The sequence below is a fragment of the Pipistrellus hanaki genome (assembly GCF_964339955.1).
Source record: "Pipistrellus hanaki genome assembly, chromosome: 6".
In the NCBI taxonomy this organism is placed as follows: domain Eukaryota; kingdom Metazoa; phylum Chordata; class Mammalia; order Chiroptera; family Vespertilionidae; genus Pipistrellus; species Pipistrellus hanaki.
Genome location: NC_140508.1, coordinates 32585426 through 32869340, shown reverse-complemented (window position 1 = coordinate 32869340; position 283915 = coordinate 32585426). Strand labels below are relative to the sequence as shown.

At 46.2% G+C, this 283915-nt stretch overlaps 9 protein-coding genes across 28 annotated transcripts; 5 read left to right on the top strand and 4 right to left on the bottom strand.

The window, feature by feature from the left end:
* The first annotated feature begins 4432 nt into the window (after positions 1–4432).
* On the top strand, positions 4433–32777 carry RAD21L1 (RAD21 cohesin complex component like 1). Its single transcript, XM_084889079.1, has 14 exons — positions 4433–4554; positions 6551–6707; positions 8095–8224; positions 9742–9835; positions 11927–12033; positions 13074–13244; positions 14161–14256; positions 15184–15294; positions 17236–17462; positions 18185–18284; positions 19878–20002; positions 22418–22510; positions 26726–26815; positions 32379–32777. Exons 2-14 carry the CDS (start codon positions 6564–6566, stop codon positions 32565–32567), a joined length of 1677 nt encoding a protein of 558 aa, XP_084745205.1. The 5' UTR covers positions 4433–4554; positions 6551–6563; the 3' UTR covers positions 32568–32777.
* A 3065-nt stretch (positions 32778–35842) lies between these two features.
* Positions 35843–75882, top strand: SNPH (syntaphilin). 7 transcript variants are annotated; one of them, XM_084887891.1, is made up of 7 exons: positions 35937–35971; positions 36185–36270; positions 62793–62820; positions 63547–64139; positions 64786–64992; positions 68009–68158; positions 71237–75882. In XM_084887891.1, exons 4-7 carry the CDS (start codon positions 63826–63828, stop codon positions 72408–72410), a joined length of 1845 nt encoding a protein of 614 aa, XP_084744017.1. In that variant the 5' UTR covers positions 35937–35971; positions 36185–36270; positions 62793–62820; positions 63547–63825; the 3' UTR covers positions 72411–75882. The 7 variants fall into 7 exon arrangements, with proteins under 7 accessions (XP_084744022.1, XP_084744017.1, XP_084744020.1 ...); XM_084887894.1 differs by having other exon boundaries at positions 35938–35971; positions 64043–64139; XM_084887893.1 differs by having other exon boundaries at positions 35939–35971; positions 64885–64992.
* Positions 75883–76223: 341 nt separating this feature from the next.
* SDCBP2 (syndecan binding protein 2) lies at positions 76224–91754 on the bottom strand. Of its 3 annotated transcripts, none has more exons than XM_084887708.1 (9): positions 91631–91754; positions 84728–84800; positions 84047–84116; positions 83095–83195; positions 80009–80167; positions 79276–79451; positions 79028–79199; positions 76913–77004; positions 76224–76670 (listed from the first exon to the last, which is right to left on the bottom strand). In XM_084887708.1, exons 2-9 carry the CDS (start codon positions 84779–84781, stop codon positions 76616–76618), a joined length of 879 nt encoding a protein of 292 aa, XP_084743834.1. In that variant the 5' UTR covers positions 84782–84800; positions 91631–91754; the 3' UTR covers positions 76224–76615. The 3 variants fall into 3 exon arrangements, with proteins under 3 accessions (XP_084743834.1, XP_084743833.1, XP_084743835.1); XM_084887707.1 differs by lacking the exon at positions 91631–91754 and adding an exon at positions 87785–88051; XM_084887709.1 differs by lacking the exon at positions 91631–91754 and adding an exon at positions 85525–85625.
* A 24499-nt stretch (positions 91755–116253) lies between these two features.
* Positions 116254–143068, bottom strand: FKBP1A (FKBP prolyl isomerase 1A). Its single transcript, XM_084888178.1, has 5 exons — positions 142889–143068; positions 142757–142804; positions 122802–122914; positions 119383–119547; positions 116254–117318 (listed from the first exon to the last, which is right to left on the bottom strand). Exons 1-4 carry the CDS (start codon positions 142923–142925, stop codon positions 119419–119421), a joined length of 327 nt encoding a protein of 108 aa, XP_084744304.1. The 5' UTR covers positions 142926–143068; the 3' UTR covers positions 116254–117318; positions 119383–119418.
* Positions 143069–154196: 11128 nt separating this feature from the next.
* NSFL1C (NSFL1 cofactor) lies at positions 154197–178567 on the bottom strand. The gene is made up of 9 exons (XM_084888177.1): positions 178377–178567; positions 176019–176116; positions 170530–170604; positions 166726–166891; positions 166023–166115; positions 165078–165187; positions 164577–164714; positions 156367–156531; positions 154197–154600 (listed from the first exon to the last, which is right to left on the bottom strand). Exons 1-9 carry the CDS (start codon positions 178476–178478, stop codon positions 154438–154440), a joined length of 1110 nt encoding a protein of 369 aa, XP_084744303.1. The 5' UTR covers positions 178479–178567; the 3' UTR covers positions 154197–154437.
* Positions 178568–179689: 1122 nt separating this feature from the next.
* On the bottom strand, positions 179690–191226 carry SIRPB2 (signal regulatory protein beta 2). The gene is made up of 5 exons (XM_084887933.1): positions 191025–191226; positions 184196–184561; positions 182401–182742; positions 181804–181869; positions 179690–180339 (listed from the first exon to the last, which is right to left on the bottom strand). The coding sequence occupies exons 1-5, from the start codon at positions 191092–191094 to the stop codon at positions 180230–180232; spliced, it is 954 nt and encodes a 317-aa protein (XP_084744059.1). The 5' UTR covers positions 191095–191226; the 3' UTR covers positions 179690–180229.
* Positions 191227–193289: 2063 nt separating this feature from the next.
* Positions 193290–210162, top strand: LOC311624529 (KRAB domain-containing protein 5-like). Of its 3 annotated transcripts, none has more exons than XM_084887901.1 (6): positions 193290–193442; positions 195819–195982; positions 198850–198976; positions 199612–199701; positions 201973–202043; positions 206300–210162. In XM_084887901.1, the coding sequence occupies exons 2-6, from the start codon at positions 195968–195970 to the stop codon at positions 206318–206320; spliced, it is 324 nt and encodes a 107-aa protein (XP_084744027.1). In that variant the 5' UTR covers positions 193290–193442; positions 195819–195967; the 3' UTR covers positions 206321–210162. The 3 variants fall into 3 exon arrangements, with proteins under 3 accessions (XP_084744027.1, XP_084744026.1, XP_084744025.1); XM_084887900.1 differs by lacking the exon at positions 206300–210162 and adding an exon at positions 205135–206275; XM_084887899.1 differs by lacking the exon at positions 206300–210162 and adding an exon at positions 202892–206275.
* A 557-nt stretch (positions 210163–210719) lies between these two features.
* Positions 210720–233343, top strand: LOC311624526 (uncharacterized protein). Of its 2 annotated transcripts, none has more exons than XM_084887889.1 (6): positions 210720–210930; positions 222978–223117; positions 225527–225653; positions 226008–226103; positions 230302–230375; positions 230986–233343. In XM_084887889.1, the coding sequence occupies exons 2-6, from the start codon at positions 223103–223105 to the stop codon at positions 232570–232572; spliced, it is 1899 nt and encodes a 632-aa protein (XP_084744015.1). In that variant the 5' UTR covers positions 210720–210930; positions 222978–223102; the 3' UTR covers positions 232573–233343. The 2 variants fall into 2 exon arrangements, with proteins under 2 accessions (XP_084744015.1, XP_084744016.1); XM_084887890.1 differs by lacking the exon at positions 210720–210930 and adding an exon at positions 221223–221863.
* An 8278-nt stretch (positions 233344–241621) lies between these two features.
* On the top strand, positions 241622–282838 carry LOC311624520 (KRAB domain-containing protein 5-like). 9 transcript variants are annotated; one of them, XM_084887877.1, is made up of 7 exons: positions 266628–266789; positions 270017–270147; positions 273055–273181; positions 273551–273640; positions 276254–276327; positions 281674–281715; positions 281984–282838. In XM_084887877.1, the coding sequence occupies exons 2-7, from the start codon at positions 270133–270135 to the stop codon at positions 282008–282010; spliced, it is 375 nt and encodes a 124-aa protein (XP_084744003.1). In that variant the 5' UTR covers positions 266628–266789; positions 270017–270132; the 3' UTR covers positions 282011–282838. The 9 variants fall into 9 exon arrangements, with proteins under 9 accessions (XP_084743998.1, XP_084744000.1, XP_084744001.1 ...); XM_084887876.1 differs by having other exon boundaries at positions 266646–266789; positions 269983–270147; XM_084887872.1 differs by lacking the exons at positions 266628–266789; positions 270017–270147; positions 281674–281715; positions 281984–282838 and adding exons at positions 241622–241717; positions 246533–246669; positions 278300–280681.
* The last annotated feature ends 1077 nt before the right edge of the window (positions 282839–283915 follow it).

The following is a 283915-nucleotide window of genomic DNA, read 5'->3' as shown; positions in this document are numbered from 1 at the left end:
CTATTGACAGCTAAATGGATAAGCAAAATGTGATATATACATAAAGTGGAATTTCATTCAGCCTTCAAAAGGAAGGAAATGCTGGCATGGATGAACTTCAATGAAGTGAAATTAGCTGGTCAGTCACAAAAGGACAAATATTGTGTGATACCGTTTGTATGAGGCATCTACAGTAGTCAAGTCCATAAAGATGCAAAGCAGAATAGTGATTTCTAGAAGCTTGGCTCATGAGAGTGGGGAGTTTAATGGGTACTGAGTTTCAGGTTTGCAAGATGAAAAACATACTGGATGAATGGTGTGATGGTGGCATAGCAATGTGAATGAACTTGATGCCACTGAACTATACACTTATAATGTTAAAATGGCAACATTTCTGTCCTATTTTTAATATAACACAATTAAAAATAAATACTTTAAAAAACTGCACTGTGATGCTGGGCCAGGCCTTGGGCTCAGGCTTCACGAACCACATTTATGTTACCAGTGCCCCATGTTAGGGTTTGTTAGACTTTGCCAATAATCAGGATGGGGCTAGAGGGACACCCCAAGGCTGGAGGAGGGAGAAAGAACTCGCTTCTTCATCTTTGTTCTCTGTCGCTTCCTGTTCCTATGAGCAGCAGCACCTAGCTCCTGGGTGGGCTCCTGGATATGGACTGATACCTCACCTCACGGCAGCAATTTCTCCCTCTGGCACCAGCCAGCACCTTCTTGTCAAGGTTCTAGGTCCCAGACCCCATGGGCATCCTCCAGATGCCAAGCTAGGAAGATATATTTGGAGAGTCACACACTGGCTCCATGACACTTGAGATAGGAAGTGGTAAAGATCCCTTTCTCCCGCAGCCCATTCGATAGAATAAGTCACATGATCTGTCCCAGGAGGTGGCTGGGAAGTGAGGGTAACAGAGGGAGAGTCTGGTGAGCACCAGGGTGTCAGGCACATGCTCCAGTCTCTCTCAGCGTCCTTGTGCTCAGAGCAGTGGGAGAGTCTCTTGTTCTAACATTTGTTTGACCCTGACACAGGCTCCTACAACCCTTGTGAATTCCTAATTATATTGATTCTGGGTGGGCTCCTGGATATGGACTGATCACCAGAAAGACCAAGCCATGGTTGGAAACTTGGAGTTTCTATCCCCATCCCCCATCCTTCAGAGAAGAGAGAGGGTCTGGAAATGGTGGTACTAATTGTTCATGCCTACATGAGGAAGACTCCATAAATTCCACTGGTAGGAAACTTGGGGAGCTTCCAGTTTGGAGCATCCACATAGCAGGAGGATGTAGATGCTTTCCCGCACTGGGGACCCTCCCAGACCTTGCCCTGTGTATCTCTTTATCTGGCTGTTCCTCAGTCTCCTTTCATAAACTGCTAAAGGTCAGCAAGTGCTTCCCTACGTTCTGTGAGCCATTCCAGCAAATTAACTGAATCAAGAAGGGGGCCATGGGAACCTCCAATTGGTAGCCAAGTTGGGTAGAAGTTGTGAGTAACCTGGGGACCTACTACTTCTGATTGGCTTCTGAGGTGGGGTGGGAGCCATCTTGTGGGACTGAGCCCTTCACCTGTGAGATCTCCAGGTAGACAGTGTCAGACTGTGTTAAATTGTGGGACACCCAGCTGTTGTCATGGCGAATTGCTTGGAAGTGTTCTGTGTAAAAAGTAAAGGGAAAACACACAGGAGATGGAGAACGGGTTTTTTTTTCCTACTCAGGAGGGAAAGGCTAGATTTTTCTATTCAGGCCTAAAAAGCAAAGGCCAATGAAGCAAAAGCAGGGCCGTTGAGAGCAAATTAAACTGACAATTCAAAGTTTGGTGTTTGACGAATGTTTTTGTGTCCCTCTACCAAGAGCTATCAGACTAAGGTAACTACTGTGTGGATGAGCGCCACCTGCCGTCCATGCACAGTCATTCTTCCTCCGGGAATCTGCCTGCTCTGGGTTGTAGGGCTGGCTCCTTCACCATGTGCTTTCTTATTGTGGGGCATCTTACCGGGAGGGCCAAGGAGGATAAGCTTCCTGGCCCTTGAGATCTGGGCTTGAGTTTCAGCTCTGCCCCCGAGTCACCTGGGGCAAGTCACTTCTCCTCTGAGCCTCCATTTAACCTTATGTTTAAAATGAAAATGATACCTCTTAGATCTGTGAAGGGGATCTTGAGAAAATGCTTTGTAAACTGGAAATAACTGGAGGCAATGGAAAGAAGCATGGTCTGCAGTTGAACAGGCCTGGATCTATTTTTTAAAATACTTATTGTGCACCAGCTGTATGCCAGCCACTATTCTGCATGTGGGAAGGTAGCAATGCATCAAGCAGACAAAATTCATGTTTTTATGTAGTTAAGATCCTAGCACTCCAGTTTCTGAGTCATTCATTCATTCATCTAAAATATTTTCCTGATACTACTATGTGTTGGCACTTCCCTAAGCAGTGGGCAGGGAGGGATTCCAATATGGCTAGAGCACAGGGAGCAAAAGGGACAGGGTTGAAATGGGTTTTATGGGGCTTAAAGCTTTTAAAGTTTAGGGTATTCTTTTCTTAAAGAGAAAGAATACAAAGTCATAAATACTAAATTGGGTTAGCAAATAATTTTTTTAGAATAATAGAAGAAATAATAAGAAATTACAAAATTTAAAGAGCTGGTAAATATCACAAAAATTATACAATCTAGAGCCAACATATTCTTACTAATTAGCTGCATGACATAGCTCTTTAATAAATTTTCCCTACTTTTTTTCTGTATATTCTTCGATAATCTAGTCATAAGACAATGATTATGTTGTTGTTAATCCTCACCTGAGGATATTTTTTCCATTGATTTTTAAAGAGAGTGGAAGGGAGGGAGGGAAGGAGAGTGGTGAAGGGGAGAGAGAAACATCGATGTGAGAGAGGCATATCAATTGGTTGTCTCCCACATGCAGCCCTGCTGGGGATCAAACCTGCAACCCAGGTATGTGCCCTTAACCAGAAATCAACCCCCAGGCCCTTTGGTATGAAGGCCAATGGTCTAACCATTGACCATACCAGCACGAGCTGATTTTGTTGTCTTTTATAAATATACTAGAGATCCATACGTGGGGTCCCTCAGTAGGCCTGAATCTATTTTTTAAAATACTTATTGTGCACCAGCTGTATGCCAGCCACTATTCTGCATGTGGGAAGGTAGCAATGGCCTGCAACCTCTCGCAATCCGGGACCCCTCAGGGGATGTCAGAGCGCCAGCTTCGGCCCAATCTCTGCAGGTCAGAGATTGTGAGGTTGTTTAAAGGGTAAATGAGACATCCTATCAACAAGGAACCTAAGACCTATATCAATAGCCTATATATTGAATGCCATAGCTATTCCAATAGTTATTAGTATTTACTATGAAGCTCAAAGGAGGAAGGCAATTTTGGATCCTTATGGTCTAGTATGATTTTTTCTTACATTCTAGCAATTGGCTTTAACTGTTGAAAACTGATATTCCAGGCAGAAAATGTTTAATTAAAAATATTTGTATTGATTTTAGAGAGGAAGGGAGAGGGAGAGGGAGAAACATCAATGATGAAAGAGAATCATTGATTGGTCGGCTGTCTCCTGCATGCCCCTTGGGGACCAAGCCCGCAACCCGGGTATGTGCCCTTTACCGGAATTGAACCTGAGACCCTTCAATCTGCAGGCCCAGGTTCTATCCATTGAGCCAAACCGGCTAGGGCTGAAAAATCTTTTTAATAACAACAGTAATAATAATTAATATTTATAGAGCATTTATTATTGCTAGGCTCCTTACATGCTTCATCTCATTTATCTCTTACAATATCTATGGCACAGATACTTTTATTGTTATCATTTCCATTTCTCAGATGAGAAAAACTGAGGTTCAAGGGATTAAATAACTTCTTCAGGGATCCCCTTAGCTAGTTTGTGTGTGAAAGAGATGCTACTCCATCCTAGGGATGTTCAGAGATCATAGAGAAGAATCAGACATTACTACCTTTCACAGTTGTTCTGTAGGGCCCTGTCATCTCCCTGCATCGGTAAGCTTTAAGGTTAGAGAGTGCCTAGAGTTTCAAGGACATAGCTAGTGACTTCGTCCTAGGAGAGGAGTGCCTGGCCCCCCCTCGCCCCGTCCCGCCCATGCCCCTTGTCCCTCCCTTCTTGACTCGTCCCCCGCAAACCCAGCCAGGTCCTCGCCGGTGCAGTCCACCACCCCGCTCCTCTTCCCGCCCAGCCCCTGCCACTCCTCCCACTCGCCCCGCCCAGCCCCTGCCACTCCGTCCACTCGCCCCGCCCAGCCCCTGCCACTGCGTCCACTCGCCCCGCCCAGCACCTGCCACTCTACCCACTAGCCCCGCCCAGTCCCTGCCACTCTACCCACTAGCCCCGCCTAGGCCCTGCCGCCCCGCCCACTAGCCCCGCCCAGGCTCTGCCTCTCCGCTCACTAGCCCCGCCCAGCACCTGGCGCCCCGCCCACTCGGCAGGCCTCTCACCAGCTGACGCCCAGCCACTCTGAGAGCGCAGCGCCTCAGACTGGACGCCCTGACCCTGCATCCCCTGCTGGGCGCACCTGTCCCGAGACCCGCGCTCAAAGTACGGCTCCGCCTGAGGGACCGCGCGGGACCTGGGGGCTGACAGGGGCTGACGCATCCCCGCGCGCGCCCGCCGGGCTCCTCACAGGCACAAGCCGCGAGTCCCCTCTCTCCCCACCCCACCCGCCTGCCTGAGGGAGAAACTTGTGGGGCTGGATGCGTCCTAAGTCCCTCCTGGGGGCAGGGGCGCTGGTGCCTGCCCTCCGGCCTCAGTCCCCTCTGGGAGCACCGGCCTTGGTCTTGAACTCCGGGGAGTCCCTGTGGGAAGAGCTTGGGCGTCCCTGCGCTAGGCGACAGCCTTCCCTCACAGCCCTGAACCTTCCTGTTCCCGCCTCCCTGCGTGCTCCCCTGAGGAAGCCCGTCCTCCTCGCTCTCCCCGGAGCTCGCGCCCCTCCTCCCGCCCCGCTCCCACGCGCCCCCCGGCCCCCCGGTCCTCGCGTTCGCGTTACTTTCCAGACCTCGCCCCGGGGTTTGTCTGTGAGGGCCGTGAGAGGAAATCAGTGCCTCGGGAACATTATTCAGTCACAGGGCTGGCTTCTTTTTTCCTGAAAGTGCATGGATAGCATACACCTGGGAGCGATTGAAAAGGATGAAGTGGAGTTTATTCCAAGACACCAAACACTCAGAGCAGAAGGAGAGGAGCCAGGAGCGCGGCAGCCGCCGCCTCTGACCCGGAGCTCCGCCCGCTGAGGAGCGGGGTCCGGGGGGCGCGCCGCCTCGCTTCAGGGCTCGGGGTTCGATTCTTGGGGTGGAAATGGGCTTTCGTCAAAGTTCCGCTCAATGTTTCATTCTGTGGCTGGTTTTATTTTTGTATTTATTTTGGCTCAACTTACTCAGAACTTTAGAAAAGAAACAAAAAAAGAGAAGCTTATTTATAGTGGCAGTTTACGATTATTTATATGTGAGCAATCATCTGAAGCCAGCCGAAGCATTATAGCCTCCCTTTGCTTTAAATTGGGACCTATGGTGTTCGTGAGAAGAGGACAATGGGTAGAAATATGCTTGAATACTGTCTTTGTTGTAAGGAGTTTACTTTTGCCACTCTGATCTCAGAACATTTTCAGTTGATTCTTGTTTCCTTTCTTGCCCTCTTTTTTTTTTTTTTTTTCTTCTCATAGTTTCTTCTTTTCTCATTTTTTCCACTTTATGGTCCGTTGGAGTCTTGTTATTTCAACTTCAAAAATTAATATATTGTTGAGTAAACCAGAGCATCTTGAAAAGAAAGAAATTCAACTCCTGGATATAAACCAATAATCCCACACTTCTCATATTCCTGTTTTAGGAAAGAGGTGACTTCTGTTCTCTTTGCCTGGCTTGGCCCACCTTTTCCAATTCATAGTTTTAATCCCCTGATTCTTTCTCTTTCTTTCTTTCTTTCTTTCTTTCTTTCTTTCTTTCTTTCTTTCTTTCTTTCTCTCTCTCTCTCTCTCTCTCTCTCTCTCTCTCTCTCTCTCTCTCTCTCTCCCTCCCTCCCTCCCTCCCTCCCTCCCTCCCTCCCTCCCTCCCTCCCTCCCTCCTTCCCTCTCTCCCTCTCTCCCTCTCTCTCTCCCTCTCTCCCTCTCTCTCTCTCTCTCTCTCTCCCTCTCCCTCTCCCTCTCTCTCTCTCTCTCTCTCTCTCTCTCTCTCTCTCTCAGGCTCCCTCCTCTATTTATTGACCATATTAATAAGAGAACCCTTTATAGGATAAATAATTAAAATGTAAACAGGATCAGGGGTCTGGATACATCTAAACCAAGTGTGATTCACAATCTAATTAATAGATTCACAATCTAATCTAATAAACTCTGTCATTGGCTTATTTTGTATTTTAAATAAGGGTTTCTTTACAAAAAATAATTTGAATTGGATGTTACATTGAACTAGAAGATAATCTGAGCATTATTTTATAGGACAAATGAAAAGTGTTTTTGCTTGCTGTCAATTAGTACTAAAAAGTTTTTATAATCAAAATTTAAATATTGTTTAATGTTCTCTCTTGTTCACTAAATGCAACTAAGGAACACAGGCAGCATGTTCTACACACACGTGCTTATGAGTAAGCGAGGGCCATTGGCCAAAATCTGGCTTGCAGCTCACTGGGAGAAGAAACTCACAAAGGCCCATGTATCCGAATGTAATCTAGAGATAATCATTGAAAAGATTATTTCACCTAAGGTATGTTATTGTTTAAATATAGTATGTAGCCCTAACTGGTTTGGCTCAGTGGATAGAGTGTCAGCCTGAGGAGTGAAAGGTCCCGGGTTCGATTCTGGTCAAGGGCATGTACCTTGGTTGCGGGCACATCCCCAGTAGGGAGTGTGCAGGAGGCGGCTGATTGATGTTTCTACCTCTCTATCCCTCTCCCTTCCTCTCTGTAAAAAAATCAATAAAATATGTTTTTAAATAAATAAATAAATATAGTATGTATTTCCATGATTTACAGAGAGGAAAGGAATTAAAATACATATCATGAAACATATTTCCAAGGGTGTTTTATTTCTCAAATGGTCTCTCTTTTAGTTTCTATAGCATTTATCATATATGTGTGTATAAATATATATATATATGAACCATTTTATGTTTATCATAAATAGATTGGACTCTGAAGGATAATGGCCATATCTAACACATATTTTGTAATCCTTTCTCATCCTTTATCAGATTACTGTGTACAGAGTAGTATCAAATAAGTATTTCTTTTAAAAAATGAGTGAATAAATGAGAGTAGAAAAAAAGGATTGAATATAAATGAAAATATATATGCAAACACTTCAAAAGCAATAAAGTGTTATGTTCGTTATAAAAACCATAACAAGCTATTAGAATTTCCACCAAAATAGTACTTTAATATTTTATAGGTTAAGTTTTCTGCTTGAGAGAAGGACAAATATAATAAAAAACCAACCGTGTATAAAGCAGTGGATTAGGCTTTAGGTTCATTAGTTTCTTAAATCTTCATAACAATCCTATGCAATGCACTTCTTTTTGCTTCAGTGAAGTCTGGTATATAAGAGTGTGGACTTTTAAGTTGGTCAAATTTAAATTTAATTCCGATTCCATCCCTTAATAGTTGTGTTACTTTGGGCAAACTACTTAACATATTTGAGTCTCAAAAGAGAATTTTTCTTCTGTAAATAGAGGTTGATGTCTAAATAAAATCAATTAATGAATCAAAAGCTCTCAGGACAATGCCTGGCACAGAAGAAGTATAGAATAAATTATAGCTATTATTAATAAATTGACGTTCAGGAGGGTTAAATGACTCAGCTTTAGCAGTTGAGTCAAGGCTTGAACCCAAGTCAGTCTCACTGCAGACTTAGTATTCTTCCCATAAAGCCCATAATACCATACTTCACTTACTGCCACATTAGATTATCTTCATAGAAGAAGAAAAATATTAACTATTTTACTAGGTGAGGTAGAAGTTAAGCGACTCACTTTAAATAAGAACACAAAATGTCTGATTTTAAAGAGAAGAAATTCTTATGGTTTTATAATTGTCAAAGAACATAGTTTGTGAATCTAATTTTTAATATTCTAATACTTTAAAAATTATTGAAAGGTGAAAATTGCACTTCGAACTTCAGGACATCTTCTTTTGGGAGTTGTTCGAATCTATAATAGGAAGGCAAAATATCTTTTGGCAGATTGCAGTGAAGCATTGCTTAAAATGAAGATGACATTTCGCCCAGGTATATGTCTTGGTTCCCTTTTGCATTTTTATTTTGGGTGGGCTTGTTCAATTGGCGGAACTCCATAAACCCAGGTTGAGTATAGTGAAAGGAATCTTTCTTTTGACTGAACTAAGTTTCCATGGTTAAAGACAAATTATATTCTTTCCTTCATTCTTCTCCTGTGTTTGTAGGAAAAAGGTTATGCTTTAAATATGTGTAGTGTTTCTGTGTGTTTATGTAAGAAATATACATAAAGCTACCACACTTATGCAACACACTCTCATGTTCAGTTTTAAATGTGTTACTTTGTTTGCCATATCTATTTTTGCCTTTTGAGATAAATTAGAAATAGTGTAATTGACAAAACCTATATATATATCAATAATTGTCATTGTTTTCAGAATTCTCAAGACCCCTTAAATAGCATGCTATTAAGAAAATATTTTTAATCTCTAAATATCCCGAAGTGCTAGAGATTTACATATAATATAAATATGTTGCCTTTAAATTTAATTTTAAGAAATCATTTTCCATCTTATATTATGGTTATTTAGTTACGGGCTTTGCCCCTCACACTGTTCTGTAAGCTCCTTGAAGGCAATATCTTTATCATTTATTTTCTGAATTTCTAATAGTACTTTTCTCAGTGCCTTGTACATACTATCCCCTCAATTACTATTTGTTGAATCAGGATTGACAGGCTTTTTTCTTTACTTAAAATACTTATATAATCTCTATGTAGATTTAAAAATTATATTGAATATAGTTCACTTGTTCATTATTTAATTTATTCCACAAATGTTCATTGCCCCATACTCTATGTGAAACAGTATGCTAGGCTCTGGGATACAAGGACAAACAAGACAAATAGGACCCTTATGTCTTGGTGAGGAAATCAGATAATGAAGCAGTTTTTTAAATTATTGCAATAATTATAGATTGTGATTATGCTGTGAAGGAATATAAAAAGATTACTGCAACAGAAAATAAGAGTACATCTTATTTTAGTTAGGTTAGTCAGAAAAAAAATTTCTGAGAGAATAGAATTTAAGCTCAAACTTGAAAAATGAGAAATACCCAGTCATCTAAAAAAGTCCCTGAGGGAATAGCATTCTGGGCAGAGGGAACTGTGAGAGCAAAGGTCTTGAGGTGAAAAAGTGCTTAACTTGTTCAGGGAACAAAAAGACCAGTATAGTGAGAGAGGGAAAGGGTGTCGTTAGATGATGCTGATAGGTTTGTAAGGCTGCAGAGGCCCTGATTAAAAACTGGGATTTTATTTAAATGCACTGGGAAAGTCACTAAATCATTTTAAGCAATGGAGTGATCTGATCTGATTTTGAATTGAAAATATCACTCTGCCTGCTTTGTAGAGAATGGACTGGAGAGAGGCAGGAGTGGGTACCAGGAAACCAGTTAGGAGACTAAGCAGTAGTCTATTGAGAGAAAGTCTTATTTAAATAAAAAAGATTTTAGTTGGGAGTTTCTATTTTGCACAGCATGGTTACTTATTGAATGTATTTTTTTGTTCTTTTCAGGACTAGTTGACCTTCCAAAGGAGAATTTTGAAGCAGCTTACAGTGCTATCACACTGCCAGAAGAATTTCATGATTTTGAAATCCAGAATGTGAAGTAAATTATTTTATTTTCCTTCAATTTGACTTTCTTGATGATTTATTGTTTTCATCTTCAGATATCATGAATGCAAATGGAATGTAGTTGACTGGAGTAAACATATAAACTAAGACTTAAATTTAGTGTGAAATTTTAAGAACACCAAACAAATATTATTATATTTGCTAAATTTGCAATAGTAGTAGTATATTCATCCATTTATGCAGTAAATATGTATTGAGTGCCTTCTATATGCCAGACACTGTTCTAGGCACTGAGGAGATAGCAATGAGTAAACTATAGCTCCTGGCAGCATGAATCTTACATTTTAGATGGAGTAGACAGACAATAAGCAAATAAACAAGTAAATATACATTATGACATGAGGTGATCATCATTATGAAGAGAAATAGAAAATAAAATAAGTAATAGAATGGTCAGGCGAGACTTCTAGTAAGGTCAGAACAGAAACCTGAAGGAGGTAAAGGAACAATCATTCAATAATGTGAGGAAGAATATTTCAGGTAGAGCAAGTGGAGAGAAAGGTGCAAAATCCCTCCTTGGGCATTTTCACGGAGGCAGGTGAGCCTGGAGTGGAGTAGATGAGGGTCTGAGTGGTAGAAATGAGGTCAGAGAGGTAGCCAGGAAGGCAGATGTAGGGTGTCGAAGGCTACAATAAGGACTTTTATTTCACTTGGGGAGCACAGGAGGGTTTTGAATAGGTGAGTGATTGCACTTGACTGGATTTCAAGTGCTCTCTTTGGACACTCACTATAAGGGCAAAAGGGAGGAAGCAGAGAGCCTGTGAGAAGATTATTGCAGTAAGAAGTCCAGGTGAGAGATGACAGTGTTTGTCACTAGTTCTCAGTCTTCATTTATATCAAGGCAGTAACAAATTCTGACTATATTTTGAAGTCAGAGCCAACAGAATTTGCTGGTTGGATATGGCTTCAAGAGAAAAGGAGAAGTGAAGGATGACTATATGATTTTTGGCATGAGAATGGAGTTACCACTTAATGATATTAAGATAACTATGGAATGGACTGTTTATGGAATGAAGGAAATAAATTGGGTTTTGAACGTACATTTTGAGGTGACTGTTATACATCCAAGGGGAGTAGGTAGGTAGTTGAATATCTGGGTCTAAGATTCAGGAAAGAGGTGTGGATGGGATGTATAAATTTGGGAGTTGAGAATATTTAGATGAACTTCAACCATGAGTCATAGGATCTCCCAAGGGAGTAAGTATAGAATTTAAAGGGAGAGAAGGATTATGGGAGAGAATGAGATCTAGATCTACAGACTAAATGTTGGATCATTCCTAATAGTTAACAGTCTGGGAGATGAGGAAGAATAATAAAGGAGATGGAAAAGGAGCAGCCAATGGAATAGAAAGAAAATCAAGAGAGAGTGGTATCCAGAGGCCAAAAGTAGAAGGTTTTTCATAAGGAGGGAAGTTAACATCTATTTCAAATGCTATCGGTTGGAGTAAGTAAATATAATAGGACTGAAAGTTGACCATTAGTCTTGGCAACCTGGAGGTCATAGGCATGAATAATAAACTAGTGTTTATAAATAACTAGTGGCCCGGTGCATGGAATTCATGCACAGGAGGGGGGTGTCCCTCAGCCTGGCCTGCACCCTCTCACAATCTGGGACCACTTGCTCCTCACTGCTACCTGCCTGCCTGCCTGCTTGCCCCCAACCTCCCTTCCCCCCCCCACCAGCCTGCTTGCTCCTAACTGCCCGCCCCCTGTTGGCCTGCTCACCCCCAGCAGCCCCCCACTGCCGCCCTGATCACCCCCAACTGCCCTCCCCTCCTGGCCTGATTGCTCCTAACCACCTCTGCCTCGGCCCTGCCACCATGGCTTTGTCCAGAAGGGTTTTGAATAGGTGAGTGACTGTACTTGACTGGAAAGTCCCCCCAAAGGTCTCCCAGTCTAATTAGCATATTACCTTTTTATTAGTATAGATACTATTGAGAAAATAAAAATCTTTATTTTTATAATAAAATCTGTTTTTTTGTTTTAGGGATGTTTTTGTTGTTTTGCAATATACTGCAAAACATGTTCTGTTCATATGTTTTCCTCAATTTTATATTCTCTATAGTGCTATTGGTGTTTTAGAAAAATTTACTCAGAACCAAAGCAGACCAGAAGAAATCACACTTAGAGAAGATTATCACAGTGTTCTACTTTTCCAAACTGGGAACTTTGGTGAGAATATTTGGGAAATCAAAATTACCTCATAATCAATTATATAGAATGTCCCAAAAAATGTATATAGACACTGAATAATTATAAAGGCAGTGTTTATTAAAATACATTTCATTTTTAAAATTGAGCTATCAGCTGTTAAAGTGTGTATGCATTTTGGGGGGACAACCTTTATTTGTGGTTTTGTATTGAAATCGTGCCAATAGAAATAGTTACTTCTGTGCCAGTAGAAATATCCTTAAAATTAGTCTTTTGATGTATAAATTTAACCCCTAATAATATTTTCCTTGCCTTTTTCTAGTATATCTGAGAAGAACATGTCCTTAGTAGACCTGGGTTTGAATATGGGCTTTCTCTGTGGACTTGCTGTTTGATACTGGACAAATTACCTAACTTCTCTGAGCCTTACTGCCCTATCCCTTACTGCTTTACTCCCCTAAATTGGGATACTCCTAGCAACATCACAGGGTTATTTTCCTTATATCCTCCTTTAATCCTTCCTACCAATAAGTGATATTTCTATTCTTCAAAAACTAATTTAAATCTAATGTCCTTTAAGAAATGTTTAATATTAATCTATCCTATTCTGATTATAATATAAGATTGAAGACAATGCTTAATGAATGCATGTAGTAAGCCCATCCTTTTCATTCCTAAGAAGGCAAACGTGTTTCTTATTTTCTAAACCCCATTATGGATAAACAACGCAAGCAAGTATCCTGGAAATAATACTTGGTCAAGCAGGACATGACTACTTAAAGTAGAAGAATTATTAAACCATACCACAGCTAAAAGCTCTATCCTGATGTTTTCGCTTTCTTTTTTCTATTGTATTGGGAAAAGTGTTAGACTAGAAATGCAGTATCCACTAATTAACTGAGTGACTTTAGTTTAATAATTCAACGAAGTGTTTTAGCTTTCATTTTTCCTTACCTGTAAAATGAGGGGAAGGGGCTATAGAAGATGATATATGAATTTCCTTCTAACCTGAAAATCCTGGGTTTTTCTGATTAACTCAGTATTCATATGTATGTATTTAGGGGCGGAAGCGGAAATCCTCAGAGGCCATAGCTTCTTGGATGACAACATCTTGCTGAATTCCAGTGGTCCTTTAGTTGAACATAGTTCTGAAAGCCTCAATGCAGAAAAATCTCTGCTCTATGACAGTGGAGATGGATTTGGTGATGAAGGGGCTGCAGGAGAAATGATTGGTATGCTGTCTGGTTCTATAGAAATTGGGTATTTATTTCTATGAAATTACTAATGTATTAGTAGATTTATTAGATCAAACTAAAATTGTAGGTATGCTTAATATAAATACACACATTTTTTGCACAAGTTTTCAAAGTTTGTAATATATTTAAATATTTAGGCTAGGTCTAACTAAATAGCCATCAGTTTATATTTTCTATATAAGTATAATGTGAAATACTGCTTGTTTTAATTTTTAAATTTTTCTAATTTTTAGAAGAGAAAGAATGAGGTTAGTATAGTCCTCACAAAATATACTAGATCATATACCAAAAAACATTGTTTTCTTTAACAGAAATTGTGGGAGGGCTATTCTAAGGGATCTGTCCAGCATTTTATGTCATTTTTTAATTTTTATATTATATGAAAGTATAATAGAGTAGACAAAACCTAGGAAATCCAAATGTACATATTTTAAAGATATTAATTGTTATATATCAAGTGTGTGTGTGTATTTGTGTTTTTAAATTCTCTGGCCTACATTGAAAGGCTGGTTATGGCAAATTTCTGGAATTTTGAAAATATGAAAAAATAGTGGCTCTACCTTAGATCTCTACCAAAGGAGTTTGAACACTTTTATTTCCTGATCTGAAACTAAACATGGCTTTGTAACAAGGCTACTATCTTAGTATTAGTATAGTATTTCCTGAAATCAAACATCTAAATATATTTTAACTAAAGGAAAGAAAAGCAAGTATATAAAATTCTATGTCATCCTGCATGAAATGTGATAATCTATATATCCAATCAAATCTAATTAAGTAGGATTAATTTATTCTTGTATCCTTTCACAATGCTTTGCATATAATAATGCCAATCAACATTTAGTGATTATTATGTCAACTCTGTATGACAACAGTATTTGTGTTTTTCAAGACAACCTACTACAAGATGATGAAAATATCCTGTTTGAAGACATGCATTTGGACAAAGAAGTTTCCATGCCTCCTGAGCCTCCCGACACTATAGTGGGTATGTTGAAATTTTCTTTGTGTAGGGAGTGAACAGTGGCTAATATTCAAATTAAGCTTCCGAACTTCTGGGTTTAAGTTGCAGTATAGTATATTGGAAGTTAATAAAACATGTCCTGCAAACTCTTAGTATGAGAGTCAAAACAATGCAGACTAAGATACTGGGTTCTGAGAAAGGCACAATAGTGGTTATTTAACAAGGTATGAGAGAACATTTGGATATTTTCCAAAAATACTGTGCTTTTGAATCATTAAAACAACATATGTTACATGGTAAAAATGTCTTTAATGTTTGACATTAATATGGTTATTAATTATACTAATGCCATATTAATATGGTTTGACAACCTTTATACAATTTGAGAAAAATTACGAATGGGAGGATATTTTCTACTTGAAATTTATGTGAAGGCATCTCAAATGATTTGAGGTCTTTTAGTCTGCTTTATTTTTGAGGATTAAAAGTATTATTGGCTTCACTTTCATATGATATTTGTTTTCTAAGTATAGTAGAAATTTTAAATGTTGAGATAAACAATTAAAATTTAATTATGTTTTCCTGGGTCAACTAATAATTAAGTGATTTAATAGATTATAAAAATTTTAGCAGACATAATCACATTTAATTCAGTTATTTGTTATGGTTAGTACCACTGTTTTCACTTTCACTGAGACTATAGTGACAGTCACATCTAAGTTCAGCCTTAGATGTCACATGTGCAAAGGAGGGTGATGATACTTGACTCACCTAGACACTGTGGGTCCCGCTGAGCCGCTTCAACTCTATTAAACACATGATTCTGGTAAGAATTCAGATGTGGCTCCAAATGGCAATATAAATATTCAATTAGTTTATCTTTCACTTTAATTTTCAAATAGTCCTCTAGCTTCTATTTTTAATAATTCATTTTATGGTGATGTTGATTAGTAGAACCGGATAATCCAGAGTGTATACAGCTACTGGAAAATGAAAAAATGTGTGAAACCACATTATCAAATGAAGAGGAAGGATTTACCCTTGAGCCAATTGATACTTCAGGTCAGTCATTCATGTTTTTATTTTTGACACTTACCGTATTATCATATTCGCTGTTAAATATTTGAGTAATATATGAAATATTTTAGGAGGTTGTCAACCTAGTAATAACATTTGTAATACAAAGGGAAGAGTGTGAAGGAACTTTGAGATGACCCTTTCATTATATTCCTTTCTGGTCAAACTATATTTCCAGTTTGGGAAACTGGAAAATTTTAAACTGAGTTCAATTTCAGTAGTTATTGAGCCATTACTCTGTATTTGGAACAAATGAAGAAGGCATAGTTTTTGCTATTAAGGAAATTAAAATTATATACATTGAGTGGCCAGATTATTATCATCTCTGAACGCATAATAATCTGGCCACTCAGTGTATATCCTATATAATAAAAGGTTAATATGCAAATTGTCCCCTCCACCAGGAATTTGCCAACCGCCCATGTCCCCTCCTCCTGGCCAGGCTGGCCGGACCTCACCCATGCACGAATTCATGCACCCAGCCTCTTAATATATATATATGTGTGTGTGTGTGTGTGTGTGTGCGCGCACTCGCACTGAGTGGCCAGATTATTATGCATTCAGAGATGATAATAATCTGGCCACTCAGTGTATATATATATTTAATTTATATATATTTATATATACATTTAACACATAGACACAGACAAAAATATGGTGATAGCCCTAGGGAAGTGGGATGGGGGAGGTGGAAGAGGGCAAAGGAGGGATAAATGAGGATGGAAAGATACTTTACTTGAGCAATAGGTGCATGATGAAGTATAGATATGATATTTTGTTGAGTTGTGTACTTGAAACCTGTATTGTTAACCAATGCCACCCCAATAAACTCAATAAAAAATGAATCTTACAATCCCATCAGGAAATAAATAAACACATAAATGAATATCAAATAAGGCATAATAAAAGAATCAAAAGAAAGGTACTATCTTTTCTATGATAATGTCTAACCTCGAGCATGTTTTTAGAAATAATAATTATGAATCCAATATATAACTAAACCTTTTAAGAAAGCACTAGTTTTAAGTAGTATATTTGATATGGATTTGTTTATAAACTCAGACATGCCAGGAATAAAACATTCAAATTTTTCTTTACCAAATTCAATTCTGAGCCTCTATCCCATGGGGCTAGCAAGAATTTCAGTCTGCTCCCTTATCTGCCCCAAGCCATGTGGTATCAAAATTTGGGGGAAATATGTGCCAAGTGGTAGGGAACCTCTGGTTATCAACCACACCAGCTTGTGGTGCCCACTGTGCCAGCCTGCATAGCTTCTGGAGTCATCACAAGCCTCCTCCTCTAGGATCTCATTCCAGGATTTTACTAAGGCACATCAGCCATCTGGTTTCTGTTCTTTCCGGCTCCATCTGATCCCAGATCTTCACATTCTTGGAAATCTAACCCTCCCTCCCCTTTTGCATCTTTAATAAGGAAAAACGTGACTTTTGCTTTCTACCTAGTAAAATTTCCTATGGGAACAAAAGCCCACGGGCTATCTACCCACTTAGACTTTGTGTATGAATTTCAGTGGGGGAGGGGAAAATATGCTGGACAAATACAAGTCAATGTTTCAAAAGTTATTCTGTTGTGTATATATTTTAAGGAACCTCAGACTTGATTGTCTTCCCCATCAATATACACTCTGCTCTACATTTTTTTCAGTTATCCACTAAGTAGGTCAACAGAGTCTCCCCTCAGAGCCTTTGAGAAACATCTCAAAATGTGTGAACTCTTGGCTGCTTAGACACTCCAGTTGTGCAAAAACTTTGTATAACATAATTTTCAGTAGAGAGAAGGGAATTTTCTTCTCTGTGCATCTCTGTAGGTTGTATTGTATTATGGTAGACATTTCTTAGATAAGTGGTGCCAAGACTATTTTACAAGAATGTACAATCAATCACATTTGGGCCTATTTTTTATATTCAGATATTGCCTGGAAAAGGAAAAACAAAAAGAGGAAATTGCTCATAGATCCAGTCAAGGAGATCAGTAGCAAAACTATGCATAAACAGCTTACCTTCTTTGCTGACACTCTCATGGTTTTGGAACTGGCACCTCCTACCCAAAGACTGATGATGTGGAAAACAAGGGGAGGAGTTGATACACTTCTGTCATCTGCTACCCAGGATTTGATTCACACTGAACTGAAAATGGTAATAGTTTTCCATCCTTTTACATGGGTGCAATGTTTAGCTACCGTGTTTCCCCGAAATTAAGACATCCTCCGAAAATAAGACCTACTTACAGGTTTCCTTCTGAGTGAAATATAAGGCATCCCCCAAAAAATAAGCGCCCCCCTTAGGCTAAACATGAGAGATTTGGTCCACTGATTCTGAAAGAAATGGAGTCACAAGAAATTCACCAGGAAATTCAGGAATTGGATTGTTATGATGATGTTCCAGAAGATGATGACATGATTGTCATTGAATAAATGAGTAAATTCTTGATACTGTAGGATTCACAGTTTGTCTGGTTTGTGTTGACAACTACAGTACTACCGTACTGTATACAGGTAATAAATTTCCTTTATTTTCATTTAACAATAAATGTGTACCATATTCTTCTTCATGGAAAAATAAGATATCCCCTGAAAATAAGACCTAGCGCATTTTTGGGAGCAAAAATTAATATAAGACACTGTCTTATTTTGGGGGAAACAGGATATAACTAAATAAACACATATTTACACTCATATAGTCAAGAACTTAAACTTGTTAAAAAAAAACACACACAAAAAAAAAACTTCCTTATTTTTAATTAATTTGCTGGATGTGTGTGCATGAATTATAATTTTGACTTTTTAGCAAATTTTCCTGTATTTATTGAATTGCTTTCCTTGTATAAAATCTAGAAACAAAAATGTGTATTTTTACAGTTGTTTACAAAATGCCTTCTATCTTCTGGCTTTAAACTTGGAAGAAAATTGAAACAAAATGAATCAATAATGGAAGAAATGGGAGGCAAAAACATAGTAGGTAAGACATCCTAATTCTGCTAATATTGAGGGAAACATTGCAGAAACAAAAATTTCCTTTTACATTTCAAAATGAGGATGGGATCCATCTTTATATTCCAAACTATAAATGCTATCTCTAAAAGAATATTTGAATTTAAAAGAAATTGTTATGTAAGTATTGTATTTTTCAGCCTTATGGATTAATTTTTGTCCACAAAGCTACATAAAAAGATGAAGTTTATATACAGTGTGTACTACTCTTAATCCCACACTTTCCCACCGCCTCCACTCTAAAGGCAGTACTCACAAACTTCCAACAAAGAAAATTTTCATATCTAGTAAAATAATGTTTCACTTTAAAACAACATGAAAAAAGTCATCTAGTGATAAGAATAGCATTTAAACAATATAGTTAACCTGAGACAGATATTTCCATACACTCAGAGGATACATGGAGTATTAATAATTGTTGATTATTTTTTAAAATATATCTTATTGATTTTTTACAGAGAGGAAGGGAGAGGGATAGAGAGCTAGAAACATCGATGAGAGAGAAACATCGACCAGCTGCCCCCTGCAGACCCCCTACTGGGGATGTGCCCACAACCAATGTATTGTACATGCCCTTGACGAAAATCGAACCTGGGACCTTTCAGTCTGCAGACCAACGCTTTATCCACTGAGACAAACCGGTTTCGGCAATTGCTGATTATTATTGTGACTATTATAAAGGAACTAGAAGCCCAGTGCACGAAATTCGTGCATGGGTAGGGTCCCTAGCCCTGGCTGGTGATCAGGGCTGATCTATGGGGCGACCCGGCAAGGTGATTGGGGCCCCCTCTTGCACCTGCCTTGGCCTGGCACCGCCTGCTTGCTGGCCCCACCCTCCACCACTAACAGGACCTGCAGGCTAGGGGCAGCTCCTGCATTGAGCGCCTGCCCCCTGGTGGTCAGTATGTATCATAGCGACCAGTCTTTCTGCTGGTCATTCTGCATTTTGGTCTATTTGCATATTAGGGTTTTATATAGATAGATAATAAAACCAACTTATGCGGTGAGTGAGCCTCTACTTCCTGATCACCTTTCCTGAAATCATTACAATAAGCCAGTCGGATATAATGATTAACCTAATTTGATGAACAAGAATAGATCAATCTAGAGATAAATGGTAGGAACGGGGGTTAGAGAGCAACCAAAGGACTTGTATGCATGCATATTAGCATAGCCAATGGACACAGACACTGGGGTGGTGGGGGCTTGCCCGGGGTGGGAATGCCTGTGGGGGAGGGGTTTCAACTGGAGAAAAAGGAGACATATGTAAAACTTTAGACAATAAAAAAAAGATCTGCTGAATGATATACTACTAATTAGTGGGCTTGAACTATCCATGTTGTCTGTGAGTAAATGTATGGGGGTAAGTGCTGAGAAAATAGTTGGTACAGGATGAGGAGTGGAGGTGTGAGGAAAGGGAAGATAAATATGTGACATAGAGTTTGTACACACTTGTTTAAATGGATTACAGTGTCAGAAGTTTTCTTTTATAGCAATCATGCTCAAATTTAAGTTGGAAAGATATTTTGGTGAAATCTTTTTTACTTCCTTAATAATTCAGAGACCTCCATGATGAAAGGTCCAGATTCCCAGCAAGTGTTAAGTCAACCCAAAACTTGGAAGGATGTGACTGAGGGATCTAATTATAGCTCTCATGAGGATACTAATAGAAATATTAGCCCTGAGGTAAGTTAACCAAAGAGAATCATAAAGATATTATTTTTCTGACAAGATATATTAAAGGAATGTTGAGACTCTAATTACTATCTATTTACATTTATAGTGTATATTTTCATCTCATACTATCCTGTAATTTCTTTAGTAACTAGCAGTAATATAGGATAAAACATGATTTTCATCTGTAGAACAGTATTTTCTAGAAGTTTAGGATAATCACAAGAAAAGTAGTTTCATACTTAAATAGTATTTGTGTGGTGCATTAAATAAATGATTGTACTTGAATCTGGTTATATGCCGGGAATACTACTAGGCCCCAGTTTGACATGGAATCTTTTAGGCCTCTAGACATTACACCTGTGTTTTGATTTTGATCTAAATTTACCTTTCCCATCTTTAAGAATAGTATGTTTTGGACCCACCAGCTACCTTAGCTTTGTATCTGAAAGACTAGAGATTCCATGATCAAAATAAAATTTTAAACATTTTTTTATTTGAAGACATAACTTTTTTTAAATATATTTTTTATTGATTTTTTTTTACAGAGAGGAAGGGAGAGGGATAGAGAACTAGAAACATGGATGAGAGAGAAACATCAATTAGCTGCCTCTTGCACACTCCCTACCGGGGATGTGCCCACAACCAAGGCATATGCCCTTGACCGGAAGAGAACCTGGGCCCTTTCAGTTCATAGGCCGACACTCTATCCACTGAGCCAAACTGGTTTTGGCTGAAGACATAACTTTTCTTGAAAAACAGTTATTTGAAAACATAGTTGGATCAATATACTATAAAATATTTTTTTTCAATTGTCACTTTATTGGCTGTACAAATGTAAATATAGCCTTACCAAATAAAAATAAACCAGTGCTTTTCTACTCTGTCCCATCATCACTGTACTCTGATAACCACTCTGGGAATTCAGAGTCAGCCACATTGAAACTGAATGCCTTAGAAGGAAAGACAATTTCATAATGCATTAAAAGAGAATGTGTTTTACTAAATATTAGATAACATACTGGATATTGAGATACTGGGATACTACTCTCTTTTTTATTTGGGCTCAGGCATTTCTTAGAGCACAATTTCTGAAAATTGGGATTAAGCAAGATTGTTTAATTTATGACCTTTTTATCATTAATAAAATTTATTTCACCCTAGCTGGTTTGGCTCAGTAGATAGAGTGTCAACCTGTGGACTGAACGGTCCCGGGTTCAATTCCGGTCAAGGGCACATGCCCAGGTTGTGGACTCTATCCCCATTAGGGGGCGTGCAAAAGGCAGCCAATCAATTATTCTCTCTCATTTTTGATGCTTCTATCTCTCCTCTCTCCCTTCCTCTTTGAAAAAATTAATTGATTTTCCTAAGTGCTTAGAGTGAAGGAAAAAGATTGATGCACTGGTTTTTTGAACCTTTACTCCCTTATCCTATGCTCATGCTTTAACCTTCAATTTCATTCTTATTCTGCTTCCAAAAATGGTAAACAGATGTGAAATATAGTCAGGAATGAAAAAACAATCAGTATGAAGGAACAGGAAAATATTGATTCTAATTAATCATTTTCAACTCTTCCTAAAACAGAATTTTTATGTAGAGTAACTGAAGACTTGAGAGTATCTAAAATGTAGAATATTCATAAAAATTAAGAGAAAAACATGTTTCCACAAATATGTATATTAAAGAATAAAATGCAACTCCTTATATTCACTAAAGTTTTTTTTTTAAACTGAAGTGAAAAAATCAAGTAAGAAATTGTTGTAGGAAGCTTCTGACTTAGTCAAGATCATATAATAGATGACAGACACCTGAGGTATGAAGCTTGGCAACAGATTGAAGATGAAAAGGGCTGACAGCTCAATGAAAAGGGGAGAGGATGGGAAATGAAGAATTCCGGGCTTTCTTTTTTTTTTTTCCTTCTTCATGTCTCTGCTCCCCGTCTGGATATAGTTTTTCTTCCCTTTTGCCAGCGACAGCTCCAGCAGTGGTGGTAAGAATCCTGTCATGGCCCTATGTGGGGATAGTAATATCCCTCATTCTCACTCTCTCTGCTTGCAGATCTCATTCTGCCACTTGGTACTGGCATGAGAATAGAGGCAGGGGACTGGGGCTAGATAAAACGCTTCAAAGGAAAGTGACCTCAGCCATACAGCAGCACAGACTTTTGATATGAGATCGGCAGTGGCAAGAGAAATGGGAGTGACAAGGATAGGAAGCAAGGGGGATGGGGCATGCAAGTTCTTCTTTTGAAGAAAGGCATGTAAAAAACAGGAATATTTATGGTGGAGGCAACCTGCCTGGGATATAGTATTTTAAATTAGTTTAATAAATGAGCACTCATGTGATTAAAACATTTAACAAAATGAGATTGTTCCTGTGATGACTACTACTGTGATAACTTATCTATTTTTTTCTAATTTGCTTTAGCAGGATATTGTTTCGTTGGCTGCTGAGGAATCCTCTTTAATGGATGTTACCTTGACACAAGGAATTGAAAATTGTTCAGTTGAATCTGTAAATGTATGTATAATCTTGGAAATGTTCTTAAAAACTTTGTTCTTAAATGTTTAGCACTTTATTTACCAAAAAAATAGTGTGTTTTTTAAAAATATATATTTTATTGATTTTTTACAGAGAGGAAGGGAGATTGAGAGTTAGAAACATCGATGAGAAAGAATCATCAATCAGCTGCCTCTTGTACACCCCACACTGGGGATGTGCCTGCAACCAAGGTACATGCCCTTCACTGGAATCAAACCTGGGACCCTTCAGTTCATAGGCAAACGCTCTGTCCACTGAGCCAAACTGGTTTCGGCAAAAATGGTTTTTAGAGTTATAATGTTACTTTCTAAAATTATAATTTATATTAATTATCTCAACAAATGTATGTGTGAGCCGTTTGATAATACAATTTCAGAATTGCTTTGGCTTTTTTATTTTAAAACTTCAAATAATTTTAAAGGAAGCAGTGAGAATTTATGCTTATAAAAAGTAGTAACAGACTGGAAAACAGACTGAATTCTCTGGATAATCTAGAACAGAATAAATACCTAAACTTTTTACCTGAAACATTTATTTTTTAATTACTTTGTTGATTAAGGTATCACATATTTGTTATCTACCTGAAACATTTAAACAGCTGAACCTGAAGTGGGTTGATTTATGTTCTCTTTTCTCTTTGCCTCTATAGACACAGGTTATTTTTGAGCAAAGGACAACACAGCACAAGTTCAGCTGTTTTAATAATCCACTGGGCTTTCTACACAAAGGATTCAGTTGTAGGGTGTCCAGACAGATCAAGTGGACAGGCTTCATTCAACAAAGCACACAAACTATTTTTTTCTGAGCCTTTTCCTGCTTAGTTTAGTTGTGCAATATAGGTCAAGCTTCAGTCTCATAGATCTTTAACAAAGGGTTGGGCCATTGCTTTTTACATTTGAAAAATGGCATTTTGTGTATTTAACAATAAAAATCAACATTAGCAATTGTTAACTTATCCAAGAACAGACCAGAAAGGAATAAACACATCCATTGTAACTGGAGGGACTGGGAAAACTCTTCAAAATAAAGTGACCATATTTACAAATTCTCTTTGGAATGTAAGAAAGGATACAGCATAGGTAGGATCGGGAAGCCATAAAAGCTGGTGGGGATGGGGACTCAGCAGTCCCCTTAGCCTCAAATAATTTAAAATGTCAGACAGGCCCTGGCTGGTTTGGCTCAGAGTGCCGGCCTGCTGACTAAAGGTTCCCAGTTCGATTACGGTCAAGAGCACATGCCCAGGTTGCAGGCTCCATCCCCAATAGGGGTGCAGATGGCAGTCGATCAATGATTCCCTCTCATTATTGAGGTTTTTTTCTCTCTCACTCCCTCTCCCTCTCTGAAATCAATAGAAAATATTTTGTTTTGTTTTTAATAAAATGTCATACAGAATATTCTGGAGTTTTCTGAAATCACCTTAGTGCCCATGTAGTTGAAAGCACTTTTAGGAAGTGCCCAGGCTCCAGAGACATACAGTGAATCCATGAAAAGGGTGGCACAGATGCTGTTGTGTTGCATGGTCAGAGCTAGCCTAGGGGAAGAGTATAAAGTAGGTCAGATTTGGGCCACTTTCCTTCCTGCAATTTTTTGTAGTCCTGGTTTTTTTTGTTTGTTTGTTTGTTTTTTTATCAGATTCAACAGCACCTTTCTTATGTCCAGTTCTGTTCTCAGCTCATAAGGTGTTAGTTGATAAGGGCTTAGAATGGGTTCCTGTGAAGGGATTTCAACCTTACAGTTTTTCAATACTGAGGTATTGCTGTAGGTCTAAAAACATAAAAGAATGAATCTATTCAGATAACAATAGGCAGTTGGTTGATCTCTTTTGGACAAGGCAGCCTCAAAATCTGAAAGGTTTCTAACCCAATTGTACACAAACTACTAAACATCAGTTATTGTTAAGAGTTTCTGTATCACCAAGTAAGTTCAGATAAAGGCCTTTATAAAGCTATAAATATATATATGATTGATTTTTACAGAGAGGAAGGGAGAGGGATAGAGAATTAGAAACATCGATCAGCTGCCTCTTGCACAGCCCGCATTGAGGATGTGCCCGCAACCAATGTACATGCCCTTGACCAGATGGGACCTTTCAGTCTGCAGGCTAATGCTCTATCCACTGAGCAACACCGGGTAGGGCAACAAGGCAGTTTTTTTTTTTTTTTTTATAGCTTCATGTTTATTTCTGTTAACTGAGTTAGATTAACCAGAGCTTAAATAAGTCCTAGCTAAAAGTGGTGATCTTTGCTGACTGTATTTCAAAGCACGGGCCCAATGCCCTGGATGCATTACCAGTAAAGACAGCAGAATCTCCTACTCTGGGGCCCCTTATCAGAAGATTGCCTGGGACAGATGACATGATACTGTATATGTAGAACTCTAAAGATTCTACCAAGAAATTACCAGAACTGATAAACGAATTCGGTAAAGTATCAAGATGCAAAATAAATATTCAGAAATCAGTTGCATTTATATACATCAATAATGAACTATCAGAAAGGAAAAGTAAGAAACAATCCAATTTACAATTCTATTAAATGAAACAACACCTAGGAATAAATTTAACCAAGGATGTAAAAGATCTGTACTCAGAAAATTATAAGACACTGAAGAAATCATTGAAGAAGATACAAATAAGTGGAAGCATGTACTTTGTTCATGGACAGGAAGAATTAACATCATTAAAATGTCCATACTACCCAAAGCAATCTATAGGTTCAATGCAATCCCTATCAAGATACCAATGGTGTATTTCACAAAACTAGAACAAATATTCCAAAAAAGACTCTGAGTAGCTATAGCAATCTTGAGAAAGAACAAAGTTGGAAGAATCACACTACCTGATATCAAACTATACTACAAGGCCATCATAATCAAAATTGCATGGTGCTGGCCTAAAAACAGACACATAAATCAATGGAACACAATAGAGATCCCAGAATCAATACACACCTTTATGGTCAATTAATATTTGACAGCCTGGCCAGTGTGGCTCAGTGGTTGGGTGTTGCTCCATGAATCGTAAGTTCATGGTTCCATTCCTGATCAGGTCACGTGCCCAAGTTGCAGCTGGATCCCCAGAAGGGGATGTACAGGAGGCAGCCAATTAATGGCACTCTCTCATCATTGATATTTCTGTCTCTCTCTTCCTCTCCCCTCTTCTCTCTGAAATCAATAAAAACATATATATTTTTAAAATGTATGACAAAAGAGGCAAGAACATGCAATGAGGTAAAAACAGTCTATTCCAGTGGTCGCCAACTGGTGGTCCACGAGATCCAAAAGGTTGGCGACCATTGGTCTATTCAATAAATGGTGTTGGGAAGATTGGACAGATAACTGCAAAAAAAAAAAAAAATGAAATTGGACCACCTTCTTATACCGTACACAAAATAAACTCAAAATGGATATCCCAAGTCAAGGGCACATACGTGGGTTGCAGGCTCCAGCCCTAGTCCAGCCAGTCGGGACACATGCAGGAGGCAACCAGTCAATGTGTCTCTCCCTCATCAATGTCTCTCTCTATCTCTCTCTCTCTCTCTCTTTCTCCCTCCCTCCTCCTCCCCCCCCCCCCTCTCTCTTTCTCCTTTCATTGTCTGTAAAAATCAATGGTAAAATATCTTTGGATGAGAATTAAGAAAACTAAATAATAAATTTAAAAAACAGAAGCAGACTCATAGATACAGCGAACAGGTTGACAGCTGTCAGAGGGGTGTCAGGGTGGTGGGCTGGGTGAAAAAGATAAAGGGATTAAGCAAAAAACAAAAACAATAAAACCTCATAATCACAGACAACAATATTGTGATTACCAGAGGGGAAAGATGGGTGTGGGTGGAGGTAGAAGAGAGTAAAGTGGGGGATTATGGAAAGAGACTTGACTTGGGGTTGAGAACACACAATACAGTATACAGGTAATGTGTTATAAAATTGTACACCTGAAACCTATATAATTTAATTCACCAGTCACCCCAACAAATTTTAATAAAAAGAAGGTAACCTGGGGAGTATAGATGTAATACTACAGAGGTTGATCTATAATATATTTGAATTCTAGTCTTGTTCTCTCTGTTAATCAGACTATAAGCTCCTTATTTGGCAAGGCCCAGTGTTATAATTGCATTTCTTGTAGCAGCTACCACTATGTCTAACAAATAGTAAACATTCAGTAAAATTTGGTTAAATGAAATATTTTATCAATCATTCAAACAGGAGTCATTGGAAAATGCACAAAATATTGAGGCAAAGAGATGGAACCGAAGAATACTTCGGCTGTTGAATGATTTGCGGGTAAGATGGTAGGGTTTGTTGGCCCTATTTTTATTTTTAAAAATGTTAACTTCAGTTTTCTAGAGATTAGTAAAAATGAAACCATTTTTCATTATGTTTTTATTGAGGCCAGATTCTGCTAGAGTGAGATGATTTTGAGCAATATACGCAAGGCTAAATATGAGAGTCTGTTTTTTGTGCCTACATCAAAACAGTTCTAATTAGAAGCTCTAAGCAACTTCTTACCCATTCTCATGCCCTAGACATCTATGTTATGTCCCATTCTTACCTTGAGCATACTATTAACAAATATTCAATGTGGAACTTAATTTATAACAGTTCAAGAGTGAACCATAATTTTAAAATTTAACATATTTTTATCAAAAAATACATGTATATAATTTTGAAAGTTTAAATAGTACTATGCTATGAGGCTGAAAAGGAAACACAGAAGTCCTTTGCCCTCCCCCTTCTTATCTCTAAGTCCTGCTTACCAAAAGCAACTATATTGAGCTGTTTCTTTTAGTATTTATGTCCATATTTCTTTTTTTTCTTTTTTCTTTTTTAAATATATTTTATTGATTTTTACAGAGAGGAAGGGAGAGAGTTAGAAACATCGATGAGAGTCATCGATCAGCTGCCTCTTGTACACCCCCCACTGGGGATGTGCCCGCAACCAAGGTACATGCCCCTGACTGGAATCGAACCCGGGACCTTTCAGTCCCCAAGCCGACGCTCTATCCATTGAGCCAAACCGGTTTCGGCTTTATGTCCATATTTCTAATGACTTGTTTCACTGCTCTTTCTTGATATTTTAGCTTTAAATTTTATGTATTCACTTCTTTCTAATGAAAATTTAGCTTAATTCCATCTCACCCCTCCTCAGTATATTTTAGCCCAGGATTCGGTGTTTACAATGTTACCAATATAATTGTAATAATTACAAAGCAGGTTTGATTGTGACAGAGAAACTAAATATCAGTGGCTTAAAAAGATAGACTTTTTTGGCTCTCAGGTAAAAGTACCATCTGGCATGCAGCTGTCCTCACAAACTTGTCAGAGACCCACCTTTCCCTTCATCTCATTTTCTTTGTTCTCATGATCCAAAATGGCTTTGCTGCATTCCAGTCAGCAGCAGAGTTTCCTTTAAGGGCACAGCCCAGTTATTGTGTGTATCATTTTTCTCATTTCACTGACCAGCTCTTAGTCACCTTGTCACATCTCGCTGGGAAATGTAGTCCTTGTCTGACCATCTTGGGCCCAGGTAATAATTCTATTAACAGGGAAGAAGAGGAGAATGGATATCAAAGGACAACCAGCAGTTGCTGCCACAAAGACTATGTTAAAAATTAGTTCACACTGAAACTTCATAGTGTAATTACATTTATTTTCTTGTCAACTGAGGGGGGTAGGTAATCATTCTTTTTTTTTTTTTCTTTTGCCTAATGTCTATATATCCATTCTTTTTTTATTATAATTATTTTATTGATTTTTACAGAGAGGAAGGGAGCGGGATAGAGAGTTAAAAACATTGATGAGAGAGAAACATCCGTCAGCCGCCTCCTACACACCCCCTACTGGGGATGTGCCCGCAACCAAGGTATATGCCCTTGACTGGAATCGAACCTGGGACCCTTCAGTTTGCACGCAAGCCGACGCTCTATCCACTGAGCTAAACCGGTTAGGCTACATATCCATTCTCAATTATTTTTCCAAACTTCCTGGCAACATAATTCATTGGTTCCATTTTACTTCTCTTGAAGCTATTCCTCCTGGAGTCCATCATCCTTTTGTTCTGCTCTGGATTAGTTGCTCTCTAGGTCTGCCCCACAGTTTTTGTCTTGGGACATTCCTTTACCATAACATGGGATTCCTTTGTCTCTTCCCTATGTTGATTCCTCTGTTTCCTGGTACTTGGATCTTCCTTTTGGCTAGCATCTTCTCATAATTTCCTGGGATAAGGAGTGCATAGGAGACCCTACATACAAGACTGAAAATGTCTTTATTTTTTTACCTTTAACTTTTTTGGTTGTGTCTGAACATAGTTTGAAAATGTTATCTCTCAGATGTTAAAGGCTTTTGTAACATTTCTAGACTTCGTGGTTGTTATTGAAAAGTCAGATGCTGTTTGGTTGATGATCCTTTGTTAAGTGACCTTTATTTTCTCTCCGGAAAATAAAGGTCACTTAACTTTTAGATCTTTTCTTTATCCAAATTGGTCTGAAATGTCATGATGATATGCTTTGGTATGAACCTTTTTTCATTTATTGTGCTGAGCATATAGCAGGTTTTTTATTCTGAAAGTTCATGCCCTTAAGTACTAGGGAATTTTTTTTTTCTTGGATTTTCTCCTTGTTGTTAATCTATCCTCTCTTTCTAGACTGCCCAATGGGACCAGGGGGGTCAGATGAAGGATCTCCTAAATTGTACCTTCAATTTTTAAAGAATCTTATGTCTCCCCTTTATTAATTTCCTTTGTTGTTGTTTTTCCTACTGTTTAGGAGATGTCTTCAACTTTATCTTCCAATCTATTGAATTTTATTTCTGCTTTTACCTTTTTTTTGTTTGTTTTCTAGGAGTTTTTTTCTTAGGGTTTATGTGGGGTTTTATTTGTTTGTTTTATAGCATCCTAATCTTATTATTTATTTTGTTTTAACAGCTTTATTGAGGTACGATATACAAGAACCCATACCTATTTAAAATATGCAGTTATATATATACCTGTGAAACAAGATATTGAACATATGGCCCTAGCTGGTTTGGCTCAGTGGATAGAGCATTGGCCTATGGACCAAAGGGTCCTGGGTTCGATTCTAGTCAAGGGCATGTAATTTGGTTGCAGGCTCCTCAAGCCCTAGCCCTGGTTGGAGCTTGTGCAGGAAGCAACCAATCGATGTGTTTCTCTCACATCAATGTTTCTGTCTTTCTTCCCCTCCCTTCCACTCTCTCTAAAAATCAATGGAAAAATATCCTCAGGTGAGGATTAACAACACAAAAAAAGATAATGCACATATGTACAATCCCAAAAAGTTTCCTTGTGCCTCTTGATAATTCCTTGTCCCATCTCTCCCATCCTTAAGCAAACCACTGCTCTGCTTTCTCTCATGGCATCCTAATAATTTTTTACAGATGTAGTCTCTTTTCTTAACTTTTAGAGGTTATCATTTTCTCTTGCTCCCTGCATTATCTCCGTTTCCTTAGTATTCTCTTGAATTCTTTCATTTTTGCTCTTGAATGTCATAAATTTTATTCAAATGTCTTCTAGACCTTAGGTTACCTGTTTTTATTTAAGAGAGAAACACCAAAATCTGATTTAAAGTTATATAAGCACTAGAGGCCTGGTGCACAAAAACGTGCGGGGGGGGGGGGAGGGGGCGGCGGGCGGGGTTACCTCAGCCAAGCCTGTGCCCTCTCGCAGTCTGGGAGCCCTCAGGGGATGTCCAACTGGTGGCTTAGGCCCGCTCCCCCTCTGTGAGAGCACACTGATAACCAGGGGGCAGATCCTGCATTGAGCGTCTGCCCCATGGTGGTCTGTGCGCGTCACAGTGACCAGTCCTTCCGCCATTCGGTCGTTTGCATATTGGCCTTTTATTATATAGGATGGGTGGTGCTTGTAGACTTGTGGTCTTCATCATGAGGTAATTGGATGGTTCCCTCCCCCCTCCACACACACACACAGACACACACACTGATATCATTATCTATAGGTGTGTTTTTTCTCAAAATGGACAGTTTTCCCAACTTAATCCTCACATTTACTGCCTAGCACATATAAGCATGATGCCCATGATTTGGAAACCAAAAGTGGGTCAGGGAGAGGTTGACTCTCTTATTGTTTAGAGTGTAGATTACACTTACCCTCCTCATCTGTGGTTTGACACTTCTCTCCATCCACAGTGCCTGGTGTCCCAGGCCAGAGTCTCATCCCAATGGTTGGTGTCTCCAGAAAAGCATCTTCCTGCCACTATCCCTTTAGAGGGGTTTCTGAGGGAAACAGAGTAAGCACGTATGTTCAGTCTTGCACATTTGCCCCCTTGGGGTATTTTTCAAAAGGATTCTTAAAGTTGAAAGGACTGTCCCTGCTCTCTCCCAGGAGAAATAGCCTACTAGGGAATAGGTGTGTCTTGGTTCTGTGAAGCAGTGCAGTGGACCTGAGGGTCTAACTGCTCCCGAGTAGACTTTCAAGAAATTCTCCTGCTTTCAGCTTCACTCCGTATCTCCAGCTCATCGTATACTGTTGCCTCTGATTCCCGAGGTTTCCCAAGGTTCTGTAGCTCAGATTGGCTTGCTTTCTGTTGGCTTTCCTCCCTGCTGGCACTTGGGTTTCAGCTTTCTCCACTCTGCAAGGTCCATCAGTCTTCCACTTCTTTTGTCTTTGTTTCCTTTCTTTGTTACCTTTTATTTCCTTTCCTTCATTTTAGAGAGGTTTCTGGAGGGAACAGAACAAGCACATTGTTTAACTTTACATATTTGTCCACTCAGTGTGGTTTTCAAACAGATCCTTGACACTGGAAGGGGCTGTCCCTGCTCTCTCCCAGGGGAGAAAGCCGCCTAGCTCACATCAGATCTCCTCAAGAGCAGGATGAATGAAGGCTTGTCATGCCCACTCTGAAAGGTTGCCAAGCCTGGGCCACTTCTTTGGTTGAGATAAAGTATTTAGCTTATTAATTTGTTAAATGGTATGAATTGGTAAAATAAATAAATAAATAAATAAATAAATAAATAAATAAATAAAATAAAAATGCTTGTATATGATATTTCTCCCATCCAAGTACTAACCAGACCTGACCCTGCTTAGCTTCCAAGATCAGGAGCGTTCAGGATGGTATGGCCAAGGACAGAATGTGATATTTCTAAAAGTGCTTCACAACTATCCAAGAAGTACAGTACTCAAGGGAGACATGGCCAGCATTTCTAACTAAAAACCGTACTTCTATTCTAGGAATCTGATACCAAGTCTTCATAAAAGGATTCTCTTCATAATTCAAACACTTCATTTTACCTCAGTTTTTTCTAGTAGGTTCACAGGTACCCTATGATGAAACCAACATCTTTTTAACCTGTGCAAAGAGACTGGGAGATGTGTATATAGTGATGTTGCCCTATGACTGAGATATACAAGTAGAATTCTATATTTACCATTAGAATTTCATCGTCACCACCCTCCCCCAGTGCTTTTAAGGAAGAGAAGCCTGATAGCTTATAGTCTTCATTGCATTAGGAGGCTCCCAAAGTCCTGTGGCTTTTTTCCTCCCTACAAGTCTAAATTAATTACACTTTCCAAAGGAGCCATTTATGTTAACATCAACTTTTTAAAAGACCTAACATTTGTATAACACATTAGGAATTTGTATAATGCTTTCGAGTTTTTTTGCATGCGTTTCTCAATTTCTCAAGCTTGTGCCCAATGACCTATATGGTTTTCAAGCTTACTCACGAGTCATTTGCATTTCTCCGTGGAAGGATTTCACAGTCACTTATTAAAAATGCCAGTATTTTGCTGTTCATTGTGCATGCACAAGCCTGCTCTACTTCTAATGACCTTGTTTGCCTTTCCTTTTCTCTTTTCTAATTCTTTTCCCAGGAATCCCACAAGACAGGAATGAAGTGCTTTAGTCTGATGACTCTCTGCAGAAATAGTGACCGAAAACAAGCTGCCGCCAGGTTTTATAGCTTTCTTGTCCTAAAAAAACAGCGTGCTATTGAGCTGAGCCAGAGTGCCCCCTATGCAGACATTATCGCTACAGTGGGACCCATGTTCCATAAAATATGAAGAAGCCGAAACCGGTTTGGCTCAGTGGATAGAGTGTCGGCCTGCGGACTGAAAGGTCCTGGGTTCGATTCCAGTCAAGGGCATGTACCCTGGTTGCGAGCACATCCCCAGTAGGAGGTGTGCAAGAGGCAGCTGATCAATGTTTCTCTCTCATCAATATTTCTAACTTTCTAAAAATCAATAAAATATATTTTAAAAATATGAAGGAAATTCAGAACATGCAGATTTATGTCATCATTGGAATTTCTGTATAGATTGCTCGATTTAATGCAGCAGCTGCCTGGAAGCAGTTGAAGATCTGATCCCTTTCATAGACAAGCCAACCTCCCATTTCTTCTTTGTAAGTTCAGAATAATCATAGCCAGAGCTGGAAACGTATATGCTCACAGAAATACTAAATTATAGCTGAGTAATAGTTTTAACTTAGCTGACTTGAATGTATAGCATGTACCATTTCCCTGACCTGAGTGTTTCATTTAGAATACATTTTAAAAATATTATATGCCTTCGGGAAACATTCAAGTATGTTATTAAAAGGCTACTTTACATTGGAATATTTATTTTAAATTTATGGGACTAATTAATAATTAATACTTTTTTATTTCCCCACAGACAATAATTTACTTAGTTTCACATTTTTATTTCAGAGAGGAAGGAAGAGGGGAAGAGAGACAGGAACATCAATGATGAAAGAGAATCACTGATTGGCTGCCTCCTGCACGCTCCCCACTGGGGACTGAACCCACGTCTGGGCATGTGCCCTTGACCAGAATTGAACCCGCCAGACCCTTCAGCCACGGACTGTTGCTCTATCCACTGAGTCTAACCTGCTAGGGCCAGAGAATAGTTTATTTGATTCAAATGCATATCATCCTTGATTTGAACTAGTGTCATGGTTTTCAATTGAATATCTTAATTGAAGAGTTATAAAATTCATCTTTGTTTTAACTTATCTGAGTGGCTGTTAATCTATTTATAAGTCATTTAACCTTTTTCTTCCCTACTTAATGATTATTATAATCACCACTCATATGTCAGAAAAACTAAGTATATTTCTCATGTTTAAAATATTAGCAGATATGTTGTCTGCAGCTGGAATTCAAGTGAAGGTTACTAAAATAAATGTTCTTTTACTTGGTGTTTACTAAGCATTTCTTACATTAAAACATTTTTTTTCTTATTTGGAGTTTGCTAGGAAATTTTCATATAATGCTCTGTGAGCTCTGTAGTATACTGTAAAATGAAGTCTGTGATATTCTCTAAAATACTGTTATGCTACAAACTAAATTCTAAATGGCTTCTTAGAGTATATTAACCATAAGATTTAAATGTCAAATTGCCTTTTTAAAATTTAATATTCAGAAATTTGACTTTTTCATTTTGGTGCACAGTTCTATCCATTTTAACACATATATAGATTCCTGTAACCACCACCACAGGCAAGATGTCAACAGTATCATCAACCAAAAAAACTGCCTTATGCTGTCCCTTCCTAGTCACAGCTTTCTCCCATATTAACTCCTGGCAACCACTCTACCACAGGACTATAGTTTTATTTTTTTTTGTTTTCATGTAAGTAGAATCATACAGTCTATAATCTTCCGGAGACTGGCTCATTTCACTCCCTGTAATGTCTTTGAGATGGGTCCAAGTTGTTACATGTAACCCATAGTGCTGCTCAGTTCTCTGGCATTTTTGCTTATTTCCTGTCCCTTTGCTTATGTTCTGTTGTTGAGAAAGGAGTGTCCATGTCTGGAGTTGTCATTGTGAATCTGTCTATTTCTCCTTTCAGTTCTGACAGTTTTCGCTTCATGTATTTTGAAACTCTTTTATTAGATGCGTTCACATGTGTAATTATTATGTCTTCCTGCTGAAGTGGCTCTTTTATTGCTGTACAATGGTTCTCTTTATCCCTAGTAATTTTCTTTGCTCTGAAGTCTTTCTTTTCTTTCTTTTTTAAAATTGAAATATAATGGGCATACAATATCCTATCAGATTCAGGTGTACATTATAGTGATTTGATATTTACATATAGGGTATGTATACATACGCTTTGAATAATTATAAAAGCAGTGTTTATTAATACGCATTTCATTTTGGAAATTGACCTATCAGCTGTTAGAGTGTGTATACATTTTTTGGTATACCTGTACGTTACAAAATGATCACTACAATGAGTTAGCATTGGTCACCAAAGTTATTACAATATTACTGACTGTATTTCCTTCCCCATGCTGTACATTATATCCCTATGACTTACTTATTTTATAACTGGAGTTTGTACCTCTTAATCCCCTCCACCTATTTCACTTATATCTCTATTCCTCCTCCCTCTGGTAATCATCAATTTGTTTCCTGTATCTATGAGTCTGTTTCTATTTTGGTTTGTTTGGTTTGTTTTTGAGATTACACATGTAAGTGAAATCTTATGGTATTTGTTGCTCTCTGCATGTAAAGTCCTTTACTTATATTAAGCTATCCAGCTTTCCTTTGATTAGCATTTGCATGGTATATCTTTTTCCATCTTTTACTTTTAGTCTATCTATCCTATATAATAAAGAGCCAATATGCAAATGGTCGCCACACCCTCATAATGCCCTCACACAGTAACAGCTCAAACACTCAATACTGGGGAGAGAGGAATAGGGACCAGCCAAGCTGCAACCCAGGAGAGGGACAAGCCGCCTGCCCCACAGTCCCAGGAACCAGCAGCTGGGGCTGCGGCCTGAGAGAAGGACAAGCCACACACCCTGTGATCCTGGGCAGGCGCCAGCTTCTGCGGCTGCAGCCCTGGTGCAGCCAGCCCAGGCAAAGCCAGCCCCGGGTCTTGGGTATCTGCGACCAGCTGGAGGAGGAAATCCTGGGTCCTGCATGCAGAGTGAGGCAGAGGCAGTTAGGGGCGATCAGGCTAGCAGGGGAGCAGTTAGGGGCAATCAGGCAGGTAGGCAGAGGTGCCAGGAAGCCAGTTTGGTGTCCTTCTCCCACGTTTCAGAGCAGAAAGCTGAGGCCCAGAGAGGCTAAGGGACTGTTCCAAGGTCACACAGCGCCCAGGGTCACACAGCCATTCAGTGAACCAGCGCCCTCTCCCGCGATGCCCCGCCGCCCGGGACAGGCCGGCGTGGAGGTGACCGAGGACGCACTCCGCGCTCCCGTGTCCGCCCCCACGCCCTGGGAGGGAGCCCGGCGCCCACTATCTCTTTAAGGAGGAGAGTGCAGACCGGCCGCTGACGCAGCTGCCGGCGAGCCGGGGACTGGCTCATCCTCCATCCACCGCGCCCTCCCGCCCCGCCCTCCGGCAGCCCAGCCCCGGCGAGCGAGCGCCCGGTCCGCCGCCTCCAGCAGGGGCTCCGGAGAGCAGGTCGGCGGCCCCGGCCGGGCAGCCGGAGCCATGGGAGCCTCCACAGGTGATAGCAGGGTCTCCGGGGACCTCCGCGCCCACCACCCCGCTGCGCTCGCCGCCCCCGGGGTGCCCGGTGCTGTGGGGGGAGGGGAGGCGCGCACCGCAGGGAGGAGCGGGCCGGGCAGCCGGGGGCTCCCCTGCCCGGCGTCCCCGCCCGCGCTCACCGAGTCTGTCTGTCTGTCTGTCTGTCTGTCTTCTTCCCCCGCCGCCGCCGCAGGTTGCTGATCGCGGCCGGGCAGCTGCAGCAGCGACTGCAGAGGCGCTGCGCCAAGCCGGGCCAGAGCCGAGGGCGAGCGGACTCAGGTGAGGAGGCCGCGGGGCCGGGAGGGGCCCCTGCGCTGCACTGCAGCGGGCGGCGGGCGGGGGCCTCTCGCTGCGGTAGAATCCTCAGGGGGCACCGGCCGAGGAGGGGTTAACTGTGACTCATTCATCCACTCCCTTCGTTCCCCTGCATCCTGCTAATGGCACCCACCACCGCGAAACCCACACCCCGGGGATGCCAATTGCAACGGGGAAGATGCCCACGATGGGCGATGGAGAGGACTCTGGGGACTGCCCCCATTGCCGTGGGTCTTCCTCTCCCGCATTTGGCAGCCACGCTCGCCTCTTTCCTCTCGGAGAAGGAGCAGGGCTCCCCGGGGGGCAGAAGGAGGCTGGAACCCCACACCCAGCCCAAGGTCAAGTGCCAGTGACTCCCTCCTTCCCACATCCCCCCTGAGAGGCATCTGGGCCCTGCAGGAGGTCTGGAGGAAATGCCCGTGACCTCTAAGGCGGGAGGTCTTGGCCTCACTCTGCCTGGAGCTTCCTGGGTGGGATGCTTCCTCCTTCCTCTCCTCTCAGGGAGCTGGGCGGTTAGAGCACCTGCTGGCCTGAGAGGCCCTGCAGGAGAGGGGGCCGGGGTCCACGGCCTGTTCCCTCTGCCTTCTCTGCCCACCGGGTGGGGGGGCGGGGATGAGCTGGAGTTGCTTCCCCCCAGAAAACGGTGATTTCTGCAGGCTGGTGGAGCAGGGAAAGTGCCAGAGATGGGGTTCTAGTCCTTAGCTTGCTAGTAGGCTACTAGTAGCCATTTTAAAATCCTTCAGGTGTGGGTGTCTGTCTGCTTGTCTGTTCATTGCAGGAGTTGGATTAGATGGTCTGTACAGTTTTAATATGCCACTCAGGCAGCTTTAACGTGGCAGGAGATCCATCTCTTAAAGCAACCCGGGATTTAAACTCGAGTCTATGAAATAATTGGGGTTTCCCTGGTTGATCCCGTTTGACTCCGGGCTTCTCAAGGGAAACCCTGACCTTGTGGGTCTCATGGAACTGGGGGCGCCAGGCCGTCCTCGCTGACCATCCCTGTGCCATCCTTAGGGTGGCCTTTGTCAAGTTCCTCCTCCCCCACCCCAAGCTTCAGTTTCCTCGTCTGTGAATCGGGAAGAAGGGTACGTGTCTCAGAGGGTGGATGTTGGGATTGAAGGAAACTCTTCAATTGTACCTGTGCCTGGCACATAGTAGGTTTTGGAGACACGGGACTTAGGGGATAGACGGGGGAGAAGGAAGAGGAGTACTGCTTTTCGTCCTCTTTTCTCCGCCTGGTACCCCCAGCCCACCCCAGCAGCCTCCTCTCCATCCCTGCGGATGGTGGCCCTGCCAGGGGCTAATGATGCTGGAGTGCATCGGGCTGCTGGGCCAAGGGCTTAAGAAGCAACATTCCCACTGCAAGGGCTATGACATCATTTTGGCGAAAGATGGTCCCAAAGAGGCATAGATGGTCCCAGCAGTGGGTTTGGAAAATCTTGGCATCTGAGGGCAGAGTCGCTAAGGGAACAGAGGCATCAGAATCGTGTGTGCCAGCAGGGGATGAGGCCCAAGGCTTCCTGGTTTCAAATGGGCCCCTGCTGCTCCCTTGTCCTCTCTGGACTCTCATACCAGAATCTCCCGGAGACAAGGCAGTCAGTCCAGTTTTTAGTGTCCGTATTTTCTGTTCTTTGTCTTCTTCCCTGCTGTGATTTTTCAGGCTTGCACTTCCCCTTTCTTTCTCCAGCTTATTCCACAGATACCTCCTGCCTCTTGCTGGCGTGATGAGGAAGGTGCCCCATGGGCTGGGGCGGGGATTTTGCTGCTGGCCCCTTTGGGTCAAAAGAAGTTGTGGTGCATCCACCTGCCCTGTTTCCTCCTGGCAGAGGCCCTGTCTTCTTCCTCTCTGTGTCCTCGGCCTCTGGTCTGTGGCTAGGCACAACGTAGGTCTTCAGGAAGTTTGAGGAAATTATGTTCCTAAGCCAACTGGGTTAGGGAGAAGTTTCCAGAATGTGTTGATGGTCACCTTTCAGTACAGGGCATTGTGCCAGTTCCTGGTTGTCACTTCTGTTATTAATTCTGTTGTTATCGCTATTGCCAGTGGCCAACAGCTGTCTTACCTTCTCAAGTCAGGTTTAAAGGAGCTGGCTGTGCCCGGGAGAGTGGTGTCACTAGCAAGCAGATGGTGCTAAGGTGACTATGAAGGGAAGAGGATTGGGAAGAGAGTGACTCCAGCCACTTGCTGTGTTTGTGGGATAGAGGCAGATGAGAAGAGTCAAGTGAGCCAAAATGGGTGCAGAGTACAAAGCCAGGAGACCCAGGTCCCGGGTCTCATTCCACCAGCTCCCTGAGTGACCTTGGGCCAATAATGATGCCTCCTCTCAAGATCCGGGTCTCCAGCTATAAAATGAGAGGACTGGACTACATGATCCCCCAGGTCCTGACATTTTTAAGGGGATTTTGTTAAATAAAAATGAGAGCATTCTTGCTCTCAGTATCATTGATGGAGTACCAGCCCATTCCCTATCTCATGTCATCCACATAGAAAAGTAAACCCATTTGAGAGAGGATGAGGCTGAGGCTTAGAGAGATCGACTTGCCTACGACTGCACAGCTGGAAGGCGCAGGACTATTATCGGACACCAGGTCCACCTGACTCCAAAGAGCATACCCTTGCAAAAGTCTCACTGCCCTGAGTCAGACCCGCTGTCGTCGCTGTGAGCGTGTACGCTGCACGTGCGCACAGCGGTTTGGAGACGGGAGAGGCCTCTCCCTGAGGGGATTACTGCAGAGGGCGTGCCGGGCGGAAGCATGCTTACCTCGGCGCGGAGACGTCTTTCTCGCACTGTGCGCTCTGCTGAGCTGGTGGGTGGCGGAGGCCCTTTACCACGGAGAATGGCGCGGAATGAATGGCCGTCACGACAGACACCCTCTCTGAGCGCTTCCTGTGTGCCATGTTGTTCCCCTCAGAAAACCCCATTCTGTAGGCACCCCAATGTCACCCACTTCACAGCGAGAAAGTCAGGGCGGACCAGCAAAGGGTCTTGCCCAGAGTTACACAGCGGATTTGTTGTGAAACCTGAGCAGGTGGAGCTGGAAGTGCGCTGTCCCGGGAGTCAAAGAGCTGCTTTCAGTCCGTGCCCGCTCATTGACGGAGGAGCTGTGGGTAAGCCAGTTTCCCTCTGAATGTCGGTGCTCCCCTCCCACAAAAGGACTGGCTGAGTCTACCGGCTGTAAGAGACCCAAATGCCACCTTGTCCCAGAATAGGAGTGAAGGGGATTCCTTGTCTGGAGGACGTTGATCGGCATCTGTTATTTATTAGCCCCCAGGGTAAGTGCAGGGGCTGCAGGAAAGAGGAAGAGTTGATCTTCAGTTGTTAGAAGCTGACAGAGGAGACAAGCATCTAAACATGTGGGTGATGCACCGTCTGGGAACGTGAGGACACTGACAGGGGCTGTGATGGGCCTGGGAGGGGGAAGGATGGTCTTTTGAGGCCAGGAAAGCATCAGAGAGCTGATACCATTGTCATCTCCTTATTTCCGGCATTGAGTTTATGCAAGAGGAGGAGGAGGAGGAGGAAGAAGAGGAGGAGGAGGAGGAGAAGGAGGAGGAGGAGGAGAAGGAGGAGGAGGATAATGATGATAAATGTTCTACCCAGCTTAGGATATTTCCAAACAGTTTTAAAGTCTTGTACAAAGTAGCCACAGCCATCGGAGGGACCGCTCAAGCCCACTGTGTGGCACACTCCAGTGGGGCTACCCACGTGCCCTGGGTGGGCCTGAAGCTCCCCTCCTCAGGTGCTTATGGAGGCAGGACTCTGGCATTCCTCTTGGGAAGCCTGTCAGGTGCCCACAACCGTGCAGCAGCCTTGGGGGATCTTCCTCCCAGATATCATTCCTGCTGTCTGCCGCACCTAACCCCCGGAGAGGTAAAGGCGTTTACCCTCGATCCCTCAGCAAGCCTGGGGTCCTAACTCTGGCCTACGGGGAATGGCATTTCTCGGCTGCATGCAGTCATTCTGCATCCAGGTCACCAGGGGCCTGAGGGGCCGTGTCTCCATCTGACAGGCAGCTCACATGGAGGGAAGGTTCGGTGCAGGTGAAATGAAGCTCGGGCCTGTGTCCCCTCCGCGGCTTTGCACCTCTTCATAGACGGATATTCACAAAGCTCTTGTCACATGCTCAGCGCTGTCCTCTGAACCGAGGTGCTGAGTCAGCCAAGAGGGAGAGTCTGGGAAGCGGCCTGGTGCAGTGGAAAGAGCCAGCGCGGAGCTGGGGGGCGCACCTTGCTCTGCCAGCAGCGCCCTGGGTGGCCCAGGCGAGGCCCTTTGCTTCTCCACACCTGCAGAACGAGACAATTCAGCCGCGCTCTCTTCTGTTCTGTAGCCACTCTGGGGGGCACAGGAGTGGATGGGATACAGATCGCTGTAACCCGAGGACGAGTGAGATAAATATAACAAGAGGCGAGAACAAGCGCTCTGTCGGTCTGCTGCAGGGCCAGGGCCGGGGCCGGGGCCGGGGAGAGGCTCAGTTAAAAGCCGCCTCTCCGGTGATGGGTGATGGGACGGGATGCGATGCCGATAAAGAGGCTGGGGGTTTTGAGCCACAGGAGTCGCCGAAGCAGCCTGTCATCCCGGGACAGGAGGCTTCAGGGCACAGCAGCGGATCCTGGACTTAGATTTCAGACACCGGTACGTGTGGGAGTCTGAGCTAGGCCAGCCAATGCTCTAGTCTGCCGTCTGCGGACATTCAAAGGGCAGTGAGAGTTCTGTTTACTATCGCCATCCCATAGTGAGAGAAAATGCATTTTAACACTTCTAGCTCCCATGAATGAAGGCCGCATCATATCAGGGGAGAAAGGGCTTCTTCAAACTGAGTGCATTTTGTTTCACTAAACATGGCGCTGCCCGTTAATGTTGCCGCAGACACGTGTCCTTGTGTTTGACTCGAGTCAGGCTGCTTGGGTTCGAATCCCGGCCACGTTACTCGTTCTCTCAGAGCCTCTGCTTCCGCATCTGTAAAATAGGGGAATGGTGCCATCCGCCTCGTAAGGCCGTTGGGAGGTCTGAAAGCCACAGTAAAACAAATGAAGCACAGGACCTCCAGCCCAGGTGTGTACAGAGGCAAACCGGGTTGGGCAGCGTGGGGGCTGTGGCAAATGGAAAGGCGTTTGAAGCTTGCAAGAGGCAGCTGCCAGCCGGCTCCTGGGCCCTGTGTTGCCAGATCTTCTGATTCATAGACAGAAATCTGGATGTTCCTTCTTCGTGACATCTCTTGATTTTTCAAATGTGGTCAACACGTTTAAGTGCACGTTCTAGAACGGGAGTGTGTGGGCCATCCGTGCGTGTCCTGCGATGCCCGGTGCCAGGTGCCCTCACTAACGCCCCGTGGCTGTGAGCTGAGCGTGAGGCCGGAGGAGGGAGGCGAGGCTGGAAGGGCGGGGGACACTTTACTCTGGCAGCTTGTGGGCTTCTGCTCCTGGGCCTTCGGTGTCCAGAGCCCTGTGTGTGTCCCTTCCCTCTGGGCAGCACTGTCAGGATCCAGTCTCCGGGGACCGAGGCCTCCAGACACCTCTGTGTCCCCTTGACGTTGGCACTAGCCGGGCTTCCCTCCCCCTGGTCTTTGGAGCTTGGTCGGCAGCCTCAGAAGAGGGGACTTGGCGGGCGGCCTGCAGAGCCTGGCAGGGGAGCCGCCTGGAGAGGTGGCATAAAGAGAGGCGCTGGCTGCTCCTCGCTGGGAGGGGCAGTTCCTGGCCTGAAAAGCCCGGCTGGCCTTGAGGCCGAGGCCCTGCCGCCGTCTGCCGGGGTCGTGGTGAGGGCTGGACAGGAAGCAGTCTCTCCGTACGTGCACGGCGCTGCCACGCGGCTGCCACGGGGGCGATGTCGGGATCTGGTAGTGGAGGAAGCCGAGGGTGCTCCGAGAACGGCCTCAGAGGAGCTCCAGATCAGCGGGAGGAACCCCACGGACAGGCTGCAGGGCGCTCTGGGATTCGGGTGGAAACCTCTATGATAGCTTCTCTTTCGTGGCTCCCGTTAATCAAATACTCATCAGGCACCTGCTCGGCCTGATAGAAAAATGGCGCCTGGCTCAGAGGAATGGTAGTAACAGCAGCTCTTTAATTGCGGGCCTTCCGAATGCTAGGTACCCGCCATAGCACCTGTGTGAGAGGTGGATCTGGGGATTGCTGGCTGGTACCTGGGCCTACAGTCCCCTGAGCCGACTCCCTTCTGAAAGCCTTCTCCTCCCCCGCAGGGGGGGCCGCCCAGGGCTCTGTGCCTGCGGGAGGAGGAGCCTCAGGTGGGCTAGGACTGGTAGGACATGGTCATGGTAAGGAATCCCAGAGGTCAGCATCCAGGGGAAGAAAACCAGGGTCCAGATCTAGACGGCGGCAGGCCCTTTGCCCAGAGTGGTGGAGGTCAGAAAGCCCAGACTTCACAGGCTGCCATCTCTGTCTCTACATGGACTTCCTTTGTGACGTCCCTCTGGGCGAGTCACTTGTTTCCTCGCAGTAAGAACAGGCATCATAATCATAGCTCCAGCCTCTCAGGGCAACGCCGGCATGAGAGTTAAGCCAGATTAGAAGCCCCACATGTGCAGAACCCCCTGCACGGGGTCCAGCTCACAGTAGGCGCTTAATGAACGCCACACCTTTCCCTCAGTTAGAAAGAACTCTAACTTCTCTAACTTCCCAAAGACCCAATACAGCCCTCTCGCTGGAGGTATCCAAACTGGGCCTGAGGGATGTCGGAGAAATGGAGCTTCAAGCAGATGTTGGGCTTCAAAATGTTCAGAGTCTCCCCTCCCCCAGATTCCTGGGATTCTGGGAAGACTTGGCTCAGATCTCATTAGTCCGTTATTAGAAATCAGCTGGGGTTTGGTGTGGATGTGTGTTCAGCACAGATAAAAGACAGATTCTGCTGGAGACATGCGTTCATAGAGGGCTCCTCCCCGAGGTGGCAAGGCTAGAAGCAAAATCAGGCCCAGGAAGAGCTCTGAGAGGCCCCGTGAGGGCAGAAGGGAGCCCGCTGGGGCATTTGGGGCGTTTGGGGCACATGGCTAAATGTTCAGGTTAAATTTGGGGAAGCTACACCATGACTGATAGAATGGACTGCCAGGACAAGGACTGGGTTTGCTTTCCCTCTGAATCCCAGGGCCCAGCACGGCCAGGCCCACAGGAAGTACTCTGGGGAAAGAACGTGAGCAGAGAAAAAGTAGCCTCGGGTCCCTAGCAGACAGAATCCTGGGGTGAGAGACTCTTAAGTATTCCTAGAGGCCAGGTGGCGGCTTCATACTCCACACACGTGTGTGTGCCTGGCATCCCACGTAAGACTCACCTGCTTGCTACTGCTCTTTCCCCTTCCTCTCCTCCTTGTTGCAGCTTTATTGAGCTACTAGGGGCCCAGTGCATGAATTCATGCACCTTGAAAGGAACTGTGGGCCACGAGGTTGCAGTGGGCTCAGGGGCAGGTCTCAGCCCATCCTCCGTGCCCTGGCCTGGCCCCTTCCACCCTCCCCTCCCCTGTCTGCCAGCAGCCCTGCTCCCCCACCACCGCTCCCACATGATGACTGCGCCGGGCGATCAGGACTAGTGCCGGGTGCAAGCAGTGGCTCTGGCGCCAGCAGTGCGTGCTAGCGCCAGGCGGTACTGTGGCATGGGGGAGCAAAGGATTTTCCGTAACCACCAGAGGCTCACCACAGTGACAGCGACTGGCACCCTGCCTTGGTCTGGTGCCCCAACTCACCTGCTCCACCATTCAGCTGCAGCCAACACCCGCCATGTTCTGCACTCACCCCCTGGTGATCAGTGCACATCATAGTGACCCGTTTTTCGGTTGTTCCGTACTTTGGTCTATTTGCATATTGGGCTTTTATATATATCGACAGTCAACACACAACAAGCTGCACATATTTGAAGTTTGGTTAGTTTTTACATGGCATCTAACCCACAGAGCCCTCATCACAATTAATAATGAACGCATCCATCAGCCCCCAAATTTCCTCTTGCCCCTTTAAGTTCCTCCCTCTTGTGCCTTTCCCTCCCCCACCGCAAACCCAACAACCACTGATCTGCTATTACTATAGACTACTTGGCATTTTCTAGAATCTTATAGAAACAGAATCGTCCAGTATGCACTCCTTTTTTGGTATGGCATCTTTCACTCAGCATAATTGTGTTTGAGATTTCATGTTGTTGTATAATCAATAGCATATTCCTTTTTATTGGTGTCGTATTCTATTGCATGGAAGGATAAACCCTGATTTGTTTATCTCTTCATTTGTTGGACATTTGTTTTTTTCCCCCCCCCCCAGGTTTTTTGTGTTTAGAAATAAAGCTGCAGGAAGCATTTGTGTGTGAGTTGTTGTGTGGGTGTATATTTCCCTATTCTCTTGGGTGAATAGCTAGGTGTGGAATGGCTGAATTACTCGGTAAATATATACTTAACCTTTTAAGAAATTGCCCCAATAGTTCCCCACGTGGTCGTAGCATTTTATGTTCCCCTCATCAGTGTATGAGGCTCCGCTCTCCCCTCATCAGTGTACGAGGCTCTGCTCTCCCCTCCTCGCCAGCACTGGGTACAGACAGTCTTTTTAACGTTCACCATCCTAACAGGTGTGGAGTCCTGTCTCCTTGAGGCTTTAATTTGCATTTTCCAATGAGTAATGATGTTGAGCATCTTTTGTGTTTGTCATTCCTCTACCTTTATTGGTGACGCGTCTGTTTAAATATTTTCCCCACCTTTAAATCTTTAATAGTTGCGTTGTTGGTCATCTTATTGTTGGGTTGTAACCGTTCTTTATGCATTCTGGATAAAGTATGTATTTTGCAAATATCTTCTCCCAGTCTGTGTCTTGCCATAGAGGGCCCTGTGGGAGCCTCAGACTCAGTGTACATGTGTGTGCACGTGTGACTGTGTAGGTGTGAGGGAGGGACTGGCTTCCTGTGAGAGTCCTGCTTCTGGATTCAGCTCTTCTCCATGAACAGGAAAGACAGCAATGAGGGAGCAGGCCCAGGGCTCGGTCCCTGGATTTCTCTTCTTCCTGTGGCCCAAGCAAGTCAGGTCACTCTTCCGAGCTTCTCTCCCTTTGCCTGTAAAATGGGCACACGGTGCCTTCCTATGGGTGAGAGGCCAGGGCAGACCCCTCTAGTGGACCTTCCCAACTTCATGCACCATCTATGGCCACCAAAGGCCCGGGAGGGGAGACACGTGTTCGTTAAAGAAGGTTTATGGAGCTCCACGCCGGCTGGGTCTGGGGATGTGTGGCTGAACCAGCGCCGGGCAGCCTTCTCTGCTGTGCTCTGGGCTGTGCAGAGCCTGGTGAGGGCATCTCCACCCTCTGCACGGCCCTCACAGCTCACCAGCAGCACCGCCGCTTAGGCCATGTGTGTGTGTGGGGGGGGGGGGGGCCTTAGAAACCCTCAAAGATGGACGCTCGGTCGCAGGCGGGGTGTGTGTGAACAGCCTTGTCCTGTGGTGTGAGAAGGGCTGCGGAAAGAGCTTGTGTGGGGCCCCATGGAGGAGCCCCGACCGCTGTCTCCCGCGAAGCTGTGCTCGGCGCCCGGGCTGGCGCTGGGCTTTGGGAGGAAGTGGGCAGGAGCTTGGAAGGGCTTTCTAGGCCGAGGGCACCAGACGGGCAAAGCACAGAGGGAGCTCGGGGAAGACGCTGAGGAGGTTGTGTGATGGGAGCAAAGCTCGCAGGGCAGGCAGGGGTCAGGCTGCCACAACAGCTGTGTGGGGGCGTGGGGGGTAGAAGTGGGGAGGACGTATCTCCATTTTATAAGTGGGGACCCTGAAGTACCAAGAGATGGAGCGTGCCCTGGGCCTGTGCGCCAGAGGCCCACGCCGCCGTGCTGTCTGCCGTGTCCGCGGCGATGGTCGGTGGGGCTCTCCCTGCACAGTGGGTGGGGTCTCAGCCTCCCGGGGCATCTGCTTGGTCCCCCCTCCTTCAGCGGCGTGTGCGAGGCCCCGGTTCTCAGGCCAGCGCTTTCTCAGCACCGGGAAGACTCTGAGGCACAATGCCCACTTCCCTCTCGGCCTCGCAGGCTAGAGGCCCAGGTGGTGCTGCTCACAGCGCACGGCCAGAGCTGCCGCGGCCACGCCGGCTCCTCGTCTGCTTCAGGCCGGCTCTGCGGCCGCCCTGGAGCCACATGGGGCTCCGTTGTTAGGGGAGAAGGGGACTGAGCACCGAGTGGACAGTGACTAGTGCCCGTCACCTCCACCTGCCCAGGGCCTGGGTGTCACCGCAGTGCTCTCCCCTCCCACGTCCCCACCGCCCATCCCTGGGCCCTGAGTGTCTGCCTCCTGATCTCCCTCCACTCCGACTGCTTCTCTCACTCCTCCTCTCCTCCCCTTTGAGCGATGCCTCTCGTCTCTTCCCAGCCCATTCTCAGCAGGGCTGGCACAGGGTTTCCGACCTTGCCCTTGCCCACCCAGAACCTTTTTCTGGGGGCTCACATGGCACTGCCAGCCTTCCTCCTGCTCCCCTGCTGCCCCCACACTGTCTGGTCTACCCACACCCCTTGTCCCCCTCCCTCTTCGTGCCTCTGCGGTGCTCACCCCTGCCCCTGCCTTGAATCTGGCGTCTCCTCCGCAGACAGCTCTGCATCCACCTTCCTCCCCTGAGTGTGGCACAGATATCCGCCCTCGGGCCCTGCCCTCCCTGGCCACGGCTTCAATTACAGGGGCTGCGGGGGAGGCCCGCACAGCGGACACTTGGTAAATATTGACTGAGACGGGCCTGCCAGAGCCGCCGCGCAGATAAGTGTGTGATTACCGAGGGAAGGAGCTCCAGGAGCCGCTGTCAGTCTGAGCCGGCTCTATCCAGGAGGCCGGTCTCCCCCAGCCAGAAGCCGGGAGACATACAGAGCCCTCACCTTGGTGAAGCCTTGTGATTGAGCTTGAGCTCCTTGCCTTTGAGGAGGCAGGACTGTGTGCCAACGGTCTTGTCAAGGGAGGCACAGCCGATGAGCCTGTGTTATGGGGGAGCATTGTCCCCTCAGCCCAAGCATTGGCAGCATCTTCTTACTTTCTGACCCTATCCGTCTCCCGGGGACCGCTCCTGAGGAAACCATTCTGAACACAGAAACACACTTACGCACAGATCTGTTACAACGTTCTTTTTGGCAGGGAGAAAGTCTGAATGGTCAGCAGAGGCGGGGACGCTAACAGTGATGGACCATGGAATGAAATATTATGCAGCCCCTAAAACACTTTTTATAAAGCATATGCCATATTGTGGGCAGTTCCTCGCCCATGCTACACTTTTTAAAGATCCAGAGGTGCATGTATACCATGGCTGTAACCATATGAAACTAACACACACACACACACACACACACACACAAGAAAACAGTTTTTTTCTGGGCCTAGAAAAAATCTAGAAGGAGCAGCAATAAAATTAAGCAGTGGTGTATCTTTAAGTAGCAAAACTGGAAGATTTAAAAAAAAAAAAAAAAAAAAAAAAAAACCTTTTAGACTATAACAGCTCCTTTTATAAATATATTTAACATTTTTAAAATACCTAGTCAGTGGGCACAGACAACAGGGGGATGAGGGCATGAGTGTGGGGGGGGAGGGGAGGGCGGGTAATGGGGGGATAAGGACATATATATAACACCTTAATCAATAAAGAAATTTTTTAAAAGACACCAGTCAGCGCTGAGGGAGTCATGACGCTCTCAGGATGAATTATTCACGCGTCTCTGGGCCTGTGTGTGGCCTCAGGGAGGGGAACTCGTGTCCGTGGGTGGCATGTGCCAGGCTCCTCACAGGCCCCGTTTTTCAGGTGTGGAGGCTAAAGCTCATGCTCGGGCTGCTTAGAACTAGGTGTCCCGGGTCCTGCTCTGTCCACCCCCCAGGGGCCCCGGGATTGTGAAGATCTCGCTGCTCCGGGCAGGGCAGGTGGGAGGGACACCTGAGAGCACTGCCGCCCGCAGAGCCGTGCCCGCTTACCTTACAGGCGGCGGTGTTTGCTCAGCGGTGTTCGTTGCTGAACCTCTCCAGCCGGAAGGCTTTTCCTGAACAGGAAGTCCCCCTCAGCCCAAGTCCGAGTCTTTGTCCCCACCTTCTTCTGCATCCCAGCACCCTGAATTCAGCGCTGCACGCCGAGGGCTTGAGTCCCAGTTCTACCCCTGACTGACCTGGTGCCACGCTGCCCGCCCGCAGACCCTCTCCCTCTCAGAGGGGGTTGACTAGACAAGCGATTCCGAACTCCAGTGCTAGGCGGCTCCCAAACAGCCCGGGGTAGGCTCAGGAGGTGCTGGCACAGGAGCTTGAACTCCTTGCCTTTTAGGAGGCAGGACTGAGTGCCAATGGTCTTGTCAAGGGAAGGCACAGCAGAAGCGCCCATGTTATGGGGGAGCATTGTCAACGGCAGCTCAACCCTTTAGGGAAGCAGTTGGCAGCCTCTTCTTACTTTCTGACCCTCTCCGTCTCCTGGGGAGGCTCTGCTGGGCCTCACCCGGCTCTCCCACGCTGGACTGAGCCCCAGGCTGCAGGGTCTCTGGGTTAAGACAAGCTAGAAAGCTGGGCTCATTCAAAAAGGGAATCTCTCCGTGTGTAAATGAGAGCTACAATTAACATACATGCACACGCAGGTCCACAGCCAGGAGAGGGCTGTGGGCTGCCAGCGTGACCTCCGGAGGCGCCCAGCTCTGAGCTCACCCGGCCTGGCCCCTTCGCTGCCTGGACTCCCGGTACCGATCCTGCGGGAGGTGTCGCTGGGCAGAATGAGGCCAGGCCTGGGAGAGCGGGAAGGTCGGTCAGCCGAGGAGGAGGAGGCCCTAGACGGGCTCTCCTGGGCCCGGGCCCGCCCTGGGCAAACACACAGGCCCTGGAAGGCCCATCCTGCTGCTGCCAGGGCCTCTCGCCCAGCCTGTGGGTCGTGGTGCGCTGGACGCTGTGCTCAGCAGCTTGGCCTCCCTTTCTGGTCTGGTCAGTGACTGGCCTCACGTGCACATAGGAAATTGTCCCTGAGCGTGACTGGCCTGAGGCACAGACTCCCCGCCGGACCCAGGAGTGTCTGCCCCGGGCTCACGCGCAGTCATCATCCTGCCCTCGGCGGGGACTGTCGTGCACAGTGGCACACAAACACAGCTCCACATACTGAGTGCCCGTCTGTGTCCTGGGTGGGTGTGCTCAGCTCCGTCCGTTCCCACCCTTGGTCGCAGTTGTGTTCCATAAAGCCGCTGCAAACCCTGAACTAGTGAGTACTGAGCCCGTGCCCCTGAGGAAGAGGACAGGGCTGGTCTCCTCTGAGCCTTCGGTCACAGCAGTTCATCAGCCGATCGATCCATAACCTTGTTTTGTGTGTGTTTCCGTGTAAAGACACCTTCTCCATAGATGGGGGGTTCGCTCACATCAAACTCGAGCCAGCAGCCCTACCATTCACACCTGGACGGGGCTTATCGGACACACGTTTCCCTGCCGGGCACAGGCTCCTGTGCTAAGGACACTGGAAGCATTTCGGCACCACGTAGGCTTGGGCCAGTGGTCGGCAAACCTTGGCTCGAGAGCCACGTGCGGCTCTTTGGCCCCTTGAGTGCGGCTCTTCCACAAAATACCACGTGCCAGCGCGCACGCACAGTGCGATGGAAACTTCGTGGCCCGTGCGCAGAGGTCGGTTTTCGGCCTGGCGCGTCTATTTTGAAGAAGTGGTTCTAATGCCGAGCCACACTCAAGGGGCCAAAGAGCCCCATGTGGCTCGCGAGCCGCAGTTTGCCAACCAGTGGCCTGGGCCATTTTAATCAGCAAAATCAACAAGAAGCGCAGACGTGTGATACACACGGCATGAGAACTGGAGGTGGGACAGGAAGGTCACCCTGTTCCACCTGGGATGTTCCCTCGGCTCGGCACTCGTCCGAGGAGGGCTGTGCGGGGCTGTGAGCACAGACCGGAGGGTCACAGATGGTTTCGGGGAGTAGGTGAACTCACAGGAACAGAACCCGCGTGGCAGGAGTTCCAGCTGTGTGTCCCGCATCCTCTCCACGGCTGCTGTCAGGATCTGGGGTTGGGGCGGAACTGACCGGCTTTTCTGAATGCGGGTGTCACTTCGAGGGACAGCTGCATCCGTTCCCAGCTCCGCTCTCCTACTTGCCGTGTGCCCTCGTCCAAGTTCACGGTCTCTGCAGCCTGAGCTTTCTCGGGGGTAGAATAGAGAGGACACACTCTGGCCGTGGGGGCGTCCTAACGGGGAGCTGAGAGAACTGAGGTGGCACACAGACAGCGCCTGGCAGTACGCCGATCAGCTGGCGGGTCGCAGCCGTGGTGCTTTCCTGTAAGATGCAGTGACTAGGAGCTTAGCACTCCAGGCCTGCGAGAGGCTGACGTTTCAGATGCCTGAAACCCTCCGGTTCCTAATCTAGAAGGAGAGACAGGCCACCTGAATAGAATACTGGCCTAAACCCGTTTGGCTCAGTGGATAGAGCGTTGGTCTGTGGGCTGAAAGGTCCCGGGTTCGATTCTGGTCAAGGGCATGTACCTTGGATGCGGGCACATCCCCAGTTGGGGGTGTGCAAGAGGCAGCTGGTCGATGTTTCTCTCTCATCGATGTTTCTAACTCTCTGTCCCTCTCAATTCCTCTCTGTGTAAAATCAATAAAATATATTTTAAAAAATCAATAAAATATTAAAAAATAATAAATAAATAAATAAACAAACAAACAAAATAAATAAATAAATAGAATACTGTATTAAAAAGACTATAATAAGCCCTGGCCAGGTTGCTCAGTAGAGTGTCAGCTTGCAGACTGAAGGGTCCCGGGTTTTATTCTGGTGAAGAGCACATGCCCGGGTTGTGGGCTCGATCCCCAGAAAGGGTTGTGCAGGAGGCAGCCGATCAATGATTCTCTCTCATCATGGATGTTTCTATCTCTCTCTCCCTCTCCCTTCCTCTCTGAAGTCAATAAAAATATTTTAAAATAATGATGATAATAATAATTAAAAAGACTATCATAAGCCCTGGCCGGATGGCTCTGTTGGTTGGAGCTCATCCTGTACACCAAAAGGTTACAGGTTTGATGCCTGGGCCAGGATGCGTATGGAAGGCAACCGATCCCTGATGATGTTTCTCTCACATTGATGTTTCTCTCGAGTGTGTGCTCTCCCCCTTCCTCTCTTTTTAAAGTCAGTAACATATCCCTGGGTGAGGATTTAAACAAAAGAAGATTATAATAATACTAGAGGTCCAGCGCACAAAATTGTGCATGGGTAGGGTCCCTAGGCCTAGCCTGCTATCAGGGCCATCTTCCCCTCATTCGCCAGTCCCCAGTCCCGCCCCACTGCTGATGCCCACCCCAGTTCCCCGTGGTTCCCCATTGGCCATCCAGCCATCAGAGCCGATTGGCTGAGGGGAGGGACCAAGAGGTGGTCAATGCACCTCATAGTGACTGGTAGATCAGTTGTTCTGGTCGTTATGCCATTATGGCTGCTGGCCTTTTATTACATAGGATTAACAAAGTGCTACAAAGCTTTCTTGTCCCCTTTTCTATTTACTAAGACGCTCGCACTTGTTTGGTTGGTGACGTTGGTGAGTGTAGACCTATGTGTTTATTCAGCAAATATCTATTGAAGGCCTGTGGTGTACTAGGCACTGGTGCGGGCACTGGAATAAAGAACAAAATGGGAAGATATCCTTACCTTTCTGGAGCTTATACGTCAGAGACAATAAGCAACGTAAGTACGTAAATACATTAGCTGCTGCTAAGGCCTGTGGGGGGAATGAAGCATGGGAAGAAAGAGCAGGAATTAGGGTTGTGAATTAGATAAAGTGGTCAAGGGAGGGTCCCTGAGAAGGTGGCATTGGAGCAAAGGCCGGAAGGGAGAGAGACTGCCCTGGGCAGAGGGAACAGCATGTGCGAAGGCCCTGAGTGGGGTGTGCACGGGGGCAGCGTGGCTAGAGCAGCATGAATGCGGGGAGTGGTGGGCGGGGTCAGAGAGAGAAGGGCTCTCGTCACTTTGGCTTCTGTTCCAATCCCAGAACTTTCGCTCTCCCTTCACCATGAGAACAAGATTGATCCCTGGGAAAGGTTTTGAGCAGAGGAGTGACATCGCATTCTGAAGGATCCCTGACTAATACACAGAGGCCGTAGGGGTGAGACTGTGGCATCACCCAGGAGAAAGGTGGTGGCGTGGGCCAGGGAGGGGGCAGTCAGGTGCGGGTGGCGTCACATTCACATCAGGAGTTCATGTTTTGGACGTAGTCATCTCAGGACGCTCTGTGTGATCGAAGTGGCAATGCCCGGAAGTTCTGTTGGTGAGCAGGCAGGGATTGGGTTGTGATTTTTGTGGGTGTCAATAGACCTAGGTAGGTATAAATGGCTCTGGAGTCAAGGACCCCTGAGATACCAACTATTAGAATATTTCAGATTGAGAATTTGGAGTGGGATAAGGATATGGTATATATGAAGACATTAAGAATAAGACTGTGTCCAGGTAAATAAACAATCATCACTGCTCACAGAGTGCTTTCCGTGTGCCAGGTCATTGCTGGGCATTTAGCATGTGCTGTCGCGAATTAGGCATATTTGAACTCAAAGCCATGATTTCTTTCTATGAGGTTCGCTGTCCTCTCTGTGAAAAAGGGCTTTTTAAATAGGACATAGTCCTAGGCCTGGGGTCGGCAAACTTATTAGACCACAGAGCCAAATATCAACAGTATAACGATTGAAATTTCTTTTGAGAGCCACATTTTTTAAACTTAAACTTCTTCTAACGCCACTTCTTCAAAATAGACTTGTCCAGGCCGTGGCATTTTGTGGAAGAGCCACACTCAAGGGGCCAAAGAACCGCATGTGGCTCACGAGCTGCAGTTGCTCATGAGCCGCAGTTTGCCGACCGCAATCCTAGCCGGTTTGGCTCAGTGGGTAGAGTGTCCATCTGCAGACCAAAGGATCCTGGGTCAATAGACCTAGGTAGGTATAAATGAGAGCACGTACCTCAGTTCCAGTCAAGGGCACGCACCTCAGTTGCAGGATTCTCCCCAACCTGGGCTCTGGTCGGGGCTCCTGCAGGAGGCAACCAATCAACATTTCTCTGTCTTTCCTTCTCTCTTCAGCTCTCTCTAAAAATCAATGGAAAAATATCCTCAGGTGAGGATTTAAAATAAATAAATAGGACATGGATATTTACAGAACCTCCCTTTTAAAACATTTTGAAATGGCCGAAACCGGTTTGGCTCAGTAGATAGAGCGTTGGCCTGCGGACTGAAAGGTCCCGGGTTCGATTCCGGTCAAGGGCACATACCTTGGTTGCGGGCACATCCCCAGTAGGGGGTGTGCAAGAGGCAGCTGGTCGATGTATCTCTCTCATCGACATTTCTAACTCTCTATCCTTCTCAATTCCTCTCTGTGTAAAACCAATAAAATATATTTAAAAAAATAAAAATAAAACATTTTGAAATGTTCGCTTTAGCCAAATGAAGGCATGGGGCAGCCTGAGAGAAGGCTTCTCGGGAAAGGGTTTACAATGACCCACCTCTGCCAGCGAGCCTGAGCCGTGCGGGAGCTGTGGAGGCCCTGGAGCTTAGCGAAGGCAAACGGATTCAGCTTGACGTGGGACGTGCTGTTGGAAATCAGCCGGACAGGAGCCGGCTGCTCAGGATGGCAGGACGCGGCAACTGGAGGAAGAAAGAGGGTCTGGGAGGGAGGCGAATGGCTGCACGGGGTCTGCATGGCTCCCGGGCTAAAGTGGAAACGGTCGGGTGAGCTGGGCTCGTATCTCCGTGCAGAGCCCCCGGGAACGTCAAGGAGACGGAGGAGACGTGGCTCCCGTCAGGAGCAGCGCCCAGAGTGGCTGGTGGGACTGGAGTCAGCGGGCTCTCAGCCTGGCGTCCCTGCTCCTGCAGCTCGCGCTGCGGCCTTTGGCAAGTCCTCTGTGTGCTGCTTAGCAAAGGTGGCGGTTAGACTAGATTGTCACGAAATGCCAGGAGAGGGAGAGGGGAGGGGATGGGGAGGAGGAAATGAATCTGATGAGAGAGGAGATGAGTGACAGAGTATGAAGGAGTGAGTTTATGTGGCTCCCTGTTTTGGATTCCCAGGAACACAGAGCAGTCTGCTTTCAGGTGAGCCAGGCATGGTCTCCATGGAAAGGGGCAGCGGTCCAGGCAGATCAGACACATCGCCACGTGTGGCCTGTGTCCTACGGGTCCTCACCCTCTCGTCAGCAAAGCACAGCGCACACGGGGCCACAGCACACAGGGGGCCCCTGGATGAACTCTGAGGGCGTCATCTCGCCTCTATTTTATGACCCACCTTGCAGGTTCCCCATAGGCAGACCTCTTCCCCTTCAGCAAATCTCATGCAAAAATATTTCTTTTATTTTTATTTTATTTTATTTTTTCTTATTCTTAATTGATCTAAAAGATCTCTTTTTTTATTTTTTTTATTAAGGTATTATATGTATACATATCTTTCCATTGCCCTCCCTTTTCCCATACATGCCCTCCCCTCCCCCAGATTTTTCGTCCATTGGTTTTGCTTATATGCATGCATACAAGTCCTTCTGTTGATCTCTTATCTCCCCCAGATCTCCCTACCCTCCCCGCTGTAATTTGACAGTCTGTTTCTTTTACTGTCTCTGTATCTATCTTTTTGTTCATCAATTTATAATGTTCTTTATTATCCATAAATGAGTGAGGTCATGTGGTGTTTCTCTTTCATTGGCTGGCTTATTTCACTCAGCATGATGTTCTCTAGTTCTATCCAGGTTGCTGCAAATGATGAGAATTCCTTCTTTTTTATGGCAGCATAGTATTCCATTGTGTAGATGTACCATAGTTTTTTGATCCAATCATCTGCTGACGGGCATCTAGGCTGTTTCCAAATTCTAGCTATTGTAGATTGTGCTGCTATGAACATAAGGGAGCATATATCCTTTCTGATCGGTGTTTCTGGTCAAAAATATTTCATTACCTTTAGGGAGGGCTTTGTTTCTCCTAAAACACGGTCCACTTTCCATTCTCCCTTAACCAAGGAAGCACGAGCTTGGGCGTAATTTCTCTTTCTGCGTCGGCGGCCAGGAGGCTCGGAGTCAGATCTGAGCCTGTCACTGTGCCAGGTCTGTGTCTGTGGTCAGTCTGCGGATCCCCTTCTTCCGGGCCCGGTTCCACGTGTGTTTTATTACTGGTCCTTTGTGAGCTGCCTTACAGGTGATGAGGCTTCTCCCGTCTCAGCTCCAGGCTTTCCCTCCGTGACAGCTCTACTCAGAAAGCTGCCCTTTATTCTTTTTCCCCCCAATTTTATTGATTAAGGTATTACATGTGTCCATATCTCCCCATTGTCCCACCCCACCCCACTCCCATACATGCCTCACCTCCCAGGGTCTTGCGTCCATTGGTTATGCTTATATGCCTCCTTACAAATCCTCCAGTTGATCTCTTACCTCCCCTCTTCTAACCCCCTCCCCCAGCCTTCCCGCTGTAAGTTGACAGTCTGTTTGATGCTTCTCTGTTCTTATTTTATGGAGCTTTTGCCTGGATTCAGATGTGAGTGAGGGGCGGGGCTGTGGTGCAGGCTCTGACCCCATCCGCTGTGCGACCCCAGACAGCCACACTCGCTCTCTAGGTTTCCGTTTCCCTCCTGAAATGAGGGGCTGTGACGAGTCCACCCACGAGGCTTTCCATCCTAGAATTCTGAGGGTGTGTCAGCCCTGGTTGGTGCCTGGGATGAAAGCAGGGAGGGCACCGACTCAAGGATCCTAAGAACCAGGACAGGGATCTGGGGGGAAGAGGGAATCCATAGACATGGAGGCCCCGTGCTCTCTCCTTCCCATGATGCTTCAGAGCTGGAACTCAGGAGCAGGTGGAGGAGCCAGGCTGAGGCTTGACAGCTCTATCAGCCAGGAGGCCCGGGGAAGCATATGCTGCGGCCAAGGTCGCTGAAGGCCTCCATCTGCCAGGAGCCGCTGGCCAGGAAGCCCACAGCGCCAGCCCACAGCCCCACTGCTCCCCATCCCTCCCCTCGGCTGTCTGCGGAGAGACAGCCCTAGCGTAGAGCTGGGTGGTGGAAGGATGGAGACCAGTGTCCCACCTGCTGCTGCTCCCCATACAGGAAGCCTGCCAGTCACTGCCCTGGAGAGCCGCCTCCGCGCTTGGCCTGGCAAAAGGTGCCAGGAATTTCAGATCCACCTCCCGGGCCTGTTCTGACTCACCCTGAGGGCCAAAGCCAGTACTATCGCTGAAGAAAGGAGAGATCCCCTTCAAGAGGTGGTAGTAGTAGGCCAGGCGGTGTGGCTCAGTGGTTAAGCGTTGACCTATGAACCAGGAGGTCATGATTCTATTCCCAGTTGAGGCACATGCCCTGGTTGTGGGCTTATCTCCATTAGGGGGTGTGCAGGAGGCAGGTAATCAATGATTCTCATCATTGATATTTCTATCTCTCTGCCTCTCCCTTCCTCTCTGAAATCAATAAAACTAAAATTATTTTTAAAAGAGGTGGTAGTAGTAATAGCAAGAAGTGTCCAGTCTTCCAGTTGTCCAAGAACGTCCCCCGTCCCTCCAGTCCCTGCCTTGGCTGCATCCCGAAGAGGCGGGCAGGGTCGGGAGGTGATTCCCACTGAATACATGAGGCAGCTGAGACCGAAGAGGTTAAGGCCCGGGGTCACCAAGGGGGGCCGAGTGGTGTGGCTCAGGGGAGCTGAGGGTCCCTCGGTGGTGGCCTCGCCCTGGACCTGGGCTGAAGACTGAGCTGCAGCAGCTGCTGGGAGAATGGGGGACGGCTGAGACCGGTTTGGCTCAGTGGATAGAGCGGACTGAAGGGTCCTGGGTTTGATTCCGGTCAAGGGCATGTGCCGTGGTTGCGGGCACGTCCCCAGTAAGGAGTGTGCAGGAGGCAGCTGATTGATGCTCCTCGATATTTCTAACTCTCTCTTCCTCTCCCTTCCTTTCTGCAAAAAATCAATAAAATATAGATTAAAAAAAAAAAAAAGAATGGGGACGGTGGTCCTCGCATGAGGGCTTCTCCCTGGCCCGCTGGCTGGTTCTGGGAGGAGCGGGAGAGACTTGCCAGGTCAGGGAGAAGACGTGAAGAAACTCTTTGTCACAGCCTCCGTGCCCTGCTTACCCCTGTTTCCGTGGGATCTGGTTTTATGGAAGCCTGGGGAGGCCAGGACGTAGGGATATAGCCCCCTCATCTCACCGTGGCCTGAGAGTCTCCTGGGCAAGTAGATTTTTGTCTCTTTTATGCAGCAAAATGGTATGTGTCCCAGATTTCTCGTTTCGTGAGACCTTCATGATGCAGTGGGAATGCAGGTGCTCATGACGTGGACGTCCAAGGTCTGACTTGAGTGATCTTGCAGCCTCTGCAGCTTCGGGTTTCCCGTGGGTCCGATGGAGCGGTCTCTGCCTGGCCTCCCCCCACAGGGAGCGTGTGAGGACCAGGTGGGTGAGAGGGTTTGCAAAGCCTCCGACAGGGGCAGCCTTAGCGCCTGTCTCCCCCAGGCCAACCAGAGGCGGGAGCTCCGGAGAAGCCTCCATGGAGGAGGCCGGTCTTGCTGAGCCTCCCCGGGAGCTTCCTCCCTTCCTGGACCGAGCCTGTCCTTCTGCAGATGTTCCTCTTACACACGTGTTACACAGACTGTCACATTTGCTTTTTATTGAGATATAATCCACTTACCATAGCATTTCCCCTTTTAAAAGGTACACAGTTCAAGGGTTTCTAGTATAGTCCCAAAGTTGTGTATTCATCCCCACTACCTAATTTCAGAATGTTTTTATCACCGAAACCGGTTTGGCTCAGTGGATAGAGCATCAGACTGCGGACTGAAAGGTCCCAGGTTCGATTCCAGTCAAGGGCATGAACCTGGGTTGCGGGCACATCCCCAGTAGGGGGCGTGCAAGAGGCAGCTGATCGATGATTCTCATCGCCGTTTCTGGCTCTCTATCCCTATTCCTTCCTCTCTGTGGAAAATCAATAAAATATATTTTAAACACACACACACAAAAAAAAAAAAAAAAAAAAAAACAAAACAAAAAAAACACGTTTTTATCAACCCCAGAAGAAACTGCATGCCAATTAAGTCACTTGCGATTCCTCCTTCCCCCAATCCTTGGCCCCCACTAATCTGCCTTCTGTCTCTGTGGATTTATCACCTCCGGGCATTTCCTATGAACGGAACCCTACAGTATGTGGTCTTCGAGCTCGGCATCTCCCCTTTGGCATCCTGTGGCCCCGGCGGAGCTCATGGTGGCACGTGTCAGAAGCCCGTGGTCTCTGTGGCCAGCTGGTATTCTGTTCCGTGAATAGACGGCGTGTGTGTGCCCCGATGGGCATGGGCTGTCTCCTCCTTTTGGCTCCGCGGCCGGTGCTCTGTGAGCACCGTGTTCGGTGTCTGCGTGAACGCCGCCTCCTGCTCGCAGGGCGCGTGCCCTCGGGGGAGCTGCCCTGTCGTCTGATTCTGAGTTTCACGTTTGCGGAGCCGCCAGACGGTCCTCCACAGCAGCTGCGCCATCTCACACTCCCACCAGCCATGCACGAAGGTTCCCGTTTCTGCACATTCTCGCCTCGACGTGCCCATCTCTCCTATTATAGCCATCCTGGTGGATGTGAGTGAGATCGGATCTCATTGTGGGAGCTGTGTTTTACATGGGATTTTAATCTGCAAATCCCTCTTTAAAAAGTCAGTTCCTGCCCTAGCTGGTTTGGCTCAGTGGATAGAGCGTCTGCCTGTGGACTGATAGAAAGGTCCCAAGTTCGATTCCGGTCAAGGGCATGTACCTTGGTTGCAGGCACATTCCCAGTAGGGGGTGTGCAGGAGGCAGCTGATCAGTGTTTCTCTCTCATCCATGTTTCTAACCCTCTATCCCTCTCCCTTCCTCTCTGAAAAAAAATCAATAAAATATATATATTTTTTAAAAGAAAGTCAGTTCCTGCCGGACCAGCATGGCTCTGTGGTTGAGCGTCCACCTATGAACCAGGTTATGTGCCCGGGGGGGCGTGCAGGAGGCAGCCGATCAATGATTCTCTCTCTTCATCGATGTTTCAATCTTTCTCTTCCTCTCTCTTACTCTCTAAAATCAATAAAAATATATATTTTAAAGAATAATTTTTTAAAGTAAAATAAATAAGTAAAAATAAAAAGCCGTCTTCCTTTGGATCGCCCATATATAGGACACACACAAGAGGAGCCTCGTTGGGGGCAGTGGGGCAGGGGCCCAGCTCGCCCCTCAGTAGCCCCGGGGGCAGGTTCTCCGGGAGGTTCCCAGTCACAGGAGTCTGACCCCCAGGAGCCCTGTGTCGCGGCCACCTCAGCCCTCGGTCCGTCCCGGTTGCCGTAGGGAGCAGACGGCATTTGGCCCAGTGGTGGGCCTGCCCTGCCATTGAGCCGGGGTTGCCATGGTGAGAAGGAGGCGTCCCGTGGCTCCCACCCCTGGTTCCAGCTCAGAGGGCAGCGTGGGCAGGGCCAGGCAGCCAGCTGGAGAGAGGCCACCGCTGCCTCCGCCCCAGGTCCGGGACGGAAGGCCCGGGTTTGGCCCGCAGCGCCGAGGAGCGGGTGCCGGTCAGGTTGTGGAGCCAGTGGACGGCCACGGAGCTCGGCCGTGAGTGGCCCTCAGAGCACAGCCCCCTGTGATCCCGGTGGCCGCTGGGCACTCCCAGGCCGGCCTTTCTCCTCCCTCTTCCCTCGGCGTCCGCTCTGCTCTGCTGTCGGTGGGTGGGGTGCTCTGCACCCCCGCTGCCTTGGCAGAGAGGGGCCCCCTCCCCAAGTTCCCTCCTGCTGGCTGCGACGCTCGGCTTGGCGCGGCTGCCGGAGCGTGAGTCATCAGACGCAGATCGTGCTGTTCCCTGGCTGGGCCTGAGGAAGCCGTCTCCGTGTATGACGGCTGATTCTCTGGGAAAGGGTAATTTATAGGAGGTGAGGACTTTCACGTAGCCGGAACGTTAGGCTAACCGAGCGCCTGGCGAGACCCCCCGCCTTGCCGGCGGAGTGAAATGCCGCCGTGTCTCAGAGGAAGCCGCGTCCCGGTTCCCGCCGTGGGGACTGAGGCCGGGGTCCCGGAGCTCGGAGGGGGAGGACATGTGATGGGAGGCCCATTGCTTCCGGAACGGCCCGGAATTACAGTCAGAAAAGGCTCTGGCAGCATCTCAGACCATCTAACCCAGCCCTGGGCTGACCAGACGCGCCTGTGTAAGCCGCTGTGTAATGTGCAGTTGTGTGCTGGTTGTGTTCATTTGTGTGAAACTCACAGTGTTTCCACCCCAGGCCTGGCATGCCCAATAGTCATGACAGTCAGTGATGGGAGACAGCCCAGCGTGGGTGTGCGCATGGGGGCAGGGCTGGCAGGGCTGGGGGGCGGGGGGTGCACTGCAGGATGGTGCGTCAGCCCAGGCACAGCTGTGGGAGCAGAGAATGGCTTTCCTGGGGGAGGGGGGAGGGAATAGCAGCAGCTGAGAGCGGGTGGAAGGGCCCTGGACTCCGGGGTCAAGAGGGTTACCCTGATCTTTACTTAATCGGGCGCCTCTGGTGAATTCTGAGGGAGTTTCCGCCTCTTGTCCATTGCCCCCGCGGCTGCCCTGGCCTGGGCCTTCTCATTCCTTACCTGGGAGTGTTTGGTAACCTCCTACCTCACCTCCCTGCCTCTCCTCTTGTCCCTTCCCAGCCACACTCCCCAAGGCCCCTGCCGCGGGGCTCTCTGCAATGCCAGTCCGTGACCTCCTGTGGCCCCGTGGGCGAGACCTGGTGAGGCAGCCCCGGGGCTGGGCCCCGCCCTCTCCACAGCCTCACCCCGCTGGGACTGCGCCCTCAGGAGGCCCCTCGCGCCCTGCGCAGCCGTGCCTGTGCCAGGCCGCTTGCTTCCTGCTCACTTTCCCATCCTCCGGGGCCCGTGCACATTTCTTTGGAGCAGCTTCCCCTGGCCGTCCTGAGGCCCCGTCCTGTCCGGGATGCCATCCTGTCCTGAAGGTCACGTGCCCAGCAGGGACGCCCCTCTCAGTGACTGGCATTCCCCTCGGGGAGTGCCGGGAGGTGGGCTCCGGGCTCAGCCAGCATGCCTCACCGTGTCATCCTCAGAGCGACCACAGGAGGCGCCTTCCAGCACAGCCCCGCTGGCAGATGAGGAGGCAGGTGACAGCGCTGGGATGTGAGCCCAGATCTCTTCGACTCTGTTCCTGCATCTTCCCTCTGCTGTGCCCGAGATCCTCCTGTACCCCCCACACTCCCCGGGGGTCCTCAGGAAATGCTGGGCGTGTGAGGGCTGACCGCAGGGCAGGCGGGGACTGGAGGGAGGCGGCAGGGAGAAGGGGCTGCAGTTCCTCGGGGTTGAGATGATGAGAGGTTTCCTTCCCGCCCTCCGATCCAGTGGCAGCCTCTCGCCACCTGGGGACAGGCCTGCGGGGACTCTGGGCCATGGTGACAAACGCCATGGCAACCTGCCTGCGCGGGGCCTGGAGGGGAGGGAGGAGCGGAGCGCGCACGGGCCCCACCCCGGGACCTCTGAGCGGATCCTAGAAGGTGGCTGCCTCTGGGCCTGGGTGACTGCCCGCCCCGGAGGACCCTGCCTGCACAGCCCCGTCCCAGCTGGGGAGCACCACTTCCACCTCCTCCCGGGTGAATGGCTGGCCCTGGCCTCCCAGGAGACTGGGCTTTATCCAGTACAAACGCAGTCCCTTCCCTCCCCCTCTCACCCACACCCAGAAAGGAAGGAAAGGAAGCCGGAGCCCAAGAGGGGGAGCAGTGGGGTTGCCAAGCAAGGTAGGGGCGGGGCAGCGGGGACAAGGCCCTCATTGTCCGAGGCCACACGCAGCTCCTCCTCCTGGGACCTGGGGCTAGAGCTCCCCTTGGCCTTTCCCACCCAAGCTCCTCAGCAGCCGCACCCCAGCCGGCCCGGAGGAGCGAGGCCCGTGCAGGACCTGAGTCCTGCCCCTGCTGAGAGGTCTCCTGGGGGCACAGCCTCCACTCTGCCTCCCCCCAGAAGCAGAGGGAGCGGGGATGGGGGACGATACCAGCGGAGCCATCAGGGCCTGTCAGACCTGCAGCCGCATGACCTTGGCCAAAATGTCACCGGGCCACACCGGGTTCAGGCCACAGCAGGTGATGCTGGAGGCCTTGCCCCCCCCCCAACCCCCACCCCTGCATCCGGCCCAGCCCCCCAGTGCTCAGGAGGCAGGTGGCGGGGGGCCACCGGGGGCTTCCTGACCAGTGTGGGGGCCCTGTCCCGTGGTCCCTCCTCTGGGTGCCGGCCCGCAGCCCCAGGAGGTCCCGGCTGGGTGACGGGGCACGACGGGTGGGCCGCGTCACCTAGCGAGGGCGAGCGGCTCAGGTGACGGGCACCGTGTCGGAGGCTCCCGCGCCGGCACCCGACACCTCGGTGCAGACAATGCCGGCTGTGTCCGCCCTCCGGGGGACAGGCCGCATCTGTGTCACAGCCAGGAAACAGGCCACTGAGCAGCGCCTTTGTCTGCCGGACGGCCAGGCTCCCCGGGGGCCCTGACGTGGGAAGGGGTGGTTCCTGGCCCGGGGACTCCAGGTTTCCTGGTTTGAGGTCCAGGCCCCCCCACCCCCACCTGGGACTCTGGGACTCCTCACCTGTGAAGGGACTAACCCCAGCGCTTCCTCATAGGGTTGTTGGGAGGAGTCAATGGCGGACTGTACGTACCATGTAACGTGCTCGGCCTGGGGTCTGAGGCGGCGCGGGGCTTGGCGGATGCTTGCTTCCCGGCATGGGGGCAGTGTGGGCCCGGCGCCCTCAGTGAGTCTCCCGTAGCCCAGGCTCCCGTCTGACTGCCCGCCCTGAGCGTGGAAGACGGGGCGGCTCTCCGGAGCCCGCCCAGGGCTAGCATGTTGGCTGCAGGGGCCCAGGCCCTCCACCTCGGACTCCGGGAGCCCTGTGCTAGTGCCCAGGCAGCCACTTCCCACAGCAGCTCACACCCCGCCCAGCCTGGGGCCTCCCCTCCTTACACTCCTGGGGGGTCCAGGGGAGGGGCCTAGCGACTCCTAGGCTGGCCCCAGAGGGCCTGCGTCCCTTACTCTCCGTCAGGAGGACCGAGGAGGGGCCTCTGCGGGCACGGTCACCTTCTCCTGGGCCCAGCCCCCGAGACATCCCGAGGGGGACTCTGCCCCTACCGCCCCAGTGCTCACTGCCTGAGCCCGCGCCCTGAGCTCCGTGCATGGCAGGATCGGCACGCGCCCCTGCATGGTGCGGGCATGTGTGTGTGTGTGCAGCACGTGTGCGGGAGGCCGCTGCATGGCCTGCCGAGCATGTTCCCGTGGAATGTCCGGGGCATGGTGCCTTCTCACAACCGTGTGTATCCATGTGTCTTTCTACACGTGTGCTGTCGGTCTGTCTTGTCGGTCTGTCTTGTCTCCCCCTGTAGACGGGAAGCCCTGAGCCACACGCCGGCGGGCACTCTGGGAAGGTGACGTCGAGACCAGCCCAGCGTAATTGGGGTCCTGGTCCGGCTCCCGGAGCCCTCCAGCCTGCAGCCCCCGCGAGGGGGGCGGACCGGGGTCTGAGTGTCAGGGACCCGGGGGCCGGCTCGTAGCAGAGAGGACCCGGTGCTGTGGGGTCGGCAGGCGCCGCCGATGCCGGTGTGACCGAGGCCGAGGCCTCCGCTCCAGCCGCGGCCGCCCCTCGGAGAGCACGGCGGGGACCAATGACCTCTGGCTGCCCTGAGGCTCTGCCAGGCGTCGTGAGCCGGGCGCCCGGAGCCAGCGGTGCCCAGAGCCCGGCCCGCCAGGCCCTCGCTCGGTCCTGGGTGCCCTGCGGAAGGGCGCGAGGAGAAGCCATGCCGGGCAGCGGCCCCAGCGAGAGGATGACGTGGCCCGGCCCGGCCCTGGCCGCGGCCCCCCCAACGCGCCCTCTCTCCTCAGCCCCGGGGGCACCGCCCGTCCCACCCCTCACCCGGACCCGCAGCCTCATGGCCATGTCCCTGCAGGGCAGTAGACGGGCCTCTGCTGGATCCCGCAGGTGAGTCTCCCCCTATCCCCCCCAGACCCGGCCCGGAGGACGGGAGGGGCGGCCCGCTCTGCCGCCACCCTGCGAGGCGTTTCCCTGTCTTCCCGTCTTTCAAACGGGCTTGCTGCCTCCCGGCCCCTCCTGGGACTGTGGGTGTGAAGTTCTCTGAAGGCCCACCCCGGGTCCCGCCCGCACAGTGCTGTGTTTGACCTTCCCAATCAGAGGGTGTCACTCCGCCTCCTCGCAGCGCCCTCTGCCTCTCCTCCCGCCTGCCCCATCTCTCCCCCTGTGACTCGGCCCAAGCAGGACCCCCTCCTCTGGGCTTGGGGACCCTTTAAGGGAAGATGCTTCTCTCCCCCCACCCCGTTGGCCTGCATCCTCCTCCCCGCCTCCCCATTGGCCTGCATCCTTCTCCCCCCCCCCCTTCCCCCGCTTGGCCTGCATCCTTCTCCCCCACCCCCTTCCCCTGCTTGGCCTGCATCCTTCTCCCCCCCCCCCCTTCCCCTGCTTGGCCTGCAGCCCTGTCCGGCCTCCATGCCTGCCCTGGGGAGTCAGGAGGACTGTCCTTCTGGTTTTCCATCTTGATTGGCGCTGTCTGTTCTGTCCCCCTGTCTGTGCACCCCCGGCCCCTGCTTCTCTCCCGGCGGTGACCCCGAAGCGGGGGCTCATTGGGCCGCAACGGCCCGGCCGCGCTCGCCCAGGGTCCGCAGCTGCCCCCCGGCCAGGACGAGCACCTGCCCCCTCTCCCCGCCCCCAGGCGCACCTCGCCGCCCGTGAGCATGCGGGACGCCCACGGCACCTCCTCCGTCAGCGGCAGCAGCACCTCGGGCTCCTGCAAGGGCAGCGACGGCAGCCCCACGCCCAGGTAACCCCCCCAGCCTGGCCCGGCTGCCCGGGGGCCTGGGGACGGGGGCCCTGGGGGGGGGGAGGCGGGGAGTGGGTGTCCTCACCACCCCCACTCTCACCGGCTGTGCGGCCCCAAGCAGCTCCCTGCCTCTCTGAGCTCAGGCCTGGGTCTGAGACGGTGTGCTGCTGTCCGGCTGTGGGTCTCCCGGACAGTGTCCGAGGCCTCGGGGAGGGATGCTGAGGCCCGGCTCCTGCCGTCCTGCTCACCGCCCTCCGGGTCTGGCTCTTGTCCTCATGTGGCTCCCACTCCTCCAGGCAGCAGGAAGGAGAACGGTAAAAGCCCAAAGCCCCCGCCCGCCCGCCGGCCCGGCTCTGATGGGACCTCCCCCTGTGTGCCCCTCGCTGGGGAGCTGGGTGACGTGCAGGCCCAGGGCGGGCAGAGCCGTGTGGTCCCGGACACCGCGCTGGAGGGCACCTCGCAGCTTCTGCCGCTGCTTTCCTGGGGGACCCCTGAGGGGGCAGAGGGGAGGGTTTGGAAAGCTGTGCCCTCGGCAAAGGCGAGCAGAGACCTGGGAAGCGGGATCGGGCTGGCAGGCAGGGCCAGGGGCGCCGTGGGTCCCCGGAGGCCAGGGAGTTAGAGCTGTGACGGTGGCACAAGCCTGCCGCCAGCGGTGACATGCAGGGGAAGCCGAGGGCGGGGGCTTGGGATTCTGTCACTTCCCATCCCCAGGGCTCCATCCGAAGGGTGACTCCGTCCGTGGGACTCCGGTCCTCTGGGAGTCCCGGCCAAAGGCGGCCTGCACCCCGCGGCCAGAGCACCCCGGGAGGACTCGTCCGCCCGTCCCGGTGGGGAGGGTGTCATTGTGGGAAGCGATGTTCGGGTTGTGCTGAGGCAACAGTTCGCAGAGTTGTCCAGCATGACACACGCATGATGGGTGACACGCGTGTGATGGGTGACACAAGCGTGATGGGTGGCACACGTGTGATGGGTGACACGTGAGCAGGACCCATGCCCCAGCATTCCGTGGGTGACCCCGCTCCAGAACACAGGCGTGAGGAAGATGGATGTGTACACTTACTAGTATATTTTAAAGTGTACGCACGCATCTTCAGAGAGAGAAAGGGAGAGGGAGAGAGAGATAGAAACTTCAAAGATGAGAGAGAATCATTGATCAGCTGCCTCCTGCACGCCCCGTACTGGGCATGTGCCCCAACCAGGAATTGAACCATGACCTCCTGGTTCATAGGTCAACACTCAACCACTGAGCCACACCAGCCAGCCTAGTTGTGGTTCTGATTCCTTAACAACTATTTTTTAAAATATATTTTTATTGATTTCAGAGAGGAAGGGAAAGGTAGAGAGAGTTAGGAACATCAATGATGAGAATCATTGATCAGCTGCCTCCTGCACGCCCCCTATTGGGGATTGAGTCCACAACCTGGGCATGTGCCCTGACAGAGAATCAAACCCTGACTTCCTAATTCATGGGCTAATGCTCAACCACTGAGCAACACCAACTGGGCTACTTACATTTTAAAAAGTTCATAACTGACAACTCTACTGTTTTTTCGTTCAGTAGCAGATTTTTGTAATGCACAACTGCGGGCCCAGGGATCCTAGCCCGGAGGCTGGCCTCTGCGGGGAAGGGTCCGCGCCCGCGGAGAGGCCGCTGAGGGCGAGCGGGGCCGGTGGTGGCCTCCCTGCAGGGCTGGGCTCTCCGAGGGAACAGCGGAGAGGCTTGAGTTACAGTGCATTTCTCTCCCTATGGATAAGTGTTTGCCCACAAAGACGGAGCTAGTGACTAAAACGTGTGAGTGTAAATGTTATCTCGGGGAAAACACTCATGAAAGCACGTGGGGAGGTTAAAAACGTGACTCCGTCGCTAAGCCTCACACTTACTAACCCTGGCTCCCCGCCCCCAGGCACAGAGCCGTGTCCCCGCGGTCCGTGCAGGTCCGGGAAGTCCGCGGGGCCGCGTGGGGCCGCGTGGGGCCGCGGGGCTCTTGCTGGCTGGCTTGTCTTTCAGAAAGAGATTTCTTAGCGCCCCCCAGCGAGGCGCCCCTGAGCTCCACCCGCCTCTCCTGCCCTCGTCACAGGAGGCCCTCTCCGGCCACTGCCCCTCCCTAGACCTGGGAGCCCCTGCCCCAGAGGAGCCGCGTTGCGTGGAAAACCTGCCCGGGGTGTTCAGCCAGGATCCAAGGGGGGTGCGTGAACAGAGCAACCAGCAGGCAGGAAGCTGGCGCCGAGGCGGGCGGGCCATGCTCTGTTGGTAGAATCGGGGTGCCCTCCTTCTCGGGGTGAAAGCCTAGGCCCTCCCTCCTCTGCCCTGGTGGGACCAGGGTGCTCTCACCACACACACACACACACACACACACACACACACACACGCCTGTGCCGCCTCGTGCCGGGGAGCACATGGCCTCCGGAGCAGTGCTCAGCCAGCCGCTGCCACCTGGGGTACATCGGGTCCAGGGCCAGCAGTGTCTACACGTGTGTTCACATGTGTCCCAGAGTAAAGGGGGGATGCATTTGTGTGAACACATGCATGGGGTCCTCACATGTGCCTGTGCCGGTAGAGAAAGGGTGGGATGCGTGGGCATTGCGTGTGCTCATGTATGTGGACACGCAGGCGCAGAGGGGCTGGGAGTCCGTGTGCTCCGATGTGCACGCCCGTGAGTGTGTGCAGATTAGAGGAGGAGAGCCCTCCAGCCCAGCCCCAGCCCCAGCCTCGTTCCCGGGTTGGGAGACTGGGCCCTGAGCTCTCGGGATGGGTTGATGGATGTCAGTATGTCCTACAGCATGTCTCCCCACCCCCAACTAGAGGAGCCGGGGCTCCCACCCTGACTGGTTTTCCCTCAGAAAAGCTCTGGTAAAACCCACCTTCTGGAAAAGGGCGGTGTCCAGGGCCCCGGGGCCTGTCCGGGAGGCCCGGCCTGGAGCCCTGGTGGCCGTGGGCCTGGGTGGTGGGGCTGGCCTCCTGCCCCTGGCCCAGCCCTCCCTCCGTCCCTCCTGGCTGACGAGCGCCCCCTTGCAGGCGCTCCATGAAGTACATGCTGTGCAGCGACAACCACGGCATCAAGCCGCCCACGCCGGAGCAGTACCTGACCCCCCTGCAGCAGAAGGAGGTGTGCATCCGGCACCTGAGGGCCCGGCTGAAGGACACGCAGGACCGGCTCCAGGACCGGTGAGCAGGGGGCCGGGGGCGGCCCGTGGCAGCCCTGGGGGCACGCTCCCCGCCAAGGAGCCAGGGCCCTGGCACCTCTGGGAGGGGGCGTGGCTTGGGGGCTGCTCTCCCAGCAAAGCCGGTCGGAGCCCCTTTCCGGAGCCCCTGCGGGTGTCTGTCCCCCCTCAGTAGCTGTTTTAGACCTCAGGAAGCTGCTTGGGGCCAGGAGGGCTTGTCAGACTTCCACAGGGCTGTGCTCCCCCGGAGTTAGCTGCAGCCCCTCTGGCCACCTCCCCCTGGCTCCTCCGTCCTGGGCAGCCACCCGGCCTGCCTTCTCTGGGAGGAGGAGGCAGCCCATTGGCCCTGCTGGTCCCCGGGGGACTCACCCACCCGTTCAGGCCCAGAGCCTTCCTCCTCGTCTGCTGCAGATGAGGTTCAGCCGGAGAAACCTTTGGCTGAGCCCCTCCCCAGCCCAGGGGTCTCCCAGGACCCGCGGGCCCCCCGAGTGCGTTCTCCAGCCTGAAAGCCGATCTTTGGCCTCCCCCATCCAGGCCTTGTCTTCAGGGCCGCCCTCCGATCTCTTCCTCACTCACACCATCTTCTCCTGTTGGTTTTGATGTGCAGCCGACCGGGAGCCGGAGGGGCGCTCCGGGCGCTGGAGGGCAGGGCCAGCCCCAGGGCCACGCCTTCCCTCGTCTGTCCTTCCACATATCACCACGTCGTTGAGTGGCAAATCACACGCCACACAATTCTGTCATTTCTGACACGTTCACAGAACTCTGCGGCTGACACATATCTCATTCCAGAACATTCACCCAGCAGCGGCAGGCCACTCCCCGGCACCCCCTGCCCCTGGGAACCCCGAGTCTCCGTCTCTCTGCAGGCTTGTCTGTCCGGGCTCTGCAGGTCCCGGGAAGCACACAGTTGGCAGGCCGCCTCTTCCCCGAACTGTGGGAGCTGCAGGCGGCTCTCTGTGGGCTCCTGTCTGCAGGGCTGGGCTCCTGTTTTTCTTTCCCCTCAGCACTGCCCCAGGTCTCCTCAGCGCTGCCCCGGGTCTGCTGGGCGTCTGCCCTGAGGTCTCAGGAAGGAGGCGGCCCTCACAGCTTGGAGGGCTGGCCTGCGCTCCGAGCTGGCCGCATGTCCCCTGCCGTGAGAGCTACACCCTGAGCCCCGGTGCTCCCTGCCTGCTGCCCGCCCGGGCAGGGACCTGTGGCCGTTCCTCACGGCTTCCCCCCACTCTCTCTGTGTGTCCGGTTTGGTACCTGCCCCTCCAGCAGTCGCCTCCCTCCGCCGTCATCTCTTACACTCTGTCCCCACCGCGTGGGATGGCCTTTCCCCATTGGTGTTCTTGGCAAACTGTCCTTCAGGACCCGGTTCAAAAACAGCCCCAGGCAGGACTGGGAAGCCATAGTCCCGGGGATCCTGCTGGCTCCGAGGAGAGGGGGCAGGCGCCCGCAGAGCTGAGCGTGCCCAGCTCCTTCTTCCAAGCTCACTCTTCTCCCGGGCTCCATGTCCGTGGGGAGGTCCACAGGGAGGAGCCCCCACCCTGAGACGGGAGGAATGAGGGCGAGTACCCCCACGCCTGCTGGCATCGCTGCTGCTGCCACTCTGAGCTGGTCGCCGTGTCCGAGAGCGGTCTGTCCCCTTCAGGTGGTCTGTGGTGGCCCAGCCCTCAGCACCCTGTGGCTGCGATCCCGGGCCCACCTCCCCAATGCATTTCCGATCTCACTTTGAACATAAACGATGCTGGGACTGTCATCCTAATGGGATCAGAACCCCACAGTGACCTTGTGCCGTGTGTGGGCTGTATTTGCACGAAAGCCGGGCCGGGGGCTGCGTGTGTCACCCAGGGGTGTGCTGAGGAGGGGCCCCGGCCGGCTCCCAGGCTCTCTGCTTTCTCACTGCTCTGGCCTGTCCATCTTTGTCCAACTCCCCCCGCTCCCCCCCCCCCCGCCCCCCGTCCTCATCAGCTCAGGGGCTCAAACGGCCTGAGAGTTTCTGCATAAGAGTCTGCCAACTGTCCACCTGGCACTGCCTCTTCCTAACAGACATAAAAAGGAAACGCCCCCCGGATGAGAGTGCCCCCGTTTCTTCACCCCCCCTGACTGTCCACTTCTCTCCCCCGCGAGGGGAGACGTAGAATTACCAGCTTCCCTCTCCTCCCCCACTCTCCCTCCCCCAGCCCCCATGTTGAAGGTGGTCATTTAAAGCCAGCTAAACAGGAGGCCACATCCCTTCCCACAGAGTAGATAATCGGTTTCCTTCTGTGGTTATACGTTAAGAGTTTTAAAGATGTCTTAGGTCTATAGCAGTAGCACCTTGACATTGAAACTCTTTACCGTCTACTCTGCTCTGTAGGGCACATGTGTCAAACACAAGGCCCGCGGGCCAAATCCAGCCCGCCAGGCCTTGCAATGTGGCCCGCACTGCTCTGTCATCACTGCACTCTGCTGTCAGTTTATGACATTGTCAGTTTATGACTGTTCAGTAAACCATTCGGCCCTCGATTTAGGCTGGATTTTAGATTTTGGCCCCTTCTCTGATTGAGTTCGACACCCCTACTGTAGGGGATGGACTTAAACGTGGACAGTCCTCTGCATTGCGGCCTGGAGCGGGTGGGGTGCCTCGCTGTCTCTCAGCCCCATTTCTTCTCCTGTCTTTACCACTTGGCCCTCTCCCACCCCACCCCTCGCCCGAGGGAGTAAAGAGAAGGAAGGAGTGTTGAATAGATCCTGTTTTTATTGTTCTTTAATATGTTTTATTGATTTTTTTTTACAGAGAGGAAGAGAGAGGGATAGAGAGTTAGAAACATTGATGAGAGAGAATCATCGATCAGCTGCCTCCTGCACACCCCCCACTGGGGATGTGCCCGCAACCAAGGTACATGCCCCTGCCCATAATCGAACCCGGGACCCCCCAGTCCGCAGGCCGACGCTCTATCCACTGAGCCAAACCGGTTTCGGCTAGATCCTGTTTTTAACCGTGAGGCAGCAGCACAGGCCATCGTCTATCTGTGGTGACAGGCCCCCGCCCGCCCCCGACCTGTCCCCCCGGTGGCGGTGCCCGGCCGGCAGCGAGCGTGTGTCTCCTCCGCCACAGGGACACGGAGATCGACGACCTGAAGACGCAGCTGTCGCGCATGCAGGAGGACTGGATCGAGGAGGAGTGCCACCGCGTGGAGGCCCAGCTGGCCCTGAAGGAGGCCCGCAAGGAGATCAGGCAGCTCAAGCAGGTCATCGACACCGTCAAGAACAACCTCATCGACAAGGACAAGGGGCTGCAGAAGTACTTCATGGACATCAACATCCAGAACAAGAAGCTGGAGACGCTGCTGCACAGCATGGAGGTGGCGCAGAACGGCACGGCCAAGGAGGACGGCGCCGGAGAGTCGGCCGGCGGCTCCCCCGCCCGCTCCCTCACCCGCAGCTCCACCTACACCAAGCTGAGCGACCCGGCCGTGTGCGGGGACCAGCCCCCCGGGGACCGGCCCGGCTCCTCGGCCGAGGACGGGGCCGACAGCGGCTTCGTGGCCAACGACGACGCCGCGAGCCGGACGGACGCGCTGGAGGCCAGCAGCCTGCTGTCGTCGGGGCTGGACTGCGGCCCCGAGGAGGCCTCGCTGCACGGCTCCTTCGGCCTGGGGCCCCGCTTCCCCGCCAGCAGCACCTACGAGAAGCTGCTGTGCGCCACGGAGGCCGGCGTGCAGGCCAGCTGCATGCAGGAGCGCGCCATCCAGACGGACCTCCCGCAGTGCCAGCCCGACCTCGAGGCCATCCTGGAGCAGGTGGCCCAGGCCCAGGGCTGCGGGACGGGTCCCGCCTCGGGGGGCGGGTGCCCGGAGCCGGATCCCCACCCCTCAGGGCCCAGAGACCCCAGCTCGGCGGCGGTGGTGGTGACGGTGGGGGATGAGGCCGAGGCCCCGGAGCCCATCACCCGCGGGCCCACCCCGCACCGGCCCGGCGCCAACCCCGGCCACAGCCTGTCGGTGAGCGTGGCGTGCCCCGTGGAAGAGGAGGAGGAGGCGGCGGCCGCCGAGCCCAAGAGCTACTGGAGCCGCCACTACATCGTGGATCTGCTGGCCGTGGTGGTGCCCGCGGTGCCCACCGTGGCCTGGCTGTGCCGCTCGCAGCGGCGCCAGGGCCAGCCCATCTACAACATCAGCTCCCTGCTGCGGGGCTGCTGCACCGTGGCCTTGCACTCCATCCGCAGGATCAGCTGCCGCTCGCTGGGCCCGCAGGGCCCCGGCCCCGCCGCCGGCGGCTCCCAGCTCTGAGGCCCGGCCACTGATCGTAGGGGTGCCGTCCTCCCTCCCGCACGTCCCCGTGGGGCATCGTCTTATTTAGTTTTGGGTTCGGAAGCGGCGTTTTCTGGATGTCCACGGTGTGGGGGCTGGGACCGGGGAGAAGGGAAGAGAGTCGCCAGGCAGGGAGGCACGCTGCAGACCGAGTACAGGGGAGCCCCCAGCCCAGCCCAGCCCCTCCGCCCGTCCTGTCCCAGGGCGGCCCCTGCTCAGGAAGTCTCTGGTGTACTGAGCCAGAGAGGCTGGGCCTCGGTTGCCCACGTTAGTCTCCCCATTCTCCACTCCCCACGTCCTGTTCAGTTCCCGGGTCACTCCACACCGCCCGCCCTCAGCCCGGCGTCTGGACCAGTATTACCTCCTCAGGGCAGGCAGCTGCGACCCAAAGTGCAGACTCCTGGCCCAGGACTCTGAGCAGAGCCCGGAACCGCCGAGCCTGGGCTGGAGCCCCCGCCCCTCAGCCTGCCCCGCACCTGGGGGAAAGGCGGAGACGGGCGGGGGGTGGCAGAGGGCAGTGTGAGTCCTGCATCTGTCTGTCCCAGACCTTCCCTGCGGTCCGCTTTCCTCCTGATGCGTCTGGGCATCGTCAGATAATCCAGGCTGTGCCGGGGTAGGAGTGCTCCCCTCCAGAGGGCCAGCAGGAGGCGGGGAGGCGGGCTGGCAGCTCGGGGCCTCCGGCCTGAGCTGAGGCCCTGTGGTCTGGGAGGCCGGGCTGCACTCGGCAGTCCTCGGCTGGTGCGGACAGCCAAGGCCGTGACAGCCCTGGAGCTCACACCAACTTTCCCTGGGGCCTCGGGCCCGACTTCTGCTTTGCACTGTGTTCACGTGGGGGCTTGGTTCTCGTGTGTCCGGACCTCCTGAGAGGGGCTGCTTACTGTCTAGGGGGAGGGTTCCTGGAGCTTAGACTCACCTGCCTCAGGGGGGATGACTGCAGGATGAATGGCAAGAAGGAACTGAAGCCATTTTGTCGTCCAGGCCAAAGCAGGTGCCTGGGTGTTTCCTGGGGGTGGGGGTGGGGGGCGGGGCGGGGGGAGAACCCCGCAGCCCCCCTGCTCCCAGCCCGAGCCCAGCCTGGGAAGGCTCACTGTCCTCCTCCTTCCCCAGGACCACATCAGGGTCCCCAGAAAAGCTGCTAACACTTCATTACCATTACTAGTGCCCCGGTGCACAGATCTGTGCACACTGAAAGGAAATTAATTAGAAGGTGGCCAGCGGGGCGGGACTGGGTGAGACAGGCCGGACCCGCCCTCGAGCCAACCTCCTCCCGTGGTCCCTGCCTGGCTGTCCGCACCTCGGGCAGGGCCGTGGCTCGAAGGGTGTCTGTGGAGTGAGCGGGGATCCTCTGGCAGGTGGGGTCCCTTGGCCTAGCCTATGGGGATCAGGCTGAAACCAGCTCGCTGACATTCCCGGATTGCAAGAGGGCAGTTCTCAGGTGATGCCCCCTGGAATCAGGCTCCCTCTTCTCTGGTTCCGGGGGGGGCATCACCCGAGGACCCCTGCTGCCAAGTCACCACAGCTCGGCAGCTCCTGCATTGAGCCCCTGCCCCCTGGTGGTCAGTGTGCATCATAGCTGCCGGTCAGACGGTCAGACGGTCACTTAGCCTTTTATATATATATATATATATAGATTATTTTACAAAGAAAACCCGATCCTTTTTCCCTTCAGGCTTACCCCCTCTGGTTGTCCCACCCACTCTTCAGAGTAAGGCCCCCCACTTGGGGAAGGGGGAGGGTTGGGACCCTGTGTCCTACTCGCCCCTCTGGCCTACGGGCCACTCTGGTTCTCTGCCAAGGTTGCTTGCCCACCCCTGCTGCTCCAGCAGCCGCTGCCTGACTCACGGGCTCTGCCCTTCCTTCCTGCGCGCCCCCTCACGGGGGCAGCACTGCATGCACTGGGAGTGGGCCGCCGGCCCAGCCATGGGGGCAGCAGCCCCCTCTGCCACGCGCTTTGTGCCTCCAAAGCTCACCCTCCTCAGTCAGGCCCCTTGGGGGGTGCCTCCCACGCAGCAGAACGAACCCGAACGCCTGGGCCCGGCCAGGGCTGCCCGGGGAGGCTGGGGCCGCGGCGTGGAGGGAGGACAAGCCCAACCCAAAGCCAAGCCGGACCGGCCGGGACCCAGCCTCCTGCGCCGCGTGCTCACGGGCTGCAGAGCGTCTCCTTAGAAATGGGCAGAGCTTTGCTGCGGAAACCAACGTGTGACTGACATCATCAAGTCTGTTTCTCACCCCTGGAACTGAGTGGCGCTGCTGAGCCCCTCTGCTCTTGTCCGTGTCTTGCTGTCTGTGGCCTTCCTGTTGTGTCTTATGTTTTGGTGGACGTGGTCAGGGCTGGGGCCACAGTCCACGCTGTCTGCTACCCCGAGAAGCCACTGCTGAAGGGCTGGCCGGGCGCAGACCCGAGGCCTCTGGGTGAGGTGGGAGGGTCCGGCCGCCACCCTCTGTGCCTCCTCTGGCCTGAGACTCGCCTGTCTGGCCCCAGGGGCCCTGCTCTCAGCACTGAGGGTCCTCTCTCTTGGGACGGAGGGGTCTGGTGGGGCCTTCGACGGGCGTTTCTTCTTCGCGTTAGTGGAGGAGGCGGCTTACCGGCAGCCCCGAGACAGACCCGGGCCCCTGTTGGTCAGTGGCCCGCAGGGCTCCTGTGTGTCTGCGTGTGTGTGTGCTCAGTGTCCGCATCTATGCAAAAGGTGCAGCGCCACCTGTGCGGCTCCAGGCGGTGGATGGGGGGGAGGGGAGTCCTGTCCCCTGACTATGCAGGGCGGAATGTGGGGCTGGGGCAAGGCCGGAGACCCAGGCTGTTGAGTGCTCCTTCTGCAAATGTCTGCTTAGCACCTCCTCCCGCTGGGCTGTGACCTTCCCCGCTGCCCTCTGCTCCGGAGCAGAAACCCCTGGGCCCCCTTTCACAGCCTCTGCCCGAGCTGATGGCCAGGTCCCACGGCACAGCGTCTCCGAAGTCACTTTCTGGAAACGTTGGCCGCTTGGAGCCCAGTGGGGAAAAGCAGCTTCTTAGTTGTAGGTCCAGGCCCCGGAGCGGCCCTGCTGCTCCGCCGGCCCAGGCTCAGGCGGGAATCGGAGTCGGGCCGGGACTCTGCACACCGCGGGCTCGGGCGGAGGGCCCTGCACAGCTCCCAAGGGGATAACTCAGCTTTTCACGCAGCACCTTCCCACCACCACGCGCACAGCTGGCTGACAGCGCCTGGGGGAGGGGTGGGCAAAGGACCAGGTTCTGGGGCAAAGGTCTGGGAGGGGCCCTTGCCCAGTGACCTCACGGTCCCCCCTCTGACCCAGGGGCACAGTGCACCCCGGTCACAGTGCACACTCATATCCGGCCATCCCCTTGACAGAATCCAGGGGGCCCGGGAAGGGGGGAGGCGGGAGGGACATTCACTTTTGTCTCCTTTGAACTTTTGTTCAGAGTTGTACCTGCAGCAGACGGCTCTGAATTAAAGCATGAAAAACACACACGACCCTCGGCCTGTTCCTTGATGTCTTTCTCCTGAGGTGGGGGGTGAGGGAGGCAGAGCTCTCCTCCAGGTCAGGGGAGACGAGCTGTGGGTGGTTCCGCTCCGCCGGGCAGCTGCGTGGGCAGCTGGGGCCCACGCCCCTCCTGGGTCCCTCCCTCTAGCCGCCCCTCCCCCGGCGGGCGGGCAGCCATGACGGGTCAGAGCACCAACGGCTCTCAGGCCACGCGTAGGCAAGGCCTCGGTCCCACGATTGCCTGGGAGAAACCAGCCTGGCATGTGCTGGGGCTGAAATGCTGGACTTCTCAATGACTTCTGAGGAAGGAATTTTACTTAAAACCAAAGCTTTATTCAAAAGAAGTGAGGAGTTATACCCATGTCGATCGAGTACGGGAAAACCCTCACAAGGAATGTGCTCTGTCCTCTCCTATGTGGGCTGTCCTCCTGGTGGCGGTGACGTCTCGAGAGGGACCCACTGCCCCTCCCGGAGGCACGGGGCCGGCTGCACGGCCAGCGTGAGCCCCGCACCGAGAGCCGCTGCCTGTGGCCCCGGCCCGGCCCTCGTCCAGGAGAGAGTCAGGCTCCAAGGAGGCCTGTGCCGCACATGGAGACGTGCTCTGCGGCCACCCCCCCACCCCGGAGCGCCCCCCGTGGGACGTGCCGGCCCCGGGCAGCAGGCCTCCCGTCCTGCGGGAGGTGGCGGGCGGGGGGAGCGGCCTGACCTCAGACGTCGGGGACGGAGTGGTCCATGGTGTAACGGAGCAGCATCGGGGACAACCTAGACACGGCAACGGCGACAGTGGCCTCAGCGGGCAGTGCCTCCCTCCTCCCCGCGGCCTGTGCCTCCCCGTGGCCTCCACTCTTATTGCTAAGATTTCCCATCACCAGAAGCCACCGCCACGCCGAGGGGAGGGGGCGGGGGGAGCAGGCTGTGCACTGCGTGAGCTTTGAGGAAGCGGCATGGGGACGCGGGGAGGGGAGGGGAGAGAAGGGGAGTGGAAGAAGCGGGGAGGGCCTTACTTTTTGACCATGTGCTCGTAGATGACCGTAGGGATGATGGTCAGGGTGACGACGTTCCCGGCCGTGGCCAGAATCTCCGTGACCGCTTTGTCCTGAGAGGAGGCGAGCGAGCGGTCACCCTGGGGCCAGGGGTACCTGCAGGCAACGCTATGGACGGGGTCAGTGTGGCCTCTGCTGGGGAGCCCCTGGCACCTGGCTCAGGGGAGGGTCCCAGGCAGACGCCCGGGGGAGGCCCTGCTGGCGCAGGCACGTGGACCTCCCCTGAGGCTCCCCTCGGTGGAATGAGCCAGTCACGTGGGCCTGACTGAACGGGTTGCTTCCTCTCACATCTCACTCAGCCAAGAGGAGAGGCCGCAGAAGCCGATGACATGCTGGGAGCACAAAAGTGTCCGTGCAGCGGGCCAAGCAGCCCAACAGGGAGGGCGATGGCCGCAGAGAGCCCGGCCCGTCCGAGACCGGAGGCCTTGGCTCCCCTCCTCTCTGGCCTGGTGTCTGTGCCTGGTTGCCCCAGGATAAAGGGGAGAAGGCGGCTGGAGAGGACTAGTGAGGCCCCAGAGGGAGAGCAGATGAACTCTGAAGAGATCATCTCAGTAGCAGAGCGATCTGTGGCCTCCCACGCTGGTTTGGCAGGATATGGAAAGCCCTAACACAGCCGTGAGCCGTCCCGGAGGAGAGGATGGCGGCACCTGCCCATGACTGCTCTCCCGGTCAGGGTCCAGGAGCGCTAACGCTCTCACAGGGCGAATGCATTGATATCCAGGAGCCGGCTGCTCGGAACTGGTACCAGTGTACCAGCTTTTCAGGTCCAGGGGGTTCCCTTGGGATTGTCCCCCCTGATCCCCGAGCGGGGAGATGCAGCAGGAAGGGCCTGGACAGACATTAGGAAGCTCTTCCTGATCACAATGAGCTGAGCCTGCCGCCAGGGAAGGCGGGGAGACCGCCAGGCACAGGGAAGCAGAAGTGACAGGAATGGCTCGGCGACGGCCCGCGGGAGGGGTGCAGACATGGCTAAAAGCTGCGGGTGAACGCTCACTGCTGCGGGGGCCTGCCTGTGAGCCCGGAGCCCTGGCCTGTGAGCCCGGAGCCCTGGCCTGTGAGCCCGGAGCCCTGGCCTGTGAGCCCGGAGCCCTGGCCTGTGAGCCCGGAGCCCTGGCCTGTGAGTCCGGAGCCCTGGCCTGTGAGTCCGGAGCCCTGCCCTGTGAGCCCGGAGCCCTGGCCTGTGAGCCCGGAGCCCTGGCCTGTGAGCCCGGAGCCCTGGCTGCCGCAGGGGGAGGGCCTCATCAAGTCACACCTGGTTTGGGAGCCACTCTTCTCCAGGTTAGGATAAAATTACTTTCACTTGTTCAGGAACCAAAAGCCACGTGATTCGGCATCCTCTGTGGCCCATTCCCTGAAGGCACCCACCCGCAGTCCATGCCCACAGCACTGACTCGAGGCCACTCTATTTTTCAAAAATAAGAGTCGCTACACACATCCCCTCAAAAAATGAACAGAGGCCGAAACTGGTTTGGCTCAATGGAAAGAGCGTCGGCCTGCGGACTGAAAGGTCCCGGGTTGGATTCTGGTCAAGGGCATGTACATTGGTTGCGGGCACATCCCCGGTAGGGGTGTGCAAGAGGCAGCTGGTCGATGATTCTCTCTCATCAATGTTTCTAACTCTCTATCCCTCTCTCTTCCTCTCTGTAAAAAAATCAATTATATATATATATATATATATATATATATATATATATATATATATATATATATATTTTTAATGAACAGAGGTCAGAAACAGATTTCTGAAGAACTGTTTTCAAAAACATTCCTGCCACGTGATCCAGGATGCAGCCAGAAGTTACCACACAAAGCAGGGAGGTGTACGTGCAGCCCGTAGCCACCTGACATGCCATCACCTCCTTCCTGCCAGACCTGTGACCTCCATGTGTTAGGGTCAATAGCTAACATTCACTGAGCACGGACCATGTGCCCAAAGGTCTATGCACTGTCTTACCGGCTCCTCCCAGCAGCCTCAGGGTGGAGGAACAAGCCCGGATGGCGCCCACAGGCAGGGCCCTCCCCGCACTCGGCAGCCTCCCGCCCCTACAGCTCCAGGCAGAGCCGCCGCTGGCCTACCTTCAGCCCGATGACGTTCTGCCCGTTCACCTCACACACGTAGTGGTTGGTGAGGAGCCCGTTGCGGGCCGCGGAGCTCCCTTTGACCACGGAGGCCACCTTCCCCTTCTTGATGACGAAGCCCACGTGGCCGGCGCTGTCCCTGTGCAGGGTGACGGTCCGCTGGAAAGGCCTGTCGGAGGGGGGCGTGAGCTGGGCTGGGCTCGCGGCCGGAGGCGGACGGAGAAGCCCCGGCCCCCGGCACTCACCTGTCCCGCACGACCATGACGATCTTCTCGGCGGAAGCCCTCTTCACCGCCCGGTGGGCTTTGTCCGTGCTCCACCCGGCACAGTCGCGCCCGTCAATCTGCAGGACCTGGTCCCCGAAGCGCAGCCCCACGAGGGACGCAGGGGTGTTGGCCTGCACCAGCTGCACGAAGAGGCCCTGGGAGAGGCAGGGCCCAGTCAGCCTGCCCACCGGAGCCCCGCCTCTCCTCCTGGGAGCTGTCCCCTCCTGGTGCTCGGGGGGCCCACAGGGTGCGGAGACTACTGCTCCAGCAGGCACACCGGTTCCCCGTTTTCCTGGAGCGGACACTCCCAGGCCACCCAGCCAGGGAGCAGCTGAGGCAGGATTTAACCCTGGCTGGAGGCTGCACCTGAAAGCCCTGGACCACAGGCCTCTCCCAATGGCATCAAGGCCCTACGGAGAGCCGCCTGGCAGCCAGGTTCCTGTGAACCCGGGCCATGGGGAAGGGGGCTCTGAGCAACGGAAGCCTCAGAGGCAGCTGGTGGGTCCCGGCAGCAATCCAGTGCCAGGCCTCGGGCCTTGGGGGAGGAGCTAAGAGGAAGGGGCTGGGCTTGAGAGTTAGGTGGGCCTTGCTCCCAGCATCCTCTGCGTGCTGGGCTGTGCAGCCAAAGCCCCGAACGCACGGGGCTCGGGCGGCTCAGGCTGCTTACGGGTACTGTCCACCACCCCCGCTCCCCCCAGGCCACCAGCCCGACCTTGTCGATGGCCCGCAGCCGCAGCCCCGTCTTGCCACGCTCGTCCTTGCACAGGTGGATCTCACGCACCCCGGGCTTGATCTCCGCACGCCGCACACCCAGACTGTTCCCGGACACCGGCGCCACCACCTGGCCCGGCAAGAGGCCGGAGACCACCGTCTGCAGACACCAGGGAAGGAGAGGGTCAGCGAGCCACAGGGGCCTCGAAAGGATGGGGAAAGGATGGAATGGTCCCTGGGGCCTCTTCCACCGGCAGATCACACCCTTATCCGCTGGAGCCCAGAGCGGACATGACGCCATGAAGCCACTAGGGGGCATCCAACTCCACGGCCTTGAAAAACAGCCAGGAAAATGAGGAAAGAGCAGGCTATACAGAAAAGAGGCCCTCATTTTCCAAGGCTAATCGATTTCAGGTAAAGATCTCTTTAAAATAAAAGTAAATAAAATTACAAAGTAGCAATAGTGACCAATGGGAAAAAGTGGGCTCAGTTTGATTTCTCTAAAAATAAAAATGAATGCTTTCTCCCAAAGATCCAGAACCAGTAACATGTCCAGGCTCACCACTTCTATCAAATATAGTACTGAAAGAACTAGCCAGAGCAACAAGGCAAGAAAAGGAAATAGCCAAAACCGGTTTGGCTCAGTGGATAGAGAGCATCGGCCTGCGAACTGAAAGGTCCCGGGTTCGATTCCGGTCAACGGCATGTACCTTGGTTGCGGGCATATCCCCAGTAGAGGGTGTGCAAGAGGCAGCTGATCGATGACTCTCTCTCATCGATGTTTCTAACTCTATCCCTCTCTCTTCCTCTCTGTAAAAAAAAATATATATATATATATATATATATATATATATATATATATATATATATATATATAGTTTTTAAGGAAATAAAAGACATATAGATCGGAAAATAAAAATTAAATGGTCCCTATTTGCAGATGACATTATGGCCTACTAAAAAAATTCTAAGGAATCTATGAGTAAAATCCTTAAACTAATAAATGAGTTCAGCAAGGTCACAGGACACAAGATCACCGAAGGGTGACGGATCAATTCCCGGTCAAGGGCTAGGTGTCAGGTAAAGTTCCCACCCCCAGTCAGGACAAGTTTAGGAGGCAACCAGTCCATGTGTCTCTCTCACATCAATGTTTCTCTCACTCCTCCCTCCTTCTACTCTCTCTGAAAAGCAAAGGAAAAAATATCCACAAGTGAGGATTAACAAAAAAAACTTGATTTAAAAAAGCAAACAATCCATTTAGAAAATAAGCAAAAGATATGAGGAAACATTTTACTGAAAGGAGTATAGATAGTAAATAAGATCATAGAAAGATGTTCAACATCACTAGCCATTAGGGAGCTGCAAATAAAGACCTTGATAAGATTCCAATAAACACCCATCATAACACCTAAAACTAAAATTGGCGATAAAACCAAGTGCTAGTGAGGATGCAAAGAAACTGGGGCTGTCAGGCGTTGCTAATGGGAAAATAAGTTGGTCAAACCACTCTAGGAGCAGTTTAGCCGATTTCTTTAAACATGTAAACATTCATTTATTATCATACAACCTAGCAATTGCCCTCCAGGGCATTTACCCCAGATAAATAAAAACTTATGTTCATACAAAGCCTGTCCACAAACATCACAACAGCTTCATTTGTAATAGAAACTGGAAACAACTGAGATGCCCCTCACCAGGCTAAGCAAACTGCGGCCCCTCCATACCAGGGACACGGTGTAGCAATAAAGAGGGGTGAACTACGATACACGTGAAAGCTGGAAGCATCTCCAGGGCCTTATGCTGAGTGAAAAGGTCACGCACTGTAGGATTCCACTAACGTGACATTCTGAAATGACGTTAGAGGGACATGGGGAGAGAGGAGTGGTTGCCCGGGTAGAGAACGGGGATGGGGGAGGAAGCAGGATTATGAAAGGACAGCTCGTAGGAGACCTGGGGGAAGAGACACCGGATTGTGCTGGTGGCTGCAGGAATCCGTGCAGGTGGTAGAACAGCACAGAATTCTCGCACACACTGTACAATGAAACGCCTGCTCTGACATTATACTATCACTATGTAAGACGTGGTCACTGGGAAAACTGAGTGAAGGGTACAATCTCTGGCGCCTGTCTCTGTCCTTGGCCACTTCCTGTGGATCTATGATTATTTAAAAATAAAAAGTTAAAAATAAGAACAAAACTTTAAATATTATGAAATGCATTCATCTGTCATATTTTTATCAAAACTTAGGTTAAATGCATTTATGTCCTAATTATTGGAACAGAGGGATTAAATCAATGGATTAAAATTGAACTACATAAACATGACCTTCTTTACTTTGCATGTACTTCCCAGCATGACTACCAAGGGGTCATTTTCGAGAAACACCCCAGGTGCCACTGGCTTTTCTCAGGGCCCCACATGCCCTCATCCCTGCCGGTGTTCTCCTGTGAGACCCTCCCTGTCAGAGCATTGTATGTGGCTGCAGCATTTTCCATTGTCGCTTCCACCACTTTGAGCAATCCTCCAGGCCCAGCTGCACTTTGCCATGGATTTCCCCGGGCTCAGGCCCAGACTGGCAGACGGGACTCTGACAGATGGCCGCAGGGTGCTGGACATAACTGGGAGGGGTCTGCGTGGGGACGGAGTCTGTAAGTGACACATTTTCAAGAGTGAATGTTTCTGTCAGGATTTCCTTTGGCCCCCGAGCCATGGAGATCGGGAACCAAGCCCGGTGGTTTAATTTGGGGACCAGGGCTGGGGGGCAAGCTCCTCCCCCCTTGCCTCTGCCTGTCCATGCGGCTGCTCTCAAGCTACAGGCGGCCCTTCCTGAGAAGCTTCCAGACGCTGGCTGAGGTTAATGTCCTCCCTTCTCCTCCGGCAGCCTGAAGCCAGGGGTCAGAGAGCAGGCATGGCCCTCCAAGCCCAAGGCCCGCGGGACCCCACGAAATCCCACAACACTTACGAGGAGGGCTCAGAATGAAAGGCACCATCAAGAAACAGGGCTGTAAGAACGTTTCAAAGGCAAGACCAGGGAGGAGGGAGAGCTGGGAGATGTGTGCCCACATCGGGCAGGAGACAGATACCTACGCTGGTACCGTCTGGAATCTGAGGCAGGCTCTGTTGGACTTCTTGGCTGGAGAGGGAAAGACCCATATAATTTTCCAGTTCTGCCAGGTTTGGGTACAAAACTGATGGGAAAGGAAGAAGGAGGAAGAGAGGTGTTATCGAGGTGAGCTTAGCCACCACTGCCTGGCTCCAACGCGGTGGCTCGTTTCTAAGAAGCGGCCTGGGAAGGCTGTCAGCTCCCAGGAACGCAGCTTTTCCCTGAGGACACAGTGCCTCCCGGGGGCGTGGTGTGAGGGAGAGGCGGCAGGCACACGCGCAGGAGTCCTCCTCCCTCCAGGAGGGCCTCGTGTACACCGAGTGCCTCATGCACCACTTTCCTTGGCACCGGCCAGACACCCAACACAGAGCACAGGGCTGGCACTGGGGCCAAGAGGCCCTGCTCTGAAGAAATCCACGGAAGTAGGCGTCTGGCCCAAGGGCTGCTCAGCTCCGGGGACAGTGTGCCCGGGGAGGAGGGGAGAACTGAGCCTAAGTTCACGTTTGCTACCAAAACCTGAGTCAAGACTGCCACGAACCACTCTAGGGGCCACCACCACATCTGGCCCTCATCCACCACCACATCTGGCCCTCATCCACCACCACATCTGGCCCTCATCCACCACCACATCTGGCCCTCATCCACCACCACATCTGGCCCTCATCCACCACCACAGCTGGCCCTCATCCACCACCACATCTGGCCCTCATCCACCACCACAGCTGGCCCTCATGCAGCACACGGAGGGTGGCCCACAGCAGGGAGTGAGGGCCTCACTCAGCCAGTCTTCTCTGTGCCCTCAAAGGGTCCTGGTGACGGTGGAATGTGGCTAGAGCACACAGCACAGGAAGCAGACGAGAGGCCAGCACTCGGAGATGCTGGAAGTGGTCCCTCTCGGTCAGGAGTACCCCCCCCCACACACACAGGCTCACTCACCTGGAGACTGGGGGACAGCTCTCTCCTGCAAAGGCAGGATGGGCATCTTGGGGGTGTCTCTGGCCTGGGCCTGGGGAGAGGTGAGGGGTGCTGGTCAGCTGTGTCTGGGACCCCCCACCCCAGAACCCTTGGACCCTGGGTACGAGGCATTACGTGCGCTGGCGGGCCGGGGGGGTGGAGAACGTCCATGGCCCTTTGAGGTCCCGTGTAAACGTGGCCTCTGAGATGTCCATGTTTCTGGGGAGGTTCGTGGCCATTCTCTACGAGCCACCAAATGACCCATTTTCTCCCTGAGGCAGCCGGAACATTGGGGCCCAAGTTCTCAGTCAAAAAGTCCCAAACTCTGAACACCCACTGAGACCACAGATGGGGTGGAGGGAAGAGGGGCGTGTGGGGGCTGAGAAGGCCAAGAGCCTGCCCTGCAGTGTGGGGTGGACCGAGCCTGGTGGAGGAAAGGCTGAGACAAAGCAGGCAGACAGAGGCCTGGCCGTCTCCATTCCTGCTGTGGCTCCACTGCCTTGGCTCTGGGCACCTGCCCCGCTCAGCAGGCCCTCCGGTGGTGACCTGCATGCCTGGGGCCCCAACCACCGCCCAACGCCCAAGCCAAGCCTCCCTTAGCTGCCCTGGGGTGATCCTGAAGGCTCCACCAGGGGCCCAGGCTAGCAGGGGCCGGCGACGTACCTGAATGGCTTGGTCCACCTTCAGGTCCTCCAGAGACGGGTACAGGGTGGCCATGGCTGCCCCTGGAAGTGCCCTGCGGGGCACAGAGGGTGAGGAGGAGTGAGGGTGAGAGGAGGCACGATGTCCACCTTCTGTCCCCACGAGCCATTTAGCTCTCAGGACGAAAAGGATAGCAGGAAGGCATAACTACCCCCCACTTTGGAAACGGGGGAGCTGGGGTTTGTATCCAAGTCTGTTTGGTTCCCGAGCTCAGGGTCTCCAGCCTTGCAGAATTCCACCCCATCACATTCCGTTGGTTCTGGGCTACAGAACCGAGGCTCAGGGAACCACCCAGGACATGCTGGCCAGGAAAAGCAGGACTTGGGCCACATCCTTCCCTACCCTGCTTCAAAGATCAGACATGTTTATGAGACCGAAACTCAGTCCAGGAGGTGCACAGTGAGTACCTGCTGCATACCGGCCTGTTAGGGATCTGCAAAGCATTGCCCCACAACTACACAGAATCCGGTCCAGTGTCAAGTGGGTGGGGACTTCGTATGCCACAGAAAGGCAGCAGGCCCTTTAGGATTCCTTCCCCACCCCACCAGCCCCCACGCCCCTTTTCACTCCTGGGCACCTGAGTTCCTACTGTATCACCCATTTCCAGCCTTGATCTTGCCCACGGTGAAGTGAGACCAATGGAAATTCTTAAAGACAGGCATGCACACTGTAGCAGAATTTAAAAACTCAATAGAGAATTGGTCCTGAGGGAGGAAGGAAAGGGGACTTGGGGAGCACCGTGCACATTTACCAAGTACCTTCTAAGAGTCCCGGAGGAGAATCAGGAAGGCCTTGGAGCGAGGTATCCAAAGGCACTCAAAGGAGCTACACATGGCACTTCGTTTCCTCCCGAGGTGAAACGTGAGGACGGAGCTACTTTCAGATTCTTGAATAAATCGAGTTTTTTCCCTGTCTCCGGGCCTTTGCATAGGCTAGTCCCTCTCTCTGAACACTCCACTGCCTGCCTGGCTAACGGCTCATCCTTTTCCCAGACCAGAGCACTCTTCTCTGGGGAAGCCTGCCTTGATTTGTGCTCCTCCCCACCCTCACCCACATCCTTACTCTCGCCGGTCACTCACACCTCCTGTAGCTGCCTCTTTAAGTGCCCCTCTGCCTGTCCCACTGGGAGTTCCAAAACGGCAGGACTGGGCCTGGTGGCTTGCCGTGGAGCCCTCGCCCCCAGCGCGGACACTAACTCCATGATGCTGCCCGAGGCACTGCACTGGGCCTGGCTCTCACTTTTCGAGACACCCGCCTTCCGCGGTCCCAGCCTTGTTTGTTCACCTCTCACGGGCTTAGGTGCTTTTTATTTGAATTAGTGCCAACTTTGTAAAATATGGAAATATAAAATCCTTCACTTCTAATTGTAGGGAAAACCATAAAAATATGTGGCAATGCAAGAGCAGGGGTCGTGCGTACTCAGCCTACCCCCTAGAGGGGGCTGCTCACGCTTTCCTATTTCCCCCAGTGCCCATCCAGCCGGTGTAGCTCCAGCTCCTTGCCCTTGCCCGGCCTTCGGGGAAGAAATGATCACCTCAGGAGGTCAGGGATTTCCTTAGGGGTGAGAGGGAGAGTGACTCTGACCTCCTTTAGACCAGCTGGCAGGAGGGTGGGGAGGGTGGGGGTGGGGGGGCGCCCTCTGCCTGTGGCCTCCCCCGTGTGCACATACTCCGGGAAGTTTTTATCTTAGGACAGTCCTCAGCAGGTGCCATCTGCCAAAAACACCCCGTGCCGGCAGAATCTCGCATGAACAGCGGTAAGAGGCTACCCCTGCCCTGATTTTTCCCCAACCATGAAGCAACAGAGAGGCTATATTTTTAGCAGCTGCCCTCTGGGAGAGCAGAACCAGAGAGCCACTTCCTGGAAATCACTCCCAGGCCAGGACCACACAGCCCTTTCTCCGTGTCAGTGACCCTTCCACCACTGTCACCTGCTGGGGTCCCGACGCAATCTGGGGCTCTGGGGGGATCGAGAGGCAGGTGTTCCCCTGCCTTTTCGCAGTGCTTAGAAGTTCATGGTAGAGTGGGGGATGGCTCCCTGCCAGCAAGCATGGCTGTCTCATTCAACCGTCCACCGGGTCACCCACAGAACGTGAGCGTCTACTGTGGGCCGGGGACCCTGGCCCTCTGTCAGTCACGCTGGTCCCTCTGCTGGGCCCACCACCCTTCTCTGCCTGGCGCCCTTTCAAGGCTCAGCTCAAATGCTACTTCTCTGGTTTTTGAGGTCATGGGACCCTCTGCCAGTTGGCTGGGTCTTCTTTTGTTCCTAACCTGAGCTGCTTAGCATATTATATGATTACTATCTGGGCATTTTCTCACACTGGACCCAACCCCAGAAGGCACCTCTCTCCCCGTTCACCACTCTATGCCTCCCCACCAAACGTGCCCAGCACACGAATGCTGGCAAAACTTATTTGGCTGAATAAATCAGTGGTTTTCCAAAAACCAGAGTGGAATTCTGTGTGGGCATTTCAAGGGGACGCTACTAGCCTTCAGGAAGCAGGGAGCAGAGATCCGGACCCAAATGCACAGAATAATTCACCACTATAACCTGTCCTCTGTCCTGCAAACCTCCAGGGAAACAAAACACCTGCTTATAGCCTGTTTTATACACAGACACAAAATATACAACATTTCCCCCGGCTTTAACATACAATGGATTATCCAGAAGCGCATATACCAGGTTAATGGAGGGAAGTTATACTTCGTTTTGTTCACCGTTTTTGGAAAATCACTGTGAGCCTTCTCACCGCAGGTCCATCCCCAGAGCACGCCCATGGGTCTGCATTTATAGCTGCCCCAGCGCTTCCACGCCTGATGCAAACACATTTAGCCTTCGACCTAAACTGTCAGCTAGAAACTGGTGGCAAAATTCACCGTTGTGTTTTAATAATCCAAACCTAATCATTTTGTTAGGTACGAGCATGATGGGGGGATCGCCCAATCTGAGCTTTCACACAGTGAAGTGCATAACCTTTTATTATAAGTTACTCTCACTGCCCTCGTTTCTCCTTCGTACCAAGGCGCGGAGGGCATCCCGTCCATTTCTTCCCGGAGGAAATGGCCGCTGAGGGCGAACCCGCCTCTCTCAGCCTCGGTTCCCACGGTCACATGGGAGCCGCCAAGCACAGTCTCCGCGCCCGGGCACCAGAGAGCCTGGCGGTGCCCAGGCTTGCTCTCCGCCCCAGGCCCGCTCCCCAGCCTGTCCGGCCGTCCATCCCTCTCACACACTCGGCCTCCAGCCCCCACGCAGCTCGGATCCCCGCCGGAAGCGGCCTCTCCCGGTTGCTATGGGCTACGGCGCCTGCGCAGAGGCCCCGCCGGGCCGCTGGGGTGGCGTCTAGGGCGCATGCGTCTGGCCCACCCCGGCCAGCCCGGCGCGGGCTGCGGGCGGGCGACTCCCAGAATGCTTCCCAGTTACGGGGTTGGGAACGCCTTATTCCCCGCTGAGTGGGTTGTTACTAGGTGAATGTGGTTACTAGGATCCACTCGGCCTCCTTCTTTCTTTTTAATACGTTTTTGTTAATTTGAGAGAGGAAGCAGAGGGGGGGGGGGGAGAGTCGGAAACAGCGGTAATGAGAATCACTGATGGGCTGCCTCCTGCACGCCCAGTCCTGGGGATGGAGCCCGCAACCCCGGCAGGTGTCCCAACCGGACCAGGACCTCCTTGTTCATAGGGTCCTTGCTCAGCCACTGAGCCACGCTGTCAGGGTTGGCCTCTCGCTTTTTAAAAAAAAATATATATTTCTTTATTGATTTCAGAGAGGATGGGAGAAACATCAATGATGAGAGAGAATCATTGATCAGTTGCCTCCCACTGGGGATCCAGCCCGAGACCGCAACCCGGCAGGTACCTTTGGCCGGAATCGAACCTGAGACCCTTCAGTCCGCAGGCCGATGCTCTATCCACTGAGCCAAACCGGCCAGGGCGCCTCTCTTAAGGCGCCCACAGCTGGCGCTGGCACCCTCAAGAAGAGATCAGGGAGAGCAGCAGATTAAGAGACAGGAGTGGTCAGCCAGGCTCCGCGGTTCTCTCTTTCCCAGGCTGGAGACGAAATCAGCTTTAAATTGATTACGGTGGAATCGAGCTTTAAAGGGGCGTGTGCCCCATTTCCACGGACCCCTGAGGGCCATTCACTGCCTCGGAAGCAGTGGGGTGCAGTTGAGCTGCTCACCGCTGACGAGGCTCTGTACGGAGGAGGCGGACAGTCAACACGCCTGCGTTTCCCGCTGCCTGTTGCTCAAACTGAAAAGGAATCTTAGCCCACACACACCCTCGCTTCTTGCGATTTGGAAGCATCTTTGATCGACTAGTTCCTACCCACTGTGACGTCACCGTCCCGCCCACTCTCTCACGGGTTCCTGGGGGTGGGGGGAGCCCTGACTCCTGCCAGGCCTGAGCTGCAGGTGCCTTGCCCCACTCCACACTGATTCACCCAGTGTTCCCAGCCGGCTGACCGAGTGATGGAGCCCCTGCTGCCCAGGTTAGGGGCCTTATGCTTGGCCCAGCAGACCAGGTCCTACAGCAACATTGGACCCACTGCATTTTACTAGCACAAGGGGTTCAGGCGGTTGGGTTTACAGAGTAAAGGGTAAAAGGCGAGGGACCTCTTGGAGGAAGGAAGGAGACCCTGAGAAGGCTGAAGTATGGAGGGTGCAGAAGGGTGGGAGTGGGGGGTGCTATTCCAGGGTTAGGGAGGCCCAGGCCAGGAGTCCAGCTGCCTTCCACGTCTTTGCTACTGCCTGAACTCATTCTCCCCAGCTCTGCCGCCTTCCTCAGCAGCCCCACCAAATCCAACCCCAGGTCTAAGCCAGAAGCCTGGGAGTCATCCTCGGCACCTGCTCCTGAAGTCATCCTGACCCAGCCCTTCTCCTCGTGATAAATCTCCAACTTCGTGTCCAGATTCCCATGACCTGACTCCTGGTACAGCTCCATCGCACCCTCTTCTACACTCATCTTGCATTTCATTCATTCCGGACAGCTGATCCTGAAACCCAGCCTGCGTGTTCATGGCTGTGCCCTTTGTCTTTAATGCCATTCCCGCCTCCCCCCTCCCCCCGGGGATGTCTTCAGAGAGTGCAGATGCTCTGGGACAGGAAACAAATTGAATGTGTTATTCATCGGGTGGGCTCCAATTCTAAATTTCCCCCCAAATGCCCACACCCTCAGCCTCCCTTTTCTAGACCACAGGTTTCATATTCACCTACTCAACATCTACTCCACTCCTGTTGGTTAATCACCTACTGTGGTCAAGGCCTTTGGCATTTCTGGGTGGGATTTCCAGTTTTGTGTTTGTTCGCCTGTCTTCCCTCTCTGGTCAAGAAGGTTGCTCATTTCCGAATCCCCAGTACTGAGCCCAGGGCCTGGCACCCAGCAGGCGTCCGGTTACCATTTCTTAAATAATGGAAAAGCAGACACAGAGGGGAGAGAAAGCCCAGAAAGTCCTTTGAACAAATACCCTGGGCCTAGAAGGGGTGATAAGTCTGCCTCTGAGGCAGATTGAAGGTCTGGCTCCCACACTCTGGCAAGGGAAGAATTTGCTCAGTTCAGTGCTGACGGAATCCCACAGGTAGCCCCTCTGAGAGGAATTTCCTTCTCCCACTGCACTCTGCAGAATGACCATCCCTGGGCCTCAGTGTGAATATATATATATATATATATATATATATATATATATATATATATATATATATATGTATGTATATATATATATATATATGCAATAACAGCACCCACAACAACTCAGCAACCGGGTCCTCAGGGCTCAGCCGCATCTCTGGATTTGGGGTGAGAGCACTCCCCTGGAACGCTGTGTTCCCAAGAGCTGAGGCGAGGGGACTCCCACCTGTTCTGTGGACAACTCATCCGTCTCAGAAGACAGTGTGCGGGAGGGAAGCGTGGGCCAGAGCGTCAGAGGAATCGCTCCGGGAAGGCCAAATTAGCCCAGGGACATGGTGCGTCGGAAAGGAAGAGGCTGTTGCTAGGCCACCAGCACAGACCCCTCCTCCGCTCAGGGTGTACAGCCTGCTAGAGAAAGGCTGGGGACGTCTTCCGAGAATGCAGATGCTCCCCAAGCCAGGCCCAGGGGAGGCAGGGCAGGAGCAGGGGCCTTGGCGGGAGGCAGGACGGTTCAGATAGCTGCCGGTCTGTGAGAACTAGCATGGACACGTCCCTTCCGAATGTCATTTCTGTTGTAACACAGGTAGCAGTACAGGCATCACAGTTATCGTGGCGAGGAAAAGATTCTTAAAGAGAGATAAGCTAGGCATTGGGAAGCACTTATCACAGTGCCTGGCACATGCAGGGCACACAGCAATCAATCATTAGCTGTCGTTCCTTCAGAGCGTTTACTGAGCACCTCATGTCCATTACCTCACTCAGTTCTCCTGTCGTTAGGGGTATTTCCAGACTCCAAGTGAGGAAACCAGGTTTTAGAGGGCTCAAGCCACTGGCCCAAGATGTTCCCGGCTGTGGTCGGGAGGTTGTGGGGAGAAACAGCCTCAGCAGAGAAGTAGCAGACACTGAGGCCTGCACTCGGTTCTTGTGGAAATGGGCTTCTCTCTGCCTGGTCTCCAAGGGCCCACTTCAAGGAGTGACTGTGGGTCCCGTCTCCCTGTGCACCCTCAAAGGCGGGCAGGGGCAGGCTGGGGCCCTGCTCTGGATAAAGAACTCCCAGTCCTCAAACCTGGCCCAGGGCTGGGTCAGAGGAGGAGACCCCCGTTCACATTTCGCTTCCGGAGCGAAGCACCTGGAAAGGAAATGCCAGGGGAATCCCAAAGCCCTCAGGACAGCGTGAGAACAAATCTCGCCGATCTGGGTCCCAGGCTACAGGGGAGCTGGGGTGAAGCGGGAGGCAGATCTTACCTGCGGGCCTGGAGCTGCTGCACGTCCTCCTCCTTCCACTGCCCGGAGAGACTGTGTCCCTCCCTGGGAGGTGGTGGCCCTTGTCACAGCTGCTCCGGCTCCTGGAAGGGTGGTGCCCGCTCCTGGTCAGCTGACTCACCAGGCCCGGGACCGGGCAGGCCCAGGTAGTTCTCTGGGGCAAACAAAGGTCACCACGCCCACGGGAGGACTGTAGCCTTTGTCTCGATGTGGAGGTGGGTTTGGGGCACACACAGCTGTTACTATTAAGAGCGATTTGAACCAAAACTTCTTGGCCTTCGGATTTGCATTGGACACCAGTCCTGCTGAACGTGAAGGCAGTGTGAGGGGGATCCAGGGTCTTGAAAAATGGTGATCCGGCATTTCCTCTTCTAGGAATTTGTTACAAAAATAGCCCTGGCTGGTTTGGCTCAGTGGATAGAGCGTCGGCCTGTGGACTGGGTGTTGGGGGGTTAGGGGTAGGGGAGGGGGGGTCCCAGGATTCCATTTCAGTCAGGGGCACATTTGTGGGCTCAATCCCCAGTGGGGGGCATGCAGGAGGCAGTTGATCTGTGATTCTCTCTCATTGATATTTCTATCTCTCCCTCTCCTTTCCTCTGAAATCAATAAAAATATATTAAATGTAAAAACAAAAAACAAAAAAAATATATATATATATAATAAATAAACAAGTAGGCAGTGAGGTCTCAGGCCATCACCATGTTGCTTTTGAAGGCAAATCTAGAAATCCCAAATGCCCATCATGGGGTCTGGTTACATAAGTCATACCTACGGGCAATGACACAGCTATCAGAGTTGTTTAAGGAAGAAGCCAGGAGGAAATGCCCTTGAGATGCTGGCAAGATCAGGACTGCCATACTCTTCCTGTGATTTATCTTCATTGTTTTGAAAAGTGGATGTGCATTGAAAACAGTCTGGGAGGACCTTAACATGCTGAAAATCTGGGTGTGGGTGGGGTTTTTGGTTTGTACTTTCGTGTATATTCTAAGGTGGTGAAGTTCTGTTTTGTTTTGAAGTTAGTTTTTGCTTTGCTTATGGTTTTTCAAAGAGGAAGCAAATTACATTTGTTTTAAAAAGGAATAAGAGATCAACCGCAGGACTTTTATGCATGAATATAAGCATAACCAATGGATGCAAAACTCTGGGGGATGAGGGCATGTACGGGAGTGGGGCGGGGGGGCAATGGTAAGATATGTACACATATAATACCTTAATTAAAAAATGAAGGAAAAAAAAGGAATTTATATTGGCTGTGTGCTGGGGTATGAGGGGATCTTTTCTATAGCACATTTTTTGGTGCCTTTTAAATTTTGAAACATTTCAATGCGTTATGTATCCCCCAAAATAATCATATAGAGTTAAACAGAAAGGAGGACACATTTTGTTTAGTTCCTGGTGTGTAGTTGTCCCGAGGTGCCTGTCACACTGGGTGCCGGGAGGGGACTGGGGACCTGTGTGGGGCAGTCCCGTGTGGATGACGCAGGGCTCCCACACAGGGCGGGGTGAGTGTCAGGGCTGCTCACCAGGCCGGGCAGGCCCGCGTCAATCCCCATGACAAGCCTGGGCGGAGCTGCACCGGCCTCGGCGTCAGACCCTGGCCAGGGCCCGCTGGTGCTCGGCCCCCGCGAGGCGATAACGCTGCCCTCCGAGGAGCTTACAGCCCAGAGCCCACAGGACACGTGAGAGACAACGGCGCGGGAAGCAGCAGTCATTAACAGCGCAGTGGACGGAAAGGGACCTCATACCAACCCTGACAAGCTCAGAGAGGCCTGCCTGGTGGCTTCACAAACTCAGAGGCTGAAAGTAACCCAGGAGGAGGTTTTGAACGCTGAAGCTCCTAACGGAAAGCTGGTCATGGGGCGGGGCAGGGGCTGGAGTCACATCCTAGGCCTGTAGCTTCCTGGACAAAGGTGGCTCTTTACCTTAAGTGAACCCATCTGTTGTCTTCTCACACTAAGGGAGCATACCTTGGAGATGTCAGAGGAACCTTCTCCAGACCCATCAAGGCACAGCTGCCTGCGCCAGAGCAGGAGATCAAGGAACTGCTCCTTGTTACCTTGTTCCGTGTACCCGCCGGCGTACCCTCTCCATGTGCTGAAAATGTTCATTAACTGTCCTGTACCCTCCAAGGTGAGCACCAATAAGTGTTTCTCTGTTTTGCCTTTTTATTCAACCCCAGAGATTTCCCCACTTTGCTTTCTCCTGCCTCCGTCATCTTCCACTTCTGTTTTTCAAGGAACCCTCCTTCCTCTTCTCCCTTTATTCCCGTGAATAACATAAGCTGCCGTTCTCCAGAGCATCTTCTCGATCCATTGAGATTTTGCCTCCCAGCGGCTGTCATCAGTTTGGCTCAGATAACCTCAGAAAGATGCTCTGCATACAGGCTTGGAGGTCCCTTCCAGTCCTGCCTGTGGAACGACAAATCCTGCCCAGGTGCTTCGGAGGTGTCTGTCCACGGCTCCTTTCATCCCTGAGAGCAGGGGCGAGCGGCGAAGCCCCTTCCCTAGTTACGCCGCTGGAAAGTGGCTCAGAGGTCATGCTCTCTCTTCTGTGAGACAAATGCAGCTTGAAGCTGAAGGGTGGACACGCCCAGGGCTGGGCCACATGGTCCCGAAGCTTGAAGGAAGCCGTGGGTGGTGGGCCACCTTACACCAGGTCTTCAAGGCCAAAGAAAAGTAGGAAATAGAGATCTTGACTTCCCCCACCCCCACACACACCTCAATCATTTAGTCATGGTCTGAAAGGGCCTTTAAGAGAAGATGGAGCCGAAACCGATTTGGCTCAGTGGATAGAGCGTTGGCCTGCGGACTGAAAAGTCCCAGATTTGATTCCGGTCAAGGGCATGTACCTTGGTTGTGGGCACATCCCCAGTAGGAGGTGTGCAGGAGGCAGGTGATCGATGTTTCTCTCTCATCGATATTTCTAACTCTCTGTCCCTCTCCCTTCCTCTCTATAAAAAATCAATAAAATATATTATTAAAGATAAAAAATGGGCTGGGCGGGGCTGCAGCATCAAATCTGAGGCCCAGATCTATGACGTTGCCCATTACGCAACCTCTCCGAGCTACGGTTTCTACACCTACAAATGGGGATGTTGAGACCTGCTTTACAGGCTTATCTTGAGGATTAAATGACTTAGTCATACACAGTACCTAGGACACAGCTGGCACTCAATAAATGTTAGTTTCCGACTTCCGTATGGAATCAGTCCAGCTATAAGCTACAGAAATACAAGTTATCTGGTTCAGGTGAAAACGGTCCTACCTGCAGCAGGGTCCTGGGCAGAGAGAAGTGCCCGCTGTGCCCTCCTGCCTCTGCATGGATCTGGATGGAATGGCACCGTGGCTGTATCCTCTCCGCGGATGATGGTAACAGGAAGAGGTCGCTGGTTGGCCCTCCTCCATGTTGGGTGCTCTGCTGGGCCTGGGGCATAACCCGGTTTCCTCTGTTCACAGCAGCCCCAGATTCAGAGAGAGAAGGACCTTGTCCAGACCATGCCGCCTGGGGGGGAAGGCCAGGCTTTGACTCCAAATCGCATGGAGCTGCCTGGGCTCCAGGAGTTTCCCATCCCTCACGGCTGAGTCCCAGGTGTCCCAGTTGGTAGTCAAATCAGACGCCCAGTGGGCTAGTGTCTGACAGTTCCTCACACTTGTACCCCACTTACCCCCACCCAGCACCTCGGCCCCTTGCCTGGTAGTGCAGGCACTGGCCAGAGACCCTGACCTCTATGGCCCTCACAATACCCCGGCGTGACAACCTGAAGGGGGCACAGCTTAGGCTCAAATCCTTACTGTTAGGCTCTGACCTTGGGCAAATGCACACTCTGGGCCTCAGTTTCCTCACCTGTAAGATGGGGAAAATGATTTCACTTTGTATTTATTAGCACAAGTAAAGCACTCTTGCTTAATGTGTGGCTCAGAGGACGAGCTAACTACGTTTGAACTATTATATTTCCATCATGTTACTGGATTATTGCATCATCCAAGTGAGAAAGCTGTCCATTACGGTCCTTAATGTGACAGAAGATCAGATACAGAAATTACTTGCATCCCTTCTGGACAATTAGTGTAGGCTGGACTCTCCCTGAGATGGTTACTCTAGAAGTAATCACCTTCTCCATTCCATCCCCCAGATCCTGTGTTTCTCCCAGTGCAGTGGCCGGGCCACCTGCCGCAGAGACCATGTGGCCCTGAGCGGCCTGCATGCTTCCTGTCCCTAGGACCTGAGAGTGTAAGAAACTTGTTCTGAGCCTCTCCTCTGTGCTGCACCAGACTGGCCACCTCCTAAAAGAATACAGACAGGCAGCCAGACCTGGGGCAGTGGCAGCCAGGCCTGAGGCAGAGGCGGCCAAGCCCAGGGTGGCCAGTCCAGGAACACCCAGACACGGAGTGGCTGGGCCCGGAGAAGCCCGGCCCAGAGCAGCCGGGTTGGGAGCAGCCAGGCCCAGAACAGCAGTAGACAACCACGAAGAATCCAGGCTGGGAGCGGCCAGGCCCGGAGCAGCTGGGTCTGGTGTGGCCAGGCCTGGAGCAGCGGCTGCCAGGCTAGGAGCGGCCAGGCCCGGAGCAGCAGCTGCCAGGCTGGGAGCAGCCAGGTCCGGAGCAGCTGGGTCTGGTGTGGCCAGGCCCGGAGCAGCGGCTGCCAGGCTGGGAGCGGCCAGGCCCGGAGCAGCAGCTGCCAGGCTGGGAGCGGCCAGGCCCGGAGCAGCCGGGTCTGGTGCGGCCAGGCCCGGAGCAGCGGCTGCCAGGCTGGGAGCGGCCAGGCCCGGAGCAGCCGGGTCTGGTGCGGCCAGGCCCGGAGCAGCGGCTGCCAGGCTGGGAGCGGCCAGGCCCAGAGCAGCGGCTGCCAGGCTGGGAGCGGCCAGGCCCGGAGCAGCCGGGTCTGGTGCGGCCAGGCCAGGAGCAGCGGCTGCCAGGCTGGGAGCGGCCAGGCCCGGAGCAGCCGGGTCTGGTGCGGCCAGGCCAGGAGCAGCGGCTGCCAGGCTGGGAGCGGCCAGGCCCGGAGCAGCCGGGTCTGGTGCGGCCAGGCCCGGAGCAGCGGCTGCCAGGCTGGGAGCGGCCAGGCCCGGAGCAGCCGGGTCTGGTGCGGCCAGGCCCGGAGCAGTGGCTGCCAGGCTGGGAGTGGCCAGGCCTGGAGAAGCGGCTGCCAGGCTGGGAGCGGCCAGGCCCGGAGCAGCCGGGTCTTGTGCGGCCAGGCCCGGAGCAGCGGCGGCCAGGCTGGGAGCGGCCAGGCCCGGAGCAGCCGGGTCTGGTGCGGCCAGGCCTGGAGCAGCGGCTGCCAGGCTGGGAGCGGCCAGGCCCGGAGCAGCCGGGTCTGGTGCGGCCAGGCCAGGAGCAGCGGCTGCCAGGCTGGGAGCGGCCAGGCCCGGAGCAGCAGCTGCCAGGCTGGGAGCGGCCAGGCCCGGAGCAGCCGGGTCTGGTGCGGCCAGGCCCGGAGCAGCGACTGCCAGGCTGGGAGCGGCCAGGCCCGGAGCAGCCGGGTCTTGTGCGGCCAGGCCCGGAGCAGCAGCTGCCAGGCTGGGAGCGGCCAGGCCCGGAGCAGCCGGGTCTGGTGCGGCCAGGCCAGGAGCAGCGGCTGCCAGGCTGGGAGCGGCCAGGCCCGGAGCAGCCGGGTCTGGTGCGGCCAGGCCAGGAGCAGCGGCTGCCAGGCTGGGAGCGGCCAGGCCCGGAGCAGCCGGGTCTGGTGCGGCCAGGCCAGGAGCAATGGCTGCCAGGCTGGGAGCAGCCAGGCCCGGAGCAGCGGCTGTCAGGCTGGGAGCGGCCAGGCCCGGAGCGGCCGGGACCGGAGCAACCGGTCCCAGAGCAGCCGGGTCGGGTGCGGCCAGGCCTGTAGCAGCAACAGCCAAGTCCAGAGCAACTAGGTCGGGAGCGGCAGTGACCAGACCCGGAGCAGCTGGTTGTGGAACGAACCAGAGCAACAGAGGCCAGGCCCGGAGCAGCCAGGCCCGAAACAGCTCGCTCCTCGCCTGTACCTGCCCACGGCTGCCTCTCAGACATGGCTGGAAACTTTTGCGGGAACTTGAGGGTCTGCTGAATCAAGTGATGAAGGCTTAGATCTGGATGTGTTGAGTTAGTATAGCGCTGGGGTGTTGATCTGTAAGTGCCTTGGGTGGGGCCTGGATGAGGCTGGTTAACCTATTTGGAAATGTCTTTTGTGTGAAGTGTATCATTGGGCATGTGGAGGTATTATTGATATGAGATAATGCTAAGTAACAGATTTACTATCTGAAAAGGGATTTACTATCGGGGAAAGGGAGGGAGGAAGAGACTGAACATAAACTGTGCACCTATGGATGAGGACAATGGGGGATGGGGAGGGGGCGGAGGGTGGGGTGGGAACCTGGTGGAGGGGGGAAGAAATGAGGAACCTTTGTAATAATATGAACAATAAAGATTGATTAAAAAAAAAAAAAAAAAAAAAAAAAAGAATACAGACAGGTCTCCAGAGGCAGAAGGTCCTCCAGGCCACCTCTCAGCTCCCGCCTGGGTTTTGCTTTCTGGAGATGTGGACTAGGCAAGATAGGCTGAATCCCACTGCATGAAGCTATTTGCCTCACACACCACATACCCATGGGGGGCTGGCAGGGCTCCTCAGGGCTCCTCACTCCAGTAGCCTCCGCAGTGGGAGAGGATCTTCACCTGGCAATGAAAGGCTACAGGCCCAGGGGACAAATGTCACTTCTGGTACTTCTTTGGCCAGGATTAGTCACATGACCCCAAACCAGTCACGAGGGTGTAGAGATATACCATCCCACCACATGCCTGAGGGCAGAGCTTGGGAAATAATATGGAGAATGGCACTGATGATGACCTCAGGCCTCTGATCAGGGTCTGCTCTGCACCTGTGCAGGGGCAAGGGGGGCAGCTGTGTCTGGCGGTGGAGCTTGCTGGGACCCACCTGGGACTGAGAATGCTGAGGAGAAGAAAGGACAGCTGGCATTCCAGAGCTGGGGCTGTGATGCCCAACAGTCCTACCCACCAAGCTGGCCAGAAGCCCAGGCTCCACTGCTGTAAAACTGGGACAGTATTCCTTGACCTGAGGAATGTTAGTGAAGATTCATTGAAATAGGTGAGCAGCATGGGGGAACGCGCCTCGATCCTCCCAGCAGCCTTCCACAGAAGGCGACATTTTTGGTGGAAAGCCTTTGCCCTGCTGTGCCCATTGAAGAATTCGGGTGGACACATTTGAAAGCAGGAGCTTGTCGAAAAGGGGCTTGGAGGACTCAGGCTGGAAGGGCTTTTCCAAGGCTGAATGTGCTTACTGAGGCACAGTACATTCCTAAGATGTCTTTGGGGTGCCTTTATTTGAGATGGTGCTGAGAGAGTGGATGGAGAATCTGGGAGCGTCCAAGCCCCCACACCTGTCCCCATCAAAACTGGAAAGAGATCGATTGTTCTGTGCAACAGATTTGGGGGTTCCTGCAGCAGCCCATAGACTTGGGAGCAAAACAGAGGGGAACGGGAAGGAAGGCCACGTGATGGGGAGAGGCCAGCAGGTACAGTAATCTCCAGGGAAAGTTATTCTGAGAACAGGGTTAGCTTTGAAGCTGTGATGTGAGGTCTAAGCTCCAGTTCCTTCCCCTGAGATCTGGAGTAAACTCCCTCTGCTGACAGGGTTCGCTCCGGCACCATGGGCCCGCTGCCCTGTGTCTATGGCATGCCAGAGCCAGCCTGTGGACACAGAGGCTCTCTCTGCTTCCAGGAGAGAAAGCATAGCCAATGTCTGGCCTCGTCCTGCCCAGCACAGGAAGACATGATGCTAAGGCTCAGATTTACTCTCTGGAAGCCTCACATAGCCTGCCCCAGTTGGGTGGCACAGTTTCTCTCTCTCTCTCTCTCTCTCTCTCTCTCTCTCTCTCTCTCTCTCTTAATATATTTTATTGATTTTTTACAGAGAGGAAGAGAGAGGGATAGAGAGTTAGAAACATCGATGAGAGAGAATCATCCATCAGCTGCCTCTTGCACACCCCCTACTGGGGATGTGCCCACACCGGTACATGCCCTTGACCAGAATCGAACCCGGGACCTTTCAGTGCGCAGGCCGACGCTCTATCCACTGAGCCAAACCGGTTTCGGTTCAGTTCTTCTTCTGAACAGAGAAATGGGGGCCCTGACGTCCTCTCATTAATCTCCCTGGGCATTCCATTTTGCAGATAAACTGAGCCCTGGAAGGTCAACTTTGCCAGAGTGACCCAACCAGCCGGTGGGGCAGCCAGGCGGAGGAGCCACACCGGCCTCCCTGAGCCAGGAGAGGAAGGAAACGGGCACAGAGGGGGAAGGCCTTGCCCAAGGTCACACAGCACTTCTGAAGCAGAGCCAGGATGCAAGGGCTCCAGACCCTGTCTCTCTCCTGGCTGCCAGCCTGGGAAAGCTGCCCAACCCTTTCACCCACTTTTTGCTGGTGCTGGTGGAGGGGCGATTGCAGGGAGAGGCAGCTGACCCATTCAAGCCCAGACACTAGGGGCTGGGAGCAGCAATCTGAAAGCTGACCTGCGTGAGACAATACCTCTGAGAACAGAAGTGTTCACGGAGGGAAGCCAGGCATGGGGCTCCGCCTCCTCACGTGTGGTCTTGTTGAACCCTCACGTGTCCCTGTGAGGTTTTCTATTTTTCCAGAGAGGAAACTGAGGCCCCAGGACTCTCAGTCCAGTGCTCACACACCGCTTCCCACCCTCTCCCCTCCCTCCCTAGGTGGGTGCTGGAGGCGGGAGAGGTCTGGCCGAAGGCCCATAAGGAGGGGGAGGGGCAGCCGGAGCCGGTGCTTTTCCAGCCTGGGCTGGAGCTGCTCCCACAGGATCCTTGGAGCAGCCAGAGCAGGAAGGCAGGAACAATGGGCGGCCAGCGGCAGAGGGGTGCTGGGTTCCGGAGCAGGGTGGAGCCGGCTGTAGGAGACTGTGGGAATGAGGCCCCTGCACAGGAGACTGACAAGATTAACCACTAATGTTGTCTGAGCACTTACAGCAAGCCAATAATACCGTTGTAATTGACCCAGTTATTAATTAACAGAGAAGGAGCAAAGGAAGGCTGAAGAGTATAGGCATGCCCAGGAAGGTCGGAATGACTGGGAAAGGTGGTTACTTGTCAGTCACACCTGGAGCAAGTCATTGGCTAGAATAAGCGTGGCCACTGCAAGGAAGGATATGAAATCTGAGACAGGCAAGCTCCTAAACAACGGGAGTTCCCTCTCCAGGCCTCTTGCCCCTTATCTCTTGCTGCTCACCTGACCCTGGCTTGCAGGCTCTCCTGCTCTGCATTTGCCCATGTAGCCCACAGCCATGTGGACCCCACACCTAATGCACTGATGGACTGCGACTAGCCTGATTCTGTGCAGGCCCAGATCCACATGGAACAGAAACCCTGCACACTGGCTGTGCTTCTAGCTCTGCTGAGTCCCCAGCTGCACCTTTCCCAGGCTGGATAAGGGAAATGGGACTTTTGAAACTGAGGTATATAACTCCATGCTAATAAAAATCATTCATTCCATCGTGTAAGTCTTAGAAAGTCTTTTTCTCAGGGTATCGTAAGAACCCAACCTCCAGTAGCCAGTGGGGAAAAGGATCCCCTCACTTCCACCAATGGAAACCCTACTTCCACCGAAAACACCAGGACCTGAGCTAAACACCTTAGATGGATTATCCCATGGAATCCTTGCCTTACACCTATTTTAGCCCTATTTACTGATGAAGAAATTGAGATATGGAGAGTTTAAGTAAAATGCCTAAGAGGTGAAAGCAAGATTTGGATCTGAGCAGTCTAGCTCCAGATCCAATGCTCTTAACCTCTGTAAATTTTATACATGTGCGTGCACACACTCACACACACTCATGCTGTATATACTTTCTCACAGTTTTCCTTTTTCACTTGTATCATTGACAGATTTTTTTTTTTTTTTTTTGTCATAAATATTGTCCTTAGTTATCATCCTTGTCTAAAAGCCCTACCAGGCTGGAAAATCTTGTCTATGTGTCACCGAGCAGGTCTGCCTCGGGCCGGCCAGTAGTCCGGCCAGTAGTCCCTGGATTCTTTTTTTAAAAAAATATATTTTATTGATTTTTTACAGAGAAAAGGAGAGGGAAAGAGAGCTAGAAACATCGATGAAAGAGAAACATTGACCAGCTGCCTCTTGCACACCCCCTACCGGGGATGTGCCCGCAACAAATGCACATGCCCTTGACCGGAATCGAACCTGGGACCTTTCAGTCCGCAGACCGACGCTCTACCACTGAGCCAAACCGGTTTCGGCAGCGCATGGATTCTTGACTTCATGCAGGAAAGACTTCACAATGAGACCATGTGATTTTGAGAGTAGGTTTATTAGAGCTGGACACAGTGAAACAAAGGAAGGGCTTAGGATAGAAGCAACCCTTGTTGCTCTTCATGCAACACTTGGCAGAGTTGGCCCTGGGGCAAGTCATGCAGTACAAGTCCTCCCCATTAGGAAGAAGCGTCCAGGCCCAATGACTTGCACACAGTCTTTGTGCCAGATGGTCCCCTTGTCTCCTTCCACAGTTGGTTTGAAGCAGCCCTTGCATTTGGGGGACTCCTCTCACGTGGTGCGTTTGTTGCACAGGATCTTGTCCTTGGCCACAGAGGTCTCATTGGCCAATGGCTGAAGGCACCTGGCACAATGGGAGCCGTGGCGGTTCTTACAATGCACCTCCTTGGAGTCGCACTGACGGGCTGGTGGCATTCCACACAGCTGCTGATACACAACCCTGCCAGAGCACTTCAGGCTGGAGTGGTGGCCGTCCTTCTCCCCTACCTCTTCCTCTGCATTAGAGGCAAGCAAACTGTTCAGCCATGGTGCCCACCTTGTACCTGGAGAGACCTCACATGGTGTGTGGAGAATGGGGTGTATGTATTCTGCAGGAGCTGGATATAGTTGTCAACAAAGTGCTGTCTGGACTTGCAAAGTACCACAGCTGCCCCGTAGCTGACTGAGCTTCCTAAACCCAGCGCCATGCTTCCTCTAATTTAAATCCGTGATGACAAGAATGGTATCAAGGGGTGAGCTGGTTGATGCTTAACCCCTTCAAATCTCCATCAAAAGCCTCGCCCCATCACCCAAAAAAGACGCACCATCTAGATAAAATAAGGTGCTGATTATGCTAATGAAGCTTTAAGACCAGTCCTCCTGCCACCAATCAAACTGCTCCAACCAAGCTCCCTCCCACAGAGAACTTTCAGTGACAGCCAGCCAGCTGGTGGGTTTCCGCTTTGAACCACAAGATGTGGAAACACTGGATAAGTCTGGAAGCATCAAACCTGGCAGGGTTGGGGGCGGGAGTTGCTGGCAGCCATGGGAACGGAGATGTTGGAAAGAAGGCAGAGTTGGGGGCAGGGAGATCAGGACCAGTTGATGTGTCCTTATCCCTCCCATCTAGCTATTATGCTTTTCAAGTTCAAGAGTCAATGAAATGCCTTTTCACTTAAGCCAGTTGGAAATGCATTTTCTGTTGCTCACAACCAAAAGAGTTTTAACTGTTTTGCTTGATTTTATAGCATTATCAATTATAAGATTTTTATTATTTATTTATTTTTGATTAATCCTCACCTGAGGATATTTTTGCATTGATCTTTAGAGAGAGTGAAAGGAAGAGGGAAAGACAGAAACATTGATGTTGCCCTAACTGGTGTGGCTCAGTGGATAGAGCGTCGGCCTGCAGACTCAAAGGTCCCAGGTTCGATTCTGGTCAAGGGCATGTACCTTGGTTGCAGGCACATCCCCAGTGGGAGGTGTGCAGGAGGCAGCTGACCAATGTTTCTCTCTGCCTCTCCCTTCCTCTCTGTAAAAAATCAGTGAAATATATTAAAAACAAAACAAAACATTGATGTGAGAAAGCCATATCAATTGGTTGCCTCTCTCATGCACCTCAACCAGGGTCAGGGATCGAGCCTGCATCCGAGTTATGTTATTCCTTGACTGGAATTGAACTCGAGTCCCTTCAGTCTTTGGGCCAACACTCTATCCGCTGAGCCAAACTGGCTATGGCTATAAGATGGTTTTTAGAAGGAAAATATATCTATTCAATAACAACTTTTGGATGAAAAAATAAGCCTATTAGCAGTGCCCCTTATAAAAATCTAACACTGACGGTAGCCGGTTTGGCTCAGTGGATGGTGCATTGGCCTGAGGACCCAAAGGTCCTGGGTTCAATTCCAGTCAAGAGCACGACACTTGCTTGGGTTGCAGGCTCCTTCCAGGTCCAGGCCCTAGTCAGGGTGTGTGCAGGAGGCAACTAACCCATGTTGCCTCACATAAATATTTCTCTCTTTTCCTAAAAATCAATGAAAAAAATAGCCTCAGGTTAGGAAATAAACAAACAAATAAATGACATTGGTCATGTTTTTAGTACTTATAAAGTTGTACAACACATGTCCATTGGTAATTTGATCAAAACTCTTCACATTTAGAGTCGAAACTTTCCTTAGTTGAATTTGGCAATTTTCACTTCTAATTGCGTTGCCTGGCCAGTGATAGCCTTCCATACACTCAATAACCTTTTATTTTCAAGTGGCATCATTTTAGAAGTCATTTTATGCAATATTTGAGATCTGGTAAAATTCCATCCAGACAATTGGACAGCAGACGATGACTAAGTCACCCTCCGCCTGCTGGCTGGCATGTTCTTTCCGCATCAATGATGGGCACATCCTGATTCCAGAAACATGAAGATGTGTGTGGGGCCAGTGTATCAGAACTAGTTATGGTCATAGTTACCTTTTCCTATGAGTCAGCAGTGAGCTAAGCAGAACAGAGGTATGGGGTGGGACAAGTGACATCATCACTCTGGTCTCAATTGTCATACCTATAAATGGCAAATAGCTTCCTAGTGTGGTTGGGAAGACTTAGTTTAAATGAGAACTTTTAGAAGAGTGTTGGCATATAAGAATTATCCAATAAATATCTGGTATTAGTATTTAATTATCACAACTACCCTTTGAGGTCAATATGATGACCCTACTTTATGGTTTAGGACACTGAGGTTAAGGAAGTGTATGTCCAAGGTCACTTATCTGGGAAAGAGGTGGTGGATCTGGGGACTCCAAGCCAGGTTTAGGGGTGTGTTTTTTAAAATATGTTTTTATTGATTTTAGAGAGAGGAAGGGAGAGATAAAAACATCCTATATAATAAAATCCTAATATGCTAAGTGTCCAGTTGTCCATTCAACCAAAGCATTCTATGCTAATGATATGCTAAGGCTGCTCAACCGTTCGCTATGACGTACACTGACCATCAGGGGGCAGAAACTCCAACTGGTAGGTTAGCTTGCTGCTGGGGTCTGGCAGATCAGGACTGAGCAAGACAGGCCAGAGATGCCCTGGCCTTGATCATACTGGGGTGGGATCCCTCAGCCTGGCCTGCACTCTCTTGCAATCCAGGAGCCCTCAGGAATGTCAGAAAGCCCATTTTGACCTGATCCCTCTTAATGCGGGAAGTGCCCCCTAGTGGTCAGTGCACTCCCAAGGTCAGTGCACTGCCAATCATCCAGAAGCTGGGCTCACAGCTGGCAAGCACAGCAGTGGTGGTGGGAGCCTCTCCCACCTCCATGGCAGTCAGACATTCCCCCAAGGGCCCCTGGACTGTGAGAGGGTGCAGGCTGGGCTAAGGGACACCCTCCTCTTCTCCACCCTCCCCCCTTTGCAAGAATTTTGTGCACTGGGCCTCTAGTCAATAAGAGAATGTCATCGATCAGCTGCCTCCTACATAACCCACACTGGGGATTGAGCCCACAACCCAGGCATGAGCTCTGACTAGGAATTGAACCATGGCCTCCTGGTTCATGGGCCAATGCTCAACCACTGAGCCACACCAGCCAGTCCAGGTTTATGTTTTTAACCATCAGCCATCAGACTTCCAGCCAGGGACTGGGAAAGGTCATACTTATCAGCAAGCTCACCGCCCAGACCACTGTCTTAATCTTATCTATGGAATCTTAGGCCTTTGAAAACTACAGCTGGGAAGTGACAAGGCTCAAGCTGGCGCCCCCATTCAGACTCCTCACATGGTCCTCACGCTTCACTGTCCTCCCATGTAGACATCCCTCCCAGCACCTCATCCTCCAAGCCCCAATTGGCCACTCAGCCCACATCCCTGTGCCTTGCTCAGGCAGGATCTCAACACTTGCAAGCATTTCAGACATGCACTTTAGTCAGTCTGACTTTGGGCGTGAATCCTCCTCCTGCCACTTATTGTGTGATCCTGAGTTCATTCCCCCCCTTCACCAAGCCTTGGTTTCTCACCTGGAAAATGGACTACAAAAGCCCCTCTCAGAGGTCCATGTGAAGTTTCAGGTGAAGTCAACCTTACTCGGAGTTAGCCTTCAGGCAGCAGCTGCGTTCTGTCCCTCCCCATACAACATAATTATTGTCCTTATTAATCACAAAGTAAAATGAGTAACAATAACGGTCAGCCCTGGCCGGGTGGCTCATTTGGTTGTAGCATCATCCCATACACCAAAAGGTTTCAGGCTTGATTCCTCGTCACAGCACATACCTAGATCTCGGGTTCAATCCACCATTGGGCTATGTATAGGAGGCAACCCATCAATGTCTCTCTCTCTCTCTCTCTCTCTCTCTCTCTCTCTCTCTTTCTCTCTCTCTCTCTCTCTCTCTCTCTCTCCCTCCCTCCCTCCCTCCCTCCCTCCCTCCCTCCCTCTCTCTTCAGCTGCCTTTAATGTTCTGTAGGGGTCCCTTACATGAAGAGGCTGTTTTCCGAAGCTCTGGACATCTCCAACTCCCAACAACCCTGCCATTGGAACCCCAGCATTCCCAGTGTCCACTGTTACAGAGGCCCCAGAGTGCTGGCCAGGGGGGAAAATGACATCGTCTTTCAATCCTGTCTCTCAGCCCTCTCCTTTCTGGTGGACTGTGCTGCAGCTGAGGTTGTTTAAAGGTGACATTGTTATCTACCTAAAACCTCTGCTCTCTTTCCATATCTATATATAATTTAAAAAAATACATTTTTACTTCTTTTTTTTTAGAGAGAGGAAGGGAGAGGGAAGATAGAAGCACCCATAAGAAACATCAATTGGCTGCCTCCTGCATGCCCCCTACTGGGGATCAAGCCCGCAACCTGGGCATGTGCCCTGACTGGACATTGAACCCTAAACCAACTGAGGTCACACCAGCCAGGCTCTCTTTCTACACTACACCCTTTCTCCTCTCCTTCTGGTACTCCAATGACATAATTATTTTGGTACTGCCTACAGGCCCTGAAGTTCTGTTCCTTTGCATAAATTGTTTATCTGTTCAGGTTGTATACATTTTGTTGGTCTATCTTCAAGTTCCTTGCCTTTTTCCTCTGCCATCTCCATTCTGTGCCCACCCCGTAAATTTTTTACTTGTTGTATTTTTCAGTTGTACAACTTCCATCTTTTCTCCCTGCCCCACCCCCCATGTTTTCTTTATATCTTCTATTTCTTTGCTGAACCCTTCTATTTTCTGTTTTAAGAGGGTTTATAGTGGCCCTAGCTGGTATGGCTCAGTGGACAGAGCACCTGCCCATGGAATAAAGGGTTCTGGATTCGATTCCAGGGCACGTACCTTGGTTGCAGCTCGATTCTCCATCTAATCCCTGGCCCAGTTGGCGACCAATCAATGTGTCTTTCTCACATTAATGTTTCTCTGTTTCTCCCCCTCCCTTCCACTCTCTCTAAAAATCAATGGAAAAGTAACCTTAGATGAGGTTTAACAACAACAAAACAAGTGTTTATAGCTTAAACACTTGTAGTGAAAGCTTGTTGAAGCTTTGTAAAAATTTTTTTTCTCTTTATTGTGATAGCTGCTTTAAAATCCTTGTCAGATAATCTCACATCTGTGTCATCTTGATGCTGCCATCTGTTGATTGCCCTTTCTCATTCCAGTTGACTTCTTGGTTTTTGGTATAAGCAGTAGTTAATTTTATTCTGGACTTTTTGGGTATTATGTTATGAGTTCCTTTTAAAATCTGGTTCCTTTTAAAATCTATTTTAGCATGCATTCAACCTGTTTAAGTTCAGAATGCACATGTCATGCCTCACTTTTGTGCTCTGTGAGTTTGAATATCAATTTAGTTTCAAAGTCAGTGCTATTTTGGTCTTCCCTGCTTGTGTGCTACCCAGAAGCCAAGTTGAAACCACACAGTATTCCACAGTTCAGTTCTCAAAGCTTTTGCTATATTAATTCTGGTGGGTTTCATACATGGGTCACTTGGGGGTGTGGCCTGGTCTTCATACACAAATGGGAAGAATCTCTTTCTGCAGCTCCCTCTTCTCTGTACCACTCCCCATGCACTCAAGGTGTGAGGGAGTGGGTGCTGCCTCATTGTTACCTTTGCTTAGTGCAGGGCCAGGATTGTGGCAGGACTCCCCTTCGGCAGAGTACCCCCTCTGATCACATTAGGGCAAAGTGGAGCTGATAGAGTTCCATATCACAGTCACCCCTGTTAGGGAGGGGATGGGTGCCCACACATTAGTGCACAGAAGGGATAGATGACAAGCTTCACACCACAGTCTCTGCAGAGCCTGCTGGAGAGGGAGGGCCTTCTTTCATGGTGTTTGCCTGGAGAGGAGCAAGTATTGGAAAAAGACTTGTCCTTAACTCTGCCCTTCCCAGCCCTCTAATGTAAGCAGGCTTTCCTTGGGACTTTGTGCCTGTGGTAGTTTTGGGTCATGGCTTTCTCTAGTGCCCAGGCTGGGATGCAGGACAAAGAAAAGCTCCTGAAGACCCGACGAGGTCATCCCTTGAGAACCAAATTGCCGCACCAGTCCACCTTCTTTTCCCCACTACCAGAGTACCCTGATAGTTGCTTTATGTATTTTATCAAATGTTTACTCGTAGTAAGTAGAAGGAATAGGATGAAAACAATTTATTCCATCTTGTCTGAAAATTGAAAACCATATATATTTTTATTTATTTATTTTTTCATATATATTTTTAAATTAACTTTTTAAGGTGCAATTTATGTAAAATGTGTCCACTTAAAAGTTACATTTTCATAAATATATACACCCATGTATCCACAGCCAAGGTAAAGAACATTTCTTTCACCCCAAAAACCCTCTTGTGCCCCTTCCCAGTCAATTCTCTCCATCACAGGCCTCAGACAAGCACTGATCTGATTTCTGTCACTCTAGCTGGATTTGACATATTTTCTAGAGTTTCCGATTAAAAAAAAAAAATCATATGGAATGTACTCTTTGGTAAGTATGCCTTCATTTACTCAGTATGTCAGTGGGACTCACCAGCATCACCGGGTGTACTAGCCATTTAGTCTTTCATATTGCTGAGCAGTATTCCAGGATATTTTTGTCTGTGCTTTCACTTGGACTGTCACTACCCTCTGCTCCTGCCTGACAGACACCAAGAGCCAATGGACCAGCACTGCTCCTGCCATGACCCTTGTTATGGTTCTGCTCTCCAGGTTCCTGTTCTTTGATACAAGGGAGGAAAATTTAGATGCATTACTTGGCACTTATTTCAAGTCATGGGTAGGATAAGATTTCCGAGTAAAGGGGTGTTTTCTTCTGGATGCCTGAATTGATATGCTGCATCATTTACTTGCTAATTACCTGCTCAGACTGAAGTACATTTAAAAAAAAAAAAAAAAGTCATTCTCTTGCCAGACAATTTTAGGGGTTTAAAACCTTGGTCTTACATTGCTGTGTTCTACAGAATATCAACACCTTCTTCTTATGAAACTGTCACCATCCTTTCATGTTGAATATCTGGTGCTTGTGACGAGTTGAGTGCCTTACTAAACAGTCTTACCCACATTCTCAGGGTCTCTAAGATTTGTCTTCTGTCCACACCATGGCTCAAATCCCTGATGGAAGAAGGTTGTTACTCTGAGCAGCTGATTCACTTTATGATGACAACTGTCAGACCATCTAGGAGGTTATTTGACTTTGTAGATTCTCTCTGGCTAGTTATATTTACCTAGTGGACAGCGTTCTTCACAAAATTATACATTCAGACCTCCAAATGAAGTGCTAAGTGGTGTTTATACAAGGAGACAAAGTCAGTTTTATTTTCTACCAATATAAGATTGGATATATTCTTTAAAAAAAAAAATGACTGATTGAATATTCCCCAGTTAGCCAAGACCTAAGATAAACAGGTGGTTGCCAGGTTTCTAATTATATTGGTTTCTGTACTATCTGTTCAGACATAAGCTCTTTTGTAAATGTGCCTATTGGAATTTCTTCATACACTTCAACCAAAACAGCACATTGCAACAGATGGAATGCAGAAGTAGATGTGAGAATTGTCTTCTATTAAGTCAAGCATTAAAGAGACTTGCAAAAATGTAAAATACCACTCTTCTAATATATTTCGTGAGAAAATGTATTTGTGGAAAATGCAGCTATCAGATAAATGACTTAAGAAAAAGTCCCAAACTGAAGGACACATGTTTCCAGATTAAAATGACTTTCCAAATACCCAGCAGAGTAAATGAAAAACAGGAGGAAAAGATTTTTTTAAAAAAAGAGAAGACCCCCACAAAGCCATATTATGAAATTTCATCAAACCATTGATAAGCAGCCCTAGCCAGTTTGCTCAGTGGTTAAGAGTGTCGACCTGCAGACTGAAGAGTCTCAGATTCGATTCTCAATTGCAGACTCAATCCCTGGCCTTCCCTTCCACTCTCTAAAAAAATCAATGGAGAAATATCCTCTGGTGAAGATTAACAAACAATAAAAAAATCATAGGGAGCAGATCCTGACAGATTTCAGGGAGGAATAAAAGAGATCACATACAGTATAAAGCAACAGCAATCGAAACAGCGTCACTCTTCTCAACACTGGAGACTACAAAACAATGCAGCAATGACTTCATTCTTAGGGATAATGATAACCTATATAATAAATAGGCAATATGCAAATTGGCCCTCACGCCCTTGCACAAGATGGCCAGCAGGAGAGGGCAGTTGGGGAGGACTGAGCCTGCAGGGGAGGGCAGTCGCGGTGGACAAGGTCTGCAGGGGAGGGCAGTTGCGGGGGGGCAGGGCTGGCAGTGTAGGGTGATTAGGATGGCAAGGGAGGGCAGTTGGGGGCAACTGGGCCACCAGGGGAGCAGTTAGGCTCTGATCAGGCTGGCAGTGGTGTTTAGGGGGTGACCAGTCTTGCTGGCAGGCGAGTGGTTGGGAGGCAGCAGTCTTGGATTATGAGAGGTATCCCAGATTGGAGAGAGTGCAGGCTGGGCTGAGGAACACCCTGCCCCCCTGCCCCACCTGTGCATCAATTTCGTGCACCAGGCCTTTAGTTTAGAATAATAGTCCCAGCCAAACTATCAATCATTTGTGAGGGTAGAAGGCAATTTTAGAAATTGTGTGCTCAAGTGTTATAATGGTTCCCAATGAATCACTCCTCCCTGCAGCCAAGCCCCTTTCAATGTAACAGTCCTTGCAATGAAAGGTAGTTTGCTTCTTCACTCCCTTGAATCTGGGCTGACCTTGTGATCTGTTGTGACCAATAGCATGAGGCAGAAGTGATACTGTGTGAGTTCTATAGCCATGGCTTTAAAAAGGCTTTATGTATCTCCTCTTACCTACCTGGAAGTGAAACCACCATGCTGTGAAGAAGCCCAGGCATGTCTAAGAGGATGAGAGGCCATGGAAAGATGTAGACACAGGAAGATGCAGAAGCATAATATAAAATTCCTAGAGCAGCTTAATGCTATTTTCCATTACACTGTCTTTTGATTTAGAATTGTATATCTATTTTAGGATATAAGGATTTTGTTATGTTTTATAAATATTTATTCTCCATTATGGCTCATATTTTAACTCTATGGTATCTTTTATGATAGCTTTTATTTTTTATCCATTTTGCAGTGACCGCATCTACAAATAATTTCCTTTAGGTCTTTGAGATTTTGTTTCTTATGATAAAGAATCTTTCCACATAACAATTTACTTTAATCTTACTTTCTTAAAAAAACACACACACACACTCAGTATAAACAATTGGTGCTATATAGTGGTGACTGTAAGAGAGTAAAGAGTTTAAAACAGTTCTCTCCACAAAGCAGTCTGGAGTGAGGAGGGCCAGGCAAGGAACTGCTGCTTTTCTATTACAACTCTTTCCCTCTGTCCAGCCTGAAAGTTACGTTAAAGTGTGACCTGGATTTACCCTCACTTCTACCATTCCAGTGAAAGCCTCCATTTCTTGCCTAAATTACCCCAATGGCCGGCTCACTGGTGTCCTGCTCCTGTTTCAGTTATCCATCACTATGAAATAAACCACTTCAAAACCAATATATTAAATCTCACAATTCTGTGCTTTTCTCGAGCTGAGGGGTGTTCTCTAGCCATGTGATATTGCTGGGCTGTGGACATCTGTGGGCTCGACTGGGCAGAATGTCCAGATGGCTTACTCAACCTGGCGGGTAGTTGGTGCTGGCAGTTGGCTGGGTCCTCAGCTGGGGTGGGCTGTGGGCCTCAATTCTTTTCTGTGTAACTTGGGCTCAAGAGCTAGTGTTCCAAGAGGAAGGAAGTGGAAGCTGGCAGTTTTCTTCAGGCCTAGGCTTGGAAGTTCCAGAATTTTCCTTCCACTGCCTGGTAATGGTCAAGCCAAGAGTCAAGGGGAATGCAGGGATCATTGTGGGCCATCTTTGGAGACTAGCTGTCATGATCCCTTCAGGCAATTTTCCAGTTTCCAGAGACATCTTTTTTTTTTTTTCAATCCTTATCATTGGATTTTTGCCATTGATTTAGAAAGAATGGGAGAGAGGGAGGGAGAGGGAGAGGAAGGGAGCGGGTAAAAGAAAGAGGGAGGGAGAGAGGGAGATATTGATGTGAGGGACACACACTGACTGGTTGCCTCCCTCATGTGCCCCCACCAGGGAGGGGAGCAACCCCACAACCCAGGTACGTGGCCTTGACCAGGAATCGAACCTGAGACCTTTCAGTGCGTGGGCAGACATGCTGCCCAGCCAAGCCCACAGAGACGTATTTTAAAAACTAACAGATACCACACCCCATCTGAAATCCACCAATACCATCATCATGCTCACTGTATCTATAACAGACCCTGCCTTGCCTGGCCCCTGCTCAAGCCTGTCCTTCACACCTCTGCTCTCCCCATACTGGTCTCGGGGTTTCCCAAGCACCCCTAACTCACCACTCCTCAAAGTGGGTTGGAAAGCCTTTACACCTGCTTGTTCCATAGCCTAGAACAGTTTTCCTCCAAACCTTCATTTGGCTTCTTCACTCTCCTCACTGCTTTCACTCTCTGGATAGTTGACATTATTTATTTCTCCCTATTTTGGGTTTCCACTGGATGAAATTCCTTGGGAGAAGTGTCTTTCTCTGTCCTATCCTGGATTCACTCCTAGCACCTAGGACAGCTCTGATCACAGGGATGGCTTACCATAAATATATTCAAGTTTTAACACAATCTATTTCCCTAAATCATGGGTATTCCCTGCATTGAGAAATATATAAACTAATTCCAAAATAGGAAAAACTATAGTGGTAATTAGCAGACAGATCCAATAATGTATCAGTCCCACATACCCACTGGCAAATACTCCTACCTTCCTAATAAGAGCTGACAGCTGTTTCCTGGGTGCCCTATGGGCAGCTGCTGCACAAGGCCATCTGCCCTGTGCATGCATGGAACTTGAGGAACTTAGAGGAACGCATCAGACACTGCGGGCAGAAGCCAGGGAGTGCTGCCCTTGACATTTTAATTTTAATCCATTTTTGGTGTCAGCTGTCCCTCATTAACTCACTACATTTAATTAGAGGGCTCATGAGAATCCCTAAACTATGGTTTCTCGACAGCTCCTAAGAAGCCAGTGCAGTCAGAGGTTGTCAACCAAAGCGAACCCAAACCCACCTTTATCCGGGAAGCAGGTGCATGTTAAGTGCAGAATTCTTAGACAAACATCTCATGTGTGAAAGATAAATCTAAGTTCAAAACAAGATTAATAAAACCTGAAGCAAGAAAACCCTTCTGCCGTCACCAGTTTCAGCAGGGGTTCAAAGGTGTTAGGGAGTACTTTTTACTAAGTAAAAAAGAAATGCTGACCACCGTCTCAGTGGGAAAAGTCCTAGTAAGGAAGGATTTATGGAGTGAAGGAGAGACCAGCTGGTATTCAAGTACAGTTGGTCATCACAGTTAGCTGCCAAGGGGCAAAAAGGCAGTTTGGGGACATATCAAAAGAGGAAGAGGTGGCGGGTTTTCTGTGGCTGGAATAAGAGGAGGCGGATGGGATGCCTTTTTGTAGTCAAATTGTCATCATGGTTATTAGGGGGGGAGGGTGTGTGTGGCTGTCACAGCAAGAAGTTTCTCACGTGATCATCAAACTTAACCTTACAATTTTTAAGTTGGAAGTTATCTTATGTTCATCTGAACAATTAGACCCACCACCCACACCTCAGCCCCTACCCCAAGTCCATTGAACAAATGGGAAAACTCAGAAACGGGATGTGGTGTCTAAAGCCTCAGCAGAAGTCAGAAGCAGAATTAGGAAGTTTTCCTGGATCCCAGAACTGACTATAACCATCATGCTTCTCAGAAATAAAAACAAAAAGGGGGGGGGGAAGTCAGTAGTAACATAAGCCAGTTCTAGCCGGACCCACTGACATCCTCCCCACTTCATTAGTAAGCATCGGATTCAGGGGACCAGGGCTTTGGGGCCTGAGCCCTTCCCCATTGCTAGTGTATATCAGGGTGGGGTTCTCAGTTGGTCCAGACCAGTCAGCTCTTCCTATTTAATTGTGGCCAATGATCATGAGGAAAAAGTGGGTGTCAGAAAACACTGTGAGACATTGAAATAGGTTCTGACCCTACCTAAGGGCATTCTATCGTATCTAGCTCACCCTTCTGAGTGTCTCCACTTCATTTTCTTTTACTTACTAGTACTTTAAAATAATGTAAACAGAGGCAAACTGATAATGCACGTTAATTCTTGTCCACAGAAATGCATTCAATGGAATGTTGGTGATTAATGCCAACTCTGCCAGTTTTGTATTATGCAAATTCATCTTAGTTTTTTTTTATGAGGCTTATTATATAGCAGGTCCTCAAATAACAATAAAAAGACCAGTCCCAGCTGGGGCCCACTGCCTGGGAGTGTGCCTTCTCCCCATGCCTGCATGCCCTTTCTCTGGGACTCGGCTTTCCTTTCACATCCCATCCATATGCACGTTAGGTGAATTGGTTTCTCCACTGTCCCAGCCTGAGTGTGGGTGTATGTGAGTGTGTCCTGCCATGGAAGGGTGTCCTGTCCAGGTGGGTGCCCACCTTGTGCTCTGAGCTACCAGGAGAGGCTCTGTCCACCTTCAACCCTGAACTGGATTGAATGGGTTGCAAAATAATTATGTTTTTATTAATCTTTCTTAAATGTAAGTATAGCTCACATTTATTTCAGTGTTTCATATGACAAGTGTTTTGGGTCTTTATTTAGAAGTTTGATTTTTGTGTGACCAGAAACATGCAATAGGAATTTAACTTATTTATATAATTAGGCAAGGGTAAAATGGGTTTCATCACACAGGGCTTTGCTTAAGTCACAGGTTCTCAGAATCAATGGATGACATAAAGTGAGGATTTACTGTATATTTACTTGCTCTCTGAATTCTCCTTTGAACCAAATGAAACATCTTTCTGTCTCTTTCATTAATGAGTTAAATAAAATCTTTAATATGTTCATTTTGTATTTGAATAATTTTACTTTAAAAAATGTTCTTTAAAATTTGGTGGTTAAATAAATTTAGTATATTAATTTGATTTTTATTACAGTCCTCTTGTAGTAGTATACCATAAAGCAACATGGGCAAATACTCTTTTTTTATGTGACCTTTAAAAAATATATTTTTTATTGATTTTTTACAGAGAGGAAGGGAGAGGAATAGAGAGCTAAAAACATTGATGAGAGAGAAACATCGACCAGCTGCCTCTTGCACATCCCCAGGGGATGTGCCCGCAACCAATGTACATGCCCTTGACCGGAATCGAAACTGGGACCTTTCAGTCCGCAGACCAAGTAAGACCTTCGAGTAAGACCGGGAGGTCTTACTTTCTAACTCTCCATCCCTCTCTCTTCCTCTCTGTAAACAATCAATAAAATATATATTTTTTAAAAATAATAAATAAAAAAATAAATAAAAATCAAAGGCTCTTCACTAGGGCAATTTTGGAAACCATCTATATCGACGTGGGGGCATTTTTGGTTGTCTCGGTAATAAGGGAGACGGGGAACATACACAGGGCAGGGGCCAGGAAGGCACTGTAACCACCCAGCCTGTCCACACAACAAAACCTCCACACCAAATGTTATTGAGGAAACCAATTTGAAATCCCATCTTCCCTTTGTAACTCATCAGTTTGCTAGAAGTGCATCTCCAACTTCTTGGTAACCCCAGACAACCCAGTGTAGTGCTCTACCCGGAACATGTACTTAATAAACACTTGATGATGGGTGAGGGGGTTCTCCCTGATGACAAACCTACCCCACCACCCTGCTTCCAGAGACCAGGCAAGAAGTTCCTGCTGCGGTTCTTCTGACAAGACACAACCTCCCACGCTATATCCCCTGTGTCAAACCTCTAACCCCATCGTGTTGCACCAAATGGCAGGGGGAGGACCCTGAAAGTAACCACCATCACACCAAGCTGAGAAAAGCCAGCGTAAAGCACTTTTATTGCAATAAACTCGAAACTCATATGTAGTGCAGGGGAGTGGGTGGGGGTTAGGCAGCCATAATTTCTCTCACCAAATCACTACACAGGACAGCAAAGGAGTGAGAGGAGGGAAGAAGCCAGAAAACTTTGAGCTCAGCAGGGGAAGGTGAGCATCAAAAAACAGGAGATGCTGAAGCTGTGATGACCAGCATCATTTTCTTAAGACAACACTCAAGGATTTGTCATGATGGCTGGGCTTTCATTGGGTTTTAAGTGTCTACAAACAGCACCTTCAATTTAAACTTTCGATTTAAGTTCTTAAAATTTAGGGGAGTGGAGCCTGGATAGCTATGACATTATAAAAGTCCTGAATATCTATTAGAAAAAAAACCACAGGATGGGGGGAAAAGCCAGGCCATGAAGAAGGCTTCAGAGGTCCCTGCTGGCCCAGGGACAGATACCTGTAGTGTCCAACATCGCAGTGAAAAAGATTTGCTTTTAAAAGGCAGAGGGTTTAAGGGGAGAGTGGGATGGGGCAGTGGAGGTGAGGGCTCTCCCCTCCCCACTTCAGTTTTGGGTAGGGCTCTTAAATCAACCTAAAGACATCTCTCAACTTGGAGATAGTTCGGCCCTCAACAGCGCCTAAGTCTGCTATGGCTTTGCAGCGCAGCAGCAAGAATGTTTAATATATAATAGATAAAAATTTCATCCAAAAAAATAAAATAAAATAAAGATTCATCCCCCACACACCAATTCCTAGTCTAAAGTTAACCCATTACTTGTGCTGTTAATACTTGACTAATACGTAATTGAAAACCTAGACCCAAAAGACTGAAACTGAATCTTCACCCCAAAACAAAAATAAAGAGTAACTTGAGGTTTATGGCATGTAGTTTAGGTCAACACACATACGAAGAGAAAGGGGAAGAGCAAAGCTGGGTGACAGAACACATTCAGTCGGGGCAGATGTTTATACAAAGTGTAGTGGAACATCAGGAAAAGCTCCGCACGGATTCGCGTGTGCGCGTCGGGGGCGCCAGATCCCTCCATGGCACATCTGTTGGGGACAGAAAATTTGTGAGTTCCAGCAACTCAGTGCTCTTTGCATGCAGTGGGACAACCACACGGCTGGCTGCCACACCAAGTCCCTTCCCCAACATCCGGGAGGTCTTACGTGGACCAAGCCACTTCTGCTTGAGCTGGGAGTCGCTGGGCTAGGGCTGGATTCCCAGATGAACAACCTCCTTCTTGCTTAAATACTTAAGGTAAGTTTATCTTGCTGAGGACAGCAGGAGGGGCAGTCCACCAAGGCCACTAACAAATACAGTTTCCTATTATCATTGGTTGCATATAGGAATTGCTTGGGGGTGGGGAGCTGTTTAAAATCTTTAATGTCTAGCCAAAACCGGTTTGGCTCAGTGGATAGAGCGTCAGCCTGCGGACTGTAAGGTCCCAGGTTCCATTCTGGTTAAGGGTATGTACCTTGGTGCAGTTACATCCCCAGTAGGGGGTGTGCAAGAGGCAGCTGATCGATGATTCTCTCTCATTGATGTTTCTAATTCTCTGTCCCTCTCTCTTCCTCTCTGTAAAAAAATTCAATAAAATATATATTCAAAAAATAAAAAATAAAATAAAATCTTTAATGCCTAGATCTCACTCCCAGTGACTGTGGTCATCTGTGGCCTGGCCATCAGGAGAGTTTTAAAAGCTTCTCAGGTACCTTTAATGTGCAAAGCTCTAAGCAGATAGTCCCCATGTTGAACTTACTTAGAGAATGTCTACAGTCTTGCAAGAAGCTCTGAGATGCTCTGTAGCAGTGCATGGGGAGGCTTAGATCAGAGTGACTTTTAGCCATTCATCTCCCTCTCCTTTCCTTCTCCACCCTCCATCCTCTCAGATTTACAGAAAGCCTATTCCCAAACCAGAATAACTCCAAGGCTCCCTCAAATACAATTATGTTCAAAGGACTTAGCTCTCAAAGAACAGGAAAGAGGGTTTGGACTAGGGGTAGACCTTTGGGCAGAGGGAGACTCTCTAAAGTGTCAGGAGTTCCCCTCTTGTAGAAATGGCAAATGGAGAAGCCAAAGTCATCAAACCTGACCAGGACTGTATGACCCAGGTGTGTAGAGTTCAAACCACTAAGAGAGAAAATAACTATTAATTTTTAAAAAGCCCTCTATTTAAGGAAGTCCAAAACAGGACAAGGTTACACCATAACTGACAGTTGGCAAACAACTATTGTAGCTTTCAAACAGAAGCATTTTTCCCAGCCACTGGCTGTGGACCTCTGGTTCCTGAGGAGAGCAAACAGAGATGTGGGGCCAAGTGAAAGAAGATGAATGTGTTTTAGGATTCTAACAGCCACATGAAAAGTTATGTGTCATTAGGATATGGAGTTTGGTTTCCTAGAAATGAAGGTAATGGGAAGAAAAAAAGCCTCAGAAAGAAAAACATGAAAGGGATTCTGGTCTGGATCTAGTATGCCACTGACTAAATGAGACTTTGTAAGGCCCTTTTCTCTGAGCCTCAGTTTCCTCATCTGTTGCATAGGAAGGCTGACACCCTAAGATTCCTTCCTATGACTGTTTGAGAGCACCCTTTACACTTCAATAATGTCCTGAGGCCTTACTTTCAACCCACTGAAAAGAAGCTGGCCTGCTGGCCTCAACCATGCAGAGTTTGCTCCCCAAGGCAGGTAGCCACAAACTATGGGTGAGGAAGGTGTACAAACCAGGGCAGGGTAAGCAAAGTCACCAACACTCTTACTTCTAAAGAACTAAAATGTTGGCACTAAAAATCAGCCTAACATTCCCAGCTCCCAACTGAGGTTTAGTTTATAAGCTACATAAAAAACATTTTATTTAGACAGCTACATTAAGCTGTCCCATCCCCATAAATACATTGAAGTACATATGCCATCCCTTTCATAGGGTGACCAATCTTTACATTCAAAGTGTACACTGACAACTAAAACTGAAAGGATCCCGAGAGTTAGAATAGGGGGAGGGAGGAAGCAGCCCATGGCATTTTTCATTCTCTCTACTAACCACCCATCAAATGCTGATCATGACATGGGAGGAGTAACGGTAATTTAAAGGTTCTTTAGCATTCAGTTCCTTACCCAAGCACAGGGAACTCAGGGAGTAGGCCATTCCTGTCATTCCAGTTTTAGAAGCTCCACATCAAAGACGAGAGTGGCATTTGGTGGGATGATGCCTGGGTGCCCAGTGGCACCATAGGCATAGTCTGGGGAGATAGTCAGTTTGGCTCTCTGACCCACACTCATCTGTGAAAAGAACAAGGGAAAAAGAATCAGCTGGATGCATCCCTCAACTGTCTCCGGAAGAAGTCTGGGTGTCCCTTGCCCAGGACGATGTGAGTAGGACATTACAGTGACTGTGCAGCTGCATGGGCACCGGGCAGTCCGCTCTGCAGGACGTGGAGACTGGCAGTCAGGTGGGATGATCCTTGCATCTCCAAGGAGCCCAAAGGCAGATAAAAACCTCTGATTTCTGAAATGGTCAGGCCCTCAACCTTTCTGCACGGGTGTAACTAACCTGACTCTAGGCAGCCAACACTCGGGAAGTGTCACCACCTAGTCTTTCAGTGGTCTGCTCAGTTCAAGGACATGGTAAGTGGCATCTATGCTCTTGAAAAAAAGCAGTACTTTGTCCAAAACTTTGCTTTTAAAAAACATACACAGAGAAAGTAATACTGGGGGCAGGAGGGTAGTCTACTTTTCTGCACTTCTCCCAATTCTCTTTGGTGAGAGAGAAATTGACTGATTACTATCATTCAGGGCCTATATTTATACTCATACCTCAGAAATATAGAAAAAGTTTTTAAACCAGCATTTTTCTATAGGGAGAAGATAGTGTTGGCGAAGATGGGAAGCAACTGATCAAAATAACAAAAAGAGAAAAGAAAATTTTTTTTCACTTAAAAAAAATATTGGTATTGCCCTGGCTGTGTGGTTCAGTTGAGTGGAGTGTTGTCCAATGCACCAGGTCTCAGGTGTGATTCCCGGTCAGGGCACACACTTATGTTGTGGTTTGATCTACGGCAGCCAGTAGATGTGTCTTTCATATATCTCCATCACTCTCTCTCTCTCTTCCTCCCTCTCTAAAATGAAGGAGAGGGAGAGGGAGACAGAGTAGGGAAGGAGGAGAGGAAGAAAGAAAAATAATTGTACTTTTTTCATTTTCTAATCAAATACACAAATAAGTTTAACTAGCTCTTATATTCTAAAGCATGAGCAAGTTTTCTGCTGTATTTCCATTCTGTAACTAACTCTAACCCAGACTAAGAGACAATGACTGAAGAGGAAGCAGCAGGCTGGAATGAAGTTTCCAATGAAATTCAAAAGCCTTGCTTCCTACAGCTCCCTTCAAAAACAAGGATATGTTAGACCAAGGTGATAAAGACAGTTAAAAGCATGAATCATATCCTTTTACCCAGCAATTCTACTTCCAGAATCTTCTGCTAACAACTCTAAATGTACATTAAAGAACAGACATGTCAAAGACACATGCACACCATGGATTGGCCACTAGAAAGAATATAATGACTTTAAATATATTAATATGGAAAGATGCTCAAGATATATCGTTAAATAAAAAAAGCAAGCTGTCAAAATAGTACTTGTGGTAGGATTACATATCAGTGAACACTTAAAAACAAAACAATATCAAAGCAAGGAGAAAGGGGGAAAAAACTATCCCCTGTCTTTCTGTGCTTTGAGCTCACTTGCTGAAGTAGTATCTGTATGACTGACTTCAAAGCACACTGGGCCCAGGGGGCGTCTGGGCATCTTCCCAGGACCATGTCATGCCTTTCCAAGCCTGGGATGAGAAACAGGCTGATAATACCACCTTGGTGACAATTACAGATCTTGGAACACAAAACACAATTATTGTTCCAGTGCTAGAATAGCCACAGAAGATGATTTGTGATATGGACAATGGCTGGCATGGGAGACAGGGGAAGGGCTACAGACCAAGAGCTGCCCAGACTTGGGAGAGGGGAGATAGGATGAGACAAAAAGGTACAGCTGAAGGGGTTTCCAAAGGGAAGTAAATCACAAAGATCCTCTCCTTCTTATACTGCCAACCCTTTGCCCTGCAGGAACAGAATTCTAGATACCTACGAGTGGAATGGCTTAAAGTCCCTGAAAGTTAAGCAATTTAATTGGAAGTAAATCATTGATATTTATTGAGGAAGTAGAGCAATGTCTATTCTAGAAAAGAGAAAGAGAGCCCTACCCAGTTTGGCTCAGTGGATGGAGTTATCGGCCTGCAGACTGAAGGGTCCCAGATTCAATTCCCAGTCATGGGCATGTACCTTTGTTGTAGGCTTGACCCCTGGTCCTGGTCAGGGCACATGTGAGAAGCAAGCAATCAGTCTCTCTCACATCAATGTTTCTCTCTCTGTCTCTTCCCCTTCCTTCCACTCTCTCTAAAGATCAATGAAATATATCCTTGGATAAGGATTAACAACAAAAAAAGAGAAATCTCTGTACACTTTGGTTAAATCTCCCAATTCTCTTTGGTGAGAGGGAAATCGACTGATTACTATCATTCAGGGCCTAATTATAAAGCTTGGTGGGTCTCAAGCCACTGTAAACACCTCTTTCCCTGGTAGGGCCAAGAAAAAAATTTCTGGACTCCATGGAAGGCTAGAATCCAACTGAAATTTGGCTACCCTATTGTGTACTGGGAATTTTGTAGTGTTGGCAGACAAAAGATGTTTACACAATGGGGAGGGAGAGGTGAAGAAAGACTCAAGACAAACAAAATAACTTTATCCGTGAATATGACCTCTCAGAAGTGGTCTGACACAACATGGTCCACAATAAGACACACAAACTGAAACTACCCCAAGACAACATTTGTCACTCATACTGCCCTGAGCCAAAAGTCTAACACAACACACACTGCTGGCAAGGCTAAGAGGAGACAGGCAGCTTCAGAGGCCACTGGTGGCAGTTCAGTGTGATCCCTACGGATGGCAACATGGCAGTATGCCAAAGACAGCCACTGAACCACTCACCCCACTACAGAGAATTTGCCTCTAGCAGCACTTGACAAACGTAAAATAAAGTCCATACAAGGTTAGTCACTATAGCACGGTTTACAATAGCTAAACACTGGAAACGACCCAAATGGCCATCAACAGAGTCCAGGTCAAGTAAGTTAGATTGTACACACCTAAGGAAACACTATGCAGCTGAGAGAAAAACTGTGAGGTTTTTTTTGTCCTGGATTAGAAAGTGTTCTAAAAATAAAGTAAAAAAGCAAAGTACAGAACAATGTGTGTGTATAAAAGAAAAGAAAAAAGTATATGCTTAAAGGGAATCTACAAGAAACATTAATAACAAGAGTTACTTGGGGGAGGGGGGAGAGACTGAAAAATCAGGTGGGATGGGAATAGACTTTTTTACTCATACCTTTCGTATTTTTGAACCATATAAATGTTCTAACCATAAATATAGTTTAAAAGGTAGACACACTCAGAAACAGAACAAAACAAATGAGAGCATACCTGGGCAACCCCTTCTTCCCAGCCTCGGATCACCTCCTGTTTGCCTAGCATAAACTTAAAGGGCTTGTTTCTGTCCCGGGAGGAATCAAATTTCTTTCCATCTTCAAGCATCCCTGTGAAAAAGGGCAGTTGTAACATGAGCAACAAGGAGTAATGACATGAGGCAAGTCATAAGCCATTAGCAGAGTGCAAATCCCAGATGCCTGAACTGAAGGGCCTGGAAGGGTGTCTAGGCCTGAAGAGGGACTGCAGAGTCCAGGGAGGGCTCAGTGGGTCTCTAAGGAGTATGGGAGTCCTCCACCCGGCCTTGTGAATGCTCCTCCCTAACTCAAAGTAGTAAGTTGACCACCAGAGGCAGGCAGCAAGGTACCTTGCTTAGTCTGGAGAATAGGGAAGTGTACACACTCCTTGCATGAATTTCCAGTACCCTGTGGATTTCCTCCCAGACTAACTGTGGGTCCTTTAGGCACACGCAATGGCTCAAACTCACATACAGGGTAAGCAGCACTATTCCTTCCTAAATTCACCCGTCATCTTTGACAGAAATGTGGGTAGTGGCAGAACTGAACTGAGTTGTAGGACACCAGCTAATCAGAATCAGAGGAGTGGCATTGGAAAAGACAGAGAAAACCTCTTCCAAGTGAACTGCTGACAACTCCAGTTGAACTGTGGGCAGTGCTTCCACCCCAAGCCAGGGGCAGAGCGAGGCACTTTCCATATAAGACTTACTCAGTCCTCCCCACAGCACTGTCTCCATTTCCCAAATGAAGGGACCGAGTCAGAGAGTAATGAAGTAGCTTGTTGAAGTAATAAAGCTGGACTATAAATCCAAAAACCATGTTCATTTTACTATTCCAGTTTCTCAGAAACCAGACAAACCACAATGGCACCTTCCTAAAAGGGGGAATTCCAGGGATAAAGATGTGCCCTGAGAAAAGAGGAACAGACATTTGCAACTCCTTGTTCAAAAAAGACTGTCAGCCATGCCCGGCTAGAGTGGCTCAGTGGTTGAGTGTTGACCTATGAACCAGGAGGTCATGGTTCGAATCCTGGTCAGGACATATGTCTGAGTTTCTAGCTCAATCCCCAGTATGGGGCATGCAGGGGGCAACTGACTCATGATTCTCTCATGTATGTTTCTATCTCTCTCCCTCTCCTTTCCTCTCTGAAATCAATAAAAATAAAAATATCTTTAAAAAATAAAGTACATAAAATATTTTTTAAAAGATTGTCAGCCAACTGTGGTAACTGTCAGTAAGGTCCTGAAAACTCTTATGCCAGGATCCCAGACTGGAAGGAATCAGCCAGTTGTCATGTAACATACAGCTGATTCCATTGGATGCTAAGGACAGGCACCTGCCGTGGTTCTAAGCATCACTCAGAAGACCCAATAAAATACAGAATTTAGTCGTGTCTGTATTTTTTACAGGAATTGAGAAGTCCCAACAAAATCCCAAGCTAAAAATGTCAAAACTTGTAGGTGGGTTAGGATCAAGTGAGAGCTTTATCTCAGGCACCAGACTATCCGTTGACAAAATGGGGAACTGAGAAGGGAGGTGGACAGGAACTGCTGTCCTTACAGAGCAGGAGGGGTGACAGATGTCCTGAGGCAGAGTACATGCTGAGACTGTCTGGAACTGGGAGCTAAGGACTGAGAGGAAGATAGGAGGACGGGAATCCACGTCTGCCAAGTGCAGGGCCAGGAACTGGCACCCAGAACTATCAAGTTGGGTTGTACATGAAGCTCATCTCCTTGCCAGAACACTTTCACTATCTGGTAAAAGAAATAACAAATGGCAGGACTTGAACAGTTTTCTATAAATGAGTAACTGGGAGAAGAACAGATCTCCACTCTTCACAATACTCATTGTAGAGATCAAAACATTGGGCTCTGCTTCATACACTGAATTCAAACCAGCTGAACTCAGCATTTAGGGTGAGAGTAGGCAATGAACAGCTAGGATTCTCAATTCTCTGTGTGCCAGGCAGGGAGCCTTCCCATTAACTCTCCTGAGACTCTGTAACTGAAATAAGGGAACCAACTTCCAGGTTCAGTAGCCTGCTCAAGGTCAGAGCCAGTGAGCAGTGGGGTCTGGCTCTACCAAAAGGCTTTATTTAGCTCAGTGGGGACTGTGAGCTACAAAGGAGGCTAATGAGGAGAAATAGCTTCTCCCTGGTCTGCTCTGCTCGTTATAGAGCAGAATGTGAGGACTCCAAAGCTTCCTGAGGGGCTATGGTTGGTAAGTCACTGGTGAAGAAACCCTCGGGGAAAGAGCCAAGGATGGAAGGGTGAGGTCCCCAGCCCTGACTGTCTGCAAAGGCTAGCTGAACAAAACCCACAGTGAAATACCTGCCAGAGAGGCACCTGGAACCCAGGCTGTGGCACATTTCAAACTCAGCAGCCTTCCCCTCCTTTTTAACTGAATATCAACTTTCCAGTAGCAGCAACCGCCTGGCCCAGTACGTGAACTGGAATCAATCTAAGCTGTTCTTTTATACCAGGGTTGGGCATATGTGTCAGTTTGGGCATTCAGAATAACTGTGAAGTCTATTGAAATCTTGCAGGAAAAGACCTGTCTCAGTGGTAAAAAAGAAAAACACGCTCAGGAAGAAAGTTCCTGTTCTCCCTTCCTGTTGAACGCTGTTGTGTGAGGATGGATGCCACCTTGTAACCATGAAAAGGTCAGGAGCACCACAGAGTAGTTGTCTTATTGATCTAAACCAGGCCCAAACCACCTCCCTCAAGGCTTGTGCTCTAAGTGACTGAAAGTCTGCTTTGCCATAAGTCAGGTTTTCAGTTACTTGCAGCTGAAAATAACCTAATTGGTATGAGGTACATATTTATATGACATTTTCTGAGCATACCCAATTGCAGCGCTGCCAAGAGAGGAGAAACAGAGAAATGGAACTCAATCACCTACTCCACAAAGAGCTATCACTGATTGAGATATTTACATTATGTAATAGTTACTACATGGGACACACTTCGCATCATTCAGAAGAATGCTGATTGTGACCACTTAATTTATTTTATGATACGCTAATGGGTTGCAACTCACTTTTAAATACAGTAAACCTATGAAAGAATTATCCTATTTCCTGCCAAATTTGAACATGCCCTGGACCAGGGCAAGATTGCATTTAATTACAATGAAAAACCACAGGGTACTGAGACAGACTCCCTTTATTCCTGATTAAATGCATTGCCAAGCCAAAACCGGTTTGGTTCAGTGGATAGAGCGTTGGCTTGCGGACCGAAAGGTCCCGGTTTGATTCTGGTCAAGGGCATGTACCTTGGTTGCAGGCACATCCCCAGTAGGGGGTGTGCAAGAGGCAGCTGATTGATGTTTCTCTCTCATCGATGTTTCTAACTATCCCTCTCTCTTCCTCTCTGTAAAAACTCAAAAAAAATATATATTTAAAAAAAAAATGCACTGCCAAGCATTCTCCAGATGTGCATCCATTTCACTTTGCCTAAAGGTGAAATGCTTTAGTGTCTGACTGGTACCAAGCTGGAAGCACAAGATGGAACCAGCCTCTACCTGCTACTGAGCCTGCCTAGAGAACCAGAGCTCTTCAGCAAAGAGACTAGATCCGGGACAGTGGTCGGCAAACTGCAGCTCGCAAGCCACATGCAGCTCTTTGGCCCCTTGAGTGTGGCTCTTCCACAAAATACCATGTGCCAGCGCGCACATACAGTGCGATTGAAATTTCGTGGCCCATGCTCAGAAGTCAGTTTTTGGCTCTCAAAAGAAATTTCAATCGTTGTACTGTTGATATGTGGCTCTATTGACTGAGTTTGGGGCCACTGGTCTGGGAGAGTGTCTTTCTTAAACTCTTCTGGGACACTGAGGGGCAAAGCCTCTTCCTATTATTTTAAGAAACCATAAATGCCAAGAAGTAGGACTTATGAGTAAAGGGGCTTTAAGCAAGAACCTTGCCAAGGATCTTATTCTCCTACTCAATTCAGATGAGCTCTTGTTTCTGGGAAGAGTACATGAGCCTTGCTCCAGAACATCAGACCATAGACACCAACTGTCAATCTCACCTACTTCCTTTGAGAAATCTTCACAGAGAAGGGCTAAGTGGTGGTGTTGGTAAATGATGGGGTCCCTTTAGCCTGAGGAGGGGATTTCCTATAATCTAAGACTTATTAAGTCTAAAAGGTAAACAATATCCCCAGAGCTGAGCATAAAGTCACACAACTGGCCCAGGCTAGAGGAGCAAGGAGGTGCTAGAACAGTGTTTCCCAAACTTCTCTCACGATGAGAATCACCTGGTGGAGTTGTTAAATTGCAGATTCCTGAATCCCAACTAAGAGGTGCTAAACTAGAATTTTGGGGAGCATATAGGTAAAATTGTACAGAGCACTAAGTTAAGTATACAATTTTACCTATATGTTCCCAAACATTCTAGTTTAGCACCTCTTAGTTGGGATTCAGGAATCTGCAGTTTAACAACTCCACCAGGTGATTCTCATCGTGAGAGAAGTTTGGGAAACACTGTGCTAGAAGGAGGGCTTCCTCGAAATGGGGAGGGACAGACCACTTTATATACGGCTGTAAGTTGTCAGCCTGGGGGAGAGGCTGATTCAGGAAAGGAAACAGAGTCCCCTAAGCAGCAGGAACAAATGTGCATACAGTTATTTTCTGAAGTGGGAATTGGGCTGGTCAGTGTTGAATGTAGAATATAAGAGAAGCTGTGACATCAAAACAGGTCACAGTTCTGGCCAAGATGGAGAAACAGGAATCTGATTTACCCTCCCATCTAAAACAAAAACAAAAATCCCAAACAAATAAAAAAATAACCCCCACACAAAAGAAACTAACAAGATGGGCCCTATGACTGCCCCAGCTTACATCCTTGGGAGTTTCCAGGAAGAGGAAACTGGGATGGAGCTCAAGACAGCCCGAGTCTACAGGACATGTACCAGGGAGTGGAGAACTATAGAGAGATCCCCAGGGATTTGGAGGGGGGTCTCCTTTAAGTATTCAGAGAGTACTAATCAATGCATGTGTTTTAGGAAACTACTTAAGGCCAGGAAAAGAACCATCCAAATGTTTAAAAGGGTCAGCACCTTTTCCCACTAGCCCGACAGGAGAAAGACACAGTTCATGAGGCACTGGGTAGGATACCCAGAAGAACTGAGGCAGGATCTTGGAAACTGCTTTCAAGCAAATTAATTGGTTCCCAGACAAAGCTCAGGATGATTTAAGCAGTTTTTCCCAAACTTCTCTCATGATGAGAATCACCTGGTGGAGTTGTTAAAATACAAATTCCTGAATCCCAACTAAGAAGTGCTAAACTTAGAGCACTAGTTAAGTATACAATTTTACTTATATGTTCCCAAAAATTCTAGTTTAGCACTTCTTAGTTGGGATTCAGGAATCTGTATTTTAACAACTCCACCAGGTGATTCTCATCATGAGAGAAGTTTGGGAAACACTGATTTACAGGAATGAAAATAGCCAGGACCCTAAAAAGGTAAAATTCATAATGTATATTATCTGATTACTAAGCATGCAAAGAGGCAGAAAAACATGACTCACAATGCAAAGACTAATCAATCAATTGAAAACAACTCAGAACTGACACAGATGTTAAAATTAGTAGAGAATGCAGGGACCGGTTTGGCTCAATGGATAGAGCGTCGGCTTGGGGACTGAAGGGTCCCGGGTTCGATTCCGGTCAAGGGCATGTACCTTGGATGCTGGCATATCCCCAGGAGGGGGTGTGCAAGAGGCAGCTGATCGATGACTCTCTCTCATCGATGTTTCTAACTCTATCTTTCTCCCTTCCTCTCTGTACAAAAATCAATAAAATATATTTTTAAAAAATCACATATTCCCACCCATGCACACAAACATGTTTTTTTTTTTAAATAAATAAAAATAAAATTAGTAGAGAAGGACAGTAAGATTTAAATCAAACCTCCAGATATGAAAACTACAATGTCTGAGAAATACACTAGGCTGGAACAATGAGATATCCACAGGCAAAAAGTAAAAATCTAAACCTGCACTTAACATCATAATTGATATCAACTCAAAATGGGTAACAGATCTAAATATAAACAAGAAATCTATAAAACTTCTAGAAGTAGGGAAATAATCATTGTAACTGTGGTTTAGGCAAAGATTCCATAGATATGAAACCAAAAAGCACAATCCATAAAAGGATAAATTGAACTTCATCAAAATTAAAAACTTCTGTACTTTAAAAGACAAAAAAAAAAAGAAAAGAAAAAAAAGAGCCAAAACTGGTTTGGCTCAGTGGATAGAGCTTTGTCCTGCAGACTGAAAGGTCCCAGGTTAGATTCCGGCAAGAGCATGTACCTTGGTTGTGGGCCCATCACCAGTAGGGGATGTGCAAGAGGCAGCTGATCGATGATTCTCTCTCATCGATGTTTCTAACTCTCTATCCCTCTCTCTTCCTCTCTGGGAAAATCAATTATATATATATATATATATATATATATATATATATATGTATGTATGTATATATATATATATATGTGTGTGTGTGTGTGTGTGTTTATTTATTTATTTATTTATTTATTTATTTATTTATTTTTAAAGAGAATGCAAAGTTAAGGCACAAGACAGAGAAAAAAAATCTTTGTAAAACATATAGCATTGCTGGAAAGGTGTGGCTCAGTGGTTGAGCATCAATCCATGAACCCGGAGGTCATGGTTCGATTCCTGATCAGGGCACATGCCTGGGGTATGGGCTAGATCCCCAGTGGGGGCCATGCGGAGGCAACCGATCAATGATTATCTCTCATCATTGATGTTCCTATCTCTCTTTCCCTCTCCCTCTCTCTGAAATCAATTAAAAAAGAAAAAAAAAAAAGAAAGCTACTCAGTAATAAAAAGGAATGAACTATGAACACATGGACGAACACAAAAATCTCAAAATAATTATGTCAGGTGAAAGCAGTCAGACAAAAGAAAAAGAAAAAAGAAGACATACCGACACCTGAAACCAATATATAATAGAATGTCAACTGCAACTGAAAAATTAAAGAGTACATACTGTATGATTCCATTTATATAAAGCTTTATTTATTTATTTTAAAATATATTTTATTGATTTTGTGCAGAGAGGAAGGGAGAGAGATAGTTAGAAACATCGATGAGAGAGAGTCATCGATCAGCTGCCTCTTGCACACCCCCTACTGGAGATATGCCTGAAACCAAGGTACATGCCTTGACCGGAATCGAACCCGGGACCCTTCAGTCCCCAAGCCGACGCTCTATCCATTGAGCCAAACCGGTCTTGGCTATATAAAGCTTTATGAAATGCAAACTAATCTATGCTGACAGAAAAAATCATATGATTTTTGGAGATGGGAAGAAAAGGTAACAAAGTAACATCAAAACTTATGAAATTGTACACATTAAATATGATCAGTTTATTGGATGTCAATTATGCCTCTATAAAACTGTGTTTGTTTTTTTAAAGGAAAAAAAATGAGATTTACTAAAATTCCGCATGTTTACCTACTACACCCAAGCTGGCAGTAAACAGTAAGGTGCTTCCTGTTTGGGGAAGGAGCAGGTAAAGCAGCAGCAAGTCAAGTCTCAGCAGCTGTTCCCATTTTAGCTCTAAACATCTCCGTGCCAGGGCCTGGAGCCCTTCAACAGTGAAACCACCTGCCAAGTTAGTGCCATAATTTCCTAGAGAAGGCATGCTCTGCTGCGCAAAGGCAACTGAAGTTACAGTTCAGACACGACAGCTGACATTCTTTAAGCTCCAAAGGGCACTCTTAGCGAAAATCATCAGCATGACCGATTTCATTTCTGACTACACACAAACCTATATACCGCATGACCCAGAATCTGCCTGAGATAGCTCCATATTCTCGATTTCAAAAACTCTCTTGAGGTCACAGACCTGGACTCAGAGTTCTATGTCCTTGTGGCACTCAGCTTACCCCCTGGCACTCACAATGAGGGCACTCGTGAGTTCTGAGAGCCTACTGTGGTACAAAGATCAAATGCCTACCTAAAGACAGAACCAGCTTCTTTCTCTCCACCACACAAAATGACTGCAAGAACATTTTCCCATCTGGAAATGCTTCTAATCTTTGGCTAAATCCATGTAGGTTCTATGACTAAAAGTGTATTTTCAAAGGAGGGTCCATGAGGGGTACAACACACAGGATCCCAGAATACAAATCAGACTGTGAGGAAGACTAAGAAGAAAATGGACAGGTGCCTTGTTGGAGAATCAGTGTAGAGGGTCAAGGATCAAGGGTCATGGGAGATCTACTGAAAGGGTATCAATTAAGCTGCAATAACAGCCTGCCTTGTGATGGGGAGTGGGGGCAGTGTGGTGGCACATAAGCATAGCGGCAGAGTCCTTCCTGGAAGGGGCACTTGAGGAAATAAATGCAAGCCAGGATGGTCTGAGTCTTGGAAGGAAGTGTAAAGGCAATGAGAGCAGAGACAGCAGCATCCAGATTATTTCTTTTGCGCACTTCCTTTCCCCTCCTGCTTCTTTCTGAAGCTGCTAGAATTTATCTGGTTCAAGTTAAAGGGTGCAGGTGGAAGGAATGCAAGGACCCAGTTCAGTTCCTTAGTAGATAAAAATAACAACAAAAAACAAAACAGAACAAGGAAAACAGAAATGAAAACAAGCAAATATTACCAAGAGCACCAAGGAAGAACTGGATAATACATGCCTGTTATACAAAATACCCCTGGCCTTTTCCAGGAAATAGCAGGTGACAATACTATTTTTAGAGAAAATCCCAAGGCAGACAAGGATTTTCCAGTTTGCGGGTACAGTGAATCCATTACACTTCACAAAAAAATCAGTTTTTAACCACCAAAAATGTTCAAGTTAAAAAGCCTCTGGGTAAATAGGAGTATTTTTTTGTACACAAATTATATCCAATAAAGCTGCTAATGAAAACAGAAGTCCATGAGACCCAATAAAAGGAATCAGAGCTCTTTAGAGAGATTAATGCAACCAAGGCCAGAGCAGTAAAATCAAGGTAGTGATTAAGAAATAGTGGGAGCATTTCAAAAAAGTATGAGAGCCAGCCTGAAGGGACTCCTACTGGCAAAATTTGAGACAGTGTATCAAAGAGAGAAATGACCCTACTAAGTACAATTTATGAGTTCACAGTATACTAAAAATAAACAGATAGAGGAGGAAAAAGTCACGCCACCATTGGGAATGACTATAAAATCAACTTCTCACTTAAAAAATGTGGGGGACTCCAGTTAAAAATCATGAGACCATAGTAATCAAAAGAATTAAGTTTTACCCCACTTTATAGAGTTGCAGCTAACAAGTGTACAAGATATGAAGGAACTTAAAATCGCCATGTTGTAAATGGCAATGAAATAATTTCCTCCAGTATGAATTATCATTGGTGTAAATGCCAGTAGGGAGAAGCCTGATGAGGAGCAGGGCATTTGCAGGATGTGCAATACCTCCCAGATTGCCTGCTCCTTGCAAAGGGGAAAATGTGCCTTTACAAAAAAAAAAATAATAATAATAAATAAATAAATAATCACATTTAAAATTACAAATAGTGATGCTGAGTATGAAGTAAACAGCATCATATATGAAGTCTTCAAACTCAAATGTTTAACCAGAAACCATTCAGACGGAGTCTCAGGAGGAGCAGCTCTGAAGAGATGCAGTGTAAAATTCCAGTGAAAATGGCATCTGTACAGCAGCTTGCATGCCTTGGTCATGGTTGAGCCTCACAGTCAGCCAGCCAAAGGATTGATTCCTCCAACAAATGGGTCAACAACAATCAAGACCCAATTACAATAACCCACACAAGGGATATTTCTAGAGCACCCGCTCAGGGGATCAAGGAGACTATACCACTGGCTCCCACAGGACACCTACCGTGTTTTCCCGAAAATAAGACATCCTCCGAAAATAAGACCTAGCCCATGGAAAGATAAGACATTCCCTGAAAATAAGACCTAGCGCAACTTTGGGAGAAAAAATTAATATAAGACACTGTCTTATTTTCGGGGAAACAGGGTACTACATTAGGCCACTTCAAAAGCCTGGGAGTCATAGAAGTTCTATCTAATACACAGGAACATATACAAAGAGACAACCAAAATGGGAGACAAAAACAAACACAAAACAAAAAACAGGCCCCAAATGAAAGAACAGAAGAAATCTACAGAAAAAGAGCTAAATGGAATGGAGGTGAACAACTTAGCGGATATAAAGGTCAAAGTAATGATAATAAGGATGTTCAAGGAACTTAGTAAGAACTATACCACCAAGAAAAGGGATATAGAAACCATAAACAAGAACCTGTCAGAAATGAAAAATACCACATTTCACAAATATTCAAAGAATACACAGAAGGAATAAAAAGTAGGATGGATAAAGCAAAGGATCAAATCAGATTTGGAAAACAAGGTAGAGAGGGGGAAAAAAACCACTAAGAGCTGGGTGAAGAAAAAATGAAAAAGAATTAGGATAGTTTAAGGGAATTTGGGGACAACATGAAATGTAACAACATGCAGATCTTAAGGGTACCAGAAGGAGAAGAGATTGAGAGCAAGGGATCAAAAATCTAATTCAAGAAATAATGCCTGAAAAATTCCCTAACCTGGTGAAGGAAAAAGACACAGTCCAGGAAGTGCAGAGAGTCCCAAACAAGACGAACCAAAGAGACCATCTAGCAAGACACGTCTAAATTTATATAAAAGGCTAGTATGCAAAGTGTCCCCTTGAAAGTTTGACTGGGAGTTTGATCACTCGCTATGACATGTGCTGACCACCAGGGGGTGGCGTGGAACATGGAGGGCAAAGAGCAGCGGGGAGGAGTGCTGAGGGAGAGAAGGGGGAGGCAGAGAGATCCACAGGCTGGAGGGGAAGGAGGCAGGGAAGTGGGGAACCTGATCAGCCCTGATTGCTGCCCAGGGCACGAATTTCATGCCCCAGGTCTCTTGTCTTAATTAAAATTCCAGAAGATTAAAGACAATTAAAGAGAATCTTAAAAGCAGCACGAGAAAAGCAGGTAATGTGTTGCTCAGTGGTTAGTGTTGGACTGCACACTGAAAGATAATGGATTTGATTCCTGGTCAAGGGCATGTACCTGGATTACATGTTCGACCCTTGGCCCCGATTCAAGATGCGTGAAGGAGGCAAGCAATCAATGTGTGTCTCTCACATCGATGTCTCTCTCTTTCCCCACTCCTCCCTTCCACTCCCTCTAAAAAACAATGGAAAAATATTCAGAAGGAAAGAAGGAAGGAAGGAAGGAAGGAAGGAAGGAAGGAAGGAAGGAAGGAAGGAAGGAAATGATAAACAGCTATATGCTAAAAAATTGGACAATCTGGAAGAAATCAATAAATTCCTAAAAACATACAATCCTTCAAAACTGAAACAGGAAGAATCAGAGAATCTGAATAGACAGATTACAACTAGTAAAATTGAAGCAGTAAAAAAACAACCAACAACAACAAAAACCTCCCAACAAATAAAAGTCCTGAACTAGATGGCTTCACAGATGAATTTTACCAAACATCCAAAGAACTAATATCTATCCTTCTCTAAGTATTCCAAAAAATTAAAAAGGAAGGAAGACTCTCAAGCTCATTTTACCAGGTTAGCATTATCTAAATTCCAAAACCAGATAAAGATATGACAAAAATAGGCAAATATCCCTAATGAACATAGATGCTAAAATCCTCAACAAAATATTAGCAAACTTGATCCAGCAATACAATACAAAGGTCATACCCCATGATTAAGTGGGATTTATGCCAGGAATGCAAGGTTGGTACAATATTCACAAATCAATAAATGTGATATACCACATAAACAAAATGAAGGATAAAAACTGCATGAGCATACACATAGATGCAGAAAAAGCATTTGATGAAATCCAGTACCCATTTATAATAAAAACTCTCAGCAAAGTGGGAATAGAAGAAACATACCCCAACATAAAAAAGACCATATGACAAATCCACAGCCTACATCATACTCAGTGGGCAAAAACTAAAAGTGTTTGCCTTAAGCCCAGCCAACATGGCTCAGTGTTTGTGTCAACCAGGTCACAGTTCCATTCCTGGTCAGGGCACATGCTTGGGCTGAAGACTCCATCCCCAGTGGGGGTTGAACAGGAGGTAGCCGATCAATGATTCACTCTCATCATTGCTGTTCCCCCCTCCCTCCCTCCCTCCCTCCCTCCCTCCCTCCCTCCCTCCCTCCCTCCCTCCCTCCCTCCCTCCCTCTCTCTCTCTCTCTCTCTCTCTCTCTCTCTCTCTCTCTCCCCCTTCCTCTTTGAAACCAATAAAAAAAAAAATTCTTAAAAAAGTGTTTCCCTTAAGATCAGAAACAAGATAGGGATGTCCACTTTCACCAATATTATTCAACACTAGAGGCCCGGTGCACGAAATTCGTGCATGGGGTATAGGGGGTGTCCCTCAGCCCCTCTAGGGGTGACCCTCTCCAATCTGGGACCCCTAGAGGAATGTTAAACTGCCAGTAATGGATTGTGAGAGGGCAGTCGGACATCCCTCTCACAATCCAGGACTGCTGGCTCCCAACTGCTCACCTGCCTGCCTTCCTGATTGCCCCTAACCACTTCTGCCTGCCAACCTGATCACTTTATATTTTCGAATGATATACCTGGTAAGGAGTTAATACCCAAAATACATAAAGATTTATACAAGTCAACACCAGTTAAGACAAATAATCCAATTTTAAAAATTGGAAAAAGACCTAAATAGATAGTTCTCCAAAGAGGACAGATGGTCAATAGACATATGAAAAATACTCCACATTACTAATCGTCAGATATGCAAATTAAAACCACAATGAGGTATCATCTCACATCTGCAATAATGGCTACCATCAATACATCAACAAATAAGTACTGGCAAGGATGTGAAGACAAGAGAACCCTAGTGCAATGTTGGTGGGAATGCAGACTGGTGCAGCCACTGTAGAAAACAGTGCAGATTTGTTTCCTTAAAAAATTTAAAATGGAACTATCTTTTGACCTAGCTATCCCACTTCTGGGGGACATATCCTAAGAAACCCAGACACCAACTCAAAAGAATATATGCTCCCTATGTTCATAGCAGATTTATTTATAACTAGAGGCCCGATGCACAGATTTGTGCACCTTTGGGTTCCCTGGGCCTGGCCTGAGCCCTCTCGCAATCCAGAACCCCTCAGGGGATGTCTGAGAGCCAGTTTTGGCCCGATCCCCGCTGGCCAGGCCAAGGGACCCCACCGGTGCACGAATCCATGCACCGGGCCTTTAATATGCATATAAGATCTTTGTTTAAACTCTTCCCACACACCCTCCTCCCCACTTCCCTCTGAGATTCATAGTCTGTTCCAGGTTTCCATGCCTGTGGTTTCCACTCCTGCATTGAATATCTGCCCCGGGTAGTCAGTGTGCATCATAGCTACTGGTTGGTCGGCCGATTGGCGGGTCACTTAGGCTTTTATATACACAGATAGCCAAGATCTGGAAACAGCCCAAGTGTTCATTAGTAAATGAGTGGATATGAAAGATGTGATACAATGGAATACTATGTGGCCATAAAAAACAAAGGAAACCTTATATTTTGTGACAGCATGGATGGACCTGGATATTATTATGCTAAATTAAATAAGCCAGTCAGAGAAAGATAAATACCATATGATCTTACTTATATGTAGAATCTAATGAACAAAATAAACTGACAAAACAGAAATAGAGACCAGTCAGGACAGCTGTCAGAGGGGTTGGGGGTCTATACGAAAGGTGAAGAGATTAGCCAAATAAAATATATGCATAACTCACAGACACAGATAACAGTGTGATGATGGCCAGAGGGAGAGGGTGGGGCGGGGACTGGGTAGATGGGGGCAAAGGGAGGGAAAATGGGGACACTTGTAATAGTGTCAAAAATAAAATTACTATTTTTTAATCCCCGTGTATTTGATAACATGTTCATTGTTTTTTTAGAAAGATGGAAAGGGGGAGGAGGGAGTGGAAGAGAGAAGGGTGAGAGGGAGGGAGGGAGACTGAAACATTGATATAAGAGTGAAACATCCACGGGTTACCTCCTGCAAGCATCCTGATGGGTTCGAATCCACAACCTAGGTATGTGTCCTGACCAGGAATCAAACCTGCGACCTTTAAGTGCATGGGAGGGTTCTCCAACCAACTGAGCCATACTGGCCAGGGCAACAATAAAATTATTTCTGATTAAAAAAAATTTTTTTTTAAACCATTCAGACATTTCAACTTCCAATGTACAGGAAATCAAGGCAGAAAACAACTGTGGCAGTTTCTATATGAATTTGGTTCATATTGAATCATATTACTGAATCATTTTTCTTAGATATGACCAATAGGAGAATAAGGAGATTATTCTAGTTCTTAGAGCATGCTCAAATATTTATAGGTAAAGTGTCATGTCTATAACTTTAATGGCTCAGCAAAACAAAGCCCGTGGGGGGGAAGGGGAAAAAAAAATTATATATATATATATATATATATATATATATATATATATATATTCATTCTGTAAATAGACAAATGGCCAATGTGACAAAATGTCAACCATCACGGAACATAGGTGGTGAGCACATGGGTATTTACTGTTCCATTTTTATTTTTCTCTTTGTCTGAAAACTTTACAAATAATAGCTGCACATACACACAAGAATGCTGTGGGGCTTTTGGTTCATTTAAGACAAGCAATAGCATCTGAAGGATTCTGTATTATGATGATCACAATCTCAAAGGAAAAAAAATAATGTGTCTATAACAAGGTCTATTTTCAAAATGTTAAAATATCATGTTAAAAGAAACTTGAGGAGAAAAAGGACTGGCATTTTAAATTGCCCACATGGCCATGCTGCTATAGCCCAACCTCGTCCCTCTCATACCCACAAAAAACAATAACAAACACTAAAAACCTCCCGTGGTCCTCAAATTTAAAAAAAACTGCTGCATTCTTCTTAGCCATTATATTCTGCAGGCAACATGTAGGCCTGTTTTAAAATAAATTCCAGCTCAGATTCATCTCTTTTTTATAGGTACCTATTTCCCTATCTGTAAAACAAAAGGAGTGAGGTCTCGGCCCAACCCCCTCCACTGACCCTAAAGTGCACGTACATTTGGGCCACTCCAGAAGCTGCAGTGCTAGACTCACACCAGGGTTCCTCTAGGCATCACAGATCTTGTTAGCTGGACAAAAGATGTGGGGGCAGAGCATAGTCCAGTGACTGGGACACAGAGCCTTCATGACAGTATGTGAAATAACAGCATCACTGTTGTCACTGCCCATCTGGGAATGCACTTGCCCCAGCGACTCCTCATACCAGGCATTGTCACTCCCATTATGCAGATGGCACATGGAAGCTGAGAAAAGTGGGACAATTTTCCCAAACACTCATAACGTGTCACACACAGCAGAGGAAGATGTGAACCCAACAAAGGACCCACATATCTTCTTGGGGCTCACATCCACTTGGCACCACCTCTGCACACCTGCCCTCGCTGGCACACTCCACCCACCCAGGATACAACCGTGGCCCTGTTTCTGCCCTTGCCACCAAACAGTTCAATGTCCATACAATAGCTAAAAGGGGCCTATTAAAACCCAGAACAGCTCATCACCCTCCAATGGTCCCAGAGAAAGACAATCTATATATATAAAAGCCTAAGCAACCGAAAAACCAGTTGCTATGATGCGCACTGACCACTAGGGGGCAGACACTTGACACAGGAGCTGCTCCCTGGTTGTCAGTGTGTTCCCACAGCCAACCTCCCACAGCAGGCCAACCTCCAGTGGTCTCTCCAAGTCTGCCCCAATCGGCCCCCATCTGGCCAGGCCGAGGGATCCCCACCTGTGCACGAATTCCTGCAGCGAGCCTCTAATGTTCCTATAACAACCTACCAGGCTCCATCATCACTTCATCTTCTATCAATCCACCTCCTTACACAATCTATTCCAGCCATACTGGTCGCCTTGCTGTTCCCCTGATATACACAAAGCCTCAAGATCTCTGTACTAGGTCTTCCCTCTGCCTGAAATACTCTTCCTCTATTTAGACCCATGGTTGGCAAACTACGGCTCTCGAGCCACATGCGGCTCTTTGGTCCCTTGAGTGTGGCTCTTCCACAAAATACCACAGCCTGGGTGAGTCTATTTTGAAGAAGTGGCATTAGAAGAAGTTTAAAAAATTTGGCTCTCAAAAGAAATTTCAGTCGTTGTACTGTTGACATTTGGCTCTGTTGACTAATGAGTTTGCCGACCACTGCTCTAGACAGTCATGCCACTCACTCCCCAACTTTCTTTGGGTAAATATTAAAGTGTCATTTTGTCAGAGGCCTTTTCTGAACTCCCTCACTAAAAACAAGTCTGCTCCCCATGCCCTCTCTAGCCCTGTTTAATCTCTGCACAATGCTTCTAACTACCTTCAAGTTATTAGTCTTATCACCAGGTAAGCCCCCCAGATTACCTCACTGGCCACATCCCTATTGCCTGGCTTGTTGCTATTGCTCACTAAACATCTGCAGTAGGAAGGAAAGGGCCTGCTGCAGTCCAGCCCCAATAGTTATAGTCTGTCTACCTGAAGAGAGCAGGGGGAAGCAATCTGAGGGGCGTGCCTTCCTCCAGACATCAGATCACCATCCAAGAAACAGCCAGCAGGACAATGGATGGAATTAAACAGGGAGAAGGGAAACGGGGGCTGAAGAAAAGCAAGGCGCTGGAGGGGGCCGCAGGCAAGTGGCCACACTTGCCCGGGGAGCTCAGTCGCCCTCCAATTGGACCTCCTGAGGAAATGGGGTTGAAGGTACCTTGGTTTTTCTGTCAGAAGCCAGGCTTCTGACAAATCTGATCCCAAGGACATGATGTCAACTACCATTTAAGAGGATAAAAAAAAGAATGCCTTCAATCCACTTGAGGTTGCTCTGACAATGGGAGGCACGTGGGCAGCTGATGTGAGTAAAAGAACTATAAGCCTAGCTCTGTGTCAGAACAACTCAACAATCAAGATGACAAAGCTACTGGAGGCAAGGAGGGAGGAGCGAGAATCCACTTGATCCTCAAGGCACATATGTGGCAGGTTATATTTCCATCTCCTCCCTTCTACCTCAATATAGCATGATAGCATGCTATTAGGAGGTGCTTGGCTGGTAAGTTTTCATTTTCCCTCTGGCACCACAAAAAGGTGTCACAGGCCTTTCTCTGAGGCCATGCTCATGCTGTGTTCTGCTAGAAGGCACCAGAAGAAACCTTGAGAGTGACATCAAGGCTACTACTGATAGCCACCAGAAGTATAGAGGAAGGCAATCAAAAGGAGACACAGAAACTGGATATGGGATTGGGGTGCAGTGGAGAAAGGGGTACACAGGGGCTCCTACCACTTGAGAGCAGAAAAACAGAAATCTGTAACAGGAAACTATTAAGGCAGCCAGGCAGAGCAAAGCAGATATGAAAACTAGGGGGTATCATGAGAAACCCTTCTCCCTTCTTAAGGCCCAGGAAGCTTCCTGCCTTTGAATTTTTATGATAATCTCCCTGCCCCGCTCCCTGCCAATCATTTTCCCACAAGGTGGATCTGTTCCCAATGGCATAAAAGCTTTAACTACTACAGATGAAATCTCAAAGTGCTTACCCATTCCTCTCACGCCCCCACAGGTCTGAAACAGGTTCTTCCTGGGAAGCTGGTGGCAAAGGCCCACAGGAACAAAGCCACCCACCTGAGAACCACCTATTCTGTGAGCATGAGACAGAGCTGACTTCTCACCAAGGTGCCTTTGTAAGGCTTATAAAAAATGAAATAAAAAAGAAAGCTTTTGTCCTAATGCATGCCAGGGTCCTGCTGCTGTGCTGGGAACGTGTGGGTGGGTGCCACCCTCAAGGAAAAGCATAGACTTTGAGAAGAGGCACTGGGAGCCCTGATGGTGTTCTAGGTCCCACGACCATCTGTTCTCTTAGAGAAAGGCTCCAGGAATGCTGTGTGGGGACAACTCATCAAGAGGCACAGTGAAATGTGGCTCTGCCTACGTACTGGTGCCCAGTCCTGCCACCAGCACCAGCAGACGGGTAGGACTGATGTAGCAGCCAATTATCTGAATGTGGCTACTTACAAACTGGGGGTGAGGGGAGGGGTGCAGAAATCACCTCATCACCTGAGCTCATCTCTGCCCAGCTGGCTGTGGGAAGTGAATGAACTGCCCACTCACCCCCCCGCACAGTAAAAGGCAATGGTTACTCTTCTCATCCCACTGATCACAAATAACCACCCTGACGAGCTTTCCTCCACCAGACGCCTCCCTAGGTTCAGGTGCTGATTGTGGCTTACAAAGACAGTCATTTAAAATGTCAAAACCACCTTCCAGTTTCCTTCACAGGCATCAGTCTGTTCCTTACAAAGATGGATTTCAATACCTCCACTTCCATAGCCTTTTAAAAGGTTCTAGTCCTGACGAAACCCGTTTGGCTCAGTGGCTAGAGCGTCAGCCTGCAGACTGAAGGGTCCCGGGTTCGATTCCGGTCAAAGACATGTACCATGGTTGTGGGCATCCCTGGTGGGGGGTGTGCAGGAGATGGCTGATCGAGAATTCTCTCTCATTGATGTTTCTAACTCTCTATCCCTCTCCCTTCCTCTCTGTAAAAAACCAATAAAATACTTTTTAATTAATAAATAAATAAATAAATAAATAAAAGGTTCTAGTCCTTGGCATGTCGACCCCCAGAGAAGGGCCAGTGAAATAACAGCACACTGAAGGGAGACGTTAAATGCCTTTTTTCCTTCACCAGAGGAGAGGTCTGGGAGAGCAGGGTAAAGCTTGGAAAGGCAGGCCTGAGCCACTCAGAACTGCCTACAGCCTCCTACCCAGGCGAAGTAACAGACGAGAAAGGAGAGAACAAAAAGAGGAAGGAAGAGGAACAGAGAGAGGGATGGAGAGGGGGAGGAAGGGGAAGAAGGAGGGGGAGGGAAAGTGATTCATATCAGCAATTGTAGCTACACCAACCTCCCCCCCTCTCCACCCACAGGCCGGGAGTCTCCGCCTGCGCAGTCTCCCCACCCCCTCCTCAATTCAGCCCAGGAGGACCTTGTAAGGGCATAGACTAAAAAATGGTCTCAAGGTGCTGGGCTCGGATGTGAATTCTGGCTGAGGGTCTACCATTTCCTCTGGCTTCCGTTACTGTTTGATACCCTAACCGGGCCCGTTTCCTCATCTTTAAAATGGAGATGAGAGGAGTCTCCAAGGAGGGCTGGGGGACTGAATGACACGTTCTGTCAGCCAGGGCCATCCATGCCACTGAAGCCTGGATGTGTTAAGTGTCTCAAAAGTAACAAGAGGCAAAAGGCCGTGCAGATCTGGCTTCTCCGCGGCCAGGCCGGGCCACAGCAATGGCTTAGGAACTGGGACGTTCGTTTCTCCTCTCGGCAGAGGGGCTGAAGCCCGACCTCCCGGGGCGAAAGGCCGCTGGGCAGATTGGGAAGTGCCTCGCCCTTCTAATCGCCGAAGAAGGGAGGGCCGGACGGGGCCGGGAGAGGGGGTGGGGTACGGGCGGGAGTGAGGGTGGAGGTGGGGATGGGGAGTAGGGTGTCCATCGGGACCCAAATCCTTTCTGACCGTCCCGGTCCCTGCCCGGGGCTCTGCCAATTTCCTGAGCGTAACCATGGGCGAGAGCCTTCGCTTCCCCCAGCCTCAGTTTCCTTATCTGTGCAGTGGGCATAGGAGCAGCATCTGAGGCACAAAACTGCTTGTGAAGGGCAAGTAATACCCGGTCCGAGGCCGGCGCCGGCTCAGCCGGTCGCGGGTTCCACAGGCCGGAGGCCGCCCCCTCGGGGGCGCTGCCACCGCCCAGGCCTCGGCCTCCGGCCACGCGGGCCTCGCCGCCGCCACGCCTCAGGCCTTTGCCCCCAAGCCGCCCTCCCGGGGGCTCACCTCCTCTCCCTCCCCACCTCCGGGTCCGCCGACTCACCCGTGTAGTGCACCACACAGGTCTGGCCGCGCTTCGGGAAGGTGCGCCCTGAGGAGACAGACGACAGACGGGCGCGGTGAGCGGATGCGCGCGGCAGCGGGGGCCCCAGGACCGTCGGATGCGCCTACTCACCGTCTCCGGGGGAGATGGTCTCCACCTGCACTCCCATGGCGGCGGCGGCGGCGGCGGCAGCGGCGGCGGCGGGCGGGCAGCGCGATGGACGGCGTGGACCGAGAGCGGATCTGGCGATTGCGCGGATCTGCCCCGGCCCTCGCGCGACGCCTGCGCACGCGCGCCCCGCCCTGCACGCCCCGCCCTGCGCGCGCGCCCCGTACACTCACGGCGCGCACGTCCCCGCGCCCGGGAACCGGAAGTCCGGAGGCCTGCGGTGGCTACCTTGCGGATGCTCTCGTGTGGACTCTAGACCTACCCCGCCCCCGCCCCGCTTCCTTTCTCTTAGCGTCCGGCCAAGCCGGCATCTCTTTAATCAAGTTTCTGCATCAGGAATGGGAAGACTAGTTGGGGCTCCGCCGGTAAATGAATAGGTGACTTTCAGCAGGTTCACACTTCTAAGTACACACTCATCCTGTAAAAAAGGATGATTGTGAGGGTGCAGCGCAGATGTGCGTATAAATGGTTCAAGATAAGGATCTCTGCTTTTTGACGTTGGAGGAGTCATTGTGTACCCTGGATTCATTGATTCATACCTTATTTTGTGCTAGGTGCTGGGGAAACAGCAGAGAAGGAGACAGACTCAGTCCCTGACCTCATAGAACTTAAACTTTGGTGAGAGACGACCAATAACCACAGAGGTAAATGTCAAGTTTCAAACTTGTAAGTTGTGTGAGAGCGATCCCTGTCGTTACGTTCTGAGACAGAATAGAGAGGCCTGTCTCAGCCTGGAGTGTAGTGAAATGCTTCCTTAGGTAGCTAGGTTTAGCCAAGGTTTGAAAGAGTTGACCAGTTGTGTGTGTTGAGCTGGGAGAGGCAGAAGGAACACGCAGGAGGCATTGTGGCAGGTGGGAAGCATTGTGATATCATAGGAGGGAAGCATAGTGACCTGAGGGAGCATTGTGACAGTCTAGGACAGTGGTAGGCAAACTCATTAGTCAACAGAGCCAAATATCAACAGTACAACAATTGAAATTTCTTTCGAGAGCCACATTTTTTAAACTTAAACTTCTTCTAACACCACTTCTTCAAAATAGACTTGCCCAGGCTGTGGTATTTTGTAGAAGAGCCACACTCAAGGGGCCAAAGAGCCACAGTTTACCGATCATGGGTCTGGGACCTGCGTGTGTTCCTCAGGTGTTTCAAATATGACTTTAAAGTTCTGTGTCACTCTTCCCATCATCTGCATTCCCTTCCTTACAATCTCAGGGACCTTGTGACTTAAACTGCTGTCTTATTTTTTTTAAATATATTTTTATTGATTTCAAAGAGAAAGGGAGAGGGAGAAACACCAATGATGAGAGAGGATCATTGATCGGCTGCCTCCTGCACACCCCACACTGGGGATGGAGCCTCTAATCCAGGCTTGTGCTCTGACTGCCCTGACTGGGAAAGGAACCGGGACCTCCTGGTTCATAGGTCAATGCTCAACCACTGAGCTAAGCTAGCCAGGCTTTCTCTCTCTTTTAATGGCTCAGAGGCAGGTAGGACAGACAGCTTGGCTTCACAGGCTCTCCAGAGGATTGTGTTCCTTTTACTTGTGCCTCTCCATCTGTAGGATCCTACCTTCCTCTGCATGGTCCAAGCTGACTCCAACATTCTTGCATTCCAACTAGTGGAAAGGGGGAGTGAAAGCTTACCCAATCCCTTTAGGTGCATGACCTAGAAGTTGCACACATCTCTTCTTCACACATCTCCTTGGCTACAACCTATTTGTATGGCCAAATTTAGCTTCTTGTGTGCCCAGTGAAAAATAGGAGTTCTGTGCTATTTTTATAGAAAAAGGGAAGAACAGATATTAAGGCCCCCCCCCCCCTCGCCAAAAAAAAAAGGTGGGGGGAAGAAGCCTGCAATCATTGTACAATGCAAACCAAGGACCCTTTGGTCTGCAGGTCAATGCTCTATCCACTGAGCCAAACCAGCTAGGGGCAAAGAGTTTTTACATTTTTGGTTACTTTATTTTTCAGTTCAAAGAGTTCCATTTTGTTATTTACATATGAATTTGCTTAAACTTTCTATCTTTCCATTTGTCTCCAGATGGTTTGTCCTTGCTGGAGCATGTTTATAGTAGCTGCTTTAAAGACTGTCAGATAATACCAACAGTTGTGTACTCTCAGCATCTGTTGATTGTCTTTTCCTTTGTGAGTTGAGGTTTTCATGTTTCTTCATATGTGTTAGCTCTGATCAAATAATCAAATCGATTTTGCCTCCTCTGGAAACTGACCTTTAGATCATTTTACAACTGACATTCTCTTTCGCTTAGACCGCATTCCATTTGCTAAGAACAGTAACTTTTCCCTCCAGACTTGCCCAGGATCTGGACCTGCCGAGAGAATTCTCTATAGAAAAAAATCCTCCTAGAGTCATTTAAAATTTCTGACTCTCTGTCCCTGGCTGCTGATGCCATTTTGGCTCAGCTCATCTGGTCTCCAAATGATCTAATAAATTTGTAATCCCTTGCCACTTTTGTCCTTGTGCATTTCTCCTTTGGTGGCCCTAACAATATGTCAAATAATATTGGAATATATCCTGAACATTTTGAATGTCATGATACAATGTTGAGTCTTTTTAAACTCCCATGGAGGATGGTGACATATTTTGTTTTAGTAAGCAATTGACCAGATTGGTCTTGGGCTAGATGTGGTAGTCTGAAAATGCTCCTTGGTTCAGGCTTCTGAATAACAGGATTCTAGGGGCTGGATCCTGAGGAGGCGTGGTGGCACAACTCAGGATGAGGGATGCTAGACAGATGCTCCTGAGAGGGACAATAATGCTGACATGAAAATAATATTGTCAGGCAGACTTACAAATTCCAAGTATCAGAAGCTGCTAGATTAGAGTGTCATTCTGTCATAGAATTAGCAGATGGAAATACACCAAGCCCAAATGGTTTATTGTTTACATAGACAGCAAAAGCAAGATCAGCAATGGTGTTAGCATCCCTAGTCCACAAGATAATACTGAAACAAAAGGGACTAGGTAACATGAAACAAGAATAATAGGATCCCAATTCCATGCTGCAGCTAAGCCATTTGACAGCCTGAAGCTGGAAGGAAGGTAAGGGGATGAACCCCCACCTCATCAGAATCAGGGAGACAGATGAGAAAGAGCCTATAGCTGCAGAAATGGGGGATAGAAATGGGGGGAGCCTATGAGGATAGATACGGCCTTGTGGCAGCTTCTCTCATGACCACCTGACTCCTCATGTTCCAGGAGGATCCTTGGATGTTCCATCAAGGCAGAGGTCAGCTGGGTTAAGCTTTGCCTACATGGCCTAGGTGGACATGTGCAAAGTTGTCAGGGCACCAGAACTGGACAGTTTCCCTCCAGAGACGAGCCAGTCACAGAGAAGAAATACAAGGGACACGAAACAGTTTCCAGGGTGAGGTGCATGGTACAGCGGGAAGAGCTGTGGACAGGGAGGCAGGAGTCTGTGGTGCGCTGTACTAGGCTCAGGGATTGAAGAAGACATTATTCCTGCCTCCATGGTGCTTGTGGGAAGAGATTGAAAAGAAACACACACCCACTAAGTGATAAGTCTATGAAGAAAAATAAGAACAGGGTAAAGGAGCATGAGGAGTGAAGGGTATTAATTCCATTACTACATGAGGCCTTGGTTTTAGTTCAAATGTGATGGAAGCCACTGGATGATTTTAAGCCAGAGAGAGCCAAGATTTGCTTTATCCTATTAAAGCTTTCCAACTCTCACATTTTAACAGAGCTTAGTCTATCTGGCCTATTAACAACATGGATTCTCCGAAGGATGATAATGAGTGCCTCCATTTCACAGGGAAGGAAATTAAAACACAAACAGGGGCAGTGGCTTGCCCAATGGGATCCACTGTGCCAGGGTTGGGGCTGGGTGTCCAGGCTCTCCTAGGGCAGGCAGTGCCTGTGCTGTCACAGGTGCCTGGATCTGCCCCCTATTTCCCACCTGAGGACTGCTGGCAGTCATCAGCAGTGACATGCAGGAGTCCCCACAGTTGGGGAATCTGAATCCATATCTGCAGTGCTCACAGTGGCCTAGAGCCTGAAGTGCTTGAACACAGAGGCTGGAAGGGGCAGGAGCAGGGGCTCTGAGCAGAGCATCTTGTCAGGCTCAAGGATGTCCTCTCTGGACTGATTCTTCACTCTCAGGCCTGGGTGCCCTTCTACTTTCATTCCCCCTCAGAGCTTAATGCCTGAGTCTGCTGTCCTTGCCAGGCTGTGAGCTTCCTGGAGTGCTGGGGAGTGGTGCTGAGTGTGGTAGCAGCAGGTGGGGATGTAGAACACAGAATTTGTGCAGGACTCCGCACTATGTGCTCCTGTGTGACATTGGGCAGGTGATCTTACACTGTAAAATGAGAACAGGCCCTCGTGCAGCTTTTGAGGCAATATATAATATTAGAATGGCCTTTAAAAAAAATTTTTTTTTATCGATTTCAGAGAGAAATAGAAATATCAATGATGAAAGAACCATTGATTGGCTGCCTCCTGCATGCCCCCTATTGGGGATTGAGCCCACAACCCAGGCATGTGCCCTTGACTGGAATCAAACCCAGGACCCTTTAGTTTGCAGGCCGATGCTCTATCCACTGAGCAAAACTGGCCATGGCTAGAATGGCCTTTCAAGAAAGTAGCTGGCAACACAAATCCATAATGTTAAAAATGTGCTTACTGGACTTTTGGTTGGACAAGATGACATTACACACTTTTCTTCATGGTTAAGCACAATGATAAACCAAGAGGCAACCTAAGGAGCACTATGACAAGTGGTAAAGGAAGGTGAACCGGTCTGGGAGCCCAGGATTGAAAAAGCAACAGAGGCAGGGCCTCTCGTATTCCTCCACCCCACAGAAGAAGGGACCTGGACCTGGCACTTCCTCACCCCAACCCAGCAGCAGAAGGTGGCCCAGGGAGGCAGCTCCGGATCGAATGGGAGCCCCTCTGCCAGCAATAGGTGCACCCAACACTGCTGATGGGAAGCCTCACTAACAGTAAGCATGGTGGGCTGGAGGGGGGAGACACGGGGGAAGGTGAGCAGGTGAAACAGGCAGGAGGGAACCTGGGACAATAAGCAACCACAGTAGGTCTGACACTTCCCTCCCCACCAAGAGACACATGGTGGCCAGGCCTGGGGAAACTCCTTCCACCCTCATGGCAGCTTAAGCAGAGGCCGGTGGAAGACCCTGTAACACCAGATAATCCAAGCAAATCAAACTGTCATTGGAACCAAAGCCTACAAAAGTAGGCTGTGTGCTAAACCTAAACAGGTTGCCTGCTAAAATAAAGGATTGAAATAGAACCCAGAGAGAAAATCACCCATAAAAATAAGAATAAAAAAGTCACAACTTGAATGAGAACACAATCAACTAACTCCAACATTGAGATAAGTTAGATGTTAGTTGGCCAGGCAGCTCAGTTGGTTGGAGAATCGAACTGATGCACCAGGGCTGCAGGTTCAATCTTTGGTCAGGGTACATACAAGAATCAACCAATGAATGTATGAATAAGTGGAACAATAGATCTCTCTCTCTTTCTCTTCTCCTAAAAAATCAATTAAAAACATAAAAATGGCCCTGACTAGTTTGGCTCAGTGGATACAGAGAGCGTCGGCCTACACACTCAAGGGTCCCAGGTTTGATTCTAGTCAGGGACATGTACCTTGGTTGTGGGCACATCTCCAGTAGGGGGTGTGCAAGAGGCAGCTGATCAATGTTTCTCTCCCATCAATGTTTCTAACTCTTTATCCCTCTCCCTTTTTCTCTGTAAAAAATCAACAAAATATATATTTTTAAAAACAAACAAAAGTGGAATTATAGGACAAGGGTTTGAAAACAGCCATCAATTACAAATCTCTTGCAACAAGGAAAAATTAGAAATCTTAGCAATGAAATACACATTATAAAAAAAGAAAGCCTCTGTTAAGAACTTGTTTAATTTAATACAGATGGTTACATATAGTAATATTTATGGATATGTGTATATTGTGGGTTAGTATTCAGGCATATATTTCTTTACACTGTTAGCTAAGATGGCCTAAAAGAAAGATATCCAAAGAGCAATGAACTTGACTAGTGCCCAGATCTTGGTTTCCCATACAATTCTCAAAGTAAAGAAACCAGGGCTGATTCTAGAACTGGGAAAGGAAACATACAAGATGAGCCTGGAGCATCTGGTTGTGATGGAAAATAATAAAGTGCTCAAAACAAACAAACAAACAAACAAAAAAAACAAAAAAAAAACCAAACAGACAAAAAATGAGTATCTTGTATAGGAAGCAGCGAGAGAGCAGGTGGGTGAGACTGGAATGTCCTGTAAGATGATAGTGGAGATTGTGGAGATGGTGGTGGTGGACACAGGTGGCGGTACTGGTAATTGTGCAGATGGTGGTAAAGGGGATGGTGACGGAGAGGAAGTGGTGGAAGATGGCTGAGATGGTGGAGGAGGCGGTGCAGGTAGTTTTGCACACAGTTAAGTGCATTTCGTGACCATTTGGAAATAAAAACCTATTATGGGATCCTCTGACCCTCTTTAAGAAAGGAGTGTATTTGAGGTTTTATAGTGAGACTATATTAAGCTTCTTTGTGAATCATTTATTTCCTTTGATTACGGTATAGACCCCTATGGCCCTCATTGAAACCACCTGGCAAAGGTTACTATAACTTAGCTCTTGACCTAACTCCTCCTAAAGCCAAGGGTTCAGGCAGTTGGGGGTTCCAATCATGGCTGTGCCTTTTACATGGTGTGTGACCTCACCACTCTGAGCCTGTCTTCCCCCATAAAAGCTAGCCATGGTATCTTTGAGTTGTTGTCAAACTACACAAGGCAAGGTACATACAGAGGCTAGCACAAAATTGTGCTCAGATAATGGCAGCTGCTATTATCATTGGTTGTGGCTGAAGATCTGGTCCTGGCATTGAGAGTCTCAGGTGCTCTAGATGGAGGGTGATTGGCCCTTAAACTTCTGAGTCCAATCCTGTCAGGGTGGGGAAGGTGCCGAGGCAGCCCCTGCACATCTTGCTCTCCCACTCAACATTCATATCTGCCTTTTTGTGGGATTTTGTTGTTGTTAATCCTCAACCGAGGATATTTTTCCACTGATTTTTAGGGAGAGTGGAAGAGAGAGGGGAAAGACAGAAACATCGATGTGAGAGAAACACATTGATTGCAAGGGCCCAGTTGGGTTTGGGCTGGGGAGAAACCACAACCAAGATATGTGCCCTTGATGGAATCAAACCTGGGACCCTCTGGTGTGCAGGCTGACGCTCTATCCTCTGAGCCAAATCGGCTAGGGCCATATCTGTTTTAGTTCCACCTCCTTTTTTTTTTTTTTTTTTTTAATATATTTTATTGATTTTTTTAGAGAGAGGAAGGGAGAGAGCTAGAGAGCTAGAAACGTCAATGAGAGAGAAACATCGACCAGCTGCCTCTTGCACACCCCCTACCAGGGATGTGCCCGCAACCAAGGTACATGCCCCTGACCGGAATCGAACCCAGGACCTTTCAGTCCGCAGACTGATGCTCCACCACTGAGCCAAACCGGTTTCGGCTTAGTTCCACCTTCTTAGTGTCTTTGCTGGAAGAACCTGGATGCCTTTACTGGCAGCTACAGGTGCCCTTTAGAACGATGCCCCCCTGTGGCTGAATGAGAACCTACTTCGGGAGAGAGGGAAGAACTGCAGTTACCTAAGCACTACTTCAAGGGACACTTGAAGCATCATCACCTTCGCCCTTTAGATAGGGAAATCTTATCTCCATTTCACAAGTTCATACAACCAGTATTTTGTTGAAGAACTAAGATATATCAGGCACTGTGCCAAGTGCTTGGAGTCATGGAGTTTATAACCCAGTGGAGGGACACAGGAAACGAACACAGAGAGAGTATATAATGCATCACATGGAGACAGAATAAGGGAAATAAAGCAGGGCAAATGGATAGCTAGTAGTGGGCCAGGTCACTGCAGTTGTCCATGTGAGAGATGATGGAGGCTGGACGCGGGAGATTGCAGGATAGGAAGGGTGAGTGGCTGGATTTGGGATGCATCTGCAGCAGAACCTTGAGAATTTGCTCATGGACTGGATGTGGGGTGAGAAGAGATATAGCCAAACAGCACAGAAGCTTGCTCAACTGGGGCCAGATTGTCCACTTGAAGTCAACAATGTGCTTCCCTGTCCTGCCCTGAGGAAAGTGGACCTGGAAGAAAGTGTGTATGTGAGAGGAGGGATGTGGGATGGGGAAGGGAGGGGAGAATCCATTTTAAAGAAAAAATATGGCTTTGGCAGGGAGAAATCCAGACAGCAGTTCCTCTGGAAATCCTAGTGGATGGGCTAGAGGGCAACAGAGAACCCACACTTCTGCACCAGTTGCTTCCATGGAATGAGCCCAGTCAGCTTGAAGAAGTTGACCAGCATATTTTGCAATGCTGGTGGGTACACAAAAGGATATTGCCGCTTTGAAAGACACTTTGGCAATGCTTTGGAAAGCCACAAAGACATGCTCAGCTCTTGCCACACATGCCTGCTTCTGACGAAGCGACCAGATGTGCCCCAAACTGTACCTACAAGTTGTTGGGCATGGTGTGGTTTACAAGACCAAACAGAAACACCAGGTATGCCCCACAGTAGAGAGCAGTTTAGGCTGAACTTGTTAGGAAGGGCATCCTCATAACTAATTTGCCTTTTCTCTGTGGATGTCATTCCATCAGGACATGTCCCATGCATTGCAATATATTCTTGGCCTGGCCTATTTAACTCCAGGAGGTTCCTTACTTGCCAACCAAATTTTGGGATGATCCAAAATGTCCCTACCAATTAACAAAATGCCTCAGTTGAGAATGAATGCCCTGCATTCAGAAGCCCCAGAACCAGTTGCTAAGTATCCTATATTAAAACACACACACACACACACACACAACAAAAGAAAACAAAAAAAACCCACCGTGGGTGGATGAACCTTTCCCTCTGGACCAAGTTCTCTAACCTTGGATGGTCAGAACTGTGACAGCTGCATCAGATCGCTTCTCCAGGCGGGGAATCCCTAAGGCCTTTGTGCTTTTCTAGATGATGCAGGTTGTAAGGGGTGTTTTTGTGATCTCTTCTGGTATGTACTAATGAAACTTAAGCAGAAATTCTGATAAATGTTAATAAAAATTTTTTTAAAAAGCATGCCCTGGCAGTATAGCTCAGTTAGTTGGGCATTGTCCAGTGCACCAAAAGGTTGCCAGTTTGATTCGATCAGGGTACATACCCAGGTTGCAAGCTTTATCCCCAGTAGGGGCATGTCAGAGACAGCTGATTGATGTTTTGCTCTCTCCCTCTCCTTTCCTTTCCTCTCCTAAAACAAAAAAAATTCATGTCGAACTGATTTGGCTCAATGAATAGAGTATTGGCCTGAGGACTGGAAAGTCCCAGGTTCGATTCTGGTCAAGGGCATGTACCGTTGGGGGCTGTGCGGGAGGCAGATGTTTCTCTCTCATCGATATTTCTAGCTCTCTATCCCTCTCCTTTCCTCTCTGTAAAAAAAATCAATAAAATATATATATTTTAAAAATTCAATAAAAAAAAAAATCTTTGGGGAAAAAAAAACTCTGAAGCAGGGTAGGAGGGGGTTGAGTGTATGTATACAGGGCCCGGGTTGGGGACAGCATGTATGTATGTGGAGCATCAAGATTTAGAGCATGTTTGGAAGCAAACAAACCTTACCACTTACCAGCTGGGCTTTAGGTTTTGCACTGTAAATGGAATGCTTGTGGCATAGATGTACTTACAATGGTTGCTATTACACTTCTTCAAAGCAACCCATTATAAAGTATCAAACTCCATTGTCCTCATTCTGTTCAATTCCCGGTCATGGGTTGCATGGTCAAGGTGACAATTATTTACAAAGCTTTTCCAGACCTGCATTGTTTCCACAGTTGTTTCCATCTGCTATAGGACACTGGCAGATGCTGCAGCCCTGGCAGGCCTGTGCCAATTTGGGATCAGAAGCACCAAGCTGTGTGTCCCTTCCTCAGAATGGGCCTTGGGGAAATCCAAGCCATTCCCCAGCTCTGAATGTAAGTAGTGTTGGTTCTTGGCTTGTTGCAGGGTGTGAAGCAGGATTGGTGATGAGTGCTTGGAAGAGGATTGAGGCATATTGATTCGAAACCAGGAGATTCTGAGTCAGTGTTGATTCTAACTATGTGGTTCACTTGATTGGGATGTGGAAAGGCTTTCAAGACCCCAGTGACCCTCCTTTCCCAAACTTGCACACACACAAAAAAAGGCACTTACTTATCAGACTGCCTAAGTTGCCATAAGTCTGAACCCAGTGGGGCAAAGAACTGTGAGGCGGAACCTGCACACCAAAGCCAGGCACTGACATTACCCTTACTCTTAAAATTTACTCAGCACAGGCCTCCCCTCCCCTTTCAACATTTGATTTGCTACACACATTATCAAATAGCTAGCCGATATATATATTAATATATCACCAGAGGACATTTTCCCCATTTCTTTTTTCAGAGAATGGAAAGGAGGAAGGGAAAGAGACAGAAACATTGATTGACTGCCTCCTGCATATACCCTGACAGGGCAGGGAATCAAATCTGCAACCCAGGTACACACCCTTAACCAGGAATTGAACCTGAGACCCTTCGATGCGCAGGCCAACACTCTAACCACTGAGATACACTGGCTAGGGTGCTCAGTAATCTTTTGATTATTTCTCACTAAGATACCCTGACTCTGAACTCAGGTTGGCATGAACTGTTTCCCAATGAGAAGATATCCCATCTATTCCCTACGTACACACTTCTGCACGTGGAGTAAAGCAATGGCAGAGCAGCTGAGAATCACCAGGGTGACAATGGCCCAGATGATGAGGGAGGAAAGGCCCGGGGCAGACAGGTGAAATTAGAATCTCAACTGGTTCGAACTTCCCAGGTTGAGTGAAAGGAGCACAGGGAATATTTATTTTCATCTGAAGGAGTCATGTGCCTCTAGATCTGGGGAATTTTGCTGCTGCCTGGTTTTATCTGGGCAAGAGATTTGTTCTTATGGGAGTAAGTGGCTGCAAATCCCCTTTCTCGAAGTCCCCCACTTCCTTCCTTATAAAGGGGGAAATCCTCCACTAGTCATCGGGGGAGAGGCAGGTGGACACACAAGTGGATGGGTATTGTGGGCCACAAGCAATTTTTACGCAGAAAGGAGAGGTTCTTCTCACATGCCCTGGAGAGAAGTTATTTTAAAGCAATCAAAGCCTATTTCAGTGGGAGAGGTTCCCTATAACATGCTGGCAATATTCCTCCAATTTTTTTAGTTGTTTTTATTATCTTTTTTCTTTAAAGTCCATTGATCGTCACAAAAACCCAGGAAATGCAACTAAGGAGAAAACAAATGTCCAACGGAGATCTAAGAACCCAGAGCTACGGAGGAGACGGCACTGGGCTGCTGGGTGTTCAAGAGGGGGCGGAAGGGGCAGTCTCCACGGGGCAGCTGGCCATGGGAAACACAGGAGGAAGGTGAGGCCACCTGGCAGGGCCAAGTGGTTATGTTAATCGCTGCACGATGACGGCGTTGAGCAGGTTGGCTTCCTTAAGGGTCTGGTTCTCATCAGCCAGCTCTGTGTTCGGGAAAGTAGTCATGAGGACAAAGCTGGTGGCAGCCATGGCCGGCCGGGCGTCCACAATGAAGAGTCGGATGTCACTGATCCTGGTGGAGCAGGGGTGAGTGGGAAGTGGGTGAGCAGTGCCCTTCTCTGCTGCCCACAAACCCCACCCTTCAGAAGGATGCACCACATCCCCAAGCTCCCTCCCGAGGCCCCATCTTCTGGAGTGGCCAAAGCTCTCCTTTGGAAGCCCACCTGAGCAGGTCACTCCCTTGCCTAAAACCCTTCAGGGTTACTCCCATTTTCTTTGGGAGAAATGCCCATCTCCTTACTGTGGTCCCAAGGCCTGACCTATTTTACACCACCCTTCTCCTTTCAGTTCCTTATCATGCTATGCTCCCTGCCTACATTTGGGTCCCTCTTTCTAGAAGCTCCTCTGCCTGATTTTTTCCCAAGTAATACTAAACAAACCTTAGGCCTCAGCTCAAATGCTGCCTCCTTGAACAGCCTTCTCCCCAAGCTCCATCCCCTGATCTTGCTTCCACAGTACTGATCAAGTTTGTAATCAAATAATTTTGGGATAGGATTAAGGTCTGTCTCCCCCTGTAGACCATGAATCCCATAAGGGCAGCAAATACTACGTCTCTTAGAAAATCACTAAAACGATTAGTGAGAAGAATCACTGAAGGTCAGTAACCCTTGAGTGCCAGGAATCCCTACTCTAGATACTGCTTGTGTCCTGAACCACCATGGTCACCAACCATGAGAAGAGTGATCTGAAAGAGCCAGCCTTCTTCCCTAGAGTGCTTAAACAGAAACTTCTACCTCCAACACTTAAAATTTATGCAATTCACAATCTGGCACATCTCAGGGCGTAGATATCCATGACATAGTCTGAGACCTCCAGCAGAATCCTCTTACCCACCAGCTGGTAAACTCTTGGGATGGGCTGACCACCCGGGTGAGTGAGCAACACTCATGCTGAAAAGCCTGAGTTACTGAGTGACATGAAACTGAGGCCAAGAACTCAGACAAGTGACATGAATTAATTCCCTTAAACACAAAGTACCTGACAGTGCAGTGAATAGTTCCTACTGAACAGAAATGTTTGAACAAAGATTCCATGTGCTCCTGGGGCCTGTTTCACAGCTTACCCGACATGTGAGCCTTGTCAACACTCAAGGATTGTCAAGCCATTCATTGAGTCTCACATGTGGGTTCTGGTTCACCTGGCCTATGATTGATGACATTTAGACACTGCTAGTCTAGAAAAAGGAGTTGTGAAATATCTTTACTCTATCTTCCCCTGCTAATCACTTCATCACTCTGAGTCTTAATGGAGGGAGGCAGTTTGCTTTGATCCAGGCCAGATGATCTGAGGTAGTAAAGCAGGTGTTCTGGAATTCTCAAATGCCAGAACTGGAAGAGATCTTAACAGCCTGGTCATTTTCAGAGACCCCTTGTGGGAAGAAGGTGGAGAAAGCCATGGGTGGGATGCTGGTCCTGTGTCTCCTCTCCTTTCTATTAAGCACAGCTGTTCAAATTTTATCTGTTCTACATTTGGGATTTAGCATGAGATTTCCTTTGAATAAAGAGTGTGATGGCTGAAAAATCCCTAAGGAATCCAATCCCCTAATTTTACAGGAAAGGAATGAGAACCACAGTAGGCCAAGAGAGCAGTCACTGGCCTCATTTAATGGAAGTAGGGGCCAAAGGCTTCAGACTTGCATGCTTTCCATTCCACTGCCTCCTTTTCGAAAGGCATGGAGTGCCTGCTGAGGTTAGAAGAAAAAACAGTCCTCTGCTTCCCCCTTTTGTGGGAATCTTTGGGACCCTCCTAAAATAAGGTAGGCCAGACAACATAAGGTACCTGTGGCTGTGATTAAATTTCTGCACCAGCCTCCCGCCATCAGCAAGCCGTATTTGGATGTTTGTGGTAGGCTGTGACTCGTCGATTGAGACAGAAGAGCTGGCTTTGGCTTCATTTTCTGCTTGCTGGGCTGGAAAGTCAGTATTCAATACCTGGGGTGCAGTGCTGAGGAGAGAGGATCATGTCAGGATACTAACAAAAACAAGGCCCGAAGCAGGAGGAAGATCCTGTCTCAGACTTTTACTAAGCATTTGCTGCACCTGGCATTGTGTTTGGTCTTGCTGAAACAGGAATGACTAAGAATGCCTGCCCTCATGGGCAGGCCCAGCAGAATTCACCTCAGACTCTGAGTAACTGCTAGCTCCCCCTCACTCTTAATAACATTAGGCAAGTTATTCAACCCCCTCTTCCTTGATGTCCTCACATGAATAAGGGCTTAAAGAGATGAAAGCTGTATGCAACACAGTCTGGGGTGGGAGAGACCATGGCGGGAACTTGGAGGGTCCAACAGATCAGGATGCGTTTAGCTTCAATGAGAAGTGGAAGGCAGAATGGGGAGAGAAGCACTCTAAGTCTGCAGTGGAGGCAGGATTCACACAGCCTGGCCGTGGCTGATGGGACATAGGGATGAGTCTAGACTCTTTCTCTGTGATGGAATTTTCAGGCCTGCATTCCCTACTGAAACCTCACTCATGTGTCTATTTCATACTCATGTGCCAACTATGAGAAAGGGGAGTGGGTGCGGGATGTTTTATGAACAAGACATGGTGTCTGCTGCCGTGTTTAGAGCTCGCAGATGGACCGAGGCTGGAATTCACCCCCTAGCCATGGTGTGTTCAGCAAGTTACTTAAGCTCCCTTAGTTTCAACAAGGATGGTAACAAGGATTTTTAACAAGGGTTAAGGCTACTAGCCCTGCTCAGGTTTTGTGGGAATTTAAGGAGTGAATCAAATAAAGCAATTAGGGTAGCTGACAAACACAAAAAGTACATACAATTCCCAATTCTCTGATCTTTGTCTCTCTCCTGTAAACCAACATACATCTTGCTCGCAGCCTTTCTCTTAGCAGATGCCCTGGCCTAGGCCTCTGCAGATCTTGTTTCCCCTCAAAGCCTCTAATCACATCAGTCCCTATACGTCTCCCTTCCCTCTGATCTTTAAAACTAAGAAGGGTGCTCTTAACACATTGAACTGGAAGTCATTTCCCAAATGTGCTTCCTAGAGTCCTGTCCCTTGAGATATCTCTAGGAAGGTCTCAGAAATGCCACCTATCTCTCAAGACTTTAATACGCTAGTGCCCCATGATGCTCAAGGCAAACTTATTCTAGCACCATGTCCTTTTCATGTTACACTTGTTGATCTCTTGCAGAGAATTTCAGTCTACTGAATGGCAGCCATTATTATTCAGGAGTCAGTGTGATGCTGGAGAAACAGCACAGGACCGGCCATCTGGTCCCTGCTCTACTGCTAAATTAAACAAGAGGACTGGCCTTGGATAAGTCACTTGACTTCCCAGGGCTTCAGTTTCTCCATGTGTAGCACAAGGAACTGTTCTGCTATAGGATTAGATAAGATAATGTATGCAGAATGCCCAAGACAGGGCACTCCATACAAGAAAGCAACTGATATTTTTGGCTTTCTTCCTAGCACAGCCTCTTGCATAGAGCTGGTGCTCATCATTTGAAGGTCAAAGAAAGCATGACACATGGACTTGCCATGCGTGACTGTTTCTCTTGCATACTCTGAAAATAAGGTGGGTTAGAGAAGCATGGAGAATATAGTGTATGTTTACGAAGCACCCATTACCAAGTTGGACCCTGTGCTGAGTACTTTGCAAGTACCAGTTCATTTAATCCTCACAACAGCATGCGAGGAAGGGATTCATCACCAACACTTCACAGATGAGGAAATCAAGGCACAGTGGGATTAAGCAACTCTCCCAAAATTTCAGTGTTGGTTCTACCGTGTTTCCCCGAAAATAAGACATCCTCCGAAAATATAATAAGACCTAGCGCATGGAAAGATAAGACATCCCCTGAAAATAAGACCTAGCACAACTTTGGGAGAAAAAATTAATATAAGACACTGTCTTATTTTCAGGGAAATAGGGTAGGTGAATCCAGGATACAATCCAAGCTGTCTAGCTCTAGGTCCAGTGCTTCTATCACTTACCACACTCTCCTGCCAGGTCTAGGGGTCAGACTGACCTAGACTTGATTTCAGAAACATTACCCCCAAGATGAAATTGCCTCATCAATAAAATGGGAGTTAAACAAAATCTCCCATAATTACTAAGATAATAGCTAAAAATAATGCACCATACCCAGAATATAATGGAAACAAATATAAAAGTCTATGCGGCTATGGAAGAACATCCAGGTTAGCCCTAGCTGGTTTGGCTCAGTGGATAAAGCATTTCCCTATGGACTAAAAGGTCCCAGGTTCAATTCCGGTCAAAGGCACATGCCTGGGTTGTGGGCTCGATCCCCAATGGGGGTCATGCAGGAGGCAGCCAATCAATGATTCTCTATCATCATTGATGTTTCTCTCTCTTTCTCCTTTCCTGTCTGAAATATATATATTCCAGGGTAAAATGCAGTATGGAGGGAACCCAGCTCTGCACTGTTCTTGGGCGTGACTTGACTCATGGACAAAGAATTTCACAAAACAGAAAAAAAGAGGAAAAAAAAAACAAACAACTCAGACGCAGACAGCAGTGTAGTGTTTGCAAAGGGGAGAGGGAGTTAGGAAAGGTAGAGAAGGGTAAAGGGGTATAAATGGTGATGGACAGACTTTTACCACTTTGGAGTGGCAAACACAAAATAAGTGTATAGTTTATGTGTTTGTTGACAAATGGGGTCACATGCTAACCTGCCAAGCTCAGGGAAGGCCTGCGTGGCAGTCTAGCAAAATCAAAGACCTAAGTAACCACAAAGGATGGTCTGAAATTAAACTTTAACTAAAAGCAGTTGGGGGGTAGTCACCTCCTAGGCCGGTATCTTCATTGACAAGGTCAACCTTTACCTTAACTTAAGCATATCTTTTTGCATCTATGATAACACACTCTTGAAACATGTGGGTAACTTGTAACTTCCCTTTTTCTGGGCCCTTTGGGGCACAACTTAAAGTGTCTGGATGCCAGGACCGATACCACAAATTCCTTTGTTAACGATCCTGCATCCACTTAAGTATGTGTCTATCACTTTGCTTTTTATCCACTTCGAGGTTTCCCCACTTTGCTTTCTCCTACCTCTCGTCTATCACCAATAGATTTCATGTAACCCACCTGTCTCCTTCTTTGATTGAAATGTATAAAAATAGATGAAAGACCACCATTCTCTGGAGCAGTGTTTCCCAAACTTCTCTCATGATGAGAATCACCTGGTGTTGTTAAAATACAGATTCCTGAATCCCAACTAAGAAGTGCTAAACTGCCGAAACCGGTTTGGCTCTAGTGGATAGAGCGTCGGTCTGCGGACTGGAAGGTCCCGGGTTCGATTCCGATCAGGGGCATGTGCCTTGGTTTCGGGCACATCCCAGGTGGGGGGTGTGCAGAAGGCAGCTGATCGATGATCCTCTGTTTCTAGCTCTCTGTCCCTCTCTCTTCCTCTCTGTGAAAAATCAATAAAATATATTTTTAAAAAAAAGTGCTAAACTAGAATTTTTGGGAACATATAGGTAAAATTGTAAGTATATAATTTATACAGTTTTACCTATATGTTCCCAAAAATTCTAGTTTAGCACTTCTTAGTTGGGATTCAGGAATCTGTATTTTAACAACACCAGGTGATTCTCATCATGAGAGAAGTTTGGGAAACTGCTCTGGAGCATTATCCCAATCCATTGAAATACTGCTTCCTAGCAATTGTCGACAGTTTGGCTAAAATAAACTCACAAAAATTCTTACAGGTTTGAATGTTTTTACATTAACATCTTGTAGAATTATGCACCTAAAACCTGTATAATTTTGTTAACCAGTGTCACCCCAATAAACTCAATAACAAGATAAAAAAAAAGCCCCAGAATCCTTATTTGTAGGATGTGGATCAAAACAGGATTAAAGGCTATAATACATATGAAATATTTAATATAGTCCTTAGTTAACTGTAGGAAAATACTCAAATAGCTGATTGCTATCATTCTTCAAGTCCTCTTCCACTTATGTTTCCCTAAATGATGGACCCAAATCACTCAGAGATGCTACTGTCTACCCATAGGCTGTAAATGGAAGGTCACCCTAGAGGCACTGCAGCCTATGCTGAGAGGTAGGGAGTGGAGGAGAAACCTCAATACTGGCCTTGTGGTTCTAATTTGAAGCAATACATTCAAAGAACATTAGATCTATATTGTTCTAATCATCGTGTAGGACAGCCACGTGCATCTGTTCAAGGGATGCCCAGCCTTGTCTGGTGCTTGAGAACTGCTATCATCTGGGTCATTCCTCTCCAGCAGTGGCTGGGCCATCTGTAGCAGTGAGGGTACTTCATCCAGAGGCAGGAATGGTCAGATCAGATCAGACATCTATTAAAAAAGTAGTTTCTTTACTGTCTCCCTGAAAATATCACATGAATCACAGGGAAATTGAGTCTTACTCAGATTAAGAGTTTAAATCACCTGTCTGCTCATTTCCTTTGTAGTGAAAATAAAGTGGACACTAAGATGCTTTGTTTCCACAATTATAAGTTCTGAAACCCTGCCATCAAAATTGACTACTACAAAGCAAGGCGATCAGCCAAAGCTCATCCCCACACTGAGTGATCCAGGCCCACCCAAGTGCAACTTCTGGTGTTTGTTACTCAAACTCAAATAAATGCAGTCTTATCCAAATCTTCAAATTAGTTCCCATGCAAACAACTGCAACAGCTAAAACAATAAGTGTAATGTAACTGAAAGAAATTTTTCAACTGAGAACAACCTATTCATTCACTTCAAAGTATTTTTCCAGATTACTGGAGAAAAAAAAAAAAAACACCCAGGACTGACTTTTGAAGCAAATTTGAGAAATTTTTTAAAACTTTTGATTCCAGATCATTTTAGTTGACAAGATGACAATGGAAAACAGTAAAATTTATGGAAAAAACTAAAACACACACACACACACACACACACACACACACACACTCCCCACAAAATGGAACAACAAAAAACAAACCCAAAAGGTTATCCACCTGGTTTAGAGTAAAAAACTAAAATCCCATCTCACTTACCTATATAAAACTTTTTAAAAGCCCTAGCCAGTGTGGCTCAGTTGGTTGAGCATTGTTCTATGCACCAAAAGACTGCCTGTTTGTTTGTTTTTGTAAAGTAATTTTTGAGATATTTTTATTGATTTCAGAGAGGAAGGGAGAGGAAGAGATAGAAACATCAATGATGAGAAAGAATCACTGATTCACTACCTTCTGCATACCCACACTGGGGATCGAGGACACAACCCAGGCATGTGCCCCTGACCGAAATCGAACCCAGGACTCTTCAGTCCACAGGCCAATGCTTTATCCACTGAGCAAAACTGGCGAGCGGATAAACTCTCGAGCCGCGGTTTGCCGCTCTGTTGACTAATGAATTTGCCGACCACTGGGCTAGGGCAAAAGGTTGCCAGTTTGAAACCCATCAGGGCACATGCTTGTGGGCTCTATTCTTAATAGGTTGCATGCCAGAGGCAGCCAACTGATTGATAATTTGCTCTCACATCAATGTTTTTTCTCTCTCACTTAAAAAACAAACAAACAAACAAACAAAAATCAGTAAGAACAAATTAAAAAAAAAAAACAACACACCAGAACTAAAATAAAATGAAAGTGGAACTGGCAATGAATATTTATTTAGCTGACAAACACCACACCTGATTATCACACTCTGTCTCCATCTGTGGGTTCATCCTCCACACTAATAAAGTATGTATTCCCATCTGGCTAAAATAGACTTTCTTAAAAATATTTTCATTTTTTGAGATGTGGAGTCTTGTACACATAATATTGTTGGATCTTCTAATAAAAGCATTTCCTGTTAGTATTATGAAACTGAACAATCCCCAAATTTCACTGTGTTCTGAGCCTCTCTAGAATTGCTGGTGGGTAAAAAACTGATAAACCCCTTTTTTGGAGGTCAATTTGACAATTTAAAAATGTAAAGACCTTTGGAGCCAGCAAGTTTACTCCTACTCCATGATTAAGGGGGATACAAAAATTTAATTAGAGATATTCTCTACAATTTTGTTCATAATACCGTTTCCCCGAAAATAAGACAATGTCTTATATTAATTTTTTCTCCCAAAGTTGCGCTAGGGGATGCCTTATCTTTCCATGCACTGGGTCTTATTTTCGAAGGCTGTCTTATTTTCGGGGAAACCCGGTAGTAGCAGCTGCCTAAATATTTAACAGCAAAGACTGGTTCAATTATAGCACATACATGGGACAGAAAATTATATTAACATTAGAAATAAAGTTATAGCCGAAACCAGTTTGGCTCAGTGGATAGAGCGTCAGCCTGCGGACTGACAGGTCCCAGGTTCGATTCCAGTCAAGGGCATGTACCCTGGTTGTGGGCACATCCCCAGTAGGGGGTGTGCAAGAGGCAGCTGATCAATGTTTCTAACTCTATCCCTCTCTCTTCCTCTCTGTAAAAAATCAATAAAATATATTTAAAAAAGAAAAAAAAAGTTATAGAAATACTTCTGCTGATATGGAATGACAGCAAAACTATATGGATTAGGCAAAACAGCAGGAGCTAAAAGAGCATGTTTACACACACACTATAATATACATAAAACTAGAAGAATAATTCTAAGATACTGACTGGATATATCTGGGAATTAGATTTAGGAATATTTTTTATTTTCTAGTTTTGTTTTGTTTTGTTTTTAAAAAGAAAAACACATTTCATTTTAATAAAAATAAACGAAAAAATTATCTGGTGCTCTACATAGGTTACCATAGCTGACAGGAAAGCTACAAATGGACTACTTTGAGAATAGTTGTACTGAACTAATCCACAACCCCAATGTGGTAGGTGAAATGATGAAGCAGGTGGACTTAACTATGTTGGTTCTGGTAAATTATAATCTGTTGGTCTCTAATGCCCTGAGCTATGACCCTTGCCTCTGATGAAGCATGCTGGCCAACAGGGAGGTAGGGAATCCTAGGAGGGCCAGCCAGCAGCTCAAAAAGCACAGCTGTTGATAGACCACACTCTGATCCCTGCAGATGAGGGTGAGAAGAGCAAGGGCAATGGAAGAGCTGCCAGATCTAAGACAGAGAGGATTTCTTGTTATGCAGGACTGTGGGAAGGAATGCCAATTAGAAGGCCTGGGTTCTGGCTCCAACACATACCAATCATGTACCCAAGGGTAGTAACCCTAAAGTCCAAGAGCCTCAGCTTTCTCTTTGAAAAGCAAGGACTATGCTCCAAGTGCCTCTCATGTGTACTCAATTCCCTCTGAAGAATAATGGTCAAGTGACCCCATGACCATGGCCAAAAGTGAATGGGACCCGAGAGAAGGTAGCCTGCATATAGGGTGGTCAAGGGTCTGGTGGGAGAACTCTGCCTATCAGGTAACAGTGCCTATCAATTAACCAGTTCCCATCAGGGGTCTGAATGCAAGATGGAGGCCATGCCAGAGGACACAGGCAGAAAAGTCACAGGAAGTGGCAGAGTGAGTTTCAGGAAGGAGCCCAGAAGTAAGAGACAAGAGCTAACATAATGGTTGACCAGTATCCTGCACTGGTCAACAGTATATTTGAGCTTTTTTGGATCCTGAACATGCTGCTGCAGGGCTTGCTGGGAGGGAAGAATCCAAGATTCCTTATTCCCCCTGAATCCCCATTTCAGCTGACCTGAGTATATGTGTCTGTTTCAGCCTTTAGCCACAAGGCTTCACACTCTACTGAGTCAAACCAGCAATGTGTTACCCTTACTGCTTACACCTACTACTCATTGTGGAGCAGTCCTATGTGCTCCTCAAAACAATAATCAAAGAGATAATGACTCCTATCAGTCCTATTTTATAAGTGGGAAAACTGAGGCTATACAGTCCAAGGTCAAGTGGCTAGAAAATGAAGATTTAAACTCAGGTCGATTAACATCAAAGTTCACATTCTCCATAATTTTCCTCCCATAAAAATAAAATGTGAAATACTTAGTAAAGAGTGAAGACTTATATGAAGTGAGCAGTACGCAGGATATGTTGAACCTAACAGCAGTTCCGCTCCTTACCTGCCCAGTTTCTGACCCTCGCCAGTGAAGGCTTTGAAGGTTCCTTTGGGCTTCACAAAGTCCTCATCTCGATGGTCCTCCATGTCCAAATTCACCTGCCCACCATGAGCTAACCTCCGGAGCTCTGCTGGCACCTCCCTGCAGGAGAAAATGCAATGCTGGGACCCACACAGAGAAGGATGGGAATGACAGTGATAGTATAAACTTCTCAGTGAAAATCACTGGGCCTCACAGAAACTGGCTACTCTCATGGCTATCTGTTTGCCTCCCCTTCTCTCTTGTCTACTCAAAGGCATGGTAGAGACCTGTATTTATTTGGTCACTTGGTTCTGCTCAAGAACCAAAGAGGAAAGACACAGAAGGTTTTAGGCGCAGATCTGTGAATCTGTACCTCAACTGTGCTAAATCTGCTTACAAATGTTTACTTCTTAAATAGTAAACATTCAGATCACCCCATCTCACTCGCTGACCTGGAATCCAGAAGAGGACTTTTCTGCTCACCCTCTGCGGATTGATTCCAGAAACTGGGCATTAGATGGGTCTTGGTAGCTTCTGAGTTCACCATTGTCCAGGCTGAATCCACTCTTCCAGAGCTTCAACACTATATGAACCTGTGACAAGAGGACGTAGTCCATACATTGTCAGGAACCTCGCAAGCACACCATTGTGAACCTGCAAGTTAGCATGTTTTTACTATTTTATTGTGCCATTATTAAAACACAGACAGCTTGGCTGGTGTGGCTAAATGGCTGAGTATCAATCCATGCACCAAGAAGTCATAGGTGCGATTCCCAGTCAGATTCTGTGTCAAGGGCACAAGCCCGGGTTGTGGGCTCGGTCCCCAGTAGGAGGCATGCAGATGCAGCCGATCAATGATTCTCTCTCATTATTGATATTTCTATCTCTCTCTCCCTCACACCCTTTCTCTCTAAAATCAATAAAATATATTAAAAAGGGAACTTTAAAAAAAGTTTATGGCATTAATATTAAATTAAAACAACCTCAAAATTGTTTATATAGTATGATTAGTCTTACAAGGAGGGGGGGAGAGAAACCCTTATGCACAAGAGCAAGAGAACTGAAAAATAATAAGAAAAAAAATTTAGGTTGCATTTCACACCTCTTCTGGTGGTCTAGAGATCATTCTTTAGCTGTGCTTATCTCACCAGACAACCCTGAATATACTGCCCCTCTGCCTGAGGTCCATGGAGTGTTAGTTGACTTCTTTGTCCATCCCCTCTGCTTACCCCTTCTCAGAGCCCCCTGCCCAGCCAGATGAAAGCTCCCTTGGATTCTCAGGTAAGCCTCTCTGTTCATGGGCCACAGCAAGGGCACTGTCTCTTCCCTTTCACAGGCTGCTGGTTCACGTGCAACATGACCAGTCCCCTCTGAAAAACGGTAGAACAGTTCACAAACTTCCCCTAAGGAAGGTAGATGCACACTCACATCGTGGCTGGAATGCCGCCTCCTTTCTCCTGCTACGTAAGCAGACTCTTCCTCTGGTGCTGCCCCAAGGCGGTAGCCACCCCCAGCAAATGGCTGTAAAAGAAAAGTTCATAAAGACTTGAAGACTGGGTCAATAGAGGTGGGGTTATTCTCTTGATGTATTATAGTAAAAGCTCGTTAACTACTAGATCCACTTCCCATAAATGTAGAGCTACAGGCCCAGGTGGACTGCAGAGCCATTTACAGCCTGGTCATTAAGTGGTCAGGATTAGGGTGAGAACTGGAAGAGGGGAATGCTGCTTGGCTCAAGAGAACAGTTGCTCCTAGCTCTAGTTAATCATCACCATGTAGAAAAGGGTGTATAGGATAACTATATGATTTCCCCAAAGTGACAGAAATCCAGATTTTATATAAAACAGGTATCTATTAATTCAATTAAAACAAAATAAGCAAAACACTAAGTCAAATCGGATAGGCCATATAAAAATGGGTTAGGTTCTGCACCCAACCCAAACCATGGGTCACAAGTTTGAAAACATCGCTCCAAATGTTAATTTCATATTAAAGGGTGGGAGAAACCATGTATGAAAGTAAGCGACAAATGAAAAACAAAACAAAAATTCAGTCACTACTGGGGTGAGGAGGGCCTCCTTCTCTTGCTGGAACCTGAGTCCTGTAGACAGAGATGACCTTCTATGCTCACTTTTGGTTTACTGGTCTCTCCAGGGCTCCTGGTCATTTGCTCCACAGCTACAGCTCCATGTTCCTTGGCACCTTTAAATAGATCATCCACCAGCTCATTGGGACTTTTCTTCCTGGGAGGGCCAACAATCTGTTGTCCACTTCTCTCTGAGCCTCCGGCATAAAACCTGTGCAGAAAATACACATCTAACACCAAACGCACTTGAAAATACAAATAGACAGTATGTACCAGGTTCTGGGCACACTGAGGAGAAGGGTACTATGCTCATCTTTAAGGAACTCACTATCTAGTTGGGGCATATGTAAGGAGGCAGGCAGGCACAATGCAGGGTGAGCAGCAACAGGCCAGTATAAGGGATACTCTAGGAACACTGAGCTGGGGAGGACAGTCAAGGCTTCCTAAGAAAGGTGTCTTCTGAGCTGAGTCTTGGGTAAGAGGATGAGATTATCAGGCGAAGAAATCAAGGGGAAGGCATTCCAGGCATGCATGACAGCAAGTCAGCTCCGGAGAGTCCCACTGGCAATTGGCCATCCGGTGGTCAGCACTTCTCCAGAACATAGCAACTATGGTCACAGTCAGAAGCAGCTGCCACTAGCAGTTCAGCAGTTCTGTGTTAATGGTAACAATGGCATAATCAGTACAGGCAGCGAGACTCCAGTACTGGCTCTGCTGCTGAGTGACCCTGGGCAAGACAGTGCATTGCCCTGCATCTTATTTTCTTTGTCTCTGAAATGAGAGGGGAGAATCACATGCTCTACCTACCGGCTCCTTAAGTCAGGGCCATGAGGTTCAAATCAGCAGATGTATGCAAAAGAACAAGCACAAAGTAATGCACACATGTAAGGTGGGGTGATACAGCATCAACAGCTCACCCAAGCCTTACCTCACCTTGCTAATCTTGTGACATATACTGGGGGCACTGAGGTGAGTGTACTGGAAAAGGTCAGGGATGCCCAAAAACAAGCCTGAAGACACCCACATTGGGTGTTGCAATGGGCCAAGCATAGCTTGAGATTAAGTTAGCACTTTTTTACCTGGGTCTGAAAACCAGGAGTTACATAGCCTGGCTAGCTGCCTCCTTATTACTCCTATTCACAGCTAAGTCAATAGCATTACCTGGATAGGGGGAATTAAGAACCTATAAAAATAAGTCTCAGCCTTTCATTTCCTGACATTCCCTAAGAAATGCAAGGCAGCCCTAACTGGTTTGGTTCAGTGGATAGAACGTTGGCCTAAGGACTGAAGGATCCCAGGTTCAATTCCGGTCAAGGGTAGGTACCTTGTTGCGGGCACATCCCCAGTAGGAGGTGTGCAGGAGACAGCTGATCGATGTTTCTCTCTAATTGATGTTCCTATCTCTCTCCCTCTCCCTCTCTGTAAAAATATGATATATATATATATATATATATATATATATATATATATATATATATATATGTATTTTGCAAGGCAAAGCTATAGGCTTTGGCAAGAACACTACCACCAGAGTCATCAGGTCTAAAAGGTTGAGGAGCCAAGGAAGTAATTAGGAGGTGAAATGAAGGGTCAATGCTTGGACGAACAGGTCATTTAGGAGCTAGGCAGTCACATACATGATGACATTGCCTGTCACTCAAGGAGTGTAAAACCCCCAAGTTAACATTTCTTTCTCAACCTTGAATGTATCCAAGAAGGCTGAAGGCAGTGTAAAGTGTATTCAGATGAAATCAAAGAATAAAACATATGCAATTTCTCAGCCCAATTCCCAAAGAATGACCATGATAAGCTAATTGCATTTCCATAATGGTCATTACACAATGTTCCTTAAGAATGTCTGAGAGACCAAGGCAGAATCCACAAAGAAGCAAAACCCGTGAAATGAGGCTGCAGCCAGTTCATTTTTGCTCATTTCAGGTAGATGAAGTTTTGCTCAATGGACTGTACAGGATCTCCAAGCCTTGCTTATGAACTAGAGGTCTGTTCAACAACTGCCTTAAAATCATTCAGCCCATAGCCCATGGACATACACAATAGTGTGATAAAGACCAGAGATGGGAGGCGGAGGGATGGAGGTGGAATTGCTCAGAAGGGGTCAATGGGGGGGGGGGGGGGGGAAATGGGACATCTGCAATACTTTCAACAATAAAGATTTTAAAAAACAAACACTAAAGTAAATTCATTAAAAAAAAAAAAAAAAACACCAAAAATCACTCATCAGCCGAAACCGGTATGGCTCAGTGGATAGAGCATCGGCCTGCGGACTGAAAGGTCCTAGGTTCGATTCTGGTCAAGGGCATGTTCCTTGGTTGCGAGCACATCCCCAGTAGGGGTGTGCAAGAGGCAGCTGATCGATGATTCTTTCTCATCAACGTTTCTAACTATCCCTCTCTCTTCCTCTCTGTAAAAAAAAATCAATATATTAAAAAAACAAACAAAAAAAACCCCACATCATTCATGGCCATGACCTGGTATTTTCATTTCTTGAAACTATTCTAAGAAAATAATCTGAAATGTAGTCAAAGATTAACTGACAGATATCTTCACAGCACTAATAATTATAGTGGTAAAAAATAAAACAATCAAAATGTTGGGCATCTATATGATGTATTATTATAGTCACTGAAAACACTTATAATTTTAACATGAAAAAGTATTTAAGATTTAGCAGTAACCCGACAGAAAAACAAAATTATCTGACTATCACCATGTAAAATACAGTATATAAAACAAAGTGTATTTATACACAGAACCAAGACCAAGTGAAAATAGGCCAAAATATTTATGTAGTTACCGAATAGTAGATGAGTGTTTGTACTTTTTTATTACACTATTCTGTATTTTCTACAATGAACACTAATCTCATTATAACATTCCTAAAACTTAAAAACAAACAGTATATGTGCGTGTATAGTGGGGGAAATATATATTTATAAGCCTTTTATTGTTTATTATGTGATGTATTGCTTTTTATTTTATTTTACTTTTAAATATTACTTTATTGATTTCAGAGAGGAAGAGAGAGGGAGAGAGAGAGATAACAACATCAATGATGAGAGAGAATAATTGACCTGCTGCCTCCTACACACCCCATACTGGGAATGGAGCCCACAACTGAGCATGTGCCCTGACTGATTGAACTGTGACCTTCCGGTTTGCAGCTCAACCACTGAGCCACGCCACTGGGGAATAATGTATTGACTTTTTTTTTTTTATGTGTTTTTTTTTTTTTACTGATTTTTTTAGAGGAAAAAGAAGGAAGAGAAACAACAATGTGAGAGCAGAACATCAATCAGCTGCCTCCTGCATACCCCATACTGGGGATCAAGTCAGCAATCTAGCCATGTGTCCTGACCAGGAATCGGACCAGCAACCTTTTGGTGCACAGGACGATGCTCACCTGAGCCACACCTGTCAGGGCTGGATGTATTGCTTTAATTAAAAAGAAAACGCTGGAAAGAAATACACCAAAAAATACTGATACCTGGTTACCTCTAGGTTGTGGTATCATAAGTTACTTTTTTCTTTCTTATTGATTTATTTCCCTTCTCATAATTTTCTTCAACAAATTAATATTTTAACCATTGAAAACAAAAATAACCCCGAATATACCAAAATAAACGCAGTAGTAACAGGGGATAGGGATTACTTCTGAGCTATCTCTGGGAGGAGGGGGAGACTGTTTCTACTGTGTGTGTGACGAGGCCACGGTAACAATAGCTAATGATAACCAAACACGCTTACCCTTCTACATGACTTACACCTTACCATGATTTATACATTAGCACGAACTTTTCTGTGAATTGTGTTCCCCCATCAAAGACTCACCTCTGGCCTTCTTCCTCTTCCTCATCGTCATCTTGGTCATGAATGAGGTCTTTGAAGGATGTTACCCTGTTATCGCTAGAGATGCAGAAAACAACAAAATTATCTCAGGGAAGTTCATGAAAGGTAACCCCCATCACCAGCTGTTAAGGAGTTGAGGACACTGGGGTTAGATTTTTTGGTGGATAGGAAGAGGATTTTTGTAGAAAACAGTTAATCTCTCCAAGTTTATATATAAAATAATGTGGCATTTATTTCTTCAAGGTGACACAGGATTGATAAGTTTAAAAAGGGGGAGAGGAACAGGATGGGAGTCTGCACTATTTAAAAAGTTTACTAATGGCTGAAACTGTTTGGCTCAGTGGACAGAGCGTCAGCCTGCGGACTGAAAGGTCCCGGGTTGATTTCGGTCAAGGGCATGTACGTTGGTTGCGGGCGCATCCCCAGTAGGGGGTGTGCAAGAGGCAGCTGTTCGATGATTCTCTCTAATCGATGTTTCTAACTCTCTATCCCTCTCTCTTCCTCTCTGTAAAAAATCAATAAAATATATTAAAAAATTACTAATGACCCTAGCCAGTTTGGCTCAGTGGATAGAGTGTCGGCCTACAGACTGAAGGGTCCCAAGTTCGATTCCAGTTGAGGGCACATGCCCAGGTTGTGGGCTCGATCCCCGGTTGGGGGCATGCAGAAGGCAGCCAATCAATCATCCTCTCATCATTAATGTTTCTATCTCTCTCATCCTCTCCCTTTCTCTCTGAAATCAATAAAAAAAAATTTTTTAAAGTATTTTCAATGTTTAGAAAAAAAGCAGAGTTGTCTGTGGTGTGGTTTAGAGGCACACAAAAAATGAGTGTGTGGAGGATTAATTTCCTCCTCTGACGTTGTCTTACACTGCCACTTTTTTTCTAGTTTAGATTTGTCTGCGAAGAACCATCTAAGTTTTTCAAGGATCACAAGACATTCATTTTATAAAAACACTAGAGGCCCACTGCACGAAGAAAGTCATGCAATAGGCCTTCCTTCCCTTGGCTTCCAGCACTGGCTTTCACCCAGGACCCTGGACCCAGGCCTTCACTCCGGCCAGTCTGCCATCTTCATCTTTGCTGCGGCACTCTGCTCCTGTAGGTCCCTCCCCCCCCCTCCATTCTCCCTCGAATAGCAGGTATCCTGCCCCGCCTGGCCACTCTACACCTGGAGCAGCTGGGTATCGGCCATCTTTGGCCTTCTAATTTACACTCACTCTGATTGGCTGTGGGTGTGGCGGAGGTATGGTTAATTTACATGTTTGTCTATTATTATATAAGACTAGAGGCCTGGTACTGGTACATGAAAATTCTTGCACTGGAAGGGGGGTTCCTCAGCCCAGCCTGCCCTCTCTCACAGCCCAGGAGCTCTCAGGGGCGGGAGGCGACCAGCAACCATTTTAACCATTAAAATAAAAAATAAACCCCGAATATAGAGGTATAAAGTGGGGCCCGAGGATTTGCATTTCTCACAGTTTGCAAATTCTCAGGCCCCACAAATAAAATAGTTTCATTGCTCAATGGACTGTACGGGATCTCCAAGCCTTGCTTATGATCTAGGGGCCTGTTCAACAACTGCCTTAAAATCATTCATGCCCATATTCCATGGACATACACAATAATGTGATAAAAACCAGAGGTGGGTGGTGGGGGGAGAGAGACGAGGGCAGGACTGTGGCAGGATGATAGAGCAATTGAGCAGGTGGTGCCAGGTGAAGGCAGCTAGTATTTTAGGAGTGCCCAATTGCCCCACCAATCGCCCTACCAGTGGTGGCAACAGAAGTCAGAGCTGCCACCCGGTTCCCAGGTGCTGAGGGAGCCATGTGGGGGCCTGATGACTCAGGTGGAGGGGGACACGTGGGGGCCCAGGGGCTCAGGTGCTGCCCAGAGCCCAGAGTTAGCTGGGACCTGCCCTTCCACGACAGACACTCTCGCTTCTAAATCTGGCCAGGTGTAGGGACCACATCTATGCATAAATTTCATGCACCAGGCCTCTGGTTGAGATATGAGAACGTAAGTGAGGATATCTGACAGAGCTACACAGATGTGGGTGCTCCTGAAATACTAGCCCCTACCACTTCTTGGTACTTATAATTTACTTAGTGATAAAAAATGAAGTTAAATGTCAGGAGAAGAGTTCACGAAAGCACAGTAGAGATGTTATCGAGCAGAAAAAGGATAGACACCAAATAAGTGAATTACAGCTGTGACTGGAGTTCTGAGGAACAGGGTTGTAGTGTCTTGCCTATGGGTTAACATGCTCAATAGGGGAGGTGGGAATGGAGCTAAACCCGGAAAGAAGCAAGAGATCTGGATAGGCAGAAAGCAAGAATAGGCATGCCCCATCAGATAAGAGGATCAAACAAAAGCAGAAGAACCAAAAACAAGGCAAAATCGAGACACCAAGAAATCAGTGAGGTAAATGAGAAAAGGGGGGTTATGATTAGGATGGCAAGTTCACTGCACTCTGGAGGACCCTGAAAGTTCACAAGGAGAGGCAGGACATAATTCAGCTAAATGCTGGAACCAGAATGCTGTACTTAGATCCTTGTTTTACTAGCTGTGTGATCTTGGAATCTGTAAAATGAAAATAACAACAGTATCTACCTCATAGAGTTGTAGAGAGGCCTAAAGAGATATACATAAAGACTTAATAAAAATTAAGAAAAAGACTTAATCCAGTCCCTGGTACTTGGTAAGTGCTGAATAATGGTGACTGTTACTATGAAGGAATTTAGATTTTTCTCCTGTAGCAATGACTAACCTTTATGTCCTGATGACCTTTGAGAATCTGATAAATGCTATGGATTTCCTTGCCAGAAAATTACTACAAATTTCTGCCTACAATCTCAGATAATTTATGAACCTTCTCACATTAATTCCAAGGATTTGTCCAAAGAGTTCAGAGCCTCCCCACTAAGAACCTTGCTGAGCCTAAACTGGTTTGGCTCAGTGGACAGAGCATCGGCCTGCGGACTGAAGGGTACCGGGTTAGATTCCGGTCAAGAGCATGTACATTGGTTGCGGGCACATCCCTGGCGGAGGGTGTGCAGGAGGCAGCTGGTCGATGTTTCTCTCTCATCAATGTTTCTAGCTCTCTATCCCTCTCCCTTCCTCTCTGTGAAAAATCAGTAAAAAATTTAAAAAAAGAACCTTGCTGAGTCTAGAGTCAAAGGAGTAACTTACTAATTGTCATGATTGTCATTCATAGCAGTGCGACATGAAAGATATCTGAGATGAAAGAGAGGGGAGCATGGGGAGAGCTCAGAGGAGGCTTAGTGTCCTGCAACAGTCAAGTCAAACAGGAGTGAGGGAAGAAGCAGGCCCCACACAGAATTCCTTTGAGGTGTAGCACAAGCTCGGCTTCGGAGAATGTAGTCAGTGTTTTCCTTCTGGGCAAGGACAACAATGCAACAAATTGCCCTTCCTTTCCCGCAATGCCACATCTGAGGTTTAGCCAAAGCAATAAAACAAGGCCTTTGAGTCTGCATGTATTCAGCCTTTTACTGCCCTCAGTCTTAACATTAAACTCTCCTTTTCCTTGACTTTTTTACTTTATATCTACTTCTAAATATGTATACTTGCTGTGAAATGACAAGAAACATAAAGAAAAAATGGGGAAGGTGAGAATGGATGCCAGTAATAATAAAATGATAATAATAGCTCTTTGTGTTCAAAGTGCTTTGTATGTATCATTTACTCTCCTATTTCAGTGGTCGGCAAACTGCGGCTCGGGAGCCACATGCAGCTCTTTGGCCCCTTGAGTGTGGCTCTTCCACAAAATACCACGGCCTGGGCGAGTCTATTTTGAAGAAATGGCATTAGAAGTTTAAGTTTAAAAAATTTGGCTCTCAAAAGAAATTTCAACCATTGCACTGTTGATATTTGGCTCTGCTGACTAATGAGTTTGTTGACCACTGTCCTATTTGGTAGGGACTATTCCCATTCCCATTTGACAAGTGAGAAAAACTGAGGGACTGAGATGTTAAGTAACCTGCCTAAGATCACAGGTCTCTTAACCACTCCCTTAATAGGACTTTGGGATTACTAGAGAAGAGAGGTGTGAATACATGACTGACATCACAGGCTAAATTTCAACTTCTCCTGTTATATATCTCTGACATGCCAACACCCCAACAGAAATCTGGGGTGGCTATGAAAGACTCTCACCCCAGGAGATCAGCTATTTATACCAGCAGCTGCAAGAGCCCTTATCCTATAGCCATGATCCAGGCAGTAACAACCTGATGTGCCATTAAGGCCATCTCACAGGTTAGCACCTACGAATAATGAAAAGATCTGTTGTCTACAACCTCTTTCCTCTGGAAATGGGAAGTAGGGAAAAAAGTTAAGCAAGCAATGAGATCTGGGGTTAGTGTTCAAGGGAAAAAATGCGCCTTGGCTAGTGTTGCTCAATGGTTAAAGCACCAGCCCAAGCACTAAAAGGTTGGAGGTTCAATCCCAGTGAAGGGTTCATGCCTGGGTTAGTTTCAGGCTCATTCCCAGCCACAATTAGGGTGCATGCAACCAATTGATATGTGTCTCTCACATCAATGTTTCTCTCTCCCTCTCTCTCGGAAAATTAATTGAAAAATATCAAGTGAGGATTAACCAAAAATAAACAAATAAATAAAGGGACGTGTAATTTAAGACTCAGAAACACAATTAGCAACTCATTGGTAAAGAAACACTGTATCTATATTCCAGGATTGAAGTCAAACCCAAATACATTTGTTTTCTATAAGACTTTTTTTTCTTAAATATATTCTTATTGATTTCAGAGGAGAAGGGAGGGAGAAATAGAAACATCAATGAGGAGAGAGAATCACTGATCAGCTGCCTCCTGCACACCCCACACCTGGGATTGAGCCTATAATCCGAGCATGTGCCCTTCTGGGTCACACCACTGAGCCATGCCAGCTGGGCTCTAAGACTTCTTAATAGGGTAATGGGCATCCTAAAATGTCAACAAACAAATAATCCAAAACCACAACAAAAGCCCTCTTAAAGTCTAATCTTGTACATCTGAGCACCCCAGGAAGGAAGTCCTTCGGTTTCTACTGAAACCTCAGAGATGGAGGCCACTCCTCACTTTCATAAGTAAAAGACCCTCAAACATCTTAAAAAGAGGTTCTGTGGTTTCCTCCAGGACGATCATAAACCACCCTCACTGAGAGACCCCACCGGAGAGTGTTCTGCATCTACAGGAGAGGAACAGGGAGGTCAAACAGGGTTGCATTGGGGGAAGGCAGGCTCGACACAGAGTTCCTCTAAGGTGCCAGCACAAACTTGGCTTCTGAGAATGCCACCAGTTTCCTTCTGGACAAAGAACTAGGTCCCAGCAGTGAGTCTAACTTTGTCACTGAAACCCACTGGTCCATATCAGGCCTGAACCGTCTGTCAAGTTAGGAAACAGCTCATCACTGCTGGGAGCACACACATGTAGCATTTATTGAAGCTAGTCCTTACCTGGGGCCTGTGCCTCTGGGTAACGAACTGGGGGCTGCCTGCGCAATGGTCACAATGTCTTCGTCCCCTCCATCCTCATAAAAGCTCGCTAGGGCGATCTGAAACAGAGAGGTAGTTACTTGGGGTGCTTACACAGGCCTTCATCTAACACAGATATCCTCCGAGTACAAAGGAGCAAAGACACAAAGGTAAGGCCCACACTTACACTAGCTCTGTACCTGAGGGTCATAGAAAATTAGACCAACTGCTACCCGAAACAAATTCCACCTACTGTGAGGGGGAAAGGCAAGAGGGAAGGCTGGGATGAATCTCATTTTATTTAAAGACATGACCTAGGAAAAGCCGTGTACAATTATTGAGCACTGACATGCCACGTTGAATGTAATTGCACATGTGCTAACTCACTTCATCCTCAAAGAACCCTATGCAATTTTAACTACTATCCTCTCATTTTGTAGTTAACACAGAAGTCCTCAGAAATTAAGAAACGGCCACGGTCACACACTCGGTAAGGAGCAGAGCCAGGTTCCGTCCCAGGCAGTGTGCGCAGGCTTTATTCTCTGCTCTTACGTGACAGGCAGGAGTCAGGACCTGAGGCCAATCCAGATGCTACTTCTACTCTCTCCCCGAGGCTGTGTCCTACCCATCCCACCAAACCTGCACAGCGGACGAGCAAACCCTTTAATATGTATACAGAGTCGTGTCTTAGCTTTATACACAAGGAACATGGAAGTCTTCTGGCCATTTGTGATTGCTTCTCTCATCGACTCAGTGGGCAGGCATTGACTAATCACTTACTTTGCAGAGAAATAAGAGCACGGAGGTCTACAGAGATGAAAAAGACATGGCTTCTGTCCACAAGGTCACCAGCCTTAAAGGAAGCAGCGAGCTGTTATGGGACATAATCATCCCACTAGGAACTATGTGGCTCCATGGGATATAATGTAACTTGCAGGACACAACAGGCTCGCAGGGAGAAAGTGTGTAGTCACGGGATATGAGTGATTGGCACCGAGATATGAGTGATGGCCTGGCCAGGCAAATCATGTCACATACATGACACTGATTCCCACCTACAGTGTGAGGAGACGGGGGCTGATGACGTGCTAATTGTAACACCATGAGCTTCTAGGCCTTTCAGGCAGGAACTGCACTTTGTGTTTCTGCCCTGCACGAGAGCTTTGCTCACACGGAGTCTGCAGAGGTGCGATGCTCTCTCTCTTTGGGGAAGCAATTTAAATGGTGGCGTCAGCAGACCCAGCACAAATCCCAAACTCACTACGTATTGGCTGTGTAGCCCTGGCACATCAATTGCCCTCTGAGCTTCCAGCTCCTCGTCTGTACCATGAGGCTCATCTTGACCTCAGTGTTGCCAGGATTAAACGAACCATCATATGTAAAGCGCCTGGCATATGGTGGTGAAGAAGCTGGGTTTTGGAATCGGACGTCACTGAGTTCCAATGTTCTCTCTTCCACCCGGAAGGCAGTGAATGAAGCCTTGAGCAAGTAACTTAAGCTCTCTGAACCTTAGCTGCAAAATGCAAAGTTTAAATGACTCAAGACACGGAAAGCAGTTAGAACATCATCTGGTTCATCATCCTCTATCCAAGATGTACGCCTGCCAGGAACATTTATGCAATGCAATTCTTTCTATGGTTTTTATGTGCCGGGCCTTGTTCCAGATGCGGGTGATTAAACAGTTAAAAAAAAAAAAAAAAAAAAAAGCCTGCGTGCGGCTCATCTTAATGTCTTAATAAGCATTTATGAATATTTAACACATCCCAGTGAACAAGAGAACTAGACAATAACCTTTAGAGACTTCCATTTTTCAGATAAGAAAGATAAACACATTCCAACCGGGCGCCACCGCCCCGGAGGGAGGTAGCTTCTCCCTGCCATGAGGTGGGAGGGGGCGTGGGCCGGGTTCCTGGCCCGGCTTCTCCCCCCTCCTGCGGTCGGACATGGAAATAAACGACCACCTCGGGCCCCACGGGTCTCCCGGCCCGGCCTCCGACCGAGCATCTTCCGACCGGGACTCGGCGCGGCCGCCACGCCCCCAGGGCCCGTCCCCACCGGGTGGCTGCAGGGCCCTCGCCTCGCCGGCCCAACGAACCGGAGAGGCAGGAGGGGAACCCGAGGCCAGGCAGGGCCGGGCAGGGCCGGGGCTGCCCCGCGTTTTCCCGCGACCCCGCTGAGCTCGGAGGCGTGGCAGGCGGCCGCGGGCCCCTGAGGCCTGTGTCGGGCCGCGGCCCGGCGGGATGACGGTGCGCTTCGGCCGCCGCAGGCTGGACGTGCCGGGCGCCCGCGCCGCGCAGCCCCCGGCCCGCCCGACGCGGCCCGCCGCGCGGCCCTCCCTACCTGCAGATCCCAGCCGGCCGACTCCAGGAAGAAGCGAGCCCGGTCGTCCTCGGTACCCGTCACCGCCACGAACTCCCTCAGAGCCTCCTGCCGCTCCGCCATGTTCGCCCGTGTGTGCTCCCCAAACCGCTCCGGCCGCCGCTGCACAGCACCAGCCGCTCCGTCGCGTTCCGCCCGCGGGTGGGTCCGGCTCAGCAGAGCGGCGCCCGCCCGCCCGCAGGCTCCGCCTCACCGGTGCCTCAGGGAAAGCCTTCCGTGCTGGCGACGCCGCCGCTCCTTCCGCGCCCTCTGGCGGCCATGGCGCAGAGCGGCAGCCCAGCGGCGGCGGATTGGGCGCGGCGGCTTTGAAACGTGGGGGTAGATGGAATGCAGGATGGCTGAACGAGTCAGTTAATCATGGACTCATCCGGTCTTCATTCATTTGTTCACCTACTTGTTCAAATGGTTACGGAGTGTTATCAAGGGCCCGATGCTCTTCCAGGGCTGGCGACCCGCAGCGAGCAAAGCAAAGTCCCTGCCCTCCTGGGGCTCACTCACACTCGAGGGAACAAAAGCGGACCTAGAACAGCAGGTCACGCCTCTCTTCCAAGCCTTCGGTGGCTCCTCAATTTCGCGTGAGTCTCTAAGGCACATGTGTCAAACACAAGGCCCGCGGGCCAAATCCAGCCCGCCAGGCCTTGCAATGTGGCCCGCACCGCGCTGTCATCACTGCACTCCACTGTCAGTTTATGACATTGTCAGTTTATGACTGTTCAGTAAACCATTCGGCCCGCGATTTAGGCTGGATTTTAGATTTTGGCCCCTTCTCTGATTGAGTTCGACACCCCTACTCTAAGGCCTGCCAGACCCATGTGACAGGAGCCCGTCCCTCCACCTCATCTCTTAGGCTTCTCACTTCCTCTGCTCCAGGCACATCCCTTTCTTGATGCTCCTCAATGTTGCAGACAAGCATATGCATGAGTCTTTGCATTTGCTGCTTTGGCCAGCTACACCTTTCCCTCATTGCTGGGCAAGATGCTCCCTCACTTTCTTCAGGCCTCTGGCCCAAGGGCACCTTCTCAGACACAACCCTGTCTTTTAGGTCCTGAGCTTCTTTGCCCTCTTGCCTCTTGCCACCTTCCTGGACGTGCTTCTCATTCTCTTACCTTTGCCAGATGTCCCAATTAAGCCCCAGTTAATTAATTATCTGTCTAGACTGAGTGGGACAAACACAGAAGACCAGGAGTCGGCAATAACGGTCTATCCCCTGGTACTTCAATGTCTAGACAGCTGAGCCATGAACCGGAACACATGAACACACAAGTCAGAATTAGTATGCAATCACGCAAGGTTTATTTACCTATTCCTAGGGGGTCCTAGGCTCTGGCAAAGGCCACCCGGTGATGCACACAGAAAGATGGACTACAAAGACAGAGACAGACAGGCGGCCGCAGTTGGTTCAGGCTCACACAGCAGAGCATCCGTCAGGGGCTCATCTTTCGGAGCGAAGTGGAGTCCTTGCCTTATCAGGCAGGAGACGTCTACTGAAGAAGGTCCGGTACTTATATAGCCAGTAATAAACAACCTGTGTCTTATTGGTGTGGGCCAGATGGTGTGCCTTATGCTAGCAGCAGGGCTGAGAAGAGAGAGGAAAGCACATCCGAGGGGAGCCCAGTGCCACGTGGGTTATTTCACCGGGTGAACTGGAACCAGGTGTACGGATACTGGAGTTTCTCACGAGTCCTGGGGGACATCTGGAGGCTGGGATTGGAGGCAGAGAAATGGTTGGGGAGTCCTGGCCCCTCTCCGACTCAGAGCACCATCTGGAGCTAACCCCTCATCCATGACCCATGCCCCATGCTCCATGCCCCAGGCTAAGATGAGCATAGCTTTTTTTGTCCAGGGCCAGCCAGGGCCAGCAGGAGTGCAGTCAGGGTCACTGCCTTCAGTCCCAGGACCACAGCTGTGAGCACCAACAGGAGGCCTGGGGGATGCAAAGGAGAGTTCAAGAAGGACCCTAGGTGAGTCCATACATCAGTGTTCTCTGTGGGCGAGGTTTGGGCTCAGCTGCCCTCTAACTTCGGGGCCACATCCTTTCTATTACGGGAAGGGGAGATCCAAGACCTCCCTTTGTCCCCCCGAGAAGGCTTTGCTCAATATCCTGCCTGTATCTTTAATCATCCTGACAGCATCCCTCACTTCTGACAATACAGTAAGTCCTCACTTAACATCACCCATAGGTTCTAGGACTTTAAGCAAAACATATAATATTTGTAATGAAACCAACTGTACCACAGGCTAAGTGATATAAACAAGAGTGAAGTTCCTTAATGCTTCAAACAATAAAAAAAAAAAAAAGGTGAAATTCCTATGGCATCTTGTTCACATTATCGCAAAATGATGGAAACTACGTCATCCAAGGCCGTGCTATAACAGAAAACTGCTTTCATTTATTGGCTGAGTGACTCCTCTGCCCCAGGCCCTGAGCTAAGCACTTCCTAATTGCCTAATAGAATCCTCCAATGAATCTTGCAAGGTGGGCTAGCAATGCAATATGTATAGATGAGGAGACAGACGCAGAGAAGGGGAGTGATTTGCTCAGGACCACATGTGTCAAAGAAGTGGTAGGCTCCCAAGAATGGCAGGAACATGCCAAAACCAGTTTGGCTCAGTGGATAGAGCATCGGCCTGCGCACTGAAAGGTCCCAAGTTTGATTCTGGTCAAGGGCATGTACCTTGGTTGCGGGCACATCCCCAGCGGGGGGGTGTGCAGGAGGCAGCTGATTGATGTTTCTCTCTCATCAATGTTTCTAATTCTCTATCCATCTCTCTTCCTCTCTGTAAAAAATCAATAAAATAAAATAAAAATTAAAAAAAAAAGAATGGCAGGAGCAGGGCTGAGCATCAGGGAGGGCACCCTGGCTATCTCTATTCCCAGTTCCCCCAGCCATCGCGCATCCCTGAGTACTAACAGGTGATGTGAAAGACACAGTTCTGGGCATTCAGCACATGTGACTCCTTGGGTCCACACACAACCCTGTGAGGTAGGCTCTCTGATCCCCACCCAACACCTCAGTTCACAGAGCAGGACATCAGAGATTCAAGGAGTGAGGCAACCTGCCCACAGTCTCCCAGAGAGAAAGGGGCTCAATCCAGAGCCATGTGCTTATGCACAGTTATGCACAGTTTTGCAGTGTGATCTCACAAGGAATCACGGGGAGACCACTACCTCTCAAGCAAGACCACCCACTGACTGGTCAGCACTGACTGTTTCTCTGGTGGAGCTTTAGCTTCCCGACTCTGCAGTTGAGATGGAGTCCTAGGAACTCTCTTGGTGACAGATGAGCCCTCAATGGGACGACTCCCTTCCCATGGCTGAGCCATCTGGGCCCCACCTTCACCTGTGGGGTACTGGGTAATTCCACTGGCGGTAGGAACACTCACTCACCCGACAGAGATCTCCTGGCCACATGGTGATTGGTGACTTCTGCCTCTTGGGAAGAAGTGGGCTCTGCTGCAAGGGAGAGAGGCGGTCTCAATTCCACTTTTCTTTCTGACCCACAACTTTCTGAGCCCTGTGCTCGGAGCTGGGGACACCAAAATGAGCCTGCCAGTCTCTACCTGGGATGGGGGCTGTAAGTCAAACCTAGTACCTATAAGGACTAGTTAGACCCGTTTGAGCATCTTTGGGGTTGAAGCAATGTCTGGTTTATTGCAGTACCCACAGCTCCGAGCACACTGCAGAGCAGTTTGTTGGTTGGTTGTTGAACCATTAACTATAGAAAATTCTATGGGGTCCAGAATGAGGAAAATGAACTCTGCCTGATAAACGGAGAAGGCTTCACAGCGGAGAGGCTATTGATGCTGCGCTGTGAAGGACGAATAGGAGTTGGACATAGAAAATGATGAAACATTCCAGGCGGAGGGAACAGTTTACGTAAAGGCACGGAGGCTGAGGAGAGCTGGCGTGTTTGGGACCTGGTGAAAAGCTCCTTGCGGAAAACCTCCCCGTTTCCCCTAACACCTCCCAGACCCCCTGCCTTACCTTTCACCCGCAGCCTGGTGCCCTGTCCAGACAGGTATTGCCGGTTAAGCTTCCTCTGGAACTTTACACAGTAGTAGGTGCCTGCATACTCAGGAGAGACACCGTGCAGAAGAATGCTGAAATCGCTGCTGGAGGCCTGGACCGCAGTCACATTGGGCTGGGAGAGGCCTCCGAAGTTGTAAATGGCTTCACGGCTCAGACCAGTGCCCCGGAACCACCGGATGGGCCCGGGAGGACCCTCTCCATGCACGGTGCAGTTCAGGAGGACAGTGTCTCCGGGGGCTGCCCACACCAGCTCCTGGGGCTGGATGATCCAGAGGTTTGGCTCCAGGTCCCCAGCTCCTGAAGCCAAAGACACATCCTTGTTTTATTCTCTCTCTTCTTCCATTGTCCACTCATTTGCACCCTCCTATCTTTCCTCCCTTCCGCTTTCCTGATTTCTTCACTCGGCCACTCCCTCCTATGTCACCTCACGACTCGGTAGTTGAAGAGAGGAAGGGAGAGGGAAAGAGAGAGAAACAATGATGTGAGAGTGAAACGTGGACGGATTTCCTTCTGCACATGCTCTGAAAAGGGATTGAATTCCAAGTCTGGGCATATGCCCTGACTAGGAATCCATCCAGCAACCTTTCCGTGTAAGGGATGAGCCACACCAGCCAGGGATATAAAGAAGTCCTCAGTACAGACTTTGTGTTGATGCTATTGTAGAACAGGGAAAAAGGAAGCTCAGAAAAGACACACAAACGTCCTGCCCTGAAGAAGGACTCAGTCTGGGTGTGGAGATGGCCCAGGAAATCCCCCCTAGTTTGGAAACCCAGAGGACTGCAGGACCAAGAGAAGGCACCAACCACAGCTGGAAGGAGTCATTTCTTCCTGAAATGCTTTCATCAAGTGAAAAAGGACCTCCCACCACCATCACCACACTCCAGATACTCTCCATGTCAGCAGTTTACAGAGTGGTTTCACAAACTTCTGTTCCTCACCCGAACAACTCTTGAAGCAGGAATTATGTTGTCTATTTTTCAAGTTAGGCACGTGGGGTGCATAGAGCTGAAGTGACTGATTTAAGAACACACTTCTATTGAATGACACACCCAGGATTTGGGTATCCAGGTCACCATTGGTGACCTTAAAATGGCTGATTCCTTGAGTAGTGAGGAAATTAAATGATCAGCTCCAGCTCCTAACTCCCCTCTGGAACATCCACACTCCTACCATAGCCTCATGATGGTAGGGCACACTTTCTTGTCTACTGAATTGGAGCTGAGTCATGTAACTTACTTTGCCAATGGACTGCTAGCAGACGCTATGTTATGTCAGTAGAAGCTTGAAATGTACTGTTAGGACTTGACTTCTTTTTTTTTTTTTTAAATATATTTTATTGATAGTTTACAGAGTGGAAGGGAGAGGAATAGAGAGTTAGAAACATCAATGAGAGAGAATCATTGACCAGCTGCCTCCTGCACGCCCCCCACCTGGGGATGCGCCCTTGACCAGAATCGAACCTGGGATCCTTCAGTCCCCGGACTGATGCTCTATCCACTGAGCCAAACCAGTTTCTGCGGGACTTGACTTCTTGTTCTCCTGGCATTTCCATGAGAAAATGCACTCTGGCCAGTCTGTAATGGGACATATGGACTAGAACCACCCAGCTGCCTATAAATGTGTGGGTGAGATACACTAACTGTTATATGCCACTGAGATTTTGTGTATGCAGCGTGATTGTGGATAAAAGTGACAGATGTAGAAAAACAGATCAGAGCAGAATGCTTCAATCTGCAGGCCTGATACTCACCCTTCACAAGCACTGAGGTACCTTCATTCAGCTGCATTTCTGAGTGCTCACTCAAGCCATCAGACCTCACACAGTGGTAGGTTCCTTCCTGCTCCTTGGTGACATTATGAATATAGATGGAATAGTCGCAACTAAGTGGCTCCAACGTCTGCTGGTTCATAGGTGTCACCCCAGGGAAGAAGCCATGTTTGAAATTATAAATTTCTTGCTGGTCCTGACTGCTCACCTTGACCCATTTTATCATGGCATCAATGCAGGAGCCGATCACTGTACATCTCAGTAGGAGTGTCTCACCTTCTGCCACCAGCATGGGACCCTCAGTTTGCAGCACCTGCCACTCATTCCCTTTGCTCCGCTCTGAGACTCCTACAATAGACGAAGAAAGACCTTGAGCTTCACAGGAAAGATTTGGAGACCTAAGAGGCAAGCTTAACAGAAACCAAGAACAATTGCTCAAGACACTCTAGGGTTTCCTGAAAATGGAAGTGAAAGGGGAGATGAGGCAACAGGGTGGAGAGAGCAGAGATATTGAATGGAGAACTTTCAAATAATAGATAACACTTGAGTACTCACCAGGGCCCGGCACTGCATGTATTACTGCATTTATTCCTCCCCGCACTCCCTTTAGGTGGGCAGCATCATTCCCATTTTAGAACAGAAGACACTGAGTACCCAGAAAGGTTAGGTAATTTTCCCAGGATCACCGTTTATGGGCTGAATGGTGCTCCTGCGCCCACAATTCGTATGTTGAAGTCCTAACCCATGTACCTCAAAACATGACTGCATTTCGTCAGTCTGTAAATAGATAATTAAGTTAAAATGAGGTAAATTTGATAGGTCTTAATCCAACATTACTGAGGTCCTTATAAGAACAGTAGATTAGGACACACGATCATATGAAACATGAGGAGAAGACAGCTATCTACAACCAAGAAGACAGTCCTCAGGATAAATCAACCCCATAGACATCTTCATCTTAGACTTCTATCCTGTAGAATTATATATATATATTTTAAAATATATTTTATTGATTTTTCACAGAGAGGAAGAGAGAGGGATAGAGAGTTAGAAACATCGATGAGAGAGAATCATCCATCAGCTGCCTCTTGCACACCCCCTACTGGGGATGTGCCTGCAACCAAGGTACATGCCCTTAACCGGAATCGAACCTGGGACCTTTCAGTCCGCAGGCCGACGCTCTATCCACTGAGCCAAACCGGTCCCGGCAGAATTATATTTTTAAAAATTCTGTTGTTTAAGCCAGCAGCCTGTGGTACTTTGTTATGAAATCCCTAGAAAACTAATTCACCACCCCCAAAAATGTGACAGAGCCTCAATCCAAACACATAAACTTGTTTCTAGAGCCCCTGCTCTTAACCCTCAAATGAATCACACATATCTTAAGTGCTATGGTGCTCATTGCAAGTACCCTCCCTGCCTCCTGTGACTCCTTCAATGCTTGTTGATGCGTTATGAAGTGAGTCTATCTGGGGGATAGGTTGAACTTTGAGGTTGGCCTCAGACTTAGCTCAGAGAAAGAGGGTGGAGGTCAGCGATTGATGTTCTTCTATACCCAGGTAGGTACCAGCACTCTATGAGAAGGGAGTTATTTTACTACCTCTATTTTTTTTAACTTAAAAAATATTTTTAGCCCTGACCGGTTTGGCTCAGTGGATAGAGCATGGGCCTGTGGACCAAAGGGTCCTGGATTTGATTTCGGTCAAGAGCATATACCTTGGTTGTGGGCATGTCCCCAGTGGGGAGTGTGGGGGAGGTGGCTGATAGATGTTTCTCTCTCATCCATCTCCCTTCCTTCCTGTAAAAAAGCCAATAAAATATATTTTAAAAAACACTATAATATATACTTAGGGGCCCAATGCACAGAATTGCGCACCAGTGGGGTTCTTCAACGTGGACTGTGGGGATTGGCCGAAACTGGCAGTCCAACGTCCCCCAAGGGATGCAGAAGTGTACGAAACAGCAGGCTGCCAGGGAGAAGCCGGAGCCTGGGCCAGACACTGTCTGCTCCCACTCATCCTGGCCTGCTGTGCTGGCTGCTGCTCAGTAGACTAGCTGCTGCTCCTGGGTGTGCAGCCACAGCTGTGCTTGCCAGCCGTGAGCCCAGCAGCTGGTGCCCATTGGTCAGCTGAGCAGCGATCCCATTGTGGGAGTGCACTGACCACAGGGGAGCAACTCCTGCATTGAGCATCTGCCCCCTGGTGGTCAATACATGTCATAGCAACTGGTCGATCTGTAAACTGGCCAGTAGACCAGTCATTTAAGCTTTTATATATATATATATATATATATATATATATATATATATATATATATATATACAGTACATAATAGTCGATGATGAGAATAAATGACTGGTTTACATATTTACAATGCTATACTTTAATCATTTTAGAGTGTACTTTGTTTACTTTTAAAATTGAAGTATTTAGTATGCTCTAAAACAGAATGCCATGTTATTCTGGCCCAGCCTCACACATCTCATGTCTATTGCAGCTTGTGATTGCATCGTTTTCTCTTGGGTATGATTTAATCTCATGTTGTTTTGTTCTTCATGAACCCTAAATGTGGACACAATAACAAATTCACCTAATTTGTCAGTCTGTGTCCTAAATAATGCATGACTGTATATGTGAAATGGTATGGAAAAAGGTAGATGGTGATAAATTAAAGGTGTGTAATTAAACTCTAAAGCAACCACTAAACTACAAAATAAAGAGTTATAGCTAACAGCCAATAAAGGAGATAAAATAGCATTATAAAAAGATTTAACTACCAATAATAGGTAGAAGGAAAATGGAACAAAGAACAGAAAGGAGGATAATAGATTTAAATTGGTTGATGTAAATGGTCTAAATATCTTAAGTACAGGTTAGAACTTGTCGTATTAAATAAAAAAATAAGATCCAACTATCTGTTGCTTATAAGAAATACACTATAAATATTAAAGGTGTAAATAGGTGAAAATGATAGAAAAATATTCAGCATACTAGCACCAATCAAAAGAAAGCTGGAGTGATTATTTTTTAAATATATATTTTATTGATTTTTTTACAGAAATGAAGGGAGAAAGATGGAGAGTTAGAAACATTGATGAGAGAGAGACATCAATCAGCTGCCTCTTGTACACACCCTACTAGGGATGTGCCCACAACCAAGGTACATGCCCTTGATAGGAGTCGAACCTGGGATGCTCTATCCACTGAGCCAAACCGGTTAGGGCAAGGAGTGGCTATTTTAATATCAGATAAAGTTGACTTCAGAGCAAACACTATCTCCAGGAATAAAGAGTATTATTTCATAATGATAAAGGAGCAAATTAATCAAGAAGCCATATAAATCCCAAACACTTGTGTACCTAATAACAGAACTTCAAAGTATATAAAACCCCGTAATAGAATAGCAGGGAGAAACAGACAAATGCACAAAGTGTGAGATTTCAACATCCCTTCTTCCAGTAGTTGATGGAAGGCTCAGCACAATGCAAATGCTAAACTATTGATAATATGCAGGGTGAGCTGAGGTTTTTCCCCAGGGCCTCATCTTCAACACCTAAGAATGAGTTCCACGGACCAGAAGATTTAACTAAGCAAAAGTGGAAAATTTATTACAAGCAGATTTAGACTCCTCTTATGATAATGGGCTGCCCCCTTAAAGGATTGTAGTCTAGAGGTGTATATTTTATCTATGCCTGCTCTACATTTACCAGTGTCACCTATTGATTCCCTCAATTGTTCTAGCCCAGCAACAGATCTGAACTATCCCTGTCCCTATGCATCAGTTCACCTTATCATTGCAGACCCTCCTTAGTTTCACCTGCTTCCCACTCTGAGTCCAGAAACATTTTGTTATTCCAGGTTGGTTGGTTTTTGTGATTGAGCTGCTCAAACTGCCTTGTCTGTCCCAGCCTATGTTCCACCTGCCTTTGTTTCCCCCTGGACCCCTGCCCTATCTGCCGTATTTCAAGCTAGCTTCTCTCAATATTAGCTATCATTATTCAAGAAAATCAGCTTGGGGAAGTGAAGTGGTGCCTCAAGTCATAGCCATTGAACAAGGGAGCATTTAGGTCTGGCCCCACACTGAGTCCCACCAGGGCTCCTCCTGGGGTTACCATAGGGTTGGGAGGACTGAAGGTGTGATGAACAGAATCTAGATCTCAATAAGGACTGGGGGTAAGGGACCAGATGGGCAAGAGATGGAATGAGCCTGTTGAGAGCTAAGCATCTTGTCTGGTGGATCACAGTGTTCTGGGCTGAGAGGCTGAACAATACCTAGGATCCTCAAGACCCTGCAGCTAAATAATCTTAAAGGAGCTGAGTCTGATAATAATAGCAAATAGTTATTCAATCTTTACATTGTGCCAGGTACAGTTGACCCTTGAACAACATGGGTTTGAACTACGTGGGTCTACTAAACATAGATTTTTTTTTCCCAGTAAATACATACAGCGCTATAAGTGTGTTTTCTTTTCTTTATGGTTTTCTTTAAAAATATATTTTAAAATATATTTTTATTGATTTCAGAGAGGAAGGGAGAGGGAGAGACAAATAGAAGCAACATTGATGAGAGAGAATCAGTGATCGGCTGCCTCCTACATGGCCCACACTGGGGATCGAGCCCACAACCCAGGCATGTGCCCCGAGAGGGACTTAAACCTGGTTCGATTGACCTCCTGGTTCATAGGTCTATGCTCATCTCCTAAGCCACACCAGCCAGGATCTTTATGATTTTCTTAATAACAGTTTTTAAATTTAACTTACTTTATTATATGAATACAGAATATCCTTTATAATAAAGATGTAATATGCAAATTAATCCTCATGCCCTCACCAGATGGCTGCCTACAACCAGGCCGGCAGGGGGGTTAGTGACAACCAAACCCAGACTGAACAGCAGGCTTCATGGGGTGAGTAGGCCAGCAGGGGGGGTGTGCAGTAATAGGTGACCAGGCTGGTGGGGGGTGGGCAGTTAGGGGTAATCAGGCTGGCAGGCAGGTGAGCGATTAGGAGCCAGCAATCCAGGATTATGAGAGGGATATCTGTCGTTTAGACCTGATCCCTGGGATAGGCTTAAACCAGCAGACATACCCCAAGGGGTCCCAGATTGGAGAGGGTGCAGGCTGGGCTGAGGGGACCCCTGTACACAAATTTTGTGCACTGGGCCTATAGTAGTACATATAACACAAAATATGCATTCATGGACTGTTTATAAGAAAGGCTTCTGGTCAACAGTAGACTATTATTAGTTGAGTTTTTGGAGAATCAAAAGTTATACATGAATTTTAATTGCCCCGGGAGTCAGGACCCTAAACCCCTGCATTGTTCAAGGGTCAACTGTACTTATAGGTATAACCTCATTGAAACCTCCTAACAAAGTCATGAGGTGGGTCTTATGATTAGCCCCATTTCACAGAGAGGGAAACCTGAGGCTCAGAGAGAAGTTAATTAGAGCAATAGGGAATGAGATTTGAGCCTAGGTTTGTCTCGGGTTGGGCCAGTGCTGGCCCATGGCTGTTCAAACACATAGCCCTTATGCTTGAGTTTATGCTCTGTTGTTGCTGCCTTAAAATTATTATTATTTTTTTAAAGAATGAAATATTTTGCCCTAGTCAGTTTGGCTCAGTGGACAGAGCCTGTGGACTGGAAGGTCCTGGGTTTGATTCCAGTCAAGGGCACATGCTCAGTTGTGGGCTTGATCCCTAGTGTGGGATGTGCAGGAGGTAGTCGATCAATGACTTTCCCATCATTGATGTTTCTATCTCTCTCTCTCTCTCCCTTCTTCTCTGAAATCAATATCAATTATACATATATATATATATATATATATATATATATATATATATACATATATGAATTTTTTGTTGTTGTTAATCCTTACCCAAGGATATGTTTCCATTGATATTTATTTTTTTTTAGAGAGACTGGAAGAGAGAGGGAAAGACAGAGAGAAATATCCATGTGAGAGAAACACATTGGTTGCCTCTTGCACACACCCCAGTCAGGGTCCAGGGTGGGGATGAGCCTATAACCAAGGTGCATGCCCTTGACTGGAATCAAACCTGGGACCCTTTGGTCCGCAGGCCAACCCTCTATCCACTGAGCCAAACCAGTTAGGAGCTTTAAAATTCTTAATACTTTAAAAAAAATTATATATATATATATATATATATATATATATATATATATATTATTGATATTTTTACAGAGAGGAGGAAGGGAGAGAGATAGAGAGCTAGAAACGTCGATGAGAGAGAAACATCGACCAGCTGCCTCTTGCACACCCACTACAGGGGATGTGCCCACATCCTTTGACCGGAATCGAACCTGGGACCTTTCAGTCCGCAGACTGACGCTCTACCACTGAGCCAAACCGGTTTTGGCTAAAATTCTTAATACTTCTTGAACAAAGAACTTGCATTTACATTTTACAAGGAAGGGAGAGGGCCCCACCAATAACACTAACGGCCCTGGGCTGTGCCTCACCCTTTTTATGTTTAATACTCCCAACACTTCTAGAGAAATGTCCCATTAGTGGGCCTGCTTGGTGGAAGAGCTGACACGGGCACACAAGTATCTGAACCAGAACCCACCTGGCATGAGCTCATAACCCAGAGCCTGGGAATTTACCTTCCCTGTGTTGCCCAAGAAGTTCTGCTTCTTTGGACACTGGGTCTGTGCTCTGCTAGGTCAGGAAAGGTCTCAACCTACTCTGTCTTGGTGGATTCTTCCCCCACGAGGCCTGCCAAAGCAGCTGATGCCCTTCTCCGGGACCAGCCAGCGATAAATTCTATTCTGTTTCAGATCCCAGTCACCTGAGAGGACGAGGAGCAGCACCAGTAGCCAGGAGGGAGGTGAGTGGGCCAAGTGGGGAGGGTTGTGCATGACGAGGGCACACGGTGCCTCTTGTAGTCCCTGAGACCGGCTGTGTCTTTGCTCTCAGATGCATGTTGGAGTCTGAAGTGGGGCTGTAGGCAAGGCTGTGTCTGCTTCTCATGGTGAAGGCTGCTTGGGGAAGTGTTTTAAACACAGCAAAATAAGGCTGCTGATGTAAGAGGGAGGAGCCTGGTGGACCAGGTTCCTGCTTTTGTGCCTGGGCAGTGGTTCCTGAAGTCAGTCTGTAAAAACTTTAGTGATCCCTTGCCACATACTCTGTCCTTGGCACCTTGGGAGGGAGATGAGCATGGCTGACAAAATGTGTGCTGTTTTCAGAGGTTGTAAAGCTCTCGAGATCTGGCCTACCAAGGACGTAGGATCTCATTGTCCTCCCAGCAATTCAACTCTTCCCTGAAGGCCCTCAGTAAAATAGATTGTGCTGTTAGTTCAGAGGATTTTGATCCAATGCCTGAACTGACAATATAGGAGGTTTTGAGATATATATATATATATATATATATATATATATATATATATATCTTCTTGTGGTGGGGCCCTTGGGGTGGGCTTGTAGCTCCACCAAAGTCAATTGGAATGGGGTTTGTAAAATTACTGTTTAACTAGATGTAAGCCCCCAAAGTTGCCCCCCACCAATTTTCCTTCTCAGTATTATATACAGAAAAGCCAATGACAAATGAATTATGCTATCACAAAAGTCTATCTCAACAAAGGTATTTGAGTTTATCATTCCTTCAAGTGCCAAATATGTAAAGAACAATATAATTTATATCTATTTTGTAAAAGTTGATGCTGTGTTTTAAAAAAACAACACGAAAACCATGGATGGTGTTAGAAATAAGGCGAGCCCCCTAATCCGAGGTCTGGTAGAACACAAAACATTCTCGGGAGCCAGGCAGCAAAGCAAACATCTTTACTTCTGCGTACAATAGTGAGCACACATGGTCTGGAAGCCCAAGCACACCAAGCAGGTGGTCTGCTCGGCTTTATAATCCTTGAGGCACGTGACCTGTCCCTTACTCTTGATTGGAGCTCAGGCACACAGTCTTTCATGATTGGCTAAATCAAAGGGAGGAGCTGGCCTTTGCTGTTTTAAGATGGAGGCCCTCAGGGGAGCTGCAAGCCATGCGGCCAACAGGGCAGCTGCCAAGTTACGAAGTTCAAAGTGACAGCTGTCTGAACTGCTTTTTGACAGAAAATATGACTTGCTTCTTCTCACAGATGGTGACCTGAATGATCACATGCTTCATCCCTCCAGGTCTTGTCCTTATAAAAGTCTCTACATCTGAGCACAGGGTGAATGGGGAATGGGAATGGAAATGGTATTCTGATAGACGTTGGTCTGCCATGGCCTGTTTCCCAAAGAAAGAATTTTGAATTTCACACAGATACAATTTTGAATTTTATCTTCAAGTTTGCATCTCTTAAAAAAGAAAAAAAAAGTTTGCATCTCCTGCACAGACAACTGCACCCCTTGTTTCATTAAATTACTTTTTTGGATCGTCCCTCCATCCAATCATCGCTCCACCACAACTCTGCCAGGTTCTCAGACCCCAGCGCTGGAGTTCAGCTGGCATCTCTGCCAATACCCACAGATGTGTCCAACACTTCCCAATAGAAGTTTTGAGCAAATCCATTTCTAGCCTGTTAAAACAAAGACATTGTAGCTTTCAACGTAAGTGGCCCAGTGAACTCTAAATTTTACATTAAACAGTTTGAAATATCAACTTACATTGGCAGGGAGTAGTCCTGCTTTACAGGGCACTAAAGACATTGCACAGGTTCAGAATTGAGAAAATACAAACTCTGAGGCCAGAGGACAGGAGTCAGGGCCCAGCTATCACCCGGGGCAACGCTGACCCTGGTCATCATTCTGGGAGCTGGGCTCCACCCTCCAGCAGGAAACGCTGCTCCAGCCGCGGTTCCACCACTTTTTCCACCAAACAGGCTACATCCTCCTTTAAGCCTCAGTGCATTTCACGAGCCGCCCCAGTTCCTGGAGCTCAGCCCAAACCCACGTGCAGCCTCTGAATCAAACACCCTGGTTCACGCCCCGCGCTTCGGCCCCGCCCCATCCTCCATTGTCCCCGGAGCCCGGGCCGCCCCGAGCCCCGCCCAGCGCCCGCCGCGCCCCCTTTGCGCCCCGCCCCCTTTGCCGCCTGCGCACGCGCAGTTACTCACGGATCCGGAAGCGGTTAGTGCAGAGGGGAGGGAACCCAGGCATCTGAGAAACCTTTGGTCTTTCTCCTTAAACCTCCGCATCTCAGCCCACAGTCCTGCACGTGTGAAGCCTGAGGGCCGAGGAGACCTTGAAACCCCAAACCCGCCTCCCATCAGCGGTAAGCCTCGCGTCCCAGTGAGACCTGCCCGGAAGGCTTCGCTGCGGATTTGAGACCCCGCGTTACCTGTCGCTCTAACGGAGTCCGCCCTGCCTGTGATCTCCCCTTCCTGGGGCCACTGCTCACTGCCCACGCGTAGTTTTCCTCCTAAAACCTTTCACTGGCCACCCCACCCTGGGCCATTAAAGTCTTGGGAGATGGAGTCAAACCCTCTGCTCCTTCCGCAGCCTCGCAGTGGCCTGTGGAGCCCGGATTCCTCCCTGGCCAGGGATTATTCGGACATCCCCGCCCCCCTTCCAGATGCCCCCCTGCTCCCCATTTAATAAGTAGGATGCCGGATGCCGAGGGAGAGTACACTTTTCAGTGAGGTGGGATATAGAACAGAAGAACCGGGGTGTCCCACCAAGCTGTCACCTCCCCCCATGCAGGGATTGGCTTCGTGGAAGCCGTGACTGCGACGGGGTGGCCATGAAAGGGGTGCAGGAGAAAGAGATAAGAAGAAATAAAGTAGTGAGAGGGCAGAAAGGTCAGTGAGGGGGCCCATAAGGAGATAGCAAAAGTGAGGATGTGGAAGGTCCTTGCAAATCGACTGCAAGTATGAAAGAGAGACTCGGGAAAGTAGTAAATGGAGAAAAAATAGAGACCCAGTGTTGCTTAGTAGTTGAGTGTCGACCTATGAACCAGGAGATCATGGGTCAGTTTTCAGTCATAGCACATGCCCAGGTTGCCAGCTTGGTCCCCAGTGTCAGCCTACAGGAGGGAGCTCTCTTATCATTGATGTTTCTATCTCTTTCTATGTCCCTTCCTCTCTGAAATCAATAAAAATATATATTAAAAAATTGAAACGGTAGGTCTCATGTGAAGTGTTCTTACATTAGCAAGAGCAATGATTAAGATGTGTTCGGGAGTACAGTTAAGAGAAAGTGAACATGAATGTGATACAAACAATCTTATGTCTTGACAGGCTTCTAGAGTATGCTCCTTCACTTCATTTGTAAAAATACAGTGATGGAACCACTTTTCTGCCGCTTGTCCCTTAGGGATTGAGGTTCCACTCATCTATGGACAGGGGAGGAGGGAGATTATCCTGTTATACCATGTTTCCCCGAAAATAAGACATCCTCCGAAAATAAGACCTATTTACAGGTTTCCTTCTGAGTGAAATATAAGGCATCCCCCCGAAAATAAGGCTCCCCCCCTAGGCTAAACATGAGAGATTTGGTCCACTGATTCTGAAAGAAATGGAGTCACAAGAAATTCACTAGGAAATTCAGAAATTGGATTGTTATGATGATGTTCCAGAAGATGATGTCATGATTGTCATTGAATAAATGAGTAAATTTTTGATACTGTAGGATTCACAGTTTGTCTGGTTTGTGTTGACAACTACCGTACTACCATACCATATACAGGTAATAAATTTCCTTTATTTTCATTTAACAATAAATGTGTACCGTATTCTTCATGGAAAAATAAGACATCCCCTGAAAATAAGACCTAGCGCATCTTTGGGAGCAAAAATTAATATAAGATACTGTCTTATTTTTGGGGAAACAGGGTAAGACGTGCCCCATGGGAGGGGTATGAGCAAAGAACTGGGGACCGAGTGGCATTTTGGAAGGTTTCTGAGGACAGGATTCTCACAAGAACCCTGTTGCCACCAAGTTTTCTCTTCTCCCCTGTTGCATCTGCACAGTAGCTACAGGCCTGGCCAAACCCATTTCAGGACAACCCCATTTCTAGGAATCCACCCTGGGAGCCTGCCCTCTAAAAGTCCCTACCTCAAACCCTCACATTACCCACCGGGCTCAGGTGTGTCTGATCTAAGTATCTCTAGCCCACTGCTACCTACAGCAGGTCACCTGCACCAGGGCACTAAGCAAAGATGCTATTTCATGGCCCTCACTGCCCACCTACAGAATCATAACTTTTTAGAGTGGGACCTTGATCCCCAGCAGTTCTGTGTGCACGTTAAAGCTGTAGAAGAAGTGCTTAGCTAGATGGTGCCCTTCCATTAGACCATTTGACGAGTTGTAAGAAATAACAGTGCCTGTGCCTTCCCCCTCAGAGTTGAACAACTGGTCTGGGTAGATCATTGTCATTTTGGTGTGGTGCTCCAGGTGATTCAAAAGTGGGGCCAGTGTTCAGCAGGAGGTCTCCCTACCCCAGTGCATTTGTGAGAGTTGACAATGGGCTTTGGTCCAAGGTCCTCTCTTGGGTTTGGGAGGAACAGAAGTGCAGCCCGCTTTCTCATTGCTGGGTCGGAATTTGGGCACGTCTGTCGGAGGGGAGAGCAAGGGAAGACAGGAGAGGAAAAAATTACGGTTTGGTCATCATGTAGCATCTCATTGTTTCTTAATCTCTCCTGTGTCAAAGGGCAGGGGAGTGTGACATTTTTCATCATTCCAAGTCCCTCTGCCTGTGAGTGTGGTGGAAGCACGGCGAAGCCTCAAGATGCAGGTGTGATTGGTCTACATAAAGTCGCCTGAGAAAACTGCCCAGAGCCGGAGGAGGAAGAGGACAGTATGGCGGCTTCTCAGGTAAATGCTCTGTCTTGGCTCAGTTCTGTGTCTGCTTTTCCTTCTAAAGTTCATGTATTTAGATGGTGCAGACCATTGCTTCTCAATTTCTGATGATCCTGCAACACGAAGTTGTTTTCAACTGCTTACTTTTTTCCCCTTGTGATTCTATAAGTTCCCTCTTTAAAATGTTACTGTCACTTGGGGTTTTTTGGATTTCCCCAAGATAGAAATCAAGAGGAACCTCTAGAGATGTATCTTGGGAAATTTTCTTAGGCTTATGCTCAAGCATAAGGGAGATAACACAGAAGAAAGGAAGGTCCTCTGAGCTGACTCAGGGGCTGGCTCTGCTTGGTGGCTCTCATAAGCAAATAGGAGGAGGGTTTGAAAATGGCCTGCTGGTGGAGACTTCCATTTCAGGGTGCTTTTATTTCCTTTACCAACTGGGTTGCCTGGTTGTTAGTGCCTGCGCTATAGGGGAAAGATGGCAGTGTATCGATAGTTCACTAGAGCCACCCTAGGAAGTTCATGTAGCACTCAAGCCTTCATCAGCTGCTCATGTGCGTCAGCAGTTTCAACATCTGCAAGGAACCAGACCTTTAGTCAGCTATCTCTGTGTTGTTGTCCACAGCTGTCTGTCCATTGTGTCCATCCAGGTCCCCTATGGGACATTAAGAACTCTCACCATAAATTAATGGCCATTGTGTGGGAGGAAGATACTTTCTTCTATCTTGTTTGTTGTTGTTGTTCACTGGAGATACTTGCTTTGCCCCAGACCTGTAAATTTTTATTGTATTTTCACCGACTTGTCACAGACACACTCTTCTTTATCACTGCTTTGTATTTTCAAAAATGTTTACAACTATCATAGTAATGGATGTTCAAGTGTGTTAAATTTATAAAATACAGATCAGCACCAAAGATAACTCTTATCAGATAAATAAAAGGCTAAGAAATCATAGCACTGCCCTAACCAGTTTGGCTTAGTGGATAGAGCCTTGGCCTTTGGACTGAAGAGTCCTGGGTTCGATTCCGGTAAAGGCCATATACCTTGGTTGTGGGCACATGCCCAATAGGGGGTGTGCAGGAGGCTGCTGATCGATGTTTCTCTCTTCGATGTTTCTACCTCTCTATCCTTCTCCCTTCCTCTAAAAAATCAATAAGATATATTAAAAAAAGAAATAATAGCACTAATATATTTTTTTTAATTTTAAAAATATATATATTATTGATTTTTTTTTTTACAGAGAGGAAGGGAGAGACATAGAGAATTAGAAACATCGATGAGAGAAAATCATCGATCAGCTGCCTCTTGCACACCCCCTTCTGGGGATGTGCCCACAACCAAGGTACATGCCCTTGACCAGAATCGAACCCGGGACCTTTCAGTCCGCAGGCCGACACTCTATCCACTGAGCCAAACCGGTTTCGGCAGCATTAATATTTTAAATCATGGTGTGTTTACCTGCCTTTTGTGTTTATAAAATACAAAGACAATCATTCACAAAGAGATTTGTGACACTGACATTAATGTTGATTTTATTGACATGAACATTTTATTTTGTGTTGCATTTAATGTGTACATGGTTTCCATTTTTATGTCTGCCTCTTTGAAGAAAATGCTAACATTATTTGACCTCTTCTTCTTACCTTCTTGTTTCTATTCTTTACAGTTACAACAGTTGTGAATATTAATGAGGATTGTGTCTGTGTACTGGTCTGTGATCTTATTGACAAATTCGAGGAAACGTTTGGAATAACACCCACACTCTACCATTTTATGGATATTTTACAAAATATTTTCATAGAAAAGGATGAATAGCCATGGCTCACTTGGTTGAGCGTTGACCTATGCACTAAGAAATCATTGGTTCAATTCCCCATTAGGGCACATGCCCTGGTTCAGTGCTCAATCCTTGGTAGGGGGTGTGCAGGAGTCCGCTCATTGATGTTTCTATCCCGTTGACATTTCTGTTTCTTTGTCCTTCCCCCTTTCTCTCTTTCTAAAAATCAATAAAATCTTTTTTTTTTTAAATGAACAATGTTATTGTTTTTTGAATACTTTTGAGATTTATTAATTAATATATAAATAACTGTTAAAACAACTGTGGTTGATAGCTTACTAATCTACGAGACCTGTAAATTCCATAAAATCTTATATATGAATTTTTTTCTTGTATTTTCTTCTCCTGTAGTATCCAAAGGTACAGCACATGTACCAGAACATTGGCATCTATAGTTATAAGTGAGCTGGTTAAACATATATAAATTCAGGCCCCACCCAGAACTCATTAAAATTTTTTTTTTTTTTAAATATACTTTATTGATATTTTACAGAGAGGAAGGGAGAGAGATAGAGAGCTAGAAACGTCAAAGAGAGAGAAACATTGACCAGCTGCCTCCTGCCCACCCCCAATGGGGATGTGCCCGCAACCAATGTACATGCCCTTGACCGGAATCGAACCCGGACCTTTCAGTCCACAGACCGACGCTCTACCACTGAGCCAAACCGGTTTCGGCTCATTAAAATTTTTTATAAGTGCTACACTGTGCTCACTCAGAATGACTTTTCCAGCTAAGAAATATGTACAGTTGATCCTCTATGATTCAACTATAGCACTAAAAGATGGATATGCTTGTGTTGATGACTGTATTTTTAAAATTTATCTTTCAGAAAAGTAAAACTTTTACTGTGGTTTTGCGGCTCATATGCCATCTTCCTTTCTAAACATTAGAGTATATTAATGTCAAAGTGATGCCTTTGGGTAACTCAGGATACTGTCCTAAGTCTAAACTGGTTCTATTAACTTTTCATTTTGGGTGACTTTATGACCTCTGCCCATGGTCAATTGAGTAATGCTTTTCTTTTAATTTCCTTTTAATTTCAGGGACAGCTGACCTTCAGTGATGTGGCCATAGAATTCTCTCAAGAGGAGTGGGCGTGCCTGGACCCAGCTCAGCGGAAACTGTACATGGACGTGATGTTGCAGAACTACAAGAACCTGGTATTCCTGGGTGAGGACCACTTCCTTCCAGAATTTCTCCTCCACCCGCAGGATTTTCTTTTCTTCATTAGTACAGTGTCTTCTTATAGCTTCTGCTTTTTATGATAGAGTTTCAGATACATGTTATTAAGTAAAGCAATTGGGTTTTGCTGGTGCAGGACAGAAAGGCTTCTGATGTACTTGGAAGTGGAACTCAAGATTTGAAAACTTTAAATGTTGTCGCCAGTACTGTTAAAGGTTCTGTCAGAAAATAATATTTTGGGAAATAATTTTTTAAGAATATTCTGATATTCTACAATGTCCTATCTTCTTACTTGAGTACAGGGCTGGATTGGAAATTAGAGATTCTCCATTGAACCCATATTCCTTTGTCTTTTTTAAATAAGTTTTTGGTTGTTGTTGTTTTTAATATATTTTTATTTGATTTCAGAGAGGAAGGGAGAGGGAGAGAAAGGTAGAAATATCAATGATGAGAGAGAATCATTGATTGGCTGCCTCCTGCACATCCTTTATTGCAGATCGAGCCTGCATCCCAGGCATGTGCCCTTGACTGGAACCAAACCAGGGACCCTTCAGTCCCCAGGCTGACACTCTACCCAAGGAGTCAAACTGGCTATGGACTATGTTCCTTTTTCTAATAAACAGGTGTGTCTAAGCCAGACCTACTCACCTTTTTGGAGCACATGAAGGAGCCCTGGCAGTTGAAGAGAAAAAAGACAATACCCATTCATCCAGGTAGGCGGGAATCAAGGAAGCATATGATCCAGGTGAGAGGCCGAAGATCAGATATTATATAATGGTTTGGAAGCATCTGCTTCAATGGACCTGATTTTTGAGAGGGTCGCGTTTATTTCTGTTTTTGTCTTCGAGCGACAGATCCTCTCCAACACTTACTCTCCAACATCATTTAAGGATTCTCTTTCTGCTTCCATCACATTTGCAATGAGAGCCAAAGTCCTCCTGAAACAGTGTAAGGGTGGCATGACCTGGCTACTCTTGCATTTCTTGGTGAACCTGGGGAAGTCTGTGCACGTTGCTGAGGAATTTTAAGTTAAACTAATTTTAAAGTTCTGTTTTCTGACTCATTCAAATAATTTGGGAGGAAAGTGGTTAAGATACTGGAATTTGGTCTCAGATCCCAGGAACACTGTGGGTCAGTGTCCAAGTTGTCTTATTCTTTCCTTTGCTTAATCAAGTCTTTTGCTGATGTTTCTATTGAATATTTCAATTCAGGTACTAACTATATTCTTCATTTCCCAATATCTATTTAGTTCTTTCTTATACTTTCTGTCTGTTTGCATTTTTATTATTGTCATGCCTAATTTTGATTGCAATAATTAGTTTCTTTTGTTTTTTTCCCCCCAAATGAGCCCTTTTAAGGCCCCCCCCACCCCCATATCTTTGTCAGGTAATTAACATATATTAATTAACTTAGGGTTATGTTATGGAGATTTATTTTATTCTTCTGGTTGGATTGTTTTTCTGTTTCTTCATAAGCCTTGTGATTTTTGTTGCTCTCCCATTCTTTATAAACTTGCTTTGTATAGGAGAACAAAAATAACTATCAGCTGTGGTAGGTTTTTAATGGCCTGTCACACCTATTCTGGAAAGTGTAATTGGTGTGTGTGTGTGTGTGTGTGTGTGTGTGTGTGTGTATGTGTGTGTGTGTTTAACTCATTTAAAATTTTTTTTTCAATTGTAGTTTCCAATATAATATATTAGTTTTAGGTGTGTACCCCAATAATTAGACATTACATAGTTTCTGTGCTGGGGCCACTTAGACAGAGTTATGGGGGTATAAACTGGGGCTAGATCCTGCTTATTTGAGAAATTGTTGTAAAGACTGAAGCATAAGCCCATTTAGGTTGTTTGTATGGAAAAGCCACTGGAAACAACTTTGGTGGTCCCACAGGTTTATGGGCTGTGGTGTCAGGAAATATTCAGGGTGTGGTGAAAAGTGTGAGCCAAGTTGATGGAGACTCAGCTGTGGCTCCTATTTGCTAAGTATGTGGGTGAAAGGCTCAAAAAAGGAACAATGGCTTCTACCAAGACTTATGCCTGGGAGAAAACTCCTTCTCCAGCTCTCATCCTTCAGGTCCAAACTTTATGTCTCTGGTGCCATTTGAGCTTCTGCCACAGCACTGGAGCTCACATGGCATGAATCTGAATAAGTCAGAGCATAAGCTCTTTAAGAGGATCGCCTAGGGATCCATCAGCTCTCTATCTCACTCAACCACAATCTTTACTAGTTTTTACAGCCAGAGTAATGGGAATATCTCTTCATGGCATTGGAACCCTGGGCTGGCAGGCCTTCTGTGGGGCAGAGACCCTTTACTCCTCAGATGTGACCTCTGCAGCCGATATGTCATTGGTGATTTTTATCCACCACATGGGCCCAGTCCTTTCTGTGACATTGCATCTCCTACCAGTCTGGATAAGCCTTCCTTATGTCCTTAGTTTTACAACTTATTCAGTTGGGTTTCAGTCAGTTCTGAAAGATGCTTTTCCTATAGTTTCGTTTCTGTGTGTGTGTGACTGTGTGTGTGTGTGTGTGTGTGTGTGTGTGTGTGTGTGTGTTTTATGTGGTTGTGGGAGGTTGCCAGTGTCACAATTACCTACGTCTGTCTTAATCAGAAGCCTGCATGTGTGAGTTTTGTGTAACTTCCAAGTTTAAAACATACTTTGCTTTTATTTAGAGCCCATGATATTTTCCCATTCCTGTGTCAGAAAGGGTGATTAGGTATTATGGGTAAATGTAGGTAACTTGTTTCCCTCTTTGATATGACTTTTTTTATTTTGTGCTTTTTGGTTGATATTGTGGTCTTTGAACTGGCTTCTGAAGTACTTTAGAAGGTAATTGGGTCAATAATTGTTGGTAAGTTAACATCTCCATGGAGGAAGAAAGTTTTGTGTTTCCTATTCTTCTATCTCACTGGAGTCTTCTTACAGGTATTAATTCTGTACACTTACCTAAGTATATTTTATAATTAATTTGTTATATTTCAGCTATATCTTCTCAAGTCACCCAGGGTTTGTTGCCAAAGTCAAGTGTAGAAGTATTCCAGAAAATGTTACAGGTAAGATATAACAGATGTGGCATTGAGAATTTACACTGAATGAAAATTTTTTAATGTGCAGGGGATTATTTAGAGAAAAAAAACCTTGTTAGTCATGATGAATATGGCCAAAGTGGGGCAGTTACCCTCTACTTGACATCAGTTACATTGGCAAAATAATGTGTTTCTGAACCAAAAAATAAAAAATAAAGAAAAAAGGGTAGTCTTAAAAAAAAAAAAATAAAGAAAAAAAATTTTAAAGTATATATTCTCTGCTCTGGCTGCTGTGGCTCAGTTGGTTGAAGTTTCACCCTGAAATGTTGTGGTTTTGATGCTGGTTGAGGTACATGTAAATTTAGGGTCCAATCTCTGGTCCGGGTGTAGGAAGGAGGCAATTGACCAATCTTTCCCTCTCACATCAATTTATCTTTTATGTCTCTCTCTCTCTCCCCCTTTTTTTCTCTCTAAAAATTAATAAACATTTTTCTCATGTGGGAATTAAAATAAATAAATGAATACATATTTTCTGAAGAAAAATTTGTAATATCGGATAAGTCACCTAGTCCACTGTGCAAATAAGTTTTGAATGATTTAATGTGGCATTTGATTAAACAGTCAAATATTTCTAAAAGTGTGATATTTAAAAAATGAAGATACAAGTTATAAATGAATTTGTAAACCCCTTAACCAATTTTGTATTATTGTTTCATGGAAAAATATTTTTTTTCCCAAAGTCTATAATTTTCATAAATGTGACTGGATATATATACAATATATATCGTATCAGAATAGGCAATTGGGAACAATTGTACATATGCAGAGATATTAGAGCCCTCACTAAAAGTTTTTATCTCTTAAATTATTATCAGAGTACATATAATGAAGAGAGAAGTCACCAGTGCAATGAATCTTGGGAAAACTTTAACCAAGGGTCAAATTCTAATAACTATCAAAGAGCTCAGCTTTCACAGAACAAGTATAAATGTCCTAAAGTCTTTGAAAAACACTCAAATGTTTTTATACCTCAGAGTATTCATACTGTAGAGAAGACAGAAAGATTTAGTGAAGGTGCCAAGTCTGTCAACCAATCATCAAATATTACTGAACATAAAAATACTGATATTGAGGAGGAGTCTTTTCCATGTAATCACTACATGAAAGTGTTTAGTCAGTCCTCTAAGTTAAATATACATAAGGAAATCCATACTGCAGAGAAGCCTTACAAATGCAAAGAATGTGATAAAGCCTTTAGATGGCAGGCAAATGTTATTTTACATCAGAGAATTCATACTGGAGAGAAGCCTTATAAATGTAGAGAATGTGGCAAAGCTTTTATCCAGAGCTCACATCTTACTCGGCATCAGATCATTCATTCTGGAGAGAAGCCTTATAAATGCAGAGAATGTGGCAAAACGTTTATCCAAAGCTCACATCTTACTCGACATCAGATCATTCATTCTGGAGAGAAGCCTTATAAATGTACTGAATGTGGCAAAGCTTTTAGCCACTGTTCAAACCTTAGCCATCATCAGAGAATTCATACTGGAGAGAAGCCTTATAAATGTAGAGAATGTGGCAAAACCTTTATCCGGAGCTCAAATCTTACTCAACATCAGAGGATTCATTCTGGAGAGAAGCCCTATACATGTAGAGAATGCGGCAAAGCCTTTACCCAGGGCTCACAACTTGCTAAACATCAGAAAATTCACTCTGGAGAGAAGCCCTATAAATGTGGAGAATGTGGCAAAGCCTTTACCCGGGGCTCACATCTTACTCAACATCAGAATATTCATTCTGGAGAAAAGCCATATAAATGTGGAGAATGTGGCAAAGCCTTTAGCTGGTATTCAGCCTTTTCCAAACATCAGAGAATTCATACTGGAGAGAAGCCTTATGAATGTAGAGAATGTGGCAAAACTTTTATCCGGAGCTCAAATCTCATTCAACATCAGAGAATTCATTCTGGAGAGAAGCCTTATACATGTAGCGAATGTGGCAAAGCCTTTATCGAGGGCTCACAACTTGCTAAACATCAGAAAATTCATTCTGGAGAGAAGCCCTATAAATGTAGAGAATGTGGCAAAGCCTTTACCCGGGGCTCACATCTTACTCAGCATCAGAATATTCATTCTGGAGAGAAACCTTATAAATGTACAGAATGTGACAAAGTCTTTAGCTGGTATTCAGCCTTTTTCAAACATCAGAGAATTCACACAGGACAGAAACCCTTATAAATATGGAGATGTCACAATGTTTTCACATCATGTTCAAACCTTTATAGCATCAGAGCACTCAACTAGAGAGAAGTCTTGCAAACACAGAATGTGGCAAAGCCTTTATTCACCACTCACATCTTACCAAATATGTGAGAATGCATACCTGAGAGAAGCTTTACAAATGTGAAGCTATAGCTATACTCAATATTGGGAAATTCATGGTGAATAGAAGCACTCTATATAATAAAAGCCTGAGCGACCTTTATGGCAGAACAACCAGAATAACTGGCTGCTATGATGCTCACTGACCACCAGGGGGTAGACGCACAACACAGGAGTTGCTCCCTGGTGGTCAGTACGTTCCCACAGGGGGGGCTCATGGCTATCGAGTGAGCACAGTGGTGGTGGTGGGAGACTCTCCAGCCTCCGAGGCAGCGCTAAGGAGCAGTGAGCCAAGCAGTAAAGAGCAGCGAGCAGGCAGGCGGTAAGCAGTGAGGAGAGCCGGACTGTGAGAGGGATTTCCAGCTGTTGGAGAGTGGGCATAAGTCAGCAGGCAGCTATCCCCTGAAAGGTCCCAGACTGCGAGAGGGCACCAGTTGGGCTTTGGGACCCTCACCCCCACTCCAATGCACAAATTCTGTGCATCAGGCCTCCAGTATAAATATAAAGATATGGAAAAACTTCCAACCATTGCCCAAACCTCACTAAATATCATACCAGAGAGAAGCCTTACAATGCAGAGAATTTTATAAATCCTTTACCCAGTGTTGAAACCTTAATCAATATCACATAATTTATGCTTTACTGAAAGAACACAAATATAAACAATGTGGCAAAACCTTTGACCATTGCTCAAGCCTCAATCTACTTTAGGGCTGTGGTCGCCAACCTTTCAGACCTCATGGCCCACCAGTGATTTGTGGACCATCGGTTGGTGACCGCTGCTTTAGAGAATTTATAGTGGAGAGAAACCTTGCAAATATAAAAAGTTCAGCAAAGATTGTTTTCAGCATTTACTGGTACATCTTAACTGCCACATAAGTATTTTTACTGGAGAAAACTTAAAAATGCTGAAGAATGTGCAAACCCTGTACCTGGACCTACAATCTTTCTGCATATCAGAGAATGCATACTTATGAGAAATTCTACTTTTTAAAAAATATATATATTTTATTGATTTTTTACAGAGAGGAAGGGAGAGGGATACAGAATCAGAAACATTGATGAGAGAGAGAAACATCAACCAACTGCCTCCTGCACACCCCCTACTGGGGATGTCCCTGCAACCAAGGCACATGCTCTTGACTGGAACCAAACCTGGGACCCTTGAGTCTGCAGGCTGACACACTATCCACTGAGCCAGTCCGTTTAGGGTGAGAATTTCTACCTTTGTGATAAATGTTAAAAATTATTTTCTCAAAATTTGTATTTCAGGAAATAGAATTTGTGCTTGAAAATGACTTTAATAAAATTAAATGTATAATATCAGAGAATTCATAGTAGAAAGTAGTAAGTCAGTAACACTTCAAATATGACTTTAAATCAGAATACTATTTTAGAGAATCTAGTAAGGAAAGTTACATGATTTTTTAGTATAAGTCAAAATACCAAGGGAATGAATATTAGGACAAATGTAATTGTCTCCATGGAATCCTTGTGTATTACAACAGTTATTTGTGGCTTTTTGAAACAAAAGTATTAATGTGATTTATATCTCAATTCATTTCGTCATTTTTTGAATGCTTATAATGTATGTTTCAACTTAAGGCAATACAGTGAGCAATACTTTATTTAGACTATGTGTGGACTATGTGTTTATTAATAAAGGTGAAGTAGTTGAAATATGTTAAAATATGCAATTTGTAATGCAGTGGAGTGTCATCATTTACTCACAGGCCTTAAACCTTAAATAATGTATAAAGAGTTTACCCATAATTTATCTTTTTATTCATTGTGCCTGGTGGGACATTATGATGGTTACAAAAAATATCTAGTGGGAGAATTGTTGTGGGCTTATGTAAAGGTCTGTGGTGTTTCAGCATTATCATTTATTTTGTATAGTTAAGAACTGAACTCCCATGAATCCCTACTGCACACAGACACCAGCTTACAGTGTCACAAATGAATGTAAGTTTCTGATATGACTTCTCCAGCATTTCTTGTGAACAATAGTCTTTTGTGTACCTCAGGGCCTTCGATTTATATGCCCTTATATAAGATTTCTGAAGAACTAGCCAAACCTTGCTGATTTTGCTTTGAGTTGAACAATCTGGACCTAGTTCGAGAGCCCCACAGCACTCCACATAGTGATCCTAATTCAGGCCTACACTTTTGTGTACTGCCACTCTCTTCCTGCATTTTGTTTTGTCCTGACTGTGTTAGCCCCTACAGGCATGCTGTGTACTTCCTCTATGCTTATAAGTTACAAACTTTTAATTCCAAATTTCCTGTGGTCTTTTGAGTAACTGCTGGGCACCATCCAGTACCAGTGGACTTTCCTTACAAACGTTAATTTTACAAAACCTAAAGAAGTATGATTAGAATCCTTATTTTTGAATTTCTGCATGTTCATTACATTTTATCATATATAATAAAAGGGTAATAGGTAAATCGACGAATGGTGGAACAACCAGTTGTTATGACTCACAATGACCACCAGGGGGAAGAATACTCAACGCAGGAAGTTGCCCCCTGGTGGTCAGTGTGCTCCCAAAGGTGAGCACTGCTCAGCCAGAAGCCCAGAAGCCAGGCTCACAGCTGGCGAGCGCAATGATGGTGGCGGGAGCCTCTCCTGCTTCTATGGCAGCTCTAAAGATGTCCAACTACCAACTACAAGCCATCACTTGGACATCCCCCAAGGGCTCCTGGACTGCATGCAAGAGGGCACAGGCTGGGCTAAGGGACCCTCTTGCCCCCATTTCTGAGTGTATGAATCTCATGCACCGGGCCTCTGGTATATAATATATTATACATATGTATATATATATCATATGTCCTTTTTCTGAGTCTACATAACAAATAGATATATTTGGTTTCGTTCTGCACTGAATGCAGTATGTAAATACAGTAATATAAAAATATAACTTAGGAGTAAGAGGAATAATGAGGAAGAAGTTTATGTGTATGTATATACTCATATCTTCAGAAGAAAAGGGAAGTGGTGGATTTAAATGGGTAATTTAGAAATATTTATAATTTTATAGCAAACTAGAAACCTTACAATATTAGGGGGGGATTAAAATATAATGAATTTGGAAGGATTAACCTTCACTAAGCATGAGAAACTCCTAGTTGGGGAAGGTGTCTTAAAATATTAGTACAATGAATTAGGCAATGTATTTTACCAAAAGTCAAGCATTACCAAACGTCAGTAAATATACATTTTAAAAAATCTTAAATATATATTATGCATGGCAAAGTTCTTATCCAAATCTCAATACTTTAGGGATCATGATGATATTAAGTTTGGAATGAAATCTTATAAATTTTATGAGTAATGATGTTCGAACATTACAAATGTTAAGTAAAATATAATGAACATGGAAAGACTATAACCAATGCTTAAAACTGCCTTTATCTTATTCTTACTGTTCAGAAATGTTCCACATGTACAGATTTGAAAGAAATATGTATTTCATGATGGATATTATCTCATGGATATTGCCTTAAAATTTATTGAAGGTTTAAATGAACCTTTGGAAATTTGATAAGATTGCTTTATTTTTCTTTAGGGTTCATCTAAAATAGGATAGAAATCTCTACCAAATGCCCTTAGAAATATTGTAAGAGTATTTGATAGGTGGAAACAAAATCAAGTGTTTTCCAAAGGGATTATTATGATTTATTATCCACACTAAGAGAATCTCATAAGTAGAAAACAAACAAAAAATATTAAAAGTATACAGATAAAAACACTCTAGTTACTCTTGTATAAAGTGAATTAGAAATTGTATTATATACAGAAGTTAATGACAAATGAATTACGATGGCAGAAAAGTTTATCTCAACAAAGGTATTTTGAGTTTTTCATTCTCAAGTGTAGAATATATAAATACCAATATAATTTATATTTATTTTGTAAAAGTTATTGCTGTATGTATTTTAAATAGATGGTGACCTAGCCCTAGCCAGTTTGGCCCAGTGGATAGAGCATTGCCCTGCGGACTGAAGGGTCCTGGGTTCGATTCCGGTGAAGGGCACGTGCCTCTGTTGTAGGCTCCCGGCCCATTGTTGTTTCTCTCTGTCTCTCCTTCTCTCTAAAAATCAATGGGAAAATATCCTTAGGGAAGGATTATTTAAAAAAAAAAAAAAAAAAATAAGCCGAAGTGGGTTTGGCTCAGTGGTAGAGCGTCGGTCTGTGGACTGAAAGGTCCCAGGTTCGATTCCGGGCAAGGGCAAGGGCATGCACCTTGGTTGCAGGCACATCCCCGGTAGGGGGTGTGCAAGAGGCAACTGGTCGATGTTTCTCTCTCATCGACATTTCTAGCTCTCTATCTCTCTCCCTTCCTCTCTGTAAAAAAAAAAAAAAAAAAAAAAATTAAATAGATGGTTACCTAAATTATCACTGATAGATCCTCCCTTCCTCCAATTGACAGACGGATGTAAATTCCACCTGCAGCCAGACATTCCTGAGCACTGAACCACCAATCAGCTCCTGCCAAATACCCTAAGCCCCTGGTTCCTAAGTCCCTAGGTCCCTAATCATGTGCCTTATGTGAAACCACCAATCAGCGTGTGCTGAGTGCCCTAAGCCCGGTCCCTTCTTTTTCCTCCCCTTAAAAGGTGGTGCACCCCAGCTCTCTTCCTCTAGAAGCAGCCGGCAGTGGTACTTTTCTCTTCAATAACACCTGTGTCCTGGCATCCCGGTCTCCGGCCCACTCTGTTTCATCTTTCAATCACATGCTTCATCCTTCCAGCTCTTATCCTTGTGTTACCTAGTTTATTAATATTAAAAATAGGAAGAAAGCAAAGGAAAGGCCAGACTTTATAAGCATGGTCCTCTTGGGAATCTCACCAATAAGCTGTGAGTTCACTCTCACCAGGGAACTACAGGCTTATTCCCTGCAAATCACTGGGTGAACAAAGGGGGAAATCTGTGCATGTGCAGTGAAGTCGAGATGGTTAGGGAAAGTGCTTTCCTGTCAGTCTAGCCTGGGAACAAAGATTATTGGCAGGAGGGTGGACCCCAATGCAAGCCCAAGCACATCCGGGAATGCATAATCCCCAGACAAAGGAATTCTCTTGTTCCTCTTGCTTGCTTGCCTTTGTACCCACTTGCTCTGTGACTTGCACCACCCGGCAAAGTGTCCCTAGAAGCTGCATGGCCCATGGCTTTGGGGACCCCATGCACAACAGGCTGCAGCTGGGAACACAAGCTAAGCTAACCAGAGCCGGGACTGGATTGTGCCTTAACATGGGACGGAAACTCTGGGCAGTGGCTTTGTTTCTAGAGGACTGAAGACAAAGATGGGACTTTTCCCATGGTGGGACAGAGGGAGACGGACCTTGGAAGGGAAATCCCTTAATGTTACCTCATCAATCATGCTTTCTGGATACCTCACGCTCCAGTGGGGGCCTCAGGAAATTCTTGTTCCAGTGTCACCCCAAGAGCTCCACTTGCACCAGCAAGAGGTAAGGACATGAAGGACACCCCCACCCATAACACAAAATCCTCTGAACCTGAGCACAAGACTGAGTCCAGGGTGACTGGGAAATAGAAATGGAAGTAATGGGCTGATATATGTCGGGATGTGGTGGCATATTTTGCAAAAGTAGAATTTTGAATTTCACATTCAAGATTGCATCCCCTGAACAGACAACTGCACCCCTTGCTTCATATCACTGCTTAAATTAAAAATAAAATAAAATAAAGGTAATTCATGAGACCCCCTCCACAACTTGCAATGTTAGTGCAGTTTCCCAGACTCCAGTGCTGCGGTTCAGCTGGCATCTCTGCCACCCAGGCCTGTCCACCACCCAATTCCCACTCGCAGTTTTGAGTAAATCCGTTTTCAGGCTCTTAAAACAAAGACACTTTAGCTTTCAACTGAAACAGAGGACTCTACATTTTACATTCAACTGTTTGAAACACCAACTTAAACGGCAGGGAGTAGCCCCGCTTCACAAAAGAAACTGAACAGGATCCGAGCTCAGAAAATACAACCTCGGAGCCAGATGGCCGGGAGCCAGGGTCCAGACACTGACCCTCCCAGCGCCGAACCGGTCCCCTGCGGAGCGCCCGCTCCACCCTCCCCGGGTCAACGCCCCTCCGAGCGGCAGGGCCACCCCGTCCTTCCGCAGGCCCTTCCACACCCGCCTCCGCGGCCTCTCCCCTTCCTCAGCCAGGCCTCAACCCCCGCCCCACCCTCCCCTCCCCTCCCCTCCCCTCCCCTCCCCTCCCCTCCCCTCCTGCGGTCCGTGCCACCGGCTCTGGCGCGGCGCTGGCCACCCTCCCATTGTCCGCGGCGTCCAGGCCGCCCCGAGCCCGCGCCCCGCCCCCGCTGGCCGGCGCCGCGCACGCGCAGTGTCTTCCGGACCCGGAAGCGGCTCGCGCAGGGGGAAGGTCACTCTGGGTCTGCGACTTTTGGCCTTTGTTGTGCAAGCCCGAGAGCATCTCGGCTCACAGCCCTTCGCCCGCGAAGCCTGGGGTCGCGTCGGACCTCGAAAGCCCCAAACCCGCGTCTCCAACGGCGGTGAGTCTCGCCTCCCGACCCCCCCGAGGGCTTCGCTTCCGGGTTGAGGGTCCGCGTTAGTTTCTGGTTAAACTCTTTCTGAGCCGGCCGGCCCTGCCCGTGGTCTTCTCTTCCTGGGGCCGCTGCACGCCGGCCCCGCGCGTAGTGTTTTCACTGGCCAGCCACCCCGCCCCATCCCGGGCCATGTAAGGTGTCGGGGATGATTGCAAACCCTCTGCCCCCCTTCCTAGCCTCGCAGTGCTCGGCCCGCGGAGCCCGATCGCTCCCTGGCCTGGGAATCTGCAGAGCCCCCTTCCCCTTTGAAGACACCCCCTCCCGCCACCTCCCACTTCATAAGTAAGAGGCCGGATGCCAAAGAGAGTACACTTTTCAGGGAGATGGGATTTAGGACCGAAAACACGGGGTGTCCCAAGAAGAGGTCGGTCGCCTACTCTACCCCCTCCCAGGGAGTGGCTTTGTGCCAGCGGCGACTGCGACGGGGAGGCCGGGAAAGCGGCCCAGTGCGGGGGTGAGGAGGACCGAGAGAGAGAGATCCACTGAGACATAATAGAGGAGTGAGGTCAGACCACAAAGAGACGGCAACATTGAGGTTGTGGGAGGGCCTTGTAGCGCAACAAAGGCCAAAAGTGTGAAAGAGTAACTCGGAAAAGTAGCAGCAAATGGACATTGAAAGAAAATAGAGGACCCTGGAGGAATGGGAGCCCTGGGTGAGCAGAAGCGGGACCACAAAGGCCACGGCACTCCAGATGGAGAAAAAGGGTTGGAGGAGCCCAGTGCAGGAAGGGAAAGGGAGGGAGGGATGGCAGAGCAGAGGCAGAAACAGCACAGAGAGCTTAGCCAGGTGGGAAAGCCAGTGAGTGGGGCAGAGGGTGTGTAGCCTGAAAGACAAAGTGACTGGAAGCAGAGGGGACCCAGGGATAGGGGAGAGAGGCTGAGATCCAGGGAGATGGGGAACAAAGAAAGAGTAGGGAGAAGGTGCTATGGAAAGTGAAAGAGGTTTCAGGAGTTTCAAGGGACAAGTATAAGGAAAGGAAGAGAGAAAAGGGGAGGAAGAGATGGGAGGAAAGAGGAGATACACAGGAAAGGACAACAGAGGAGAGAGCTAAATAGACTGATAGGCAGAAATACACCATCATGGAGAAAGAAAGGAACCCAGATCTGGATGAGGGAGAATTGATGTTATGTGGATGATTAAGTTGTTATGTGTTGACCGTGGCTTTATAAGCTGTGTACTTTAACATTTGCTTAATTATTTCAATTATGCAGATGAGAATGAGAATTGCAGAACTCCAATTCTCATTTGCATCACTGGATAGCTTCCATTTGCAACCCCTGTTCAGCCAGAAGGGAGAGACTTGTCTTGGGTCTCTTCTCATTTCCTAGATTGGAGAGGTGAACTGGGATGAGAAATGACGAAGTCTATCACTATCTGATGCCTTTTCAAAGAATATTAAAAGTGTTGGTCTTTTATTTATTTGAAATAGATTTACATTTTTCTTTCTACCTCTCTTGCATTCACTTCTTTGTGTTTTTAAAAGCATATTGAAATAAATCTGTTTATTGAATTGCTGCCTTTTTTTTGTAAAAGGTCATTAACTTCTGAAATAAACATTGGTGACATCTCATAACAGCTCATCATTTTTAATATATATATTGTATTTATTTTTTACAGAGAGGAAGAGAGAGGGATAGAGAGTTAGAAACATCGATGAGAGAGAAGCATCGATCAGCTGCCTCTTGCACACCCCCTACTGGGGATGTGCCGCAACCAAGGTACATGCCCTTGACTGGAATCGAACCCGGGACCCTTCAGTCCGCAGGCCAACACTCTATCCACTGAGCCAAACCGGTTTTGACACAGCTCATCATTTAAAAAAAAATATGATGTAGCTTAAATTAAAAAACACACTCATAAGTCATATTTTTTAAAATCCCCCCCCCCTTTTTTTTTAGTTATATTGTGTTTAGTTTAGTAGATAAACCCTATGTTCTTTCTACTCTTTATCGTATGTGGAAATGTCTGTTGCAACATAGTAAATAATATTAGGCTATTTCAGTGTGCACTTAGTAAGGATGTCTATGTTCTTAACAGTCAGAACCTAGTTTTAGTGAGTTAGTCTGATATTCAGTAGCTCTTTTATTTTATATGATTTGTTAAATTGAGCTACAATAGTGTTCCCCTCAAGTACCTTTTCTCCATTGTCTGAGGATGTTGAAAGGTGGACTGTATGGTCTTGATGCTTCTTTTTAAAAAAAAATATATTTTATTGATTTTTTTTTTTTTTTTTACAGAGAGGAAGGGAGAGGGTTAGAGTTAGAGATATCGATGAGAGAGAAACATCAATCATCTGCTTCCTGCACACTCCTCACTGGGGATATGCCCACAACCACAGTACATGCCCTTGACCAGTCCCCAGACCAATGCTCTATCCACTAAGCCAAACCAGTCAGAGCACAGAGCTCATCTTTTATGGTGAAGTAATTTGATCAACATTTTCATAGCTGACATTTACTTCTAAGATTTCAGCGCCAAAATCTGTGCACGTCATTTTCTGTATTTTAGATAATTTTCTGTGAATTCCAGAAAAGATGCAGGGAATGCTTGTGTCCCTTTAATAGATCTGGGGACAGACAGTTCTATGGTAGAAGGATGATTACCAGTATCTTTTGGACAGATTAGGAAATTGAAGCAGAAGAGTGAAAGGCTCAGATGCTGGTAGCAGAAGGCTCAGAGTCAAGTCAAATTTTGGCTCTGTGACTCACAAACTGTGTGACTTTGGCAAATTATTTACCTAGGGTTCAGTGTCTGTGAAATGACAGAGTAAAGGCTCCAGGTTGGCAATGAAGTGTGTGAATTTGTAGGAAGCCCAGTACAAGACCTGTGTCACTGAGGTGCTATGTGTGCAAGTGATCACTACAACGTGTTTCTTGTTAGAGCTCTCTGTGCTCAACAGGAGCTCACTGGGGCTTTCCTACTCCCGCCTCCTTCAACCCACCTGCCTCCTGCCCCACACCTGATCCCAGGTTCTTTCTTCCATCACAGGCCTCCCAGGATGCTGCTTCCCTGGGCAGGAAGTCCCGGCACCCTTGCCTGATGTTTGAGGCCTTAGTTTTCTTTGGTATTTTTCAAGGCTTCACCAACACCCAGCGCAGTCTGGCTAAAGTCACTGGAACACCCTGAGCATTTTCACTCTTGCAGGGCTTTGCATAGGGTTCCCCTCCCCATGCTCCATGAGGCCACACTCTCCTGGCTTATACACTGTTAGGTCCAAATATCTCCCTGGTGGCCCTTCACACCCACAGTTCCTACTGAGCTCACTGTCTTTCCTTCATCTTCCTCATTACCCAGCGTCCCCTCTGTCTATTCAGTCATTGGACAAGACCCAAGGTTCTTTGTGCCAACACCGTCTCCCACCCCCGAGCTTCCCAGTCTCCAGCCCCTTTCTTACTGTTTCCTGACCTCTGAACCCACCATCCTCTCCTGTCCATCCCCATGGTTCTCAGCTGGCTCAGCTTCTGTCCTCTGTCCCTGGGCCCTCATTGAGCCACAATGTGGCCTCCAGTCTGTCCGCCTCTCATGGCCCCAGAGGGGGCCTTTCTGCTCCCAGAACTGACCCACCCCTTCTCTGCTTACAGCCCTCTCATGCCACCTGTCTGCTCAACAAATTCCACAAGAGGACACAGGCTAGACTGAGGGACCCCTCCATGCACGATCTCATACATTGGGCTTCTGTTATTGCCATAAGAATTAAAATGAACAGATACACAGAAAGAGCTTGGAATAGTGTCTGGCACATTGGAAGTGTGCATTTTATTGGACAAATATGTTTCTGTTGCTTTTCTTTCTTTCTTTTTTAAAAAAAATATATTTTATTGATTTTTTACAGAGAGGAAGAGAGAGAGATAGTTAGAAACATCGATGAGAGAGAATCATCTATCAGCCGCCCCCTGCACACCCCCCACCGGGGATGTGCCCGCAACCAAGGCACATGCCCCCAACCGGAATCGAACCTGGGACCCTTCAGTCTGCAGGCTGACACTATCCACTGAGCCAAACCGGTTTCGGCTCTGTTGCTTTTCTATCTATTTTCTCTGTTTATGAGGTCCATATGGATGACAGGACCCTCATCTATCTAATTCATTAACAGAACCTACTACTTAGTGCTCATTAAATAATATTATAATAGCTTAATTTAAATAAATGGAGTATTCTAATGAATGACTGGATAAATAGTAAAACAATAAAACATGTAGTCTGTGAAGCTAAGATGGCCCATAGGGCCCTACAACATCTGGCCCTTTGCCCCTTCTACACTCCATCTCCTGCTCTCTCGCACTCCCTGCATCAGCTGCAGGCACAGGGGCCTCCTCGCTGTTCCTTAAACACATTGGCAGGTTTCTGCCTAAGGGCCTTTGCAGTGGCTGTTCCCCTGTTCCCAACTTTCAGTGAGTTTTCCACGCTATTGTAACTTGTCTGCATTGGGCTTCTCGGACCCAGATAGTTTTCTGTTTATTTGTTTGTTGACATTATATATTGTCTGTCTCCTGATTAGGGTGTCTGCCCCACATGTGTAAGGCCTTGGTCTTATTTTTTGTCTTAAAAAGTTTTTATTGATTTCAGAAAGAGGAAGGGAGAAGGAGAGATAGAACATCAACGATGAGAGATAATTATAGATTGTCTGCTTCCTGCATGCTCCCTATTGGGGATGGAGCCTGCCACCTGGGTATGTACCCTGACAAGGTATCCAATGGTGATCTCCTGGAGAGCCACACTGCCAGGCAATTTTGTATCTTTAATGCCAGACACCACGGAGATGGTTAGTAAAACTTGGATGAGTAAATGAGTAGTCATAAATGTAAGTACAAAAGACAAATAAAGCTAAACATGAATAATGATTGAAAATGTGTGGAGAAAATGAGAAACATACCAGAGTGAGAGTTTTTTAAAATTCCCCTCTCAGAACTTAAAAGCTCTTTAGACAAATACAACAGGAACAAAGAGACTCTCAAATAACACCATGATATAAAGTTAATGATTCATTTCAATTAACTTTACACAGATTCAACTCCAATCCTACCAAAAAAAGTAATCTTTTTCTAGGAACATGTTCAGTTACAAAACTGATGTTATGCTTGGCCACAAAGAAAGTATTAATACACTGAAAAAAAGTTGCATTTTCACAGGCCATAGTCTCCCCTCATGTTGCAGTGACCCATTCAGTAAGCCAGTCTCCTCATGTGGCCATTGCGCTTGTGAGCTGTGGCCAGTCTCACTTGAGATGTGCTGTCCGTGGAAAATACCCACCGGAAGCTTCAGAACTTATTAAGGAAAAATGGATGTGAAAAAACTTACTAAATAATTGTCTTTAAATATTGACTGTTTTTGAAATAGAACTGTTTAGTATAAAAATATATTTAATTAAATAAAATACATTGGGTTAAATAAAATTTGTGAATTAATGATTGTTTGAAAATGACAAAGTTTATTAAAATTAAAATCCAATCCCATCAGTATAGTAAAAGATTAATGTCTGTCCTGGGTTAGGAATGGGAGTTGTTAGGAGGAGTAAAGTTAAGGATCCTGACTTGGTCCTGATTTATAGAAAGCTACATGTGGCATAACCTTTTTATAGACATGCACATACACATGCACACCCATACACTTTAGGGGTTCAGTTGTGTCCCTCAAAATTCGTAAGTGGAAATCTTAACCAGCATCTTGAAACATTACCCTGTTTAAAGATAGGATCCTAAAAGAGATAATCAACTTAAAATAAGGACATTAATAGTGGGCCCTCCTCCGATATGCCTGTTGTCCTCCTTAACAGGGGAATCTGAATACAGAGATGTACAGAGAAGGAAAAGGTACTAATGTTTTATTCCCCAGAACAATGCCAATAGAAATAATGACTTGGGCTTATTGACCTGCTTATCTGCAGTTAAAAGCATAAATTTCCCCATGAAGATTTAGGGCTGCTCTAAGGTTTTAGTATAGTCACTCTGCCATGTTTCAGGAATTTCCATTTCTTTCATAATAATTATGTTTCTTGGACTCTATCAAATTTGGGAACTTATCTGTATTCATTTAATCATAGTTCTTCCATGCTCCATGCTCTGGTTTCTCTTCAGACCCCATAAATCTTTCGCCTTTTAATCATATTTCTTCCCTTAAAATATAATAATATTACTATATTCATTTTTAAACTTATGTGTCATAGTAAGTAATTTTAAGTAATAAGTAGTAAGTAATAAACCCTGTATAAATTCAGGTTGAGATTTCCCACAATATAGTCAAACTCACAGGAATAAAGATTAGAACAAAGATTAGTGTTGCCTGAGGCTGGAAAGACTGGAAATGGGAGTTGCTATTCACAGATACAAATATTGACTTATCAAAGATTAATAAGTTTCAGAGATCCGCTGTACAGCATTGTGCCTGTTGTGAACACTCTTGTATTGTGCACTTATAATTTTAATGAAAACATGGTTAGATCTTATGTGAAGTGTTCTTACTATAGTAACACAGTAATGGGAACAACAATAAAAATACATTTGGGGGTCAAATACAAATGGGAGAAGGTGAAAATGAATGGGGTATGAACAATCTCATCTCTTGACAGGCTCATGGAATGCGCTTTGGTTCATTTTCAAATAAAGCTGTGATGTAAACATTTTTTTGCTCAGATTTTAAGGATTGAGGTTCCACTTACCTTTGGATAAGGGATTGGGCAGTGGATTGTCCTGTAAACCATGTGGCCCCTGGGGCGGAAGGAAGTGAAAACCTGGGGACTCAAGGTAGTTTGGGAGGGAATGTGAGGGCAGGCCTCTCATACAACTCTGTTGCCACCATGTGATTTTCCCTTTCCCCCCTCGTACCTACACAGTACCTAAGGTCCTGGCCATGCCATTCCAGAACATCCCCCACATGAGGACTCCATCCTGGGATCCTGCCCTTCTAGAAATTCCTAGTCCAGTCTCACAAAACTCACAGGTCTCAGGTGTTTTGAGTCTAGTATCTGTAGCCCACTTTTCCCTAAGCAGGTCAGCTCCACCAGGGAAACAGATGCCATTCCATGGGCCTCACCGGACACCTACAGATTCATAGCTTTTCAGATAGGGCCCTGATCCCCACGGGCTCAGCATGTGAATTAAAGCTTCAGAAGAAATGCTTAGCTACATGCTTTCCTTCCATTAGATCACTCGATGAGTTGTAAGAAATAGCATTACTGTACCCTCCCCCACAAAGTTGGACAACTGGTTTGGGTAGAACATCGTGTGTGTGTGTGTGTGTGTTTTCTTTTTAGGAATAAAAAAACTTAATGTATTTGTCATTAAATAAGATTTTTAAAGATTTATTGATTTTTTTACAGAGAGGAAGGGAGAGGGATAGAAAGTTAGAAACATCGTTCAGCTGCCTCCTGCTGGGGATATGCCAGCAACCAAGGTACCTGACCTTGACCAGAATTAAACCTGGGACCCTTCAGTCCACAGGCCAACGCTCTATCCACTGAGCCAACCAGTTAAGACTAAATAGGATTTTAAAAGTAACAATTTAAAGAGCAATTGAGAAGAGTCCCACATCCATCATGGGCTCATGGTTCTATCGGAAAACAATGTGTGTGTGTGTGTGTGTGTGTGTGTGTAGATGGCTGTGTATTTGCTACACTAGTACACCTGCTTCAAGTCGGCAGCTTGAATAGAACCTTGACCAGGTACGGGTCCCACCAGGCACAACCCCTTCAGCCCTTGTGAAAGTGGCCTTTCACTCCCACAGGACCGTTAATTGACCAGGGGGTGGGGATGGGGGTTAGGGGGTGGTTACAAAGCTGTTGTTTTAGTTTGTAATTGACAAGGGTCACGGTAATGGGCCAGAGGTCACAAACACCCCTGTCCACCTCCCCTGAGGGTCCAGCCTCACCTGACCTTTCCTCAACCTGGACAACCACCCAGGCCATGTCCTCATAGAGGCTAGGGAGCAGCGTCCCACACCAGCCCTGCCCTGCCATGGCCCGGCCCAGGCTCCTTCCTCTAACCGGGTGTCTGGGAACCCTTCCAGCTGAGTGCCAGCCCAGCTTGCACCTGAACCCCAGGAGGCTCCCTTGATCTCTTCCTGTTTGGGGGCCGTTTGGTCCAGGTGGTCGTAGGGGAGAAGTCCTCCACGGGCCCAGCTGGAGAACAGCAGACGGGCAGTCATCTGGGGACTCACCCCTCACTCCCTGGAGCTGCAGGCCTCAGTCTGGGCCTGTCTGCTGTGATAGGCCTTCAGTGGGTCTCCATCAGGAGGGCAGAGCCCCTGCCTGGCCCCAGGGGGCCGCTGTGCAGGATTTGCTGAGGCTGGACCCTCAGTGGAGGTAGAGCAGTGTCCATGCCCGTGAGGTCTCCAGACGTGTGGGCGAGGCCAGCTGCCACCATGTCGTCAAACTGCCTCGTCTTCCCTCCGATAGTAGGAGCCACTGAAGAGCCATAGGAGGGAGAGGGTGAAAGGGGGCGCAGATTTTGTTCTCTCAAGACAGACCTAGGGCAGAAGTCTGGAAGGTGCACACGCCAGAGCGGTCTCCAGGAGACAGCAGGGAGGAGGGGAGCCTGGTGGGAAGGGACCGCTGGGTCCAATGCTCTGACACAATCTGGGCCCCTTTTGGGGGGCGGGGGAGAAGATGAGTGACTGGCGGCATGCAGCCCTGGCCTGGCCGCAGGTGTGCTGTGTGGGCAGCGGGGCTAACAGATCCTTCTGGCCCACCCCATGTCCCGGGTCCACGCTGAGGGCTTCCTCTCTGGTCAGGTGACTTCAGAGTTTACCAAGAGGCCCTTGGACAGGTGAGGCTTTGAAAGCCTCTGCTCTCACCTGCTGACTTCTCCGGCTGCCCAGTGCATGTGTGGCTGGTGGGGTGGGCAGGAACCGCGCTCATCCCACGCAGGAGAGGGGGAGGAGGGCAGATCAGAGCGCGAGGGGTAGGGAGGCTAGGAGCCCGGCTTCTCCCGCTGTGCTCCCACAGTCCTTCATCCGACCTACCGCACTTCCCCTCAGTCCCTCGGCTACAGGAGAAAGCAGTGAGCCGCCCTGCTCTTTGTACACCCAAACCACTGTGTCTTTAAGACGCCAGAGAAAGGACCCCTGAGTGCATCCCCCAGCGGTCACAGGGTGTGTAAGAAGGACTCCGCATCTGGGGAGATTCACAGGGAGCGAACAGGCAGGCAGCCAAGGAAGAGCTGCAGAGAGGAAACTGCGACAAGAGTCTGATGGAATTACTGGGGAACCCAAGTGGAGATGACTGAGACAACAACGGGGGCCGAGCAGGCCGCGAGATGGATGGCTCAGTGAGGAGGAGGGGAGCATCTCAGACCTGGAGGATGGAGGATGACCAGGGCCACCCCCAGGCCCAGGCCTGCATTCCTACCCGTGGCCCAGCCAAAGGGAGATGTGCAGGTTCCACACGGGCATCGGAGCACGTCCTCGGGCGCATAGTGGATGCTTCCTGTCACTTCCCGAGGCAGATTCACCGAGAAATGACGGGTCCACCACCCAGCAACTGAGTGCCGCTGCTCAGTGCCAGGCTGCTCTGCGCCTGTGTTTTGCTGAACTTCCTTGGAGGAGTGTCCTTGTCAGCTGAGACATCGTGCTTCTCGCTCCACCCCATGCTTGACCGTTCAAAACTAAGGAAGGACTAGTGTCAAAGGGTGCTGTTTGAGCATTTCAAAAAGACCCGAGCACCTAGGATTCAGCAAACGGGGAATAACTAAAAGAAACGAAAAACCATTCAGCTGCCAGGGTGCCAAAGGGCGTCGCAGGTCTCAGAGGCCTGTCTGTCCCCTCTGCCCGCCCCCGTGCGCCTGCTCTGGGCCTGGGTTAGATGAGAGGTAGGGTGTGGACGCTGGGCTGATGGGGACTGAAGACCATTTTCTCCCCCTGGAGACCAGCCTGATGGGAACAAATTGAGAGCAAAAGCGGCTCCTCCTGTCCTTGGAAGCAAACCTGCTCCCAGCAGGAAGGGGCGGGGCAGTGACAAAGCCCTGCTGGGGACACGGTCCTGCCGCACAGGGCCCCACGTCACTGCCCACCAGAGCCCCCACATCACTGCCCATCAGGGCCCCCACGTCACTGCCCATCAGGGCCCTCACGTCACTGCCCATCAGGGCCCCCACGTCACTGCCCACCAGAGCCCCCACGTCACTGCCCATCAGGGCCCCCACGTCACTGCCCATCAGGGCCCCCATGTCACTGCCCATCAGGGCCCCCACGTCACTGCCCATCAGGGCCCTCACGTCACTGCCCATCAGGGCCCCCACGTCACTGCCCACCAGAGCCCCCACGTCACTGCCCATCAGGGCCCCCACGTCACTGCCCATCAGGGCCCCCATGTCACTGCCCATCAGGGCCCCCACGTCACTGCCCATCAGGGCCCTCACGTCACTGCCCATCAGAGACCCTTTACGGTGCTGCCGCCGAATGAGCGAGAGTTGGAGTCCACACAGGAGGGCAGTGAGCTGCCGCTGGGAACCAGCAGGGCGCGGGGCTCAAGTGGCTAACTGGCCGGGCTGGTGTCCCCTGTGCCCGGCTCCTTGCTGTTTTCCTCCTTCAGGACACTCCTTTCCGCTTCAGGACACTCGAAGTGGACACAGTGGAACACCTCATTTTCTGTGTTGTGTGTTCCAATGATTCGGATGAAGGAGGCAGGTTGTCTTCCGAAAGTTACCCAACTGCCAGGACTTGCAGGAGACTTTAGTTCTGTCTGCCACCATGGTCCACTGTTGCTGGTGGGTGGAAACCTCAGTGTAGTAGCTGTAGCTTCCATCGTCCCAGTCTCGAAATAATAACCGTATTGACCCAATCATGTACTGTAGAGAGCGCCTGGGAAGCCATTTCTTTGATGATTGCCAGCTGAGTCCAGTGGCGTCTGCTGAGCCACGTCCTGGAAACGCACCGTGCCAGAGGCAGGTACGTTGTCAGCCTGACCCTTAGCTCAGGTGCCAGGGGATGGGTTTCATTATCTAAGTTCAGCCAGGCGCAAGGAGTGGACACAATTATCTGCGCTTAGCCAGGAGTGACGATTATAAAGAAGTCACAAAGAATGAAAAATTACAGCTTGATCTTCAACCATGATTTCACATAATTTTCTTTGTTTTAAACTCTAGTAAACTAACTTCCTGGAATTATACTGTACATAATAAAGGTGCCGCACCAGCTCTGGGTCACTGTCTCTCCATCAGAGGCCAGCTGCCCCAGTCAGTCCCAGCTTTCCCCCTCTTAATCTCTGTGTCTGTCTCATTTTCTCAATCCCAAGTTGCCCCTACTCAGGATTCGTGGACCACTCTCTAGCCGCGCTGGTTGCGGTCTGAGAGAGAAATACTTAATGTGCAGCTGTGCCAGCTGAACTACAATGGCCTTGCTTCTTAGCTGATGGCATGTGTAGCCAGAATCCCAATCATAATAATTCTTGGTGTCCCCATTCAGCAAGGCATTTCGGCTCCCACCGACTCCTTCAATCACACTGGCACAATCAGCAATCATTGCGACATTCTCCCTGGGAACTATCAGGCCCTTCTCGAGAGTGAAGGTTTGGTTTGTAAATAGACATTCAAAAGCCACAACGTGAAAAATCTGTTCACTTTGTTGTGAGTCCCAACTATTCGAATATATCCATGGCTGAAGTACAGGTGAAGGTGCAGACTTATGGATTCTGGGGAGAGGCTGGGGGGAGGAGCAGTTCGGGGGGAGGTGGCCAGGCATCTGGCCAAACCTCATTGTTTTAATGTGCTTCAAGTGATCCAAAATTGAGGGCAGGGTTTAGCAGAAGGGCCCTCTGCCCCAGTGCGTTTGGGAAGGGCTGGCTTTGGTCCAGGAGTGGTAACAGGTGCTCTCTCTGGTTTGGGAGGAGCAGAACAGTCCACATTGTCATTGTCATTGTCATTGCAATGTTGGAATCTGTGCATGTGTTGAAGGGTAGAGCACAGGAAAGAAAGAGAAAAAACTCAGTTTGGTCTTCATGTAGGATCTCATTGTTTCTGAATCTCTCCTGTGACAAAGGACAAGGGTGTGTGATGTTTTTCAGCATTTCAAGTTGCTTCTGCCTGTGAGTGTGTTGGAAGCACGGCATATCCTCAAGATGCAGGTGTGATTCCTCCACATAAAGTCGCCTGAGAAAACTGCCCAGAGCCGGAGGAGGAAGAGGACAACATGGCTGCTTCTAAGGTAAACGCTCTGTCTTAAGGTCGGTTCTGTGTTGGCATTTCTTTCTAAAGTTCGTGAGTTTATAAGCTGCAAACCTTTACTTCTCTACTTTGATGATCCTTCCTAGTGAGATGGTTTTCAACTACTTACTTTGTTTTTTTATTTTTATTTTTATATTTTATTGATTTTTTACAGAGAGGAAGGGAGAGGGACAGAGAGCTAGAAGCATCGATGAGAGAGAAACATCAATCAGCTGCCTCCTGCACACCCCCTACTGGGGATGTGCCCGAAACCAAGTACATGCCCTTGACCAGAATCGAACCCAGGACCCTTCAGACCGCAGGCCTACACTATCAGGTGTCGGCAACCTACGGCTCCAGAGTCGCATGCGGCTCTTTTGAAGCTTTGCCGCAGCTCTGACAGCAGGGCCGACACTAGCAGGGCCGATAGCAGGGGGTGGCGGGGAGCTGTATCACTTACCTCCGCCGCCTCCGGCACTCCTGGCGCTCTGTGTCTTTTTTTTCCTTCGGAAACGGGTCCAAGTGGCTCTGTATGTCTTTCAGTCCGCAGACTAACGCTCTACCACTGAGCCAAACCGCTGTATGTCTTAAAGACAGATAGGCTATCCACTGAGCTAAACTGGTTTCGGCTACTTTGTTTTTCTTATGATTGTCTAAGTTGCCTCTTTAAAATGCTACTGGCATTTGAAATTTTTCAGTTTCCCAAGATATAAATCAAGAGGAACCTTCAGAGAAACTTCTGGGTAAATTTTATTAGGCTTATGCTGAGCATAAAGGAGAGCACACAGAAGAAAGGAAGGTCCTCTGAACCAACTCCAGGGTGGTTCTGATTGGCTGCTTTACTAAGCTTGGGACAAAGTACGCCTTTTGAAAAAGGCCTCTTGGTGGGAATTCCCATTTCGGGGGGTAGGGGTGATTTCCTTTTCCAACTGGATGCTTGGTTGTTAGCGCCTGCACTGTGGGGGAATAATGCCTGTGTAGTTCACTGGAGCCACCCAGGAAGGTCATGTAGCATTCAAGCCTTCATCAACTGCTCATGTGCACCAGCAGTTTCAACATCTTTAAGAAAGCAGGCCTTTAGGAGGGAGATATTGTCAGCTACCTCTGGTTTTTTGAATGGGGGTTGAGGACTGGTGACATTCCTATACTGTCTCAAGAATATTTTTCCTTTTTATTTTGTTTATTTATTTACATTTTTATTTTTTAAAATACATTTTTATTGATTTCAGAGAGGTAGGAAAAGGGAGAGAGAGCGATAGAAACGTCAATGATGAGAGAGAATCGTTGATTGGCTGCCTCCTGCATGCCCCCCAGGTCTCATAAATTTGTAAGATTTATGGGGATCAAGCCCCCAACCCCGGCAATTGATCGTGAGTTGAACGATGACCTTCTGGTTCATAGATGTTCAACCAATGAACCACACTGGCCAGGCTTCACAGAAATTTTGAAAAATGTGCATAAACAATCACATTTCATCTGGAAACTCTTTTTTTTCTTTTCAGCCTCACTTTGCTTGTAGGTTGCATTACAGAATAAACGCTCTTATTTTTGTTTACTCGGTGACAGAAGCTTCGAAGTTGTAGGCTTTTATCAGTCAGGCCTCAGACTTATAAACTTTTATTGTATTCCACAGGCATCACAGACACATACTAGATAAAGTTTGGAATAATAACCAGCCTCTGTCAATTGCTGGATGTTTTACAAAACGATCTCATGAAAAAAGGAAGAAGAATATCATTGTTCTGTGATGACTTAATTAGTTTTATTAATTAATATATAGAAATTGTTAGAATAATATCTAGTACACAGTAAAATTTAAAGAAGAACTGTGGTTGGTTGGCTTACTAATTTATGAGACCTGTAAATTCCATAAAATTGTTCAGTCAAAATCCTGTGTACGAATTTTTTTCCTGTGTTTGCTTACTCGGTGCTCTCTAAAGGAGCAGTTCATGGTTCAGACACATGGGCGTCTGTAGTTAAAAGTGAGCTGGTTAACTTTGTGGAAACTCGGGCCCCTCCCTAGAACTTCTGAATAAGAATCCGCATTTGTTTCTATGTCCACTTATTGTTGTACATATTAAAATTTTAGAAGTACTGTTTAGTTTTCACTTAGAATGAATTTTCAATCTAAGAAGTATATGTACTTGATCCTCTAGGATTTAACTATAGTGGATATGCCTATGTTGGTGCCTTTATTTTTAAAATTTGTCTTTCAGAAAAGTAAAGCTTCTATAGTGGTTTTGTGGATCATATGTCATCTTCCTATCTGAAAATGCCTTAGAGCATGTTAGTGTCAAAATACTTTTAAGTCAAAACTGGTTCCATTAACTGTTTTTATTTTGGGTCACATGATGAACTCTACCCATGGCCACTTAATTTTTTTATTTTATTTTATTTTTTTTAATTTCAGGGACAGTTGACCTTTAATGATGTGGCCATAGAATTCTCTCAGGAGGAGTGGGCGTTCCTGGACCCAGCTCAGCGGAAATTGTACATGGATGTGATGATGCAGAACTACAGTAACCTGGTATTCCTGGGTGAGGACCGCTTCCTTCCAGAATTTCTACTCCACCCACAGGGTTTTGTTTTCTTCATTAGTACAGTGTCTGCTTGTAACTTCTGCTTTTTATGATAGAATTTCAGATCCGTGTTCTCAAGGAAAGAGATTGGTGTTTTGCTGTTGTACTTGCAAAGTGGAAATCAGGATCAGAAAACTTTAAATGTAGTCTCTAGTATGGTAAAGGTGCTGTCAAAAAATAATATTTGGGGGATAATTTTCTAGGATATTCTGGTATTCTACAATGTCCTATCCTGTCACTTGAGCACAGAGACCAGATTGGAAATTGGAGAATTTCCATTAAAACTCATGTTCCTTTTTTCCTCATAAACAGGCCTTTCTGTGTCTAAGCCAGACCTCAATTTTTTGAAACAAATGGAGGAGGAATCTTGGGAGTTGAAGGAAGAAAAGACTATATCCATCCAGCCAGGTAGGTGGGAAGGAAGGAAGCAGCTGACCTAGGTGGAAGGCCAAAAGTCAGAGGAAATCAGACCTTAAACTGGTCTGGAAAGATCTGTTTTAATGGAAATTATTTTTTAGAGATGAGGTTTATTTCTGTTTCTGTGTTAGAGGGACAGATTCTCTCTAACACTTAGGTGACATCATCTAAGGATTCTCCTTCTGCTCTTTGATCTTCCATCACTTTTGCAATGAGAGCCAAAGTCCTCTTCAAACAGAATAATTTCCTTGTAAATTATTCTTCATTTCAGTTAGTGTGAGGATGATATGACCTGACTGCTCTTGCGTTTTGTTGGGGAACCTGGGAAACTTTGTGAATCTTGCTGAGGAATTCCATCTTAAACCATTTTTAAAATCTGTTTTCTGCCTCATGTAGGTAGTTTGTGAGGGAAGTGGTTGAGATACTAAAATTTGGTTCCCACATCCCAGGAAAACTAGGGGATAGGTGTCCATGTTATCTTATTCTTCTTTCTTGATCAAGTCTGTTGCTGATGTTTCTATTTAAATTCAGGTACTGTATTCTTCATTTCCCAATATCTGTTTGGTTCTCTTTTATATTTTTAGATGCATTCTTAGTTTTATTATGCATAGTTTTGATGGTAATACTTAGTTTTCTATGTTTTTTTTTCTTCATTATTTTTCAATTAAGCCCCTTTAAGATGGTTATTTATTTATTTATTTATTTATTTTTAAAAAAATACATTTTATTGATTTTTCACAGAGTGGAAGAGAGAGGGATAGAGAGTTAGAAACATCGATGAGAGAGAATCATCGATCAGCTGCCTCTTGCACACCCCCTACTGGGGATGTGCCCGCAACCAAGGTACATGCCCTTGCCCGGAATCGAACCCGGGACCTTTCAGTCCGCAGGCCGACGCTCTATCCACTGAGCCAAACCGGTCCCGGCTAAGATGGTTATTTTGAATTCTTTGTCAGGTTATTAATAGATCTTCATTAACATAGGACTAATTTATGGAGACTTATTTTGTTCCTCTGGTTGGACTATGTTTTTCTCTTTCATTGTATGCTTTGTGATCTTTTGTTGCTATTTAAGGTCATGAGAAGCAGGTGCCATCCATTTTTTTTATGAACTTGCTTTGTACAGGAGAACACAAAGAACGATGAGTTGTGGTAGATTTTTAAAAAATATTTTTATTGATTTCAGAGAGAGGAAGGGAGAAGATATAGATAGAAACATCAATGATAAGAGAAAAATCATTGATCAGCTGCCCCCTACATTCCTCCTACTGGGGATTGAGCTGGCAACCTGGGCATGTGCTCTTGAACTGGAATCGAACCTGTGACCCTTCAGTCTGCAGGCCGACACTATCCTTTGAGCCAAACCAACTAGGGCTATGGTAGATTTTTAATGGCCTGTTAAGCTTATTCTGGAAAGGATAATATGTGTGTGTGTGTGTGTGTGTGTGTGTGTCATTTTTTCAAATACAGATGGCATACAGTATATTAGTTTCAGGTGTTCATCCTAGTGTTTATATAACTTAAGTGATCATCCTAATAAATGTCATATCCATTCATAAGTATTAGAATATTATTGACTATATTCCCTTTGCTGCACTTTATATTCCCATGACTATTCTGTTACTTCCAATTTGTACTTCTTAATTCCTTTATTTTTATCATCCAACCCCAAACCAGCTTCCCTACTTTCAACCATCACAATGTTATTAGTATTATATATATGAGTCTCTTTCTCTTCTGTTTTCTCATTAATTTGGCATCCACATGATGTGAATGTTGATATGCTTGAAGGTGTCCCAGAGGTACCTTACTCTGTCATAATTTTTTTGGATGCCTTTTTCTTTATGCTGTTTTGATTGGATGTTTTTTGCTTTCTTATATTCCAAATTGCTGTTTTGATTATTGGTTTCATCTACTGTACTATTAATTTCCTTGTAAATTATTCTACATTTTAATTAGTGTATACTTCATTTATGAGTGTTGTTTTTTTGTTATTTGTGTGTTGTTGTTTTTTCGGGTTTCCATGTTCTTCTTCTTTTTTTTTTTTTTTTTAAGCTTTGGAAGTTCTATGTTCATCTACTCTTCCTCTAAGTTCATTGAACTTTCCTCTAAGTTTTGAACTCTGAATCTAATAGATTGTTTAGGTTTTGTTTTAACTTTTTTCTGCAGTTCTGTTCTTTCATTTTGGACATGTTTTGTCTCCTCATTTTGGAAAGATCTCTGTGTTTGTTTCCATGTATTAGGTCGAGCTGCTACATCTCTCAGGCTTGGAAGAGTGGCATAATGCAGTAGATGTCTTGTAGCATCCAGTGGCATAGCCTCCTGTTTACCTGGGGGGATCAGTCTAGGTGCACCCCACCGTATGGGCTATGTATACTCTCCTGTTGTAGTTGAGCCTTGATTGCTGTTGGAATTTCAATGGGAGGGATTTAGACCAAGGCTAATCAGTTGAAAAAATTTGCTGTGATCCTTGTGGAGGATTAGCTGTGCAGGACTCACCTTGTGCAGCAGGACTTACTTCATTGTGGTTCTGGTGCCTGCTGAGTCTGCCCCTTGAGTTTGTTGCTTGTGGAGGTGGTTTAGTTAGTGGTTTGATGTGGTCTGAAGGTGTCTGCCAGTTGTGCTGGCTTGGGGCTCCATGAAGTGCAGGGCAAAGTCAACCAGTGCTTGTGTTCTACCTGGGTCACCTGGCATGATCTATGAAGGGACCTGCATATGTCTGCTACTTATGCTGAGGTTGGAGTTTCTGAGGCAAGGCCAAACTAAGAACTAAGGCCAGCTGACACTATTGCCAATCCTGGGGACACTTAGCAAGAGATATGGCATTTTCTGAAGCCAGATGCTGCTTGAGTGTATGCCAGTCTATTTATATTGAAAAGCCAGTGAAAATAGCTTGGTGGGCCTACAAGTTGATGTTGTGGGGTCTCAGGAAATCTCCAGGGTGGGACAAGCAGTGTGAGCCAGGTAGATGGAGTTTTAGATATGGCACCTGCCTACCCGCTATGTGGGGAAAGGACTCAGAAAAGGAACAGTGGCTTCTACCAAAACTTCTTTCTGGAAGAAAGCTTCTTCAACTCTCATATTAATGTCAGGTACTTCATTTCCTCCCTGTATATCCCTGCCTGATTTCAATTGCTCCCCCAGCACTGGAACTCAGAGGGAGTGATTGAGTATATTCATTTGTGGGCCTTTTAGAGGAACTGCTTTGGACGCCAGCAGCTATCCTTCATACTCAGCCATAATCCCCACTGGTTTTTATAGCAAGAACTAATGGGGACATCTATTCCTGATCCTGGAACCCTGGACTGGTGGTCCTAGTGTGGGGCTGGGACCCCCTAGCTCCTTAGAGTTGACGTGTGCAGCTGAAATGTCCCTCATAATTTTTCTTCGCCCTGTGGGACCTCTCCATTCAACATCTTTGCACCTCCTGTCTCAATGAAGCTTCTCAATGAAGCTGCTTCTTTATAACGTTAATTGTAGCACTTCTGCTCAACTAGGTGTCAGGTGGTTCTGAATGATGGTTTTTCTGTAGTTTCATACTGGAGAGAAGACTTAGTTGTATTTTTGACATGGTTGTGGGAGAATGCCAGTACCACATTTATTTTAACCACCATCTTGACCTGAAGGTTGCATGTGTGTTTTGTGTAATTTCCCAATTATATATAGAGCTCATGATGTTTTCCTATCCCTGATGTATGTCTTTAGCACTGTTGTCCCTCTGGTGCCTGAACACTTACTTTTTTTTCTTCACAGCTACCACAGTGCATTCACAGTGTATTGCCATTTCCTTAGTAATCTGTGTTATTCAAAATAGAAACAAGTTCTTCAGGTGGCCACAAGAAAACAAGACTGTAGGACTCACAGTACATTCATTTCTCTTCTGAGAAGAAAGTGAGAATTAGGAGTTATCCCACAGTCATTTTGTAGTGTGCCAGGGAGAGTAGGCAAATGTGAGCAACTTTTCTTCTCTCTTTGATATGATATTTTTATTTTGTACTTTCTGGGGGCTGTAGTGGTCTTGAGCTGGCTTCTGAAGTACTCTAAAAGGTAATTGGTTCAATAATTATTGGTAACTCAACATCTCCATAGAGGAAGAATGTTTTGGTGCTTCTATCCTGCTATCCGAAATCTTTTCTGTACATTAGAATTTAAAGGGTGTAGTGTTTTATAATTAATTTGGTATATTTCAGCTATATCTTCTCAAGTTACCCAAGACTTGTTGCCAAAGTCAGGCATAGAAGATTCATTCCACAAAATGTCCCAGGTAAGATACTGAAGGTGTGGCATTGAGAATTTACACTTAATGAAAGTTCTGTAGTGTGCAGGGGAATATGAAGAGAAAAAAGAATGTTATGAGGGATGTAAGCAAATGGAGCAATTACCCATATAAAAATCTTATTGGCAAAAGACTTTTAAAATATAAAACATGTTAAAATTTTCTACTCTAAGTCACTTATATTGGCACAACAATGTGTTTCTGAACTTAAAGTCCAAAGATATTTTTTTAAAAGTACATATTCTCTGAAGTTAAATTTGCAATATCAGAAAAGTAAACTAGTCCATTGTGCTGATAATTCATTGGATGATTTAATGTAGGATTTGATTAAATAAATATTTCTAAAAAATCAGATATTGAAAAAATGAAGATAGAAATTATAACTATGAATTTATAAATCCCTTAACCAAGTTTGCATTATTCTTTCACAGATACATATTCTTTCTTATTCCAGAGTCTTTAATTTTTATAAGTGTATTAGGGTTTATATTCAACCATCTTGGTTCATTAGATAGCAGAATAGGTCATTGGAAACAGCTTTACATGTGCAATATTAAATGCTATCACTAAAGGCCTTTCTATCTTCAATGATTACCAGAGTACACATAACGAAGAGAGAAGTCTCCAGTGCAATGAATCCTTGGAAAACATTAAACAAGAGTCAAATTCTGATAACCATCAGACAACTCAGCTTCCACAGATAAATGAGAAGTGTCCGAATGTCTTTGATAAAAGCTCAAATATTGTCATACCTCAGAATATTCATAGTGTAGAGAAGGCAGACAAATGTAGTGAATATGCCAACTCTTTTGACCAGTCATTAAATCTTACTGAACTTAAAAATACTGATATTGGGGAGGCACCTTTGAGGTGTAATCAGTGTGTGAGAGTCCTTAGTCAATTATCAAATGTATATATACATAAAAAAATCCGTGCTAGAGAGAAGCCTTACAAATGTAAAGAATGTGATAAGGTTTTTAAGTTGCATTCCCATGTTATTGAACAACAGACACTTCATACTGGAGAGAAGGTTTATAAATGTAGAGATTGTGGCAAAACCTTTAATAAGTGCTTAGAACTTAATGAATATCAGAGGCTTCATCCTGGAGAAAAGCCTTATAAATGTAGAGAATGTGGCAAAGCCTACAAGTGGTATTCGAGTCTTACCAATCATCAGAGAACTCATTCTGGAGAGAAGCCTTATAAATGTAGAGTATGTGGCAGAACCTTTAATGTGTTTTCAAGCCTGATTCGACATCAGAGTATTCATACTGGAGATAAGCCTTATAAATGTAGAGAATGTGGCAAAGCCTTTAACTGGTATTCAAGCCTTACTCGACATCAGAAAATTCATACTGGGGAGAAACCTTATGAATGTAGAGAATGTGGCAAAGCCTTTAACCGGTGTTCAGACCTTACTACTCATCAGAGACTTCATACTGGAGAGAAGCCTTATAAATGTGGAGAATGTGACAAAGCCTTTATCCGGAGTTCAAGCCTTACCCTTCATCAGAGAATTCATACTGGAGAGAAGCCTTATAAATGTAGAGAATGTGGCAAAGCCTTTACCCGGTGCTCAAAACTAACTGAACATCAGAGAATTCATTCGGTAGGGAGGCCTTATAAGTGTGGAGAATGTGGCAGAACTTTTAATGATTATTCAAGCCTTTTGAAACATGAGAGAAACCATGCTAGAGATAAGGCTTATAAATGTGAAGAATGTGGCAAATCCTTTAACTGGTATTCAAGCCTGACTCGACATCAGAGAACTCATACGGGTGAGAAGCCTTATAAATGTAGAGAATGTGACAAAGCTTTTTACCGGTGTTCAGACCTAACCAATCATTATAGAATTCATACTGGAGAGAAGCCTTATAAATGTGGAGAATGTGGCAAAGCCTTTAACTGGTATTCAAGCTTTACTCAACATCAGAGAATTCATCTGGAAAGAAGTTTTATAAATGTAGAAAATATGTCAAGGCCTTTACCCAGTGCTCAGAACTTACTTAACTTCAGAGAATTCACACTGGAGGAAGACCTTATAAATGTAGAGAATGTAGCAAACCCTTTAAACACTGTTCAAATCTTACCAGATATCAGGGGCCTCTTACTAGAGAGAAACCTTATAAATGATGAGAATGTGGCAGACCCTTTATCCTCTGCTTTAACCTTACCAAACATATGAGAATGCATACCTGAGAAAAGCTTTACAAATGTAAAGGGTGTGACAAAGCCTTTAACCTCTGCTATAGCTTTACTCAGTATTGGGGAATCCAAAACTGGATAGAAGCAATGCAAATGTAAATATTTTGGAAAAACCTTTAGCTATTGCCCAAATCTCACTAAGTATATAGATTCACACCAGAGGGAAGTGTAAAGAATGTGGAAAAGCCTTTCCCCTAGTGTTGGAACCTTAGTCCATATCACATAACTTATGCTAGACTGAAGCAATACAAATATAAAGAATGTGGCAAAATCTTTAACCATTAAACAAACCTCACTGAACTTGAGAGTTCATAGTAGAGAGAAATAATGCAAACGTTAAAAATGCAGCAATGCCTGTATTTACCATTTATATCTTAATTAATAAATGAGAATTTATACTGGAGAGAAACTTAAAAATTTGAAAAATATGGCAAACCCCTTTACAGGACCTACAACCTTTCTCAATATCAGAGAATGCATACTGAAGATAAATTCTATATTTGTTATAAATGAAGAAAGATTTTTATCCAAAATATACACTTCAGAAAACCCCACAAAGCTGTAGCCAGTTTGTCTCAGTGGATAGAGCATCAGCCTATGGACTGAAGGATCTTAGGTTCAATTCCAGCCAAGGGCACACGCCTGCATTGTGGCCTCGATCCCCAGTAGGAGGCAGCCAATCAATGATTTTTATCATTGATGTTTCTATCTCTCTATTCCTCTCCCTCTCTAAAAATCAATAAAAATATATTATATATAAAAAAGAAAAGTCCACAGAATTTATCCTTTAAAGTGACTTTAAAGATCTAGAAAATCTAGGAAAGTAGTTAACCAAAATTAAATCTAAAATATCAGTAAAAAGTAGTAAGTCAACACTTTTCAAATATGAGTAAATCTGAATACTTATTTTAGAGAACCCCATAAATAAAGTTATGTGGCTTTTTAGTAGGAATCAAAATACCAAGGATATGGATGTTTGAATAAATGTAATTGCTTACACTGTATCTTTTTTTTATTATTATTATGACAGTATTTGTGATTTTTTGAAACAAAAGTATTAATTGGTTTAAAATTTCAATTCATTTCATGATTCTGTGAATGATTGTAATGTGTATTTTGACCAGTGTAATATATTGGGTTTGTAATGCTCTGTTTAGACTGTGTGAACTTAATATATTCTCATTGATAAAATGAATGAACATAAGTGTATTAACAGTGATGTGTAATGAATGAGGTGTTAACATGCCTTGAATGTTAATATTTTCTACCTCATTCAACTGTTGTGGGTAACATTTTGTAATGCACTGGAATGATATTACTAGAAGTCCCTTAACCTTAAATAATGTGTAGAGTTTCCCCCGAATTGTGTCTTCTTCTTTCTGTTGTACTTACAGGGACATTTTGATAGTTGCAGTAAAGATCTAGTGGGAGTATTTGTAAGAGTTTAGCTAAAATACTTTATAATATTTCTGCATTGGTATTTGTCTTGTGTAGCTAAGGAACCTTGACTTGATTCCCTTTTCCCTCTAGTGCACACACAAGACACCAACTTACAGTGTCACAAGTAAATGTGTAAGTTTTCGATATAACTTCTCAAGAAGCCCTTGAGTGCTATACAGTTTTGTGTACCTCAGGGTCTTTATTTTGTATGCCGCATATATAAGATTACTGAAGAGTTTACCAAAACCTTGCTGATTTTCCTTCGAATAGAACAATCTGGACCTCAATTGAGAACCCCAGGGCACTACACATAGTATTCCTAACAAAGACATGCACTCTGGATCCTGCCACTCTCTGCCTGCATCCTGCCTTGGCCTCCCTGTGTAGCCCTTGCAGGCGTATTGTGTATTTCCTCCAGGCCTGTGAGTTATAAACTAGTTTTTGCCAATTTACCCTGTGGTCTCTGAGTTACCATTCAGTACCAGTGAGCTTTGCTTAACAAATGCTAATTTAACAAATCTAAAAAAATATGATTAGAAGCCCTATTTTTGGAATTCTGCATTATGATTACATTTTAGCCTATATATATTTTCTTCACTTCCTTTTTCTGAGCCTATATAACAGGTTTGCATGGTTTTGATATGCACTGCATGTAATATGTAAGTATAGTAACAAAGATGTAATTTAGTAGTAAGAGGATTAATGAGGAAGAAGTGGGTGTGTATGTGTGTGCACATATCTTTAGAAAAAAGGATCAAAATTAGTAATTTAAAAATATATGTTGATTTACTAGCAAGCTAGAAATCTTATAGGTTTATAATGTGAATCATCTTCGATACATTACAGTGAATTTCTTACTCCCAAATCTGATGATTCTTGGTCTGAGAATCTCCCACTACAGTTCTGTTTGTTTACATTTCTGTGTCTCATGTAAGATCTAACATGTGTTTTTCTTATTCCATAGTGGATGAAATGTTGCTTATAGGTTGTGCTTGGAGATTTTAAGAATGGCTTTCATTGAATTCAATGGTGTACAGAAATATCCTGAAAATGGTAATAATTGGATTAATGAGCATATGAAGTTGTAGTTTGTTTAATACACTTTTTTTCATTCTTTCTATTAAAGAGAAACTATGTAAGTGAACATTTCTTTAGTTGTTTTTACTTATTGATGTCACCAAAGTTATTCACTCTTTTCTGACAGTTTGTTTAGTTGAAAACATGATAATGTCCCAAATCATAATATTGTTTTGATAGTTATATGAAAGGAATAAACACTTAGGACACTACTTAGTATGTAATAGATAACTCCGTAATTAGGAGGAAAATATTCCAATAGAAGTGATGTAGTTTTAAGAAGATGTAAAAATATTCAGGATGGAAAATTGATATGAATTAAACATGTGGAGGGGATACCTGTTTCCATGCTACAACACTGGCTCTAAAATTAAGATAAATTGCATTTCTTTTATTTCTTAATTATTTCCAGTTCTTTTATTTCTTTTTATTCTCAGCTACATGGACATCAGAGCCATTGTCCTTTGAAGTGCTATGGCTATACCATCTCATTATTCTCCCCATCCCATATCATTCTTGTTAATCATTATAGGTACTGATCAGTAGTTTAGAATGTGTGAGAAGCATCAGAATGTGTTGAAAATTTTGGATTATGTATATATCTATATATCTATATCTATATCTATCTATCTATCTATCTATCTATCTATCTATCATCTATGTATATGAAAGTCTAAGTGACTGAACAACTGAATGACCGAATGACTTAACGACTAGTCACTATGACTTGCATTGACCACTGAGGGCAGATGCTCAATGCAGGAGGTGGCCCCTGGTGGTCACTGTGCCCCAAACCTCCCACGGTCCCTCCTCCAAAGTGGCCGGCCCCATCAGCCCTGATCCCAGCCAACCTTCCTCAGCCCCAATTGGCCTCAATCACCGGCCAGGCCAACAGACCTCACCCATAAATTTGTTCACTGGGCCTCTAATATGTTTTATAAAAAAGAGAGCTCATAACTCATAATTTCATGATGAAGTCTTTCTTTCTGAATGTGAGTACTGGGAAACATCAGAGTAGCATGTGTGTATTTGAAAATGGGAATTATCTTCCTGGTTTCAATATTTGTTAGGATCCTAAAGAATTTTTATTTATCCTGAAACCCGTTTGGCCCAGTGGATAGAGTGTCGGCTTGCAGACTGAAGGGTCCCAGGTTGGATTCCAGTCAAGGGCATGTATCTTGGTTGCAGGCACATCCCCAGTGGGGAGTGTGCAGGAGGCAGCTGATCGATGTTTCTAACTCTCTTTCTCTCTCTCTTCCTCTGTAAAAAAAATCAATAAAATATATTTAAAAATAAAAAGAATTTTTATTTACCATTACATCATCATCATCTCCTTTACTGCAGTGGAACCCAGACAAATTCATCTGTATATAGACAACCGTTGATCATGCTTTTAAAAAAATATGTGGTCTTATTGATTTTTAGAGAAGGAGAGGGATAGGTCTTATTGATTTTTAGAGAAGGAGAGGGATAGAGAGATAGAAACAGAAATGAAAGAGAAACATTGACCAGCTGCTTCTTGCACGGCCTACACTGGGAATCAAGCCCACAACCCGGGCATGCTCCCTCACCAGGTATAGAACTTGTGACCTCTTGGTGCATGGTATGATGCTCAACCAACTGAGCCATACTAGCTGGGCTGTTGATCATTCTTTCTAAGTATTCCAGAAACCATAGTAGCTTTTGATTTGAAATATTTTCTTCATGATTTTGGGTGCAAACTTATGTATGTCACTACATGGCCATAAGTGTGTCTGTTTGCACCATATGTCCATTGGGTATCTTTCAGTCCATCACTGTTGGCCAGGATTTCTAGCTGGGCAGAGCTTATAGTAAAAACCCAGTGTCCTGTACTGGATCTTGCATGTGCTGGTTAATATGAGAGTTTATGTACATATATCGGCTCAAAAGAACAATACAAATATCACATAAAGTACAGATATTGGATACTGTCCTGAACTTCCTGACATAGCTATATACTTACTATATGCAGCATCATACTGATGTTTTATGTGCCAGGCCAGCTCAGACAAGGGTTCAGTAAGCCTGAGGGTGTTTGGAGAAGGACTGAAGAAAAGACAGACAAAAATAAATAAATAAATAAACTGGATCTAGCCGAAACAGGTTTGGCTCAGTGGATAGAGCGTCAGCCTGCGGACTGAAAGGTCCCGGGTTCGATTCCAGTCAAGGGCATGTACCAATAGGAGGTGTGCAAGAGGCAGCTAATCAATGATTCTCATCGATGTTTCTAACTCTATCCCTCTTCTCTCTGTAAAAAATCAATAAAAAATATATATTTAAAAAAAATAAATGAACTGGATATAGGTAGATCTCCTGTGCCTAGCTGAGGCCACAGAGAGAGATCCAGAAGGCAAGCTGAGCCTTTATTTTATAGCCAGAGGTAAACAAAGTAGTAATCACCATTGTTACAATATTCTTGTGACTTTCACTTGTTTTGGCAGTACTTGTTGCACCTCCCACAGCCCATTAGCTACCAAGATAGGATCTAGGGAGCATCATAAGGTCAAGCTTAATTATGCTAAGAGGGCTGTGCCCTCTAAGCTGGGACTTGTTTGTGACTTTGCCAACAGGTCAGTCTGAGGCTTAACCCTATAACCGCTCCCTACAGTTTTGTGTTGAGAACTTTCTACCTGGGGATTTGTTCCACCATTTTTATTCTGTTACAGCCCAAAGTACAGAGCTGAACACATTCATAGAAACAGTATCTTAGCTAGATGGGTGTTGCTCCATTTTCTGGTATAAACGTGAGGAGTTCTGAGGAGGTCTAGCAATGCAAATGACAGATAAATCAATTTTTTCTATTCAGTTGGTCATTACAAAAACAATGAAGAATTCATGGTGCTTACTGTGCAGGAACTTATCTTAGAGCAAATGACTAAATAGTCGAGTTCATGATTGTGAGGTCAGTGCCAGGAAGAGGTGGTCCACTGGAATCTGGCTTATTTTTGGTCAATTTCCTTTACCTATTATGGGAAATCTGATGTCATATTTTGAAAGGCTATCAACAGGCAGAAGAGGTGTTTATTTTTAGTAGTAGTATTCATATTTGTATTTCTTTTACGTAAATAAAAACTAGTTTCAAATACAGTAGTCTCAAAAAAACCCTCTATGAGTATACATGAAATTATATGTTATTCTTTAAAACATACTATTAGCGCCGAAACCGGTTTGGCTCAATGGATAGGCACATATGTCAAACACAAGGCCCGCGGGCCAAATCCAGCCCGACAGGCCTTGCAATGTGGCCCGCACCGCGCTGTCATCACTGCACTCCGCTGTCAGTTTATGACATTGTCGGTTTATGACTGTTCAGTAAACCATTCGGCCCGTGATTTAGGCTGGATTTTAGATTTTGGCCCCTTCTCTGATTGAGTTTGACACCCCTAGGATAGAGCATCGGCTTGGGGACTGAAAGGTCCCGGGTTCGATTCCGGTCAAGGGCATGTACCTTGGTTGCAGGCATATCCCCAGTAGGGGGTGTGCAAGAGGCAGCTGATTGATGACTCTCTCTCATCGATGTTTCTATCTCCCTCCCATTCTGTACAAAAATCAATAAAATATATTAAAAAAAATAAAACATACTATTAGTGCCACACTGGCATGGCTCAGTGGTTGAACATCGACCTATGATCCCAAAAGTTCACAGTTTGATTCCTGGTCTGGGCACATGTCCAGGTTGCAGTCTTGATCCCAGTGTGGGGTGTGCAGAAGACAGTCAATCAGTGATTTTCTCTCATTATTGATGTTCTCTCTCTCTCTCTCTCTCTCTCTCTCTCTCTCTCTCTCTCTCCCCCTTCCTTTATCTCTGAAATCAACAAAAAATATTTTTAATATACTATTTTTAATAACATTTAATAACATATTTAATATACTATTAGCTTGAACAGAATAAAATAATACAAACCATAAAAGTTAAGTTTTTTGTGCAAGCCTAGGAAAGCCAAAGCTGAAAATAAGAAGCAAGAAGGAAAGTGGAGGACTCACTGTCTGCCTCACAAGTGGCCATATCCAAATATTCTGGGTTTTGTCCAGGTCCACAGGCACGTGGCATTTTATACAACAATAAAGAACTCTCAGAAAGAGAAACTAAAAAAAACCCACAAATCCCATTTACTATTGGGGGGGGGAAAAAAAAGTACCTAGGAATAATCTTAACCAAGGAGTTAAAAAGCCTCTAATTGGAAAATTATAGGACACTGAAAAAAGAAATAGTGGAAGATACAAACAGGTGGAAGCATATACCATTTCATGGATTTTAAGATTTAACATCATTAAAATGTCCATACTACCCAAAAGCAATCTCTAGATTCAATACAATACATATCAAAATACAAGCAGCATTGTTCATAGGCCTGGAACAAATTCCAAAAATTCTTATGGAACCAAAAAAAGACTCCATATAGCCTTAGCTATCTTGAGAAAATAGAACACAGAGGGATCATCACATGGGATATCAAACTATACTACAAAGCCATTGTCATAAGAAAAAAAAAAAAAAAAAAAAAAAAAAAAAAGAAGCCTAGTACTGGCACAAGAACAGGCATATATAGAAATGGAAAAGAACAGACACCCCCCAAAATTACCACACCATATAGTTAATTTGACTAATGAGGTGAGAGCATACAGGGAGTAGAGACAGTCTGCAATAAATGGTTTTGGAAAAATTGGATGGTACATGCAAAAAAAACCGAAATTAGAACATCAAATATATCACACACAAGAATTAAACTGAAAATGAATAAAATATTTAAATTTAAGCCACACAACCAGAGAAATCCTAAAAGAGAACAGAAGCCATAATATCTCAGACCTCTCACATAGCAGTATTTTTGCTGATACATCTCCTAGGTTAGGGAAACAAAGGAAAAAATATATGAATGGGACTATATGAAACTAAAAAGCTTCTGCACAGCAAAATAAATCATTAAAGTGAAAAGAGAGCGAAAGCCGGTTTGGTTGAGGGGATAGAGCATCAGTTTGCGGACTGAAAGGTCCCAGGTTCAATTCAGGTCAAGGGCATGTACATTGGTTGCGGGCACATCCCCAGTAGGGGGTGTGCAGGAGGCAGCTGGTTGATGATTCTCTCTCATCGATGTTTCTAGCTATCTATCCCTCTCCCTTCCTCTCTGTAAAAAAAAAAAAATCAATAAAATCTATTAAAAAAAAAAAGGAAAAATCAATAAAATATATATTTTTTTAAAAAGTGAAAAGAGAGTCCACTGTATGGGTGAGCATATTCTTTAATGATACATCTGAAAAGGGGTTAATTTCCAAAATATATAAAGAACTTACACAACTCAACATTAGAAAGACAACCCAAATAAAAATTTGAGTAAAGGTCCTGCATAGATACTTCTTTAAAGAGGACATACAGCCCTAACTGGTTTGGCCCAGTGGATAGAGCATAGGCCTGTAGACTCTAGGGTCCCAGGTTCGATTCCAGTCAAGGAGGTGAACCTTTGTTGTGGGCACATCCCCAGTGGCAGGTGTGCAGGAGGCAGCTGATCGATGCTTTTCTCTCATCGATGTTTCTAACTCTATTGCTCTTTCTTCCTCTCTGTAAAATAAATAAAAAATATTAATAAAAAAAGAGGACATACAGATGATCAATGGACATAGGAAAAAATGATTAATGTCAGTAATCTTCAGAGAAATGCAAATTAAGACAACAGTGAGGTATCACCTCTCAGCCTGTTTAAAAAAAAAAGACAAAAAAAACCCCAAAAAACATTTTAGGTTTCAACATAAGCTGAAACATCTACTTAAAGTGGGCAGGAAATAGCCCTGCTTCACAGGCCAAAAAGACATTGAATACATTGGAGCCGGGGCCCAGCCAGAATCCCCGCGGAGCTGACCCTGGCCACCATTCCCGGGGCTTGGCTCCCGCTCCTGCAATCAAGCCGGCTCTGGGCCCCGTCCCACCACCTTCTTTTTGGGGGGAAGGCCTGCCACAGCCTTTCGCCCGTCCTGTCACTCTCAAGCAGGCTGACCCTCAGAGACTGAGGCCACCCCATGGGTAAGGTGACCAGATTTTAACATTGGTAAAGCGGGACACCATTGCGGGGGGTTAGGGGGTAGGGGGTGGGGGGGGGGGGAGGGAGGGAAGGGAGGAAATTCTTGATTAAAAATTTGGTCTATATGGAGCCCTTCCCTAGCTTGTTGTCCATTCTGTCCAAAAATCGGGACTTCTTTAAAACGCCGCAGGGCGCGGGACAAATTGTTAAAAATCGGGACTATCCCGCCCAAAGTGGGACGTCTGGTCACCTTAGCCAGGGGTTGAGTGCCGCCTCAAATCCCCATCCGGGGCTCAGCCGCGCCCTCCCCTTCCCTAGGGGAGCCCCACCCGGTAGCACTTCCCCGCCCCGCCCTCTCCTTGTCTCCGAGCCCCGCCCACCGCCTCGCCCGCTCCGAGCCCCGCCCTCGCCCCCGCCCCGCCCGCTCCGAACCCCGCCCCCGCCCTTGTCATCTCCAGGCGCGCACGCGCAGTTTCTTGTAAACCCGGAAGCGGTTTAGGCGGAGGGACGGTAACGGCGGCTTACGGTTTTTCTCATTTAAACCCGAGCATCCGCACCCCAGGTCCTATGCAGGTGAGTCCTGGGGGTCGCGGCGGACTTTGAAACGCCCAGACCCGGTTTCCCAGGGCGGCAAGTCTCGGTCCCCGGGGAAGGTTGGGACCCTTAGGGCTTTGCTTTTGCGTTGAGGTCTCCGCGTTAGTTTCTGGTTAAACTCTTTCTGCGTCCGCCCTGCCTGTGGACTTTCCTTCTTGGGGCCACTGCACACCGCCCGCCAGCGCTTAGTTCTCCTGCCTAAAACCTTCCACGGGAGAGCCTTCCCACCCTAGGCCAGTTCCTAGATTCCCCCTTGGCCTGGGATTCCACAGCCATCCTCCCCCACCATCCATTTAGAGACTCCCCCCAACTCTCCATTTAGTCACTAAAAGGCCAGATGCCAAGGAAGGGCACACGTTTCCGTGAGATGTGATTTTGGCTAGAAAAACACTGAGGTCCCAATGGTACCCTTCAGGGTCTGGGCCACGGGTAGTGTGTGGGTTCTTGGCTTGGTGTAGGAAAAGTTTCACAGCAGGAGCCCAGGTGGCTTCGAGAGTATGTTTATTAGAGCTGGGGACAGTGAAATGAAAGAAGGGCTTAGGATAAAAGAGGCAACAGGAGAGAACCTATGTCCGGCTGCTTTGGCTGAGAAAATGAAATTGGTGATAGAAGTGAGCTCGGGCAAAAAAGTCGGCCCTGGATGCAGCAGGTTCAGGGGGCAAACCTCAGACAAGCTGCTGCTGCCCATGCTTCCCTGCCTGCAAGTCTCACCTGGGTGGCCCCTTGGCTTTTAGGAGATGTTGCCTGTGGAGGAAGAAGTCAGGGAAGGGAAAGGTGTAGGTGTGGGTGGGGCGTTCTCCAGCATTACCTGGATCCTTTGCCTTGAGGCTCTTTTTAAAATCTCTCCTTGGCAGGCGGGAATCCTAGGGGAGGTCTCAGGGGAGGGTCTTTACAGAACAGTCAGTAGCTTTTCAGATGTGTCCTTTTTTCATACATTGATTCATCAAAATGTGGGTAAAGGAGCCAGGGTTACTTTATGGCTAGTTTTGTTTTCAAGAATGTCATTGAAGGTGGACTGGGACCCAGGAGCGAGGGCCCTGGGACAGTCTGGAATGTGTAAGTCATTTGCTCCTAAGAGTCCTGGGGTAAGGAAGATAGATCCTGTGACGTATTGGCTGGCTGTGAGTTCCTCAAAGTATTGGTCTTGTCTGATGATTTTGTCTCAGTTTCCCTTTTTCCACTTGTCAATGACTTTCCCTACCTTATAACTAGGAAGCAGTGCCTTCAAAGGGGAGGCCGGGAAGAGGCCTAATTCAGGGAGAGGAGGATTATGAGAAAGAGATCAAGTAGTGAGAGGGCCAAACAGTCAGTGGGGGGAGTAATGAGAGGGCCAAACGGTCAGTGAGGGGTCCATAGAGAGATGGCTAAGTTGAGATTTGGGATCGCCTTGTAAAGCAACGGTAAGTGTGATAGAGGAACTCGGGAAAGTAGCAAATAGAGAACCATGGGGGAATGGGAGAACTTGAAGGGGAGCAAAACGGAGAGGAGACCTTGGTTAGCAGAAGTGGGGGCCACAAAGCGCAAGTCGCTTCAGATTGTTAAAGGGAAACCCCCCGGGTGGGCTGGGCTGCCAATAAGGAAGTCAGGGTTGAATCATATTAGGTATTTATTGAGAAGGTCAGTCAATCAAGAAGACAGGGCGCTTACAAGCATCAAATCCTGTCTTCCAGCAAGGTGCAGGGGATGGGATTATAAAGAGGAAGGAGCGAGGATGAGGCTGGGAAGGAATGCAGCTACGGAATGGAGGTCCTCAGCTATTGTTATCAGAGGGTGAGATGATGCTTTGACTCCTGGTGGGTCAGTCTGACCCTGCTTATTGGTTCTGCTTGCTGGATTCACAGCCGAGTCGCCTTCCTAATCACTTGCAAAGGCCTTGAAAAGGAAGTTTAAGAAAAACTTAACCCCCTATTCACATAAGTATATGTATTCTAAGATTTAAAATAATAGGATTGCTTTTCAGATTAGTTCAGGTGCTCCATCAGATTGTAAGTCTGCCTATCAAGACGGAGTCAGGAGAAACGAGTTGGGTGAGACCAGCGCAGGAATGGAAAGGGAGAAAGGGATGACAGCAGAGGCAGAAACAGCACTGAGACCTTAGCCAGGTGGGGGTATTGGAGTTTTTGTGTTTTTAATAAAAAATGTATTTTTATTGATTTCAGAGAGGAAGGGATAGGGAGAGACAGAAACATCAATGAGAGAGAATCATTGATTGGCTGCCTCCTGCACGCCCCCTACTGGGGATTGAGCCCACAACCTGGGCATGTGCCCTTGACTGGAATCGAACCGGGACGCTTCAGTCCACAGGCTGACGCTCTGTTCACTGAGCCGAACCAGCCAGGACTTGAAGTTTTAATCAGTACCTTGGAATAGTTCCCTTTTTAAAGATAGGATCCTTAAAGAGATAATCAGGTTAAAATAAGAGCATCAATAGTGGGCCCTCCATTACGTCCTCATGAAAAGCAGAAATCTGACCCTGGCTGGCATGGCTCAGTTGCTTGAGCATTGTTTCAGTGTTGGCCTGTGAACCGAAAGGTGACCAGTTTGATTCCTGGTCAGGGGACACATCCAAGTTTCATATTTGTTGGCTAGAGGCTATGGATGGATATTTTCTCACACTTTGATACTTCTGTCTCTTCCTCTCATTCTCTCTCAAGAAGATCATTAAAAAAAAAAAGAAAAAATCTGGACATAGAGGTATGCACAGAGGGAAAAGGTACTATTTTTTTTCTTCCCCAGAACACTGGTGATATAAACTGGTTCAATGTTAATGAGAAATAATGACTTGGGCCTATTTACCTGCTTACCTGCAGTTAAAAGCATAAACTTCCCCATGAAGATTCAGGGCTGCTCCGAGGGTCTATTATAGTGAATCTGTTGTATTTTAGTCATTTATTTTCTATTTCTTTCTTAACAATTGTGTTTGTTAGATTGCATCAGATTTGGGGGCTTTTTCTCTTCTTAATGTAATCCTATTTCCTTCCTTTACGTTTAATCATATGACTATTAAGCTTATAGATTTTTAAACTTATGTGTCATAATTAAGTACTTTTAATGTATTAACCGTGTATAAATCTAGGTTTAGAATTCCCACAAGATCGTCAAACCCACAGGAACAAACATTAGAGGAAAGATTAGTGTTGCCAGAGGCTAGGGAGACTGGAAATGGGAGTTGCTATTTAGGGATACAGATTTTTATTTTTTGAAGATGAATAAGTTCCAGAAATCCTTGGTACAACATTGTGCTTGTCGTTAACACGATTATATTGTACACTTAAAATTTTATAGAAAGGGTAGAGCCCACGTGAAGTGTTCTTGCCATATTACAATGGTAACAAGAATAACAATATGTATTTGGGGGTCAGTTGGAGAAAGTGAAAATGAGTGGGTTGTGAATACTCTCATATCTTGACAGGCTTCTAGCTTATGCTCCTTTGGTTCATTTTCAAACAAAGCTGTAATGTTAAACAAAGCCTTTCTTCTCCTTGTCCTTTGGAGACTGAGGCTCCACTCATCTGTGGGCAATGGGTCAGGCAGAAGATTTTCCTGTTGTTCCACTTGGTCCATGGTAGGGGATGAGGCAAATTCCTGGGGACTCAGAATAGTTTGGGAAGGATTCTGAGGCAGGCCCCTCACACAACCCTGTTGCAACCAGGTGATTTCCCCCTCCCTGTTGCACTTGCAAAATGCCCCAGAACCTGGTCATGTGATGTGGGAGCCCCTTTTCACGTCCCGAGTGGTCCAGGGTTCCTGTTCAGGGTTTGGGTTCTGGTGAAGGCTGCACACAAAATGAAGACTAGAAAGGATTAATTTGGGAAGTGGGGGGCCTGGTGGGAGCCCACCTCTAGGGGGAGCACTACCACTACTCTGGCCTTACTATCCCTTTTATTAAGGTTATGAGATTTACCCATATCTTTTAGGCAGAAAATTCCAATAATAGACAATCGGCAAGAATTTACATATGATTAACAGGTGGAGGCTGCTTTAACTACCAATGTCTTAACAATTAGTGATTAGCTCTGATCATTCAGAGCAATTAAGGTTGACCAGCCTTCTGGATTCCCTTTTTACATTTCTCTATTAGTGACAATGATCGATTTCTGGCAATGCCCATTCCAGAACAACTCCAGCTCTAGGAATCCACCCTGGGATCCTGCCCTTTTTGAAGCTCCTAGTCCAATTTCTTACACAGGTCTCAGGTGTGTTGTATCTAGTATCTCCCTAGCCGAGTGCTACTGAAAACAGATCTTGAGGAGCAGTGTTCTCTACAGCAGGAACTACAGATGCCATTTCATGGTCCTCACTGCCAATGACAGCATCTTAGCTTTTTAGAAGGGGTCTTGATCCCCAAGGATTCTGCCTGTACATTAAAGCTGTGGAAGAAATGCTTAGCTCAGTGGTCTCCTTCCAGTAGATCATTTGATGATAAGAAATAACATTACTGTGCCCTCCCCCACAGGGTTGGACAACTGGTCTTGGTAGACATCATTGTTTCAGTGTGGTGCTCCAAGTGATTCAAAAGTGAGGCCAGTGTTTAGCAGTAGGGCTCTTTGCCCTAAGGCTTTTGTGAGAGTCCAGAGCCAGGTTTGGTCCAAGGGAGATAGCAGGGTGCTCTGTTGGATATGGGGCAGGAGGACAGCCCATGTTCTCATTGCTGGGTTGAAATTTGTGCATGGCTGTGGCAGGGGACATCCTGGGTAGACAGGAGAGAAAAAACTCACAGTTCAAGCTTCATGTAGGATCCCCTTGTTTCTGAATCTCTCCTGTGAAAGGACAACTGAGTGTGACATTTTTCAGCATTTTAAGGTCCTTCTGTCAATGAATGTGGAAACAAGACTTATTCTCAAGAGTCAGGTGTGATTCCTCAACATATGTTCCCCTGAGGAAACAACCCAGAGCAGGAGGAGGAAGAGGATAACATGGCTGCTCCTCAGGTAAACACCCTGTCTTGGGTCAATTCTGTGTTTGCATTTCTTTCTGAAGTTGGTGGATTTAGAAGCTGCATATCTTTATTCTTTTTCTGATGATCTTGCAAAAGTAAGTTAGTTTTCAACTACTTACTTTTTCCCCATTATTATTATTGTCCAAGTTCCTTCTTTGAAATGTTATTGGCATTTGATGTTTTTGGGTTTCTGAATACAGAAATCAAGAGTAACAAGCAGAGAAGTTTTCGGGAAAATTTTATTAGTCTGATGTTTGAGGTTAAGGGAGAAAACACAGAAGAAAGGAATGTTCTCTGAACCGATTCAGGGACTTGCGCTTCTTGGCTGTGTGTGTAAGTGTGTGTGTGTGTGTATATATATGCTAGAGGACAAGTGCATGAAATTTGTGCACAGGTAGGGTCCTAGGCCTGGCCAGCAATCTGTGGGGCAACTGGCAGGGCGATCAGGGGTCCCATCTTGGCTGGCCTGGCACCGCCCATTCATTGGCTCCACCCCTTCCTCCCGCCACTTTCAGTCATGCCCTGTGGGCTGGGGCAGCTCCTGCATTGAGAGATAGAGAGCTAGAAACATCAATGAGAGGGAAACATTGATCAGTTGCCTCCTGCACATCCCTTACTGGGGATATAGCTGCAACCAAGGTACATGCCCTTGACCGGAATTGAACTTGGGACCTTTCAGTCTGCAGGCTGACGCTCTATCCACTAAGCTAAACCAGTTTCAGCTGAAAACATTTTCTTTGTGACAGACCAACATGGGAAGGCATTGCTATCCAAGATTTCTATGGAGATAGGTTGTGTAGAAGGGAAATGTAGGTTTTAGGTTTATGTGACTGCAATATGTGATCTTTAGGACAGGATTGAGAAAATGCATATTTAATCAGGATTGCCTTAGTAGCCCCAGAAAGTTCTGAGAAGAAAAAGTTGTTAGAAGAAACTTGCTCACTACATTAGTAAGAAAGCCTTCCTTTTTTTTTTTTTTTTTTTTAAAGAATTCATTTTTTCCCTTTATTGTTGAAAGTATTACGGATATCTCCTTTGTTTGTTTGTTTTACCCACTGATCCCCTCCACCCTGAACCCACCCCTCCCAGGCCTTCATCACTATTTTCTGTGTCCATATATGCTTATAAGTTCCCTAGTTAATCACCCCCTCTCCCCCGCCATGCACGAATTTCATGCATCAGGCCCCTAGTGTGTTTGTGTGTGTGTGTGTGTGTGTGTATGTGTGTATAAAATGGTTAGAATAATATCTAGTACATAGTAATCATTAAAGAAGGATTGTGATATGAAACCTGTGAATTCAATAAAACACTTCACTCAAAGTCCTGTGTTTTCTTTCTCTGTGCTGTCTAAAGGTGTGGCACATGCAGCAGATTCATTGGTGTCCATAGTTTTAAGTGAGCTGGAAACTCAAGACCCACTCCCGAACTCCTGAATCAGGGTCTGAATTTTGTGGACCTCCAGCTCCTTGTTTTACACATTGATACTTTAGAAGTACTATGGTGTTCTCACTCAGAATGACTTCTCCACCTAAAAACTGTATATACTTGATCCTGTGTGATTCAAATATAGCACTCAAAAATGGATATGCCTGGGTTGATGCCTTTATTTTTAAAATTCCTCTTCCGGAAAAGGAAAGCCTCTACAGTGGTTTTGTAAATGATGTGTCCTCCTCCTTTCTCACAATACACTGGAGAAGATAAAAATGATCTTATTGGATTCAGGATACTTAGTAATTGATCGTACTAAAATGATCTTAGTAATTCAGGATTCTCTCTTGGGTCAAAACCAGTTCTGTTCACTCTGTGTTCTTATTGGGCCACATTGTGATCTCTGTCCATGTTTACTTGAATAATGTGTTAATTTTAATATATTTTATTGATTTTGTACAAAGAGGAAAGGAGAGAGATAGAGAGTTAGAAACATCCATGAGAGAGTCATCGATCAGCTGCCTCTTGCACACCCCCTACTGGGGATATGCTCGCAACCAAGGTACATGCCCTTAACCAGAATCGAACCCAGGACCCTTCAGTCCCCAAGCCAAAGCTCTATCCATTGAGCCAAACCGGTTTCTGCTAATGTGCTAATTTTAGTTTTACTTTGTATCTTTCAATTTCATGGACAGCTGACCTTCAGTGATGTGGCCATAGAATTCTCTCAGGAGGAGTGGGCGTGCCTGGACCCAGCTCAGCGGAAACTGTACATGGATGTGATGCTGCAGAACTACAGGAACCTGGTATTCCTGGGTGAGGACCACTGCCTTCCAGAATTTCTCCTCCACCCGCAGGGTTTTCTTTTCTTCATTAGTACAGAGTCAGTGGTGAGCTCCTGCTTTGTATGAGAGTTTCAGATCTATGTTCCCAATGAAAGAAATTGAAGTTTTGCTGATGCAGAACAGAAAGGTTTCCGCGTGTATTTGGAAGTGGAACTCAGGATCTGAAAACTTTAAATGTTTTCTGGTATTATAAAGGTGCTGTCAGAAAATAAAATTTTGGGAAATAATTTTCTAAAATACTCTGATATTCTATAATGTCCTATCTTCTTACTTGAACCCAGGGCTGGATTGGAAATTGAAGAATCTCCTTTAGAATCTCATGTTCCTTTTTTCTAATTAACAGGGCTTGCTGTGTCTAAGCCAGACCTGGTCACCTTTTTGGAGCATATGATGGAGCCCTGGGAGTTGAAGAGAAAAGAGACGATATCCAGCCAGCCAGGTAGGTGGGAATGAAGGTAGCAGACAACCCAGGTGAGAGATCAGAAGTCACAGAGAAAGGTCATGCCTGGCTACTCTTGCATTTCTTATGGACCCTGGGAAACTGTACACATTGATGAGGAATGTTATGTTAAACCAGTTCTCCTTTCTGCCTCATGTAAGTAGTTTGTAAAGAAGTGGTTGAGATACTGTTATTTGGTTCCCACATCTCAGGAGGGCTGGGGATAGGTGGCCAAGTTATCCTATAATTCCTTCTGCTTGACCAAGTCTGTTGCTGATGTTTCTATTTTATATTTAAATTCAGGTACTGAGTGCTTCAACTTCCAATATTTGTTTGGTTCTTTCTTATACTTTTTGCATAGCTCCTTGGTAATTTAGTTTTTTATCATGCATAGTTTTGATGGTAATTTAGTTTTCTGTGTGTTTCCCCCTCCCCCCCTCTATGTACAAATTGATCCTCTTGGGGTGGTTGTTTTGAATTCTTTGTCAGGTAATTAACAGATCACTGCTAAGTTAGGATCAACTTATGGAGACTTATTTGTGCTACTGGTTGGACCGTTTTTCTGTTTTTTTTCATAAGCCTTGTTACTTTGTAAGCCCATTAGAAGCAGGCAACATCCTTTTCTTTGTACAAGAGAGCACAAATATCAATCAGCTATGGTAGGTTTTTAATGGCCTGTGAAACCTATTCTGGAAAGTGCAATTGGTGTGTGAGTTTCTATCATTTTTTAAATTTTTTATTTATACTTGATATCAATATTATATATATCTTAAGTATACACCCCAGTAATTAAACATTATATAGTTTGTGGGCTGGGGCCACTTAACTAGAGGTACAAGGCACGCTGAGGCCAGATGCTGATTCTCTGAGACATTGTAGTAAAGACTGAAGCATAAGCCTGTTCGGGCTGTTTCTATGGAAAAACCACTTGAAACAGCTTGGGTGGGTCTACAAATTCATGGGGCAGGTTCTGAGGAAATCTTCAGAGTGGGGTGAAAAGTCTGAGCCAGGTTGATACTCAGCTATGGAGCCTATCTGCCAGCTCTGCGGGTGAAGGGCTCAGAAAGGGAAGAATGACTTCTACTAACACTTATGTCTGGGAAAAAGCTCCGTCTCCAGCCCTCATCTTTAGGCCAGTCATTGTTGTTCTTCGCTGTGTGTCCCTGGTGCCTTTCAAGCTGCTTCCCAGCTCTGGAGCTCAGAGGGCATGAGTCTGAGTAAGTCAGAGCACGAGCCCATTAAAGGGAACTACCTGGGACTCCATCAGCTCTCTGTCTCACTCAGCCACAATCCTAGTTTTTACAGCCATAACGGGGACATCTTATCTTGGCATTGGAACCCTGGGCTGGTGGGGACCCTTCACTCCTCAGGTGTGATCTCTGCAGCTGAAATATTGCTTCTGATTTTTATTCATCATGTGGTCCCCACCCGTTCTGTGACTTTGCACCTGATACCAGTCTGTCTGAGGCTTCTTCTTTATGTCTTTAGTTGTAGAACTTAATTCAGCTCGGTTTTTGGAGATTCTGAATGATGTTTTCCTATAGTTTAGTTGTTTTATTTAATGCGGTTGTGGGAAGATGCCAGTGCTGCAATTACCTACACCACCATCTAGACCAGAAGCTTGCATATGTGTGTTTTGTGTAACTTCCCAGTTTAAAATATATTTTGCTTTGATTTAGAGCACATGATGTTCCCAATCCTGATATCTTTCTTCAGCACAACAGTCTTTTTGATGCTTGAATAATTACTCTCTTTCTTAGCAGCCACCACAATGCATTCATGGTAAATTGCCATTTCCTTAGCAATCTGTGTCATTTAAAACAGAAGCAAGTTCCAAAGGCAGTTGCAAAAAATCCAAGACTATATTGGACATACAGTGCACACTCTTGTTTTTCTTATGAGAAGAAACTGAGGATTGGAAGGTATCTCACAGTCCTTTTGTAGTGTGCCAGAAAAGGTGACCAGATATTGGGAGCAAATACAAGCAACTTTTCTTCCCTCTTTGATATTTTTCCCCTCTGGGGTGTGCTGTGGTCTTTGAACTGACCTCTTAGGTACTCTGAAAGGTAATTGGGTCAGTAATTATTATTAACTTTCCATTTTCATGGAGAAAAAAATTAGGTGATCCCTCTTCTGCCATTTCACTGAAATCATTTGACAGTTATTAATTCTGTACATTACATTTGAAGAATATTTATCTGAATGTAGTGTATTATAATTCATTTGTTATATTTCAGTTATGTCTTCTCAAGTCACCCAGGACTTGTTACCAAAACCAGGCATCGAAAATTCATGTTGGAATATGCTACAGGTAAGATATACAATGTGTGGCATTGAGAATTTACACTTAATCGAAGTTTTGGGATGTCTGGAGCAATATGAAGAGAAAAAAGATGTCATGGTGCATATAACCAAACTGGGACAATTACCCATATAATTTCCTTGCTGCCAAAAGAGGTTAAGGATATAAAATATTTTGGGAATTTTTACTTTGAGTTACCTTGGAAGAGCAATGTGATTCTGAATGCAAACACCAAAAGAAACCTTTTAAAAATACATTTTCTCTGAAATGAAATTTGGAACACCAGAGAAGTCACCTAGTCCATGTGTAAATAAGTCTTCAGATGATTTGATGTAGGATTTAAATTAAATGTTTGTAAAAATCAATCATTTAAAACATGAAGATGTAAATTGTGACTGAATTTATAAATGCCTTAACCAAGTTTGAATTATTCCTTCACAGAAAAATATTCTTTCTTATTCTAGATGCTATAATTTTCATAAATGTGTTAGGTTTTATTTTCAACCATTATGGCTTTATAGTTATCAGAATAGGTGATCAGACACAACTTTACTTGTGCAATGATATTCAAACTTGAACTAAAGGTTTTTCTATCTTCATTGATTACTAGAGTGCATATAATGAATAGAGAAGCCATAAATGTAGTAAATCTAGGAATTTAACAAAAGGGTTAAATTCTAATAACCATCAAAGAACTTAGTTTTCACAGATAAAGTATAAATTTCAGAAAGTCTTTGATAAAAACTCAAATATTGTTATACCTCAGAATATTCATGCTATAGACGAGACAGATAAATGTAGTGAATGTGACACATCTTTCAAACCATTATTAAATCTTACTGAACATGAAAATACTCATATTGGGGAGGAGCCTTTCAGGTGTAATCAGAGTATGAGAATCTTTAGTCAATTATTCAATGTATATCTACATAAGAAAATCATTATTGGAGAGAAGCCTTACAAATGTAAAGAATGTGATAATTGCCCTGGCTGGTTTGACTCAGTGGATAGAGCATCGTCCTGCAGACTGAAGGGTTCAATTATAGTCAAGGGCACATGTCCAGGTTGCAGGCTCGATCCCCAGTACAGGAAGCATACAGGAGGCATCTGATCAATTATTTTCTCTCATTACTGATGTTTCTCTCTCTCTCACTTCCACTCTGAAATCAATAAAAATATAGTAAAAAAAAATAAAAGTGATAATGTTTCTAAGTAGCATTTATATTTTATTCTACAACAGGAACTGGATACTGGAGAGAAGCCTTATAAATGTAGAGAATGTGATAAAGCCTATAAGTGGTATTCAAGCCTTACCAGTCATCAGAGACTTCATTCTGGAGAAAAGCCTCATAAGTGTAGGGAATGTGGCAAAGCCTTTAGCAAATCTTCAAGCCTTACCAGTCATCGGAGAATTCATTCTGGAGAGAAGCCTTATAAATGTAGAGAATGTGGCAAAACTTTTACCCAGAGCTCAAATCTTGCTCAACATCAGAAAATTCATTCTGGAGAGAAGCCTTATAAATGTAAACAATGTGGCAAAGCCTTTATCTCGAGCTCACATCTGACTCGACATCAGATGATTCATTCTGGAGAGAAGCCTTATAAATGTAGAGAATGTGGCTTTGCCTTTAACCGGTGTTCAACTCTTACTCGACATCAGAGAATTCATTCTGGAGAGAAGCCTTATAAGTGTAGAGAATGTGGTAAAGCCTTTATTCGGAGCTCAAATCTTACTCAGCACCAGAGAATTCATTCTGGAGAGAAGCCTTATAAATGTAAAGAATGTGGCAAAGCCTTTATCTGGGCTTCACAACTTATGCAACATCAGAGAATTCATACTGGAGAGACGCCTTAAAATGTAGAGAATGTGACTAAGCCTTTATCAGTTCTTCAAGTCTCATGGACCATTAGAAAACTGATACTTGGGAGAAGCCTTATAAAGGTGAAGAATGTGGCAAAGCCTTTACCCACTGCTCAAATCTTACCAAACATGAGAATGCATACCTGAGAGAAGCTTTGCAAATGTAGAGTGTTACAAAGCCTTTAACCTCTGCTCTATTCAATATTGCAGAATTCATACTAGATGGGAATAATCCTTTATAATAAAAGCCCAGCGACCCAAAGGCAGAACGACATGTTGACCAATTGCTATGATGCACACTGACCATCAGGGGGCAGGTGCCCAATGCAGGAGCTTCCCCCTGGTGGTCAGTATCTTCCCACAGTGGGAGCGCTGCTCAGCTGACTGAAATAGCAGCTGCTACCACAGCTGGAGCAGCTGCTCTGAGGATGGGTCCACAGCTGCTCAGATGACCGGGATGAGCAGTGCTCCCACATGGGTTGATCCCTGCAGGCCATGCCCCCACCAGTGCAAAAATCCCATGCACCAGGCTTCTAGTACAAATATAAAAAATATAGAAAAACCTTTAGCCATTGTCCAAACCTCACTAAATATCAAGTACCGGTAATTCATACCAGAGAGAAGCATTATAAGTGTAGACAATTTGGCAATACCTTTACCCAACATTGTAACCATAGTCAATATCACATAATCCACGGACTGAAATAATACAAATTTAAAGAATGTGGCAAAGCTTTATATTTTTTAAAAATATATTTTATTGATTTTTTTACAGAGAGGAAGGGAGAGGGATAGAGAGTCAGAAATGTCAATCAGCTGCCTCTTTCACACTCCCTACTGGGTATGTTGTCTACAACCAAGGTACATGCCCTTGATCGGAATTGAACCTGGGACCCTTGAGTCTGCAGGTGGACGCTCTGTACACTGAGCCAAACCAGTTAGGGCTGTGGCAAAGCTTTTAACTATTTATCAAGTCTCATGGAACTTTAGTGAAATTCATACTGAATAGAGTCATGTAAATATAAAGTCAATAACACTTTTCAAATATGCCTTTTAAATCAGAATGCTTACTTGAGAGAATCCAGTAAGGAAAGCTACATGATTTTTTAGTATGAATGAAAATACCAAGCGCATGGATATTTGAAAAAAATGTCCTTTCCTACACTATCCTTTCTATTAAGACAGTATTTGTGAATTTTTGAAACACAAATAGTAATGTGATTTAAATCTCAATTCATTTCATGCTTCCATAAAGGCTTGTAATGTGTATGTTGACCAGTGGGTTTGTAATGCTATATGAATTGTCTTCTGTGCATCCTATTGAATTTCTCTCTCTCTAATCTGGTGACTCTGGGTTTGACAATCTCTCATGGCAGTTCTTTCTTGTTTACATTTGTGTCTCATATAAGACCTACCATATGTTTTCCTTGTTCCATAAAATACGTGTGAACTTTATATATTCTCATTCATAAAATGTTTTATTTATTTATTTAAAAAATATTTTTTTATTGACTTCAGAGAAGAAGGGAGAGGGAGAGAATAGAAACATCAATGATGAGAGAGAATCATTGATTCGCTGCCTTCTGCACGCCCCACACTGGAGGATTGAGCCTATAATCTGGACATGTACCCTGACCAGGTATGGAACTATGAATGACCTTCTGGTTCATAGGTCGATGCTCAACCACTGAGCCATACTAGCTGAGCAATAAAGTGTTTTAAATATGTTAACAGTGATGTGTAATGAATAAGGTGTTAATATGCCATCAAAGTTAACATTTCCCCACCTCATTCAAGGTTTCAGGTAACAATTTGTAATGCAATGGAATGACATCATTAGCAAGCCTTTATCCAGAGACCTTAAACCTTAAACAATGTGTAAAGAGTTTATCCATAATTTATGTTTTCTTCCTTTCATCATACCTGCTGGGGACATTATGATGGTTCTAAAAACATATCTAGGAGTATATTTGAAAGTTGAAGTAAAAAGTGTATGGTGTTTCAGCATTGGCATTTATTTTATGTAGCTAAAAAGTTTTGAACTGAACTCCCATGAAACCCTATTGCACACAGAAACCAGCTTACAGTATTCCAAGTGAATGTACTAAGTTTTTTATATGGCTTCTCCATCAGTCCTTGTGAACAACAGTCTGTTTTTTTGCTTTGTTTTTGCACTTCAGGGTCTTCATTTTGTATGCCCCTTATGTAAGATTTCTGAAGTGCTAGCCAAACCTTGCTGATTTTGCTTTGAGTTGAACAATCTGGACCTAGCTCGAGAACCCCAAGGCACTCAATGATCCTAATATAGGCCTACACTCTGTGTACTGCCACTCTCTCCCAGCATCCTGTCTTGTCCTGCCTGTGTCAGTCCCTGCAGGCATGCTGTGTACTTTCTCCAGGCTTGTCTATTATATACTCCCCCCCCGTCCCCCCTGATTTACCTATGGTCTTTTGTATAATTGCTGGACACCATCCAGTACCAGTGGGCTTTTCTTAACAAATGCCAATTTAATAAAATGCTTAAAAGTCTTATTAGAAGACCTATATATTTTTTTCTGAGCCTACATAACAAAGAGATTTGCATAGTTTTGACATGAACTACATGCAATATGTAAATATACTAACATAGAGACATACTTTAGGCGTAAGATGACTATCAAGAAGAAAGTGGGTGTGAATGTATGTACATATATCTTCTAATGGACCAAAATTGGTAATTTAAAAATATTTCTTGATGTACTAGCAAAGTTGAAACCTTACAGATTTATGATGTGAATTGTCTTCTGTGCATTCCATTGCATTTCTTTCTCCCTAATCTGATGACTTGTTTTGACAATCACAGCAATTCTGTTTTGTTTACATTTCTGTCTCATGTAATATCTACCATAAGTTCTCCTTGTTCCATAGTTTATAAAATATTGCTTATATGTTGTTCTTGGAGATATTGAGTGGCTCTCAATGAATTCTAGGATGTACTGAAGTATCTTGAAAATGGAAGTAATTTAATGAGCATATTAAGTTGTAGTTTGTTTAGTACACTTCATTTCTTCTATTATAGAAAAATTATTTAAGTAAACATTTCCTTAGTTCTCACTACTTATTATTGATATTACCAAAGATCTTCAGTCTTGTCTTTCAATTTGTTTAGGTGAAACTTGGGGATATCATAAATTATAGTGTTGTTTTGACAGTTATATGAAGTGAAAAAACACATAGGATAGTGCTGGTTGTGTAATAAATATTCCATTATTAGGAGAAAAATATTTCAATAGTAGTGATATTGCAATCCTAAGTACAAGATGGAATATATCCAGGATGAAAAAATTGATATGAATGCAGCATGTGAAGAGAAATGGTACATTTTTAGGCTACAATACTGATTCTGAAATTAAGATACATTATACTTTTTCATTTTTTACCTATCTCTAGTTCCTTTATTTCTTTTCATTCCCAGCTTGAGAAAAGAGGTGGAGGGAATGTGTACTCAACAACATGTAAGTTAACTGACTTGGCCCTCACAACTTTCTTGGTCAATTAGTATTTGTTTAGGGAGGGTCACAGATTAGTGGGTTTCAAACCTAGAAAAAATAAACCACTGTTTCTCATGCATTAAGAGTGATCCTAAGACCTTGTCTTTTGTGTAAAGACAAGTATATCCTCTCAGACATACAGGAACAAATGTCAACAGGGCATGTGAGTGGAGTTAAGATAGATTTCAGAAAGAGAATTGCAGAGCTGCTCCTCTTGGCATTATGGACAGGGCTGGGTGACAACTCATAACACTTGACCTCATGAGACCTGCTGGCTGGAAAACACTCTGTGACTCAAAATGTGGTCACATGCTTGGGAGCAGCTTTGAACAACATCCAGCCCACCTTGACCCCAGTCCCAATGTCAACTGAAATCTTTCTATTAAACTCAAAGTTAGATCTGGGAAAGTACACTTTTAGACTTTTGCAGACTTACAATGCAGTTTTGATTTAAATAAATTAAAAAAAAAGATGTTAAATCAATTTCTTATAATTAAAATAATTCTCAATGTAGGATTGAATATTTTGCCATATTTTCTCTGGGGTGTTGATGGATTGCAATTTTTAACCGAGCAGCTCTGGGACTTACCCTCAGTTGAAGAGAGCCAAGTTTACACCTCCTTTTACAGGGTACCCCCCATCAAAGAACTGGCTGGATTGGGAGTATAAAATCTCAGCACTCTCCCCTCCACTTAAACACCTCTCAAAGTCAGTTCAGTCCACTTCTCTGTAGAGTGGCCCAGTCTGGTGCCTGCATTATAGTCCAACGGCTCCCTCTGCCTGTCCTGCTCCTTCACTCCTGAAACGTGGATCCTGACAGTTCCCCACAATAAGCTTCTCCCATTCTTATAGCCGTTTAGGTCTGCTTCCCAGAGAAACCAACCTACTGAAGTTTGACTGGGAGTCCTCTGAAGAGCAAATGTAAAATGCAAATTAGAAACTGCTCACTCATCAGCTTGCTGGAAGGTGGAACAGGATGGCCCTGCTGGCCCTATTAGTATAATTGTTTAAATTTTCAGTGTTGTTGAACTGGGATGGTATAACAAGAAGAAGTGAATATACTGGCATCAGATATTTGGAAATTAGTTGGGAAATGGCAATTATAAGAACTATCCAATTTGATCACTGTTGCTGGGCCACAAAACCTTTGGAGAAAGACAATGAAAAGTTAGGAGTGCTTAATTACAAGTTACAGGTTAAGTGTGAACCAGAAGAGATTTTTAATAGCATGGCAGAATCATTTCTTCTGGAGCCAGTTGGCTAAAAATCAAACTGTGATTTAGGTGAGAGGAACCAACCCATTATAGGTCTCTGACTTCTAGAACTTTAAGATAATACATTTGTGTTTTCAGGCATTAAATGTGTGATAATTTATTTCACACCTATAGGAAACTAACACAAAGAGTCAGGGATATTTTTAAAGGACATGTGATTAAAGATATAAGTACAATAAAATAACTTCTTTAGTGAGAAGAAAAAAAAAAAAGGAAGAAGTGCTGTTTGGCAACAAAGTGTTAAAGGGAAAGAAAATGGTAAGGTGGTAAATACTGAGTTCTGAAAGAAAACAAAACACCTTGAATTTTGAGGACTCAAACCTTTCCCCCCATAATTGAAACAAATTATCTACCCAAAAAGTGCATTAACATGCCTAGCCTATGCTATACTGACAAAAGAGGTTAATTAATCTAGAAATGTAAACATCCCAGGACCATAGATATGATAAAAAAAAAAAAGTGCGTATCATTACACCAGACCAGTTGGGCCATGGGACTGCAGTGACTGGAGCTTTCAGATGACATTAAGTGTGGCACCCCAGTGTAGAGGGTGTGTAGACGGTGACGTAGGTCTCTTTCCCTTTGTTTTTAGCCCAGCAATGCAGACAACCCCATAAAGGTCACGTCCAGCAATGGAACTTGGTACTTAGCAAGTGTGCTGGGTCAGGCACACTGAAAGCACTGGGAAGTAACAAACTAGTACTGATCCCCAACAATGGACAGAGACTAAGATGCAAACCCAAGCTGGTCCAGACAAGATGGCGAAACTCATCTCTCCTGTTTCCCTGTTTAGTATTACTCCTAGAAATTACTCCCTGGTACAAATAGAGGAGGACTCAGATGGTAGAGAAAGGCACCCTGGCTCGGGACCTGAGGACTGAAGGAAGAACACAGCAATCAGGCATACTAGGTTGTACTCTCTTTACCCACTGGGCACTGAATTTGACTAATTTGTGGCAATAGGGAAAAATCTAAAGTCAGTCATCTATGAGAAAAGGAAGAACAAAACCCAAAGCAGACAGAGGAAGGAAATTATAAGGAGGAAAGAGTCCTGGCCAGATTGCTCATTTGGTTAGAGCATTGTCCTGGTTTGCCAAGGTTAGGGGTTCTATCCCTGGTCAGGGCACATACAAAAATCAACCAATAATGGCTTAAATAAGTGGAACAACCAGTCAATGTCCTCTCTCTTTCACTCTGTCCCTCTCAAATCAATAAATTATAAAAATGAAATCATTAAAAATAAGACACAATAAAATTGGCTCTCAGCAAAGTGGGAATAGAGGGAACATCTCAATATAATAAAGGTCATATATGACAAACCCTCAAGTAACATCATTGTCAATGGGAATTAACTAAAACATTGCCTGTAAGATCAGGAACATGACAGGGATGTCCACTTTTATCACTCATTCAAGATAGTATTGGAAGTCCTGGCCACAGCAGTCAGACAAAATGGAGAAATAAAAGGCATCCAAATTGGAAAGGAAGAAGTAAAACTGATTATTTATGGATGACATGGATATAGATCTCACCAAAAATTTATTGTAACTGATATATTTAGTAAAGTAACAGGATACACAAATCAATGTCCACTAATTGGTTGCGTTTGTATACATCAATAATGGAATATCAGATAGGGAAACTAAAAAACTATCCCATTTACAATTGTATTTAAAAAAACATACCTAGGAATAAATGCAAGCGAGATAAAAGATCTGTATTCAGAAATTTATAAGATACTGAAGAATGAAATAAGGTACACATAAATGGAAATGTACTGTGTTCATGGATTGGAAGAATTAGTATTGTTAAAATGTCCATACTACCCAAAGCAATCTATAGATTCAATGCAGTCTCCATCAAAATACCAATGGTGTATTTCACAGAAATTGAACAAGTAATCCAAAAAGTTATATGGAATTACAAAGGATCCTGAATAATCTCAGCCATTTTGAGAAGAACAAAATTGTTGGAATCACGGTACATGATATCAAACTATACTACAAGGCCTTAGTAATAAAATCAGCATGCTATTAGCATAAAAACAGATATATAGATCAACAGAATAGTATAGAAAGCCCAGAAATAAACCCACACTTATATGGACAATATTTAATAAAGAAGACAAGAACATATCATGGGGTAAAGACACTGTGTTCAATAAATGGTGTTGAGAAAAGTGGACAGATAAGTGCAAAAACGTAGACTACCTCCTTATACCACATATAAGAAAAAACTAAAAATGGATTAAATTCTAAAGGGAAACATGGGCAGTAAAATCTTAAACATTTCTGCCCTGGCCAGTTGGGCATTGTTGCCTGACCAGGAGATTACCTGTCTGATTCCAGGTCAAGGGTATATGCCTAAGTTTCAGGCTTGATCCCTGGTAGGGGGCATGTGGGAGGCCACTGATCTATGTTGTCACTGTCACATTGATATTTTTGTCTCTCTCTCTCTCTCCCCCCTTCCCTTCCTTTCTCTCTAAAAGTCAATAAACTACTCTTTTTTTTTTTTTTTAATATTTCAAGAAAAACGGTTTTACATACAATAATATATTACATCCAATAAACATTGATATTTCAAGAATAAACTTTCTTTTAACAAACATCTCAAATATATTTCTCAGATCAGCTTGATTAGTTGAGCCCAATCACATATTATTGTGACAAGAAGTCTTCCCACACCCATCTGTAAAACTTCAAGTTCGCAGGATGGTTATCAGGGAAGGAGATGATGGAAGAAGTGAAATGTGTGTGTAGAAAATGTTCAGTGAGCAGCTGTGATTATTGCTGGTTCACTGTCATAAACAGGATAAAGAAGGCCCATGCTGTGACCACTCAGAATCAGCTGGGTGCCTGGTCCAGATGGGATGGAAACCAGGAGGAGATTAGAAAGAGCAAGGAAGAGGGAGGTGCTGTCATGGACGGGGAACTCAGTGACTGTTGGTTGAAGTCAAGAGGCAGGACACTGTGAACAGGATGGTCTCCCTCCCTCCCTCCCTCCCTCCCTCCCTCCCTTCCTCCCTCCCTCCCTCCCTCCCTCTTTCTTTAATATACATTGGTATCAAGAGATCTATAAAAGTGTGTACCAAACTCTTACCCGTGTGGGATTTGGGAGTCGGGAGCACACTTCAAATTGCTAATTTATATCTATAGATTTCCAGATTATTCTATAATAAGCACAAATTTCTACTCTTAACATTATAAATGATAAAATTTAATGAGTGGCTCAGTTGGAGTAGAGGCCTCTCCAGAGGGTTCATCTGTGTTCTGGGGCTCCTGGTGAGCAAAGGCCTTCAGGGGAAGTTGTTTGGTGACTTCCAGTTGCTCGTTGTGCTGCACCAGACAGGTGAGCATTGCATTCTCCCTGTGGACAGATACATTCACCAGGAGCCAGCTCCTCCCATTGAAGGTGCCATCCTTGTTCTCTGAGGGTCAAGGTCATTTCTGTATGGGACATGCTTCTGTCCTTTAACCAAGTCAGCAGTAGGAGTTGGAAGTTTAAGTTCTTTACTTGGCAGGTGAGGTTCACCGTGTTCTCTGACAAGTGTGTTGGGAAACTTCCCAGGTGGGCAGAACTGTACCAGTGCAGGGCAAAATGCTGTGACATGACTAAATCAAACCTAATCTTCTCTCCATCTCCCCAGACCCTGAACTGTGGCTCATCCTTGAACAGTATAATTGGGAACAACCCCCCCATCCCCCACGTCTAGAGTAGGCAAACTCAGGGTAAAAGGTATTCACAATGGTAGATTAGGCTACCTGCTCATCTACTCCCCAACCCCGTTCTTTCTAGCCTTGGTGACCATTCTTTATAAGAAGAAAAGCCCATTCTGTCTGATCTTTGAGACTCTTTCAAGTCCCATGGTCAGAGTATTCTCCCTACTGAAATCATCTTTCGTATAAAGTCTCTCTTTACGTAAACCCAGATTTCTTTAGGTCACAGTGTTAAATACGTTTTCCATGTGCTTAAAAAATATAGTCTCTCCAGGCCAGTGTGTCTCAGTGACTGAGCGTTGACCCATGCACCAGACTGTCACCAGTCTGTCCTGGTCAGGGCACATGCCCAGATTTCAAGCTCATTCCCCAGCAGGGGGCTTGCAGGAGGTCACTGATTGATGTTGATATCTCTCATGGATGTTTGTCTCTCCCTTTCCCTTCCTCTCTCTCTAAAAAAATATATTATAAATATCTTTGACCTTGTGATATATAATTTAACTCACCAGGTCAAAATAATTTTTGTTTTCCAGTTTTTTGAAGCCTTCAATAATTTTGAAGATTTTAGCAACCTGCCGAGACTGGTTTGGCTCAGTGGATAGAGTGTCGGCCTGCGGACTGAAGGGTCCCGGGTTTGATTCCTGTCAAGGGCACATGCCTTGGTTGTGGGCACTTCCCCGGTGGGGATGTGTGCAGGAGGCAGCTGGTCGATGACTTTCTCTCATCGACATTTCTAACTCTCTATCTCTCTTAATTCCTCTCTATGTAAAATCAATAAAAATATATTTAAAAAAAAGATTTTAGCAACCTAATTATTTGCATCTGTTTTATAACAATAGTGCAGGGAGACACATGTCAAAAATTTCTAGTGATTAAAGAAATACTCCTTTTATTTGTGTGAATACTCCCTTTATTCATTTAACTCCCTTGTAAATTTTATAAACAGCAAAACTCCCCATGAACAAAATGGATGTTTGACTTTTATCTGTAATTGGGTTTTCCCCAACAGTTCTGAGCTTGATAAAGTTCATAGCCATTTGCATGTGAAGATGAGAGCCCTATGTTGAAAGCTCTTTTGTGGCAACATGGCTGGTTGGCAATATTACCACATACAGTAAATCTATATAATCTACCTTGTTAAGATCATCAAATCTAAGTCGAACATTTATATTAAAAACACATATATATTCAGGAAGCCAATACATGTAATTGTTTGATAAAACGAGGGGTTAAAGCTTTCAGTTAATCAACAAGAAAGTGCACTGCATGGGAGAACATATTTGCCAATGTTATCACCAATTAGGATTTAATCTCCAACATTTACAGGGAACTCATGCAACTTAATAAAAGAAAGATAAACAAACCAATCAAAAAATGGGCAATGGACCTAAATAGAAACTATTTGAAAGAGGACATAAGGAGGCCAAGAGACATATGAAAACATGCTCAAAGTCACTAATCATCCCAGAGATGCAAATCAAAATGACAATGAGGTACCATCTCACACCTGTCAGAATGGCTATCGTCAACAAATCAACAAATGACAAATATTGACAAGGATGTGGAGAAAAAGGAACCCTCGTGCACTGCTGGGGGGAATGCAGACTGGTGCAGCCACTGTGGAGAACAGTATGGAGTTTCCTCAAAAAACTAAAAGTGGAACTCCCATTTGATCCAGTAATCCCACTCCTAGGACTATATCCCAAGAAACCAGAAACACCAATCAGAAAGGATATATGCACACTTATGTTCATAGCAGCACAATTTACAATAGCTAGGATTTGGAAACAGCCTAAGTGCCCATCAGCAGATGAGTGGATTAAAAAATGGTGGTACATCTACACAATGGAATACTATGCTGCAGTAAAAAAGAAGGAATTCTTACCATTTGCAACAGCATGGATAGAACTGGATAGCATAATGCTAAGCGAAATAAGCCAGACAGAGAAAGATAAATATCACGTGATGTCATTCATTTGTGAAATATAATGAACAATATAATCTGATGAACAAAAACAGATCCAGAGACAGAGAAGCATCAATCAGACCATTAAACCTCAGAGGGAAGGTAGGAGAGGGCAGGGATAAGGGGGAGAGATCAACCAAAGGACTTATGCATGCATATAAGCCTAATCAATGGACTCAGACACTAGGGGGTTGAGGGCATGAGTGGGTGGGGCGAGGGGGGCAATGGGGGATAAGGACACATATGTAATACCTTAATCAATAAAGAGGGGAAAAAACAACAACTTTCAGTTACCTCAGGATTAACTGTAGAGATCAATATTGAGGACGAATAATATAAGTGTAATCAAGTCAAGAAATCTTTCAAAATGGTTCCTTAGTTTCCCAACATGGAAGAATTCTTCCTAATATCACAACCGACATTTGCAATAGAGATAGGGAAAGTTTCAACCCATTCTTCATTAGTAAACAAAGATCACAGTTACATGTATTAGAGAAAAAATTTACAAATAGAATGAATTTGGTCTGTCTTTTGGAAGGACGAATCTTCAGGAAGCATGACAATCTCCTACTTGGGGAAGGTGTCTTAAAATATAATGTACTGGACAATGTATTTTACCAGGAGTCAAACTTTACCAAATCTCAGTAAATAAACATGTAAAAGAAATCTTAAAAAAAAAAAAAAACATTGTGTGGCAAAGTTCTTACCCAAATGTCAACAGTTGGAGGATAATCATTATATTGAGTTTGTAGTGAAATCTTACACATTTTATGAGTAATGATGTTCAAATCTTACAAAATTTTAGGTAAGTCAAATGTAATGAATGTCAAAGGAGTGTAACCTTGGGAAACATCACATAGTGAATAGGGCAGTGACAACTTATCAATTTATTATACGCTAAAGGAGAGTTTATCCAAAATGCCTTTATCTCATCAAAAATTCTTACTCCATAGAAATATTGCAAATATAGGGATTTGAGAGAAAAATGTAATTCATGATGGATATTAAAGGTTCTTGAAGGTTTGAATGAGACCTCTGGAAATTGATCAGATTGCTTTATTTTCTTCAGGGTTCATCTGAAAGAGGACAGACATCTCTATCTATGTCTTTAGAAACATTGCAAAGTATCCTATAGGTAAAAGCAAATTCTATTGTCTTCTAAGGGGTACATTTATTCTACAGAGTTTATGGTCCACACCCGAGAGAACCTCATAAGTAGAAAACAATTAAAATGTAAAAAAACAATAAATTTATAGGTAAAAAAAATTCCTGTATAAACATTAAGTAAATTTGGAATTGAATTGTATAGAGAAGTCAATAACAAATTAATTACCATGTCACAAACATTTACCTCAACAAAGGTGTTTGAATTTGTCATTCCCCTCATGAGTAACATATAAACAACAATACAATTGATATCTATTTTATAAAAGTTATTACTGCATATTTAAAAAAATATATATATTTTATTGATTTTACACAGAGAGGAATTGAGAGGGATAGAGAGTTAGAAACGTCGATGAGAGAGAAACATTGACCAGTTGCCTCCTGCACACCCCCCACTGGGGATGTGCCCGCAACCAATGTACATGCCCTTGACCGGAATCGAACCCGGGACCCTTCAGTCTCCAGGCTGACGCTCTTCCACTGAGCCAAACCGGCTTCGGCATTGCTGCATATTTTTTTAAAAAGCACGGACGGTGACCTAAATTATGACCTGCTTCATCCCTCCAAGTCTTTTCCTTATACAATTCTCTGCAACTGACATGGGACAGCACAGGGTGAGTAGGAAACGGGAATGGAAATGATGTTCTGAGAGATGTTGGTCTGCCATGGCCTGTTTCCCAAATATAGAATTTTGAATTTCACACAGATACAATTTTGAATTTTACCTTCAAGTTTGCATCTCCTGCACAGACAACTGCACTCCTAGCTTCATTCAATTACTTATTTGGTTCGTTCCTCCAACCAATCATCGCTCCACCACAACTCAGCTGGCATCTCTGCCAGTACCCACAGGCGTGTCCACCACTTCCCAATGGAAGTTTTGAGCAAATCCGTTCTCAGCCTGTTAGAACAAAGACATTGTAGCTTTCAACGTAAGTGGCCCACTGAACTCTAAATTTTATATTAAACAGTTTAAAATATCAACTTAAATTGGCAGGGAGTAGTCCTGCTTTTCAGGGAACAAAATAAATTGCACAGGTTCAGAATTGAGAAAATAACAAACTCTGAGGCAAGAGGACAGGAGTCAGGACCCAGCTATCATCCTTGGCGACGCTGACCCTGGGCATCATTCTGGGGGCTGGGCTCCACCGTCCAACCCGCAACCCTCCCGTGGGCCGCCGCCCGACCACTTTATCCGTCTGCCCGCAACACCCACCTTTAGGCCACAGCGCATTTCAAGCACCTCCCCAGTTCCTGGAGCTCAGCCCAAACCCACATGCAGCCTCTGAATCAAACACCCTGGTTCACGCCCCGCGCTTCGGCCCCGCCCCATCCTCCATTGTCCCCGGAGCCCGGGCCGCCCCGAGCCCCGCCCAGCGCCCGCCTCGACCCGCCCCCTTTGTCGATTGCGCAAGCGCAGTTACTCCCAGACCCGGAAGCGGCTAGTGCAGAGGGGAGGAACCCAGGCATCTGAGAAACCTTTGGTCTTTCTCCTTAAACCTCGCATCTCAGCCCACAGCCCTGCACGTGTGAAGCCTGAGGGCCGAGGAGACCTTGAAACCCCAAACCCGCCTCCCATCAGCGGTAAGCCTCGCGTCCCAGTGAGACCTGCCCGGCGGGCTTCGCTGCGGGTTTGAGACCCCGCGTTACCTGTCGCTCTAACGGAGTCCGCCCTGCCTGTGATCTCCCCTTCCTGGGGTCACTGCTCTCCGCCGCGCGTAGTTTTCCTCCTAAAACCTTTCACTGGCCACCCCACTCTGGGCCATTAAAGTCTGGGGAGATGGAGTCAAACCCTCTGCTCCCTCCACAGTCTCGCAGTGCTCGGCCTGTGGAGCCCGGATTCCTCCCTGGCCTGGGAGTATTCCAACACCTCCGCCCCCCTTCTAGATGCCCCCCCCCCCCCGCCCCATCACCATTTAATAACTAATTGGCAGAATCAGTGAGGGGGCCCACAAGGAAACAGCAAAATTGAGGATGTGGAAGGTCCTTGCAAATCAACTGCAAGTATGAAAGAGGGATTCGGGAAAGTAGTAAATGGAGAAAAACTAGAGGCCCATGGAGGGAAGGGAGGAGCTCTAGAGACATGAAGGGGAGCCAAAGTGTGCGGAGTCCTTGGTCAGCAGAGGTGGGCCCCGGAGGGCAAGGCATTGAGATGGAGAGTCAGGAGGAAAGGTTGGATGAGAGGCCAGTGCAGGGATGAAGGGGTGACAGAGCCCAGCAAGAACCAGCACCGAGCTTAGCCAGGCGGGGTGCCCCTGAGTCTGGCAGGAGAGGTGTAGCCTGAAAGACAAGGGAACTGGAAGCAGAAGGGACCCAGGGATGGGGGAGAAAGGCGAAATGTATGGAGGTGGGGAACAAGCAGAAAGATTCGGGAGAAAGGGCTGCTGCAGGTGACGGTTCCAGTAATTTCACGGAACAGGTATAGGGAAGGAATAGAATGAAGGGGAGACAGGAGAGAGGGGAACCTCAGGAAAGGACAGGGGAGAGAAACAAAGGAAAGAGAGGGACCTAAACGGACTGAGAAACAGAAGTGGAGGAAGAAGGGAACCCAGTTCTGGGAGAGGGGAAAACACAGATATTTACATCACGATTCATTAACAATAGCAAAATTACAGTTATGAAATATTAATAGTAACGAAAGTAATTTTATGGTTAACCTCACCACAACACGAGGAACTGTATTATAGGGTATCAGCATTAGAACGGTTTGAGAACCACTGCTCTAAGGTTTTATTGTAGTGAATCTGCTATGTTTCAGGAATTTGTTTTTCTTTCATAATAATTGTTTGTTAAACTCTTATCTAATTTGGGAGTCATCTGTATTAATTTAACCATAGTTTCTTCCTTAGATTTCATAATGTGACTATTAAGTTTATAGATTTTAAACTTATGTGTCATAGTAAGTACTTTTAATACCTGTATATAACCCTATATAAATCCAGCTTCAGAATTCTCACAATACAGTCAGACTCCCAGGAACAAAGATTAGAGGCAAAGGAATGTGGAAATGGGAGTTGCTACTCAGGGATACAGATTTTGATTTATCAAAGATAAATAGGTTTTAGAGATCCATGCTGTAACATTTTGCCTGCTGTTAACACTATTGTCTTGTGCGCTTAAAATTTTATTGATTCTGGTTAGTGTTTCTCAGTGGTTGAACATCAACCTATGAACCAGGATGTCACTGTTTGATTCATGATCAGAGCACATGCCTAGGTTGTGGGCTCAATCCCAAGTAGGGGGTGTGCAGGAGGCAGTGATTAATGATTCTCTCTCATCATTAATGTTTGTCTTTTCACTCTGAAATCAATAAAAATATATTTTCAAAAATTTTATTGACTGATCTCATGTTAAGGGTTCTTACTATAATAAAATATGAATAAGAACAATGATTAAAATGTGTTTGGGGATCAGTTAGAGAAAGTGAACATGAATGTGGTATAAGGAATCTCATATCTTGATGGTTTGGCTCAGTTGATGGAGTGTCAGTCTGCAGACTGAAGAGCACATGCCCAGGTTGTGGGCTCAATCCCTGGTAGGGGACATGCAGGAAGCAGCCGATCAAAAATGATTCTCTCTCATTAATGTCTCTCTCTCTCTCTCCACTCTAAAATCAATAAAAATATATTTTCAAAAAAATTTTATTGAAAGATCTTATGTTAGGTGTTCTTACTATAATAAAACATTAATAAGAACAATGATTAAAATGTGTTTAGGGTTCAGTTAGAGAAAGTGAACATGAATGCGATATAAACAAGCTCATGTCTTGACAGGCTTCTAGAGTATGCTCCTTCACTTCATTTGCAAAAATAAAGCTGTGATGGAACCACTTTTCTGCCCCTTGCCCCTTAGGGATTGAAGCTGCACTCATGTATAAACAGGGGATGAGGCATATTATCCTGTTATACGACGTGTTCCATGGGAGGGATGTGGACAAAGAACTGGGGACCGAGTGGCATTTTGGAAGGATTCTGAGGACAGGATTTTCACAAGAACCCTGTTGCCACCAAGTTTTCTCTTCTCCCCTGTTGCATCTGCACAGTAGCTACAGGCCTGGCCAAACCCATTCCAGGACAACCCCATCTCTAGGGATCCACCCTGGGAGCCTGTCCTCTAGAAGTCCCTACCTCAACCTCTCACACTACTCATCAGGCTCAGGTGTGTTGGGTCTAGTATCTCTAGTCCACTGCTACCTAAAGCAGGTCACCTGCACCAGGGCACTAAGCAAAGATGCTATCTCATGGGCCTCACTGCCCACCTACAGAATCGTAACTTTTTAGAGTGGGACTTTGATCCCCAGCAGTTCTGTATGCACGTTGAAATGCTAGATGATGCCCTTCCATTAGACCAGTGGTCACCAACCAGTGGTTCTCGGACCACTGGTGATCTGTGAGGTCTGAAAGGCTGGTGACCACTGCATTGGACCATTTGATGAATTGTAAGAACTAACATTTCTGTGCCCTCCCCCACAGAGTTGAACAACTGGCTTGGGTTGTTGGTTTCATGTGGTGCTCCAGGTGATTCAAAAGTGAGGCTGGTGTTCAACAGAAGGTCTGAAGTGCATTTGTGAGAGTTGAGAGCCGGCTTTGGTCCAGGCGTGGTATCAGGGTTTTCTTTTGGGTTTGGGAGGAACAAAAGTACAGCCCACATTCTCTTTGCTGGGTTGGAAAGTGTGCATGTCTGTGGGACGGGAGAGCACAGGAATACAAGAGAGAAAAACTTACACTTCAGTCTTCATGTAGGATCTCACTTTTTCTTAATGTCTCTTGTGTCAAAGGGCAGGGGAGTGTGACAGTTTTCATTTCATCAAGGTCTTTCTGCCTGTGAGTGTGGTGGCAACAAGGCACAGTCTCAAGATGCAGGTGTGATTGGTCCACATAAAATTGCCTGAGGAAACAATCCAGAGCAGGAGGAAGAAGAGGACAGTATGGCTGCTTCTCAGGTAACCACCCTGTCTTGGCTCAGTTTTGTGTCTGCTTTTCCTTCTAAAGTTCATGGATGTAGGTGGTGCAGACCTTTGCTTCTCTATTTCTGATGATCCTGCAACTCAAAGTTGTTTTCACCTGCTTACTTTCCCCTACTGTGATTGTCCAGGTTCCCTCTTTAAAATGTTACCGTCATAGGGGTCTTTTGGGTTCCCCAAGATAGAAATCAAGAAGAACCTCCAGAGAAATTTCTTGGAAAAATTTCTTAGGCTTATGCTCAATCACAAGGGAGACAACACAGAAGAAAGGAAGGTCCTTTGAGCTGACTCAGGGGCTGGCTCTGCTTGGCGGCTCTGACAAGCTTGGGAACCAGTAGGAGGGTGGTTTGAAAAAGGCCTGCTGGTGGAGATTTCAATTTCAGGATGCAGTTATTTCCTTTACCAACTGGGTTGCCTGGTTGTTAGCGCCTGTGCTGTAGGGGAAAGATGGCAGTGTAGTTTACTAGAGCCATCCCAGGAAGTTCATGTAGCAGTTAAGCCTTCATCAACTGCTCAAGTGCGACAGCAGTTTCAACATCAGCAAGGAAGCAGATCTTTAGGAGGGAGATAAAGTCAGCTCCCTCTGTGTTGTTGTCCACAGGTGTCTGTCCATTGCGTCCATCCAGTCCCCTAAGGGACATGAAGAACTCCATAAAGTAATGGCCATTGTGTGGGAGGAAGATACTTTCTTCTACCTTCAAGGTTCTTTCAGCTGGCCTAATCCGATAGAGGTGATATGTATGGGAGCTCCACATATATGACAGAGTCAGAGACCCCACATGCAAGAGAGGTTCAGAGACTGAAAGGGAAAATCTTCTATAATATAAAATCATAATATGCTAATTAGACCAGGTGGCTGTGGTGGGCAGGGGCTGAGCCCCTTGCATGAATTTTGTGCATCGGGCCTCTAGTTGGTATATAAGACATTCTGAGCCTGGGATGAGCTACTGCGCATTGGGACTTCAGCATATTATTGCCAAGAGATCATATGTTCAGGAAATACTAGTTTCCCTACCATTTAGACCAAGCATGTTAAACTCAACTTTTAACATGGGCCAAATAAATAAGGTTTAAGTTTATGTGAGCTGAAAAAAACCAAAAGCTTCAATATTTATAGAAATATAGGTTTATTTCGATAGAGGCATGTTGAATACAAAGGGCTGAAATAAAAGAGTAATTGTTAATGAGTATTTGTTGTGGGCTGCATATGTCCCGTGGGTCACAAATTTGACATGCTTGACCTAGATAGTTCAAATGTCATTTTTGGTTTAACACATGTCATTGGCCAGCTCGTCATTTAAATTCTTCTAGGTAGTTCAGGGGGAGAGCAGAAGTGTCTCCTGAGCCCACAGGGTCTTGGTGCCTTCAGCTCAACATAATGCATGTACCATTGAAGCACATCTTCAATGTGCCTTGTTCTGAAACCCCACCGTCAACTTTTCAGAACATTTTCTTTGAGACAGATCAACACGGGAAAACATTGATATCCAAGTTTTCTATTGAGATGGTGTTTGCAGAAGGGAAATGTAGGTTTTACATTTCATATGTCTACAACATCTGTTCTGCAGAACAGGATTGAGACAAAGCACCTTTAACCAGGATGGCCTTAGTGGCTGGGATTAGATCAAAATGTGCTGAAAAGAACACTTGTTAGAAGAGACTTGCTCTCTACATTGGCAAGTCCTAGTCTTAAAATATACAGAATGTGGAGTATATGTGAAATGAATTTTGTATAAAACTGGTGTTAATGATGATGTGTTCTTCAGTCACCTGATGTCACTTCCTTTGCTCCTGATTTCCACTTGTGTGAGTGTTCTCTGCCTAGTTCCTGAACCATGGAGTTAATTTTTAAAAATCTTTAATAAAGGTTTCAAAAACATTTTGAGAGAGATGCATAAAAGATCACAGATTTCAGATAAAGTTTGGAATAACACCCAGGCTCTACCATTTTTTTTGGATGTTTTACAAAATATTCTCATAAAAAAAGGATGAATAGCCCTGGTTCAGTTGTTTGAACGTTGATCCATGCACTGAGAGGTCACTGATTAAATTCCCAGTTATGGCACATTCTGGGTTGAGGGCTCAATCCTTGGAGGGGATGTGCAGGAGTTAGTTTATTGATATTTTTCTCTCAGTGACATTTTTGTCTGTCTCCGTCCCCCTTTCTCTCTTTCTAAAGTCAACAAATACATTTATAAAAAGAGAACAATAATGTTATTCTTTGATTGCTTTTGTGATTTATTAGTTAATATATAAAAAACTGTTAAAACAATTGTGGTTTCTAGGCTTACTAATCTGTGAGACATGTAAATTCCCTAAACTATTCAGTCAAAGTCTTGTATATGAATTTTTTTCCTGTGTTTTCTTCTGTGCTGTCTAAAGGTTTGGCACATGTACCAGCCCAGTGGCATCCATGTTATAAGTGAGCTAGTTAAACTCGTGGAAGCTCAGGCCCCAGCCAGAGCTCATTAAATTTATTAAAGTGCTACACTGTGCTCACTCAGAATGACTTCTCCACCTAAGAAATATATACACTTGATCCTCTGTGATTCAAACAAAGCATTAAAAATGATATGTCTGTCAGTGTCTATTTTTAAAATTCTTCTTCCAGAAAAGTAAAACTTTTACTGTGGTTTTGTGGATCATATACCATCCTTTCTCAAACTACATTAGTGAATATTAGTGTCAAAGTGATGCCATTGGATAACTCAGGATACTTTCCTAGATCAAAACCAGCTCTATTAAAGAACACACACACACACACACACACACACACACACACACAGCAAACCAGTTCCATTAACTCTGTTTTCATTTTGGGTGATCTTATGACCTCTGCCCATGGTCAATAGAGTAATGCTCTCCCCCCCACCCTTTTAATTTCAGGGACAGTTGACCTTCAGTGATGTGGCCATAGAATTCTCTCAGGAGGAGTGGGCGTGCCTGGACCCAGCTCAGCGGAAACTGTACATGGATGTGATGCTGCAGAACTACAGGAACCTGGTATTCCTGGGTGAGGACCACTGCCTTCCAGAATTTCTCCTCCACCCGCAGGGTTTTCTTTTCTTCATTAATACAGTCAGTGGTGAGCTTCTGCTTTGTATGAGAGTTTCAGATCTGTGTTCCCAATGAAAGAAATTGAAGTTTTGTTGATGCAGAGCAGAAAGGTTTCCGCGTGTATTTGGAAGTGGAACTCAGGATCTAAAAACTTTAAATGTTGTCTCTAGTATAGTAAAGTTGCTGTCAGAAAATACTATTTTGGGTAATAATTTTCTAGAATATTCTGATATTCTACAATGTCCTATTTTCTCATTTGAGCACAGTACTGGGTTGTAAATCGGAGAATCTCCATTGTACGCATGTTTCCTTTTCTACTAAACAGGTGTGTCTAAGCCAGACCTGGTCACCTTTTTGGAGCACATGAAGGAGCCCTGGGTGATGAAGAGGAAAAAGACAATATCCAGCCAGCCAGGTTGGTGGGAATCAAGGAAGCAGATGACCCAAGTGAGAGACCAAGCTTATGGAGGAAGTCAGGCACTATAATATGGGTTGGAAAGATCTGCTGCAATCGAAGTGATTTTGGAGAGGGTCAGGTTTATTTCTGTTTCTGTCTTCAAGGGACAGAGCCTCTTCAACACTTACACTCTGGCATCATGTAAGGGTTCTTCCTGGTGCTCCTATGATCTTCCTTCGCATTTGCAGTGAGAGCCAAAGACCTGCCCTAATAATGTGAGGGTAGCATGACCTGGCTTCTCTTGAGCATTTCTTGTGGAACCCGGGAAAGTCTGTGCTCATTGGCGAGGAATGTTATGTTAAACTAATTTTAAAGTTCTCTTTTCTGCCTCATGTAAGTAATTTGGGAGGGAGGTGGTTGAGATGCTGGAATTTGGTTCCCACATCCCAGGAACACTGAGAGTCAGTGTCCAAGTTGTCTTATCCTTCCTTTTGCTTGATGAATTTCCCCCCCTGATATTTCCATTACACATTTCAATTCAGGTACTATCTTCATACTATATTCTTCAGCTCCCAATATCTGTTTGGTTCTTTTTTATATTTTTCATCTGTTTGCATTTTGATTATTGTCATGCATAGTTTTGATGGTAGTATTTTTTTGAAAAATTTTTTCGCTATATTTTCCAGCTGAGCCTCTTTAAAATGTGTTTTTTTCCCATAGCTTTGTCAGGTAATTAACAGATGTTCATTAACATAGGGCCAATTTATGGAGATTTATGTTGTTCCTCTGGTTGGATTGTTGTTGTTTTTTGTTTCTTCCTAAACCTTGTGATCTTTTGTTGTTATTCAAGGTCATTAGAGACAGCTGCCATCCCATTTTTTATGAACTCACTTTGTACAGGAGAAAACAAATTAACTATCAGCTGTAGTAGATTGTTTATGGCCTATCAAACCTATTCTGGAAAGTGTAATCTGTGTGTGTGTGTGTGTGTGTGTGTGTGTGTGTGTGTGTGTTTAACTCATTTTTTAATATTTCAATTGTAGTTGCCAATATATTATATTCATTTCAGATGTACACTCCAATAATTAGATATTACATAGTTTTCATGCTGGGGCCACTTAGCCAGAGGTATGGGGTACACTGGAGCCAGATCTGCTTGTTTGAGACATTGTTGTAAAGACTGAAGCATAAGCCAATTAAGGCTGTTTGTATGAAAAAGCCACTGGAAACAGCTTTGGTGGTCCCAGATGTTGTTGGGGTGGGCCTCAGGAAATCTTCAGGGTGGGTTGAAAGTGTGAGCTAGGTTGATGAAGACGTAGCTATGGCTCTTGTTTGCCAGCTATATGGGTGAATGGCTCAGAAAAGGTGCAATGGCTTCTACCAAGACTTATGCCTGGGAGAAAGCTCCTTCTATAGCTCTTGTCTTTATGCCAGACACTTCAGTTCCAACCTATATATCCCTGGTGCCATTCGAGCTGCTGCCACAGTGCTGGAGCTCACAGGGCATGAATATGAGTAAATCAGAGCATGAATCTTTAAGAGGAACTGCCTTGGACTCCATCGGTTCTCCGTCTCAGCCACAATCCCTGCCCATTTTTACAGCCATAATAATGGGGACATCTCTCCTTTGCATTGGAACTCTAGCTGGCAGGTCTTTTGTGGGGGTGGGACCCTTCACTCCTCAGGTGTGACCCCTGCAACTGATGATTTTTGTTTGTTTGTTTTTTAAAAACATATATTTATTTATTTCAGAGAGGAAGGGAGAAGGAAAGAGACAGATAGAAACTTATCGCTTGTGGTTTTAATCCACCACATGGGCCCAGTCCATTCACCTCCTACCATTCTGGATAAGCCTTTTTCTTTATGTCCTTATGTGTAGACTTCATTCGGCTAGGTTTCAGCAGTTTTGAATGATGGTTTTCCTGTAGTTTAGTTGTATTTTTTATGTGGTTGTGGGAGGTTGCCAGTGCTACAATTACCTATACCAGCATCTTGACAGATCTCTCTCTCTCTCTGTGTTTTGTGTAACTTCCCCGTTTAAAACATATTTTGCTTTTATTTAGAGCTCATGGTATCTTCCCATTCCTGATGTCCTTCAGCATTGCAGTCTGTCTGGTGCTGGAACAATTACTAACTTTTCTATTTAGTAGCCACCACAATGCATGCTCAGTATATTGCGTTTATATAGAATTCAGTGTTATTCAAAAGTGAAAAAAGTCCCTCAGAGTTACAAAAAATCCAGACAATTGGAAACCCAGTACCCTCATTTATTTCTCTTCTGAGAGAAACTGAGAATTGAGAATTATCCCACACATATTTTGTATTGTAGTATGTCAGAAAGGTGAGCACATGCTGTGGGCAAATGTAGGTAACGTTTTTCCCTCTTTGATATGACATTTTTATTTTATGCTTTCTGGGAAGTGTTGTGGTCTTTGAACTGGGTTCTTAAGTACTTAAAAAGGTAATTGGGTCAGTAATTGTTGGTAAGTTAACATCTCCATGGAGGAAGAAAGTTTTGTGTTTCCTATTCTTCAATCTCACTGAAGTCTTTTTATATGTATTAATTCTATACATTAAAATTTAAAGAATATTTACCTGAGTGTATTTTATAATTAATTTGTTATATTTTAGCTATGTCTTCTCAAGTTACCCAGGATTTGTTGCCAAAGTCAGGTGTAGAAGTGTCACTCCAGAAAATGTTACAGGTAAGATATCATTGATGTGACATTGAGAATTTACACTGAATGAAAGTTTTGTAATGTGCAGGGGAATATGAGGAGAAAAAAGCTTGTTAGTCATGATGGAGATGGCCAAAGTGGGGCAGTTACTCTTAATAAAATCATTGTTGCCTCAAGAGCTTAAGGATTTAAACATTTTGAATATTTCTACTTGACATCAGTTACGCTGACAGAACAACGTGTTTCTGAACCTAAAGGCTAAAGAAATGTTTTTAAAAGTACATATTCTCTGCTCTGGCTGCTGTGGCTCAGTTGGTTGCAGTGTCACCATGTATTCTGAAATGTTGTGGGTTCTATTCTGGTCAGGACACAAGTAGGTTTAGGGTTCAATCACTGGTCTGGGTGCAGGCAGGAGGCAATCAATATTTCTCTCTCACATCAATTTTTCTCTTTCTTTTTCTCTCCCTCCCTTTCTTTCTTTCTAAAAATCAATAAACATGTCCTCATGTGAGAATTAAAATAAAAAAATGAATACATATTCTCTGAAGTAAAATTTGTAATATCAGAAAAGTCACCTAGTCCATTGTGCAAATAATTTTTTGATTTAATGTAGCATATGATTAAACAATCAATATTTCTAAAAATGAAATATTTAAAAAATGAAGATAAAGATTATAAATGAATTTGTAAATCCCTTAACCAATTTTGTATTATTTTTTCATGTGAAAATATTTACTTTTCCAGAGTCTTTAATTTCCATAAATGTGCAAGGATATATCCTATCTAATATGCAGATTGACCATCACTCCAACACACAATATGGCTGCCCCCATATGGTCAAATATTCTGCCCCCATGTGGACACAAGATGCCACTGTAAGATGGCCAGTAGGGGAGGGCAGTTGGGAGGGACCAGGTCTGCAAGGGAGGGCAGTTGTGGGCAATCAGGCAAGCAGGAGAGGGTAGTTGGGAGGGACCAGGCCTGCAAGGGAGGTCAGTTGGGGGCCATCAAGCCTACAGGGGAGGGCAGTTAGGGGTGACCAGACTGGCAGAGAAGGGAAGTTGGAGGTGACCGGGCCTGCAGGGAAGGGAAGTTGGGCGGGACCCAGGCCTGCAGGGGAGAGCAGTTGTGGGGGACCAGGCCTACAGGGGAGGGCAGTTAGGGGCAAACAGGCTGGTAGGGAGTACTTAGGCATCAATCAGGCTGGCAGCAGAGTTATTAGGGGGTGATCAGGCTGACTGGCAGAAGCGGTTAGGGGCAGTCAGGAAGGTAGGCAGACGAGCAGTTGGAAGCCAGCAGACCTGGATTGTAAGAGGGATGTTCGACTGTCTGTTTAGGTCTGATCCCACCAGGGATCCCAGATTGGAAAGGGTGCAGGCTGGGCTGAGGGACAGTCCTCCCCTCCCCGCCCCCTGTGCACGAATTTTGTGCACCGGGCCTCTAATACACACACACACACACACACACACACACACGACCTGATGCACGAATATTCCTACAAGACTTCTGGCGGGCTTCCCTCCTGCCACCACCACCTCTCCCACTGCAGCGGGCAGGGCAGGCCCCCGGCCACTGCTGCCACTGTCTCCAGGGCCACATGTGCTGCCACCACCGCTGTGCGCCTCGCCTCGCTCTGCCCCGCCCCCCACACGCTGCCATTGCTTTCCCTCCAGCAGCCACAGCTGCCTTGCTTTCCACTTTCCCTCCCTCTTCCTTCTATACTGTCTTCAGTCTTCATTCCTCCCTCCCTCTGTGTATGCGAATTAACTGCCATCTTTGTTGGGTTAATTTGCATATTTTCTCTGATTGGCTGCTGGGCGTGGCTTGTGGGTGTAGAGGAGTGATGGTTAATTGCATATTACTCTATTATTAGGTGGGATATATATAAATATATATATATATTCATCATGGTATCAGAATAGGTAATTGGAAACAACTGTACATGTGCAATGATACTAGAGCCCTCACTAAAAGTTTTTCGCTTTTAAATCATTATCAGAGTACATATAATGAAGAGAGAAGTCATCAATGCAATGAATCTCAGAAAAACATTAACCAAGGGTCAAATTCTAATGACCATCAGAGAACTCAGCTTTCACAGAACAATGATAAATGTCTGAAAGTCTTTGATAAAAACGCAAATATTTTTATACCTCAGAGTATTCATACTGTAGAGAAGACAGAAAGATTTAGTGAATGTGCCAAGTCTTTCAACCAATCATCAAATCTTATAGAACATAAAAATACTCATATTATGGAGGAGTCTTTCCTGTGTAATCACTATGTGAAAATGTTTAGTCACTCCTCTAAGTTAAATATACATAAAGAAATCCATACTGCAGAGAAGCCTTACAAATGCAAAGAATGTGATAAAGCCTTTAAGTGGCAGGCACATATTGTTTTACATCAGAGAAATCATGCTGGAGAGAAGCCTTATAAATGTAGAGAATGTCACAAAACCTTCAACTGTTACTCAAGCCTTATTCTACATCAGATAATTCATCATGGAGAGAAACCTTATAAATGTAAAGAATGTGGGAAAGCCTTTAACAAGTGTTCAGGCCTCACAAAACATCAGAGAGTTCATTCTGGAGAGAAGCCTTATAAATGTGGAGAATGTGACAAAGCATTTAACCAGTATTCAACCCTTATCCATCATCAGAGAATTCATACTGGAGAGAAGCCTTATGAATGTAGAGAATGTGGGAAAGCCTTTAACCGGAGTTCAAATCTTACAAAACATCAGAGAACCCATTCTGGAGAGAAGCCTTATAAATGTAGAGAATGTGGCAAAGCCTTTACCTCGAGCTCAAATCTTACTCAGCATAAGAAAATTCATTCTGGAGAGAAGCCATATAAATGTAAGGAATGTGGCAAAGCCTTTACCCAGTGCTCACATCTTACTCAACATCAGACAATACATACTGGAGTGAAGCCTTATAAATGTAGAGAATGTGGGAAAGCCTTTAGGTGGTGTTCAACCCTTACCCATCATCAGAGAATTCATACAGAAATGAAGCCTTATAAATGTAGAGAATGTGGGAAAGCCTTTAAAAGTTATTCAGGCTTTACTCGACATAAAAGAATTTATCTTGGAGGGAAGCCTTGTAAATGTAAAGAATGTGGCAAAGCCTTTAAGAAGTGTTCATGCCTTATGAAACATACAATTCATAATGGAGAAAAACCTAATCAGTGTAGAGAATGTGGCAAAGTCTATAGCCGGTATTCAACACTTACCCATCATCAGCAAATGCATACAGGAGAGAAGCCTTATAAATGTAGAGAATGTGGCAAAGCGTTTATCCAGAGCTCACGTCTTACTCGACATCAGATCATTCATTCTGGAGAGAAGCCTTATAAATGTAAAGACTGTGGCAAAGCTTTTATACAGAGCTCACATCTTACTCGACATGAGATCATTCATTCTGGAAAGAAGCCTTATAAATGTAAAGACTGTGGCAAAGCTTTTATACAGAGCTCACATCTAACTCGGCATCAGATCATTCATTCTGGAAAGAAGCCTTATAAATGTAAAGAATGTGGCAAAACTTTTATCCAGAGCTCACATCTTAGTCGACATCAGATCATTCATTCTGGAGAGAAGCCTTATAAATGTCGAGAATGTGGCAAAGCTTTTAGTCAGTGTTCAAACCTTACCGATCATCAGAGAATTCATACTGGAGAGAAGCCTTATAAATGTAGAGAATGTGGCAAAAGCTTTATGCGGAACTCAAATCTTACTCAACATCAAAGGATTCATTCTGGAGAGAAGCCCTATAAATGTAGAGAATGTGGCAAAGCCTTTACCCAGGGCTCACAGCTTACTAAACATCAGAAAATTCACTCTGGAGAGAAGCCCTATAAATGTAGAGAATGTGGCAAAGCCTTTACCCAGGGGTCACTTCTTACTCAACATCAGAATATTCATTCTGGAGAGAAACCTTATACATGTAGAGAATGTGGCAAAGCTTTTAGATGGTATTCAGCTCTTTCTAAACATCAGAGAACTCATATAGAACAGAAACCCTTATAAAAGTAGAGAATGTCACAAAGCCTATACATCATGTTCAAATTTTTCTATCCGTTGGAGGAGTTATACTAGAGAAAAGGCTTATGAACATTAAGAATGTAGCAAGGCCCGTATACACTCATCAGACCTTACCAAATATATGAAAATGTATCCCTGAAATAAGCTTTACAAATGTGAAGAGTGTGACAAAGCCTGGCAGTGTGACTTTGTGGTTAAGCAAGAACCAGGAGGTCCAGGCTCGATCCCCATTAGGAGGTATGCAGAAGGCAGCCAGTCAATAATTCTCATCATTGATGTTTCTATCTCTTCCTTTTTTTCCTCTGTCCCTAACATTAATAGGAACATATTTTTTTTAAAGAAGTGTGACAGAGCCTTTAACCTCACAATAGCTTTACTCAATACTAAGGAATTCATAGTGAATAGAAGCAACATAAATATAAAGAATATGGTAAAACCTCCAACCATTGCCCAAACCTCATTAAATATTAAAGAATTTGTACCAAAGAACAGCCTTTCAAATGTAGAGATTGTGATAATGCCTTTACCCAGTGTTGAAAACTTAGTCAATATCACATACTTTGTTGAAAGTATAAAAATATAAACAAGGTGGTGAAACCTTTAATCATTGCTCAAGCCTCAGTGTACTTTAGAGATTTCATAGTGCAGAGAAGCCACGCAAATATAAAAAGTTCAGCAAAGACTGTTTTCTGCATTTACATCTTAACTGACACTTGAGTGTTCATACTGGAGAAAAACTTACAATGTTAAAGAATATGCAAACCCTTTATCTGGACCTAAAGTCTTCATATCAGAGAATGCATACTGGAGAAAAATTCTACCTTTGTGAAAAATGATGAAAAACCTTTTCCCAAAATCGTGTTTCCCGCAGAATTTGTGCTTGAAAGTGAATTTAATCAAAATTAAATGTAAAATGCCAGAGAATTCACAGTAGAAAGTAATAAATTAATAAATTTTTCAAATATGTCTTTAAATCAGAATATTTATTTTAGAGAATCCATTAAGGAAAGTTACAGGACTTTTTAGTATAAATCAAAATGCCAAGGGGATGAATTTTAGGACAAATGTAATTGCCTCGACTGCATCCTTTTTTATTACAACAGATATTTGTGACTTTTTGAAAGAAAAGTATTGCTGTGGTTTATACCTAAATTCATTTCATGATTCTTTGCATGCTTATAATGTGTATTTTGACCAGTGACAATAACTGTATTTGCAATGCTTACCCTCCCCCCCCATGCTTTGTTTAACTTTAGAGTATGTGTGCACTTAATATGTTCATTTATAAACTCAAATACTACTCCATATTCTTTATATTGTTCTAGGACATACTCTTTAATGTAGCAAAGACTTTGAACTTCTCTACTGTAAGTATTAAGAAAATTTAGATTATATATGTATTTGCATAATAAATGATATTCAATTCACTGGCTTTTTAACTTTTTTTTATTTTATTATTGGGGCAAAAGTTCATTGTGTCTTGGTCTCACCACTGAGCTATGAAGTGATGGCCTTAACTAGTACTCAGGTTCCTGAGGGATGTATGAATAAATACCTGAATGTTGTGAAAATCTAGGATTTACATTTTTGTGATAATTGCAGGGGCATTTTGTATTGTTTATCTGTGCAAAGCAGGGCCTGACAGTTGGGAAACAGCCGTGATTATTAGAGATGTTCACTAGTCACCAACTGGGATTATTGAAAACTGCTGAACAAATATGAAAGACGGAAGAGAGGGTGAAAAAGACACAGATACACCAGGAAAAGGATGCTCTGGTATGAGGAGGCATCTGAGGGAAACATTAGCCTAATGAGTGTATTGAACTCATTGTGCCTGTACAACATGAAAACCAAGAAGCTGCAGGCCCAGAGTATGGGCCCTAAAAATAAAATATTAGTAAAAGTCATGTTCTTAGTCACTTGCCTCCTCCTTTCTTTTTACTTCTACAGACATTTTTATTAGTGTAACTAGAGGCCTGGTGCATGAAATTCGTGCGGGGAGTGGGGGGGGGGGGTTTCCCCTCTCATCCCAACCTGCACCCTCTCCAATCTGAGACCCCTGAGGCAGTCGTATATCCCTTTCACAATCTGGGACTGCTGGCTCCAAACTGCTTGCCTGCCTTCCTGATTGACCTAACCGCTTTTGCCTGCCAGCATGAACACCCCCTAATCACTTTTCTTTCAGCCTGATAGATGCCTAACTGTTCCCCTGTCGCCCTGATCATCCCCAACTGCCCTCCCCTGACAGCCCGGTCACCCCCAAATACCCTCCCCTACATATTCCTTCTATTAGATAGGGTTTTTTTCTTTAACATATTGGATAGTGTACCTGCCGTGGTCTTGACAAACCAGTAAAAATGTAAGCCCAAACTAAAAGTGTAATAAAATAAACTCCTTAAACAGGAATTTCATGAGACCTTGGAAAGGTGATATCAAGTGGCTGTTTCTTCCTTTCTTCCTTCGCTTTCTTTTTCTTGATGTTTCATCTTTTGTCCTTTCTTTTCTCCTTTTATTCCTTTTCTATCCTCTCTTTCTCTTAAGTTTTTCATTGGTAGAATCCTCAGTACTTGAATCTGTCTCACTTCCAGAAGACAAAGATGAGGAAAACACACTGTCATCTGAAGAAAAAGATGATCTATGTTGGGATCGGTGGTGTTTCTGGTTTTGTTCTTTTCCCAGTTTGTTTGTGATTTCTGCAGGCCCTGGCAACTTCAGGACTTGTGCATGGGCACTTCTTATTCATGTCTACAAAACCTCCTTGCCTTGGTGAAAACTAGGGGAAAGGCCTTCCTGGGTGGGCTCAAGCCCAGCCCAAGGTGCAGAGCACCCGCCACTGCCCTTGCAGAGCCAATCTCCAGATATCAGGGTACTCTCCATGAATGTAACTGCAATGTCCCCATTTGCCTTTAGAAATTAGTTTTAAGTTACTTCTGATGTGAAACCCTACCTCAGACATTTCCTTTGCCATTTCTAAAGATTTTAAACAAAACCCATTTACCTCCCTAACCTGGTCAGAAGTTTCTACCCAATGGGAGAGGTTTGCTGGGCAGGATCGCCCAGATACCCCTCCCCACCATCTCCAATCACTTGGCAGGGGCTGGGGGGGGGGGGCAGGACAAGGGAAGTTCTGAGGCTATAGGTGTTTGTGTGTGGGAGGCTACCCCATGGGGGTGCAGACCTTTTGGAGGCTGACACCCCAGGCTACCACTGGGAGGGGATTGCTCTGGGGGGCGAGGCTGCCTCCTAGACCTACACTCTCCTCTCCCCCCCTCTGGCTGTGCTGGGAGCAGATCATGCCAGGGAGGCACGACTACCTCCCAGGCCCACAGCCCTGGCTGTGACTGGAAGTGGAACGTGCTGAGAGGGGCACAGGTGCCTCCCAGCTGGGAGGCCTACGGCCCAGGCTATGGCTAATAGCGCATAGCACCAGGGGACACGGCCACCTCCCAGGCCCATGGCCCAGGCCGGGGCTGGAAGTGGATCAGGGGGGATGGGGCCTCCCAGGCCAATTTTCCAGGGCTGCAGCCAGGATCAGATCGTGCGGGGAAGTGGGGGGAGGTGCATGGG

What these genes read in the sequence shown, in the direction of transcription:
- LOC311624520 (XM_084887869.1), top strand. Translation starts at nt 270,828, where the DNA reads ATGGCCATTGTGTGGGAGGAAGATACTTTCTTCTACCTTCAAGGTTCT. An exon ending in GACAATATCCAGCCAGCCAG is followed by an intron (nt 273,641 to 276,253) that starts GTTGGTGGGAAT and finishes GTTATATTTTAG; the next exon opens with CTATGTCTTCTCAAGTTACC. An exon ending in CACTCCAGAAAATGTTACAG is followed by an intron (nt 276,328 to 278,299) that starts GTAAGATATCAT and finishes AATCATTATCAG; the next exon opens with AGTACATATAATGAAGAGAG.
- FKBP1A (XM_084888178.1), bottom strand. Translation starts at nt 142,925, where the DNA reads ATGGGAGTGCAGGTGGAGACCATCTCCCCCGGAGACG. An exon ending in CTGTGTGGTGCACTACACGG is followed by an intron (nt 122,915 to 142,756) that starts GTGAGTCGGCGG and finishes CCTTTTTCACAG; the next exon opens with GGATGCTTGAAGATGGAAAG. An exon ending in GGGAAGAAGGGGTTGCCCAG is followed by an intron (nt 119,548 to 122,801) that starts GTATGCTCTCAT and finishes TTCTTTTCACAG; the next exon opens with ATGAGTGTGGGTCAGAGAGC.
- LOC311624529 (XM_084887899.1), top strand. An exon ending in CAAGAACCTGGTATTCCTGG is followed by an intron (nt 198,977 to 199,611) that starts GTGAGGACCACT and finishes TCTAATAAACAG; the next exon opens with GTGTGTCTAAGCCAGACCTA. An exon ending in TATTCCAGAAAATGTTACAG is followed by an intron (nt 202,044 to 202,891) that starts GTAAGATATAAC and finishes AATTATTATCAG; the next exon opens with AGTACATATAATGAAGAGAG.
- SIRPB2 (XM_084887933.1), bottom strand. Translation starts at nt 191,094, where the DNA reads ATGCACAACCCTCCCCACTTGGCCCACTCACCTCCCTCCTGGCTACTG. An exon ending in GCTGCTCCTCGTCCTCTCAG is followed by an intron (nt 184,562 to 191,024) that starts GTGACTGGGATC and finishes CGTCTATTGTAG; the next exon opens with GAGTCTCAGAGCGGAGCAAA. An exon ending in GGCCAGGAGATCTCTGTCGG is followed by an intron (nt 180,340 to 181,803) that starts GTGAGTGAGTGT and finishes TGCATCCCCCAG; the next exon opens with GCCTCCTGTTGGTGCTCACA.
- SDCBP2 (XM_084887707.1), bottom strand. Translation starts at nt 87,810, where the DNA reads ATGGACGGGATGCCCTCCGCGCCTTG. An exon ending in AGAACGTCATCGGGCTGAAG is followed by an intron (nt 77,005 to 79,027) that starts GTAGGCCAGCGG and finishes GCCTCCTCTCAG; the next exon opens with GACAAAGCGGTCACGGAGAT. An exon ending in TACGAGCACATGGTCAAAAA is followed by an intron (nt 76,671 to 76,912) that starts GTAAGGCCCTCC and finishes TGCCGTGTCTAG; the next exon opens with GTTGTCCCCGATGCTGCTCC.
- RAD21L1 (XM_084889079.1), top strand. Translation starts at nt 6,564, where the DNA reads ATGTTCTACACACACGTGCTTATGAGTAAGCGAGGGCCATTGGCCAAA. An exon ending in TTCACACTGAACTGAAAATG is followed by an intron (nt 17,463 to 18,184) that starts GTAATAGTTTTC and finishes GTATTTTTACAG; the next exon opens with TTGTTTACAAAATGCCTTCT. An exon ending in GGGAGGCAAAAACATAGTAG is followed by an intron (nt 18,285 to 19,877) that starts GTAAGACATCCT and finishes TTAATAATTCAG; the next exon opens with AGACCTCCATGATGAAAGGT.
- SNPH (XM_084887891.1), top strand. Translation starts at nt 63,826, where the DNA reads ATGACCTCTGGCTGCCCTGAGGCTCTGCCAGGCGTCGTGAGCCGGGCG. An exon ending in GCCTCTGCTGGATCCCGCAG is followed by an intron (nt 64,140 to 64,785) that starts GTGAGTCTCCCC and finishes GTGACCCCGAAG; the next exon opens with CGGGGGCTCATTGGGCCGCA. An exon ending in GACGGCAGCCCCACGCCCAG is followed by an intron (nt 64,993 to 68,008) that starts GTAACCCCCCCA and finishes GCCCCCTTGCAG; the next exon opens with GCGCTCCATGAAGTACATGC.
- LOC311624526 (XM_084887889.1), top strand. An exon ending in CAGTAACCTGGTATTCCTGG is followed by an intron (nt 225,654 to 226,007) that starts GTGAGGACCGCT and finishes CCTCATAAACAG; the next exon opens with GCCTTTCTGTGTCTAAGCCA. An exon ending in GACTATATCCATCCAGCCAG is followed by an intron (nt 226,104 to 230,301) that starts GTAGGTGGGAAG and finishes GGTATATTTCAG; the next exon opens with CTATATCTTCTCAAGTTACC.
- NSFL1C (XM_084888177.1), bottom strand. Translation starts at nt 178,478, where the DNA reads ATGGCGGAGCGGCAGGAGGCTCTGAGGGAGTTCGTGGCGGTGACGGGT. An exon ending in GAAGAGGAAGAAGGCCAGAG is followed by an intron (nt 166,892 to 170,529) that starts GTGAGTCTTTGA and finishes TTTTCTGCACAG; the next exon opens with GTTTTATGCCGGAGGCTCAG. An exon ending in GAGAGACCAGTAAACCAAAA is followed by an intron (nt 166,116 to 166,725) that starts GTGAGCATAGAA and finishes TTTCTTTTACAG; the next exon opens with CCATTTGCTGGGGGTGGCTA.